General features: G+C 40.6%; 1 protein-coding gene across 6 annotated transcripts; it reads right to left on the bottom strand.

Moving 5' to 3' along the window:
• Window positions 1-46507: 46507 nt before the first annotated feature.
• Window positions 46508-285367, bottom strand: FRMD6 (FERM domain containing 6). Of its 6 annotated transcripts, none has more exons than XM_053224458.1 (17): window positions 285324-285367; window positions 284967-285046; window positions 208503-208568; window positions 148952-149024; window positions 85614-85858; window positions 79131-79221; window positions 76158-76237; window positions 75042-75118; window positions 72609-72795; window positions 69233-69388; window positions 65782-65847; window positions 64846-64914; window positions 61795-61969; window positions 57033-57368; window positions 55776-55907; window positions 51845-51936; window positions 46909-49927 (listed from the first exon to the last, which is right to left on the bottom strand). In XM_053224458.1, exons 5-17 carry the CDS (start codon window positions 85710-85712, stop codon window positions 49643-49645), a joined length of 1845 nt encoding a protein of 614 aa, XP_053080433.1. In that variant the 5' UTR covers window positions 85713-85858; window positions 148952-149024; window positions 208503-208568; window positions 284967-285046; window positions 285324-285367; the 3' UTR covers window positions 46909-49642. The 6 variants fall into 6 exon arrangements, with proteins under 6 accessions (XP_053080434.1, XP_053080433.1, XP_026921506.1 ...); XM_027065705.2 differs by lacking the exon at window positions 285324-285367 and adding an exon at window positions 245112-245179 and having other exon boundaries at window positions 76134-76237; window positions 284967-285211; XM_053224459.1 differs by lacking the exons at window positions 46909-49927; window positions 148952-149024; window positions 208503-208568; window positions 284967-285046; window positions 285324-285367 and adding exons at window positions 46508-46813; window positions 126230-126367 and having other exon boundaries at window positions 76134-76237.
• Window positions 285368-288358: the final 2991 nt, after the last annotated feature.

Genomic DNA, 288358 nt, shown 5'->3' with positions numbered 1-288358 from the left:
AACCTGAGTCAAAATCAAGAGTCAGATGCGTAGCTGACTGAGCCACCCAGGCACCCCAACTACAGGAGGAATATTTTAGGAGAAGGTGTATAGGCTTCTTTCTCAGTTTCTAAAAGTGCTCCCCCTAAGGTAGAACCCCTATTTCTATAAAGTTGGAAATCCACATCCTATGCCCTAAAAGGTAACCTCAAAATCATCTGAAGTTTAGTTTTCCTGATTGAATAGTGCTTTAGAATTCATCCTATTAAGACTTAGACGCCCCCCTCCCCCGGTATTTCAATGCCTTTTTTTTAAGGGTACTTTTTAGATCCAAAGGAGAAGCCTGCAGCAGAAGCTTGTCTGCGGTATTCTAAATATTGGCAGTTCCAATGTCGGCACACAGCACACTCAGCCCCGAGCAGCCATGATTTACAGCAGCAGAGTCTGGGCAGGGAATCCAGCGGCTCTCGCCACACATGACAGAACGCAGAGCCCAAAGCACACAGACCATGTGGCATGAGGACCGGGGCAGAGGCACAAGAATAAATGGGGAGCCAAGGACAGAGCTCTGTGGATATTGCTGGTCCCTTTCTCTGACCATTAGTCATGCTCTGTGGTCATGAGTCTTATTTTTCCAGTTCCAATCTATCACAAACAGGTTAATCATTGCTTTTCCTAAGAGAGAGAGGAAGAAGAAAAATGATTTAAATTCACCCAGAGGCTGAGAGTAATCATACTAATGCATTAGTTCAGATGTTATTTTGGGGCAAGATGGCTATTAGTCTGCCATAATTCATCTGAAAGGTCTGTGATAAGCTTTCCTGACATTATTTATTATTTGTTTTACAGCACAAAATATGCAAAGTGTAGTCTGAGAAATGAAAGTGGTATATAGAGCTTGTGCCTAAAATTCTGGAGTAAATTTATTTAGTGTCTTTATTGTCTTCAATTCAAGTAATATTTTTGGATTACCAAGTATGGGCAGGGCATTGTGGTAGGCACTGGCAAGGGGATGGGATACAGGAAAAAAGAATCAGATGTTTATTGAGCCCATATTCTGGTCAAGGCAGATAATAGGGAATTTCTTTTTAAGTTTATTTATTTATTTTGAGAGAGAGAGAGAGAGAGAGAGACAGCACAAGTGGGGGAGGGGCAGAGAGAGAGGGAGAGAGAGAATCCCAAGCAGGCTTCGTGCTGCTCACACAGAGCCCAACGTGGAGCTCAAACTCATGAAACCACGAGATCATGACCTGAGCTGAAGCCAAGATTTGGACACATAACCAACTGAGCCACCCAGGTGCCCCAATAATATGGGTTTTCTAGTGGCTCCTGGGAGTCACAGACTGTCTTTAATACTCTAAATGTGGACATGGCACCAACAGACATGAATGGGTAACATTTTTTCCCAGCTTTACTAAGATATAATTGCCAAATAAAAATCGTATATACTTCAAGTGCACAATGTGATTTGATTTATGTGTACACTTTGAATTGTTTAATCAAGCTGATTAACATACCCATCATCTCACTATCACTACTTTGTGTAAGAACAATTAAAATCTGTTCTCTTAGCAAATTTCAGGTATACCATACAGTATGGTTAACTACCATCACCATGCTGTATCTGAGCTATTCAGAATTTACTCCTCTGGCATATCTGAAACTCTATGCCCTTCAATGAACATTTGCTCATTTCCCTCACTACTCAGCCCCTGGCAACCACCACTCTGCTTCTAAGAGTTTGACTCCTGTAAATTCTACACAGAAGTGACATCATTCAGTACCTGTCTTTCTGTGTCTAGCTTATTTAAATTTTTTTTTAACATTTATTTATTTCTGGGACAGAGAGAGACAGAGCATGAACAGCGGAGGGGCAGAGAGAGAGGGAGACACAGAATCGGAAGCAGGCTCCAGGCTCTGAGCCATCAGCCCAGAGCCTGACGCGGGGCTCGAACTCACGAACGGTGAGATCGTGACCTGAGCTGAAGTTGGACGCTTAACCAACTGAGCCACCCAGGCGCCCCTGTGTCTAGCTTATTTAATTAACTTAGCATAATGTCCTCCAGTTTCATCCACATTATTGCAAATGATGAGAATTCCTTCTTTTTAAAAGCTGACTAATATTCCAACGTGTGTGTGTGTGTGTGTGTGTGTGTGTGTGTGTGTGTGTCTGCGTGTGTATTACATTTTCTTTATTCGTTCATCCATCAATGGACACTTATGGTGCTCCAGTATCTTGGCTATTGTGAACAATGCTGCAATAAATAGGTGAGTACAGATATCTCTTCAGCATTGTGATTTAATTTTCTTTTGGACATCTACCCAGTGGTGGAATTGCTAGACTTACAGCTCTATTTTTACATTCTGAGGAACCTCCATACTGCTTTCCATAGTGACTACCAAAAGTGCACAAAGGTTCCCTTTTCTCCACATTCTCAATACTTACGTTTTGTTTTTCTGATAGCAACAGACCAACAAATATGAGGTATGTAGTTTCATTTGTATTTCCCTGGTGATGAGTCACATTGAGCACCTTTCCTATACTTGTTGCCCATTTCTATGTCTTCCTTTGGGAAATGTCTATTCAGATCCTTTAACCATTTCTAAAATTCAGGCTGTTTGCTTGCTTTGAGTTGTCTGAGTTCCTTGTAATATTTTGGATATTAACTCCTTATGACATACATGGTTTGCAAATATTTTCTCCCATTCTGTAGGTTGCCTTCACTCTGTGGATTGTTTCCTTTGCTATGCAGAAGCTTTTTTACTTTGATGCAGCCTCAGCTGTCCATTTCTGTTTTCATTGCCTATTGCTTTTGGGGTCACATCCAAAAAAATCAGTGCCCAGACCAATGTCAACAAGTTTACCTTTATGTTTTCCCCTGGTACTTTTATAACTTTAGGTCTTGTGTTTAAGTTTTTAATCCATTTTGAGTTGATTTTTGTATATAGCATGAGATAATGGTTCCATTTCATTTCTTCTGCATATGGATATACAGTTTTCCCAATATCACTTGCTAAAAAGGTCATCCTTCCCCAATTGTTTGTTTGTGGCACCCTGTCAAAGATCAGTTGACTATACGTGCATGTATTTATTTCTGTGCCCTCTATTCTGTTCCATTGGTCTAAATGTCTGTTTTTCCATCAGTACCATACTGTTTTGATCACTATAGCTCTGTTGTATACTTTGAAACCAGGCAGTATGATGTCTCCAGCTTTGTTCTTCTTGCTCCAGATTGCCTTTGCTGAAGGCAACATATTCAGAAATACTTTGAGGCTAAATGACAGCGTGGGTTGTAAGCATCAGCTCCCATTGTCATGGAATGCCTTGCCCAAGGAGCAGTGCCCTAGAATTTGAATATAATCTAGAAGCATGGGCTCAGCATCCAGATTCAGGTTCTGGCTCTACCATGTACCAGCTGTGTGAACCTGGCCAGCTACTGAACTCCTCTGTGCCTTGGTTTCTTCATCTGTAAAACGGACACGAGTGACATCTACCTCACAGGGTGGTTGCGAAAAGTAAATGGAAAAGTACTCAGGCTAACCACACCACTAGTGTCATTCGAGTGTGAGATATTAGTATTCTTACTGTTTTATGGGCACAGAGGAAGGAGGAGCGACATCAAAGGCTCATGGTAGAAGATGACAGAAGCCATCTGTTACAGGACAGGAGTGATGAGCACGGGGTTGTCAGTCTCCCACGCTCCATCCTTTTGCTCACTTGGCTCTTGGAACCGCAGTGTGTGGGCAAAGAGAAATGAAGGGGGGTGTGGGACTTGTTCTAATTGATCTCTTGTGTTCCCTTTGATGCTCTTCAGAAGGTTCTGGTAGGGTTTGAATCGCTTTTCAATTATTCTTGCCCTCTTACAGCTCTTTATATAAAGCTGAAATGGGGTAGAGACTGTCAAGACGGACTCCTGGCTATTTCCTCCTAATCTGAAGTGATCCCAGCCACATCTGAACCCTGGGGCCACTTTGCTTGAACTACATTTTTAAACTCTTGCTTAGTCTGCAACATAGTATGTTCACTTCTGCACATATGATATGCCTCTGAAAAACCCCATAAGGGTTAAGGCTAGGCCTTATTTGCTTGGCATTCTGACCACATTCCTTTACAGAGTAGTGTTTCATAATCATTGTTGAAATAAGGAAAAGAGTATTTTCTAGGGTCAGTGATAAGACCAACTACTTGGAAAAGAAGATTCCAACCTTAAATAGGGGAGGTCCTAAGAATTGTATAATACTAATCTTGAACAGGATTTCTATTCATTCCAGAAACTGAACAGACACCTTTAACCTGAAAGCAAAAAATGTGACCACTTGCTTTCATTTCAGATGCCGGCATTGGACAGAATCGAGAAGCCTCAGCCAGCCCTGGTTTCCTCCCAAGGTATGGCACTTGATTAAGAATGTGCTAGAGCTGAGGCTGTAATGCCGTTAATGCAATTGGCTTCCTAGTCAGGTACCTGTGAGCAGAATTTGAAGGCAGGGCTAGATATTTTCAGATCAAGTGCACTTTCAGACTGTGGTGCTAAGAAACCTCTTTGTTGTACAGTGTTTACAAAGCAAGTCATAATCCATATCACGGTTCAGAAAATATCACAGGAGAGAAAAAGATCCAGATGAATTTTGGATGTCAATTATCCTTCCCAGTGCTATTATTGCGTAAGACATTCTTATAATTCAAAATAGAGGTTTAGAGAAATAGTTCCACATTTATAGCATTTCGTTCCACTCTTTCCCACTAACCCCCAGGCCAGTGGGGACTGGCGATGAGAAGGCAAGTTTCAGGGTGGGTCCACTGAAAGAAGGGGTTCAGAGAAATAAAGGTACAAGATAAATCTCATTAACAAAGCAGAGCGTGACCTATTTGTTAAATGCCGTTTTGAGGCTGCAGGCTACAAAACAGTGGCTTTCAATCCTGGCTGCCCATTAGAGTCATTATGTTTTTTTCCTGCTTGTTTTTATTTTTACTTTGTATTAAAACATGACACATGTTCAGCGAAGTACACTAATCTTAAGTGTGCTGCTTTGTGAATTTTCACAAGGCCAACTACCTGGGTACACCATCAGACCAAAATATAGAACACTTCTAGGACCCCAGAAGCCTCCCCAGAGGTAACCACTCTCTTGATTCCTATCACCTTGGACAAATTTTGTCTGCTCTTCAATTTCATTTAAATAAGATCATACAATACGCATTCTGTTGTTTTTTTTAATTAAACAAAAATTTTTTGGTTAATGTTTATTTGAGAGAGAGAGAGAGACAGAGTATTAGCAGGGGAGGAGCAGAGAGAGGGAGAGAGGGAGACACACAAAATCCGAAGCAGGCTCCAGGCTCTGAGCTGTCAGCACAGAACCCGATGTGTGGCTCGAACTCATGGACTGCGAGACCATGAGCTGGGCTGAAGTTGGACACTTAACCGACTGAGCCACCCAGGCACCCTAAAGTGTTTTTAATATTTATTTATTTTTGAGAGAGAGAGAGGGAGGGAGAGAGAGAGGGAGAAAGGGAGACACAATCTGAAGCTGGCTCCAGGCTGTGAGCTGTCAGCACAGAGCCAGATCCGGGGCTCAAACTCACGAGCTGTGACACCATGACCTGAGCCAAAGTTGGATGCTCAACCGACTGAGCCATCCAGGCACCCCTGCATTCTGGTTTTTTAACTGAATATAATGTCTATGTGATCCATCTATATTGTTGCATGTACAGTTTGCTCTTTTATATTATATGCAATATATACATTATATGCTATGTAGTATTCCAACATATGAATATATCACAGTTTATTTATTCTACTGTTTGTTTGTTTTTTCCGGGTGAAACAGATGGGTCTTTCTGTGCATGAAATATCTCTGGAAGACACTGTTAACAATTGCTCTGGGAAGGGAAACCAGGTGATTACAGGACAGGGATGAGGCGGAAACTTACTTTCCACATACAACTCTCTGTAGCTTTTTATTCTGTCCAGTGTATCTGCTATAGATAATACATAACTTTAAGTAATAAACATTTTCTTTAAAATTAAGTCCTTCTTGTGTCTCAACTCTAGAAATTCATTCTACTGTTGATGGCCATTTGGATTGTTCCCAGTTTGGGGTGATTACAGATAAAGTTTCTGTGAATAACCTTGTACATGTCTTTTGGTGCTGCAGACACCCAATTCTCTTGGACATATACCTAGGAGTGGAATTGCTTGGTTGTAAGGAAGACATTATGTCAAGCATTTTCCAAGATGGTTATATTAATTCATATTCCTACCAGCAATGGATGAGAATCACAATTGCTCTAGCTCTTCTCCAACAGCTAATGTTACTCGATTTTTAAAGGTTTAGCCTAGGGAGCTTTATATGATACCATCCCCAGAGAATCTTCCCTAATTCTTCTGGTTCTGGGGCAGCACTCGCACATGGGTACTTCTGGAAATTCTCCCAGGCTATCCCAATGTGCAGCCAGGGCTGAGAACCACAAATTTGAATTATGTCCTTACTTGACTGGCCGTCGGAATCAGTGGGAGAACTGGAAAACATACAGGTTCTTGGGTCTTGTCCCAGACCCACTGAATCAGATGCTCCAAGGGAAAACCTGTGGTCTGAACTAGCTCTTGGAGGGATTTGGATGCAACTGGCCCTACATTTGACAACCACAGATTTAAGACATGTTTATTAAAAACTTCAGCTACTTTTTTTTTTTCACTGAAGAAGACACACACAGTTAAAAGCAAAGAGAAAATAAACGCAGTTCATTTGCATACACAATGGAAAGGAAGCCTTCTCCTCACCTAGACTCCTAGGGTCCCTCTACAGAGGTGACTGCAGGCTTGGTTTTCATGTTTTGTGTGTTTTCTAAACATTTGGGGAATATACCATATTTGCTAAGATACTTTATGTTGCAAGTCATTGAAAACTCTTCACATACTGGCTTCCATTTTTAAAAGAACATGGAGAGAATTCATTTCCAGAACTGAATAGTTGGATTTAGCCCTGGCTCTGGGTACACTAAGAGCCTGAGACTCAAACTCTGAGTCTCAGGTTTTTACACCTTTTGGCTGTTCCTTTATCGTCAGGTCCGTTCCCTTAATGGCAGCAAAATGGCTTCATGGCTGTTTGTGGCCTGAGAACCTTGCCCCCTCACACTGTGCCACCATTTTCTGGTCCTTTTCTCTACAAATCCTGGCATTTTCTCTGTCTCACTGATCTGAATTGGATCACACATTCATCCCTGAACTAGTCACTATGGCCACAGGAAATGGAAGGTATCCCCTGGCACTGAAGACTAGGTCATTTTACCAAAATATGTGATTATAGGTGTAAATTTATTTCCCAAAGGAAAATCGAATGAATGTTCACAGGGTAGTCATGGCTAACCCTTAATATCATTTACTATGTAACAGCACACTATCAAAAACCCGTTTCAGAAAGCATGTTATAGCCCTTTGGTCATGACAGATTGTCCCAGGAAGTCTGGCCTAAACCCAAAAAGGTCCTTGCAATGTTTTTTTTTTGTTGTTGTTGTTGTCTTCTTCCTCCTTGTCTTAGAAGCAGGGAAATGGAGGGGATGCCCAGGGGCAGAAGCTGGGGGAATCGTGGAAGTGAGGGACGGTTGGTTTGTGGAGTGAGTGCTCACTCTTGTGTTCAGGCCTCCTTCCCCCCGCTCCCCATTGGAAATGAGTTAGCTGAAGTCCATTTATTTCTCAATTAATAGGCATTCACCTCTTTCTGAAGTTGAAGTTAAGCTAGCTTCATTAACAGCTGGCCTTCATACACATGCTCTTGAATAGCTTCACCATTGACAGTATCCCCTGGTGTGGCAGGGTTAGTACAACAACTCTGTGACATTAAGGGTTAGCCTTACGCTCCCATTTAGCTCCTCCAGACAATCTCCTGGTCACCTTTTGTTAGGACGGGTTCATCCTTAAGGTCATCCATTAGGAAATCCAGGGGTCTCCTACTCCAACACTGATGCTGGACAGAACTATAACCGGCCAAAGCAAACCAGCTTCTATTCTAATGTTTGTTTTGAGAGAGAGAGAGAGAGAGCTTAGGGGAGGGGTTGAGAGAGAAAAATCTCAAGCAGGTTCCACGTCATCAGTGCAGAACTCTCTGCAGGGCTTAGTCTCAGGAAGCATGAGATCATGACCTGAGCCAAAATCAAGAGTCAGGTGCTTAACTGAATGAGCCACCCAGGTGCCCCAAAACAGCTTCTATTCTAAATGATTAATATATGTCCTAGTAACGACTTACTTAAGACTTACAAGCAACTCTGAAATTGTAAGATTTGTATAAGCAATCCTAAAAATGGTTTCCTTCCTATTTCTATTTATCAGTTGTGATTACTATATTAGGTGTTATCTAAAATTAGAACGGGAATTGTATTACTTTAAATGGATTAATAAACAGCTTTGGGGAGGGCGCAGAAGGGTTTGTAACAATACTGTAAACTGTTGTGTTTACTACAAACTTCCTTATATATTCATTTTATGACCTATTTTTATATCATAATGCTTTTGATAGACATAACTTATCCCAATGGACTCTATTATTACTGTTAATTATCTTTATAAATTTGTTTAGTTTTTCTCTACCTTACCAGTGGGAATCCTCTTTTAACACTAATCTAGAAGAACTTTCTAAAAGTGTTCTTACTTTCTGACAGTATCAGAATGTTTTCAGCCTATCTTGCTTTTTCTCTAAGACTGGGTCCAATATCCACCAAGGAACTCTGGCTCCTTTTCATGGAAAATAGTGAGATGGGTCAGAACATGGAGTCTACGTTGCACTCCAGACATTACTGTGACTTTTGGAAGTAGGAATGGCAGAACCAAAGATACATAAAGCATGGGTCTCAACCTGGGAAAATTTGTCCCCCCCCCCAAGGCATTTGGCAAAGTTCGGGGCCATTTTTACTTGTCATGACTGGGGAGAGGAGACTTGGTACTGGCATCCAGTGTCTACACACTAGATAGCCAGGGATGCTGCTAAATTTCCTATAACACGCAGGACAGCCACCACCACCAAAGAATTATTTGATGCCAAGTGTCAATAGTGTTGAGGTTGAGAAACCTTTCCGTAAAGCATTAGCTCATGTTGATGCTTTCAGTTTACCTGCTCAAGTTCCTGCCCTTTGTTTTTGAAATATCTTATTATAAATATCGGTAAGTTTCCTACCATTTTGTGCATACTCATGCATATATATACACATGATATATACATACATGATATATACACACATGATATATACACATTATATATATATATATGTGTGTGTGTGTGTGTGTGTGTGTGTGTATCCCTATCAAATTTGACATTTTGTGTTCTTTATTATCACCCCCCAATCCTGTATTTGCATTACAGTGCTGCAAAGAACAGCGCATATCCCCACTCCCCATGTAAGAGCATTTATGGTGCTCTAGTGGCTATATTTTAGGTTTTAGGGTGATTAATGTGATTTACAAACAGAATACACACGTGGAAACGTCGTGGGAAAGCATCATGGCCATGGTTTGTTTTTCTTCTTCTTCTTTCTCCCTTCCTTCTCAACCCTTAGTTAAAAATCTGTGAGCTGATTCCAAATAATGCAAAGTCTGTGATGTGCTGGTTGATACTATCAGAGAGTAGCACCAGCTGTCAGAAAAGAAAGTCAAGGGGCGCCTGGGTGGCTCAGTTGGTTAAGTGTCCGACTTTGGCTTAGATCATGATCTTGTGGTTCGTGGGTTCAAGCCTCGAGTTGGGCTCTGTGCTGACAGCTCAAAGTCTGGAGCCTGTTTCGGATTCTGTGTCTCCCTCTCTCTGTCCCTTCCCTGCTTGTGCTCTGTCTCTCTCTCAAAAATAAATAAATATTAGGGGCACCTGGGTGGCTCAGTCGGTTAAGTGTCCAATTTCAGCTCAGGTTATGATCTCGCGGTCCGTGAGTTCCAGCCCCACATCAGGCTCTGGGCTGATGGCTCAGAGCCTGGACCCTGCTTCCAATTCTGTGTCTCCCTCTCTCTCTGCCCCTCCCCCGTTCATGCTCTGTCTCTCTCTGTCTCAAAAATAAATAAGCGTTAAAAAAAAATTAAAAAAAAAATAAACATTTAAAAAATAAAAAAAAAAGAAAAGAAAAGTAAAACCCAACCTCTCTCAAGAGGACCATTCCTCAAGGGAATCTTAAGGGCGTGCCGCTCCTAGCATGACAAGTAGAGGCCCTGTCGTGGAACCCATTTTTATACTTCCCTGTTAATAGTGTCATTTTCATTCCCTCCTTATTTTACTTATGTACTTACTTATTTCCTTTTTTAATGTTTATTTTTAATTTTTAAAAGTTTTTATTTATTTCTGAGAGGCAGAGAGAGAGCATGAGCAGGGGAGGGGCAGAGAGAGAGGGAGACACAGACTATGAAGAAGGCTCCAGTCTTTGAGCTGTCAGTACACAGCCTGACATGGGGCTTGAACCCACCAACTGTGAGATCATGGACCTGAGCTGAAGTCAAGACACCCAACTGACTGAGCCAACCCAGGTGTCCCAATTTCCTCTATTTTATTTTTTTAAGATTTTTATATTTTAAATAATCTCTACACCCAGTGTGGGGCTCAAACTTACAACCTGGAGATCAAGAATCTCATGCTCAAGGGCTCCTGGGGGGCTCAGTCCCTTTAGCATCTGACTTTGACTTTGGCCCAGGTCATGGGTTCATGGTGAGCTTGAGCATGTCAGTGAGGAGCCTGCTTAGAATCCTCTGTCTCCCTCTCTCTCTGTCCCTCCCCCACTCTTAGGCATGCTCTCTCTTTAAAAAATAAATAAACGTTAAAAAAAAAACTCACATGCTCTCCCAACTAAGCCAGCCAGGTGTCCCTCATTCCTTCCTTATTTTAAAAAAACTTTTTTGAAATACAACATACATACCGGAAAGTGCACACATCTTAAGCATGCTACTTGATGGATTCTAAAAACCTGATCACACCTGTATAACTAGCACCTAAACTGAGATGCTAACCAAGACTAGCACCCAGAAATCCCCTTGCATTCCCTTTCAATTACTGCCCCACCTCCCAACCAAGTCACCTTTGTAACTTCTAATAGCATAGGCTAGTTTTACCAGTTTTGATAATATAAATAAGTGAAAGCACACAGTATGTATTCATTTGTATCTGGTTTCTTTCACCCAACAGTGTATTCGTGAGATCCATGCACACTGTTGTGTGTTAGTTAGTAGAAGCCTCATTGTTACTGCGATTCGGCATGTGAATAGTGTGCGAACATACCACACTCTCTCCGCCTTACTGTTGAACATTTGTGCATTGAGTTTTCATTTGGGGGCTATTTGAAATAGTGCCGTTATAAACATTCTTGTAAATGTCTTCTGGTGAACATATGTCACACACGTAAGCATTGCTGTTGGTTCCTAAGAGTGGAATTTTGGGGTCATAAATACGCACATGTTTAACTTCAGTATATAATGCCAAACAGGTCTCCAAAGTGGTTGTGCCAATTTATACACCTGTCATTAGTGTAAAAGGGTTCCATTGACTCTACAATGTCACCAACATTTGATATTTTCCATCTCTTTTCTTTCCAGCCACACTGGCGTGTGTGCAGTGGTATTGCAATTGGTTTCAATTTGCATTTTCCATATGATGAATGCGACCGAACACCTTTTCATACGTTGGTCAGTCATTTGGATATCAGCTTTCGTGAGATGTTAATTCCCTATGCTTTATTTAAAAAATCTTATGGGGGGGGGTGCCTGGGTGGCTTGGTCGGTTAAGCATCCGACTTTGGCTCAGGTCATGATCTCACGGTCCGTGAGTTCGAGCCCCGCGTCAGGCTCTGTGCTGACCGCTCGGAGCCTGGAGCCTGTTTCAGATTCTGTGTCTCCCTCTCTCTCTGCTCCTCCCCTGTTCATGCTCTGTCTCTCTCTGTCTCAAAAGTAAATAAACGTTAAAAAAATTTTTTTTAAATCTTATGGTATTCTCCTCCCCCTTCTATTTTATTCCCCTTGCTGTGTAAAGACCTTCTCCCTCCCCTCACCCTGGGGGTGGTCATTATAACATTTGAATTTTTAAGGTAATGTTCTTTCATTTCATTTTTAAGCCTGTGCTAATTCACTCTTTGTTCCTTTTTCCTTAGGAGCATTTTAATGTATTTTACTGATCAGTTGTTAGCATACTAACGATATAAAGGACTTCATTTGTTCAGAAACTGGAGATGTAGAAGTAGAGCCTAGTAGACAAGAGAAGTCCCACTCACAAGGTTGGGTTTCTGGAAGGTGTTTCAACTTTAGGCCAAACCAGCGCCAAAGAAATCTGTAGTATTGAGGGCTTTCTGATAAATCTTTAGTTTGATTAATAAAATGTGATTAAAATGCATATCAAGATTTTTTTTCGGTGAAATGCATAAAAGATTACAGAATACAAGATTACTTTCTTAGAAAGCTTGCATAGAATGATTTCTACTTAAGCTTTCACAAGGTAATCTGAGTTCATAATAATTGGTTACAAAAAAAATACACGTGGAGATAAATTAAAGCACATTTCAGTTAAAATTCCACCTTCATATCATATTAGTTCAATTTTACCAATATTTGGCACATCATTTTGAGCCATATTTTTTTAGTCTCTGATATTTTGTATAAGGTTCAACAGAGAACGACTATATTGTGTTTTTTTTTTTAATTTTTTTTTTCAACGTTTATTTATTTTTGGGACAGAGAGAGACAGAGCATGAACGGGGGAGGGGCAGAGAGAGAGGGAGACACAGAATCGGAAACAGGCTCCAGGCTCCGAGCCATCAGCCCAGAGTTCGAGCGGGGCTCGAACCCACGGACCGCGATATCGTGACCTGGCTGAAGTCGGACGCTTAACCGACTGCGCCACCCAGGCGCCCCGACTATATTGTTTTGATATAAGTAATCGTTTTCTGCATCATGATAATACACTTTGCCTGGAATCCCCCCAATTTTACATTCTGTGGGAATTGTACATTATACAGTTATCATCAATAAACTTTGCCAGTAGAAATGTATTCCCGAGAAAACCGCCAGAGGATTAGCAGAACGGAGTCGCCGGAGCCAAGCGCAGATGAGAGGCCCAGGGAAGAGGGTAGGAAGGGCGGCGAGGCGGTGCGCGCTCCACGGACTGGCGGGAGGGAGCCGGGGCAGAGGGGAGGCTCGCCGGCCAAGCAGAGCCCCCGAGTCTGGCTTGCAAAAGCGGAGGGGCCTGACGGACTGTGTTCCGACAGCAAGCGCGACTTAGCGTCTGGGAGGTCATAAGTTAACAGCTCTGCTGGGAAAGTGGGAAGGCTGGAGGACAAAGGGAGGGAGAGCTGCTGAGCCCCCCGGACGACAGAGCTCAGTTTGGTGGGGAACAAAGGCGCTCGCCAGCGCCATCTCCCCCGCCCATACCCCAGCCAAAATCCCAAAGGGAACCAGTTCCTGCCAGGGAAATTGCTCGCTCTGCGCTCTGCGCAAACACCCAACTCTGTGCTTCTGCGGAGCCAAACCTCCGGCAGCGGATCTGACTCCCTCCTGCTGCCACAGGGCCCCTCCTGAAGTGGATCACCTAAGGAGAAGCGAGCTAAGCCTGCCCCTCCTGCCCCCGTGCACCTTGCCTACCCACCCCAGCTAATACGCCAGATCCCCAGCATCACAAGCCTGGCAGTGTGCAAGTAGCCCAGAAGGGCCACGACACCCCACAGTGAATCCCGCCCCTAGGAGAGGGGAAGAGAAGGCACACACCAGTCTGACTGTAGCCCCAGCGGTGGGCTGGGGGCAGACATCAGGTCGGACTGCGGCCCCGCCCACCAACTCCAGTTACACACCACAGCACAGGGGAAGTGCCCTGCAGGTCCTCACCATGCCAGGGACTATCCAAAATGACCAAACGGAAGAATTCCCCTCAGAAGAATCTCCAGGAAATAACAACAGCTAATGAGCTGATCAAAAAGGATTTAAATAATATAACAGAAAGTGAATTTAGAATAATAGTCATAAAATTAATCGCTGGGCTTGAAAACAGTATACAGGACAGCAGAGAATCTCTTGCTACAGAGATCAAGGGACTAAGGAACAGTCACGAGGAGCTGAAAAACGCTTTAAACGAAATGCAAAACAAAATGGAAACCACCACGGCTCGGATTGAAGAGGCAGAGGAGAGAAGAGGTGAACTAGAAGATAAAGTTATGGAAAAAGAGGAAGCTGAGAAAAAGAGAGATAAAAAAATCCAGGAGTATGAGGGGAAAATTAGAGACCTAAGTGATACACTAAAAAGAAATAATATACGCATAATTGGTATCCCAGAGGAGGAAGAGAGAGGGAAAGGTGCTGAAGGGGTACTTGAAGAAATCATAGCTGAGAACTTCCCTGAACTGGGGAAGGAAAAAGGCATTGAAATCCAAGAGGCACAGAGAACTCCCTTCAGACGTAACTTGAATCGATCTTCTGCACGACATATCATAGTGAAACTGGCAAAATACAAGGATAAAGAGAAAATTCTGAAAGCAGCAAGGGGTAAACGTGCCCTCACATATAAAGGGAGACGTATAAGACTCGTGACTGATCTCTCTTTTGAAACTTGGCAGGCCCGAAAGAATTGGCACGAGATTTTCAGTGTGCTAGACAGAAAAAATATGCAGCCGAGAATCCTTTATTCAGCAAGTCTGTCATTTAGAATTGAAGGAGAGATAAAGGTCTTCCCAAACAAACAAAAACTGAAGGAATTTTTCACCACTAAACCAGCCCTACAAGAGATCCTAAGGGGGACCCTGTGAGACAAAGTACCAGAGACATCACTACAAGCATAAAACATACAGACATCACAATGAATCTAAACCCATATCTTTCTATAATAACACTGAATGTAAATGGATTAAATGTGCCAACCAAAAGACATAGGGTATCAGAATGGATAAAAAAAACAAGACCCATCTATTTGCTGTCTACACGAGACTCATTTTAGACCTAAGGTCACCTTTAGATTGAGAGTGAGGGGATGGAGAACTATTTATCATGCTACTGGAAGCCAAAAGAAAGCTGGAGTAGCCATACTTATATCAGACAAACTAGACTTTAAATTAAAGGCTGTAACAAGAGATGAAGAAGGACATTATAAAATAGTTACAGGGTCTATCCATCAGGAAGAGCTAACAATTATAAATGTCTATGCGCCGAATACCGGAACCCCCAAATATATAAAACAATTACTCATAAACATAAGCAACCTTATTGAGAAGAATGTGGTAATTGCAGGGGACTTTAACACCCCACTTACAGAAATGGATAGATCATCTAGACACACGGTCAATAAAGAAACAAGGGCCCTGAATGAAACATTGGATCAGATGGACTTGACAGATATATTTAGAACTCTGCATCCCAAAGCAAGAGAATATACTTTCTTCTCAAGTGCACATGGGACATTCTCCAAGATAGATCACATACTGGGTCACAAAACAGCCCTTCATAAATTTACAAGAATTGAAATTATACCATGCATACTTTCAGACCACAATGCTATGAAGCTTGAAATCAACCACAGAAAAAAGTCTGGAAAACCTCCAAAAGCATGGAGGTTAAAGAACACCCTACTAAAGAATTAATGAGTCAACCAGGCAATTAGAGAAGAAATTAAAAAATATATGGAAACAAACGAAAATGAAAATACAACAATCCAAACACTTTGGGATGCAGCGAAGGCAGTCCTGAGAGGAAAATACATTGCAATCCAGGCCTATCTCAAGAAACAAGAAAAATCCCAAATACAAAATCTAACAGCACACCTAAAGGAAATAGAATCAGAACAGCAAAGGCAGCCTAAACCCAGCAGAAGAAGAGAAATAATAAAGATCAGAGCAGAAATAAACAATACAGAATCTAAAAAAACTGTAGAGCAGATCAACGAAACCAAGAGTTGGTTTTTTGAAAAAATAAACAAAATTGACAAACCTCTAGCCAGGCTTCTCAAAAAGAAAAGGGAGATGACCCAAATAGATAAAATCATGAATGAAAATGGAATTATTACAACCAATCCCTCAGAGATACAAACAATTATCAGGGAATACTATGAAAAATTATATGCCAACAAATTGGACAACCTGGAAGAAATGGACAAATTCCTGAACACCCACACTCTTCCAAAACTCAATCAGGAGGAAATAGAAAGCTTGAACAGACCCATAACCAGCGAAGAAATTGAATCGGTTATCAAAAATCTCCCAACATATAAGAGTCCAGGACCAGATGGCTTCCCAGGGGAGTTCTACCAGACGTTTAAAGCAGAGATAATACCTATCCTTCTCAAGCTATTCCAAGAAATAGAAAGGGAAGGAAAACTTCCAGAGTCATTCTATGAAGCCTGTATTACTTTGATTCCTAAACCAGAGACCCAGTAAAAAAAGAGAACTACAGGCCAATATCCCTGATGAATATGGATGCAAAAATTCTCAATAAGATACTAGCAAATCGAATTCAACGGCATATAAAAAGAATTATTCACCATGATCAAGTGGGATTCATTCCTGGGATGCAGGGCTGGTTCAACATTCGCAAATCAATCAACGTGATACATCACATTAACAAAAAAAAAGAGAAGAACCATATGATCCTGTCAATCGATGCAGAAAAGGCCTTTGACAAAATCCAGCACCCTTTCTTAATAAAAACCCTTGAGAAAGTCGGGATAGAAGGAACATACTTAAAGATCATAAAAGCCATTTATGAAAAGCCCACAGCTAACATCATCCTCAACGGGGAAAAACTGAGAGCTTTTCCCTGAGATCAGGAACACGACAGGGATGCCCACTCTCACCACTGTTGTTTAACATAGTGCTGGAAGTTCTAGCATCAGCAATCAGACAACAAAAGGAAATCAAAGGCATCAAAATTGGCAAAGATGAAGTCAAGCTTTCGCTTTTTGCAGATGACATGATACTATACATGGAAAACCTGATAGACTCTACCAGAAGTCTGCTAGAACTGATACATGAATTCAGCAAAGTCGCAGGATACAAAATCAATGTACAGAAATCAGTTGCATTCTTATACACTAACAATGAAGCAACAGAAAGACAAATAAAGAAACTGATCCCATTCACAATTGCACCAAGAAGCATAAAATACCTAGGAATAAATCTAACCAAAGATGTAAAGGATCTGTATGCTGAAAACTATAGAAAGCTTATGAAGGTAATTGAAGAAGATTTAAAGAAATGGAAAGACATTCCCTGCTCATGGATTGGAAGAATAAATATTGTCAAAATGTCAATACTACCCAAAGCTATCTACACATTCAATGCAATCCCAATCAAAATTGCACCAGCATTCTTCTTGAAACTAGAACAAGCAATCCTAAAATTCATATGGAACCACAAAAGGCCCCGAATAGCCAAAGCAATTTTGAAGAAGAAGACCAAAGCAGGAGGCATCACAATCCCAGACTTTAGCCTCTACTACAAAGCTGTAATCATCAAGACAGCATGGTATTGGCACAAAAACAGACACATAGACCAATGGAATAGAATAGAAACCCCAGAACTAGACCCACAAACGTATGGCCAACTCATCTTTGACAAAGCAGGAAAGAACATCCAATGGAAAAAAGACAGTCTCTTTAACAAATGGTGCTGGGAGAACTGGACAGCAACATGCAGAAGGTTGAAACTAGACCACTTCCTCACACCATTCACAAAAATAAACTCATAATGGATAAAGGACCTGAATGTGAGACAGGAAACCATCAAAACCTTAGAGGAGAAAGCAGGAAAAGACCTCTCTGACCTCAGCCGTAGCAATCTCTTACTCGACACATCCCCAAAGGCAAGGGAATTAAAAGCAAAAGTGAATTACTGGGACCTTATGAAGATAAAAAGCTTCTGCACAGCAAAGGAAACAACCAACAAAACTAAAAGGCAACCAACGGAATGGGAAAAGATATTTGCAAATGACATATCGGACAAAGGGCTAGTATCCAAAATTTATAAAGAGCTCACCAAACTCCACACCCGAAAAACAAATAACCCAGTGAAGAAATGGGCAGAAAACATGAATAGACACTTCTCTAAAGAAGACATCCGGATGGCCAACAGGCACATGAAAAGATGTTCAGCGTCGCTCCTTATCAGGGAAATACAAATCAAAACCACACTCAGGTATCACCTCACGCCAGTCAGAGTGGCCAAAATGAACAAATCAGGAGACTATAGATGCTGGAGAGGATGTTGAGAAACGGAACCCTCTTGCACTGTTGGTGGGAATGCAAACTGGTGCAGCCGCTCTGGAAAGCAGTGTGGAAGTTCCTCAGAAAATTAAAAATAGACCTACCCTATGACCCAGCAGTAGCACTGCTAGGAATTTATCCAAGGGATACAGGAGTACTGATGCATAGGGGCACTTGTACCCCAATGTTCATAGCAGCACTCTCAACAATAGCCAAATTATGGAAAGAGCCTAAATGTCCATCAACTGATGAATGGATAAAGAAATTGTGGTTTATATACACAATGGAATACTACGTGGCAATGAGAAAAAATGAAATATGGCCTTTTGTAGCAATGTGGATGGAACTGGAGAGTGTGATGCTAAGTGAAATAAGCCATACAGAGAAAGACAGATACCAAATGGTTTCACTCTTATGTGGATCCTGAGAAACTTAACAGGAACCCATGGGGGAGGGGAAGGAAAAAAAAAAAAGAGGTTAGAGTGGGAGAGAGCCAAAGCATAAGAGACTGTTAAAAACTGAGAACAAACTGAGGGTTGATGGGGGGTGGGAGGGAGGAGAGGGTGGGTGATGGGTATTGAGGAGGGCACCTTTTGGGATGAGCACTGGGTGTTGTATGGAAACCAATTTGACAATAAATTTCATATATTAAAAAAAAAAAAAAAGAAATGTATTCCCAATTTCACATGGACTTATCTTTTTAAAAAGTTTTTTAAAAAAATTTATTTTATTTTGAGAGACAGAGTGTGTGTGTGAGTGAAGGAGGGTGAGAGAGGGTGAGAGAGAGAATTCCCAGCAGGCTCCATGCTGTCAGTGCAGAGCCCAACACGGGGCTCAATCTCACAAACCATGAGATCATGCCTGAGCCAAGATCCAGAGTTGGATGCTTAACTGACTGAGCCAATCAGGCGTCCCTGGACTTATCTTTAAAAATCCCTCATAGACGTGCTCCTGGGTGGCTCAGTTGGTTAAGCACCTGACTTCAGTTCAGGTCATGATCTCATGGTTCATGAGTTCAAGCCCCACATCAGGCTCTGCGCTGACAGCTCAGAGAGTCTGCTTTGGATTCTGTGTCTCCTTCTCTCTCTGCCCCTTCCCCCACTCACACTCTCTCTCTCAAAAATAAATAAACATTAAAAAAATCTTTAAAAAGTCCCTATAGCGACCCAGAAATAAAAATCACACATAAATGGTCAATTAATTTATGACAAAGGATGAGAAAGGATGGTCTCTTCAATAAATAGTGCTGGGAAAACTGGATACCTACATGCAACACAGAGAAACTGGACCACTGTCTTACATCATACACAAAATTCAACTCAAAATGGATTAAAGACTTGAACTTAAGACCTGAAACCATAAAACTCCATAAAGAAAACATAGGGGATAAGCTCCTTGATCTCAGTATTTGCACAATTTTTTGGATGTGAAAACTAAAACAAACAAGTGGGATTACATCAAACTAAACAGCTTCTTTAGAGCAATGAAAACCATCAACAAAATGAAAGGGCAACCTATAGAAGGGAGAACATATTGGCAAACTATATATCTGATAAGGGGTTAACATCCAAAATATATAAAGAACTCATATGACTCCACAGAAAATGGACAATTTAATTAGAAAATAGGCAAAGGACCTGAATAAACATGTTTCCAAAGAAGACATCCAGATGGCCAACAGATACATGGAAAAGTGCTTACCATCACTTATCATCAGGGAAATACAAACCACAATTAGATACCACCTCACACCTGTTAGAATAACTATTATTTATTTTTTTTAACGTTTATTTATTTTTGAGACAGAGAGAGACAGAGCATGAACAGGGGAGGGTCAGAGAGAGGGAGACACAGAATCTGAAACAGGCTCCAGGCTCTGAGCAGTCAGCACAGAGCCCGACACGGGGCTCGAACTCACGGACTGTGAAATCATGACCTGAGCCCAAGTCGGACACTTAACCGACTGAGCCACCCAGGCGCCCCTAGAATAACTATTATAAAACAAGACAAAAAGTAACAAGTGTTGGTGAGAATGTAGAGAAAAGGGAACCCTTCTGCACAGTTGGTGGGAATGCAAACTGGTGCAGCCACTGTGGAAAACAGTATAGAGGTTCCTCAGAAAAGTCAAAAATAGAAGTTACCATAAGATTCAGAAATTCCACTTTTGGGCATATATCCAAAGGAAATGAAATCAGTATCTTAAAGAGGTATCTTCCCCCTCACATTCACTGCAGCATTATCAACAATAGCCAAGACATGGAAACAACCTAAGTGTCCACCAATGGATGAATGGATAAAGAAGATGTGGTGTATAGATACACAATATAATAGTTAGTCATGAAAAAGGAGGAAATCCTGTCATTTGCAACAACACAGATGAACATAAGTGAAATAAGACAGAAAGACAAATACTGTATGATCTCACTACTAACACGGGAGCTAAAAAGAAAAGCCAAACTCAATAGATAGAACAGGCTGGTGGTTGCCAGAGGCAGAGGGTGAGGGAAAACACCGGTGAGGAGGTCAAAAGTTACAAACTTCCAATTATAAAAGAAGTAAGTTCTGATGATGTGATGTACAGCCTGGTGACTATAGTTGACAATACTGTATTATGTATTCAGAGTTGTGAAGGGAGTAGGTCTCAAAAGCTGTAATCAAAAGAAAAAAAATATCTGTAACTGTGTGGTGATGGATGTTAATTAAACTTATCGTGGTGATCACCTCACTATATCTACGTATATTGGTTGCTATGTTGACCAATTGATACACCTTAAACCAATACAATATTATATATATCTCAATTAAAAAAATCTTTTAAAGCAAATCCCTGAACTGAAATATACGAGATTTTTTAAATTGTTAGAGTATTTGTTTTTTACCATCTTTTAATTTCTAATTTAATTACTCATCAGTAGTTTCATAAAACAACAACAAAAAAAAGAGAAACAAAGTTGTCACTCTTCCCTGCCCACACTATAGCTTAGCAGGGAAAGCACTGACCTCAGGACAAAATCATAAAAACTTTCAGTTAACTAACGATCGCTGGTAAATTTCCATCTAAATATCTTTGCCTCCTTATCTCTGGTTGCTTTTCAAACTGTTAGGTCACTAAAGTCTGCTTTTGAGACAAAGACTATTCCTGCCCCAAAAGTCAGGGGAAATATAAAAAAAATGAAATTAGTGATTAAGTATATAAGTTAATTAATGCAATCACTTTGGCTTAATCATTTGAAGTCCAGTTTTTTTTCCTCCAGCACACCTGAAAATACACTATCCCCCAGCTATCAGAATTACACCGAGATCTGTAATTTTTCAATGATGAATTTATAGCGCTCACATACACGAAGAGAAGAAATAGAATCTGGAGGGCGAGTCATACAAAATTATTATATGCTGACATATATATGCCAAGTTTTGCATACACATGCTCCTACATATTTTTAAAAGATCGGTTCTCTAATAGTAACAATAAAATTTTTGTTCCAACTAAGCAATTTTGATAATTCTTTTGAGACACATTTACCTAATGAATAATCACCTTTTAACCTTATACTCTTTGAACACTAATTTTCTTTTTACCATCTTACCTGTTTTTAAGTGTTCAAGTCAATGACATTAAGTATATTCACATCATGCCTCTCCAGACCTTTTTCATCTTAGCAAACTGAACCTCTGTTCCCATCAAAGAACTCCCCATTACCTCCTTCCCCCAGCACCTGGCAGCCAGCTTCCTACTTCCTGTCTCTATGAATTCGACTACTCTAGGTACCTCGAGTAAGTAGAATCATACGTTTGTCTTTTTGTGACTGGCTTAATTCAATTAGCATAATGCCTTCACATTTCGTCCATGTTGTAGCTTGCGCCAACATTTCCCTCTTTTTTTCCGCTGAATGATATTCCGCCGAATGGCCGTTGCTAGACCTTGAGATTGCTCTGCCTTCCGGCTATTGTAAATAATGTCACTGTGAACATGAATGTGCAATATTTGTCGGATTCTCTGCCTTCACGTCTTTGAAAGAAGTAAAGGAATCCCAGAGGTGGAATAATCGATCACGTGGTAATTCTATGCTTTCTTTTTATGGGGAACTGCCGTGAGTTTTCCACAGTGGCCGCATCATTTTACATTCCCCCACAGCAGTTCATGAGGTGAACACTACATTTTAAAGCCATACCTCTGAAAACCTTGTGTAAAAATCATGTGACCTCAAGATGAGCATTTGTATTTTTTTTTAATGTTTGTAATGTTTATTTATTTTTGACAGAGAGAGAGAGAGATGAGGGAAGTGGGGGTGGCAGGTATCTCTCCCTAGCTCTGTAGCCAGAGGGGCATTGCTCAGCAAGTCCTGGTTACCCACTGTCCTAGGTGATGGAGACCTGGCCCCTTCTAGAAGCCTTTTCTGTAGGCTCGTAAGTGTATTCTAGAAGTGGTCTCCAAACAGCACTGCCCAGAATGACTCCATTTGCAATTTCCTTCATCTTTGATAATCTCATTGGATTCTCCTCTTTTTTCCCTTGTCTAGACTTCCCATTAATTTCATCTTTAGCCTTTTAGTATTTTTGCCAGTACATGTCTGAGAATTCCTCCGGGTTTCCTTCTACCCAGATTTTTCACACCCTCAGCAGGAAGTTGCTCTCTGAAGGGCTTGTAGAAAATGATTACGTTTTGACTGGGATTTGTGAGGTATAATTGTTGTGACCATCAGAAAGGCAAGAGGGGCTTTTATACCTGAAATACGTGGTCTGTAGAAGTGACTTTTGTCACTTAGGGTTAGGAAGAGGTCATGGAAGAGATGGAGGTGACACAGAGGTTCGTTCTCATGGGAGAGAGGGAGCTTCTGGAGTTTCACCCTCATATGGTGCCTGAGGATTCTCCTGTGCATCCTTCTCTAGCTTCTCCTGTATCTTCTCAAAGATCTGTCCTCCAAACAGGACTGTGGCAAGGACTGGGACTTAACAGTGATCATGTGTATGTTTCAATGCTGTCGTCACTGACAGCCACTCCTGAGTCTTCTGTGCTAGATCCCATTCCTCACAGTCTCTAAGAGGTAAGGTGCCCTGACCACTGTTCTTTTCTTTTTTTTAATTTTTTTAACGTTTATTTATTTTTGAGACAGAGAGAGACAGAGCATGAACGGGAGAGAGAGGGAGACACAGAATCTGAAACGGGCTCCAGGCTCTGAGCTGTCAGCACAGAGCCCGATGTGGGGCTCAAACTCACGGACCGAGAGATCATGACCTGAGCCGACGTCGGCTGCTTAACTCACTGAGCCACCCAGGCACCGCTGGACCACTGTTCTTAGATCTCTTCTCCGCCCTATTCACTTTCCCTAGGTGATATCTACCAGTCCCATGCATTAAATAAATCTTTATGCTAATAACTTCCAAGTGTATATATCCCATTTTGTCCTATTCTTAAAACTCTAGATTTGTTTATTCAACTTCTATACAGTTATCTCAAAATGGATATATAAGAAGAATGTTAAATTGAATATATCTAAAATCAAACTCTTTACTTTTGCCACCCACGTTAATTTTCACCTTCTTCTGTCTTTCCTAGTTCAGTAAATGGCTCCAGCACTTACCGGTAGCTCAGGCCAAAAATCTTGTCATCTTTAACTTTTCATTCTCAACTGTTACATCGAATTCAATCCGTAAACTCCTGCCGCTTTTGCGTCATAAAGTCTACCCATTCTCACCTCCTTCAGTGCTAACAACCTTGCCTGTCACCATCACCTCCTTCCTGGATCCTGCCGTGGTCACCCAACTGCCCCTCCACCCGCTTCCAAGCTGGCCCCTCTACAGTCTCACCTCCCTAGTGTTCCTAAGGCTGATCTTTCATCACATCACCTCTGTTCTCAAACCTCTAAGTGCTTCTCATTTGACTCCCAGAATAAAACTCAAAGTCTTTGTCATGTCCTGTGGGTCACATGAGGCCCTATGTCATCTATATCTGGCTGCCACGTTCATCTTATCTCATACTGTTTTTGCCCCTGTTCCTCTATTGTATCCACACTGGACATCCAGACCTTCTTCACACACGCACCCAGAATTCCCACCTCAAAATCCTGAACTTTGCTTTCCCCTAAGTCTGGAACACTCTTCCCACCATTTTTACATGGCTCCCTCCCTCCTTGCATACAGGTCTCTGCTCATATGCCACCTTCTCTGAGAAGTCTTTTCTCATGACCTTATGCAGAACCTCCACTCTCCCCACCCCAACAATACAGATGGTCATACCACAGAAAATGGCTATCCTTGTACGTCAAAATGGTAGAATATTGTCAATTTCAATTGGTCTAACACACACATACATGTTATTGTGCTTACCTGTCATCCTTTATGTTTTTATGGTTTTACTATTTATTTATTGGCTTATTTTTTCTCCTCCCCGGGAGTGCAAGTATCTTGAAGGCAACAACTTGGATGGCTCACTTCTAGATAGTACCTGAAACAAAGAGGCATCTATACATCACCATCTGCTGTACACTTCTCTCATCTTTGGCCGAGCCCTTTGATAAATTAAGTGCATTAAACAGCTCTCTGTACAGGCACACTGCCGTTTTTGGAGGCTGATCCCTTTCACTCCTTATCAAGAGCCGTCCTCTTCTGTTCTCAGATTCTCAGTTTTGAGATCCTGTCATCCCTCTTATACTGTTTTCTCTTTCAGATTGTCTGCTTATAGGATCAGATTGTACTTTCCTCTGAATTTCTGAAAGCTGTGTGCTGACTTTAGGATTCATGTCACAGTCCCCCGAATGGTTTTTTCCAGGCATTTTAACCTCCCCCCCATGTGAAAGATTCCAGCCCCCAGCTTCCTACACTTCTGCTTCAATTACCAGCTCTTTCTCAGAGGTCAGAATTAAATCTAGGAGAGAAGTTCCTTGTGTTTCTTTCTCTTCCTCTGCAAAATGAAATTATCAGCAAGACAAGGTCAAAAATATACTGTATGTTCTGCTTTTAGAGAAATGAGATTTCCAGTTGAAACTCAGTGGCTGGTAAGTTCCCACTACTGCTATGACTTGCAAATGTGTCAATTCTGTGATCTTTTTAGGAACATATTAATCAGAGCTCCATCTTATTTAGCTGAGGCTATTATATTCACTTATGTTATGCCAGGTACTTTCCAAACCATTTAACAGTGGATGGAACTTCAGTCATCAATATGACAATGTTTAGGACCCACTCCAAGGGATGCACCCAAAGACTATAACTTGAATCTCTAATTATACTTGAGTCAGAGTGTTTTTTGAATGCCACTGTTGATGAAAAAAAAAATTAATGATATTTGTTGAAGATGATGAGAGACTTTATTTAGGAACATCATGAATATATGGAGACCACTGCGATGGAATTTCACAAGGAGAGAGATTGGGCTCAACTCTGAACACAGGATGGGCAAGTGGGAATTTATAGCCAAGGAGCACAGTGGGGATCAGTGGATGAAAAATTACTGAGACGAAACATCCAGGGTAAGGGTGGGAGGGTCCAGCTAAAATGACCTAACCGGGTTCTTGCTGAAGACAGGCCAGGGTGATCAGACATCCGCTGGGGGGATAGTGGAGCATGAGGAACCTGATCAGTTATGAACGGTGGAGGGTTCTGGTTAAACTGACTTAGCACGGTTCTTGCTAAAACTAGGTTTTACAAGGTGGTGCACCAGAGAAAGAGACTGAGTAAAGTTTGATCAAAGTAATGTATTTTTGCCACAAGTAGCGAAAGGGGGTGGGTGGGAATAGCACAGAGTAGGGATCAAGGGCCTGGATTTGGAGTCAGACATACTTGATTTTGAGTCCCAGTGTTCTATGTATTAGGAAAACAGAAACCAAACAAGTACCTTTAACAGAAAAGAATTTAACGGAGAGAATTGGTTAAATGGGTATCGGAGATGCAAAAAGGTAAAGAAGGAAAAAAAAAAAAAAAAGAGGACACTGAGGCACCAGAGGGATAATAACTTTAGGAAGCAGCTTCTTCCCTAGGGCTAGGGGACCAAGAGAAGAAGATGAGGGTATCAGAACCTCGAAGCTCAGAGCAAGGCCCTTTATAATTGGGACCCAGACCTCTGGGAAAGGGGTGCCCATTGACTACTGCTGGTATTTGTGAGGTGCTGGTCTGGGAATGTGGAAAGTTACTGCTGCTGAGGTCAAAACCACAGCTGGGGTGAGGCTGACCATACCAGGAAGCAAACAGGAAGAAGCAGTCCCTACTCCCTTGCCCAGCCTTACAGTCTCCTGCCAGCATGCCAACAGAGCACCTATGACGAAGCAGAAATGCGGTTTGCAGAGTCCCAGACTCAGCACCTCGGAGAAGATTGGTTTTGAAACAGAAAGAGGTCACCTAGTAACCGGGATAATGGCCTTCAGGACTTAGAGAAGCTCTCTTAGCCTCAATTCCTCTACCTGTGTAACGGGAGGAAATGCCTCCCTTCCAGGTTTTGGTAAGGATAAATGAATGGTGAATATAGATTGCCCAGCAAGTGCATCAACAGCAGCTCTACATGTATGTTCCTGACACCCATCTTCAGCCTCAATCCGGCAGCCAGAGGGTAACCAGGAAAGGTAGAAAGAAAGATGGTAAAGAGGGAAGAAGAGAGGAGATGAGAGAAAGAAGGGGCAGGGGGAGGGGGAGAACGGAAGGCAAGTGAGATGCACCCCAGGCTTGTGCAGCCAAGTCTAGGGGGAGATTTTACACCACCGGAGGGAAGGGCTGAGGCTCTGTGGACCATCCCTGGTCTTCTTGGGCAGGCTTTTCCCATTTGGAACAGATTACGTGCTCCAGGTGCTTTTAATGACTCCTGGGTGTTGTTATGATTTCTGCAAAATCAAGGGAACTAATAAGGGTAGTTGGAGGTATGTGACCATTTTCTAAAATGTGAAGGCCCAGTGGCTTGGCAAAGGATGACAGCAGGAGGTCTTAATGAGTTAGACAACACATTAATCCCGGCTTGTTTCTCCTTTTAACTGTTTTTTTTTTTTCCTTGTGTATCTTTGGCTGGCTCTAACAGCTGTTCCAACTGTGTAATTAAGTCATTTCTAAAAGAGCTGAGCAGCTGGGTCAGTACTATATGTTCCAGTGATCATTGGCTGTCAGGCTCAAGCTTAAATTAATATTCTAAACAGTTATTGAATTTCTGCTGCCCCATCTTCATGGAAACCAGCAAGTGGGATGAGACTGCTATTCAGGCTTCTACTTCTATCAACAAATTCAAGGAGGGATAAAATCCAGAGCCAGCCTGCTATGTCCAACAATATTTCTTAGACTAGCTGTTGATGTGAAAAGTAGATAAGACTAAATTTAGTCTGAGGAATTGGAAATGTGGCTGTTCACTGTAGGCTGACAGGACAATCATCACTCCACCACGCTGAGCTGTCTCTCTTTGCCTCTTGGCCTCATTTCCTTCCTGGATAATAAACATAAATTCCTTACAATGCAAAAGGGTTACTTTCTGGAGGTGCAAATTGAAATTTGCTAGCTGTATAAACTTATGAAATTAGTTTTGCTGGTGGAAGAAATCTTAATTAAAGGACTACTTTGAAATAATGGACAGTAATAAAATATTTTTTGTTATGTTCACCTTGGCACCAGCCACATTCATTTAATGATCTACTTTTCTTATTTAATGGATGGCATTAGATTAGCTTTCCCAACAGTTTCATTTCCAAAAAGTTAATGAAGTCAAAAGCTAAGTATATATAGTAGATCATTAGGTTTTCTGCTTAGACCAACCAATATTTGGGGTGCCTGGGTGGCTCAGTCGGTTAAGCGTCCAACTTCAGCTCAGGTCATGATCTTGCGGTTCATGGGTTTGAGCCCCGTGTCAAGCTCTGTGTTGACAGTTCAGAGCCTGGAGCCTGTGTCAGATTCTGTGTCTCCCTCTCTCTGCTCGTGCTCTCTGTGTCTCTCAACAATAAACAAATGTAAAAAAATAAATAAATAAAAAGAACCGCCAATATTCCATAGTTCTTGATTCTGCTTTGTGTTTTGGAACAAGATGAGATTTATTAGAAAAACTAGTCCCTCTTTTTATACTAAATGCTCTATACTAGGAAATCATTTTAATGATCAGAGTTGCAGAGGAAACAGCATCTCCTCCAAATAAGTAAATTGCCCAAATATCAGGTGTTTTTTGTGACTTTTCATAAAAAGAATTGAATGAAAATAATAGATTTAATGTATGAGAATCAAAATTTGGGAATGTAAAAATTGGTGTGTCACAACCCAGTCTTACCAGGGAGCCGGGGACAGGGTTTTAAGCATTTACTCAAGGCAGTAACAGGAGTGAAATTTAACTTTTTATAAAATCATTTTGTTTGCTTGTTTTCTTTTAATTTTTTTAATGTTTGTTTTTTTGAGAGAGAGAGAGACAGAGAGACAGAACACGAGAGGGGGAGGAACAGAGAGAGAGGGAGACACAGAATCTGAAGCAGGCTCCAGGCTCCGAGCTGTCAGCACAGAGCCTGACATGGGACTCGAACCCACAAACCGCAAGATCATGACCTGAGCTGAAGTTGGATGCTTAACCGACTAAGCCACCCAGGCGCCCCTTGTTTGCTTGTTTTAAGGTGGGACTATACCCACTTCTCTTCCATCAGGCTTCTTAAGGAAAGAGCACAGGATTTGGGTTCAAAGGCCTTGGTTTGCTAGTCAACAGGGACTAGATTTACAATTCCTGCCTGAAACAACCAAAAAGCAAAACAAAATAAAACAAAACTCCAAAAAAAGAAACAATGATCTTCAAAAATTTGAACACTGGGGAACAAAGGATTGTTACTCTTGAGACGTGATAAAAAGTGAAGTGAGTCTTACAATCTATGTAAAGTCAGTGCTATGCTACATAAAATCTCAGATGTTTTTCTCGTAGAAATCAAAAAGCTGATTCTAAAATATGTATGGAAATGCAAAACAACAAGAATAGTCAAAATAACTTTGAAAAAGAAGAGCAAATTTGGAGGACTTACACTACCTGATTTCAAGACTAATCATAAAGCTGTAGTAATCAGACAGTATGGTATTGGCCTAAAGATAAACAAATAGATCAGTGGGATGGAATGGAGATTGGAGAAACGGGGTTACATATATCTGACATGCAATTGACAATCAAAAAAGGTGCAAAGAAAACTCAACAGAGAAAGGACAGTCTTTTCTATAAATGATGCTGAAAAAATTGGCTATGCATTTGCAAACAAACAAACAAATAAGAAATTCAGCACACTCTCACATCATGTAAAAATTAACCAAAATGGATCAGAGGCTCAAATCATAGAACTTCTAGAACACATAGAAAAAAAAAAAGAATCTTTGTGATCTGGGGTTAGGCAGGCTTCTTAAATATGATCCATAAAAGACAAAATATGATCCATAAAAGACAAATTTTATAAATTTGACCTCATCAAAATTTAAAAGGTCCACTCTTCAAGAGACATGAAGAAGAGAACGAAAAGACAATCTACAGAGTGAGAAAACTATCTGAAAAATCACATCTGATACCCAAAATATTTAAAGAACTCTCAAACCTCAATAATTAGCAAATAACCTAATTTTTAAAATGGGCAAAAGATTTGAATAGACACCTCACTAAAGAAGATGTATGAATGGCTAATAAGCACATGAAAAGATACTTACAGTCATTAGTCATGGAGGAAATGCAAATTAAGACCACAACGAGATCTCACTACATGTGAAAATATATAAAATGGAAAAGACTGACCATAGCAAGTGTTGGCAAAGATGTGGATAAATGAACTCTCATACACTACTGGTATGTAAAACATATAACCACTTTGGAAAACAGTTTAGCTGTTTCTTAAAAGTTAAAGTTTTTTTTTTAAAGTTAAATAAAGTTAAACTTTATTTCTTAAAGTTATATGATGTACCTATCATATAACCCAGATATTCCATTTCTAGCTATTAACCTAAAAGAAATGAAAGCCTATGTCCACGGCAAGGACTTGTACATTAATGTTTATAACAGCTTTATTCATAATAAACCCGAAACAGAAATAATCTAAATTTCCATCAAAGAATGGATAAATTGTGGTATATCCATCCAAAGGGATATATGTCAAATATAAAAAATGAACCACGGATGCACACAACATTAATGAATCTCAGGATAAGTGAGATGAAGCCAGACAAAAAAAAAATGTGCACACTGTATGTTTCTATTTATATAAAATGGTATAAAATGAAAACCATAGTAACGGAAGGCAGATCAAAGTTTGCCTGGAGATGGTAGCATAGGGGTGGACAGGAAGGTGGGGTGGGGCAGGGGAAGGACGTCTAAAATGGCTGAGGGAATTTATGGGGCTGATATGGTCATTATCCTGATTATTGTGATGGTTTCACCATTTTATACATATCAAAACTTACCACATTTTACTTTAAATATGTGCAGTTTGCAGTTACACTTCAATAAAGTTATGTTTAAAAAGGCCTATGTTGGGGCATCTGGGTGGCTCAGTTGGTTAAGCGTGACACTTGGGCTCAGGTCATCGTCTCGCAGTTTGTAAGTTTGAGCCCCACATTGGGCTCTGTGCTGACAGCTCGGAGCCTGGAGCCTGCTTCAGATTCTGTGTCTCCCTCTCTCTCTGCCCCTCCCCTGCTCCCTCTCTCTCTCATTCTCTCTCAAAAATGAATAAATATTAAAAAATTTTTGAATAAATAAAATAAAAATTAAAAAATGAAAAGGCCTATGTTCGAGTCATAGTTACGTGATCTCGAACGAGTTTCTTGAACAAGTGTACCTGAATTCCCTTTGGCGTCAAAGGAAGGCAGTAATAACAAGCATGTCACAGAGGTGAGAACCTGTAATGACAGCCCTTGCTTGGAAAAGTACTGCATCGATGGCGGGTACAGCATCTTGTCCTCCCTGTAAAGAACCTGATTTTACAATTAATCCCTCAGACAGTGTTCTCTCTCCAGGCTGTATCTTTTATCTTCAGAAATCAAAGGACATGATTTTTGAAGCAGAGGTAGTTCAATCTCTTAAAATGCCTTTATAAACCAAGTCCGACGAGGAGAAATGAGAACACACAGGAGATTAAAAAGCAACAGCATAGCATGTGTAGCACTCAAGTGGAAATCACACTTGCCCGATCATCAATGCGCACAAGAAATTCAAACCATCTGGCCTAGGTGTGAGCCACCCCCCCTCCAACTCTCCCACATTCACATGACAAAAAAGTATAACAATTAAATAAATAAACAAGCAAACAAATAAATAAATAACAAAGATCATATGCTTTGGAGTCAGACTTCAGATTAGATCCTGACTCGTCACTCACTGAGTCTGTGATTTGGACAGCTCACTCACTCTTGCTGAGTCTCAGTTTCCTCACTTCTAGACCCATTACCTGTGTGGCTGGCTATGAGGAAGAAACATGAAAAATACCTTGGACAGCACCTGGCACAGGGGAGGTGCTCAGTAAAAGTTTAACAGACTAGACAGTGGTAGATCTTGAGTAGCAATCTCCTGGCCCCAGTTCAATACTCCTTCCACTATCCTCTGCTGCTAGTTTCCTTTGCTACTCTGTGGCAGAGGGGCAATCAGATATCAGGAGTCTTAGCTCTCAGTCTGGCTTGTTACTGTGCAAGGTCATTTTTTTACACCACCATGAATCGGAATTCATTTATTAATTAGGGAAAAGGGCACCTAGAGATAAAATCATATTAGTTGCAGGAAAAAAATCCCTTTGGCCCCTCGTCCAATGCCATTAATTACCAGCTCAGTTCCCAGTGTCTCTCTACTGAAGCATTCTCTGACTGCTACCGCCCCTCTGAGCCACAACCCTTTCAAGAGCTTTACACCAGGTAGCCCTGGTGCTGGACTGCAAAGGATGTTCTTCAGGTGCATAATTGCTGCTGTGGCAGCTCTCAACCACTAGATGGCACACAACTCTCTCCTTTCAGACGAGAAAAGCTAGCGAAGCCGTGGAAGGAAGTCTGAAACCAGGCATATTTCAAATCGGGTGAAAATGCATTTATTTTAAAGAGTTGCCCCCTTCGCTTTCAAATATGGCCAGGACAAACCAAAGAGCATGGAAGGAGATCATGCTAAGGCCTGAGAGACGACGGGAGAAGGGAGGCTGCGTTGGGGGGGGACTCAGAAGGGTTGGCAGAAGAGAGGGTGTGTCTTGTTGGTGTTTGCACCTGGTCTTGTTGCCTCCCTCCCTGCTCATATGCTGGCCAGAGCTCCTAACTCCAGTATGGGTTATAGGGTTCCCTGTCCCTGACTGAGGGTCTACTTGAGCCTTGACGAGACGTCAAGGTTCCTGAATTCCTCTTCTACTCCCATAAAGATATGTGTTCCTTACCTCTTTTCCCATAATGGCAAGGACATGGTTTTTACATTTTCCCACATGTTCTCTGCTGCTGAGCAGCCACTCCAGACAGAACTTGTTGTTGTTACGCCAGTACAGGGATACACGAGTCTATTTTATCCTGTATTTCACCTGAATACACCCAGGCCCGGGCAGCAGTGGTCCGTCCTGCCCCTCCTACCAGCCACAGCTCCCTGAAGCCCCCTGCTGAGAGGGTCACCATCTTCCTTCCTTGTCCTTCCTCCTCCCTCAGACTCCACCAGCTGGCAAAAGGCGTATTATGGAACCCAAAGCATTTGTAATACCTCCCCCAGGAGCTCATAAATCTCACTTGCAAAGAAGAGAACATTGCCATTGCCTAAAGTAATTCAAAGCCCTGCACTTAAATCTGGTGTCATCATCTTTCCTATCAAATCTTGAGGGAACGTGGTACGGACATACAGACAAATAATTGCAACATAAACCTGAGGGAGTGAGGAGGGCAGGTTAGAGATGATCGCCAAAGCCGAGTGAGTGGGAATTACCTAGTCCCTAGGCTGAGGAGAGGGGCTGGAATGAGGAAACACGTTCTCCTTGGACACAACGGCATGCAGGCTGGAGGTAAGGAATGGCAAATGCAAGCAACGGGCACAGGCAGTATTGTTGTGCTAGAGAGTGAAATGCAGACAGTCACTGAGGAAGCAGCCCCTGCGATAGGCACTTGCTAGATAGAGGGCCTCTTGTGCCAGAGGGAAAGGCTAGGCCTCTGGCTCTAAGTGGTGAACTGAACCACCGAAGAGTTTGATAAGGACAGTTTATATTCTATTTTTTAATTAAAACTTTTTCGTGTTTATTTATTTTGAGAGAAAAAGAAAGAGAGAGAGAGAGAGCAGGGAAGAGGCAGAGAGAGAGGGAGAGAGAGAGAATCCTAAGCAGGCCCTGTGCTGTCAGCACAGGGCCCGATGTGGGGCTCGATCTCACGAACGATGAGATCATGATTTGAGCCGAAATCAAGAGTCAAATGCTTAAGCGACTGAGCCACCCAGGCACCCCACAACAGTTTATATTTCAAATAAGCTGCTCTTCCCCTAAGATGAAGGACAGATTTAGGAAAGATATTCCTGTGTCCTGGGAAACCAGTCGGGATGCTATTGCAGTAATTCAAGCAGGAGATGATGTGACCTGAACTAGGACAGTGGTGAAGGCAGAGAGGAGCATTGAGAAGGTCCGTATAAGAGGACCCCATCAACCAACTGAATGTGAGGGACCAGGGCAGACCCCTAAGTGTCCAGCTTACAAGAGTAAGGAGATGTGGGATCAAGAGGGAGAGCTGATTTGGAAGGAAGGTGATAAAATAGGACGTGTGCATGTTGAATCTGAAGTGCTCAGAGGACATCCAGCTGGAGATGACCAGCAGGCAGGTACAGCCGAAACCTGATCAAGGGCCTGGGCCAGCAATATTTATTTGGGAGACAGCAACAGATGAGTGTGGTTAAAACCAGGACAGTGGATGACCTTGTTCTGGCATGGAGTGAAGAGGAAGAAAAGCAGAGGGTCAAGGAGTGGGTCAGTGTTGATTCCTTTACCGTTGACATTGAGGGGATAAGTAGCAAAAGAGAAGCTATTGGAAAGAGAAATCCATAAGGGAGACAGAGAAGAAATGGCCGGGAGGTGTAAGTGGGAGCAGGAAAGTGCTTTGCCATAGACTCCAAATGATTAGAAGGAAGGAGTCAATGCATTCAGTGCAGCGGAGAGGCCCAGCAAGGTGAGGAGTGTGGACTCTCCACACTGCCTGGAGACGGGGAGGCTGCAGAAGGCTGATGGCAGCGGACTGGAGAGCCAAGGGAGCTTGAGAAAGCGGAGACAGCGAGGGCAGATTACCTTCTGGGCGCACTGGCTGAGAAGGGGAGGAGAGAGGTGGGCGATGGGGTGGTGGCCCTGGGGTGGGGGCCTAGCAGGGCTGAACTGAATATAAGGCAATGAAGCTTCTGTTACTTGCTTGATTTTAAAGTACAGGCATTTATTTTTTACCTTGTCTTTTGAAATCATTATAGATTCACAGGAAGTTGCAAAAACAGTACAGAGAGATTCTACGTGTCCATCACCCAGCTTCACCCAATAGTAACAGCTTACTTTGCTGTCATATATATTATCAAAACCAGGAAATTGACATTGCTAAAACCTATAGACCTTCAACAGTTTTTACATGCACTTATGTGTGCATGAACAGTTCTGTGCAACTTTACCATCAGTATAGATTTGTGCCACCACCACGCAATCAAATACAGAACTGTTCCAGCACCACAAAGGACTCCCTCAAATTATCTAACCTCTGGTGACCATGAATCACTGTAATTGTCATTTTGAAAATATTAAAGGAATGCCATTACATAGTATTAACACTTAGAGACTGTCTTCTGTCACTCAGTCTAATGTCCTTAAGACCATCAATGTTGTTGCAGTTATCAAGAGTTTGTTTCTTTTTATTACGGGGTAGCATGTGTCATACGGGAATATCACCCTTAGTTCAGCCATTTACTTCTTTGAAAGGCATTTGGGGTGTTTTCGGTTTGGGGTTATTAAGGATAAAAGCTGCTGTGAACATTGTATAGAAGTACAGGAGACATTTTTGTGATATTAGCTTACATTTCTCTGAAATATTTGCCATATTTGTATCGTATGTTAAGTGTATGTCTGGTTTTATAAGAAACATCAAACTATCTTCCAAAAGACTATACCATTTTGCGCTTTCAATAGCAATTTATGAGTGATCCAATTTTTCCATATTCTCACCAGCACTTGGTATTGTCAGTATTTTTCGTGTTAGCATTTCTTTTTTTTTTTTTTAATTTTTTTTAACGTTTATTTATTTTTGAGACAGAGAGAGACAGAGCATGAACAGGGGAGGGGCAGAGAGAGGGAGACACAGAATCTGAAACAGGCTCCAGGCTCTGAGCTGTCAGCACAGAGCCCGATGCGGGGCTCGAACTCACTGACCGCGAGATCATGACCTGAGCCGAAGTGGGCCGCTTAACCGACTGAGCCACCCAGGCGCCCCTCGTGTTAGCATTTCTAATAGGTGTAGGATATAGGAAGCTTTTGTCTGTGTTGTGTTTTGTTTGTCTGAAGGTTTTTTAGCAAAGGTGAGCCTTCGGCACGTCTGTGGGTGGAGGGGAAGCAATGAGCAGCGATAATGGATCGGAGGTCCAGGACAAAGGAGATGAGCGGATGTAGTCCAGAGAAGAAGGAAGAGGCGGGGCGGGATGAGCTTGGACAGCAGGATGTGAGCCTTACTTCTGACACCACAGGAAAGAATGTCAGGATGGCTAAGTGGGTAGAGATAAGCTGTAAGTGAGAGGGTGAAGAGTTGACTCTAAGCAACACGGCAGATGAGACAAGATTCCAGGTGGAAGGCCCTGGAGAACATTGTCACCTGGTGGGTAGCAGCGTAGGCTCTGGAGTCGCGCTGATCTGGACTCCAATACCAGCTCCCCCAGCGCTCACCAGCTATGTGACCTCGGGCACACTACCCGATGTCCCCAAGTACTTGGTGTCCTCATTCATAAAACGGGGCAGTAACAGGCCCTCTCTTATAGGACTACTGAGAGAACTGAGTAGGGTTCTCTGCACCCTACCAGTGTAGAGTGGCAACGATGATGGTCACGCAGCAAATCAAAGAACTAAATACTCCAGAGAAATTCATAGTCCAAACAGTTTGATAATTCGGGGTTTCTCTGCCTTTCTACTGCTTCTCACAAACTAAAAATAACTTGAGGGTAGGCAGCATATGTCTTCCTTTTCTTTGTTTCCTAAGTATCCAGTTCAATTCATTCCTCCTAGAGGGCTCTCAGTAAAATGCTTTAGGTGATGGAATAAATGGGTGGCAGTCATCCGGGCAACAGCTCAGACTCCTGACTCTCAGGCTGCGTTCTCCTTCCACCACACCACCCCTCCTGGTGGGGCTCTCACTTCTGTGGTTGCTACCCCCAACACACTAATCTCTCTCTGTGATCACCAGACGAATAATGAGTCCTTGAACTGGGCTCTAGATCAGTTCTGAAAATGCAAAACTCTATTATTATACACGATTAAAGTCAAGTGACCATTTGTGTTGGTTACAAATTGCCCAGTATGAAAAACGAAAAAGGAAAGACAGATTGTTGGCCAGACTTCTTTGAAAATTCCCTTTTTTTTGTTTTAAGTTTATTTATTTTGAGAGAAAGAAAGTATGAGCAGGGAGGAGCGAAGAGAGAGGAAGAGAGAGAAAACCCAAGCAGGCTCTGCGCTGTGCGGAGCATGGAGGCGGGGGGGGGGGGGGGGGGGAGGGGGGGGCACTCCAACTCACAAACTCATGAGGTCATGATGTGAGCCGAAATCAAGAGTCCCACGTTTCACTGACTGAGCCACCCAGGCGCCCCTTGAATTACCTGTTTTTAGGATCACTTGCATCCTGGGAGGGCTTTAACTTCAGAAAGTTCAACAGGTTCAATGTCCGAGGGTTGAGTAGACCCAGCTCGCTGGGTTGCATCCTCACTGGGTTCAGGTGTGCAGACAGGTGATGGCCGAGTGCGGTCTAGGCCAAGGAGAGAAAGGCCGCGGCCCGAATATAGCCGCACCCATGCACACCTGTGTCGAGTTACTTTTTTTCAACCTTCGTCCCCACCCCAACCTTCAAAAAAAATAATGTCTTGTAAAAACACCCAACTTCCTGTCCATCTCTCTCTCTTCTCCCCCCCCCCCCCCCCCCCCCCCCCCGCCTCCTCCCTTGGATGAGATACATAGAAATGCAGCTAAAATGCCGCCTGCAGGCGTTCAGGGGAGAGGGGCTCCGACAAAACGCGTAAGCAATGGAGGCAAACCAAAGAAGTTGGAAAATCCACAAACTACAGATCACCCCCTCCTCACAACGTTCCAGTCTTGGCAACAGAGGCTCCGCCGGCGGAAGTGGAATTTAACTTTTCCCGGGACTCTCTACAGCCCAAAAGCACTGGGTCCTGCCCAGCAAACCACTCGCTCTGGCCACCAGGGGTCAGGCTGCGGCCGGGACACCCCCGGGCTGAGCTCCGCCCCCCGCTGTCCCCCAGGCCCCACCCGCGTCCCGGAGAGCTCACCCACACTGGGCCCAGCGCGCCCAGCCCTGGCCTGTAGGATTCCTTTCCCGTTTGTCACAGAGGCTGCCTGGGGTTGAGTTAGGTCCGCGAGGGAATCGTGCCTCATCTCCATTTAAGTTTGAGAACCACTCACCTAAGGATCACGTGGGGCGGGGGAGGGGGGTGGAGGCGGCGCTTATTCTGGGTCCTGCTTGTGGAGGCAGACTCGGTAGGAGGGTTTGGGCCCCAGAATCTGCGTTTTACGCAAACTCTTTTAGGTAGTTCTGACGCGGGTGGTGCAGGGCCACACTTTGACAAGACGCTGCTTTAAGCAATTATTCAAACGAGGGCAATCCCTAAGTGGAGGGATTTGGCTCTGTGCCTTGCCCTGGACTTAAGTAGGCAGGTGGGATGAGGCATCAGATGTGTGGTCTCTGGCCACTTGAATAAACACCCAAGGTGAGGGGCGCCTGGGTGGCTCAGCCTGTTGGGCGTCTGACTTTGGCCAGGGTCATGATCTCGCGGTTGGTGAGTTTGAGCCCTGCGTGGGGCTCTGTCCTGACAGCTGGAAGCCTGAAGCCTGTTTGGGATTCTGTGTCTCCCACCCGCCACCCCCCCCCCCCCCCCCGCCCTTCCTCTGCCTGTGCGCTCTCTCTTAAAAATAAATAAATAAACATTAAACACACACACACACACACACACACACACACACACACACACCACCCAAGGGGGGATGAAGGAGGGTGAGGATGAAGGAAAATTCTTACTCCCTGGTGCCAGATGAAGACCACCACTGCCGCTGGCTCTTGCCCTCTCCTGATGTCCTTCATGGTCTGTGTTCCTTCTAATTTCCGGGCACCGGTTTCCTTGTTTCATCCCCTTTGATGTGCCTCCCTCCTCCTCATTGCTCAGCAAAAGCATCCTGGATTAGAGGCAGCCAAGGTCTTTGCTCAGGAAACTGTGTGTTGTCCTCACCTGGTGCTAAGATACAATTTGCTCCTGGAGCACCCTGATGTCCTAACTGCTTTGCAGGGCGGAGTGGGGGATGAAATACAGCATCAAATATGCTCATCCATGGTAAGATGCAGCCCAGTTCCAGAAATCAATAAAAAAAAAATATATGTTTTAGAATTGAGAGAAGTTTCTCTCTTCTCATCATCTGATGTTACTGTATTCATTCAACTCAGATTCACAGAGTACCTTCTGTGCCAAGAAGTTGCTCCAAGCGCTGTGGGAGAGTTAAGCCAGATTCATAGTGTGGTTGCCCTCACACGGCTGAAAATGAAAGAATAATAAATGAATTAGTGAATCAGAGTTGGAGGTTGTGACCGGTGCCATTAAAGAAATAAATAGTATTATGTGGCAGAAATGCCATGGAGGGACCCATTTCAGCTGGGTGTTCAGGGAACTTTCTGCGGAGGGGCCATGGAATTGAGGTTGAAATGAGGAGAAGGGCTTGAGGTAGAATATTCCAGGTAGAGAGTACTTTCTTGTGGTTCCAGCTAAGCTCACCCGGCAGCTTGGCCCATGGTGGCAGAATTTCAACTCATTGCTTAACATGTTTTGACCACATGTTTTGAGTCACATGATGCTAGTTCGTCAGGATGCAGCTGTGAGCAAGAATGCCGTGGTTTCTGCCCTCCTAACGCTGATAAGTTGGTGCAATTTTTATTTATTTAAGTGTTTATTTATTTTGAGAAAGAGCTTGAGAGAGCAGGGGAGGGGCAGAGCGAGAGAATTCCAAGCAGGCTCCGTGCTCAACGCAGAGTGTGGGCTCGATCTCAAACTGTGAGATTATGACCTGAGCCGAAATCAAGAGTTGAATGCTTGATTGACTATGCTACCCAGGCGCCCCTAACCTGGTGTAATTTTTTAAATTTTTTTTTTTTTTGAGAGAGATTATGTGAGCGGGGGCGGGGCAGAGAAAGAGGGGCAGAGAGAGAGGGGGACAGAGGATTTGAAGCAGGCTTTGGGTTGACAGCAGAGACCCCAATGTGGGGCTCGAACTCATGAACTGCAAGATCAGATACTCAACTAACTGAGCCACTCAGGTGCCCCACCTGGTGTAATTTTTAAAGATAAGGTTCTGCTGATGTTCAGTTTCTACATTTACCACTTATCTTCTTCATCATAGAAAATCTATTTTAGTTTGGGACAGTGTGGCCCTTCTGGGGAGGCCTTTGTGACTACAAATACCAAAACCCGATGGGAAAACCATCTGTCGGAGGTCTCCAAGAAACTGAATACAATGTCCGTTGACTCATATTAAAGAAAGAAAAGCCACGGATCAGAACCTGCCCATTTTGGGGGGGAAGAAAGCTTTTCTTTGCTCTCTAGCATTCCCTTCATACCATCCCATCTCACCAGTTCTGGGTGAGAAGAAGAAATGGGTTCCCAAAGTAGAGCTCATATCTTCCATAACTGAATTCAGCCCATTCAGGCATTGTCATTTTGGGAGCCATGTATTGGAGCTGAGCAAAAGCACAATGGCCACGCCTGCCCAGACTTCTCAGACCTCAGAGGGGAAAGAACTCTTTGCCTTTGAATCCCTCAGTTGCCTTTCTGAGTTTCTGACTGAAGATAAGTGATGGGATAAAAGTAGCAACAATCAATAGCAGGGCTTTGTTCCCACCCTTCCCAGGAAGCCCCGGCTTCTCCCACAGCAAGAATTGGTAACTGACAGGTGCTGTCAACCCCCTGGCAAAAAGCAGATTTTTACCTCTGGGTTTCAGAAAGTTCCTGCTGCTTCTGAATTGCTAATAAGGAAGAAGAGAAAGCTGAAGTAGGGAGAGGACTGCCCCGAGGCCACAGGCAGGCCAGGCTTGGTCTGGAACTGGCACAGCGGGGTTTGTGGGGGTGGCCGTGGTGGAGGAATGAGTGGGAGAAACAGAATCCTGGGCGTTAAAACGCCTGCAGGTTCTGATCAGCTGGTGTGCTGCGAGGCCTGGAAATAAATCTATCTTAAAAAAAAAAAGTCTTTGGAGCTTCTGAAAATCATTCAGGTTTGTAAACACTTGAACTAGGGGATAGACTGATCAACAATCTCCTGCTTATCATTGTCTCCCATCCAGACAGGCTCTGTGTCTCCACCCACTCCCTCCGAATACAAGACCTCCGGTTCCATCTTCTGCCCCACTTTTTGTCTTAGCCCCCTGAGACTGAAGGCTGAAACCTGAGTCAGCCCCAAGCCCATGCCAGGTGGAGGAATTGCCTTGGTCTGTTTCAGTAAAGGCTTTGAGTTACCAGACACCCATCTGCTGGCTGTTCTCACCAAGGAAACGGCAGCCAGATCACTTTCACTGGGCATCAACCCCACATGTCCCAGTGTGCAGGGAGGAAGGGAGATTCGTCCCACCTTCTGGCGCTTTCACTACAAACAACTCCCATGTGGCTGCCCAAAGCCTTTTTCATTAATAGGGCAACACCTCCCAGAATAGCCTGCAAGGCGTTATCAGGAAGAGTCCACGCCCAAAGGAAAAGCCTCCCTCTTCCATTCTACCTCCTGGGCTCACATCCATACCGTGTTCATTGGAGATCAACTTAACAGCCCGTTCCTCAAAATGAAGACTGACGGCCACCACACTTGCTTCCATTTGCTGATTCTTTTCTCTCTATGGTCTCTGGGAACCCAGGGTTCTGTGCTAGTGACTGAAATAACTTTTTAAATTCTTAAAAAGAATTTAAAAAAATTTTAAGTTAATAAGTCTACATTATTTGAAAGTGCTATCATGCCGCCAACAAAAAATAGCAGTTTCCTCTTCCCTCCCCAGATGCTAACACTTTCAGTTCTTAAGGTGGTTCTAGAAGTAAAGTATTTACCTCCATATTTGAAAGTAACATTCTCACAAATATTGGTACACTGCTTTTTTCAATTTGGAATGCTCTCTGTCAACTTCTTGTTATGAAAGATGAGAAGATACCACTTGTATACACATTCACTCTCTCTTCTAATACTGAAGGTTCTCTGGTCCTATCCAACAGAGCTTAAAAAGCAAGCCTTTAAATATTGAAAGAAAAGGGCGGTTCAGTACTATACCCAGCAAAAATCTCTTTCAAAAACAAAAACGAAATAAAAAAATAAAAAATGGAAATCTTTCAGGCAAAAAGAAAATACCAGATGAAACACTTTATCTGCACAAAGAATGAAGAGTCCTAGAAATGGTATATATGTGGGTAAAGATAAAACACAATTTTTTTTGTATTTTAAATCTCTTTAAAAAATAACTGACCATTTTAAGCAAAAATAAGAACAATGTATTATGAAGTTTATAACATACGTAAAAAGTCAAATGTACTGCAATAACAAAAAGACCCGTATAAATTTCTTATACTATATTTGAAGTGGTGTAATATTATTTTTTTAAGTTTATTTTTGAGAGAGAGAGAGACAGAGCATGAGTGGGGAAGAGGCAGAGAGAGAGAGGGAGATACAGAATCCAAAGCAGGCTCCAACGGTCCGAGCCATGAGCACAGATCCCGATGTGAGGCTCGAACCCATGAACCATGAGATCATGACCAGAGCTGAAGTCGACGCTTAATTAACTCAGCCACCCAGGCACCCCTGACATAGTGTAATATTATTTGAAGGTGGATTATGATAGCTTAATGGTGTATACCATAAACTTTAAAGAGACTACTAAAAATAAACAAAGAGGCATAGGAGAGAAAATGAAATAAAAATCACGAAGCCCAAAGAAGGCAAAGGGGAAAAAAAAAGAAGGAATAGGACAAGTGAAAGCAAAGAGAACATTGGAACATTTAAACCCAATCATATCAATAATCAATTAAGTGCAAAATTGACCAGAGACATTTACAAGGAAGAGCCTAGAATTTTTTTTTGAAATACAGACCCAATGAGAACACGTTCACTTTTCCAGATGCAGAAAACACCACAGAATTCCTGTTATTAATGGTAGTGATGACGAATTGGCAAATGTTTTCTACAAAGGCCAAACAGTAATATTGAGGCTTTGCAGGCTCTATGGCTCCGCTGATAGCTACTTCTCTCTGCCCTTGTAGCCTGAAAGTGGGCCTAGATGATGGGTCAGCAAAGTGCTAGCCGAGTGCCGCTGAGGAGGGAGAGAAACCAGTGCTTGCTGCCTCCATTTGCTCTCCCTCTCCTGCTTCTTCCCGCTCTGTGCAGCTCTTTTCTGGGACTCAGCCCTGTGAACTCTAGCTACCTTGGCCTCCTCAAATTCCCACCCTGTTTTCTCAATTCTGGGAGACCACTGGGGTCTGCTTGGTTCCTCCTCCCTCATTGAGGCCTGGAAACCCTCTCCAGGCCCTGAGCTGCGGCAGCGATAACTTTTTGTTTGTCCTTCTGGGGCTTCCTCTACCGCGCTATGGTAGAAGGTTTAAACATTTTTTCATACATATTTTTTCTCTTTTTAAAGTTGTTTAAGGTGAGAGGGTAGCACTGCTCCTATTACTCCATCATGGTTACGATGTTTCATCGTTGGGATTTTGATTGAAATTGATGGGAAAAAATGATATAATTGAGTCTTTCCTTTTAGGAACATGGGGTATTAATTTAGGCCTCTTTTAAATTTCCCCAGTAGCTTTCGTGGTCTTCCACACTCACTTTGCTGTTGCCTTTAAAGGCCCCGATAGAGTCTCCTTTGCTTCTCTCTTAGCATCTTATTTATACCCTGTAGCAATGCAGGGACAGTTTCAATAAGACCCTGGGGCTTCTGCTTCTTCCCACCTGTAGATCAGAAGAAGGTCTGTGACTTGATCTTAGGGGTTGGCTTCATTCCAGCTGACTCTCATGATGGCAGAGCAGGATTGAACAGCTCTGGACCGGGGCCTGGGTTGTGGATGGGAAAACCCTAGAAACATCCCTCGTGGAACCGCAAGGCAGAAACTGGCTTAGAGCTGCTTCGTTTTGGCATAGCTTACCTGAAGCCTTTTTCTACTTTTAGCTACAGTTGGGCATGGATGTACCCTGAGACGTAAAACCTGAAGATTGGATTATTGGTCTACTGGGAGTGCTATCTTCTGTATCTGGTTGTCGGGTCACTCCATCTATCTTATTTATACTCTGGGCCTCTTTGTTGGTGGTTACTAATGCACAGGAAAAAATCATCTCTAATAATATCTCTGGGATAAACAGGCATTTGTGGGCTAGTTAGGGAACTTGGCGACGTTGTGTTCTAAATACCAAACAACCAATTTAGAAGCAAACTTGGAACATAATTCCTTTCTAAGTTGGGAACTATCTGTTTTTATAAAATCCATCTCTCGCCATAATAACAGTAATAAAGTGAGGAGACCTTCACAGACTAGGGTTCACACCAGATGGGTAAACACCCATCGTAAGTAATGAGTTGGTTAATTATAGCCGTGCCCTGTTTATAGACCTTCGATTAATCTCTTGAGTGTACATAACTCCATCACCCACAATGTCTCATAGCATTTGAGCAGGACTTTCCAGAGGTCAGGCTCCTCCATTAATTCAAAATGAATGTGTTAAGAATCAAAGAGCTAGGTGGAATTTAGCTTACTTCTTTCCATTATTCTCAGTAGCGATCAACTCATACAAAGCATCAGAGGAATGACAAGGCAAATGAAAGTGGCAGGGAGGAGATTTGGAAGTATTTTACTGTACTCACATAACCTCCACTCTCATACTTAGCAAAATAGTTATGTGTAAGTAACGCCCAGCTCTCTAGAATGTGGGTGTATTCAGACTTCCTGGGATGATGAGTTCAGTGCCTCGCCTGAACGTTGGTCCACTCTCTGACCTCTTTATCAGTAAAAACATTATCATTCTCACAAAATGCAATATGCTGGGACACTCTGGAGACCCAATGCACCCCAAGTGTGGATCATGCTAGTTCAGAGCAAGTAGCCTGCTTGGTCTGTATTGCTCGGGCTCACTGTAGACCAGTGGGTGCACATTAGCCTCCCTTGCTGAACTTTTCCTAGTACCGTATGCCCACCCAGACCAAACAAATGACAAGCTCTGGTCTGGGCCCTAGGCATCGCTGTTTTAAATTCTCCAGGTCAGTCTTCTGTGCAGCCCAGCTTGAAAACCTATAGACTAGAGTAGTTGTGGCCATTGTGCCAATTTTTAACATTGGAAGCATCCGTGCAGAGTAGATTGTAATTCATTCTATAAAGCAGTAGTGAGCTTTCTGGTCTTCCCAGGGACGTTGCCAAGTATGGAAACTTGCCTATTTCTCCAGTATTTAGCTTAGAACGTAATGTGTGTGTGTGGGTGAGAGGGAGACGTGAGATGGGGGGGGGGGGAGAGGGGGAGAGAGAGAGAGAGAGAGAGAGAGGTGTGAGGGAGGCATAGCTACATAAGTTTCGAATCTTTCTTCTCCCTGCTGCCACATCCTTGTTCAGATCATCATCTCTCCAGTCCTGCTCCCCTGTCCCTATCTTCTACCGGCACTGAGCCCATTATTTCTCTCAAATAATGTCTCTCAAACATGTCTCTTTCCATTTATAACCCCCTTCAATGGCTCCCTGTCCAGAAAAAAAACAAAACAAAACAAACAACTCAGTGTCCTCCTCTGGGCACCCAGAGCCTTTCACGACTAGTCTGGAGAGAGTCGTTACTCAAGCCTAAAGGCCCCTGAATGAGCACTGTCATCCATGGCTTCTAATCTTTGCGTGGACAGTTTGTACCTCACCCCCATCTGCCAGAAGGTCCCCTTCAAGGCTCTTCTATGTTCTTCCCACCTCCCACTCCCTACTACCACCCCCCAGGTCTCCACTGCTTCTGTACCAGAGTACTACCCAAATAATGCTTCTATAGGTCTGGCATAGGGGTGCTTTAAAAAGGTGGGCAGGGGTGCTTGGGTGGTCAGTCGGTTAAGCATCTGACCTCGGCTCTGGTGCATGGTTGAGTTGAAGCCTCACATCAGAGCTCTGTGCTGACTGCATGGAGCCTGCTTGGAATTCTTTCTCTCTCTCTCTCTGCCTCTCCCCTGCTCATGCACTGTCTCAAAATAATTTTTTTTTTCTTTTTAGAAGTGTGCAGGGACGCCTGGGTGGCTTAGTCGGTGAAGCATCGGACTTCAGCTCAGGTCTTGTGGTTCATGAGTTCAAGCACCACGTCCGTCTCTGCGTGGACAGCTCAGAGGCTGGAGCCTGCTTCGGATTCCATGTCTCTCTCTCTCTCTCTGCCCTCCCCTGCTTGTACTCTCTCAAAAATAAATGAAGCATTAAAAACAATTTTAAAAACAGTGTGCAAATAAATGTCATTTATCACATTATCCAAATTGTAAGTCTGTCTTCCCTATCAGATTCTGAGCTTTCTCTGAGTGTAATGGATAACGTGGTATGTGTAGTAGAAAAAGCAAAGCTTTTGGACATGGATTTGGGCTTAAAACTCTGCTCTCTGTTTACGAACTGTAGGATCTTGGGGAAGTTTAACCATTTCCTCAGCTGTAACATGAGTTGACTACTTGAAGGGCTGTGAAGGTTAGACTTGACGTGTGTAATGGCAGATACAGAGCAGGTGACCAGAAATGTTCTTTTCCTTGACTCCAACTTACTCACAATTTACCAGATACGCTGCAAAATTCATGAGTTTACCCCTCAGCAGAAAGCTTTTGTTTTGGACTGTAGGCTTCCGAATGGCCACATGGCTCAATTCTACACAAGTTAAAGGCTTGTTAGAAGATCGGAAAACACCCACCCTCCTTTCTCCCACCTTAGTGATCATGGGGCATGTTATAACTATTACGTTATTCATCCCCCAAATAGTCCTTGGAATTATTAATCCCACGAGAGCCAAGAAAACTGGAGTGACGAGAAGATAATGGACGTTCTTTCACAAGGACAGCCAGGCTTTTCGGTGCTTTCGACGCCTGTCTACTGACCGCCAGCTCCGGCCTCTCCCCCTGATGCTGCTTTGCTCTCACACCCAGCCTTGCGATAGGCATGCTTTTAAATGTAACCACTTACTTTTTTAAAATTAAAACACGCCAATGATGATTGAGGGAAAAGTTAAAGTAGTCATTTTAATTTAAAAAAATAAAATATTGTATCTTATCGAGTGCCTTTAGCCCCACAGCTCAGGCCTGCACAGCGGCTGGCTGCCACTGCCTCTCTGAGCTTCGGTTCCTTCGTCTCTAGGTCGAGAATGAGAACAGATCCCGCCGTATGCAAACACGAGGTGAAGGAGTTAATATGTGAACTCCTCACACACGCAGAGCAGGAGCAGGGGCAGCTCAGTCCCCACCAGCTTCGCCACGGGGGGCTCCGGGCTCAGAATCCTACCACCGCAGACCCTTACATGTTCCTCAACATGGCCTATTATAAGAAAGAAGAACATAAAGAAAACATTCACTCTTTAATGCTTCTTGCTTAATTGAGAACTCTTAAAAAAAAAAAAAAAAACCCGGCACTTTAAAGACAAATAAAAAGTAACTTTATTGACTGCTAATCTTACCATGAAATGCCTATAAGAAATCATTACAAAATAATGCAGTTTTCTTTTACACACTTTTGGTATCTTCCTGATATGATGATCCTTTCACAGAAAGGATTATTTACAGTTTATGTAGATATAAAGCTCATTGTTGCAAATACAAATGTCGCTGTATCGAGGCAGTATATACCAACTGGTATACCGACTAGCGATGATATTAACAAATGCAGAATAAATAACAGCTTCATACGTTTCTTTTCCTTTTTTATTTTTTAAAACAATTTCCAAATACAAAACGTAGATAAGCAAAATGGATTTTCATATACATATATATAATTCTGCCACAAATAGAGGATCAAAAAGCAAAAATGTTCCTTAGCATGTTTCATTTTTGAAAACCCACAAGACTATGCATAAACCCAATTAGAAAGAGGGTGTGCAAAACCACCAATAATGCTGGCAGAACCCTGAAGACCTGATTCTGGCTGAAGCACAGAGAAAATAAAGCGCTACATACTGAATTAAATATGCTTTTGCCTCGATGTTGCAAGAAACGCTAAGAGCTAGGGAAATGCACCACATTATGATCTGGGCTCTTGAGAGTTAAACTTCCTAGGATTTGTCCCTTAAGCATCTATAAGAAATGGTGGACTATTTAACGACTTACTTATAAGTGAAGCTGTCATTAGATGATCCTTCTACCCTTTCATACAGAAGACTGAGACACTTGTACATTCTGGTATCTGAAAACTTTGGTTCTTTTAAAACTTTTGATAAAAACAAAATAATCGCATGACTACAAAACTCTATAGAACTTCTGTTCCTTTTTCCAAGTGTCGGGTTGAACTGATTCGATTGGGATTGCAGTGTCCACACTGGCCTGCCCCATCCGCACGCAGGCGTCCGAGCACAGCACAGGTGAGGCTTGTCCACACTCCCCTTATGTTCATAATACTGACTCCCGCCCCTGGGGAACACTGCATGTTCTGCTGTACCCTAAATCGATTTCTTTGTTACCTGAAAACTTAATTTTGTATAAAAATATGACTTTCTCTAGAAAATAATATATAGTTTTTTTTTTAAGAAAACCTGGCAGATAGAAAAAATGGTGTATCAAAATATGGTAAACAAATGTCGTTAAATACGAAATCATTACAAACATCTCATAGAAAGACATTGTGCTAAAGTTCTCTCCTGAAGTGTGAACAACATTGTTTCTGTACACCTAAAGGTTGATCAATTCACTCTCCTGACGAGGTTTCATTATATATCCTAATAGCAGTGGCAGTAACTGTTAAAACTGGTCCTTTCTCAAACACTGACATTTTCTGTGTACCTTAACTTCAAAATTAAGAAAAAGACACCCTCTGGAGCAGTGGTTTTAAACCCTGTAGCATATTAGCTCCATCTGGAGAGCTTTAAAGGAAAAGGCAATTCCACCTGGACCTCACTGCAACAGACTGATTTTATTGGTCTGAAGTGGGATCCAGACAGTGTTATTGTTTTTAAAGCTCCCCAAATAATTCTAGTGTGCAACCAGGGTTGAGAATCATGGCAAAAGACACATGGGAAAACAGTTATTCTTAACTCTGCATATATTAACTGATTGTCTGTAGGTATCATTCATTCAGTGACACCTCCTCCATATTAAACAAGAATGACTATGTACACAAAACAGTCATGGAAGCCAAAATGAAGCGTTAGTAAGCTGTAAACACATATAAACACATACAATCTCAGGTATTTATATATGTATAACATATATGTATAGTTAGGGTGTTTTGCTTAAGCAGAAACAAGCATTACTACAATTTGTTGTTGATTTAAAAAAAAACAAAACAAAACACCAAGCACAAACATTTTCTAAGACGTTTCCATAGTTTTAACAGAAACTGGTTTTACAAACTCTACAAAACGCATGAAGATGTGAACACAACTGATGAGTTACTCGGACGAGAAACTAGCTGGGTCCCAGAGCTTTCGCGAAGAGCAGGAGGAGGACAGGGCACTGACCAGGCATGAAGGAGTCACAAGGCATCACAGCACACATAGCCTTCTGGTTATTGCTTCATTCATGTCTTCTTGGCCCCGGGCTGCATTTCTGTTATGTACATATCTTTGGCTTGCTAGAACTACAAGATTTTGACCACTTCATTAGTGTTCACTTTGGGACAGCCCCAGCGAGGCGGCAATGGCTATGTACCAGGCAATGGTTTCTCCCTTAAAAGGAGAGACTCTCCTTTCTCTCCTCCCTCAAACCACGTGCATGAGGGAGTCACACACACACACACACACACACACACACACACACACACACATATTTACAAGCAAACAAATCAATCTAATAACATCTTTCACATGATAAAAAATGTGATGTCGTATGATCAAACTGAAAAACAAAACGAGGGACAAACACACCACAATTCAATATTCTGAAGGCTTGGTAACCAGTAAAGCACGTTTCCTTCCAAAGGGTCACGAACTTCCGGGCACTTGTCTTGCTGTACCTTCTCTGCAGTTCTTTTCTCTCTGTGTAATACTTAAAGTGCAATTGTCCCAAGGCTTTTATTTCCATTGCAAATATCATAAAGAAAGAGCTATGTGGTGGGGTGAAGAAAATATGGCACGATACTTAAAGAGAGAACCCGTGGCTTCTCCGGCCTCCAGCAGACAGCAGGCTGCCTGTGTGGCTAGCTACACGCAGACGTACTTTATACAACGAACTCTGGAACTTCGTCATGAGTGAGATCCAGAGAAAAGTACTTGCTGGTTCTTTTGACTGGAAAAGCATCTTGGATGTTGACACACTGCTGAGCCAAGCAGCTGTTGCAGTAGAGGCCTTCCTCATCCAGTTCGTGGCCACACCCGAAAGTGTAGCTCTGAGCAGTGTCTTGACATAGACCTGCAATGCGCAGGAAGTCTTTCTGGTAAAGCCTGATGTCATCAAGGCTCAAGCTGTGTCGATCGGTGGAGGTCTTTGGTTTTCGACATATGGTCTGCAAAATAAAGTAAGGTTAAAACCACGTCAAGAGGATGACTAAAGTGACAGGTTAGCGCTATTTTGCCCTTGTAAAGAGCGACACTGCAAAATCATAAAAGGTTATGGAATCCTTATATGTTAGAAAGTGATTTCCGGTCTGAGGTCCTGCGGGGAAAACAGCACCACTACCAACAGTCAGAGTGGCTAACATTTACTGAGCTCTAATTATGTGCAAGGCTCTCACCTAAACACGATATTATGTATTTACTTGTTTACTCTTCCCATCTGCCCTATGAGCCCAGTGCTTTTATTCTCCCCATTTTACAGATGAATAATCCAAGGCAAAGGAAGTAAATGCAACAGAAGCCTGTCTCTAGCATCTCAGAAGTCAAGAAAATGTCTTAAAAGGAGGCTAGATACGTACAGATATAGTTTCTTTTCTTTTTTCTTTCTACTAGAATATGACAATCAACATATTCTATACAGTAATACTTTCATGCTGAGCTTTATTATTATTTTCATAAGAAATGCGGAAATGAGTCAATTACTCAAGGAATACAATTGAAGAACGGTTTTTTTGGGTTTTTTTTTTTTGGTTTTTTTAAAGGTAGAGTTCTTGGATAGAAAAATAATACAAAGTACGGAAAGGTTGGGAGACAAGAGGCAGCTCCCAAACACTGTAGGAGGTGCTGTGCCAAATACTCCACACAGCGGGCAACAGACTTACAGAACTCATTATCCCCAGAAGTGGTACTGGCTGAAAACATAAATAGGTTAAAAAATGGCTCAGATAATTACATGAACGAAAGATGCTTAATGGGTTATTTAAGGAAACAGGGCACTGTACCTCTCAGCTTTCGCTGCTGAACACCACAAAAGCCAACCTCGTTAGAATAAGAGATCACTTTTTGCTAGAGGCAAAAGCACCAGGAAGAGAGAACAGGGTCTGAACCCAAAACCATTTTATTTGGAGGTATCACATCCGAGCACTCCCTGAAGAAGGTCCCCTGGACCCACACGGCTTCCCAGGTGCCAACGGGCTTTCCCACACAGAATTCATTAGGTCATCCTCACGAATCCACACAGCAGGCACGCAAACGCGCTTCCCGTTTTGCAGGCGTGGAATCTGATCCTCAGCTGTGCACCACAAGCACTTACGTACAGGAAGATCTAACACCGGGTGACAGAACCGGGTGCAAACCCGGGCAGTGGACCCTGGGATTTGTAATCATCATGCTACACATACTGCTTTAGAAATTATTCACTGGAATATTCAAAAAAATATGTCATAAAACATCATGTGCACATAGAAATGAAAAAGAAAACAGGGAAGAGAGAAGCACACACAGAAAGCAAAAAAGACACAAAACCCAAAAAAGACAGAGATGGACCAAGAAAGAGAGTCATAAAGGAGAGAGAAAGAGAATACACAGGAAATAGAGGTGAGTATATCAGCTGTGGAATAGATCCAGACGCTACAACCACGAATTTCAGAGTATTGTATCTTTTGATATTTTAATAGTCTAGCAAGTGATCACAGGTTATCAAACAGTCTCACTCAGCATACTTTGAAAATCTGAATGGAATAATCAGCGTGGAAACATTTCTGCCATAACACGCCTGACAAGAAAATTATTCTCTCAGTTGTTGAGGTTCACACACACAACCTGAAGTCTGAAGTTACACACTTCCCACCTCTATAAAGTGGGAAACAAAGTATATAATTTATCCAAATGAAAATCAACTCAGAGATGAATGGAACTAGCAAACACAATGGTTATCAACTGAGGATAAAGCTAGAATGTACCTAAGAAGAATCACTGCCTTATGGTTCTTAATTTTTGCTCATTTATATAAATATAAACGTTAAGTTCCAATTTAACATTTTCTGTAACTTCAGTGCACAACTTAAACATTTCAATTCCTTCTGTACCTGTGGAAGAGAGTCCGTACTCTGGCCACGAAGCTTCACAACTGTTTCTGAGGAGCTAGAGGTGGAAGAACCAATTTCTTTCACAATCAACCCTGAAGTAAAACACAGAAAAACAACAACAATGAAGACTTCCTTATTCATACTTTTTGCCACCTATCTGACACATGCTACCACCAAGACTGAAAGGTCAAGTATTAACCGTTCCTGAAAAATCTCACTGTGACTCATCTGTGGTAGACAACCAGCCTAGGACACATCCCATCTCCTGTCTCACAGTAAATAGGGGGGAGAGTGATAAATGTGGGGTCAGCGTACAGGAAGGAGTTTAGAGTCTGCCTTTTCTAAGGTGAACTACAACTTCTAATTAAGCTATTTATGATGAAATTAGTAACAAAAACAAAGACCGTAGATGTAAAGCAGTCTCCCTCCTAAAGCTAAACTGTGACACGGCCGTCTAGGTTTGGGTCCCTTTAGATGGACGGTTAAAGTGTAGTGTGGGGCTTGACCTCCATAGTCACACGGATCTGAGCCGGAAGCAGGCCCAGAAAAGTAATTAACTGTGTATGCTGGCCAGTGACTTAGCCCCCCTATGTTTCGGTCTCATCTTATAAAGTGGGCCTGACAGCAGTGTCTATCCAACAGAGTTTAATGACGACTGACGAGTAAATGCATGGAAAGGGCGAGGTACAGGGCCTGCACATGGGACACACCCAGCTCAGAGCTCCTCGGGCTGACAGGGGCCCTGTGGCACTTGCCTCCTACAACAAATCCTGCTGGGGAGAGGCCACGAGTGGGAGGCCACCCTAAGCATTCAGTTCTGGATCTCTGAGAGTGACAGGGCCCTAAATCACCCTAGTGCCCAGGAGTCACCTCCTAATATTTTGGAAACAGAAATCCAGGGCTGAAACTTCCCTCTGTGGCTCTAGCATGTTGAGTGAAGCACCAGGAAAAAAATGTTTCGTAAGATAAAACTGCTAACAAGAATTGGATATGGAAGTGGAGATCACTGACATTTTTCTTGCAAATAGATGAAGCAGGTCAGTCAAACCCCAGATTCTTAAGGCCAAATGGCTTCTCAGATAAAGCACATTCTCACCTTATAAAAAAGGAACCTGGAGTGCAATGTGATTTTTATTTAGCTACTTGCTGATAACCTCAGAAATGGCCTTTTGTGTTTTATCCCTTAACTCTTTAGAAATGACGTCTAATGATTCAGTGACGAATATATACCTTGTATATATTAAGTGTTTGATATTTTGTTCAATTGAAACATGGAAGGAGGACATTCTTGGTTTACATGTAGACAGTTTAAAAGCCTTCAGGTGGGTACTTATGTTTTGGGGGTTGGTACAGACTGCTTTAGTAGGGGGTCTTTCTTGAGAATATCTTTATCTTTTAAAAAGCTTTAAACTTTTAACAAATCCTCAGAGGATGATGTGGACTGGTGTCCTTGGTTGGCACTTGGCATGGGTCCTTCTGGACTTCCTGGTATATGTGTCCTTGGCCACCATGTCTGTAAATTACGTGCTCCCAAACCCAAACTCCGCATTAGACAAGTCAGCAGCAAGTCTGGTGCTGAGAACACTAACTTGACTTGTACCAAACTTCCATCCCTATTCAATCTCAGCTCTATGCTTGAGAAATAATGTTTAAATGCTCAAATTGTAGGGGCACCTGGGTGGCTCAGTCAGTTAAGCATCCAATTTCAGCTCAGTTCATGATCTCATGGTTTGAGTTCGAGCCCCGCATTGGGCTCTGTGCTGACAGCCCAAAGCCTGGAGCCTGCTTCGGATTGTGTCTCCCTCTCTCTCTGCCCCTCCCCTGCTCACGTTGTCTGTCTCTCTCTCTCTCTCTCTCTCTCAAAAATAAATAAATGTTAAAAAAAAAGTAAATGCTCAAATTGTAGAGAATTTGGAAGAGAAGGATGATGCGAGGAAGAAAATAAGATCATCACAACCCCATCATCCAGAGAAAGGCTACTAATATTTTTATGTATTTTTTCATATACATATATACATCTTTGTAATTTGAGATCATCCTGATTATACAATTTGTGCTGTTTTTCTTACCTATCTTTCTTATATTATTAAATATTCTTTAAAAGTGTCATTAGTTAATGGCTGTATGATATTTCACTATATGGACAGCATATAACTGCTCATTGTTAACCATTCAGGTTCTTTTTCAATAAATAACATTTCAAAAAGCATTTTTTTTTTGTATAAAAACCTCTTTAAACAGCCACCCTATTTATTTAAATTTTATTTCTATTTAAAATTACAAAATCTTATCATAAAAATTAAACTTAGAAATATATAAATAAAAAGCCAAAGTCTGTTTCTCTCATCTCCCCTCCTCCCATGGACACTTTGGTGTATATGGTTTGGACAGTTTTCTTTCCACAAAAATACACATGCACATATCGAGTGAGAGCATGATATCCATGTACATATAATGTGCATAAAATTGTAAATTTATATTTAATACATGTGTTAAAATGTATTTGTGAAGGAAGACATCTATGTAAGAAAGTAAATGGGCAAAGAAACGGGGGTAAAGTTTGGTTTGAGAACTCTAAGCCTGAAGCATGACCAGAGCAAGCAGCCTGACGAATCTGTGTTTGCTTAGGCAGAGCTGTTCTCTGTAACCACTGGCAGGTCTATTCCCCGCAGAGCATCTGGAGGCCATGCTTCTGCTAGGTGAGCAGAGGAAATTCTCCAATAAAAGGAGCCTTGTGCTCTTACAGATTCAATGCCAGGATGAGGGGACCATGTGTACTGTGGTCTTGTTTCTCTCTCATTCCCAGCACCTGTTGCATGGGTGAGGCTCACTTATCACAGACCGTGGGTCTTGACACAGCAATGGCAGGTCACCCCAGTTGTAAACAGGGTCTTTCACTCAAAGCTCAAAGCAGCTGACCAGTAAGTACCTGGGCCATTTCGACTTCATTCCTAAGGTATGTTTTTTAGACAGAACGGAGACCAATTCATAAAATGTGGTGAGAGCAGTTAGGAGTGACTGAGGTTTAAAAACAAAACCTGGGGCGCCTGGGTGGCTCAGTCGGTTAAGCGTCTGACTTTGGCTCAGGTCATGATCTCGTGGTTCGGGAGTTCGAGGCCTGTGTCGGGCTCTGTGCTGACAGCTCGGAGCCTGGAGCCTGCTTTGGATTCTGTGTCTCCTTCTCTCTTTGGCCCTTCCCCTCTCGAGCTCTGTTTCTCTCTCTCTCTCAAAAATAAATAAACATTAAAAAAAATTGAAAACAAAACCCATACTGTGGTTTTTTGCAGTAATATTGAAGGGTAATATCTTTTATCTGATAGAAATAGATTATTACATATCGTATTATATAATCCCATAATAGGTTTACAGTGAATGCAAGTGTCCTAGTAGAGTTAATGAAATACAGAATATAATAGGAATGCATTTTTACGCCAACATTTTTTGACACTTTTTCCTCCATACTCCCATACCCACTCTGATCTAGTTGGGGAAAAGCAATACAAACCAAACTCGGAGACCTGCCTTCTGTTTCTAGCCACCTAAGCGTCCGTCCCCATCATCTATGCGTTTTCTCATCTGTAAAAAGGAGGTCTCCGAGGTCCCTTCTAGATATATTCTAGGATTCTCTGATTATCATTTGTAATAGCAAAACAAAACAACAGCAACAAAGAGAAAACTGTGTTTTACCACTTTGTGCTGAGCACCAGGGGAGAGGATGCTAATTCCCCATCCTAGATGCTTCTCCCCTTCTGTTCTCTTTCTTCCTCACGAGGTACCTGACCCTGCAGTCTATGGCACTGACTTGGAAAGGTTCTGATTCCAGCCCTGTTTCTGATCGAGAGTCCCACCCTGACCCTTCTGTTTTCTGAGGCACCTGCTCCTCAGTCCAAGACCATCCGCTAGCTCAGGAGAACTTCCCACAAGAGCTCACCAGAGTGTCCATTCAGCTTCCGTGACATGAGCATGTCCTCGGTGATGTAGATGCACATGTCTGGGCTGACTTCCAGAGACTCTTCATTCATCTGTTCCAGGTCCCTGGGGTCATCAACCAACATCTCTATTTCTGACACAGAAGAAGAAAAAGACGTTTAGTGACACGAAGGGAAATGGATGCCAGCATTCGTAGCCACACTTTGCGGGAGGCTCTGTAATTATTCAGATTTTAAAATACATTTGCTAATGAGAATCTACAATAGGAAACTCTGGGACAGTTCTCAACTAGATGTATTTGCCCTCTTTTTCACAGGGTTGCTGTGTTACCTACATGTCTTCTAATGCCACGACTGAACTGTGTTATTCTTTCCTCTGTGAGAAAGAAGGAAAGAGCTATACCACCTTGCTGAGATGACAAAGGGCAACTGAGACTGATGGGCCACATGCCTAAGCCAGAGCAGACTGCTGTCACCTGCACAAGGAGTAGTTCATGAAGCTCCCCATTTCCAGACCTGCCTGCCCGCAGGGCATTCAGCTGACTTCACTAGAGATCCACATGAATTCTACGGTAAGCAAGCAAATGGGCTGCCGTTTTCCTTAATGAAGTCACTACCCTTTCCCCAAACCCGAATGCTATAGCACTTGAGGCATAAAAATAATAAAAAAGATGCCCACATACGTTAAGTTTGGCTGAGACAGTCTGGTTTTTCTCTCCTTAACAGAGTTAAGCATCCAGGTGCTTTCTTTTACATTCCCAGAGTTCTGGCTGCATAGGAGGGATTGAAGAAATACTAAATAACCAATGGCCTGGGCTCAAGTCTTGTTTTGTTTTGTTTTTTTTCCTCTGCAAAGTTTAAGACATTTCTGTCGCTATCACTGCGTCTCTGCTGTTGTCCTCACCGATGCCTATTTAATCTGGGAACCAGAAATGCAGACGCGAGTGCTGCGGCACCGGCCTCTCCTCTACTTCGGCTAAACCGCCAGGACTCAGCCTCCACTGGCGTCCAACCCTGTGGCGGCAAAGGATGGTGACCAGAGGGATGCTTTGTTCACCGACACGAGCAACTCCCCCAAATCACGGGGGAAGGTGCAGGACACCTGTCCATTACTACCCCCTGGCTGTGCCCTACACAGCAGTTCTCCAGAAGGGATGCTTGGGGAAAAAAACCAGAAACAAGACGAGGCAAGAGGAAGAAGGGGGCGAGCGACAGCGGCTCTGCGCTGCCAGCTTGGAAAGCCGCGGCGAGCGGCTTACCGTCGTCCTGCGAGTCCTCTTCCGGCCGGTCCTTGCCGCTGCTCTCCACCCCGGAGGTGTGGGAGCTGCCGTGGCTGGTCGTGGAGCTGCAGGTCTTCAGCTTGCGGTGGATGGCGCTGCCAGAGTAGCTGTCCTCCGGCCCTGCGTCTCGGGGCTTGGTGTCCGCCTCGATGCCCGACGTGTGCGAGCTGCCGTGGCTGGCGGTGGAGTGGCGGGACAGGCGCTTGTGCTTGGCGCTGCCCGCGCTGCTGCCGCTGGCCCGGGACCGCTTCTCCAGCTGGTCCACGTCCAGGTCCAGGCTGTCGCTGATGTAGGACTCCCGGTACTGCTTCTTCTCTGCGCGGTGAGGAGCACATTCCCGAAGGACGGCGGGCGGGGGAGGGCAGGGGAGGGGGAGACACGCCTGGTTAGCCTACAGGGCACATCAGGCTAAGAAGGCGTGCAAGTTCACACCCAGGATCTAGGCGCCGTGAGGGTTCTGACCCGGGTGGGTGGGAGGGGGTCAACTTAGGAAGATGAGCAAAAAACCAGTACAACGGATTTGAGCGAGTACTGAGACTACTCAAAGGGTTTTGACGCTTCAAAACTCGGAAAAGTGCCATTTGAAGTAGAGTCGCCAGACCACCTCTTGTCTGCAAGTTGTTATTGGTCCACAGCGATGTAAGCTCAGTAAGTGAGAATAAATACTTAGAGATTTTCAGAGCAACCTGACAGTGCCGTGACAGCCACTAAGGTGATTTTGTATTTTGTAAAAGTATCAGTCCACGGTGGATGAGGAATGTTAAAAATCTGGTCCTTCCCCACAAATAGTTTCAGAAGCACTGCTATGGAAGACTGTTTGATAAATATAATTACACTAATTGCCAATGATTTCATTTATTCAATTTGGCCCATTCAGTAGCTCAGTTCTGACTGCTGAATATAATTTAAAATAAAACTATTCTTCTCTAAATTTCCTTCAAAGAGTTCTAACATTTAGTTTTTCATTAGTGAAAACTGCTTTTCTCCATTTGGGGTGTGAACTAGTGAGGTTTTACCATCTACTTAGAAAACACAGTCATCACTGCTGGTTTGATGATTTATACCTATGTGGCCTCTGACTGACAAAACTCTTCTTCGATTTAACATGTCAGTGCCATTCTTTAACACCAAGACGCAATGTTAGAAAGTCCCTTTTATCAAATGCTAAAGCAACGATCACACTAAGGCACAAAGTTACAACTGAGTTGCAGGTATACAATACTTTTGTGTCTCAGGTCAGAACTGTAAAACAGAGAAATAGTTTAGATTCTTTGTATTCTTAATACTGATGACAAATAACACATTAGGACAATGTTAAAGATGGAGAATGCATTTGAGGAATGTTAAATTGATATTATTTCAGAAATTGCTAACTTGTAGACTAATTGGGTTCTCAGAGGCCTGCTGATGAATTTAATTGTCTTGTTTCTTGGGTAAGTGAAATCACTTGCACTCCTGGTGTCTGAAGTATAATCTACACAGCTTCCTCAGGGAGGGAAGAAGCATTAGCAGAAAGAGAAGATGCGCTCTCCAGGATGCAAAATGCAAAAATGCTTGCAGAAGGCGATGTGTACGTTTTTGGGCTCCAGCCATTCATGTCAATTCTAGGGAATCAGGCTGCATCACAACAGCGAGAATGCACAGCCACACAGAAAGCAGACTGGGGCAGGACACCAGAGCCCAAAACATACATCTGAGACAGATGTGCATCATCTAAAATCCATGTTTTAGGGCTAGACTGGGTTATAAACATTCCTGTTTTCTGAAGACAACAGGGGTTGAGATGAAGACGGAGAGGTAAAAGGGTTTGCAAAATTCTCATACAATTTCTATTTACTGTGGTTTCAAAATACTAGCCACGTGGCACTTGGAAAGGTGAAAAGTGAAAAAACAGTTTTCTAAAAAGTTCTTTAGGGTGCCAGAGTTCTAAGACAAGTGGGAATTGTGGCTCTAATAACTTAAAAGCTTTCTGCCTCTTTACAAATAGCCCTTTTACTCCCAACCCTTCCCAGCAGGTTGGGAGTCTATTACGGTTACTCTAGTAACAGAAGGCAAGCGCTCGCCTAACTGTGGTCTACCTCACAGGAGCCTAGCGTAAATCTGCTTCGTGTCAGCGTGTCAGCACGGCCTTACTGTTCTACGTGGCTGGCCAGTGTTCCCTTCCCAGAGCTGTATCACTTAGACCTGGTACAAATAAAAAGTGTGATGAAGGAAATGCTGATGTGATTATGAAGTTTATTCTGAGACCTGGGAAATGCAACCTCTTAACTCCCTAGTAATCACCGGAGTCAACAGCACAGATTACCAATGTGTTGGTATTCTTTGGATTCCCTCTGTTGTAAAAGCCCAGAGACCACAGAGCTTTTCATATATTATTTTGGAACAGAATGCAGTGTGACCTCTTGGAATATGGCCTAAGAATAAGCTCCCACTGTTGAATAAAGTTGGGTTAAAAAAAAAACTTTTGTTTTTAAACTTTTTTAATGACAAAGGCATTCTCCCCCTTCTAAATGCTATGGAATAATTCTTGTGATCATCTTCTACCATAAGATGCGAAAAGAGTATCTCAGACAAGATGGATCTAAATTAAATTTAAGAAAAATACACTCTCTTTCTGTGCTGTTTTTTTGCTAAGAAAAGGGCTTTATTGTAAAAGTGATGAAGACTTTAAGTGTGAGTGAAATAACTGGCATCAGGCCAAAACTGGCCCAGAGAAACTTAATTTTGGGTGCTCTTTAGACTGTGAGGGATCTCTAAGTAGAAGAAAAGAAGTATGTTTTCTTTAGAAGAAAAAAAAGATATCCGCCCAAATCTATCTACATTTACCCAAATAACAAATACAATCCACACCTTTATCATTCCTTCATTGCCCTAATCGCGAAAGCCCCCAAATGCACTTGATACTACTAGGCGTGGTAACAGACAAAACCCTGCCCTCTAAGAACTGAAAATTCTTTGTCATTTTACCTGAGAACCTATAGGGCTTCTGGAATTCATTCAGGCTCTAAAGGGCTCCCCTTACGGTCATCTAAGCAAGAATCTGCTAAAATGCTGGCAAAGCTGATGAGATAAAGAAACTTCTCAAGGCGCTATAAGCTGGCCATTTAGGAATGTGACCCATTTGGCACATGATGGGCTCTGCACATAAGTCACCTATTCTTACAAGTTCCCTTGGCACTTCTGTCCCATCTCGAGTCCTCCTAATAATCATGTCAGCATTGGAGAGAGGTGCTTGTTATCTCAATGTGTCATCGTGGGGAAGAAGGGGCAGCCTGGCAGCAGAGGAAGCCCATACACCTGGTGGTTATACACCAGTTCTCTCCAAAGACAAGAAAGCAGTTTGGTGGCAGACTGTGCAAAATGATTCATGTTCTAATGGCTACTTAAGATGCAGTGGCATCCCCAAACTGGGTCTCATTTAGTTAGAGAGATAGGTTTTGAGAGAAATTGATTAGATGTGCAAGCTTCTTTCAGGTTTTTTCTTAAGAGGACAAGTATTTGTGTTTCTGTGAGAAAGCTGGGGTCTGAGAGGTCGAAATCTGTTTCAGATAGGGACCTAAGGATATGAATCTGCATCCAAATGTTCATGCAGATATCCTAAATCTAATCCAATTGAATTATAAAAACTACCACAATGGGAATCTACAAAACAAATGGAAGACATTGAAATAGGCAGGGGCGCCTGGGTGGCTCAGAGCCTGGAGCCTGCTTCTCATTCTGTCTCTCTCTCTCTCTCTGCCATCTCCCCACTCATACTCTATCTCTCTGTCAAAAGTAAATAAACACTAAGGAAAAAAAATTTTTTTTAAAGAAATAGGCAAATGAGCACAGTAGCATTTTGGGGGATCAGAAGTTCGTGTGTGTTAAATGGAAAAACCCTGGGTGCCATGACTTAAGATGAAGGGCTAACCAGTAGAGTTGAAGCCTGCTCTTAGAGGCCCCAATCCCTGCCTTCCTCTTCCTTACCGTGACTCATTCTCCTTTTCAGGGGCCCCAAATGTATCTCAGCAAAGCCCCCACAGGACTGGCTGATATAATCCTCAAATGGAAACTTCTTTCAGGGCACTTAGGTGGCTCAGTTGGTTAAGTGTCGGACTCATGTTTCAGGTCAGGTCATGATCTCACAGTTTGTGGGGTCAAGAACCGCGTTGGGCTCTGTGCTGTCAGCGTGGAAACTGCTTGGGATTCTCTCTCTCTCCTTCACTTTCTGCCTCTCCCCCGTTCTCCCTCTCTCTCTCAAAATAAATAAACATTAAAAAAAAAGAAGAAGAAAACTTCTTTCTCCTTTGTCATTCCTGCTGACCCAGACCTGGGGTCCTCTCAGCAGTCAATAAGAGAGACTGGAGACATTTCTGTCTCCCACCTTTATTGTTACTTTAATCTAAGGAGTAATTGCACTGGAAAAAATTCCAGATTCCAAGGTGCTCGGAGTCGCAGATAAATCTTGCCCTGCATCTTCATGTGGTGGCTTTTTGCAAGGATTTTCAAAGCAAGTGTGGGGAAACGTTAAAGAGACTGTACTCGGGGATAGCTAAATGATAGGGATGACCTCAGGTATTTGGGACAGGTGCTGGGACAGTGGTGAGATGTGAGGCGAACACGGCCCTGAATCTGGAGAGGCTCAGCCCTCGAATCCCATTTTGCAGGGGTCTAAAGCCCCAACTGATGGCAGCTACAGACTAAGGGGCCAGAGGTGGCCAAGGCACCGTGTGTGCTTCTCCCGCCCAACACTCTGCCATACCTTCGTTCTCCTCCAGCTTCCGGATGTGGCGCAAGACAGGCTGCAGATTCATGTAGAGGCGGTGGCTGTTACTCAGGAGCTGGAGGAGGTGTCGGGAGCGCATGGGGCACCCTGTGTAGTAGATGAGCTTCCTGGCAGAGGGCAAGCCATCTGGCAAAATCTCAAATTTCTTACCCTGTGGAGCAAAAGCACGAGTCAGCTTTTGGAAGGTAAGTCTCTAATTTGCCAAGGTCCCCTTCATTTTCTCTTTAGTAAGGAGAAGTGCAGATTCAAAAAGAGACGTATAAAGTGGCATTCAAAATTCAGCGAGAGATAAATTGCTGTCTTCCTTTTCAAAAATGTCCCAGGACAAGGATTACCAAAAACTCAGGGAAGTGTCTAGCCAGGGTCATCCTGTCGACACCGACCGGGTATGATGGTGGAGGAGTATCTTTGGTTTCTCTGGCTAGTCAGGCCATTTATACAATGGAGAAGAGAAGGGCTCATCATGAAAGCATCTTCAAATGCAATTCCAACACCCTAATTCAGCAAACAAGATGACATTCTGGAAGCGTGATGCATTCAAATATTTGTTAAATACTAGGTACCAAACACTGTGCTAGTCACCAAGAAAACAACAGTGAATAGGACAGACGAGGTCGCTACCTTCACAGAAATACATTCTGGTGGGAGAGATGGCAAATAAATATATAAAATAACTATAGTTTGTGATAAACTCTGAGGAGGAAACAAACGAGGAGTTATAAGAGCAAACACTATAAATACCTTTTTAGGGTTAAGAAAATACGGAAAACTTCTTCAGCTGGATAAAAGAGGGAGGCTGGGTGGGGGGCACCTGGCTGGCTCAGCTGGTAGAACATGAAATTCGTGATCTCAGGATTGTTAAGTTCAAGCCCCACACTGGGTGTACGGTTCATTTAAAAAAGGGGGGGGGGTGGGAGGGGATAGGTGGAAGCTAGAGGGACAGCTCAAGGGATGAGACAGGAAAGAGAAAGGAAGAGATATAAGTACCATTAAGTATTTCTATCAGAGATACCAGGAATCTCATTGTTTAAGTTTGGGATCATTAACATAAAGTTCATTAACATAAGCTGAGGGTGAGAGTTTGGCAGTTTTTTATAGTTATGGAAAACTGTAAGTTTATTTATTTTGAGAGAGAGGGAGCACACCCGCATCTGAGCTAGGGAGGGGCAGAGAATGAGAGAAAGAATCCCAAGCAAGCAGGCTCTGCACTGTCAGCACAAAGCCTGGCCTGGGGCTGGACCTTACAAAACTGTGAGATCATGTGACCTGAGCTGAAATCAAGAGCTTAACCAACGGAGCCATCCAGATGCCCCAGAAATGGAATTATCAATTCCTTCACCTTTCCTATGAATGAACAGGGCAGCAGGATTGCATAAGGAATACTGCGGACACAATGATTCTCAGCCAGAAGGGAGAAGTAAAGCAGAGAGAGGCATCTTCTAACCACACACTTAAAGTCAATAAAAAACAATATGGCTCTGTGTATCTCGGTTGGGAATGGATTTTTCACCTCTCGATTTTTCATTTTAAAGGAACCACCAGTGGATCCCAATGCTAGAATGGTAATAACTGACATTGAATGAGCACTAGGCAGGTATTGACTCATTTAATCCTCAGAATCAGTCTATGGGGGAGGACCAATTATTTCCATTTGGGAACAAAGAAACCAATGCACAGAGAGAGGTTAAGTAACTTGCTCAAGGTCACACGACTGGGCCAGGACTGGGCTGGCTGTGAGAAGAATCATCTGGGAAGTTCATTAAAATAGATGCCTGGTCCTCAACCCACACCCTCTGAATCAAAACTCTCTTAGGGGAGGAGGATGAGGCCCAGAAATCTTTATCTTAAACCAACTCCTCAGATGAGACCGATGCAAAACTAGATTCAGGAACCACTGTGTCCGGGACCCTTAAGACACTCAATTTCATAAATGCATTTTATGTCTACTCAATTTGGGACATGACTGGGGTAATGGGCTAATAATTTGCTCATTTTCATACAGCTCAGATCCTTTCACAAAGGGCCTAAATGAGAGAGACCAAGTGAGGAGGAAGCAGGTAGGGCCCCATTTGATGTATGAGTGAAGTGAAATCAGATTGAACTGGGCCCAAGTAATTAAAATAATGTAAAGTCAGGCACAGGTCTTTGACTTCACAGGGCAGTATGGAGTCAGAACGCAAATGCTCTTTGGCAATACAGCCCTTTATTTATATAGGCCATCTTCTTTATTTGTGTATGTGTACAAATCCTTATCTTCCTCCTTTGTGTATTTTTTTCCAACAATTTCTGAACAAAGAAAAAAATATGGATTTTAATGACCACCAGATATACATATTATTAACTGTAATTCTTTGAACCCTGCCCCAAACCGGATAGAGCCGGCAAAGTAGAGAAACAGCTGGGAAAAATCATGAATTTGCTCTTATAACAAAAAAGAGGATACTATTCTCAATATTCTAAAAATAACACCATTTTTTTCCTGTTAAGAATTGTAGACCTTTCTTTATAATGATGAGTTTCAAAGAGTTAGATATTAATAGAAACATCTTTTTATATCACTCTTTATTCTTTGCTCAAAAGAAGTAACTTCCAAAAGAACTGGCCTACCCCCACGCCAAGAGTAATTTATCCTGTGATTATGGCTTTCCGTTTTCTGATCCCTCTGATGTAGGCTTTTGAAAATCATTCTCTTTGCTGAAGTCATCTTGCACATTCCCCCACTACATTTCTTCTGCAACTAGAATAACTTAGGATAGCACGGTGGGGACCAGACTCACAAATTAAATAAATAATTTCTTTTGCTGTCAAATTCCTTAATTTTAGATTCATGACCTATGAGTGGCAACGAATAGAGCACATACATAAGAATATAAGAAAGTGAGTTGTCTTCATTTTCAACTTTTTAAAAAAAATATCAGCTTTTGTGCCTGTCACAGCATTATTTTTAAAAACAAAACAGGGAACAACGAAAATCCACAAAAACAAACAACTGAGCAATTTTTCTTTAGTCAGTTACTTTAAACTTACCACAAATACCAACTTTCCAACATTTGTCCAGGGGAAATCATAAAGTAATTGTTTCTCTTCATCTAAATTCTGTGGAAAAAAATTTTAATGCATACAGAGTTACTGAGGAAACTGCCAGACACTTTAAAATGGCTCTAACTTCTCTCCCAGAAAACTAAAATACAGTAATTAAAATCTGAAAGAGGTCCTCAACTCTCTTTGGAGATGTTCAGACAGTAATTAAAAGATTAGTGAGACAATTCTGTAGCTTTGGGTTCCTGAGTGACTGCATTAACTGGCCTTTCAAGGCAACCTTTTCCCTTTGAGCCTATCCATAAATTTAAATAAAAAATCCAAAAAGACTCAGGCATTGGAGAGATGAGATAAGGCACTCAGACTTTCATAATTGGATATTGTGCCTACATCAAGGTAAGAGATTCTTATATTCTCCCTGGTCTCACAGAAAGAGGGATTCTCTCTTTCCTCTTGATGGCTGTGGTATAATACCATCCCACCTGCAAAAGCGTGACAGGGACAGGGGACAGGCTGTATCGGAAAAGTGTAATGAAAATTAAAATACAGTGGTCTGTCACTGTATTAAGATGTCATTTTTTTTTTCTTTACACAGTTGTAACGCTCCAGAGGAGCATTATAATCAGGATATTTAAAATCAGTAACACACAAAGAAAAATGTTTGGATGTTAATGATCTGTTAGTGATGAACCTGAGCCAATCTTGGGCTTATTACTTTCTATTCTAGAGGACTTCTTACTGTCAAGGTTTGGACTGTATCACTTCATTTATCCTACATCATCCCCATTTGTACTAGACAAATAGGAACTAATGGCCAGTCGATGGCCAGAAATGAACCAGTGAACCTGTCCAAGGACCACACAGGTACACTGTCAACATGAGACATGGCGGATGCCACTTGACACTCATTTCTCATTTACTGACCTGAAAAATCTGTATTCCCCGCATGGTCAGTCCAAGCATCAGAGAAGCTTCAATTTCTCTTTTATCCTATAGAAATAAAATCATATGAAACAGTAGTGGGTTTTTTTTTTTTTTTTTTTTTTTTTGTACAATGGACAATTAAACACCAAAGGGAAAAAACAGAAGGAGAAATCTGATTAGAAAATTTTTGATTTAAAATAACTTCATTCAGGGGCATCTGGGTGGCTCAGTCCATTAAGGATCCGACTTGAGCTCAGGTCATGATCTCACATCTCCTGAGTTCGAGCCCCACATCAGGCTCTGTGCTAACAGCTCAGTGCCTGGAGCCTGCTTCGGAATCTGTGTCCCTCTCTCACTCTGCCCCTCCCCCTCTCGTGCTCTGTCTCTCTCTCAAAAATAAACATTAAAAACAAAATTTAAATAACTTTGTTCATCTTTTTGCATCCCTAGCTTACCATAAGCTTTAAGAAAATCATGAGCACATACACATGAGCAAGGATATATTCTACTTTTTAAACCACTGAGATTTCAAAGGATTAGTGTTTTTACTATATTATATACACTTTCATATCTGACAATATTCTAAATACCGCCATCGCTGAAAACTCTAGTAAACAATACTATTTTTGCTGCTTATTTATTTATTTATTTATTAGTTCTCTTTCTTTTCCCAGATGTCAGAATCTTGAATCTAATATCATAGATATATTCTGAGATGCATTAGATTTTATAGGTTTCAAACTATGTAACTCTCCTGCCTCTGAAGCCAAAATCAGAGGCAGGCCTAAATATTTAAGACTGTCATCCCATGAGGATAAAAAACTGTAAAAGCTTTATATTCAGTTTGTTTGGAAAGAAAATACTTATTTCCAAAAAGTTCAATTGTCACTTGCCAATATGATATACATTCTACCAGCTAAACTATAAAAAATCAACTAAAATGAGTGTAGGGGACAAAAACCCCTGAAATGTTCTCTGAATTTTAAATGTACTCTGAAATTTGACCACATCTTTGGAGTGCTCATATGTAATAATGGGATATAAGGTATGAAGTTCAAAATAGAAGATAAATAAAATCACAAAGTAACTAAAATATTTTCATTATGAAATTCCTCAATAAAAATAAATGAGTATGTTTAGTGCCAGCGTTCCCAAGAATATGGGAAGAAATATTTTTAGAAAATGCATCCTCATCTGGTATAGTAAAGACAAGATATGGCCTATTTTCACTATTTGGGCTGTTTTCTCCAACTAATATGTTTTTACATCAAGAAAGGCACATACAGTATAGGTTCAGCAGGAGAAATCAATCTATCACTGTGAGTTTAGGTCAATTTCCTCTTCAAGGCTACTCTGATTGCTTCCTGAAATAAGATTGTGCTCATAAAAATGCTGGCTGTGCAGGCACAAGGCATGTACTACTGGGAGAGGGACACAGAAGTTTTTCCCCCCAGAATGTTTCCTATCCTCTGTCTACCTGATTTCCACTTTACGAGCAGTTTTAATGGCTGCCACTTGATTTCTCTAAAGAATGAAAACTCCGCCCATGAGGTAACAATATCTATTTCCCCACTTCATTCAGTTTCATTATTATTAATTATCTTGCTTTAAGAAGATAAGAGAGTCATTTCCTTTTTTTTAAATTTTTTAACATTTATTGATCTTTTGAGAGAGAGAGAGACAGAGCACAAGTGGGGGAGGGGAGAGACAGAGGGAGACAGAATGCGAAACAGGCTCCAGGCTCTGAGCTGTCAGCACAGAGCCTGATGCGGGGCTCGAACTCATGGACTGCGAGATCATGACCTGAGCCGAAATCCAACACTTAACGGACTGAGCCACCCAGGTGCCCCAAGAGAGTCATTTTCTATGCCATGTAGAAGTACCACATCGTAAGCAAATAAAAGGTAAATCTTTTAAGCAAAAGATAAATTCCTAACAGGGTTCTTTAAAATACTATGTTTCCCTATCAAGTGAGAAGCACTTGGTATTTATTGAGCACTGATTAATGTACCAGACATTCCACCTGGTTATTTCAGATTCATTACATCATAGAATTTTCCCAACCTCGTGAGATGTATTGAACCATTCCCACTTAATAGATGGTCCAGAATTATAGTTCTATTTGCCTAGGATCCCATAACAGTGGTGATGCAGGGTTTCTGATATCTGACTCTAAAGCTACACTCACTCCTTCTTATACACCATTCATATTTCCTGTACATTTTAAAATATAAACTGATTGTCAAATGCCATTTATTTGCATTTTCTCATATAAACTGAGGTGTCACAAATGAAACCACTCAAGGAAACAAACAACTCCGTCCTTCAGGAATTTGGCCAAAGAGATCTTATAGAACTCAATTATGCCTCTCAAGAATGACAGGACATTAACAATTTCACCTCTTGGGCACAGAAGTGAGAAAAAAAAAAATACCATTCTTTGGTACCTAATTAAGTTTTCTGAACCAGACAAGAAGATCATCCAGTAACATATCCAAACTACAGCCTAGTCTCCAATGGTCTAGTTATGCTAAACTTACCACAAAGGGTATAGTAGTAATAAGAAGCACATTAATAACAATGATAATGGTAACAACTGAACATCATTCTTAACATGTGCTGGGCACTATTTTTATCCACGAATTCCTTTAGTCAAGTAGACCTGGGTTGAATCCTGGCTCTGCCCGTTGCTAGTTTTGTGGTCTTTGGTCTGTTTCCTTCCAAATAGAAGCTGAATATTACAGCTTCTATTTTATAGAACTGTGAGGATTTAAAAAAGAAAATAAAGCGTGCCCCATAAAAACAATACTCAGTAAACACTAGCTTTTGTGGTTGTTCTTCTAATTAATGGATACAGTGCAGGTACAGCTTCACTTAGAGGAACATTAAAAATTACATCAAAAAAGTTGCAAATGTTAGTCCCCAAGGCAGAGATGCAGATTTGGAAAGGAGAAAAATAACTATTTCATAGTCACTGAAAAGCCAGACTCACAATTTGAAGCCACTTGGCATCTCAGCATTAGAACCATTATAAAGGGACTCTATCATGCTCCCAGGCCTGAGGAAAAGCATCATTAACTCGAAGACTGAACTACCATGAGAAACAGTTCACATGAATCCTTTTTAAAAAAAAAAAAAAAGCCCACTAAAAAATGATATGACAACTTTTAATAAAAGCTTCTTCAAATCATGAAGGTATTTTGTCTTCAGAAGCTGCAGACTTGGGTGCCTGGGTGGCTCAGTGGGTTAAGTCTCTGACTTGGGCTTAGGTCATGATCTCACAGCTCTTTAACGAGTTCAAGCCCCACGTTAGGCTCTCTGCTGTCAGCGCAGAGCCTGCTTTGGATCCTCTGTCCTCCCTCTCTGCCCTTCCCCCGCTCACTCTCTCTCAAAAATAAACAAACATTTCACAACAACAACCAAAAGCTGCAGGCTGACTGCAGTTTTGTACCTTATACAATCTGTAGTAATGAACGGCAACATCATCCAGTCGGACGGCCTCTTTGATGTATTTAAGATGAGCCTCAGAAGCTGTCAGCGCAAACTGATCTTTGTGCATGTTTGGAATGTGCTTCAGGATGTAGTCCTTCCCTCTCTTGGAAACAACCTGTTGGAATACAATGGGTATGCACTGCCACATCTGTTGGAGTGATGGGAGTCCTACCCTTGTCTCCCAAATGATGAAAGGACAAGGACCTAACATAGGTCATGGAAACTGGCTAATTTCCACCAGGAAATTTCCCACTTGTATTCTGTTTTCACCATCTGTTATGTTACTAGGCTGAATCAGCTAGTACTAGAAGCTCCAAAGTCAATTTAGCTGTATATCTGAGAAGAAAAATCACAAGAAATGAGAAAAATATGTTCTCTTGGCTTTAAACTCACCAAGAAAAAAAAAACATGCAAACTTGCAAAATTTTGTACACATCACTGTTTATACTTGCAAAATTATTGGTACTATGAAATACATCTACTGTCAACACATCTTCAGGTTCTGGATCCTACTTAACTCTTCTAAAATTACAGCCACAGAGTGGGAGGTTCTAAATGTTAATCCAAAGAAGGCAGGGGACTGGGAGGAATTCTCTGAAACATTTTTGGTTTTTGCATAAAGGGCTGATGTGAACACTCTATTTGAGTATTTGTGAGGAAACAATTTCATTCAAACATTCATTGCAATTCACTATGGCTTAGTTTTTCAACGGACAGTAGCCTGGGCCTTTCAATGCCCAAAACATATAGTATCCAGCAGCTGCAGGCTAAGATTAGCTAAAAATCTTAGCCAAGGGGCGCCTGGGTGGCTCAGTTGGTTAAGCGTCCGACTTCAGCTCAGGTGATGATCTCACAGTCCGTGAGTTTGAGCCCCAGGTCAGGCTTTGTGCTGATGGCTCAGAGCCTGAAGCCTGCTTTGGATTCTGTATCTCCTTCTCTCTCTGCCCCTCCCCCGCTGATGCTCTGTCTCTCTCTGTCTCAAAAATAAATAAAAATATTTAAAAAATTGAAAAAAAAATCTTAGCCAATTTCATAAGGATTATAAAACATGGAAAGGATTATGCAAAGAGAGCAAAAAGAGTAGTGCTTAAAATCATCAGAATAAAAAATAAAGAATTTTTAGTTTTAAATGTTTTTATAGATATTGACATTTTGTTTCTTCCTATTGTTTAAACATGATAGATTGCTGGCTAATATTGCTGAGAACTCAAGTTACAGATTTTTCTTTCAGACTCCTTTTACATGGAGATCACCTAAATTAGTATTTGTTAACTTTTCTCGGCTCAAAGAACACACAGAAAATAATATTTGCAAGGGCACTGAAGTAAGTGGCTTTGGTGATCCCAAAGGTTGAAGAAACTTGTATCTCAGTGCTCTGGAAGCTATGGCGCACTGACTGGGAAGATCTGATTTAAAAGACCGAGATTCAGCAAGTACGTGATGACAACTTACCGGATGTAAACATAGGCTAATTTGGGTTCTACAGACACTGATATGTAAAAGCTTGATACCTTTTGTGGTTTCTCTTTAACAACTGACATGCTGGCAATCAGTTCACAAAAATTTATATTGAGCACCTCAATGTGAAGTGCTGAAGAAACAGAAAAGGTATACTTTAAGCCTGCCCTTTTGAATATACTAACAAACAGTTCACTGGAGGCAAAAGATAAACAGAAAATAAGATGTAAAACACTACGCATAGCGGGGGCTTCTAGAGCCCAGAGGAGGGGCACTGGGTACCTAGCCAGTCTGCCCAGAAGGAAATACATCTGAGCAGAGTCTTGGAGAATGAACAGGAGTTGGCCAGGTCAAACAGGGAGAGGGGTTCTGTTGGCTAAGGGAACTTCAGGAAGAAAGGCCAGAAGTGCAAAATACTACAGGGCGTTTGGAGACATAGGGATTGCTGGATGTTGTTAGAGCATAAAATTCAAGGTGCAGGACAACCTGAAAGGAAGCTGGAAAGGCTGGCAGAGATCAGATCCTGGAAAGTTCCTCGGTTATGTGTGGGAGCCTGGCTTTCACTCTGTAGGTGAGAGGGAAGCCCCTGAAGATTTAAATCAGGAGCAAAATCCACTCATCCGCAAGCTCTAAAGACAGGGGCAAAGACAACAAGCCCCCTCAGCAGTGCTGCTGAGTGCTGATGAGAGCTGGAACCTGGGGGACGGGAGCAAGGACGCTGGGGAGGGCACACGACAAACATTCAGGAAGCCTACCACAAGGAAACTTCAAGAGAATTTGATTTCTTAAGCTGGTGACGGGTAATCAAGTATTTTATGTTCTAGGTTGTTTCGGTTGGTTTGGGCAGGCCAGGGAGAAAGAAGGGTGATGGGGAGAGCTCTACAGGAGACTCAAGTTTCTGGGTGACTGGGTGGATGGCAGTGCTACTAGCTGACATTAGGGACACAGAGGCAGGAATACATGAAATCAGGTGGGAGAAAGATGAAGTTGACTTGGGACATTTTGAGTTTGAGGTGCCTATGGGTAAACAGCTGTCTCATGGACACAGAGGAGAGAAACAGATTTGGGAGCTACTGACACATAGGTGGTTGTTAAAAAAAAGAAAAGCATTCGTTTGGAGGAGATCCCCAAATGAGAGTGGTTCTATGTCAAATGCAGCCGAGAAATGAAGTGGAAAGTGTCCACAGAATTCGGCAACTTAAAGGTCACTGGTGACCGTAGGGACAGCATGAGGAGTGGAGAGGAACATCGGGGACAGAAAGCAGATGGAATTGTGTTGAGGAGTGTATCTGGGAAATAAGGTAAAAAAATCAGATTTTCAACAGAGGCCTGGAGGAAGGGTGGGCACAGACATGGGCAGGGTTGGGCGGAGAAAGGACAGTTGAGACAGTTGGAATAACCTAAATTTGCCTGCTGCCGTAAAGGCGTGGTTCCTCTCTCGAGAGTGGAGGAGATGGCGGTCAGGGCAAAGTGACTATTTAATTTGTTTTCTCAACATAGGAAAAGCTGTGAATGATCTTACTTTTCAAAGTGTAATGTTTTTCTCCCTTCAAAGGGAGGAAAATGATGCTTGAATTAAGAGTAAATAAGAAAGTAAAGACCAAGCAACTGCCAAAAGAAGGCTGGTAAGTTCCAAGTTCCACCACATTTAGGATGGACAGAAATCCTCTTCCCCTTTAACTGGAAGGAGCAGATCAAATATATCAAGAGATCATGTGTACAATGCTCTTAAGTGTTAAACTTCTATCTGGGCATCACGAAGGGTTTTACTGGCCACAAACATCTGTGTTCCCATTTCTCGAAGCAACCTGAGTAGCAGCATAATGAACTAGAAATGTGCTAGAGAAAACACTTTAAAACTTGAAAACAGTGCCTACCCAAGATGGGAAGTAAGCCTCCGGCTCAAAGTATTTTCCATAGTGCTTATTCCTTTTGAAGTTCCCAAGATCAGCCTGCAGGGCAAAGGCTGCCAGCAGGAAATAGGCCTCTTCTCGTAGCACACACTGAGAATGAAGAACTTGTTTTCTCAGGTGCCAGTAATAATAGTATCTTGCTGCTCTGTCACTAGGAAAATAAAAGAAAACAGAACTCACATTTGATGGAACAATCCAATGGCGTGTAAACAGAACCCAAATCCTGCTATCCATCTGGTGACAAGAGCTCTTCTGTTTCTGTTCCTTCTTCCTCCCTCCACACTCCTTGAAAAAAAGTGGGTGGGGGGTTGAGGCTAATACCTGATTGCTGCCTCACCCAGGTTGCAGGGAGGTAGGACTCCAAGTCTGACTACCCCAACAGGCAAAAATAACATTTCCGGAGGCCTATAACATTTAATTCATTCAGAGAATGGAAGCAAGATCTGAATCATCCATTCCAACATGGTAAATATTTCACTGAAACAAGTATTACTCTAGAAGCCTAGGCATTTGTTGTCTGCGTTAAAGTAACTTTGCTGCAATAATGCGGCACATATGACAGAAACAAGGACAAATCTGAGGGGACAATCCTGGCTTTAATGTTTTGCTCCTCTGTTTTGTTTTGTTTTTCAGCTGAGCACATTACAAATACCCTAAGGTCCTTATAAAAAAAATTTCTGTTTAAATGCCCATTAAAAAAAACTATAGTGTTTTGTTTTCTTTCTCAGAATGAACTGGAAAAAAAAAAGCTTGCTTTAAATCTCTCTCTCCCTCTCTCTTTTTTTAATTAAGTGGATGTTACTTTATGGGTGTGGTTTTATAGGAACATGTTATGACAGTCATGATACTCCTCACAGATGGAAATCCTACTAGTGCACTCATTACAATCCGTTGAAGTCAGAAATAAATATAGTTCCTATTAAATACATTGAATAAGAAGTGCTGACTGGGGAAAAACATGGTCAAGCTCCAAAAAATGTCACAGGCAAATGGGATGCCTTTGTGATCAAAGTAAAAATGCAAGAAAAAAAAAGAAGTGTGTGTGTGTGTGTGTGTGTGTGTGTGTGTGTATTTAATGAGCTTACTTGCCTCCCCTATTAGTTTAAGTCAAAGGTTTACCTGAGATTTACAATGCATTAGCTGATGACAATAAAAACATGAGTTTATTTTAACTAAGATAATGTTTAAGTATGATGAGTTTAAAAATAAAGCATTTATGTAATTTTTTCCCCATGGGACAGAGTACTTTTCAAGGCATTTCTTTTTATAATGCTGACCACACAGTGTTTGGACTAGTTCATCCCTGGGGAAAAGAGCAGAAGTACAGGGATGAATTAAACATTCATTAGCCCCAGGGGGTTAATTTGTGGCTAAATAATGTATTTTCCTTCTTTTCAGCACATTCCATACTTAGTAGGTAAATTGAGCATAAATTTTACATAAACTCCAAGTAACTAAGAAAGTTTCTTGGCCTTTAGAAAAAATTATTTATGGGCTAATATTTTTTACTTTTTAATTTACATATGGCAATAACACAAATATTAAGAGCAGATCTCACATATAACTTATTAGCCAAATGTATCTTTGTATCTTTTAATGGAGTTTCTCAGAGTTTGAAAGTAAATAAGGAAAACACAGTTCACATTTCTAGTATTTTCCATCAGCATTTTCTATCCATTAACAAAACCAACTCTGAAAGCTTTCCAGCACTGAATCCTCCTATAGATATGATAAACTGAGCTTTTGAAATGGTAAATTCTGAGTCTGTATCAGTAGCATAGAATTGCTCATGCACCCACCTCCAGAAGAAGAATCAACTACCTGCCCTTGCCAAACTGCATCTAAGATTCTCACAGGATAGCTCCACTGGGTGTAATCTTAGCTTTATGGCCCCTGCCAAGAACAGAAGCAAGACCCCAAAGGTGGAAAGAAAACCAGGCTATATCGACACCATTTTTACAGGAGAGTTCTTGCTGCTGCCCTACTCCCCATCTCACCACCAGAAAAGAATACAGTCCTTTAATTAATTTCTCCATTCTTCACAAAAGTGCTAGTTCCTTCTTGAATGAAATATCTTCTTTTTGGTGAATGACTGGTTATCGAAAATGGGGAGTACAATGTGAGGCAGTGACATTGTTAACATTTTCATCAATAGTCTAACATTATCATTCATCCATTCATTCATTCATTCCACAAATATTTAGAGCGCTTACTGTGCCTCTTTTCTAGGAACTGAGGATACATGAGTGTACACAAAGATTTCTTTTAAAATCCTTGCTCTTTTGAAATGTGTATTCTAGCAGATGGAGACAAACACACACAAGAACTTTATTTGGTTATGTTAGAAGGTGAGTGCTTGTGGAAGTGAAGGTTTAGAGTCTCTCCCTGTCCTCATACCTGATCAATCTGCCATTTTCCACATAGTACTGCACACGGAAGTGAATGATCATAGGAGGTCCAAATTGGTCAATACCCTAAAACAAAGACACATATAAAAAGAAAGCTATTTTTAGTAACTGCAAAATGGGTTTTAAACTCAACAAAATACCATTATTTACAAGATACTTTTAAACCTTGAAAGGTTTTATCTACTTCTAATGGGGCTGGGTGGTGGTGGTGGCTGGGCAGAGGGTAGACAGTTGTCCATTATGGATATTAAGTTCATACAAAACTGGGAAGTTATAAAGCATCATCATGTATTTGATACTCATTCACTGTAATGCCAATGACAACATAAGGGAAGATAAAAATAAATGCCAGTGGAAATTTCTAGTTGAGATCCAGTTCCTCTCTCAGCTCTATCCCCTGTGGTGACCATTTGCTCCTCATTACAAATGTTCTCTTGTTCCTCTGACATTCCACATACCAAATTCTAATATGCTGTTTGTTTATTTAGACTTTAATGTTCCTTACTTTGTAGTTAGCTTCCAAGTAGCCTTCCCGTTTATTCCAAGAATTCTTAAATACGAATCGGAGGATCTAGGATTAGACATTGGGGACTTATTCCTGATTAATATGGTGGAAACACTAGGCAAATTCCCTGTGAATGATGCCCCATGTGAATGGAATTGATGTTTATTAAATAAAGGCACCAGTATAATAAAGTAATAAAGTATCAAAGTACAGTAAAAGTAGATTTAAAAATTAGGAATAACTTCTAGAACATCAGTTTTGATGGCTAACATAGCCACAGAAGAGAAGCAAGTTCTTTTTCCATGGTTCTCATTTCAAAGTATTATCCCCAAATTACTAAAAAGTTATTATCCAACATGACTTAAACAGATACCCGAAATCTATCATACACTATAAGCTATTAATACTTTATTAATGTGACATTTTAGAACTTACACATTTCCCTTTTCCATTCTCTACTTCATAGTGTTTTTATGAATTAAAATTTAAAACAATTAAATATTTTTCTAATGTCTAATAGCTAAAATAAACCTTTAAAAAAAATCAAAATAGTTTTGCTCATAAATGTAATCTCACCCAAGTGACTTCGTATTGTCGTACCTTGCTGGCCTCTTTCTTCCATTCTTTTGGACAGTATTTATACAGCTTTTGTGACAACTCCATATAGACATGTTCATTATCTGCACATTAAAAAAGGAGGCAATATGATAAAGAAAAGATGATTTTTTTAAAGAAAATACACACAAAAATGCGTTCTTTAAAAAAGCCTCACAATTTGTGAATGTGCTCTGAATTCACATATAAAACGTGAACAATCAACAAGATACTAAAAGACAAAAAGTTGGCTAGACATTAATGAGATTCTTTATAAACTATTTTGTGTTCGCAATACAGAACACATCTTATTAAAAATATGTAGTATTTAGAAGAAATACTGGCTTCCACATCCTGCTTTTACTAAGTTTCTATGGTCAATCCTAATGCATAGTCAAACTTCCAACTCTGTGCTTACTTGCTCTTAGAGAAACATGCTTTTGCTTAGCTCACAGAGGACTCCTGTCATAGCTGCAGAATAATGAAACAGGGCAGAAACACCATCCTAACTGCTATGTAAGAAATGAGACAACATTGAGGATAATTGCCTATTTCCAAGTGACGGGTCTGACCCACGCTTTGTGAAGAACATCCTTTAAGACAATTTCTTCTCTGTGTTTTCCACATAAAACACACCCTGGTAAAACACAGTCTTTGGACTGATCCCATAGAAAGATGAGAAGAATCTCATGCAAAAAAAATAATGCCAAAGTATTTCTTCAAGGAGATGATGTTCTTAAGATGAACAGAAACCATGATTGCTAAAAACCCATGTAACAATAATCTAAACATATGAAGACAAGCTGTTAAAAAATATTAAAATTTTCAGATTTCCCCAAGAGAATATTTTAAAAGAGAGATATTTCACAACAGAAACCTTCAGCATTCCTATCTTGTACAAAGTTGTAAATCTTTTTAAAATAGTTTAGTCCTTTTTCTCTAACCATCACTAAGGCAGCATCCTCGTGGAAAGCTCTGCATAAAAATGTACTCACACTGGAAGGGAAGGGTGTCTCTTTGACTTCTCCAAGGATAACAGACCTGACTACACTGTCACTCCTGACTGAATGCTGGAGAGGTTTGCTTGAAAAAGAGCCATAAGAGAACAGGAAGGGTAGAGTTTCTCTGTCTATAAATGGCATATTAAGCCAGCCAATTTGAATGAAAGGGATAAGAGGTCCCAGAGACCAAAACAAAACAAAAACAAAACAAAAAAACCCAAAAGGATGCTACTTAAATCCACTTATCAGATCAGCCAAATTATCTCCCATATCTCACATGCTACCAGGTAAACATGAAGTGAACAAGACCAGACAACCTTCCTGTTGAATATGGTTTGTGTTTGGCTTGAATTCCCATCTGAAGAAACAATATAATGAACAGAATGGAAACTGTTCAGCGTAATAGCACATACTTTTAAACTACCACTGTATCTCTGCCATCTGACAGTCTGATCATGGCTTTATATTTTAAGAATTCTAAAGCATATATCAGAAGTCTGCAAAGTGGGTGAAGTAATCTCCAGCTGATACCTGAGAAAACTGAAGTCGAGAGAAGTCAAGTGACATTTCTAAAGCTACATAGCTAGCTAGTGGTAAAACTAGAATTGGAACAAGGTCATCTGCGTCCTTTTCCAATGTTCTTTCGCCACACTACAATCTCTCTTTTAAAAAAGAGATCTTAAAAACTCATAGTTTGAAATCTAAGGAAGCCATAAACTGGTTTTATTAGACTGACTTGTTAAACAACACAGATCAACAATCTGGCTGTCGTGGTAATAAGAAAGAATTAATTTTGAGTTTAGAATAAAAGAAACAATTTTTAGAATCTATAGAGCATCTTATTTCTCCCAAACCCTTCCTTGAAAGAATGACTGAGGGATGTACTAATAGAAACACAGAGCTAAGCATCTGTGCTTTTATTGCTTTAACTACTACAGGAAAAAAACTGAAGAGCAAATGGTTGATTCATTGGTTCCTGAGGTGTTCCCTGCTCCAAGCTCTCTGGCTTCTCCTAAAAAAAGACAGCTGAAGATGGTTCATATTTTGGAGGAGAAGGGCTGATCATGATACACTTTCCAACTTGGCAGATCTAAGCTTTTTATGGTACTAACCAGATTCTCAAGATGTCATAAGCCTTTAAATTTAAGCCGATTCCAGTAGTAGAATATGATTCATCTACAAGTATAAAATGTAATTAAATACATTTCACACAAAAAAAGTATTCTTGAAAAACTGAGCAAAGATAGAAAAGGTTTTTTGCATAAGGGTAAATTAGAGAAATTTAAACATATGACTTGAAAGAAAAAGCTTATAAGGAAAGGCTGCAGGTAAACCCTGGGAACTTAACTCTAAGGTATTATGGGGGTGGGCAGGTGGAGGAGGCTTCATGTGAAGAAAGCCTTCACATAAAGTAAAAGTAGAAACTGATCCCCCATCTTTAAGTCTTATAGTCTGATTGGAAGAAAAGGAGAAGGTGTTAAGAGGGAAAAACAGGAAACAAGAGCAAATTAATAGATCACTTTGTTATACTATATGGTCAACAGCAAGAAAACTTGAATAGACGAAAGCCATTTTTCTTATGCCTAAGTTTTTTAATGTCAAAAATTATGCAACACATTACAAAAACATGCAAGATAATTTCCTACTAGCTCCAGCTGTTCCCTGAGTGCAAGGAAACAAAAATCAAGCATGGTTCATAAAAACAGAAAAGAACAAATACAAAATTTAGACTCCTGAAAAGGAACCGATTTTTAAGTTCAAACTATGATACATGGCCTAAAATTCTAAGTCTTGTAAGAAATACACAACAGTTAAGATCAAAACATGAATAGTAGACTAAAAATGATGATGAATTTATGGGTATTTTGCCAATCACAATCTTATCACAATACGCCCAAATCAAGTCACAGTCAGCTATAAAATATCACTTCCTCGGTGACAGTCGGCTAAATATATCAGAGATGGGACTAAGACCTACTTTGTATAACACTGAGTCCAAACAGGTGACAGTCCTTTAGCCTGAGTAGGTCACACACCTGGACCAGCAACTGGTGACACAGAATTTTAACCTGTAGAGAAAAACAAATAAGCACACAAAAAACACAACTTGAGACAACAAGTCACTCAAACCCAAATACTGAGCCACAATCAGGCAATTTAATACACCCTGAATATATGCCTTGAAAGGACAAGCCAACACTATAGCAAAACCGCTGTTGGTTCGTGGAAATTGCTTTAATCTGCGTTGTGTTTCAATACTGATTATCACAATACGAATTTTTATAAAGTACCAATGCAATCTTGTACAAGACTCATAAATCTTATGACACACTGACGAGCCCTTAATTCTAAACTCATGGCGCATGGTAAATATTTCAGAAGGTACCCAAAACAGCCTACTCAGATTATCAGAAGCATGAATTAGGCAGGTATCTGTACAAGGAAGGTTTTCTTCTTGATGGTCTAAGCAAAATACTTAGATATTATTACAATGAGTGAATGAGTGAATAACTAGCTTTTATTTATCTTACTTTTATTGTTTTATACCTTTTAAGTACCTAAACAAGGGTCCTTTCTAAGTCCTAGTATAATTCAACCATAAAAAATCATATTAATTTGGAACTCTGAATAGGCTATTCTGAAAAGTCACATGTTGAATAATAACATAGTCTTTAACAGACACAGTTTTAATGATTTCTCCAATATTTAATAAAGTATTTTGGGGGACAGTAATTCTGTTGGGTCTGTCTCATTGAATTCAGAATCACTAAAGCTTAGAGCTGACTTTAAGAGACCATACAGGTCAATTTCTTCATGTTATGGATGATTTCTTCATGTTATGGTCAATTTCTTCATGTTATGGTCAATTTCTTCATGTTATGTCATGTTCTTCAGTAGGTTAAACGTCCAACTGGTGATTTCAGCTCAGGTCATGATCTCATGGTTCATGAGTTCAAGCCCCGCAACAGGCTCTGTGCTGACAGTGCACAGCCTGCTTAGTATTCTCTCTCTCTGCCCCTACCCTGCTCTCTCTGAAAGAAAGAGAAGGAAGGAAGGAAGGAAGGAAGGAAGGAAGGAAGGAAGGAAGGAAAGAAAGAAAGAAAGAAAGAAAGAAAGAAAGAAAGAAAGAAAGACAGACCCACAAAGCTTAAAGTCATATAAGCTAGTAATGGCAAAGCAGCAACTCACAACTTTGCTCATTTAAGTATTAAAATATTTCCAAATGTGTATTTTAAAATATATACAACATGACAGTTTATCATTTCAGCTATATATATTATGTGGGGCATTTGTCCCTCACTTGTACTATACTTGCAATGATACTGATGCCACTTACAGTTTTAATGATAAATTCTAAATTAACTCTGAATTCATGACTTTTTATCATACCTTAATATGTGACTCAGATTCAGAAAATAAGAGACCCCTGAAACCCCTTGATAACTGAAAGCCAAACAATGCAGAATGGTGATAATTCCAAGTGAAGGTTTGCTGCTCTTTCCACATTATTAAATGGCAACTAATCTGAAGCACCTTATCTAATGGAAAGAGCAAAAGGTATTTATTTAAGACCAAGAGCACCAATTCCGCTGCTTAGAAGCACCAGGAACTCAATGAAGCTGGGATCGTGTCTTATCTTATTTTTAGGATATATAGTTGGCACTCAGTAAATGTCTGATGGATAAAAGCAGGTGTCTGATGCCCATCTGGGCCTCTTGCTTTTGTTCTGTTCCAGAACTATGGGCTAGTCTCTGGCCCACTGAGCACATCACTTTATGAATGTGCCACTGAAGAATCTGGGGAAAATGAAGAATTGCAAACTCACAAACACCACTGGGAGACTATATTTGCCAATAGGAAATCATCTTCTTTGTTCATTAAAAAAAACTGTGTATTTTTGAGTTCTATATTGTCCTAATTCTACTTTACAAATAAGCTTAACCAACATGATAAAGTAAGGGGAAAACTATCAAACGTTATATAAAGTTGAAATACACACTGCAAATTTGAGACTTAAGATGCCATACCATCTAGGATACCTTTAATCCTTAGTTTTTACTGTATTTTAAAATGTTATAAACAAAGCAACTGGGACAAAATGTGATAAAAAAGTTAGCAGAAAACTTCCAAACCACAAACTATACATAAAACAAACCATGTTGTAACTGTAACTGTTGTTCAAATAATGCTGTACATTTCTCCCATATATCCCATATACTTATTATTTTTCTGCTAATTTAAATCAAGTATTTGGGGCCTACTGATAAAGCTCTGTAACAACTATGGAGTAAGTAGTGTTCTTGTTTAAAATTGTGGCTCTGAAGTCTTACCTTCTGTGAAAACAGACTTGAGTTTTTTGTATTTGCATATTATGAGTCTTGAAGGCTACATTTTAGCTGATTGTGAAATTTTTCAAGTTCTTTAACCTTCAGGAGCAATGGAGCTTTAAAAAGTGCTATAGGGTATATGAAGTATTAAGAAAAAGAATTAAAATATTATCTAAAAATATCCTCTATATGGACCTTTTTAATAAAAAAAAAGCATTTGGTCCTAAATGTCAATGGTTATTGAGCAAGCACATTTAAAATATATTCCAGGGGCGTCCGGGTGGCTCAATTGGTTAAGCATCCAACTTCAGCTCAGGTCATGATCCCGTGGTTTGTGGGTTTGAGTCCCGCATCGGGCTCTGTGTGGACAGCTCAGAGCCTGGAGCCTGTTTCAGATTCTGTGTCTCCTCCTCTCTCTCTGCCCCTTATGCTTATGCTCTGTCTCTCTTTCTCTCAACAATAAATAAATGTTAAAAAATTTTTTTAAATATATTCCAGAAAAAAAAGAATTGTTTACCTTAGTTTTAGTGAACAAGTATAAAACTCTTGGCCACTATTTATATCACTCAAAAATTTTGTGGCTCTTACATTTACCATAATTTTATTTCCAAAATTTTCCAAGTTGCCATATTTAGTTAATTTATCTGATGATTAAAATCATTTAAAACAGCCCCTACTAGTTCAACCTCATGGAGAAACTAGAATGATCAGATACTAAATATACCTCACATGTAGAAAGACAACATTCTATCAACTACACGTCAAGGAATAAACCATCTTTGTGTAAAAAATATTTAGAAATGATGAAAAATATGAAACCATTGATAAAACTGGTTTTGTTACAGTTAATTTGCTATGTTACAGCCATACAAATAACATTTACTATTTTATGAATGCAGAGATAACAATTGGAAGGAAAAGGCAGAGCTCTGGCAGTCCTGCACTGGTTTTCCAGCAATGAGGGGCCTCCATACTACTTAACTGAGTCCCTCCTCCCTCCTTTGTTCAATCACTTGCTAGAGAAGGGTCTGGACATGGCAGCGGGGTCTTCATGCCCTGGAATAAGAAGATCTCAACAGGCCCACAGGGGGTTCGGATTCTCTATCTGAGTTCCATTAACAGAGCTCCCAAATGAAATGCACAAACATAGCTCAAAGAAATTAAAACAAGCACTACTCTGTTAAGTGCTCACGTACTGAGCAATGCTTAGCTGCCACACACTACAATTAACAGTTTATTCATGTTACATCTTTAAATCCTTACAACGACCCTGATGAGGACAGTAAGATCATCTCTGCTTTACAGATGAGGAAACTGGAGCAAAAAACCAACTTGCCCAAGGCTGCAGAGTATGTCAAGGAGTAGAGATTTCAACTTCAGTCCCTGTGACTCTAAAACCCTCCTTTTTTTTTTTTTTTTTTTTTAATGTTTGTTTATTTTTGACAGAGAGAGAGAGAGGGACAGAGCATGAGCCGGGGAGGGGCAGAGAGCGAGGGAGACATAGAATCTGAAGCAAACTCCGGACTCTGAGCTGCCAGCACAGAGCCTGATGCGGGGCTCGAACTCACCAACCGCAAGATCATGACCTGAGCCGAAGTCGGATGCTCAACCGACTGAGCCACCAAGGCACCCCGACTCTAAAACCCTCCTTAATGATGATGATGTGTGGCTGTACAATTCATGATCACAGTCCTGCCCATCCTGTAGGGATATTACACTAATGTTACAAAATAAGGAAAGTGAAGAGATGTAACATGAATCTCTGATGAGGAATTAAAGTAATAATAGCAGCTACTATGTAAGTGTTGGGAATGATGCTATGCACTAACAATATATACAATTACATAGTATGATTGTAGCATGGTTGTTATTCATAATTATCTTCCTTAGCTGAGATTTTAGGACAAGTTAACCTCTTTGAAAATTCTAGCCGGCTCTCGATATTCTTCATGAAGCCAGATTAGTCTTCCTTCCACTCACCTGAGGCCAGTAAGGTTTTGTTCCGTATCCTGTATGTGCGCATAGATGCACACATGAGCACAAGGATATACAACCCTCTGGGTGGGAACATACAAATGGAACTGAGAGAAGTTTCTTAACTTTTTATAGCTTAGGCTATATGCCCTGGATTTTGAATTTTAAAAAAAATTTAGTATCTCTTTATATAACTGTATATAAAAACTGAAATAGCATATTCACCTGTATAAGCAAAATTATATTTTATATATTTTGACCATGACACACTGAAAAAGATAAGCTGCCAAGTTTTATTAGATTAAAAAAAAAAAACCCAAATGTTGTAAAAATGATAGCCTATCACTTCACATATTCAAAAACAACTTTGGGTACCCTGAATAGCAATGTTGCTGATGAACAGAAATTCTGCCCCACAGATGATAAAATTCATCCAAGAGGTAGGTTTGATGCTCAGACAATTCCTATAAGCAAAAACAAGGTTATATTAGTAAATCAAGAAACTAAAACCCAGAAACTGTGGTGGTTGTCAGAATAAAACCAAAATAATTACGGTGATAAGCAGAGCCATTTCCTGTGTAAATTTTGTAATGAAGCTATTTAAATGCCATATATATTCAGTATAACACTTAGAAATTTTCTTTTATATAGCAATTGGGTTAACAAAGAAAACTAAGGGGTGCCTTGGTGGCTCAGTAGGTTAACCATCTGACTTTGGCTCAGGTCATGATCTCACAGTTCGTGAGTTTGAGCCCCACACTGGACTCTGCTGATAGCTTGGAGCCTGGAGCCTGCTTCAGAGTCTGTGTCTCCCTCTCTCTCTGCCTCTCCCCTGCTCATACTCTGTCTCTGTCTCTATCAAAAATAAAGATCAAAGAAGAAAAAGAAAAAGGAAAAAAAGAAAACTAATTTAAGGCATTGCACTGAGGCAATATTTTTCCTAATTCCATCTGAATACAATCAGTAAAAGGAAGAATATGAAAGTCGATAACAGGGAGAGGAGCTGAAAAGTGCTAGGCATGATTCTGATTACCATAAAACTGTTTGGCAGTGTCTACCAAAGCTAAACACAGGTATCCTTTATGATTCACAGTTCTGCTCTTAGGTGAGGCTCAGAAATGTATACACATGTGCATATGCATAAAATGCTCTTAACACTTTTACTCATAGTAATAAATAGCCCAATACTTACAACAACCCAATATCCATCAACAATAAATGGATAAACAAATTGGGCATATTCATACAATGGAATATTACACAAGAATGAAAAAGAATTAGTGTTATGTGCAATAACATAAGTGAATTTCATAGGCCAAGTTGACTGAAAGAAGCTACATATAAAAGAAAACATACCATGTAATTCCAGCTGCATGAAGTTCAGAAATAAGCAAATTACTCTATAGGGGAGGGAATACTTATTACCCTTTGGGTAGAGATGACTGACAAGGAGAAGTCATAAAAGATCTTTCTGGGGTGTTGGAAATGTACTGTATCTCAAGCTGGATGATGGTTATAGGGGTGTATACACTTGTAAAAATTCTCTGAGCTGCATGCTTATGATTCCTATACTTTTTAGAAGTTAAGAAACATTTTTAAAGAAACAATTTTAGAAGTTAAGAAAAACAGTACCATATTCCTCAATATCCAGGTCAACTAAGAGAGTTACCCTTGACTCATGAACCATAGCAGCAGCTTAGTGCTCAAGTGCACAGCCTGTCCTTAAAATTGGCTAGACATAGGCTACGATTAATGATCAAGATGCATTAATGATCAAGATTAATGATCAAGATAAGAAGCTAGCAATTATTACCATATCATGTGTGTGACAACTCAAAAACATTTAAAAAGCAAAATCATATTATAGATTAATAAAAATTTATATTTCAAGACACAGTTTTAAAATAGCAAGGTGTTTGTTTTTCTATAATATAGTAACCAAAATTCTGTAATTCCCCCCCCCCCCCGGTGAAAGAATATTGAGGGCAGTTGCTCTAAAGCCATAATTCAAAGTTTGTAGACAACTTTAACACCCCAATTCTGTCACATTATTAATGGTCTCATTCTGTAGCGCTCTCACCCTTCACCAGGTAATAACTTGAATGTGGCCACTGGTGGGAACAGGACGTTCACACATTTCTAAAGTCGAATCTACTTACATTTATGATGATGTTCAGAGATTCATCGTTGGGAAGGAAGATACACACACTCCGGCGGTCTTGCATGACTCTGTTGTTGTGGAAATTCAATTTGTTCATCGTGTTGTGGGCTCTCCAGTGGTCAGGGCTGGGCTCCGAGTCCTCGGCAATTCCTCTGGTTCCGAGCACTCCAAAGCCAAACTCCGTTCCTCATCACACGCCCTACGGGAGAAGCAGCGTGATGTTCCACTACGTAGGTTTCATAGCTGCAAAAAAGCCCAAAAGCCAGCCATAAATGAAGGCAGTGAGATTGGTGAGGAGAGAGACAGGGACATGAGCAGCAGTACAACTGTTTCTGTTGGCACAAAGACAGCACGTCTCAACGCAAGGGCTGCCTGCTTTAATAAATGAGAACTCACTGAAATTCATTCTGTATTTTGCCCACTATCAACTCTTTCAAAACTTTCATTCATCGTCATGAATTAAACATAGAGCCAATGAGCGCCTCATACATTTGAGGCTGTGCTGTGCACTCCAGGGCTCACAGAAGCAGAGAGAGCCTGCCTTTGAGAAGTTTCCAGTCTCGCATGGGAGATAACAAAGGGTTCCATAAACAAACAGAATGACAAACCAGCAACAACAACAAAATTCTCAATCTTTTTTCCCATCGCAAATTCAAATAAATGCCTTGGCTCTTACATCACATTCCTTCTTTAACTGCTGTGGTCTGGCTTTCACTTCCTTCACTTCACCACCATGGCTCTGCCAAAGGAAGCCAGTGACCTCCAGACCATCAGCAGAATCTGGGATTCACTTCAACCGATCTCTCTCTTACCAAGGTTAAGCCCTCCTGACAACTTTTTTTCTCCCTGAGGTTTTATGGTGCTGCTCTCCCTCCCGATTCTTTAACCTGACAATGCAAACAATTTTTCTGTTTCTTTTCACCAACCAATTAATACCTAGAAATAACAAAACTGTATCTATCAAACCATGTTTGTATACAAAAGGAACTGTGGATTTTGTAGATACCCTCTCATATCTATTCAGTTTATTAAACACATTTTTAAATTTCTCTCAGGTTTTCAATATATGCAATTTTTTTTGCAAGTAATGAAGATTTTATCTCTAATCTTCAACACTCACACCCTTTGTTTCATGTCTTATTGCATTGGCAAGACTTTGCAGAATAATTTTAAAACGGCAGGGGATATATTCTACTTTTAATGGGTGTGTCTACTTTTTCATATATTATTGCTAATATGACACTATTCAGCCAAGATTAAGACTAGTTGCTTCTCAAACAGTAAATATTTTTCCCCAATAGTAATTATTTATATTGTCTCTTTCCAGCTATATTTGTATGATGCAGAAAAGAATTTCTAAGAATACAAAATTGTTTTGCCAGAGAGTATAACCACACATTTTTCTTTCTTTTTTTATCATCACTTATATTCAACACCCAGTGCTCATCACAAGTGCCCTCCTTAATACCCATCATCCATCTAGCCCATCTCTCACCCACCTCCCACCATCAACCCTCTATCATTAAGAATCTCTTGGGGTTTGTTTCCCTCTCTCTTCTTCCCTACCCCCCTTCCCATATGTTCATCTGTTTTGTCTTTTAAGTTCCACATGAGTGAAATCATATGGTATTTGTCTTCCTCTGATTGACTTATTTTGCTTAACATAATACATTCTAGCTCCATCGACGTCATTGCCAATGTGTGTAATACCCCCCCCCCCCCCACACACACACCATCTTCTTTATCCATTCATCAGCTGATGGACATTTGGGCTTTGTCTGTAGTTTCGCTATTGTTGATAATGCTGCTGAAAACCTTGGGGTACATGTACCCCTTTGAATCTGTATTTTTGTATCCTTTGGGTAAATACCTAATAGTGTAAATGCTGGATTGTAGGGTAATCCTATTTTTAGTTTTTTGAGGAACCTCCATACTGTTCTTCCGAATGGCTGCACCAGTTTGCATTTACACCAAAAATGAAAGAGGGCTCTCCTTTCTCTGCATCCTTACCAACATCTGCTGTTTCTTGTGTTGTTAATTTTAGTCATTCTGACAGGTGTGAGGTGGTATCTCATTGTGGTTTTGATTTGTATTTCCCTGATGATGAGTGATGTTGAACATGTTTGCATGTGTCTGTTAGACATCTGGATGTCTTCTTTGGAAAAGTGTCTATTCATATCTTCTGCACATTTCTTAACTGGGTTATTTGTTTTTTGGGTGTTGAGTTTGGTAAGCTCTTTATAGATTTTAGATACTAACCTTTTATCAGATATGTCATTTGCAAATATCTTCTCCCATTCCATAAGCTGCCTTTTAATTTTGTTGATTGTCTCTTTCACTATGCAGAAGGTTTTTATTTTGATGAAGTCCCAATAGTTCATGTTTACTTTTTTTTCCCTTGCCTCCAGCAATGTGTCTAGTAATAAACTGCTCTGGCCAAGGTCAAAGAGGTTGCTGCCTGTGTTCTCCTCTGGGATTTTGATGGTTTCCTGTCTCAAATTTAGATCGTTCATCCATTTTGAATTTATTTTTGTGTATGGTGTAAGAAAGTGGTCCAGTTTCATTCTTCTGCATGTCGCCGTCTAGTTTTCCCAACACTATTCATTAAAGAGACCGTCTTTTTTCCATTGGATATTCTTTCCTGCTTTGTCGAAGATTAGTTGATCATATAGTTGTGGGTCCATTTCTGGCTTTTCTATTCTGCTCCACTGTATCTATGTGTCTGTTTTTGTACCAGTACCATACTGTCTTGATGACTACAGCTTTGTAATATAGCTTGAAATCCGGGTTTGTGATGCTTCCAGTTTTGTTTTGTTTTTATCAGGATTGCATAAACTGTGTAGATTGCTTTGGGTAGTATAGACATTTTAACAATGTTTGTTCTTCTAATCCATGAGCATGGAATGCTCTTCCATTTCTTTGTGTCCTCTTCAATTTCCTTAGGCGTAAGTATTCTATAGTTTTCCGAGTACATAACCACACAGTTCTAACAGAAAAGCTACTGTCAGTGCTCACATAAATCAACGCATAAATGAGATATAATCTGGTCTATTTGCTTAAGGTTAAATGTCCATCTGTTATGAGCAGGAAGATGGGAGAGAATATAATCGTATATGGCACTATGAGTAAATACAAACTAGCATTTCTTTTTAAAGTATGAATAAAATGCCACCAACAATGAAGCTACTTAAATAAAAACAAATGGTAATCTTACATACAGTATTTCCTTATTAGGAAGGTGACCGAAAGCCCCCTTACAAGTATTCTGTTTTTCTTAAAGGATAATAGCAATTGTTTCACATTAAGATTGTAGCCAGCACATCACCCTATAGGGTCACTGGAGGTCAACACTGAAGTTTATGTCCAGTATGGGATGGTTAGCCCATGTGTTATATGACCACAAACTAAGTACACGCCAAATCCAATCACTGGTCTGAGAGATGCACACTTTCAGTTCAACAGTTCCAAAGCACCAATTGGAAGACCCATTTTGGTTGCATCAGAATCACTTCAGTGTCTGTAAGAAATACAGAATCCTGAGTGCAGTGACATTTCTACTCACTCAGAATCTCCCAGGTCAGGACTCAGGAACCTTAATCTTTTAAAAAAAGCCCCCAGGTATTTCTGACACATAGTCATGTATAAAGACCGCACTTGAGTTAACAGAAGGAAGGTACTAAGCAAACAGTTGAATATAATACTTTCATAGCATACACTGGGAAAACATCATGAGGTACAGAATGAGGAATAAGCAACATATAAGGACTTCTGAAAAGTACTCAATATTTTCAAAGGTATAAATTCCTAAAACAGGTCAAATTTTTGTATTAGAACACTCCCCTGAAAAGTGTTACTAGGTGACCTAGGGATAAATAAGTTGGAGAAACAGGGGACCCTATATATACCTTCTCCAAAACAAAGTGTTAAAGGCTCTGAGGAATACTGCAGGCAACTTCCTAAATCTGTTTAACTTAATATTTCTCATATTTACTTGGTCACCGAATACTTTCCCCACCTCTAAGACTTATCTATTAAGGTCCTATAGAATAATATTCTTAAACATACTATTTGAGAAATATGGTTGTAAAACAATTTCCTTGTCAATTTCATGGCAAATTTTTTTCCTACATATTGATCTATTCTAATACTTAGGTCTCCTCTCTGCTATTAAAATCTTTTCAAGAAGAAATACTAAGCTATGACTAAATGCATCTTATTTAAATTCAAACCCTTAAGTGATATTAATCCAGTGTAATTCTTCTTATTTAAATCTACACTTCAAATTGAGTTATTCCTATAATTTTCCATTCCTAATTAAAACAATTAAAAGAGGGATATTTCTACTGACCTACTTTCTAGAATTTAAAAAATAAACTAAGGAAAAAAACATCTTCTGGTGTTTGAGATGTTTCTAGAGCTTCATTAAAATAATTTTCAAATTTCATTTGAGTACAATTCTTACTTATTTTATGATTCAAATAATGTAATAAAAAAAGGACTGGAAGAGGATTACTGAAGAAAAATTAATGAAAAGCAGAGTCTTTAAGAAGCAGCACTGCCTCATTGCTGCCTTTTCTGCTTTGAGGATGGCAAACTAAAATGTCCTAAAAGAGAGATAGGATTACGTTTTTATTTTACCCAGGACTGCATTAAAACTGATTAAAAGATTCCAGTGAAACAGCAAAATGCCTATGTCTCTAATACACTCCAGTATAAAATTTAATCTGAAATTGGACATTCCTAGGGAAAAGAATTAGGCTAAATTTATACCTATTTGAGTTGTTGAAATCAGCCTGTGAGCCATTGGCTACCTCTGCTGTGTCCTCAGCTAAGTCCCAACTCCGCCCCAGGAGGGCACATTTCCTACTCCAGGCAGTCCTTTTCTGCCCAGTGATCTTAGGATAGATTACTGATTTTAAGACAGGTATCCATGAACATACCATGTTGTAGGATCAGATTTCCAGGCAACAAAAACACACCTTTAATAATGATCAAACCCCACATCCTGTCGCCTTTATTAATACCCAACTTACAAATAAAATTTGTTAAGCTATTAGATTCCCCCACTTGAATTTTAAACCCACGTTATTATAAGTCCCTTACTTCCTGATAAACTGCACTGGGTAGTTACTTTGTTTCTTTTAAGAAACAGGAAGCTACCATCTGGTATGTGTGTACAATGAATAGAGATTTTCATTTTTTTTTTTTTTTTTTTTTAGAAATTATTAGAATTAACCTTTAAAACTGGGTCACCCCAGAATGAAAGTATGACCTTTAGTTTATTATCATGCATCAATAATGGTTATTAGTTGTGATAAATATAGCACACTCATGTAAGATGCTACCAACAGGGGGAAGTGGGTACATGTGGGTATGTAGGGACTCCTATACTCTTTGCAACTCCTATTTATTTGAAAGTATTCTAAATTAAAAAGGTTAATAAAAATAAAAGAACTAGGTTACCAGAAATTTCCAACACACATAATATAGTCTCACTCTGAATGGAAGCAAAGGAGGATTCTCAATTCTGAGACTGTCACCCTAAAAAAAGTGAAAGGTGGTAATGTGCAATGTGATTACTGTAAGGCAAGCATGGTTAGTAGTCATATTTCAACGGTCAATAAGGTATCTTTACTACCTAACAAAAACAAGATGAAAAATTATCTTGGAAAGCTGGATCACAAAGAGCCCTTTTAATTTAATGACTATACATTTAGGAAGCTCAAGTTACACACACAGTATTGTATTTATTTGCTGAAGAGCAGAATACAACAGCAATAGAAGACGTGCCCCTGCATCCTTGAGCTTGAAATCTAGTCAGGAACATACCACTGCCAAGAAACTTAAGATGATGATATTGCCTCTGCTTCCCAAGAACACATGTATCCTGACGGATAACTCTCATGGGATGACATAATAGCGGACAGCATTAAGTATATGAATACTGTGGCTAGTATCATTTTGGCATAAATAGTATATGGTCTTTCAATGTATGGTATCCTAAAAGTGATATCAAAGTGCCTTTGGTAAATGAGTTGGGTTTTTTCCTCATTCATTTATTCATTCATTCATTCCATGTATATACATTGAACACCTACAATGTACTGTTGTCGTAAGCACTGAGTATATAACACTGAACAAAACAAATATCCTGTGATGATGGAGAAAGACAAATATATAATGTAGATGGTGATATGTACTGTGAGGAAAAATAAACTCAGAGTAGATGACAGAGTTGATGGAGATAAGGTGGTAGTGTAGATGCTACTTCATACAGAGTAATCAGGGGAAGCATCTCTGGTAAGTAGATATATGAACTGATAACAGAATTAAGAGAGGGATGCCATTTTCTTCCTTCCTTCCTTCCATTTATCCATCCATCCATGCCTCCATCCATCCACCTCGGGAAGACTTTTCCAAATAGAGGAAACAGCAAATGCCAAGGTTCACCTACTGTTCAGAAAAGGCACTGATTATAGCTAACATTTAGTACACACTTACTATGTGCCAGGTGCTCCTGTTAAGGACTTATGCTACATTAAAGAAAACTGTAAACTCTTTGCCATGCTTCCCATTAAGAGATGGGATCTATTTCCCCTTCCCTTGAATTTGGGCTGGCCCTGTGACTGACTCATATTCAGTTAGAAATTCTGCTTCATGGATGACTCATTTGTGCGAATACACTGTTATTCCAAAGCACTATCTTTACACTAACAGTTCGGTAGTGTATGTTTCTTGTCTGTCTCCCCTACTCAGACTTCATTTAACCTCTGATTGGCAGGTGTAGTATATGCTCATTAAGTGAGGGATGTTTCACTTACTACATACATGTCCTTGGACAAGGAAGATTCTATAGCAGGGTTTCTTAACCTTGGCATTATTGACACCATGGGTAAAATATGCTTTGCACTGTGGGACATCCTGTGCATTGTAGGACGTTCAGCAGCATCCCTGGCCTCTACTCACTAGATGTCAGGAGAATCCCCCCACCTCCCAGTTGTGACAATCCAAAATTTCTTTGGACATTGTCGAATGCCCCCTTGGGGAAAAATCCCCCACTGTTGAGAACAAGTTTCCTTAGAGTCATTACTTTTTAGCATCCAGTTGTTTTTTAAAATACATACACATCTTGTTTTATTGCACTTTGCTTTACTGGACTTCACAGATGATGTTTGTGTGTGTATGGTTTTATTTGCTTGTTGACAAATTTAAGGTTTGTGGCAAATCTGGTTGGCACCACTTTTTCAACAGCATTTGCTACCTTTGTGTCTCTGCATCACATTTTGGTAATTCTCACAATATTTCAAACTTTTTCATCATTATTACATTTATAACGGTGATCTATGATTAAAGATCAGTGATCTTTAATGTAACTATTGTAACTTTGGGGGAGGGGCGCCATAAACTGTGCCCAGATAACACAATGAATTTAATCAATAAATGTGGGTGCTATGACTGCTCCACCAACCAGCCATTCCCCATCTCCCTGGCCTCTCCATTCCCCATGAAACAATATTGGAATAAGGACAATTAACAATCCTACAATGGTCTCCAAGCGTTCATATGAAAGGAGGAGTTGCACGTCTCTCACTTTAAATCAAAAACTAGAAATGATCAAACTTAGTAAGCAAGGCATGTCAACAACCAAGATAGGATGAAAGCTAGGCCTCCTATACCAGTTAGCCAAGTTATAAACGCAAAGGAGGAGTTATCGAAGGAAAAGTGCTATTCCAGCGAACACACAGATGATAAAAAAGCAAAAAAGCTTTACTTAGAGGTCTGGATAGATCAAACTAGCCACAACATTCTTTTAAGTCAAAGAGTAATCCAGAGCAAGGCCTTAACTCTCTTTAAGTCTGTGAAGGCTAAAGGAGCTGAGGAAGCTGCAGATGAAATGTATGAAGCTAGCAGAGGTTGGTTCATGAAGTTTAAAGAAAGAAGCCATCTCCATAACATAAAAGTACAAAGTAAAGTAGCAGGTGATGATGTAGAAGCTGTAGCAAGTTATCTAGAAGATCTAGCTCAGGTGGCTACATGAAACAGATTTTCAGTGTAGACAAAACAGCCTTCTATTGGAATAAGATGTCATCTAGGATTCTCATAACGAGAGAGGAGAAGTCAATGCATGGCTTCAAAGCTTCAAAGGACAGGCTGACTCCTCTCCAGGGGCTAATGCAGCTAGCAGGTGACTTTAAGTTTAAGCCAATCCTCATTTAGCATTCTGAGAATCCTAGGGCCCTTAAGAATAATGCTAACTCTACTCTGCCTGTCCTCTATAAGTGGAACAACAAAGCCTGGATGACAGCCCATCTGTTTACAACATGGTTTATGGAATATTTTAAGCCCACTATTGAGACCTACCGCTCAGGAAAAGATTCTTTTTAAAATATTACTGCTCATTGACAGTATATCTGGTCACTCAAGAGTTCTGATGGAGACGTACACTGAGATTAATGTGCTTTCATGCCTGCTAACACAACATCCTTTCTAAAGCTCATGGATCAAGGAGTCGTTTCGACTTCCAGGTTTTATTATGTAAGAAATACTTCCCATAAAACTAATGTTACCATGGATAGTGAGTCCTCTGATGGACCTGGGCAAAGTCAACTGAAAACCTAGAAAGGAGTCACCATTCTAGATGCCATTAAGAACATTCGTGCTTCATTGGCATAGGTCAAAATATCAATAAGAACAGGACTTTCGAGGCAGCTGATTTTAACCCTCATGGATGACTTTGACGGGTTCAGTGGAGGAAGTAACTGCAGAGGCAGCAGAAATAGCAAGAGGACTAGAATTAGAAGTGGAGTCTGAAGATGGGACTGAATTGCTGCAATCTCAGGATAAAACTTGAGCGGATGAGGAGTTGTTTCTTATAAATGAGCAAAGAAAGCGATTTCTTGAGATGGAACCTATGCCTGGCGAAGATGCTGTGGCAATGACAACAAAGTATTTAGAATAGGATACAAGTTTAGTTGATAAAGCAGCAGGAGTGTTTGAGAGGACTGACTCCAATTTTGAAAGAAGTTCTACTGTGGATAAAATGCTATCAAACAGCATCGCATGAGAGAGAGAAACTGTTCGTGAAAGGAAGAGTAAACTGATTTGGCAAACTTCATTGTCTTATTGTAAGAAATTGCCACAGTCACCCCAACCTTCAGCAATCACCATGCTCATCAGTCAGCAGCCATCAATGCAGAGGCAAGACCCTCCAGCAGCAAAAGAATTACGACCTGATAAAAGCTGAGATGATAATTAGCATTTTTTAGCAATAAAGTATTTTTAATTTAGGTGTGTATATTTTTAATACATAACAATATTGTGTACTAAATAGACAACAGCATAGTGTAAACATAACTTTTATATGACCTGGGAAACCAAAAAGTTCATCTGACTCACTTTATTGCAATATTCGCTTTTCTGCAGTGGTCTGAAACCTAACCTGTGATAGCTTGAGGTAATGTACGAGTAATATACAAGTTAGAATAACTGCATTTGAAATGTAGTTATTGAATTGATAAAAATGATAAGCTTGTAAAGTGGGGATATAGTAAGAGGTAATATGATGTGCTACTTAAGAGCATGGAGAGATTGCCTGGATTTGGATCCACCTGAAACACCGGAAACCCAGGTGCCCGTGGGCAAGTCTCTTTACCTCTTCGTGTCCATTTTTCTCACCTCTGAAATCAAACTGTCGTGAAGATTATTAAATTGGCTACTCATTTACTACCAGGTAACATTATTGATATCATATTACGGAAAGTAAGTGGAAGAATGGCTTTTTGTGTAATACGTGGTGTTGAGTTCTAAAAGAAATCGTGTTTTTCTCTTGTTCATAGCTAATAGATTATTTCATTTCTATATTTAATGATGACATTTGCTAGACACACCGTGGGGCTGGGAATGGCAAAGCACCTTCCAATTAAAGTGGACTCGAATTGGTGCCAACTAATACTTACCATACTCTAAGGAATAAAACTATGCAGCCAGTCCTACAAATGTTTGTACCTTTGACCCAATAATCTGACTTCTGGGGACAAAATGTGTAAGAAGGAAACAACCAAAACACATCACACTTTTGATCAAAATTACTCACTGAACTATTATCCATCAGAGTAAAAACTGGGAAAAAAACTAAATAGTCTAACAACAGGAATGGATTAGTAAATTATAGTACATCAATAAAAAGTACCATTTATTGAATACATTCTTCCCGAATCACAAATACCCACTGTAGCCCCAAATTACTCTTTAACTACATTTTCAGAATAGAACTAGCAGGAATAAAGAAAGCCCCTAAGTCAAATAGGTACAAAGAAAGACAGACAGTAAAAAGACAGTAAGACAAGGAAGGAAGGAAGGAAGGAAGGAAGGAAGGAAGGAAGGAAGGAAGGAAGGAAGGAAGGAGAAAGAAAGATAGAAAGAAAGAAAGACAGAAAAGGAAACAAAACAAAATGAAACAGGGAGGGAAGGGGGGGAGGGAAGGAGGGAAGGAGGGAGATCCAGAGTATTCTGTTAGTCGGACAGCATGTAAACTAACCGGAATTTGAGTCCTCCAGCACTTTGTTTAAGTATGCTCCTTCTCGTCTCTCACATCATTTCTAAATTCTGGCCTTAGAGACCTTATAATCTCTATTAACACAGTAGGAACAATAGGAAGTAATACAATTGTATTTTAAAGTGTGTGGTAAAAAGAAGGTTGTATCTGGATTTGTGGAAAGGCTGTGAACAGAGGGAAGTGCAGCACAGAGGAAAAATGTCACAGAGGGAGGTAAAATGGCTTGTATGCAGTGGGGAGAAAAAGAAAGGATTACAAGGGTGTAAAGTCATACAGATAAGGGCCCCGGCTAGGGAGGCAGGACAGAGGACCGAGCCCCTCAAAAATTCAGTGTTGCTGTCCCATGATGCAAACTCAGACTGGACAGATGAGAAATCAGGCTGTGGAATGTTCCCCTGAATGATAAGGCATTTCCTTCAGTACCCTGACCAGGTTTCTGAGGAGACTCAGAATGAGGAAAAGACAGTCTCTTCAGTAAACAGGGCTGGGAAAACTGGATGGCTATAGGCAAAAGAATGAAACTGGGACACTTTCTTACACGATACAGAAAAATAAACTCAAAATGCATTAAAGACCTAAATGTAAGACCTGAAACCATAAAACTCCTGGAAGGAAACTTAGCCAGTAATTTCTTCAACACTGGATTTAGCAACATTTTTCTAGATGCCTCCTAAAGCAAGGGAAACAAAACAAAATTAAACCATTGGGACTACACCAAAATAAAAAGCTTTTGCCCGGTGAAGGAAACCATCAACAAAACAAAAAGGCAACCTAATGAACGGGAAAAGGTATTTGCAAATGATATATCCAGTAAGGGATTAATATCATATATAATGAACTTGTGCAACTCAACACCAAAACCCTCAAATAATCCAATTAAAAAATAGGCAGAGGACCTCAATAGACATTTTCTGAAAGAAGTCATATAGTGATGCTCAACATCACTAATCATTAGGAAAATACAAATCAAAACCATGAGATATGACCTTATACCTGTTAAAATGGCTAAAATAAAAAGGACAAGAAATAATGAGTGTTGGCAAGGATGTGGAGAAAAAGGAACCCTCATGCACTGTGGGCAGGAATGCAAACGGGTACAGCCACTGTGGAAAAGAGTATGGAGGTTCTCAAAAAATTGAACATAGAATTACCCTATGACTCTGTAATTCCACTACTGGGTATTTACCCAAAGAAAACAAAAACACTAACTCAAAGGGTGCAGACATGCACCCTTCTGTCTGCTGCAGCACTATTTACAACAGCCAAAATATGGAAGTAGCCCAAGTGTTCATCCACAGATAAGTAGATAAAGAAGATGTGGTACATATGCATACAATGGAGTAAAAGCCACAAACAGGGATGAGATCTTGCCATTTGCAAAAATATGGATGGACCTCGAGCGTATTAAACTAAGTGAAGTCAGTCAGACAGAAAAAGCCAAATACCGTATGATTTCACTTATGTGTAGAATCTAAAAAACAAAACAAACAACCAAAAAGCAGAAATAGATCCAAAAATACAAGAACTGGTGGTTGCTAGAGGAAAAGGAGGTGGAGGAATGGGCAAAATGGGTGAAGGAACATGGAATGAACAAGTCACAGGTATAAAAGGGACAGCATACCGTAAAAGCATTGTATAGTGACAGAGGATAGCTATACTTGTGGCGAACATAGCATAACGCAGAAACTTGCCGAATCACTATGTAGTACGCCTGAAATAATGTAACAATGCATGTCAACCATACTTCAATTAAACAGAAAAAGTAATGGGATCTTTACAATTACTTTAGATATTTCAAAACCCCTGATAAAAGCTGGTATATTTATCCATGGTAATATTTCAAAGAAAACTAAAAGATCATTCACTTAAGTCATTTTCATACCAGTTTTCAAGTGCTTATTTTGATGGCACATTTGGTTTTACCTGCCAAATTTAAAAAATGAAAATTCACTTTGACAGACAATCTTTTCATAAGGCCCAAGGAAGGTGGGGGAGAGGAAGGGCGACAAAAATGATCCCAGGGGTCGAAAGGCTGTGATATAGTTGCTACATATACACTTAAAAATAATCTTAGTTACAAAAAATGAATATATATTCTTCCTGTGTCTGGTCTACCATTCTAGTGCCTTTCTCCTCTACCATACATCGTCATTGTACTCTCTCCCTTGGATTTCTAGCTGTTCGGTCTTGTTTCACTCTTCAAGTCCACCACCCCCTCAATGCTGCCAAGGTGACCTCATGAAACTGCACATTCAATTTTGCATATCACATCCCAGCTCACACATTCTGTCATGCCACAGCACTTCCACAGGACAACTCCTAAACTCGAAGGCACAACCTTTCACCTTCGCGTTGTATCCAGCCTCCACGTGGCCGTTCTGTCAACTCGTGTTGTACATTACTACAGTTGTTTTCCTCAGAGTTCTCTGAACAAGTCTTACTGTCATATGCCTATGCTTTTGACCATCCTGTTCCCCCTGCCTAGATATCCTCCCTCATAGTATTCACCCACGTCCAAAAGAACAAGAACAAAATACCGTATCTTCGTTCTCCCCAGAAAACTCAAGATACTTGTCCGGGAAGCATGCCTCCACATGGCTAGGCAGCTGAGGGGCATTTCACTTGCACTCTTATCACCCTTGTACTTGTTGGCAAGTTGTCCCCCCCACAGAGAACTGGAATGTCCTCCAGGATAGGATGAATGTCTGTGGTAGGCAGAGACATTGGGTCTCTAATAGGTACACAGCAGGACGCAATGAGTAAATTATTTATCAATTCACCAGAAATGTGAATTCTCTAGCAATTAAGATTAAATTTATGTTTTTAAAGAAGCGCTCTCCAATCCCCACCCTAGAAATGGGAGTCAGTATTGGTCACAGCTTCTTGAATATTTTCTGCATGTTAGTTACAGAAGAAAAGGTGCGTATTTTTCCTCATCTTTAAATGTGATAGCCAAACATAAAAGAAAATAATCTCCAAAACTATCAACAAAATACAGTTTCTAGGAAAGTCTCCCTGTATATCAAGTTAAGCCAACTTATGTGAAAGCAAATATATAAAAAGATACATTGGGTGGGATGCATTATATTGTAAGTACCAAAAACATCAAACTGAAACTTGAACTCTGTAGCCAAATTGCCTGGGTCTGACTATTAGCCATCTACTTCCTAGCTATGTGACCTTGGACAAATGCCTTTGTCTCTTTCTACATCTCAGCTTCCATATCTGTAAAATGGGAATAACAACAGTAACTACTTTAAAGGATGATATAAGGTATATGGTATACACTACAGACATGTTAACTATTAGTAGTTAGGCTAGTTAAACGCTATAAGGGAAATTTATAAAAACCAAAGTAACTTGAAGGCAACAAGCAGGATGAAAGGGCCCGTGGGTGGTTTGATGTGGTAGTTTGAGATGTCATCCAGAACCTAGTTTCCTCTTGGTACCTTGGAATCACTCCACTTTAAGGCTTGCTTCTCTCAGAGTGGCCAAATAAACCAGAATGCGGAGGCAAACAGGAGTAATGATACTAATCCTAACTGAATGTCTCTAGTCACCAGCACGCACCGCCCCCCCCTCCTCCCGACATACACTCAATATAGGGCAGGGGCCTGCATAGATTAGCTGAGGCCACCTAGGGCTCACCTCTAGAGCTAGAGGTAGGATCAACTTCCCCTCAAGTACATAGACACCAAAACAAAAAGCTGAGTACATTTGGAAAGCCTGGGAGATGAGGGGAGATGCTAGATAGGCAACCAACAAGAAGAACAAAGTCAAGGGTAAAATTCATGAATTTTAAGCCAGAGAAACTTGACTTTGCATAGTATTCAAAAGTCGTATCGGGTTTAGCAACCAGGCACAAAAATTCCTTTCAACCAAGATGGATTTCTAGCATGACATCGCCAACAAAAAGTGCTGTTCTCAGGGAAAATCCTCCAACTTAGAAGCATCTGCTTCTAATTTCCACAATGAAATCTTTGATTCCTTCATTCATGGGACTTGCGCTCAATTCTCTCTGACAGTGGAACTGCAATTTTCTTGATAATGATTTTGCTGTGAAATTCTCATTATCTGGTAGAAATACAGAAATCCTTATATTACATAGGAACCTTAACATTAACTTTACTTATTTTTCCTCTGAAATATTTTTTTTTCCAAAGAGACTTTAGCACCCCTAAGAAAGATTGAATTAAGGATTTGGAAAGTTTCTAGCTTTAACACTGCAGAAGGACTTTTCATGTTATTAAACCGTTCTTAACAACAACGAAGTAAACACACACACACCAGAGAGGCAAAAGTCCATTGACAGAATAAATAAAATATGGTACATTAAGGCAATTCAGCAGTGAACATTAATGAACCACAGCCACACGTGAACAACTGTGAATCTCAAAGACAATGGTTCAGTGAAAAAACAAGTTACAAAAGAATATATACAATTCATCAAAATCAGGTGATGAAACAACTCATTCAGGGATACAGAATATATATTGGTAAAACTGTTAAGAAAGGTAATAAGTTCAAAATGGTGCTGGATGGGGTAGTCTGGGAGCAGGAGATGTCTTCAGAAAGGGACAGGAGCTACAAAGGAGCTAGAGAATTATTTTTCTTATACTTGATAGTGGATATAATGGTGTTGATTACTATTACTGTTTAAAATGTACACAGACATTATAGGCATTTTTCTATGTGTGTATTTCATAATTAAAAAAAATTATCAGAGGTACTGTTGTTGAAAATGCTGTGAACAACTACATATTGGTGACTAAACTTGAAAAAGATATATAAAGTATGACAAGTATGCAATCCTGTTAAAATAAATAGCTTGTTACTTTTAACATAAATTGAATCCTTTGAGGATCCTATGCAAAGACTTTACAGCAAACTAAAATAATCTTTATAAAATATTATTGTACCCACTACATAAGTGTTTTCATGGCCCAGAAGTGGGAAAAAGCCTGATATTCTGGTGTTGTTGATGAATTTTTACAGTATTTACAAGTTAGTAGTAGGCATATGTATTAATTTCTAAGATTCTATCTACTACTAAATGGAATAATAACGCAATAGAAGAACAACCAAATGAAAATTTGACCACTGTATCAGATCTCACAGATGATCTACTCCAATCTCCAATCCCTTAATTCAATTTTACTTTGTAAGTTTATTCATTCATTTTCGAGAGCCAGCAAGCGAGAGCGCGCACAAGCGAGGGAGGGGCAGAGAGAGAGGGAGACACAGAATCCGAAGCAGGCTCCAGGTTCTGAGCTGTCAGCACAGAGCCTGATGCAGCGCTCAAACTGACAAATTGTGAGATCACAACCTGAGCTGAAGTTGGACACTTAACCAACTGAGCCACCCAGGCGCCCCCCCAACCCCATAATTTTATAGGTGAAGAAACCAATGTGGTGAGAGAACGATCTGCCAAGATAATACCAGTTAGTTTTAGGTACCCAGTATCCTTTTTTCCCCCCCAGGATTTTTCTTCTCTAAATTCTGTTCAAAAACTCCCATGAGTAGGAAACAATTTAATTTAATCTAGTCTGTCTTCAAAAAGTTCATTTTTGATATGAAGTTAAGAAATATGTTAAAACGATTTACTAAAGTGAATGTACTCAAATGCTAATAAGACCTGCCTTCCAACCTGACAGTTGTAGCATTATATGTAAAGAAGTTTACGAAGCCAGAAAAAGAGTTTGAGGTGCTAGGAATCCAATTTTTACCTTGATACACATAAATGATGGGCTGCAATTACTTTGTTAACCAGACACACCCGAAAGAGTAGCATTCGCATCAGGGCACACCCTCACACATGTGCCCATACTGTTCACGTGCCAAACGTGCAGAAGGGCGTGAAGTAAACCTCATGGGTCCAGGTACTCTTTACAGTAAAAGATCAAAAGCACAATCTACAGACTTCAAAGTAAGCAATTCCTCTGGACATTCTAACAAGGCTTGATACTGCTACAAAAGTTCTTATTCAACACCTCTTTGGGGGTTTTGCTGTGAGTAAGGTAGAGACAAAGTTGTCACGTAAACTTATAAAGATATCTGAAAATACCAATTTAAAAAGTCAGAGAAAACAACTATTACTATTATTATTATTATTATTATTATTATTATTATTATTTTATTTATTTATTTTTTTAGTGAGAGAGAAAGAGAGAGCACACATGTGCACGCACAAGCAAGGGAGGGCAGGGGCAGGGGCAGAGAGAGAGAGAGAGAGAGAGAGAGAGAGAGAGAGAGAGAGAATCCCAAGCAGGCTCCATGCCCAGTGTGGAGCCCAATGTAGGGCTTGATCTCACAACCACAAGAGCACGACCTGAGCTGAAATCGAGAGTTGTATGCTCAACTGACTGAGCCATCTGGGAACCCCAACAATGATTATTTTCATCATTACAAAAAAAAAGTCTAAAACTCTGACTTACAGTTTTAAAAGTCCTTGCTTCAGAAAACTGATGAAAATGTTCATTTTATATAGGGCTTCCCAGTTATATATAGCTACCCCATCCCCCTGGGGCATCATCCAGTCATTAGCTAATCTTCTCCAAGGAGACTGAGGTGATTTGTGCTATTCTGGAGAAACACAAATCCAAGACTGTTAAGACGGATGTGAGGAACATCACTGGGAGCCACGGCTGCATCCCTTAGGTTTTCCCCAAGGTAACCTTCAATCAGAAGTTGGCTCTCTTGTATCCGTCATCCAGTGTTTAATTCCCTTAGCTTACTTGTAGAAGATAACCACCATAAATTTGCCAGGTCCATCAAGTGTGAAATCTCATTTTCTTTTCTTTTTTTTTTTTTTCAACGTTTATTTATTTTTTTGGGGACAGAGAGAGACAGAGCATGAACGGGGTAGGGGCAGAGAGAGAGAGGGAAATCTCATTTTCAAGTAGTATTTACCTATATAGTAATATTCTATTTCCCATACACCAACTCACAGACCTTGTTTCTAGAACTCTTCTCAACCAGGTTTTGAAATAAGAGACCAAAGCCAACTTGAGTGTTACCTTATATCCCAAAGAGAATAGAAATAAAAGTCATTTAACAGTGAATCTCTGCACTCTCTGGTGAAGTCCACACTGTCCAACAGTGAGTCACTGAATAGCCCAGTCAAGTTGTCTCCATTTGACCTACCTGTTCATCGGATTTTCTGGTTCTGTGATGTGCATCCCTCTGCATACCGCCAAAAGACAACATTCCTCCTGATACTAATCATCCTCTAATGCTGTGAGAGAGACTTAAAAGCCTGATTTTTAAAGGGTGTGGAGGAAGGAAATCAGAATTACAAGTTACCTACAGTGACAGGATTAATCCTCCATGAAAAATGGAACCACAACTCAACGTTGAAGTTAAAAACAAACCAATCAAACAAAAAACAGAAACCAGCCTATCTCTGTTTAGTATTGCTTTTTTTTTTTTTTTTTTAATGGCTCTAATCATCCTGGAAAGGCAGCTAGTCTTGAGGCTGACCTACAGACTATTATCCTGAATAAACCAAAAGAGCAGCCTACTCCAAGGTCAGCCATTCTTCATGGCAGGACTATTGCCCAATACCAGTGGTCCATCACTGTCCTCCTACTGCCTTAATTCTACCAAGAAAATGTTATATACTGCCAACAAATGCCATAGAATCATTATCACCTCAGATCCAGAGGCAAAACTATTCAAGTATTCAAAAAGTCCTCATTAAGAGATGAGTGCCTATTTTCCTTCATGACCTTCACATTTGGAAAAGTGAATTAAGAAAATACGTTGTTGGTACTAATCATGGGCTCTCTAGGGAAAGCTGGATGAAAATTCTTTTTCAGATAAGATTTGAAAAGTTGTAGGTTGTCTGCTGGTAACCCTCGATACAGTTGGCGATAAGGAAGAGACAAAATCCTGAAAATCCTTCTAAGGAATCTTTCAAAAACATCTTCCAATTGCGTTACTCTGTCTGGAATTTGGAAATTGCTTGCTCCTAGAAGTCATGACAGTTTAAGAAAAATCTACAGTTAATATTACACTTAATGGTGAAAAAGTAAATGGTTTTTCCCTAATATTGGAACAAAGCAGGTATGTCTGCCCTTTCGACTCAAATTCAAAGCTGGAAGACTTAATATCTGATTTTTCAGACTTACTGTAAAGAGTACATACATTACTTAAAGCAGTGCATATTTTTACTTTTTTTTAAGTTTATTTTGAGAGAAAGAGAGCATGTGTGCATGTGTGAGCAGAGGAGGGGCAGAGAGAGAGAGAGACAGAGAGAGAGAGAATCCCAAGCAGGCTCTGTGCTGTCAGCATGGAGGCCCATGTGGGGCCCAATCTCACGAACTGTCAGATCATGACCCGAGCTGAAATCAAGAGTCAGACACTTAATGATAGCCACCCAGGTGCCCCTAAAGCAATACAATATTGGCCTAAAGATATGTCAGTTGATGGAATAAAGAGTCCAGATACAAACCATATATTAAAAGTCATTTGATTTTTGATAAAGGTGCCAAGGTACTTTACTGAGGGAATAAACTTAGAATTGATTTCGGCCCTAATACAAAGATTAATTTGAATCACAGATCCAAATATAAAGGCTAAAACTGTGAAACCTACAGAAAACTTCTAGGAGATCTTTGCGATCAAAAATTTTTTTAAAGGAAAAATTGGACTTCTTTACAATTAAAATTTCTGCTCTTTGCAAGTCAGTTTAAAAATGGCAATGCAATCCTCAGACTGAAAAAAATATTTTTAAACATTTATCTAATTAAAGACTTACATCCAGAATACATAAATAGCTCTTACTAACAGAAGAAAACTCACTTAAAAATATGGCCAAAAGATTTAAACAGTCACTTCCCTGGAAAAGATACACAAATGGCAAGTAAGCATTTGAAATGATGCTCAATATTATTAGTCATTAGGAAAATGCAATTAAAAACTACAGTGAGGGGTGCCTGGGTGGCTCAGTTGGCTGAGTATCTGACTCTTGATTTAGGCTCATGTTATGATCCCAGGGTTGTGGGATCAAGTCCCACATTGGGCTCCATGCTGAGCATGGGGCCTGCTTGGGATTGTCGCTCTCTCTCCCTCTGTCCCTCTCCCATACTCACACATGTGCGCTCTCTCTCTCTCTCTCAAATAAAAAAATAAAAAACAAACTACAGTGAGATACCACAATGCACACCCCTAGAATGTTTAAAATTGAAAAGACAGAGAATACCAAACCTTGGTGAGAATCTGGAGCAACTAGAACTCTCAGACACTGCTGGTGAGAATGTTAAATGATATAACTACTTTGGAAAACAATTGATAGCTTCTTATAAAGTCAAACATTCATTTATCATAGAACTCATTCTTAGGTACTTGAGTAAGATAAATGAAAAGATACATCCACCAAAGACTTACACTTGCAACCCTTATCAAAATACCAATAACACTTTTCACAGAACTAGAACAAATAATACCAAATGGAACCACAGACTCCAAATAGCCAAAGTAATCTTGAAAAAGAACAAGGCTGGAAGCATCACCATCCCAGATTTCAAGATATACTACAAAGCTGTAGTAATCTAAACAGTATGGTACCAACATGAAAACAGACACGTAGATCAATGGAACAGAATAGAGTCCAGAAATAAACACATGCTTATATAGTCAATCTATCACAAAGGAGGCAAGAATATACAATGAGAAAAAGACCATCTCATCTCTTCAATAAATGGTGCTGAGAAAACTAGAATGTTACATGCAAAAGAATGAAACTGGGCCACTTTTTAACACTATATACAATAGGACTAAGGACCTAAATGTGAAGCCTGGAACCTTAAAGCTCCTGAAAGAAAACATAGACAGTAGTTTCTTGGACATCAGCCTTAGCAACATTTTTCTAGATATGTCTCCTGGGCAAGAGAAACAAAAGCAAAATGAAACTACTGGGACTACACCATATCAAAAGCTTTTGCACAGTGAAGGAAACCATCAACAAAACAAAAAAGGTGACTTAATGAATGGGAGAACATATTTGCAAATGATATACCAGAGAAAGAGTTCTATCCAAAATATACAAAGAACTCATACAACCCAACATCAACCCCCCAATAATCCAATCAATCAATAATGGGCAGAAGACACGAATAGATATTTTCCCAAAGAAAACATGCAGGTGGCCAACTGACACATGAAAAGATGCTCAATGTCACTAATCATCAAGGAAATGCACATCAAAGAAATATCAGCTTACACCTGTTAGAATGGCTAGATTCAAAAGACGAGAAGTAAGTGTTGGTAAGGATGTAGAGAAAAAGGAATCCTTATGCACTACTGGTGGGAATGCAAATTGGTAGAGCCACTGTGGAAAACAGTATGGAGGTTCCTCAAAAAGTTAAAAACAGTTAAAAAAAAAGTTATTATGACCCAGTAATTCCACTACCGGGTATTTACCCAAAGAAAACAAAGACACTAATTCAAAAAAATATATGCACCCCTATGGTTGTTGTAGCATTATTTCCAATAGCCAAGTATGGAAGCAACCCAAGTTCCATCCATAGATGAATGGATAAAGAAGGTGTGGTATATGTGCACAATGGATTATTACTCAGCTATAAAAAAAAAAAAAAAAAAAAAAGAATGAAATCTTGCCATTTGCAAAAAATATAGATAGACCTAGAGGGTAGAATGCTAAATAAGGTAAGTAGGACAGAGAAAGACAAATACTGTGTGATTTCACTCACAGAGAATTTCATTCATGGAATTTAAGAAACAAAACAAACAAAGAAAAAACAAAAAGAGAGAAACAAAAAACCAGACTTTTAAATACAGAGAACAGGGGAGCCTGAGTGGCTCAGTCAGTTAAGCTTCTGACTTTGGCTCAGGTCATGATCTCACGGTTTGTGAGTTTGGACCCTGCATTGGGCTCTGTGCTGGCAGCATGGAGCCTGCTTCGGATTCTCTTTCTCCCGGTCTCTCTGCCCCTTCCCTTCTCTCTCTCTCTCTCTCTCTCTCTCTCAAAAATAAACAAACACTTAAAAATAAATAAATACAGAGAACTGGTGGCTGCCAGAGGGGAGGTGGGTGGAGGGATGGGTGAAATAAATACAGGGAATTAAAAGTACACATCTCTTGATGAGCATTGAGAAATGTATAGAATTGTTCTATTATATTGTACACCTGAAACTAACATAAAATCATATATTATCCTTGAATAAAAATTTTAAAAATATAAATGAACTGGTGTGCCTCAAATTAAAAAAAAATTTATACATGAACGTTCATAGTAACTTCATTTATAATAAACTTCCATTCCCAACTGGAAACAATCCAAATATCCATTAACAGCAGATGAATGAACAAGTTGTGACAACTTAATATTACCCAATTAAAAAAAACAAAAACAAAAACTTGATATATGCAACAAAATGCATGAATCCAGAAAGCATTATGCTAAGGGACAGAAGCCAGATACAAAAGCAAAGCACAAAAAAACTACAGGTCACATGATTCGATTTACATGAAATTCTATAAAAGGCAAAACTAAAGATCAGTAGTTGTCATGGATAACTGGGGTGGGAGGAAGGAGAAAAAGGAGAAAGTGGTGGAAGAGAAGAGGACTAACTAAAAAGGGGCTGAAGAAAACTTTTTGGCATGACAAAAATGTTCTATATCTTGACTTTGACACTGGTTACATAATTATACACATTTCTCAAAAGTTACCAAATTATCTACTTAAAATTTGTGAACTTTATTTTTACTGCATGCAATTTATATAACGAAAGATTTGATTTAAACAAATTTAATGAATCTACATGTTCATTGAAGCGCCTTATGTGTTTAAGTAACACCACATTACTTCAAACCCTTTGCTGCATGATGCAGGTATTCACAAAAGTGATACAATTATTACCTAAACTGGCTAAACCCATGGCTTCAGAAAGTTTAAACTTGACCTTAAAAATTGAAAGGTAGGAATTCATGGTGATTTGGAAAAACACTACAATTTTAAATGATACTAAGTAAAACCAAAAGTTAGGGCCTTTTGATGTTTACCAATGGTATCACCTGGTAAGAATTCCGGAGAGATAAAAGAAAATTTCTTGTTAAACAAAAATAGCACAGCAGAGTTTTAAACAGGTAGCATTTCACATATCACATGGTTTAAGTGTTCACTGGTTTGTCTGTCTCCCTCATCAACCAGGCTCTAATTTCCAGAGGACAGGTCCATGCCTTGGTCATCATTGAATTTCCAGCAAAATGCTTGGCATATAAATAAGAGTTGAATGAAAGAAAGATTTGCAGATGTTCTCATGCTAAATTCGGGTTCATTTACACAGTCCACATGTCTAAAACTTCCTACAGAAAGGCCTGTAGTATGTTTCCATAAAACACTAGCACTTAAAGATTATAATGCTCTAAAGGGAAATCAAGCAAATGTATTTAATGTCTCACCTTTAAATGTACAATGTGCCATCATTCCAAAAACACCTTTATTCTGATTTTCCTTTATTAACCAATCCTACAAATTACTAGAGGTTTTTTCAAGGTAACAGCTGCTCTGAACAAAGGATTAATAGTGTGAAATTTTATGCATGTCTTGCTGTCTTCTAATAAAATCCAATGATCAGGAATTTTGTGTCAAGTTAAATGCATTATCACAGGTAGTACAATATGTTTGAAAAGACTACCCTATCTAGTTCGGACTGACACAAAAAATTCTCTACGGCAACATCAGTGTAAGCTAATTAAGGAACAAAAGTTGATTTAGTATCGGGCAGAAACCAAAATTGACTTAAAAAAATACTAAAAAAAAAAAAAAAAAAAAAAGAAATCAAAATGTCACACCGTATTTTGCAAATACTCTAGAAATATTTTATCACCAGGATGACTGGTAGCAAGAAAAAAAGAGCACAGGCCTCAGAGTCAGAAGAGTATCATGTTCTGGTTTTTCACCAACTGTTTCAGGTAAAGTTGTCAAGTCATACAAATTATTTAACCTTCTCATCTGTAAAACAGGAACTACTACTCTGAGGATCAAATAAAGTAACCTACAAAATGTCACATAGAGATAAATTATGATGATGCCGGAATATCTAGTTAAAGGAAAGACATGCTCACCTTCCTTTAATTTTTGAGAAAGGTAATATATACAAATCATGGTTCTTAATCTGATAAATACCATGTATCCTTGCCCCACAAGTACGCATCAATGTTTCATTTTCCGCTCACCACCTGCAGTCCAGGGTAAACGCTGTAACAATCGCTTCTTTCTCCTGCCCACACCTATGGGTAGTAAATGACCACCCAGATAACATCTATGATAAGACCCTGAGGTGTCTCCATGGGATACCACATTTACAGAGCACTTTCAAATGCATTATTTCATCTCAGTAGTATATCCCATTATCTAACAATACTTCAAGATGTGTGACCTTGGCATCTGCGTGGCTCAGTGGGTTGGGTGTCCCTCTTGATTTGGGCTCAGGTCATAATCCCAAGGTTGTGAGATTGAGCCCGGTGTCCGGCTCTGCACTGAGCATGCAGCCTGCTTAAGATTTTCTTCTCTCTCTCCCTCTGCCCCTCTTCCCTGCTCATGAGCTCTCTCTCTCTAAAAAATAAAAAAAATAAAAAAAATCTGTGACCTCACTCAAATATCAGATGTAATTCAACTTCTCAACGATGATTTATTATAATACCAAACTCTAATGACAGAATTCTTAATAGTGCCGTATAGCTACATTTCTATCTGCATTTAGGTAGAAAAACCTTATCAATTAATATGCATATACCATTCTGAAGATCTATTATTTTACTTTACACTTTAGCATCTCAAAGAGAATTGAGAGAACACTATTTATAGTTATTCTTATGATTACATAATTATTCCCATAATCAAATACATACATATATATATATATAAATTATCATAGGAAGCTAATCAATGACATCTTGATTTGTTTCTTTGAGGAAAATGTCCTATTTTATAACTACACTCTATTGGTAATTTTCAAAATTCAATCTTTGTTTAGTTTTTGAAAACTTTAAATTTATATTTTTCACAGAGATACAATTTATATTTTTCAGTGTGACATTAAATCTAACTACATATTACTGTTATGAAAGTTGTATTTTGTTCATATGTCAGATTTGGGAGATACACAACATGGATTTTCATAAACACAGTTTTTAGTTTGTTTTATGGATCAACTGCTCCTGGCCTGTGAAAGGTTTAAATTCATAAAGATACTTATAAAATAACTTTATTAATATCCTCAGGGGAAGCACACACACACACACACACACACGCGCGCACAATTTGAGTAGAAAAGAAACTAGGAAGGAGTAGAATCTCTCTGTACATGATTTTAGTTAAATTCTTGTCTGTGAGCCTTTTCATCCCATCATAGAACATACGACATGCAGGGTTGTTTTTTTCTTTGTAATAGAGGATACATAGGCGATCAGATGAAGCAGGAACAGAACACAGAAGGGTTGAAGAAACAGAAGGCAGGGGAAGCTAAAACTCACATTCATAAGGAGGTCAAGACAACAGCAAAGATGGGTGGCGCAGCAAATATAAAAATTTCATTTAGAAATAATCCCAACTTTTCGACCCCACCCCCAATATGAAAGTAAGATAAGACTATATCAACTATTTTATAAGAAATTATGAGGTCCGTTATCATCTCGCTCCTAGGCACAGGGCCAAGCTCATCAACTCAAATGGTGGGAGGGTGTCATTTCAGGACTACCTCCTCACAGGCAATTCGATCATCACAACGAGGGTGGACACCACCACATGTCAAACCAAGGAGGAAAAACTGCAAGAATGGTTGAATGGGTGTTTCCAGTGGATTAGGCTTGTGTCTTGGGCCCCAGTGCGTGGTGTACCATCACTAAGAAAACATCTGGCATGAGGAAACAAGAAACGTTGTTCTGATGCAGGCTGGGAGGAAATCCCTAATTGAGGTATTTCAAGAGACCTTGTTTTCTTGCACTGAGAAATCACAGATAATTTCTATTGCTGCATTCTATTATTAATGCTTAAAATCCAATCTTTATTTATGGTCTTTTGAAAGTTTATGGAACAAAATTTGTATTCTTCATGGCCTTTTGAATGTTTAAGCAACAAAATGTGTATTTCCAATGCCAATATTAAATATGAATACATGTCACTATTGTGCTATTGATATACATCATTTATACATCAGACTCGGGAGATACACACAAACACAATTCTGTTAACTTTTTTTAATGGGTCAGATGCTTCCTGGACTTGCTGAAGGCTTATATCTAGATGGCAGCTCTCTCACATCATACAGATCAGAAAGAATAAAGCCACAACGCTGTTGGGCTGAAGTCAAGAGTCAACAGTTTTATAGGAGCTATGAAAGAATTCAAGAGAGTAGAAATCACCTCTTATGTGTCCTCAAACATTACTGCCTACCTGGGAAGATATGACTAACGTCCATAACACAGACAATAATATCATACCAGAAAAAGATACACAAACTCAGTCACCACTGCAACATGTCTGGTCAGGATTCAAGCACTAGAAAATGGAATTCAGTTGACCACAACCAGGCTACACAAGCCCCCAAACATTTCAGAGCCTTTCCCAACCCCTTGGCAATTGAGAATTTGTTTCAGGCCCCTCAACTGAAAATAGTTCATACATTAAAATGCATTAATTTAGATCCTTTATCTATAATATGGTGACTACAAATTTCCTGAAAACGTATTGGTAAATTATGAGTCTAGTTCAAGAATACATAAGCCAACCAATCATTAAAGGCAACTTTGTTTTATGAGTTAACTAACTTTCATTGGCTTTCCCTGCTAGTTTTTACTCTACAACTAAAATTCATGAAAACTTCTCTTTATATTTCTGTAGGCACCAGTAAAAGCAAATAATTTAGTAAATAACATATCATCTGTTAAACACCCTCTTCACAACTTAAAACTGACATGGGCTCAGTTAATGAATATTTAAGGTTAAAAAGATTTATCTGGTACTTATTTTAAATTCTACATGACATTTGACATTTCTTAAAAACTATTTCCTGATCTGATTTCCTTAAATTTCCTTAAGTTCACATCTGAAAATCTTGGGTGAATTTGAACTAAAACTTCCTTCAGCATGTTAATTTTTCTGAATCTCTTTCTATAATTACCAGTAACATGAGTTTCTCAACAGAAATTTCAGACATGGCACCACTACAGCTGACCTTTGTTTCAGTGTGATGCTAAGCTATGCAAAAAATTAACTTTACCACTATATTTAGATGGATTTAGTTAAGTATAGAATTCTATTTTCTTTGGGGGGAAAAATGCCTAAAGCATTTCTGATTGCTGTGATAAAATATATACACCACACAAAATTCCACTCTATTTTTTGGCTCACATATGCTACTAACTTTACCTCTGAGGTTTTTCATAATACCCTATTACATCACTCCAAGATCATACTAATAAACTATTAGTATTTTTTAGTCACGGGCTTGGAAAGATAAAATAAAGGTACTATCCACTACTCACTCTTGAGGGAATAAGTCAGTTTATTTTTTATATCCTACTTTCGGAAGCCATAAGAAATGTCCTCACTGTAAACATCTTTAAAATAATTACAGTTTCATAAAATAAAAGTTAGTTTGTGAGTTAGCTATATCTGAAATTTCTAGCCCAAATTCCTTTTTGTCTTTCATTTACTTATTTAAATAGAGTTCAATTCAGGTACCAAACAAAGTAGACTCTAGAGTTATAAAATATAATTCATTCTTCATGGGGCACCTGGGTGGCTCAGTCAGTTAAGCATCCGACTCCAGCTCAGGTCATGAGCTCGCAGTTCATGGGTTTGAGCCCCACGTGGGGCTCTGTGCTGACAGCTCAGAGCCTGGTGCCCGCTTTGGATTCTGTGTCTCCTTCTCTCTCTGTTCCTCCCTCACTTACACTCTGTCTCTGTCTCTCTCTCTCTCACAAATAAAGATTAAAGAAAATAAATAATTCATTCTTCCTCATTAATGACTGTAGCCAAAGGTAAGTTCCTTAGAGATTTTTTTAACTCTTATTTTGTCACAGAAATTACCACTTAATTTATTTGTTTCTAAGGTTAATTTTTTTTTAATTTTAATGTTTATTTTTGAGAGAGAGCGAGACAGAGCATGAGCAGGGGAGGGGAGAGAGAAAGAGAGACACAGAATCTGAAGCAGGCTCCAGGCTCTGAGCTGTCAGCACAGAGCCAGACACGGGGCTTGAACTCACGAACCGTGAGATCATGACCTGAGCCAAAGTTGGACACTTAACCAACTGAGCCACCCAGTGCCCCTCTAAGGTTAAATTTTTACATTTAGAATACTTTATAAACTACTATGGCATTATGAGAAAGTCAAGGAGTTTAGAATTCAGTTATGTTCTACTCCCTATTACAGCCCCACCCTCAGACCAGACTGCTCTGTTAGGAGGTCTCAGAGAACCCCCCAGTTCTTGGTAATACTTACCAAAATTAAACAATTATACATTCTGTTTTCTGATATCTGCCTTTCTGGCTAATGGGTTAAAGCTTCAGGAGAGCAGGTACCATCATGCCTGTTGAATTCACACTATCTCCAGGGCCTTCTACATAGGGTACTCACTATTTGTCAAATGAATGAAAAAATAAGACATTTAAAACAGTATTAGCCTTAGAAAGAAGCATATCTAAAATTATAAAATGGTATGTAATAAAGTTCCCCTTATTTGGAAACATCATCCACCTACATAACAGAATCTAAACAGGCAATACATGAGGTGGTGACTTAATACTCAAATAAATGATATAATTTTGCTACAAAGAAATCGATATAGTACATTGAGATTGCCCTGTCTGAGGAAATAGATTTTATACGAGTTTTGGGTATTTTCTAATTCTTCTCAAGCATCACTGTAATTATATATTACCATTACTGGAAGGTAACTCTAAACAATAATTAATCTAGTAAATCTAGAGTAAATTTGCTAGGCACTAGTAAATAAGATATGGTTGTTGTCCTCGAGAAACTTCGAGCTGGTAAGTTAGAATATATAAAAAGATGACAACATAAAGCAGGATGTACTAAGTTCCAGTGAAGTGACACAAGCATTCTGCAGCTCACTTGAGTGCAAGGAGAATAGCAAGCATGACCCAGGCTAAGTATGTATGTCGTAGTTAGCCTGGTAATGGAGACAACTGGGGACTACGAGGAGAACTGGGATAGACTGACGGATCTGTGAGCTGACATTATGTAAGAATCCAAGTGACTACAACACACGGATAGTCAATTCCCATGCCGACAGGGGCAGGCAAGAAAGGAGTGAAGCCTGCAGGATGAAAATGCCGACAGCAATTTGGTCTCAACGTTGGGGCCAAGAGGATCTCTTCTGGGGAGTATGGTGGGCTACAGAGTACAAACCCCATATAAAAGGGGAAGTTGTTACGTTGCTCCCCAAAACTCACTGCCAGGCCTTCCGGCTTTTCAAAAGAAGATATAAAATTCAATTTTTTTTAAGTGAAAAGTTTCGACTCTTAAAAGTTGGCAAATAATTATTTTCATGCTATGTTAAAAACCAAAATACATCTGTATCCAGTCTTCCCGGTGGGCCACAGATTTGGAGCTCTGGTTTGGGATATTGAATTCCATGCTCAAGAGATCTGGACTTCATCCTGTAGTCACTGACTTAAGAGACTTAACGTTTATTCCAAAATTTGCTTAGTTTTATACCTCTGCACACTCCAGTATTTACCACGTACAACTCTCAACACTGCCAAATTATTTCACATTGGTCTTGTGTATTTCTCCGTTACAAGCCAATTATGTTCATTTAACAAACTGTAGAGTGACTTATAAGTTTCAGCTGAAAAAACATTCAAAATGATACTAATAAAGCAGTGTTGACAGAGCAGTGCCTAAGAGAATGCTGACATTATGTTACACCACAACCCACTAGAAACACACACACACAGTCCCTGGAGCTCCACTTCTCAAAAAACATGCACCATAATCCAGAGCAAAAGAAGAGTCTTTGCTCTTTCCAGCATATTCCCATACTTAGCAACTTTCTAAAGACTATTACTACACTTTCTTTTATCACCAAACAACACTCGAACACATGTAGCAAAGTTTTAATTCTACCATTCACTGTAAGCTTTTAACTATCCAAAAACAATATTTAAGTACTAAAGGCCGAAGTGTTAACATTTTAATAAGCTTAGGGAAAGAAAAGATAATTAGTATCAGAGACTTGTTGATTCGTTTTGATGACAGTATTACAGAAAGTTAGCATTATAATTCAAAGGTGATTCCCAGAAGAGAAAATTCTCGGTGCATAATTATGATATACAATACAGAACTATGAAAATTGCTTAATCACATGCTTTGAAATAATATTCAGAGTGGAAGCTATCAACAAAGTATAAAAGAACTATTAAACAAGCAATGTTTCTATTACTTAAATTCTTCTGGCTCTTGGGAACCCCTACCCTGAGCCATCCATTCTGTGAACGAAGGCCTCCAGGTTCATGGGGCACTACAATGTGTGCCTGGTCAGCTCAAATCTATCACCATTGCCGAAAAAGAGGCTAACTCAAAGCACGTGTCTCACAAGGGCTCTCTTATACCCTTTTCATGTAAAGGATCAATGGGTTGAAGTAAAGAACACGTCTTTACTAGAAACAGAAAAGTCTCAACACAAAGTGACAGTGCTTCCAGGATATAGTTCTTATCTAAAGGGATGCAACATAGAATAAAGACACTGCATTACAATTGATTTTCTATTTCAAAAGAAACAGACTACAATCTATATGCTGGGAGCTTTCCCAATAACAGCCAGAGGGAAGCTCAAAGGCTCCCCATTACCCCCATCCCTGTCAGAGCCTGCTGAAGACCCCTCATGGCCTCTAGTATTCTGAAGTCCTACCCCACATTCTATCAGACATATTAAAAAGTACTCACATTCAATACTGTTTAAAAGAAACTGAACAGAAAATAAGAATTATCAGGGTACCTGGGTGGTTCAGTGGGTTGAGTGTACAACTCTTGATTTCAGCACAGATCATGATCCCAGGATTATGCCATCAAGCCCCGTGTCAGGCTCCCAGCTCAGTGTGGAGCCTGCTTAAGATTCTCTTTCTCTCTCTCTCTCTCTCTCTCTCTCGCCTCTCTCCCCTGCTCTCATGCTCTCTCTCTCTCTCGCTCTCTCTCTCTAATAAATAAATAAAAGGAAAATTATAATTCTCTTTCATAAGCTTTTTATTCTCTCTTGAGCCCACTCCAGTCACGTTTTGCCCCCACCCCTCCACTAACACAGCACTTGTCAAGGTAACAAATGACTTCCCTTGCTAAATCCAATGAGCCACTCGGTCCTCACCCTACCTGACCTCTCAGTAACCTATGACGCCACTGATTCACTCTCTCCTCCCTGAGACACCTCCTTTACTTGACTTCAAGGATATTCTTTCCATTTCCCTCCTATCCATCTGGCTGCTCCTTCTCATTCTCCTTTACTGGTCCCTTCTTACCAACTCAATCTTTAAAGGCTGAAACACCTCAGGTTCAGCCCAAGTGCCTTATCATAGAAAAATAACTCTCAGTTCATTCTTCCCATTTTGTGGGTCAACAGAAATAAGAGTATCTTCTAATAATAACACTTATTTAGGAAATGGAGACAATTAGATCCACTATGTTAGAAATGTGTGCATAATTCCTATGTCGTAAGATAATTTCTTAGGAGATTTCTTCTCTTCTTCAACAAACTGTAAATACTAGCATGACCCAAGGTTTGGTCCATGGACTGTTTTCTCCGTCTATTCACATTTCCCAAGGGATCTCATCCAAATTCTCTCAGCACCTTCCAAATTTGAATCTCTAGCCTGGGCATCTGAAACTCCAGAATGCTATCGAACAACACACTCAACCTCTCTACCTGGAAGTCGAAGATAACGTGTTTACAACAGCTCCTTGTTATCTTTCCCAAACCAACTCCTCAATCAGATCCCCACCTCAATTCATGGCAACTCCATAATTATGCAAAAAGCCTTGATGTTATCCTTACTCTGATCTCTCTCATATTCCTCAAACAGCTGGCCAAGAAATCTAGGTGGTGTGAACTACAAAATAAACCCTGGTTATTTCTCACCACCTCCTCCACTGCTATTGGCATTTCTCAACTGGATTGTTATCAACAACTGCTAACCTGTATCCCTGATTCTGCCCTTGACCGACCACCCTGCTCCATTTTTCTACCTCAACACAGCAGCCAGTGATTCTATTAAAATGTAAATCAAACCCTTACTCCTCTGCTCAAAGCTTTCCAATGATTTCCCATTTCACTCAGAGTAAAAGCCTAAGTTCTTAAAATGGTCCACCAAGCGGGTCCTACGTGACACGCCCCCTAAACTTCTCTGACCTCATCTATTACTGTTTTGTGACCTTCTCATTGTTCCGGGAACACACCAGGCACACTTCCACCTGAGACCTTTGCCGGTCTATCTGCTGAACAATGTTCTCCAGGTATCTCTGTGTGGCCAACTTCCTCTCTCGAGTCATCTTCTCAGTAAGTCCTACTGTGGCCATCGTATTTCAAATCGCCAACACGGTCCCGGGATACTTCGTAGAGACATAAAACTTATTTCTGATGGGCTTAGGAAACTTAATGTTTTAAAAACGTTCACTAAGTTCAAGATATTATTCAACACATAACAAGCATGGGTTCTGCAGGGTAGGTCCTGCTTTTAAAGAACACAGTGGGATGATACATCACAATTATTCTGGAGGATCCTGTGCCTATTTTGACTGGCTTCTAATTATGCTGTTTAGATGTAAATGTGTCTTTTTCTAATATGCTTAACTCTTTCTTAAATGTTCCTTTTGAAACTTCCAGACTATTAATTTCCATTGAATGAGTGGTTTAAAATCTTAAGCTTTGGGCCTACTGAGAGAAAATAATAAAGGGGTCCGACCCACATTATAGAAACTATGCCAATGGTGGGGATGGGGAGGGGAGAAATAAACAATTGCTTTCTACCAATAATAGTGGTTTTCTTTATTTTTTTTAATGTTTAGTTATTTATTTTTAAGGTGGGGAGGGGCAGAAAGAGAAAGAGAGAGAATCCCAAGCAGGGTCCACACTGTCAGCACAGAGCCTGATGCGGGGCTTGAATTCACAGACTGTGAGATCATGACCTGAGCTGAAATCAAGAGTTGGATGCTTAACTGACTGAGCCCCCCAGGCAGGTGCCCCAGTAGTAGTTTTCTTTAAAAGCACATGTAGTTTATAGGGTACAAGAGCAAAAGACATGGGCCACTGGTAGTCTTTAAGTTTAAAAATACTTTGTTCAGCCTTCATTATCATAAAGAGAGATTATTTTTTAATCTGTAGATTTACTTTTTGGCATCTGGAAAGGCATATATATCTAGCAAGCAGAAGCTGAGAGCCTGAGTAAGACTACTGGAAATCAAAAGAGAAATAGGAAAAATAACTCAATCAATTAGTGGTCAACGGGATAGGCCAGCAGATATTCTCAGTGCAGTGATATAGACTGCCCAGTATCTGTAACTGAGAAACACTAGGTTTTGTTGCCTGTTGAAGGTCATCGAAAACAAAATATAATATCATCTCATGAGCTGCTTGTAAATTAAAGGCTCAGGGACTTCCAAAAAAACTGTAAATCCTATACATCATTTTTTTTTTTTTTTTTGTCTTAAGTAGTAAGAGTTAACATCACTTGACAGTTTGCTATGTGTCAGACCGTGCCATTGTTTTCTACGTACTCTTTCATACAGTAATCAAAACAACCCTGTGGGATAGTTACTATCATTACCCTCATTTTACAGGTAAGAAAAAAGAGGTTCGGAGAACGAAGTAACTTCTTCAAGGTTACACACAGGAAAACAGTGGAGCCTGGATCTGTGCCCCAGAGGATTGATTTCAAAGATCTTGTTGTTACCGTTAGACTTTTCTGCTTCTCTTCCATGTTGCCTCTGAAAGGTACTATTCTTTTCTGCAGTAATTTCAGTGAGGAACTTGTCAGAGATATGACCCTATGGTGAGCACATTTTTTTAATTTTCTAAGATTGCACATGCTAGGTTTTTGCTGTTCTAAGCAGTATTTCATTGAGCAGAATATATTTACTACCCATTTGTAACACTTCTGTTATTTTACTTGTTTTTCACTTTCCTCATGAGCCTAAGTCAAAATTCTGAGCCTTTTCTTAAACCATGAAAAATGCCCTTTTCCCCTTTAGGGAAACATAAAAGAAAAAAAACATCTACATCATTTGTTTTCCTTTGTAAGCACTTTATCTGTTAGATTTCTCATAATCCTCTGTTTTACAGTAAATGCTTCCTGGAGACTGCCACAGACATCAGCATCAGAATTTCACTGTTGTTTTAGGTAGAGACAGGATGTTTCCACAGATATTTATGAAAAGATAACTTGAAGGAGGGGGAAGCGTGTCCAAGGGAGGAGAAAAGTGTATAACCGGTGAGGACATAATGGCAGGAAGAGGCAAACAAACAAAAAAAGACTTTTTCATAGTATCTTCTTAAGAGTGAACTACTCTGAAAATATTTAGAAAGCAGTCCTTTGAAACTGAGTTCCAGCCTAGATCACTTGTGGATCAATGAAACACTGAGTCAAGAGGGACCTCAAGATGTCACCTACCTGGCACTTGACACCCAACCTCTCACTAGAAAGTCCTAGAACACAGGAAGAAGGAGAAAAGGGCTCTGCATGGGAGCAGAGGCAGACCAGCCTAGAGGAGGTAAAATTCTTCCTCACTGGACCACTGGCCTGTTTTCTCTGGGCAGGTCTGAGTCTATCTGAACAAAGCCACACAATCCCTTTGTGTTGACAGAAAAAAGCACCCCATCCTGAGGCCAGTGGACTCACTGCAGAGTAGAGGGCCGGCTGTCAGCCCTCAGATGGCGCGAACCTAGACCAGACTGAGCGTGAGAAGGAGCTTGTTCACTTGGTGCTGTCATTACCTGTGAGACTCTGAGTCACTCAACCTCACAGGGCTTCAGTCCCTCCACTTCTAAAACCTGATGAGGCTGTCTGCCACCTATGGCCTCCTCCCTCTTTCCAGTTCTCAGTTAAAATCTGGCAAGATCCAGTTGGTATGTTCCTGTGTCCCTGAAACAATAGGATTCCGTGGACTGAGCTGAGACTTCAGTATTTTTGTAATGTTCCTTTCTCTTTTTTTCTCTCACGTTTTTGAAGTAATTTTCTCTTTTAATCTTAAAACTATACTCTCCTTTCAACTCCAAGGTGCTCGACTTTTCTTGAGCCTTCAAAAGGTCCTACCCCACATATTAGTCCCATCCCCAAGTGTCCATCAACAGAATGGATAAATACACTGGATATATTCATGCACAGAAAAAAAGAAAAAAGAATGGCTACCTGCATGTGGACATGACGCTATGCTGAGCTGAAGAAGACACAAGAGAGAACTTCTATTTGATTGCACTTACATGCACTCTGAACGGGGCACCTGGGTGGCTCAGTCAGGTAAGTGTCTGACTCCTGATTTTGGCTCAGGTCATCATCTCAGGGTTTGCAGGTTTGAGGCCTGAGGGGCTGCCACAGTGGAGCCTGCTTGGGAATCTCTCTCTCTCTCTCTCTCTCTCTCTCTCTCTCTCTCTCTCTCTCTCTCTCAAAATAAACATTTTTTAAAAAAACATCTAACCTATGGCAATGAAAGAACAGTGGTTATCCCTGGGGCAGGCAGGGACTGTGAATGTAAAGATAGGCTTCTGGGGAGCAGATAATGATGTTTTTTTGGCTTGGATGCTGGCTGCCTGCATATGACCACTTCGTGCTATACTTCTGATCCGTGCATTTTCCTGGTTGTATCTACTGAGACTGGATAGTACAAGTGCCACTACTAAATAATTACTCATTTGATGTAAACTACACAAAGAACTACCCAAAAAGCTAAGTGAGCTTTTCAGTAATTTCCTAAAATCTTCATCCGGAATTTGCTTAATTTTTATAATCATTTCCTCTTTCATATGAAACTGTGGCTAGAAGACAGTATAAAATAATTGTTTTTCTCTCTGTCTTCATGTACCTATAAAACGTTACTACTCAAAGTTGTATCGTATCTATGTACAAAGGCAGGGTTATTCGAAAACAGCTGAAAATATCCCTGCATAATCAATTAGGAATACTGAGGTTCTAAATAGATCTTTTTGGTCCAAATTATCCCAGTTACCACATTAATGAAATACACGGGGTCATGGCAAAATCTCTTAGTTTCTTGCTGTGCAGATTAAACTCTGCTAGGAAAAGGCCACACGGGTGGGAAAAAGCATTGGAGAAAATGCTGTGCTACACACAGCTCCAAGAAAGCTCTAGTCAACACTGCTGTCTCCTTTGGCCTGTAACTGGTTCATCTGAATTTGATGCAGTGCTACATTTTTCTCCTCCTGAGACTATTCTTCACGTCAGATCAGAGATTTTTTTCCTTTCCCCCTCCCACTGTTGTATGATATCGTTTTGATCAGTATGGCATACTGCATGATTGATTCCACTTGATACGTATCAAAGAGTGATATCATACTCTGATGCATTACTTGCATCCGAAGTAATTACACCACCAAATCATGTCAGATAATCTGGAAGTACTGATAGCTTGTTTTCACTCAAAATCTTATCATAACTATGGCTATTATTACTGTAGAGCCCCTCTGGTCCTACAGCATGGCAGGCAGGCTGTCTCTCTCACAAATGCTGGGGGAGTAATTAAATATTTGTAGAACCATGGTCACCTGGGTGGCTCAGGACATGATCTATGGTCCGTGAGTTCGAGCCCCGTGTCGGGCTCTGTGCTGACAGCTCAGAGCCTAGAGCCTGCTTTGGTTCTGTGTCTCCCTCTCTCTCTGCCCCTCCCCTGCTCCCACTTTGTCTCTCAAAAATAAACATTAAAAAAAAATTAAATATTTGTAGAATCATTAGAGTTTAGACAAAAAAATGTTTTTAATCTTCAAAATGAGAAGTGGCATGGGTGGCGGTGGGGCACAATAATAAGCATCCAGTCCCTAAACACTATTTAAGACCAAAGCAGCAATTTAACACAAATGCACACAAGCTTTCCAGGATGAGTAGCACATAACAGCACCATTTCATATTGTATGCAGATTTTGTAGGGCACTTTAACATGAATCCTTTTTTTCTCTGCTAAAAAAGATCTTGTTTTTTAATTTCCACTTTTAAATACAAAGTTTTCTCTACTTCAGCCTTGTTTTAAATATTCATCCTCCTAAGTTCAGATTTTCCTTGCAACTCATTGTCCAGTATTCTACTTCCTCCTTCCTCTCAAATTATTCCCTTAACCTGTTTCTACTTATTTTTATAGGCCCCCAAAGCCTCTTCCTCAGGATAATGTGCAATTCAAAAAACCCTCTCAACTACCCCCTGTATCAAAGTTTAACTGCAGAAGCCAACAATACTATTTTTCTTGTTTGGGTTTTAGGAAAGATATGTTTTAACTAAAATTTCACCACTCATAAAATCCCATCACTATTTCTTTTCCATTCCCCCCTCCTGCATTCAACTGTTTAATATACAATCACAATGTAATCAAACTCTTAAATGTATAATTACATAAACAAAGACTTCTTAAAAATATATAATTTTAAGTGTGTAACACACACCCTTAGTAACTTTAGTGTTAGAAGTACAGATTTTTTTTTTAAGTACTGGAGTTTTCTTCTAAGTTGTTTGTTCTTTCTTGGTGTGAGAGCAGGGTACAGGATCATCATATGAGGACCAACTGCTTTATCAGAAACCACAAACTGTGTTACAACAGGATCCTATTAAAGACTGAGAACGCACTTAAAACTTTATAAAAATAAAATTGGAATTGGGGCGCCTGGGTGGCTCAGTCGATTGAGCATCTGACTTTGGCTCAGGTCATGATCTCACCATTCATGAGTTGAAGCTCCACATTGGGCTGGCCGCTGTCAGCCTTTCAGCGCAGAGCCTGTTTCCGATCTTCTGTCCCCCTCTCTCTGACCCTCCCCTGCTCATGCTCTCCCAGCAAAATAAATAAATAAATATATATTTTTTTAAAGTTGGAATTGCATAAATGAAAACCAACGTTTCTATGCTTTGTTCATAAGGATACACAATACTGAATACCTCTGGTTTTCCTACTTATGAAACACACAGGCTCATTTACCAAACCAGGGCATTTATAAGGTTTGCATTCATGTGGAATAGGAAAAACCTATCTCTGCATAAATAGAGAAAACTTTCTATCCTTGAGAATGCTTAAAACAATTTTCAAGTGACTTTAGAGAAGGCCCCTGAAATTTAGTTCTGAACTCAGAAAACCACCTAAGGGACAGTTTGTGAATGCCATCTGGGATCCAGGCAGTTTCATCAACAAAAGGGAAAACTTGTTGAGATCATCCAAATCTAAAATTCACATACATTTTTACATCTGGACTGAATTAATCTTTTCTTGGTACTGGCTTTCATGTAATAAAATAATTGTTTGCAGGTTTTATTTTTTTTTTTTTAAACCCACAGTCTCAGAAATCAAAATGTGCAGCATCCACGCTGAAAACTACAAAGAACTCCTTTATCAAAAAAGTTAGCTGTGAGACAGGACTCATTTACACTAAACTCTGAACTTGACAGTTCAGTCAAAAGCAATTCTGTTTGAAACTTTCATTTCAAGCATCTGCCACAAAAGGCTACACAGTCTATTATGTCATAAGTTCTGAAAGCCAAAGGCTTTATAAGTGTAGTTAAAAGTGAAAACAAAGTCCAGAAACCAGAAAAGCTCTACAACCCCCCTTCCCTGGATTCAGCTAGCCCAACTGGATGAGTTTTTACAGAACTTGTTGCCAGAAGTGATCACCTAGCACATGGGCACTTTGCTTTCAAACAAGCAGGGTCTTCCTCCTAGCTCCTATTGTTTCACTGCAGAGCTAGGAGCATCTTCAAGCAGCAAGTTCAAATTATGTACTTGAAGCTGGTAGCTTACCCAGGGTGCCCCCCAAAAAGGAGGGAGTGGAAACACGGAAAGATTTCCTTTCCCTTAAGATGTTTTGAGTCCTGCAAGAACTGCTGATTACTGTGGTCCATCAGTGTCAGATCTCCGGCATTTTTACAAGCAATTCAAAAGGGGGAAAATTAGTTCCTATTACAGTCAGTCTGCTTTCTGGAGAAGATATCCTGCAGATAACTTGATAGAAGATATCCCCTGGGGGACCCTTCTCATCTAATGATCCCAAAGGTCCATTTTAATATGAAATATAAATCCAATATGTTTACAAACATACGGAAAGAGCATTTAAATGTCAGCTGCCTCATACTGTGTAGTATTTTCCTTTTTAACGTAATACTTTTATTTCTCAAAACCACACCCAAGGAAAATGATTAACTGCTACAAGTTTTGTACTACAAAGGACAACAGCAAAAGCATCTGTTTTCCTGCCTCTCTCCTCTGGTCTTCTCCCCTCCCCCATCTCGATGGTGCAGGCTGTAAGTCTTGGTTGTTAAAATTACTTTCTACAAGACTCTCATAATGCTGCAGTTTCTGAAAAACTTCTTATCCTTTAACATTGCTGAGCCTAAATTTATGTGCTGCTCTAAGAAGACAAAATCCAAAAGTCAAAAGCCTTTTTAATGACAGATGTATTACGGAAAATTTTCCCCACAAAGTTTTGATGCTGTGAAATATCAACTCCCTGAAATCACAGAAAGGAAATGACTTACATTCTTGGAAAATGAAGCCACTAGCAGCTTTCTCCAACAGTATTTTCTAATCCCTAAACTACACCCTGTGGCAACGGGGAGTATTTAGTGCAAAAACTGAATTTAAATAGATGCTTATAAACCCAATAAACAAACATCGTCGGATCCCAGAGAAAAACAGAATCAGACACTTTTTCTGCACACTCAAAAAACCTGGAGAGCACAGGCTTGAAGTCAAAAGCAACCTGAGAACGCTTGCTCAAGTTTTCCTGCCCCACTGTGGGCCATGCAAAGCTCCTGAGGGAAATTCTGGCAAAACAGATTTTTGCCAAAAAATAAAAACGAAAAGGGTGTAAAAGAGCTAATATTTCTTTGGACACTTAACTTCACAACTGCACGACCTGAAAATCTGCCAGTTTTCGTTTCAACTTTAAAATATGCTTATTTTGACACCTTTCCATTTATTCATGCCCTAAAGAAAACGCCCTCACTATTAGGTTACGCTGTCCCAGGACTCGAGGTACTGTTATTAAGCCCTGTGGATCTCACACGGGTGGCCCCCAGTGGTCCATACGTGACAGTTCCTGGTCCTCCTCGAGGACAGGCTGGTGGTCTCTGCTGCCCCGGGCCGGGCCTGCGCGCCGCAAGCACCTCCAGGAACCCAAATTCTGCAGGCCGCGCCCCCCACTAGCATCCCACCGAGGCCCCCTTCTGGCGCCGCCGAGCCCCAGCTCAATCTCGGGCTCCCCGACTAGACACTTTCAGGGACCGTGGGGCAGAGGCTGCTCTCGGGTCCCTTCCCGCAGCCGGGCTGCCCTCCCCCGGAGCACGCACAGGCGGCAGGGCACCCAGGAATTCAGGGTTCACGCGCTGGCCCCGGCGCCCCGTCAAAGTGGCGACCGATGGGGCGCAACCGACAGGCGCCCCCGGAACAGCGCGCCAGAGACCACTGGGGAGCCGAGCGCGGCACCGTGAGCCCGGGGAGCAGCAGCCCGCAGCCCCGGCCGGCCTCCCGCCCTCGCCGCAGACGCGGCCCCGGTGCTCCGCGCCTCCCCCGCTGCCTGGCTCGGCTGCCCCGGGACCCCGGCCTCCCACCCCGGCGTGGGCGAGCTCTGACCCGCGGAGAGGCGACCTTCCAGCCCGGTGCCCGAAGCCCAGAGTCGAGGAAGCAAAAAGAAGGCGAAGAAAGACGCAGGGAAGACACTGCTTTGGCTAGGGCTCTCGACTCCCAGAAACCCTCCCAAAGTCCCGTCCAGCCGCCGCCGCCGCCGCCCGGCCGGCAGGGGGCACAGTGGGTAGCCGGGGCGCGGTGGCCGGGCCAGGGGACAGACTGGGAGGCCCCCAAGCGCCGAGCTCCCGCTCATACCTCCCAGAAAGCCCGGAGCACCAGGCGTCGGACTCTTCCCAGGTCCTCGTCCCTTCCTGCCTGCGCCGCGCCAGCCCGGCTCCTCTCAGCCCCTCTGCCCCGGCAGCTTGTCGAGCGCTCCGCGTCCGCCCCGCCCCCCCCGCCCACGCCTCCCGCCCCGCCCCCAGAGGCTCCGCCCCCACGCCCGCCCCGAGGTGGCGGGGGTGGCCGCCGGGCCGCGGGAGCAGAGCGCCTTGCTCGCGGCCGCACGTGGAGCGCCTGTCGGCCCCGCCCCGGACCCAACCAAGCGTCCCGCGGAGGGGTGCCGCGACACGAAGGTGGGAGCAAACGGAGGGAGCCACCCCTCACGGGTCCTGAGGAAGGAGGAGAACCCAGAAGGTCACCGTACGTGGACCACTGCCATCTAGCCCTTACCCTCACGCGACGGATGCGGGAGGGGACACTGTCAGCTCCCCCCTTCTGGCCGAATGGCCCTCTCCGACGCTCGGCCCCGCTCCCCGGGAACGCTCCCTCCCGAGCCCAAGTCTGGGTGGGCGGGGGCGGCTGTTTGGCCTGAGCACCGTTTTACTAATTCTGATCGACGGAGTGGAGGGAGGCCACTCTAAGAGGAGGCGATCCCAGCGGAGGGGGCTTCGTGACTCCTAGCTTCCCTCCCGTCTTTCTGTCCCGCACCCACCGGCCCACCCACCACTCGGGACGCCGCGCCCTCGCGGGTTTTATGCTAGATGGTGGGGGCGCCGCCCGGAAGCCAAGCCTCCCCTGCTGAGTCTCTCCAGTTGTAAAGGTAGACACAGCCTCTATTTGCCGTGCTTTTAGTGTCCGTGACCCCTCAGAAATTTTATTTGCCCGCTCCTGGAGGTGGCTGGAGAGAGCGCCGGGTGATGCAAAGGGCCCCGGAAGGTGTTTTTACGGAATTTTCTTGGGTCTGGGAAACAGCTACGCCTCTTTGGTCAACCTGTGCCCACTAGGACCTGCTGCTGGGAACTGGAGCCAAGGGAGAGTCACGTCGTCCCCATACCTCTGGTGCACAGTACTCCCGCCTCTCGGGCTTCTGCCCTCCTAGGTCTTATGTTGATTGCTGACCCAGTGACCCCTGGCCAGTGTAGCAGTAATACCCCACAGGGCCCTTCACTAAAGGAGTAAGGCTGTGTATGTTTCTGGGTGAAGAGACCAGAAGAGGAGGACCTGAGAAAGGACAATACCCAAAATCAGATTTATGCTTACAGAAGCCAACTTAAAAATTGCTCTGCTCTTTTAGTCCAAACATAAATATGTAAAGCTGGCTGTTACTGGTCGAAAGTATGCCTGTCTGTGTGCCTCGTTTGCTTGGCAAAAGAAATTCACTTTTGTGTTCATTAGGGCTGAAGCTAACTTGGAATAGTTGCCTCATTGACAGCTTTTACAATGGAGGAACTATGACACTGGAACTGAATCTTAGAAGCAGCTGTGATCTTTTTCACAATTGATAATACATTCAGAGCTTATTTCTGATAAAGCAAAGCAGCAGTGTCTAAGGATATTGCATTTAAAGTCATAATTCCGTTATGGAAAAAAGGACCAGAACTACATTTCAATGACTGTCTTCTAAAGTAGTTGTATTTAATTAACAGAGTAAAATTAAAAATTGGCTTACACTGGTTGATGACAATGTAGGCATTTAAACGTGGAGGCTCACACTTCTCTCTCACTTTTTTAGATGCATTCAGAATGAGTGCACAGTAAACACCGGTTGATAAGATCTTAAATTAATTTGATGTCTAATGAGATAATCCAGCATTTCATAAGTAAAGATAAACGAGATAAAGGAGTAATACATTACTATCTTGGAAAACAGTTCCTAAATCTGATTTCTTTTCAGGCTTTCTGCATCTAGTGGTTAAAGAACAACATATTGTAGGATACCTGGGTGGTTCAGTTGGTTAAGCGTCTGCTCTTGATTTTGGTTCAATACATCTCACAGTTCAGGAGTTGGAGCCCTGAGCCCCACATGGGGCTCTGCACCGACAGTGCGGAGCCTGCTTGGGATTCTCTCTCTCTCTCCCTCTCTCTGCCCCTCCCCAACTTGCACATGTGCTCTTTCTCCCAAAAATAAATAAACTTAAAAGAAAAAAGAACAACATATTGTTAGATTGTGAAACATTGCTGCAATATAATTAGGTAATCCAAGGAGCAAAATATTTTAAACAGCTTTTTAAAAAACATGTTTAAGATTGGGTTTATTGTCTAGAATTAGATTGTCACAAAATTTACTGTGTGGGTATTTTTTTACTCATAATGATCATATTAATAATGAATACCAATAAACATACATTCTTACATAATGCATTTTGTAAACTAAGTAACACTCTTAAAAACCACTTTATAGCCCCTTGAAACATAACAAATTTCTGAAAGGATTGCTTTGGAAAACAACACATAACAACATTCACTCAAAATGGAGGTGGAGCTGAGAAAGGATGGGTTGTTTTAGATATTTCTTACCACAGGACATGTTTTTTTGCACTTATTACAGTAAAGAATGCAAATTCATAGGTAAAGTTATATTTTATGGTTCTTTTTGATGTTTAGGTATAGATCTATTTTCACCAATATGATGTTTTCCTAAATATGAGACATTGCCCATCAGTGAAACATCACCTTGAGCACATCTTAAATGACTACTTTCTCCATGGCATGTAAATATTAACATAACTCCATATTTTTGCTTTTTTTTGGCGGGGAAATTATTCATTCCATAAATGTATTGAGTACTTCCATACACCAGGCACAGGGTTAGACTCTGGGATCTGAAGGTAAAAATACTCCTGAATTTTACAGTGGTTTGAGGAAGCAGGCATGTGAGTCAGCAGTTAGAATAGACTTTAATGCTTGCCAGGCTAGGGATATGCAGGAGGCATAGTGGGAAGGCCTGGCCCCTTCAGGGCAGGCATCAGACCTCTGTCTGGGTGAGAAGGATGAACTGAGATGGGAAGGATGAGCAGAAGTTTGCCAAGGAACAAGTTGGTCAAGGTGGTGGTTCTCAAACTTGGAAGTACCCTGAATCACCTGGGGACCTTCAAAAACTGTGTCCCAGGCATGTGAGTTAATTGGTCTGAGATGTAGCCTGGGGTTGGGAATGTTTTTAAATCCCCAGATTATTTTAAGTGGACACACGTGTGGATATGGTATCCCAGGTAGAGGGCACAAGAGTGAGCACGTGTACTGGGGTGTGAGTTTAAAGCATGATGGCCATAGCCTCATTTTATAATTCAAGAGGCTTAAGCTTTGGTGGCTGATATTTACACATTTTTGGTATAAAGAACACAATTACATAGAAGGGAAAGAGCCATAAACTGCTATAATTCACACCCCTTTACAAGTATCTTCCAAACACTGGAATAGTATTTTGAGAATTAAGATCATTCAGAATATTAAAAGACAAAAAAATTAGTTCTTTTTCATCCTTTATATATAATTCAGGGTTATTTGGGACTCAGAGTATGTTTTAATGCTGAAATATAAGTTCTAGTCAGAGAAAGAAGTCGGTCACTTGACATACTGGCTTTTAAAGAAGACCTTCCCCAAGTTAAATACTGTTCATCATTCTGGATGAAGGTCATAATACGGAAATTAGGTTCATTTTTCTTTTTGGTAATTGCTGAAGTGCAATTTAAAAAGCAAAACAAAATGCATTTGAAAGCATTCAAAATACATTTAAAGTCCTACTCTGAGGTCTTAAATCTCCACTTAGCTAATGTATATTACTTTGAGAGACAAACTAATCACATATGGAAACTTAACAGTGCAGTGATATAGTTCTGGTTTTCACTGCCTAACATTTAAAATGCTCTTTTTATTATTCTCATTGGTATATCACTATATTCTGCAAAACAAAAACACCAAAAGATTTTAAGGGGTGCCTGGGTGGCTCAGCTGGTTAAGCCTCTGACATTGTCTCAGGTCATGATCTCACAGTCCGTGGGTTCAAGTCCCACATTGGGCTCTGCGCTGACAGCTCAGAGCCTGGAGCCTGCTTCCGATTCTGTGTCTCCCTCGCTCTCTGCCCCTCCCCTCTCATGCTCTGTCTCTCTCTGTCTCTCAAAAATAAACATTGAAAAAAAATTTTAATAAAAAAAAAAGATTTTAATACTCAATAAAAGTCAGGAAAATTGATTATCAGTTATTTAATCCAGCTGTCTCATTAGTATGCACCAGGAGCCCCTAACCAAGAATGCAAATAATTATTTTGCAGAGGTAGCACAGCATAGCAATATATTAGCATGCATAACATATTATGTAGCAATCTAACACAGATGTACCTTTCCCCAATTTAGAGACACAAAGTTATAAAAATTAAATTAATTGATTCTGCTCTTTTGGCCATCAAATTTTGAGAAAACATTAGAAACAGCATAATTTAGGGGCGCCTGGGTGGCTCAGTCGGTTGAGTGTCCGACTTCAGCTCAGGTCATGATCTTACTGCTCGTGAATTTAAGCTTCACTTGGGGCTCTGTGCTGACAGCTCAGAACCTGGAGCCTGCTGCAGATTGTTTCCCTCTCTCTCTGCCCCTCCCCTGCTCACACACACTCTCTCTCTCTCAACAATAAATAAACATTAAAAAAAATTTTTTTAATAGGATAAATTAATTATCCTAGTATAAAGTTTGGTTTTAATGCAACATGTAAAACTCTACAGGAGACATATTCGAAGAGCTACTTTTCTTTCCATTCTTTTAAGGCTCTAGTTTTGCCAAAACATCACATTACTATTCCTTGAGGGCTTACATACTTGAACACTCCAGACAAAAGATTTGATAAGACTGGGAGGGTCAAGCCAGGCCCTTCACTCTTGAGAAGTGGGGCAGTGAAGGTGTTAGCTGCACAAGGTAGGATAACTGAGTACTGAGGTCTTGGAGGTGAAAGGCATAATGGCAGAGAGGCCATGCTCTTTTGAGGGATACTGTTGTGAATTAAAATAGAGTGAGGAATTAAGTGTGCGCATAGCATTTCTGCTTTTGCATGGGGCTTCACATTCCAGAGAAGATTGAGGACAAGTACAGAAAAATGTCTAGTAGAAGGGACGAGACAAGGGGTAGACTCCCTATAGGATAAAGCTTCCTGATGTATACCATTTGTGTTTATACAACAGGCCTCAATGTCCCAGAGCAGTTTTTTGGCTCTGATTCCTTGATTACTCTCTGAAAAGCTGAAAGAAAACATTCCTACCCCCAGAGATGAAGGCGACTCCCTCCATTCCCCACTGGGGGAGACAGATGGGAAAGGAAAGGAAGTAGGACCAGTTACTCCAAGTTAGGCCTCAGGCACACTCTGATTATCTTTATCTGAGATAATATTCCTGGAAGAGTCACTTTCAAACACAAATGACACCATTACAGATGTCACTGAAATTCTCTTCAGTATTTTATGACATCTTATCAATTTGTGCCAGAGACACACGGAACTAGAACAGGAGATGTGAATACCCATCTTCCAGAACACAGGCTTACAGCCTAGCTGACACTGGTTTTCTTGAGAATACCCACAAAAGCTTCATTTATGAAGAGGATTTGTGAAATGTATCCATTTGGTTTCAATTGGGTTACCTTGAGTTATATTTTAAGCACAACAAACGTGCCCTTAAGCTTCTTTTTAGTTGTTTGAAAAGGAATGATGAACAAAAATACAAGTAAGAAATGCTGGTTCTGGAATCCCACGGGAAGCTCACTGACACTAACGGCCTCTGTTGGCGGGGCCTCCAAGGAACACCCTATCCATCTGTGGTGGCTGGGATTTTGGTTATAACACAAAGTCCTGGTCTGCTGGCTATATTACCCAGTTGTACGCAAGGGAAAAAACATTTATGAACACCCGCATTAGATCCCTGTTTTCCTCTCACCTGATCCTAGATGAGAAACAAAATCTACCTTCGCTCTTGTTTGGATTGGCTATGGAACCAAATGCCAAAAAAAAATCTTAAGGAATTCTTCCATAGGCAAGGCAGTGGTTATATTTTTCTTTTACAAGAGTAGGCTAATGTATCATTCAATTAGCCTAAACAGAATTCTTATGCTTTAGTTCTTTGAAGAAAGAACACTGGTAATTAGGCATGGAGTTTGAATTAGAAACCGAGGATTGTAAGATTGTTCTCAAATGGCCTCAGATTCCAATGTTTAGTTTTGACAGGCCTGGAGAAGAAAGTGCTGGGTGATAGCATTCTTAACTAGATCTAGCTTGGAAGGTAAGACTCTTGGGGTGGAGGGGTAGGGCCAGTCCTTAAACATGCTTTTCTTTAAAAACTTGATTATGTATTTATAATTCATCTGTGTGATTTCTTGAGCAGAAAAATAGAATCAGCAGATCAGTGATTTTCCATTCTGCCCATAGTTCTGTATTAGATAATTTTTGTCCTTTACACCCCAATTTCTTAAGAGATAATGGGATATATTCTTAATATATTATTTTATGTATATATAGACCTCATATTATATATGCATCAATATAAAATATTTTCTCACGTCACTTACTTTTTTCATAGCACTTTGCTCATTATCTGAAATTATTTATAAATATGTTCACTTGTTTGTCCATGTCTCTCCCTTTAGAATTTAAGCTTCATCTGAACATAGACCTAATCTCACTAACCGCTGTGGCCCCGGCATCTAGAACAGTGTCTGGAGTATATCTCTTGATATTCCTTAATGGATATTTTATTTCTGTTTGCACCTTTCCCTCTATCTTTACTCAGACTACAGACTTTTGAAAGAGTAAGAAGAACATGAGAGGGATTTTACTAGAGCAGTGAATTATCGAATTCCTTGCCAACAAAGCATTTTGATGAGATAACTCTTGGGAACAGAGTGGTTTGAGTTGAGCAAGGGAAAAAGAAGTGGCCTTGCTTCCATTTGGTCAATGCCCTCACCTCCACGTGAAGGTATCCTACTGTCGTCTGGAGCTGCTCTATCTCTAACACATGAAGCTGCCCTGTCCACCACGTCCTGCCCTTCTACCTCTCCCACCAGAGCTGTTGTTTGGCTTGAGACTTCCAGTCACCAAAAACCCTCCCAGTTCTTCCAGTTTATTGGCCGTTTTTGGCCTCTCTTCTTTTATTTTGAATTCAGTGCCTAGGCTCACCATTTTGACTTTATTTTCCCCCGTAGCCTATGCCCCATATCTCCTTGACCTTCTACTACAGCTTTCTTAACAGCCCTAACAGGTCAACTCAGTCGCCCATTTTCTTGCATTTTGCTTTAAAGTCACCAAGGAAGACTACAGAAAATAATGAATGTGTTGATCAGTCACATCACCAAGACAACGGTTGTAGCAGTGGAGCACTTAACACAGATGCTTGGTCAACTTTTTATTCATTCCTGATTGGCTCCCTTTCCCTTTTACCATAATGTCCAGATTCTTATGTCTCTCTTCAGGTCCCTCATCCCAGTCCAAAACCCTGCTGCTGTCAAGGCTCAGCCTAGCACGTCTCTCATGGTCACTGGTCTGAAAGGTTTACCTTGTTGAATCCTTACAACAGCCCTTGGAGGGAGGCACTGTCATTATCCCTGGTTTACAGATGCCTAAGATCTTAAAGAAAGTAGGTGCTGGATCTGAAACTCAGGAAATCTGTCTCTAAGCTCACACTCTCTCCCTAAACTGTCTTGTCAGTGACTTTTTGTCAGCGATTTAGGAAGGTTTGGAAAACTAACCCTTGGCCATTACTGACTGATTGACTATTTGCACTTTAACTGAAATTATTCCCACCAAAGTTACCTCAAACTGGTACCTGTGGTTTAAGCCTTATAATCTATGATTGTGAAAAGAAAGACACAATCTGATTAAAGGAATTTCAGCATTTGTAAGGGGCGGGGGAGATATTTGTAAAACAAGGCACTTTTTAAACCCATATTTTGCAACTTTTAATCTAGTAGTTCTCTGGGCACCTGGGTGGCTCAGTTGGTTGAGCATCCAACTCTTGATTTCAGTTCAGGTCATGATCCCAGGGTCATGGGATCAAGCCCTGTGTTGGGCTCCACGCTGAGCATGGAGCCTGCTTAAGACCCTCTCTCTCTCTCTCTCTCTCTCTCTCTCTTTCCCTGCCCCCTTCCCCACTCTCTCTCTCTCTCTCTCAAATAAATTTTTAAAAAATCTAGTAGTTCTCAACTAGAGGGTGATTTTTCCCCAGAAGAACATTTGGCAGTGTCTGGAGATGTTTCTGGTTGTCACAAGTCAGGGTTGGGGGTAAGTGGGTCATTGCTACCAGTGTCTAGTAGATAGAGGCTAGGGATGCCACTAAGCATCCTACAACACAGGGCACCTCAAAACAAAGAATTATTGCTCCTAGTTGATAACCATGGGTCTAAACTTGACCAGAACATTTAGCTGCCCTGTAAGTTGGGTTGAGGGAGGGGTCCCTTTGGGGATTCTGGCTAAGCCTGCTGAAGGTCTGTCGAAGAGTGACTAGAGATGAAGAATCATTTGGAACCTACAGAGTAAGTTGTTTGGGCTGAGTTTCTCCGTCTGCTCTTCCCCAAACTTTACCTGAGTCTTTCTCTTAGCTCCAAGACACTTCATGCACATTTTATGACGTCTTGCATCACCTATTTTAGTGTATGGGGACCTGGAGAGGGAAAAGTAAGTAGGATAATCCCTGTATCTGACAAAAGCATTTTTTTACATTAGCGAAATTTCTACCTCTGGCTATAAAATTACCAATGTGGTAGAACACCATGCTCTTTGTCAACAGAGGTATAGCAAGATTTATCTCAATCCAAATTAAACAATAGGCCAAAGAAGAAAAAAGCTGGAAACACTAAAGCTTTTCACTGACATCAGTGAAGAATCAACTTTTGAGCAATTTTAGTCTTATGGATATTATTAATAAAGTATAAAGTTTATAATTTAACTAGACCTGACTAGTTATTAGCTCTTATAGTGAATAATAACTGTAATTGCTTAAATAATTCACGAAATTTTATTTTTAAGTAGTATAAATGCATATGATAGAATAAACAAATCTTTTGAACAAATAGCCACTGCCAAATATATAGAAATAAACTTTGAAAGGATCATTAGGGCTATCAATTACTTGCATGAATCATATTCATCACATTTATATTGACTAAAGCCATTTCCTAACCCTATACTTCCATTATTCTTCATATTACCAGCATTTATAATAAAGGATATATGTATGTATTCAAATATATTCAAATTTCATGAAAGCAAACCCAAGAATAACTATAAGAAGTATATCATTAACCACCATTTTCAAATATTACCTGATTTCCACTTAGACTTATTAGCTGATTTCTTTTATATAGTCATTTGCACACCTATAAATGTATCAAAACCATTTAAGAGCCAATGGCAAGGTTGGGAATCTCAATATAGTGGCAACAAACTTCAAATCATTCCTACACCCATTTGTGACCATATGTGTAGGTGCACTGTTAATGCTTATGCTAAAGTAAGATTTAAATGAAGAGGCCAGATTAAAGATACTTTAGAAATATTTAATTTGACGCCCCAAAATGCTTTAGGTACTGTAACTCCACCATCCCCTTCCAATGAATAAAACTACGTGGGAGGGGAGGTGGAGGGAAAATGTGTTAAGATGTGATTAGTAATATTTTATCACAATAAGGACGGTGACATCAGTGCAACCCATTCAACTTAGGGAAGGGTTGCCTATTTTTGATTCTTTGTGATGTAAATGGAGTTACTAAAACTATGATTTTTAATTCGGTCAATAAGAAGCCATTCAGCTAAAGATAAAACAATGGAGACTACCAGTCTTACTGAGTAACATAATTGCATCTAGTCCCCAGAAACTTCCACATCAATCTAATAGTGTATAAATGAATCAGGGTCTTAATTAACGTTTCCATAAATACGCTGAAGGGCAGCTCTGAGAAAATGGAATAGAGACTGAAGAGAATATGTAAGTAACCCAATTTCTACTTCTTCCCATTTCACAGCTTTGCTCTTCTGATGCTGTCTAGTAAACACATATATATTTCATCCCCACGGCACTGACTCACTCAGGACTTTGGAAGGTGACACCTCATTGATAAATTCAAAGTTGCGTGGATAGATACTATTTTGTTCTATGAATGACAAGTAACTTCAGAAGAATAGTTTCCAGGAATACAATGCATTTAAAATAATGACAGGTGATTGTTTATTGGTCATTTACTGTGGCTTAGGTACTATGCCAAATGTTTTAAGTTTACTATCATAACAGCCACCCTATGAGATAGATACCATCACAATTCCTATTTTACAAATAAGGAAACTAGGGCACAAATTTAAATAGCCCACTAGTATTGGAGTTTTTAAATAATTTTTGTAAAAAACAAAATAGAAAAAGTCACATGAAAATAATGGAAATGCCCAGATTTGATATATTTTTTAAGTTTATTTATTTTGAGAGACAGAGAGGGAGAGAGAGAATCCCAAGCAGGCTCCACACTGTCAGTGCAGAGTCCGATGCAGGGCTCAAATTCAAACTGTGAGATCATGACCTGAGCCGAAACCAAGAGGCAGACGCTTAACTGACTTGAGCCATCCAAGTGCCCCTGATAAAATTTTTAAAATCTAACACTAAGGTGTCCACTTTTTTAGCAGAGTGACTTTCAGACAGCAAGCTATGGTATTAGAAAATGTGCAGAAGTACCCACGATATGGACCCACTCAAACTGTATGTGGGACAGGAAGGGCTGGGAACAAAATTCTCAGCCCTGTTTTCAGTGGGTAGAATTACATGAGGTCATTTGGCAAGAAGGCACCCAGAGGGCAGTGCTTGATGATACCTTTCCACTCCACCAGCTGTAAATTGGCCCGTGTTTTAAATTGATCAGACTAAAGGAATGATGACCAGGGCTCTCAGGTAAGTAACTACACCCCTCTGCATTCATCTGCAACTCCACTTTTTCCTTTCAAGTTTCCAGTGACTTCATTTGAGCCACACCACTACATAAAGGAGAGAGGTGGACAGTTCAGGGGAACATTTGAGGAGCCAATTGGCAGTCCCTAGAATCACCTCTGCCTTTAGTCTCCATGATTTTAGCATTGCTAGAGCCAGGTTGTAAAATCTAGCATGTGACATGAGCCTCCTAGGTCAGCTGTGGCTCCCAGAACAGTGGCTGTCAACCCTGAGCCTCCAGGAGGAATTCAAACAATGCAGAACCACCCACAGCTGGAGGCTCCCAGTCTGAATGAGGTGGTAGAGACCAAATAAATTACTGTTCCCACTGGCACTGAGGCTTGGGCACCATGGTATCCTGTCTCATTCGACTCATTATCCATGGAAAGAACTTGGCAAATTTTTTATTTCTTAAATCAAAGATTTCCCTAATACTCTTTGCAACTTGGAGAACTCTTGAAGAAAATGTCCTTGAGTTTCAAGAAAAGCCACCCATCAAAATCTTTTGGGGATTTAGGGAGAGATGACTTAAATTGGGATGATTTTTAAAAACTGTTTTAGGGTGGGGCACCTGGGTGGCTTACTCAGTTAAGCATCTGACTTTGGTTCGGGTCATAATCTCATGGTTTGGGAGTTTGAGCCTCACATGGGGCTCTGTGCTGACAGCTCGGAGCCTGGAGTCTGCTTCAGATTCTGGGTCTCCCTCTCTTTCTGCCCCTCCCCTGCTCATGCTGTCTCTGTTTCTCAAAAACAAAGAAGCATTTAAAAAAAAATTAAAAACCGTTTTAGGTGGAGGGTGCCTGGGTGGTTCAGTTGACTGAGCTTCCGACTTTTGACTTGCGCTCAGGTCCCAATCTCACGGGCTGTGAATTCTATCTCCACATCAGTTTCTGCACTGACAGCGTGGAACCTGCTTGTGATTCTCCCTGACCTTTTCTCTCTGCCCCTCCCCTGCTCATTTGTGCATGTGCTCAAGCTCTCTCCAATACATAAACATTAAAAAAAAAAAAAAACTTTTAGGTGGGTAAAGGGATGGGTAAAACAGGTGATGGGGATTAAAGCGTGCACTTGCTGTGATGAGCCCTGGGTGATGTATGGAAGTCCTGGATCACTATGTTGTACATGTGAAACTGATATTACACTGTATGTGAACTAACTGCAATTTAAATAACAACTTAAAAAACAAAAACCGTTTTAGATGGATTTATGGATGACATTAATGAAGATATAAACATATCAGTTTGTATTATGAATTTCACCTTTATCCTCACCTTTCAAAATTGCTCTGTTTGCAAGTCCTCCTTCAAAACAAAATCTCTTTAGCTTTGTGACCTGTTATGCTAATTACCAGAGAAAAAATATTTTTCTTGTTCTCCATCCCCTTTACATTTGTTTTTATTTCTTTGAGTACAGTTAACGCACAATGTTATGTTAGTCTCAGGGGTACAACTCAGGGATTTGACAAGTTTATATATTATACTAATGTTCACCACAAGTGTATGTACCATCTTTCCATTATATCACTATGACAGTATCATTGACTGTATTCCTTAGGCTTTGCCTTTTATTTTCGTGACTTATTCACGAACTGGAAGCCTGCATCTCCCTCTCCCCTTCACCCATTTTGCCCAACTCTCCAGCCCCTTCTCTCCCTCTGGCATCCATCAGTTCTCTGTATTTATAGGTCTGGTTCTGCTTTTTGTTTATTCATTTGTTTGGTTTTTTTGTTTGTTTTGTTTTGTTTTCGATTCCAAATATGAGTGGAATCATATGATATTTGCCTTTCTCAGTCTGACTTATTTCACTTAGCATAATACCCTCTAAGTTTGTTTTTAGATACATCAAGCGTTGCAATTGTGTGCGGGCAGGATAAAATGTTGTTGCTAATTGTACTGGTCTGCGGTGCTGATAACATGCCATTTGCTTTATGTCAGTTTTTCCCCCCAGCAACTATTTCTAGCCAATGGTATCACTTTTATGTGTAATGCTTCCAAAAATTAAAAATAAAAATTTGCAAAAGTACGTTCCTAAAGTTAGGGAATTACACATATATTTAACATCATTCATTTGCATACTAAATGGGGACATATCAATTATAGAGTAAAATTAGTTTTTAAAGATTTTTCACTTAATGGTTGCTATATAAAATGCTTATTCTTCTCCTTACATAGGAAGCACATCCATACAAATAAAGTCCCCTGCCAGTTATCTTAAAGAAAAACAAAACTTTATTTTTTAAATGTAAAAGACACCTGCTATTCCACGTAAAATGTGTAATGCGGGTGAGAAGATGGTTCAGAATGAAGCTGGCCTTTTCTTCCCTATGGTTGCTTCTGTCTTGCCTTGGTCAGCCCCCTGGGTGGGGGAAGTCTCTCCTACCCCTCTGGGCCTCCCTCTCTGGGTGCAGAATCAGGACAGAAGAACAGCTACTCCATGGCCTTTGGGAAATGATCACTGTACCTTGTAATAATGACAGTCCTTTTGGAGGTCACCTCCCACATCATGGCCTTTTTCCTCTAGATTTGATCTTCAAATTGGACTTCACATATAAAAAAGTGGCATTTGAACAGCATTTCGCAGTTTTTAAACCACAAAGCATCTCATTTGCCTCTTGGCAACAGTACAGGGACTTGAGGACCATCTTCAACACAGGTCAGCATTTCACAAGGCTGCTTCTCCATAGCTGCCCGGAATGGGCCAACAGCACATAGCCAGACAGGGAAATGGTCAACTATAGGCAAATATGACAAATTGACTAAAGCAATTCAATTAACTGTGGAGAGGCCTAGGACTGCAGGGTAGGGGTGGGCAGGAGCAGGCAAGCAACGACCCCCCCCCCCCCCCCCACCGCTGCCTTCCTCGTTTATTCTGCAGATGTGAGCATAAACAGGTCAGAGTGAAGAGACAGGTACACAGCAAATGTTTTACTGTGTTCTTTAGTAGGGAAAACAATGTTTTCCCAGATAAAGGATATTTGGAAAAGACCAGTTGTAGCTGCTTTATTGGGTGATTACTACATGTCAGGCGCTCTCCTAAGTGCTTTTGTTTTGTTTTGTTTTCATTTAATTCTTATGCCTCTCACAAGCCTGTGAAGTAGGTAGCATTATTTTTTTTTTCTTTTTGTAATCACTTTAAAAAGATGAGGTAACTGGGTCATGGAGAAGTCCCTTGTCCTAAGAGCTATTTTCCCCCCAGCTTTATTGAGATATAATTGACATATAACATTGATGATTTGATATACACATAAGTAGCAAAATGATTACCACAATAAGATTAGTTAACACATCTATCCTTATCTAAGTTCTAAATCCAGGATTCAAACCCAAACAATCTGACTGCAGAGAATATGTTCTTAACAGCTGGATATGCTGCCTTCTGATAAAATTTACTTCAAATATTAAAAGAAATGAGAGCACATTAAACGGTTTCCTAAATATACTCGTTTAAAACATGAACAACAAAGAGCCTTTACTTATATGTGAAAGTTTTTTCTGGCCAGTACCTGGGCTCATATAATTCAGAACAGTGCTGAGTCTGTGCACAAGGCTATGCCAGCCTCTGTCTACTTAATATTGAAAAAGATAGGAAGCTTAACACAAGGCAGTGGTCAACACAAGGCACTGGTCAGCAGCCTCTGGGAGAAGAATAATTAAAAAAAAAAGGAATTTTAGAGCTGGAAGGAAACCTAGATAATTTAATCTCACCTTTTCATTTTATAACTGAGCAAGCTAAAGCTCAGATTAAGTGGCTTTACCCAGGGTACAAACAGCTAAATAGTAGCAGAGCCAGGATTCCAACCCAGGCTTTCTGTCTGCATTCTCTGTTACTCTAAGGTGCCTCCAAATTTGTGAGAGAGTATTTTCCATTTCCTTTTCAAATGTTTTAAGGAACGTCAAAAGCTAATATCCATGTATTTAAGTAAATTTATCTGAATTTATTTTTGCCTCTATTATATACAATGGTAAATGGAAATATATTTGGATTTCCCAAGGGTACTTGAATTTCATGAGTTTTACATTTCCTACAAAGGGGCCAGGCTCAGCAATTTAATTTTCATGGGCTAAGAGCTCTGATTAAAGCCTTTACCTTGACAAATAATTGGTTTTGAGAATAGGGGATAGAGCTAATTCAGAGATATGATAAGCATTCATTCATTTACTCAGACATGTATTACATGCCTATTATGTTTTAGGCACTGTGCTAGGTATAGCTCATACAAATATAATTACGACATAGTTCTTTCCCTTTAGGTATATGTTTTCACTTTGTTTCCTATTAGCAAAGGATCTGATATATTCTTGATGTTCTCAAATGAGGCTGATGTCTCCCAAGGTGTATGAAGAGTATTAATTGTGGTATACACCACGATTATTACAATGATTTTTGATGGTGAGAGACAAGCATTTTCAAAAACTAGTTATATGTTCATTTCAATGTATTTTAGAAAAACCAAAACAGCTCAAAATCCATATTTAATAGATGTTATGGCTTAGGACATGGCTAATTATGCTCATGATCCATTTTATTTTTTTTATTTAAAAAAAATTTTTTTAACTTTTATTTATTTTTGAGACAGAGAGAGACGGAGCATGAACGGGGGAGGGTCAGAGAGAGAGGGAGACACAGAATCGGAAGCAGGCTCCAGGCTCTGAGCCATCAGCCCAGAGCCCGACGCGGGGCTTGAACTCACAGACCGCGAGATCGTGACCTGAGTTGGAGTTGGACGCTTAACCGACTGAGCCACCCAGGCGCCCCACTCATGATCCATTTTATGCAGACCATATGAACTACGGGTATGAAGCTCAGGCATGTTCCGTAAACCCTCTTCCATAACATTTCCGAAGTATGACAATACGGATTTTTTAAAGTTTATTTATTTATTTTGAGAGAGAGAGAGTGCACATGAGTGCCTGAGCACGCACGCAAGTAGGTGAAGGGCAGAGAGAGGGAGAGAGAGAAACCCAAACAGGCTCCGTGCTGACATGGGGCTCAATCTCACCAACTGTGAGATCATGACCTGAGACTAAATTAAGAATCAGACACTTAACTGACTAAGGCACCCAGGCACCCTGACAATATGGATTTTTGAAAGTACAGATGATATGGAGGCACCTGGGTGGCTTAGTCAGTTAAGTGTCTGATTTTGGCTCAGGTCATGAACTCAAGACTCGTGAGTTCGAGCCCCACCTCAGGCTCTGTGCTGACATCTTAGAGCCTGGAGCCTGCTTCTGATTCTGTGTGTGTCTCTCTCTCTGTCCCTCCCCTGCTCATGCTCTGTCTCTCCTTCAAAAATAAATAAAAAATATTTTTTTAAAAGTGCAGATGATATGGATTAATAGCATAGATTCTGCATGTACTGAATTTCTGTGTTCATCACTGCATTTTTTAAGAAAATGTATCAAATTGTGACTTCTGAAGTTGACTCATTTAATATGTGAAGTATAATATGTAACTTTATTAGGTTAATTATGCATAATGCCATTCTCTAAGCAACTTAGTTTTAGCTACACATATTAGAATTGATTAGTTATTATTATTTATATTGTTTGCTTTTATATGTTTGACTTATGAAATGTAACATTACTTTTGATTATAATTTTATGGTTACCTTATAATTATGACAAGTTATTCACTTTTTCATTCTTAATTCAACTATGTGTTTGCATTACAAACAGTAAACATCAAAACTAATTAGTAAAAACAAGCCACATTACACTTACTTGTTTAATGAGATGGTTGAGCTTTTAGTTAGCATCTGTAGCTTTAACCTGCATATCTGCGCAACAGGCTTTTTGCTATATTAAAACTCTCTCACACGCCTACATCACTGCTTTGTAAGCTCTTAAAAAACAACATACCAGGCCATGAATGACTAGGCGAGGTGTAAAGGCTATAGCATTCCAGAGGAAGCTAGCATCTCAGCCTTCGTCACTAAAAACCGCTGATAGTAGGATTGTTAAAAAGAGCGAGTGACAGAGAAGAGGAGGGAAACAACAGAGGACTCTTAGGACCAGTCTCCAGAGAGTCTGATTTCATAGATTGGGGCTGACTGATTATTCTGCATTAAAAAAAAACTCATCAACACCAAAATATTCAAACCTACAGAAAAATATTGTATAAAATCCTCACCTGTCCCATTACTCAGATTGAAGTTATTAATATTTTGCCAAATTTGCTTCATCTATTTTTTAAAGGATTTTACAGCAAATCCTTAGCATCCTAACATTTCATACAAAACACTTGAGTATGCATCCTTAAAAACTGGCATTTTGCTCATAACCAGATACCATTATCATACCTAACAAAATTAATAATTCCTTAGCCTTCAAGCTTTCTATGTATCGCCAAAATGTCTTCTTATAGTTGGTCTGTTGAAATCCAGATCTAAATAAGTGCCATGCATTGCATTTCATTATTATATGAGTTAGGGTTTTTTTTTTAAGTTTATTTATTTATTTTGAGAGAGAGAGAGAGAGAAAGAGAAAGTGCTTGTGTAAGTGGGGGAGGGGCAGAGAGAGAGAGAGAGAGAGAGAGAGAGAGAGAGAGAGAATTCCAAGTGGGCTCCACATTGTTAGTGCGGGGCTTGACGTCATGAACTGCGAGATCATGACCTAAGCCAAAGTCAGATACCTAACCAACTTTGTGACCCAGGCACCCCTAGTTTGTTTTTTCAATGAAAAATTCCCGTTTCATGTGAAACTACCATTAAGCAGCGCTCAGTCAGGTTGGCCCTTTAGGCTTTTACAAGAAAATTCAGATTTAGAAAGGTCATAGATTTCATTTCTCCTTTAACATATTTCTACGCTCTGTGGGTTTACCAGTCAGGGTCCTTTTATGGGCGATATGAGATGGAATGTGGGTGAAATGGAAAGAGGTTCCCGCGTGTGTGAACTTTGAATAGACAAGAAACCGTACTCCTAAAGCAATTGCAAATTTCCTGTCTTTCCCCAAAATGTTTTACAAAATGTTCCCGTGATTAAGTTTTTCTTCTCAACGTATAAACTTGAGGAATCACCATGTTGTACACTTGAAAGTAATATAACATTGTGTGTCAACTACACTTAAAAAAAAGGTTTTCTTTTCAATTCAAGCAGTTCAGGAAATACTCTGTGCAACATGCCCCTCTTGGAGGCTCATGATGTACATTTAACATATTAAAGGCTCTTTGGTATTACACAAATTTTACTCTGTGTTTCCCAAACTTATCTGATTATGGAGTCGGGTCTCTTTTCCCCACAGATCCCCTATTAACATCTTTTGGAACATAGTTTGAGAAGTGCACTGATCTTTGCTACAATTATTATTGCTTTGATTAGGTACACCAATAACCATCTGTTCTGGCAGAGCACTTTAATAATCACATTTGTTAGTTTTCCTCTCACTCTTAGTTTTAATCCCACTGAAAGATATGTGCTATTAAGTACATGATATGAGCCCAGTAACAAAATGCTGCCAGTTAGGATTTAACTTAAAACCCTAAAATTTGAAGAACTTAATTGGTAAAAATTAAAATAATCCCCAATTACCTGTGTTGGCTGTTGCTAAGAGAAAAAGTAATTTCAGAATGTATCACTCATATCCTCATCTCCCATCCCCTGTCCCTTTTACCACATTTCTAACCCTTGCCTGAACAACCTCTAAGTTGGTGCTCTAAGGAATAGAAGAACTTCAGGAAATAGCGACATTTCCGTTGAAACTAGGCATCATAAGGGGCGCCTGGGTGGCTTGGTCGGTTGAGCGTCCGACTTCGGCTCATGATCTCACGGTCCATGAGTTCAAGCCCCGCGTCAGGCTCTGTGCTGACAGTTCAGAGCCTGGAGACTGTTTCAGATTCTGTGTCTCCCTCTCTCTCTGCCCCTTCCCTGTTCATGCTCTGTCTCTCTCTGTCTCAAAAATAAATAAACGTTAAAAAAAAATTTAAAAAAAAAGAAACTAGGCATCATAAAGATGAGTTCTCACTTTTTCTTTCATGGTGATCACATAAACATATATGAAAAACAAATGAAGTAAGAAACACATAAATCAAATATTCCTAAAGACAAAGATTAAGGAGGCCTCCACTCTGAAATCTGTAAAGGTATGTTTTTGTTGTCTTGAGAGAGAGAGAGTTCCTCCAAGCGCCCTGTAGCATCTTCTAACTGCTCCTCTCCATCTGTACACTGCTGTGACCGCCACCATGCAGGGATGCCAGGTGGTGGTGGGTGGCAATGACATCAGTAAAGATTCCACTCACCCGAGGGAAGCAGAACTATTACTCAAAAAATGTACCAGTTTAATTCTGGAACTTCTTAGTTCCTCACTCTGGGTGGTAAAAATGTCTCTGTGGATTTTTGCTGCACTATCTGGGCAAGTACTTGGGATGAACAATCTTTTCTCAGCTGGGGGAAAAATCAAAATGCCTATTCAATAAACAAGAACACCATTTCTCCCCATTCCTCCTTAAGCTGTGAGATTGATTCCTCCTCTCCAAGGTTTGAACTTTGTGTGTGTGTGTATGTATGTATGTGTGTGTGTGTGTGTGCATAATATATATATATATAAATATATATAATGTATATATATATTATATATATATATATATATATATATATATATATATATATATAATATATATATATATATGGCACCCAACTACAGAAATAAGGCCTGGACCACAAGATAATTATTGGCTGTACAATGTAGTTATAATAATTGACCACTGTAAATCTCATTGTTGTATTTTCTCATTAGTTAGCATTTACATTAACTTTTCCCCCTGCTCGTCAGAATTTTTATCCTTTGTTTTTTTCTCTCGGTTGGCACAGTGAAATAAGATTGGATTCCAACTAGGTGACCTGGGTTTAAAACCCAGCTCCACTTACTAAGTGTGTGTCCTTATGCTATTTACCTAACCTCTCTTCACCTGTGGAATGGTGATTGTAAAATTACCTCAAGGATTATGAGAATTTCACCATGTGAAAAATATGAAAATACTCATCTCATATCCAGTATGTGGGCAATTGGCAGATGTTGAGCTCTTTGCTTTCTTTTCTTTTCCTCTGCTTGCATTATTTATCACTCGATCCCATCATTTCAGGAAGAAAATCAAGAATACATGACTTCCCTGAATGTGTGGGATTTTCTTTGACATGATACCAGGATATAGCACCGTGAAAGGCTTATCCTAAAGGGATCTGCTTCAATTTGTCGGAGCAGATGAGAATCTGTTGGAGAAGCAGCTGTCCAGGTAGCTGGAGGAAGGATACAGGTGAGCACGGAACTTCTACTCCTGCCCACATCAAGTATTAGGTTTTTGCTTTTGTTTTTAACTTATTCTAATTGGCCAAAACAAGTAATGGAAACTAAGCATTCCTTTTCTGCTTGTATAGACATCAAAGGGTCTGTTTCAAGTTGTAAGGAGACTCTGGTCCATGAGGAATGTTTGTGATCCTACTGTATGAGCATAATTGAAGTGACTGACAATAGCAAGTGTTGACAAGGATGTGGAGAAACCAGAATCCTCTTCTGTTGCTCACAGGTGGGTAAAATATATTTTTCAGTTTGAAAAATAATTTGGTGGTTTCTTAAGAAGTTAAACCTACCACCTCTCCCAGCAATTTTGTTCTTAGGAATCTACCCCAGAGAAATGAAAACAAATATCCACACAAAGGCATGTATGTGACTGTTCATAGCAGCATTATTTATAATAGCAAAAGACTAGAAACAATCCAAATGTCTATCATTTGGTACATGGACGGTGGAATAGTATTCAGCAGTAAAAAGGAACAAACGACCGCAACAAGTATAAAACTCAAAAACATTATGTTAAGTGAAAGAAGTCAGATGCAAAAGACCTACTGGATGATTCCATTTAAATGTCTAGAAAAGGCAAATCTATAGAGACAGAGAAGATATTGGTAGTCACCTGGGGTCAGGTGTAGAAATAGGGATTAACTGAAAACAGAGATAAACGATTTTTGGAGAGATGTTGGAAATGTCCTCAAAGTGGATTGTGGTGATGATTAAATAACTCTAAGTTTATTAAAAAGTCATGAAATTATAGATGCACCTAAAATAGATTTTATAATATGTCAATTATACCTCAATAAAGTTGTTTAAAAAAATATTTATCATTATTCAGTTAATGAGATGATCTCCACATCAAAAGTAACAGTCAGAGATTGTAGAGGATATCATCATCAGGCTGTATTCTTGGAAACAGTCCCACATCTGTCTTTAAGCTCAAATATTGGGGCGCCTGGGTGGCTCCGTTGGTTATGCAGCCGACTTCACCTCAGGTCATGATCTCATGGTTCATGGGCCCCGCATGGGGCTCTATGCTGACAGCTTGGAGCCTACTTCAGATTCTGGTCTCCTCTCTCTGCCCCTCCCCTGCTCACACACATACACACACACACACTCTCTCTCTCTCTCAAAAACAAATAAAATATTTAAAAAAAATTTTTAAGCTCAAATATTATTATTTAATGACTTTGATTATAAACAACTCCAAAGCTCCAACTTTCCAACTGGGTAAGGAATGGGGTGGTGAGCAAGGGGAGAAGCAGGATTGGGTGATGGTAGCCACAGGAGAGAGATGAGCATTCCAGAGCTACTTCTGTTTATCAATAGCAGGAATGGAGACAGTAGGATGCCTGTATGGTCTGGTCTTTTGAGGACCTGGACCCAAGATAGCCATCCCACCATTTTTCATCTTGCCCAGAAGTTTCTCTTTGCCTCACCTCTCCTTCACTCTCCCTTTTTCTTGATTTCCAACCTCCTTGGGCTGTGCTTTGCTATCTGTTAGTCCTTCAGTCATCTGTGCACCAGGGTGTCCTATCTGACTAGACCTTCTGAAGTATCTTAACCCTTACATGTAATAGTTTAAACCAAGGAAAACCCTATGCTTCAATCATTATTTTCCTTATACTAATGAAACTCATAAAACCTCTTTCTAGGTCTCATTCACAAACTTATACCTGAGAAGCTAAGGTTATTAATTTGCAACTTACATTGTGGAAGAAAGTGAATGTGGATGAGAATCTCAAAGAATAGTGAAGCTTGACTATTTTGGAACTTGATAATTTAATAATTCTCCTGTTCACTTCATTCAGCCCCAGTAGTTCAGAGTAAAATTATCAAGAGAGAGGAAGCACTGTTTTTATGCAGATAAATGTGATATACTCCTAATACTGATGGTTGCCATTCTACAGTCATATCAAGAATAATCAGAAATGTATGAGTCAACTAAACCATAATTTGGCATATGGTGCTTATTTAAAGTAAAAGCCTATTTAAAATCTACTTTTAAAAAATTGAAAATACCCTCCCAAACCTGTACCTGCCAGGTGAATAATTCAGATATTGAATCATATGGGCTTCTTTTCTATAAGAAGCTTATAGTATTTTACAAATAATAGCTAATAGTAACTGATCTATTCCGATGTCCCAGGCAACCTATTTAATCTTACGAATAGGAGCAATAGTTACTCACATTTTTTACAAATGAGAAAAGTAACACAGAGGTTTTCTGTTCAAAGTGACAGTTGATAAGTAACATAACCAGGATTCAAGTCCAGGTCTTTCTGACTCCAAAGCCAGTGTCTTCAGTCACTACACCGTACATCTAAACAGACCTCCTGATAATATCTTGCAAAAACTGTCACCCTCATTTTTTAAAAAATGGAGAAGCCACAGGGGACATGGCATATGACTCACTCAAGAATAGCCAATAAGTTGGTTCTCTGTACATTTCTGTCCTGGGCTCCTCTTCAGCGCTTTATAAATTGTTCACCAGGTTATAAGACTCTCTTGAACAGGACTCTCTTCTTTTATAGGGTACTTACCTGAGCTCTAGCTATAGGCTCCAGACAGCCAGAACAATTCAGACTCTTCATTTTCTGGAAATCACTGGAGTGGCTGAAAATAAAAGAACCGTTTGTATTTAGCTTACCAGGTCATCAGAGCCAATTAAGGAGCAGTTTTGTTCACTTTACATTTAATGCAAAGATTTTGGCATCACTTCCACTGAGGAAGAGACATGAGATGATGGATCAGTGACATTATCATGTGGTGGATATATGCATGTATTTTAAGTAACTAAAACTCATCCTTTTACTTAAGGCACGCCATTATATATCAAATCCCTTTAAAATCTCTCTTCAGTATGTTTCAGAATTGTTTATCTTCTTAATCTGACATCAGGCAAGAGTAGCAGAGGAGAAATCCTGAGAATGGAATGAATGATTTACAGAGGAATATGATTTAAAATCTTTCATTGTGGAGATGTGACTGCTGCTATATTAACTGTGCAAAACAACCCAGTCCCCAGATTAATAATGATAAGAGGTTGCACGGGCAAGCCTGGCAACTTCAATCTTTCCTATTTTCCCTCTAGAGTTCTCTGATCATGAGTGCAAGTGGTGGCACTCAATGATTTTTATTTTCCCTAAGTAAAAGAAATCTCAAAACTCTTTAATCTGTTTGGTAAATTAACAGAAAATAGGATCATTATTTCCAGGTCTCTGTTTCATAACCAATAATAACTCCAATTTATTGAGAACCTACTATATAGGTTCTATATAGTATATATAGAACTATAGTGCCTATATAGAAGTTCTATATAGTTCCAATTTATTGAGCGCCTATATAGAAGGCGTTGTACATGGAATTTCACATTTCTTATTTCTAATCCTGATAACTAGGCAAGTTAAGTCTTCTTATTCCTATTGACAGGGGAAAAAACCCAAATACCTGAGGACAAGGGAGATTAAAAAATTCTGTCTGACTCCGAACTCATGTGCTGTCCATCATGCTATCTTGCTCTTCACCAAATCTGGGAGTATCATCAAGGATTAGATTTTTTTTTTTTTTTGGCCACTTAAACAAACACTGTCAGTTGCCTACTTCATGCCTAAATAAACCTAGGATATGACAACCCCTCCCCCCAAATAAGACATGAACCTTGTTCATCAGGAGCTCCTAATTCAGTAAAGAGAAAAGAACAGAATTAAGTTATAAAAAGAATGACTTAGACAGTATATGCTAGGGGAATATAGAGAGGGGCAGTTATGAGCTGATGAGAATGGGTATAGCTTCCTCAAATGAAGCCAGGCCTAGGTGGGCCTCACAGAAGGCACGGTTTGGATAGCAGAGAAGAGAGACAAGAGCATTCTACAAAGACCTGGAAGTAAGAATGGGCATGTTGCATTGAAGAACAGTGAGGACACCCACCTGTGATGGGTCAGTGTGATGGGGTTTCTGCTGGGGAGCAAAAAGATTTGAATGTTACAGTGACATATCCTATGGCAGCCTGTGACACTAAGGAGATTCCATTCCAGTCAGGGTCCAGGGAATAGTTACTCAGGTACTGCTTCCTGTCTTGGGTAAAAATCTGTCTATTTTTTTTTTGCCAGCATATAAGAAGAAGAAAAGAAAGGGAAAAAAAGAAAGGAAAGGGAAGGGAAGGGAACGGAACGGAACGAAACGGAACGGAAGAAGTCAGGGGAATCCCAGAAGGGTCATAGGACAAATGTAGGGTTAGAAATCAGAATTTCTGGGTTTTGTTTTCAGTTTCAGTCATTTATTCTCTGAAAACGCAACAGCAGAAATTATTGAAGCTCTTCTGAATTAGTTTCAGCTAAATGGGAAAAATATATAATCATCTCTCCCTCCACACACAAATTCATCCCATTCTAAATATGCGGATTGTTGGAAGTAAGACACCAAGTGTTCAAATTACTGATCTGGGTAATGAAAGTACTCCCAAACTACTCTGTTTCGTCCCCTTCAGCACACACAATGCTGGCGACAGGGTGAGTGGCAAATGATGTTTTAAAACTATAACAATGTTGGGAATTTTTAGTATAACAGGAGAGATGGTATTAACACTCTTTATAGTTTTCAAGTACAGTTGCTAGATATAGTGTAATTTTTTTTTTTTTTTACTGTCATTATAGTTTTCCTGCTACCTGGACAACTTGAATAATCTCCAATGTGTTTAATTATAGTTTTGATCGAGCAAGATGGGGGTGAGCAATTATTTTAGTGAGTTTTATGAAGGCAAGTTAGCATTCCAGACAAATGTTCCCAAGCTCCCTCAGCTCTAATTTGGATTTAAAAAATTCATTTTACTAACTTGCTGAGCTTAAAAGATTGGTGCTGATGTTTAGCTGTCTCAGCGCTGCAGTTTAGAAGGGCAAGTAAAGAACACCACTCTGGGCCCCTAAGGCTGGACTGAAGCAGATCTAGACAGTGCCCATGTGCCTGGCTAAGCAGAGCCTAGCAGAGCCATTTTATGAAAGACAGAGCAGTAGGGGATGCCTGGGTGGCTCAGTCGGTTAAGCGTCTGACTTCAGCTCAGGTCATGATCTCACGGATCTCACAGTTCATGAGTTTGAGCTGCACATTGGGCTCTGTGCTGATAGCTCAGAGTCTGGAGCTTGCTTCAGATTCTGTGTCTCTCTCTCTTCTGTCTCTCCCCTACTTGTACTCTGTCTCTCTGTGTCTCCCAAAAATAAATAAATGTTAAAAAAAATTTTTTTAAAGATGGAGCAATGGAATAGACATATATATTCCACAATGGGATAACACAATCATATACACTCATCCTACAAATTCATCTTGCTTTTAGGAAGGCAGCAATATATATTTTATAAGTTTATTTATTTTTGAGGGGGAGAGGCAGAGAGGGAGAGAGAGCAGGCTCCTCACTGTCAGTGCAGAGCCTGATGCAGGGCCCGAATTCATGAACCATGAGATCATGACCTGAGCTAAAATCAGGAGTTAGACACTTAACTGATTGAGCCATCCAGGCACCTGTAGGAAGGCAGCACTAATACGGGCAGGAATGAAGGCGGTAAGGGAAAGTTTCAGAAATTGGAGATTCTAACTTACCCTTGATAGATCAAAGGTCTGGGAGACCCTTGAAATTTTTTATCCCAACTGGTGAATAGTATTGTCCATATGGTGTTCCCAATAGGGGCTACTGTTTCTAAGTTGGGAAACACCGGAGTAAGGTTCATAGGAAATTCTTTTAATCTATTTCCGGAACCACTAAACCATAGTTCTTGCCTTATAAGTGCTCTCTAATGCCATCTTGCTTTCATTCACTTGTTCATTTATTCAACATTTATTGGATGTCTACTGCAACTACAGTAAATGCAGTGTTTACTGAGATTGCTCATGGTCCAGTCAATAAAATTTGATGATACGGTATAGAGAAATAAGATATGATCGTGAACTAGGTGTTAATGGTGACGGGAGGAAGACAGCAACGGTGAAGTCTTCCAGGAAACTGTGATAGCCGGGAAAACTCTGAAGGACAACGAGGAATACAGTCCAGGTGGAGAAGAGGTAAAGCAGCTTTCTAATAGGAGAAAAGCATGTCCAGAGGGATGAGAAAATGTGCATGACCTTCACAAAAATAGGAAAGGTGACAGAGCTGGGTGACAGAGAGGGCTGAGTGATTGTCAGGATTTAGCTCTGAGTCATCAGCTGTACTCTGGTTTATACAATATAATGAATTTTGACTGTTTGGACCTGTGGAATTCAGGAGCCCATTTTAAGGATAGGAAACATGATGGCAGACTGGTTCAGAATGCATAGCTCTTTGAGGCATAGATTCTCCAGTGTACCCAGGTGGTAATGAAACGAGAGCACCTCATTTCATTTCTTTTTTTTTAATTTATGTTTTTAATGTTTATTTTTTAGAGAAACAGAGCATGAGCTGGGGAGGGGCAGAGAAAGAAGGGAGACACAGAATCCGAAGCAGGCTCCAGGCTCTGAGCTGTCAGCACAGAAACCGATGAGGGGCTTGAACTGACAAACCGCAAGGTCATGACCTGAGCCAAAGTTGGACGCTCAACCGACTGAGCCACCCAGGTGCCCCTGATTTCTTGAAGTATGAAAAGGAATTCCGCCAAGATCATTTTTGTGTTGTTCTGTTTGAACAATCACCTATACCTTTCTCACGGTCCATAGAGCAAAGGTATTTTAACACATGTGTAGAGGGCAGCTGATTTTCAGATCTGACCTATTTTTTTTGAGGAGCAAAATTTGATCTCCTATTTCTTGAGGTATTAAATCATTTTCATCGCACATCCAAGAGAACTGAAGAGCTTATGAAAAATGGCAAAGCCAGAAAATGAGTCAGTGCAGACACAGAATTAGATTGAAGGTCTCCTAAGGCTTGGTCCGGATGAATCTTCAGGGTATTGTGAATAGGAGCAAATACACTAGAACCTGAGCAGAGTATGTATGTGTTGGGGGTTGGGCAGCAGTAGAAGCGGGGTCAAGGACTGACTCAGAGTAAAGTTCTCAGGCAGGAAATAGCCCTATCAGTGAGTAATATAAAAGGACCTGAAGCTCACAAACATGCAATGCACCATTTTCTCCTACATTTCTTCCTATAACTAACCAAGGACTCAAAAGCAAGGCCACTGCTACCTCTTTCTTTTGTCTATGACCCTCAGCTCCAACTGGGAGATTGATTTTCTTCTCTTAGAGCTGCCTTTAGTGACCATTTCATCCTAATTACATTGGTATAAATATGATGAGAGTAAGAAATAACGTGATTTACACCCTACTGGGATGATACTGGTCCCTACTTCTCTCCCCAGACTGTGCCACCTGAGCAGGTGCCCTTACCACAAACTGTGGAACTTGAGGCTCATACAATTTGTGTAGGAGTCAGAGGGTGCGGAGAAGGATGCTCTCTAAAAAAAGAAGAAAAAAAGAGGGGCACCTGGGTGGCTTAGTCAATTGTGTCTGACTTCGGCTCAGGTCATGAACTCACAGCTCATGAGTTTGAGCCCCACCTTGGGCTCTCCACTCTCAGCACAGAGCCCACTTTGAATCCTCTGTCTCCCTCTTTCTCTGCCGCTCCTCTCTCTCTCCCTCAAAAATAAATAGATGTTAAAACAATAAGAATAAATAAATAAAAGCATAACAAATCATGTGTGCAAAATTAAGGCCACGGATGAACAATTACTTAGGAAAGAAATCACAACAGGTAACTGAAGCCTTGGGGATTTGGAACTTTTCCAAAAACATCTTCAGGGGAATTATCAGGGATGCTTTACACAGAAATGCTTCCTGATCATGGTCTGGTTTTCACTACACACCTACAACGCTCTACAAGTCCAGGCCACTCCCAGCATGCACAGGGACCCGTGTGAGTTAGGGACCAGAAGCTTCATTGGCTTCAGGGCTCACCCAGATATGGCATCACCGATGAAGGCTGCAGGATGACTGGGATACACATCCGGGTTTGCCAGAAAGCCCCAGGTTATGCCTGTTATTCCTGTTTAAATTTTAATAATTCCCTTTTCATTCTGAAAACAAAACAAAACAAAACAGTCCCACTCTGCACCGTCAATTAAATGCTCACCCTATTTATGTCGGTCACCTCTGGAACTGTACACGCTGGGACCAGGTAGAGTCTTTCCACTCCAACTTTTGCAACTTCCTTGCCTTTCTGCCCCCGCTGGACCTGGGAGAATCTCTGTTTCCTGATCTTAAAGTGGGGGTAATCACATCGACCTACTCAGAGTGGGTTGCAAGGAAAGGTACTGTTGTGCGGGTTTTTATTTTATCTCCCTAGAAGTCATTTTTAAATATAAATTAAATCTTATAAAAATTAGTCATTGGTGTGTAAGGCATCTTCTGTTTAAATTTTTTTTTTTTTTAGTGTTTTTATTTATTTTTGAAGGAGAGAGAGAGAGAGCATGAGCAGGGGAGGAGCAGAGAGAGAGAGAGGGAGACACAGAATTCGAAGCAGGCTCCAGGCTCCGAGCTGTCAGCACAGAGCCTGACACGGGGCTCGAACTCACAAACTGTGAGATCATGACCTGAGCCGAAGCCGGACGCTCAACCGACGGAGCCACCCAGGCGCCCCAGGCATCTTCTGTTTAGAGACCCAAGAATCTGTAAGTAATACCACGTAATCCACTAGAGTTAGTCCTCTCTGGTCTGCTTTCACAAAGATCCTTCTTAACCAACCTAGGAAGGAGCAGCAGGAAAGCCTGCTTAAAAAGACCACCCGGGTGCCTGTCCTTTGGGTAAAACACTGCATCTGGAGGTGCCGGTGGACTAAGGAAGTGTTATCCACGCAATAGCTTCGTCTTGGTGGGTCACACTGTGTCAGTTCATCAACGTGACAGAAAGACAAGCAGGAAAGCAAGGCAGAAGACCACCCCCACGTGAAGCTGCTTGGTATGGCTGCCCCATCGAGGACAAGAAGACAGCTTCATTGTGGGCAGGCTACTGGATCCAGCACAGCACTTCAGAGCCTTTGAGTCATACGTCAAGCGCAAATAACCGGGCTTATTTTCCCTGCCAAAGTCACATGCACTGTCGAGGCAACATCAAAAAGTTGATTTAAAAGGCAGTTTCCTCTGAGTGCTGATTTAGGCACATAAACAGTGGCTTGGTTAAATGCCACTCTGTGTTTAAAGTAATTATACTTCAGCCCTGGAATGTGGTGATGTGAGAGCCCCACTGCAGCAAACAAAGTTGATTCTATCAGCAAACTCTGGAAAGTCAGCTAGCCTGGATGCCGCTTCTCCCTGAATTTACTACTTCCTGCTTGGGGACTGTCTCTGGAAAAGTCAGAACTTGAGGACAAGTGTGGGTGCACTGCCCAGCTCTCTAAGGCTGGTGCCGGCTTGCAACCAACCGTGTGTCGGGAACACGGCTTGGGAATCTTGGCCCATAGGAGCTGTGGTCACTCATGTTCAGAGGGAGCCCTTGGAAATAGCTGAGTCCCATTGGAGCAGTGGTGGCTTTGGTCTGTGCGTTACCCTGTTTTGCCAGATTCTGCTGGGCTGGACAGCCACTGCTCAGCAAGCCAGAGAAAGGCCGGTAGGTGGGCAAGGCTTCCTGGGAAGGGTAACATCCTTAGGAGCAAGAGATGATGACTCTCAGCTCCTGGTTCCAGAAGCCCTGCCTTGATGGCCCATACATAGGTCTGACTGGCGTAGTCTAACTTCATCCTAAATAGAAGGACACAGGGGCCCTTTTGTCCATTTCCACTTTGGAATCATACCTTTCTCAGAGAAAAAGACCTAGTAATCACCTTTCCGCCCTACGTCTTGGCAACTAATTCTCAACTGTGTGCCAAATCAGTGGAACTTTTCTTGTGTCTGGGAAGAATCATTTCCCTTCATCCTTACAGAATTTCCCTCATAAGTTACTGCTGGCAACTATATTCGTGCTAATTAGCTGCCCTTGATGGATTTATTTCATCCAGTTGTAAATTTTAGAGGAGAAGTTCCCAGGCCGACTTAAAAGTAGAAATCACAGAACAAGCTGAGTGGAAATCGGGTTTGGATGACCTCCACAGAGCAAGTCAAGCCAATTCCCATGGGGTTTGAACACAGCGTTCCCAGGGAGGCAAGTCAAAGTCAAATGACAGACCTGGAAGAAGTCTTATGGACACCATTTAGTTCAGTCACTTCATCTTATAATGAAGGACCTGGGGCTCCTGGAGGTGAATGAATTTGCCCTGTCACACAGCTATTTACCAGTCACCTCAGAAAGTGAAAAGGGTATGTGCGACATGGTGACCACAGGGATAATTCCTGTTTGTCTTCTGAGATAACTTGAATACAGTTGTCATAAGCAAAGACCTGGTCTGTTTTTCTCAAGTCCGCCTTTCTTTTCACCTTCTAACCTTTTTTTTTTTTTTCATGGAGTACTGATGTATCCCCAAAGAAAACACATGGAATCCAGCTGATGAGATGTTTTAGATATTCCAAAAAGTATACAAAGCAGCTGACGTAATTTGGGTAGGTACAGTGGACCAGCTGTTGGAAAGTACAGAGCTCTCCAAACATCTGGACTGATCTGTGTCCTAGGTTCCAGTCATAAACTGTCCATTAGCTATAAACCTTTATGCTCTGAGTCTGGTATATTCTCTGATTCCCCATCTGTCTCTGGCCCCTGAAGAGTAGTTAGGGAAGGTGGTGATGGTAGGAAGATTTGTTTTATGGGGTAATTGAGAAGAAATCTTTCTGATCATATTTATGACAGCTCTTCCAAATGGCATTTTTTCTTTGTGTATTGGCCTCAGATTTATTAGAAGTGAATGCCAGGATTTTCTCTTCTGTTTTTTTTTTTTCTTCCTCCTTTTCTTCCTTCATTTCCCTCCTTCTCCCTCCCCCTTTTTTTCCTCTTCCCTCCATCCTTCCACCTCCCCCTCTTGTTTGCCATTCTTGTCCTCTTTATTCTTCTTCCTTTTTTCTCCCCCTCCTTTTTCTTCACACCTCAAAGCCCAACTGTGCTATTTAATAAACCAGTCACCCACACCACATGCTTGTGGAAGGGATACTGTAACAGTTGGTCACTTGTTGAGCCCTGGCCTCCTGTGCATTTGTTAAAAATGAGTGTTCTTTCATCTTGCTCAGCTTTTGTATAGATATGAGGAATATTCATGTTTTAATATAAAATACCAGAAGCCTCTTCATTTTCCAGAACCAAGACCAAGAGTTTTCAGTATAGAACTTCTGTCATGAGAAATTTTTGCTCTGTGTTCAGAGCTGTACTCTCCATGGTTAAGTTTAAATGATGTCAAAATAATAGTCAAGCGGGTACTAAACTGACAGTACTGATTATATTTTTTTGCCTCACAATCGTTTGAAACACTTTAAACATAGGGATTCTAAGGATCATCTGGACTTCCTTAATATTACAACTTTATATATATCTGCACCAGATGAAACCTCGTCAGTTCTACAAAATATATACATTCATAATTGTATTACAATAATTATCTGTTGATTGCAATGGGTTAAAACAATTTGCATTGCAATTAAATGATTCTGACAGCAAATCACAAGTAATCATCTTCCCTACCAGACCTGTTCCTCCTACAGACTTCCTCATTTCTGTCAGTGGCTGCACCATCTACATTCACATTCAATCTATTACCAAGTCCTGTCAATTTCACTCCCACAGTCTATTTTGACTCTGCCTATTTTGCTTCCCATCTCCATCTACTCCAGTCCACCCAAGCCACCATCAGTTCTTTGCTGGGCTACTCATCAGTAGCCTCCCACCTGGTCTCTCTTCTTCCACACTTGCCTCCCTCCAATCCAGCAACCAGAGCAACCCTTGAAACAAGTGAACATGGGCAAGTTGTGCTCTTGTTCCAAATTCCTTAACACAGGTCTAGATCTATTGCTCCTTCTCTCTTGGCTCCCTAAACTCTAGCTGCCTTTGGCCTTCTTTTGGTATGTGAAATGATGTGGAACATTTCCTCCACCCCTTTACCCCCACACCCCTGCCCCAGACACTCACTAGTTTCTTTTCATCCTCAGATAGGTCTTAACTAAATGTCAATCCTTGGAAAGTTTTGAACCCAAACTAATGTAGTTCCCATTAAATATAGTATAATGTAGTTCCACTCTTAAATATAATAACTGGCTTTCTTCTCTCAATACACTTACCACAATCGATTGGGGATTTGTGTATTTATATTGTATGATAATAATATTGTTTATTGTATTATATATAATGTTTAACTTCTTCTGAAGACTATAAATTCTATGAGGTCAGATACCATGCATGTCCTAGTTCAGAGAGGCATATAAAACATTAATATGCTTTCAATCAATCCTTGTGAACAAAGGATCATCACTGTAATGCATTTGTACATTGCATGTTTTTTTTCTTTAAAGTGCATGAGTATTCTAGGGGCTCCTGGGTGGCTCAGTCGGCTGAGCGTCCGACTCAAGTCATAACCTCAAGTCATGACCTCACAGTTCATGAGTTCAAGCCCCGTGTCAAGCTCTGTGCTGACAGCTCAGAGCCTGGAGCCTGTTTCCGATTCTGTGTCTCCTTCTCTCACTACCCCTCCCCCACTCTCTCACTCTCTTTCAAAAATAAAGAAATATTTAAAAAATAAAAATAAAATAAAATAAAAAGTGCATGAGTATTCCAATACCCTTAAATTTATGTACCTATTGACCAGATGATTGCATCCCCCTTTCACAGACAGTAAAGCAGTTTAAAGAAAAAAAAAAAAAAGTTAGGAGAAGTAGTTTAAGGTTCTCAAGTTCAGAGTTGCCAAATATAGAAAAACAATAACAACAATTAACATTTACTGCTCTTTTATAATGTCCCAGGAGTGTTCCAGTTGCTTCATTTAATCCCCATAACAACCCTGTGAAGCAAGTAACGTTATTATCCTATTTTAAGGATATGGAAGTTAGGTAACTTATCTAAGGTCTCAAACATGTACACACATAGTATTCATTTTTTTTTAAATAAAAAGTATATTTTCATGTTGGTCATCTTACTGAAATACCGCTCTAACATATTGAGCTTTACCCAGTCAGGTTTCCCATACTGAGGAATACTGCAGGTGGAATGATTTCTGTTCCTCTTGTGTCACCATTCTCTTTCTTCTCTCTATATCCCCTGCCACTGCCCTCCCCACCCTCCTTCTTCCCTTCCCTTCTGTTCCCTGCTTCCCCGGGGCTGTTCAGTAGTAAAACCTCTGACAGAGCCACTTTTCTGCCAGGCTATCATATACAAGGTCAGTGTTCCCACATTCCAAAGGTAGGTAAAAATGTGTGTGGAAAGCAGGGAATTCTGCCAGAACAATGACTCACTGTGTCCATGCAAAACAGTTCAATAATAGGCCACTGCCTTAGCAAGAAAAATGCTGCCTGTCCCTGTGGAAAGTAAGGGAGCTAGCATATAGCACTCCTGTGATTTAGGAGACGCTTTCTACGACCAATGGGAAAGACATACCCCTCATAAACCGTGCCCTGCCTTTTTATTTCATAGGCATGAACGGTGATTTTCAAAAAGGGATGGGCATGAAATGTGTTTCTGACATGTAATGTCACACAGATTTATAGAAAGCATGTTCAGCCACCTCTAGGTTATTCGGCAATTAGTGATATAAGTGGGGAAGCGTCTGGTCCTGTTGCTTCTCCCAGTGCTTTGTTTACTTGATTGTTTTTTGTTTTGTTTTGTTTTTGTCCAGATTCCTGTTGATATAAACTTCCACTAGTGGAAATAGAGGATTGAGGCAGAACTGGGATGGGCTGCTCCCTGTCTCGCTTTCTTCCAAGCCTAGCCCTAGACTGCAGGGAGCTGACCTGACCCCTTTCTTGTGCCTCGAGCCTGCATGAACCCCACCTCGGACCAGTCCCACCGCCAGCCTACTTTGCTGGCCTCACACTGTGGCGGGGAGAAAGAACAAAATCACACTTTGCAGATCAGGGCTCTCATAAATCTGTGCTCTGAAGACTCACCTGGTCTTGAACATCACTTCACAGTGATTCCACTCGTCCTTAATTCCCTTTTCCATTCCCCTCAGTGGCAATTTCTAGACTATTTGATACTTTCCTCAACCCCTTCAGTCTAGTCTGAGCCAGAAGTTCTCAACCTTGACAACCTATTAAAGTCTCCCCAAGACCTTCTGAAAACACAGGCCAATTATATCAAATTCTCTGGCAATGGATCCAAGCATCGGCGTTTTTAAAAGCTCCGCAGATGATTCCAGTAGACAGCCAAGGATTAGAACCATTGTTTTTAAGTAGATAATGTCACCTCCTACTTCAGCAGAAAACGCGATGTGGTATAGCACAAATGTGTCGCAAGTTTTTGTACATGCACCCTGTGGTCCTTTGCTCAGTTGAAGCAAACTAAGTCCTTCATAACCATGTCTTCTACAGTCTTGACCAAGACCTGCTCATGTCTCTAATCTCTTCCTCTTTGCTGGATCTTTCCCTGCAGCGTATAAGCAAATTTAAGTTTCCCCCATCTTTGATAAGATCCCTACATCTTTTCATCTCTCAGTCTCCAGCCTCACACCCATCCACTCTCCACTTAGTTCTTCATGTTCTGGTAATATATGCCCTGAAAACCAGCTTTTTCAGCTGGACTAACTCTTACTGACGTTTCATAATCAGGCTTGGTTGTTTTCATCTCTCCATGAAAGGTTGCCGGATTCAATGGCTGAATCAAGACTTTTCTACAGCATTTAGTGCATTCAACTGACATTCTCTATTTGTTTTTCTCTCTTCCCTTAACTTTAAGCTCCTCGAGGATAGGAACCATGTCCTTTTCATCTTCCTTAACATCAGCACCTGGGGTTTTGTAGGCATTCACCCATGCTTGTTGAACTGAACTGCAAAACCATTTTCCCCCTAATTTCTTGGGTGGAATGATGTGTTCCAACTGGCTGTAGGTACATTTCATTTAACCTAGCCCCCATACTTTTATCCTCGTGAATAACTGTCACAGAAATCACCTGGGGCAATTATCCGGACATTCTTTTGAATTTTATATTAAGCCAGTAATGTCATACTTACTTGTTTAGGATAAACTTCTACATAAATCTAATATAGGATTCTTCTGATGAGCATTCCACGCTTTTCAAGGCCATTGTGCCAACAATAATGATCATTAGTAGCCAGCAGAAAAACGAATGAACGGTGTGGCTGGTACTATAGGCATAGTCTTAGAAATGAAAATTCATAACCCAACACGGTCTGCTGTGTTTTAGAATCTAGCACCATTTCTTTGCAGAGGCAGGGCCAACCCATCTTTGCAAAGCTCCCAGAATAGGCTGGGCCACTACACTAAGCTTCTGGTGGCAGCAGCTTACTAAAGTTTTTCTCTGTTTCCTTTTGTTTTGCACTTAAACTCTGCTTCAGAAGTATAGGTTGCTCCTCAGTCATATTCCAAATGCATTAGCTCCCTCAACAGAGGAGCCAAATCCCTACCCAGCCTGATTAATTAGCTGAGTAAATCTAAGAAACTCCTCAACGTTACGGCCCTTCTTCCTGCCAAGTTTTGTAAAATTCATAGGCTGCACGTATTCACAAGCACGAGAAAACACCTGTGAGCAATTAACCAAATATCCTCGATTCAGAGGCCTTACATGTATGCTGATGGTCCCCAGACTGTTGGCACAGGTCTGTAATTATGTGAGGCCACAGCCAGATCATCCCAACAGGCCAGTTACAGGAAGGGTCATTCCTTCAAATATAACATGCTGCCGCCTCTAAAAATAATTCTGCCTGAGATTCAGAAAGAAATCCCCCTTATGAGGGTGCTGCTTTAAAGAGAGGACACATCGGTGGTTGGGAAGGAAGTAGTGCCTCCGGCCATTTCTTTGAAATTTGTATATGACCACGGTGAGGGGAAAAGAAACCGCCAAAACCAATTTTAAAAAATTTGCAGAATTAAGAATCGGGTTTAAAATTATCAACCTAGAAAATGATGCCTATAAGTCTGCTTTTGTCTGGCCTGGAAACAATATCCACAGGGTTAACAAACCAAATCTGCAACCCAAAGTGTCCCATGAAAATGTAAAAATCCATCTTTCAGTGTAGATAGTCCACCGGAGAATTACAAACCAAAAAGATGTATTTGGGCAATACATCCTTTTATAAAATCCTTTTATTTGCAAGAATAAATTCTTGTCATTCTGAATTGTACATTACTTTATATTCTGTGTAACCAGAATATTTAAAATTAACCCTCATAATATTGAAGAAAGCCATGGATTTCCAGAACCAGTCTCAAGAAACCTAAAGTCTCTAAAAACAAGAGTTCTTTTTTTTTAAAGGACTATTGCTTTACCATTTATTTTTTTTAATGTTTATTTATTTTTGAGAGAATTTATGAGAAAGACAGAGCTCAAGAAGGGGAGGGGCAGAGAGAGGGAGACTCAGAATCCAAAGCAGTTTCCAGGCTCTGTCAGCACAGAGCCCTACATGGGGCTCGAACTCATGAACCACAAGATCATGACCTGAGCCAAAGTCAGATGCTTAACCAACTGAGCCACCCAGGTGCCTCTAAAAGGAAGAGTTCTTAACCAAGCATAGGTATACTTCAGGGGCTATAAGAATCCCCAGAATTCTAGGAAAGTTTTGTGTGCATATATATTTTTCAGGGCAGAGTCGTGGGACCTATCTATAGCCACAGGGTCTAATGCAGTAGCCATAGGTGGCTAGTAAGCACTTGATATAGTATAGCCTCAGTTGAAGAATGTTGTAAGTGTAAAATTCCAACTGGCTTTTGAAGACCTAGAATGATCAAAAGAATGTGAAGTATCTCAACAATTATTACAGTGATGAATGTTGAAGTTATAATATTTTGTGTGCATTGGATTAAATAAAATAATTCAAATAATTAATTATTTAATTTATTTCTTAGTAAATAATTAATTATTTACATAATAATTAAAATTAATTGCACTTGCTTCTTTTTACCTTTTTAAAATATGGTTACGAGAAAAACTAAAACTACGTTTGTAGCTGACATTACATTTCCCTTGGACGGTACTGAGTCTTAGAAACTTCTGGCATTTTCAGAGGCAAACATTGAACCACCCATCACTTCGCCCTAGCGTACAGATTCTGTCATCTCTCTGCGTCTCATCTTGGAGGCACATGTACCCACACATCTGTGCTGTCTTCCTGGATGCTCCACCTAAAAACCGAACGTATGAGCATTTCTCACACCAGTCCTGCTCCTCCTGCACTTTTTATCTGGGTCACCGGCACCTTTAATTTTCTTGTCTCCTCATTCCCTGCCCGTGCCAGCCCGTGCAAACAATCATTAAGGCCTATCAAGTGTTTCTAATACACCCTTTTGTGTTTGTCACCACTGCGGGGATTATTGTCATGGCCTCCATCCACCTGGCCTCTCTTCCTCCAGATCACCTTCCTCATCACTGTTCTGAGGGTTTCTTTTCAAGTGACAGATCCGGTTATTCTACTCCCTGGTTCAAAGATCATACCATAAAGTCCTCATTGTAGCCAAAAAGGCCCTCCACAAACTGTCTGAACCCCAGATGCACCTACGATTTAACCCCCAACCCACATCTGCTCCAGCCACACCACACGTGGTCTTTCATGCTCCCAAGCCTTGGCCCATGAACTTCCTCTGCCTGCGTGCCTCTTCCCCCTCTTCCCTTTCAAGACCCACGTTATCACCATCTCTACTACATCTACTCTGGGAGTCTGGAGCACTTTATCTGTATCTCCATTATGGCACATATCATGTTGTATTGAATTATTTGACCGGGCGCTCCCCCGGGTTACTCATTTTGTCCTCGCTGCACGGTACAGTGCAAAGAACTGTAGGCACTTACTTGCCATCTAGACAAAGGCCACATGATCTTGTTTCTCCAGATTTTCCAAAAGTACAGTTCTCTAGTGTCACAAGATAGAGTCTGAAGGATCCTTAGAGATCTTCTAATCTCCCTTGTCAATCCTGGATGAGCAAATCCAGACCTTCAGAGGTTACATGAGTCACCGAGGGCCCGCTACCTCATTTCACCTCCGTGATGACCTATGACGTAGGCATTTCTATTATCACTCATTTAACAAAAGAGAAAAGCGAGACCTCAGTGAATTTAAGCAATGTACCAAAAGTCATGTAGCTAGTAACCTGGCAAGATTAGACCAGAATTCAGCTCTCCTTGTACTTGGCCTAGCTATCCTTCCCTTGTCTCAGGTGACTACTTACAATTTGGGGCACTACCTGAGTTATTCAACAAGCACAAAGATGACATTCTTATTTATTTATTGAAGTATAGTTGACATTCAATATCATATTAGTTTCAGGTGTACAACATAGTGATCTGATGCTTCTATATACTACTCAGTACTCACAAGTGTAAGTGTAGTCACCATCTGTCACACGGTACGATGTTATTACAATATTATTGACTGTATCCCCAATGCTATGATTTTCAGTCCTCTGACTTATGTATTTTTTAACTGGAAGTCTGTACCTCTTAATCTCCTTCAGCTACTTTGCCTACCCTCTCCATTCCCCTCTCCTCTCAAAACCACCAGTTTGTTTTCTGTAGTTACAGGTCTGATTCTTTTTGTTGATTTATTCATGTTTTGTTTTTTATATTCCACATGTAAGTGAAATAACATGGTATTTGTCTTTTTCTTCCTGACTTATTTCACTAAGCATAATTCCTTCTAGGTCTACATGTATTGTTGCAAATGGAAAGATTTCATTCTTTTTAATGGCTGAGTAATATTCCATCACACACACACACACACACACACACACACACACACACACACTACATTGTCTTTATCCATTCATCTACTGATAGACACTTAGGTTGCTTCAGTATCTTGGTTATTGTAAATAATGCTGCAATAAACACAAGGATGCATACATCTTTTTGGATTCGTGTTTTGTTTTCTCTGAGTAAATACCCAGAAGCAGAATCATTGCATCATATAACATTTCTAATTTTTTGAGGAACCTCTGTGCTGTTTTCCATAGTGGCTGCACCAATTTATGTTCCCATCAAGAGTGCATGAGGGTTCCCTTTTCTTCACATCTTCACTAACACTTCTTATTTCTTTTTTTTTTTTTGATACTAGCCATTCTGACTGGTGTGAAGTGACACTTCATTGTGTTTTTTTTATGCATTTCCCTAATGATTAGTTATGCTGACCTTCTTTTTCATGTGTCTCTTGGCCAACAAAGATGATATTTTGTACAGATAGAACGTTTTGGTGAAAAGAACCTAATTATGACCATGAGACTAGTTTTAGACTCAGCTCTGTCTCTTCTAGTTTTCTAGCTGTACTTTTTATTAATATAAGATATTGTAGAAACAACCTAAGTTTTCATTGACAAATGAGTGGATAAAAAATGTGATATATACAATGGAATATCATTCAGCCACAAAAAGAAGAAAATCCTGCCATCTGCAACAATATGGATGGACCCTGAGGGCATTAGAGTATATGAAATAAGTCAGACAGAAAAGGACAAACACTATATGATCTCATTTATATGTGGAATCTAAAAAAAGCGGAACGTAGAAACAGAGAGAAGAATGGTGGTTGCCAGTAGCCGGGGGATGGGGGAAATGGAGAATGTTGGTCAAATTATAAACGAATTCATAGTTACATAGTGGAAAAGTTCCGGGGATTTAATGTATAGCATGGGGATTATGTTAACAATACTGTACTATACACTTGAAAGTTTTTAAGAGAGTCGATCTTAAATGGTCTCACCACAAAAATAAAGAAATAAATAGGTCATTATATGAGATGATGGAGATGTTAACTACCTTTATTGTGGTAATCATTTTGCAATACCCATGTGTGTATCAAATCATCATGTTGTTTACCTTAAGTTTACACAGTGTTATGTGTCAATTACATTTTAATAAATTTGGAAAAAATATAAAAGAAAGGCAGAGATAAACACAAAATTGGATATATGAAAATGTTCCACGCACTCTGGTATTTCAACCTGGAGATATTTAGACATTTCTTTTGCAACTATTTTGTTCATTGTGAAAGTTACTGGTGTTTCATTATGGACTATTCAAAAACTAGAAAAAATAAATGGAAGAAAAATGTCACCATCAGGATCACTGTTAACATTTGTAATTCTTCCCAGTTTTTCCATGCATTTTTTATTTGTTTGACATATTTTTGATCACATAAAATTTTATGTCACTGTTACTTTCATCTCCCATCATGATATTAAAATTCCTTCATTATTACTATACAATCTTCAGAAACATAACTTCTCATGACTGCATAAGAGCCCATCAGTTACTCACACCACAATGTTCGGAGTTGTTTGAGTCCTAATGAAGTGATACTTAAAGGCATGAAATCCAGCAACTTGGTAGAATGACAACATCAACAGCACAAAAGGATCTCGGAGATCTCTAGCCCCTTGTTTCTCAGAGTGTGGTCCTCAGACCAGCAGCATCTGTATCTCACCTGGGAGCTTGTTATCAATGCAGACTTGAGCCCTACCCCAGACCTACTGAATTCAAATCTGCATTTTAACCAGATCCCCCAGTGACTTGTGTGCACATTAGTATGTGAGAGGTAGTGGCTAAAAACAGTGGTTGTCAATCTTGGCTGCACTTTAGAATCTCTTGGGAAGATCTTCAAAATCCTGATGTCAAGGTCACACGAGATTAAATCAGAAACTGAAGTGGGGGTTGGGGGTGTGGGCAAACATCAGTCTTTTTAAATGTTGCCCTGATGATTCCAATGTGCTGGAAAGCCATTGAAGGAGGAACTGAAACCCTGCCACAAACTGATTAAATAGTTAAGTAGCCCTTTCTCTCTAGTCTTCGAGATCTTTTTATAAGGCATTCTACAAATTTCTGTGGGAAATTCTGGTAAAACAAGATCAAGCAAAACAAAACAGAGCAACAACAATGAAAACAAAACAAGACCCCATAATGCTTTTAGGAAGATTTAAATTTAAAAATTTCTTAGGCCGCCTGGGTGGCTCAGTCGGTTGTGTCCGACTTCAGCTCAGGTCATGATCTCGCGGGTCGTGGGTTCAAGCCCTGCGTCAGGCTCTGTGCTGACAGCTCAGAGGCTGAAGCCTGTTTCAGATACTGTGTCCCCCTCCCTCTCTCTCTGTCCCTCCCCCACTTGTGCGCGCGCACACACACACACTCTCTCTCTCTCCCCCGCCCCCGACTCAAAAATAAGTAAACATTAAAAAAATTTTCTTTATTTCCCGTTTGTGTTTCCCTTTCCACTTCCCCCTAGTCTCCTCCCTTTCCACTTCTCCCAAGAGATTCCTGGCCATGATATTCTCTGGAGACCCTGCTCAGAGACCACAAAACATGGATTTCCTATAACGTAGCACCAAAAAGCAATGGAAAGACTACTTGATTTCTTCTCAATAATTGTACTTGTCTTGGCACAGTGTCCTGACTTCAAGCCCCAAATCCAACTTGTCCTATATGCCCATATTTAAGCAAGCTAGTAGATTTTGACACTCTGACTCTATCTACACAAAGCCATAAGCACAGAGAGGTGGGAAAGTCAAGGTCAGAGCCGTGAACCGTTTTCCCTAATTTTCTTTTCAATGAACTGACCACTTAAAAAGACGAACACTTTAGTTCACTTGGTAGACTTGGATCTCCTAGTCCTGCAGAGTGTTTAACCATTTTTAACCCTGGTACCAAGATGGGTGCACACTTTTTCAAAACGAGGACTCAGCATTATTTCCCCTTTTTACATAAACTGGGATCATAGCACATACTCTGAATATTTTGACTTTTGTAGAGAATGTTGCAATGGAACATGTGCACATGTCAAAACACTTGGTCAATTAAAAGTGATTTTTAAGGGGCACCTGGGTGGCTCAGTCGGTTGAGCTTCCGACTTTGGCTCAGGTCATGATCTCGTGGCCTGTGAATTCGAGCCCCGCATCGAGCTCTGTGCTGACAGCTCAGAGCCTGGAGCCTGTTTCAGATTCTGTGTCTCCCTCTCTCTGACCCTCCCCCATTCATGCTCTGTCTCTCTCTGTCTCAAAAATAAATAAACATTTTTAAAAAATTTAAAAGTGATTTTTAAGCGATTTAATCTTTAATCCCAGTTTTAGGGACGTTAGCCATTCTGGTTCAAATTTCTTTCAATGCTCAACAACCCCAATTTAATATTTGTTTAAAACTTTAAACTTTAAGTTTATAGTTAAAACTTTTTACTCTAATGAATACAAAATATCAGACAGATGTCCGGCTGGTGATCGCCAACTGAATACAACATTGTTTTGTCTTCCCTCTTGGTAGTATTTGCAAGTATTTTGTTCATTATGAAAGTAACTGGTGTTTCATTATGGAATATTCAAAAACTATAAAAAAATAAATGGAAGAAAAATATCACCATCAAGAAAGGTGGTCTTTTTTAAGGTGTAAAAGGAGAATGCGATAGGGCTATCAGCTTATGAGGGAGTTTTAAATTTCTTGGAAAACAGAAAGTGGTTGGAGGAACAGTAACCCAGAAAAAGGGAGGCTGGGACATTTATGCGCTGACACTCCTCACCCTCAGGTCTTCAGGTTTGGGGGTTGCCCCAGGACTAAGCCTATGTGTGAGTCACAGAAGACACAACTGCCAACGTGAGGACACGTCAGAGCTTGCACGGAACTGTCCACCTCAATGGCACTGAAATCCAAGGTGGGCTGCAGGGACGTGAAGATGGCACAGAGATGTCACTAGAGCCACATACACCTGGAAGCGGAAGAGCCAGAACCCAGTCCTCCAACTGAATGTGACATTCCTGCTTAAAACTTTCTGGGGCTTCCCCACTGCCTAGCTCGAGGAACAGGGAGGGGCTTCAGATCCTTCAAGCCCTGAAAGTGTGTGTATCCAGGCATTTGGGGGGATGAGAAGGTTCATAATTTTTATCCTATTTTCAAAAGGGTCCATGTAGAAGTATTTAAGAACCTCAAACGTAAAGCCCTAATCCTTAACATGGCAGATGAGGTCTTGCACAATCCAGACTAACCGACCTCTCTGGAGCCCCATCTCCTGCCGGCCTCTCCCCATCCTCTCTGGCTGGGTGAACTAAGTTCCAGTCACAGACCTTCTCACCAGTCTCCAACAGGCCATAAACCCTTTAATACCTCTTGGATTTAACACACGCCTTTCTCTCTGCCAGGAATGCCATTCCCCCTTTGCTACTTCCTCGGCTCCTTCCCTGCCTGGGAATTACCTCTTATCCTTTAAGACTCAGCAATCAAATTACCTCTTCTGCTGTGCCCCCTTCTCCTGTCTCCTTCCCAGTTTCTTCTCAGTGGTTTCCTGATCAATCCACACAGCAAGATGCATGTGGAGCTTACCCCTCAGTATTGCTATTGTTCAGGTGCTGGTTTCTTCCACACGTTAGTGAAATCTTGAAAGAACAGATCATGCCTCTCCCTGCCCCAAACCATAATGTGCAACAGCACATAACACTAATTTTGATGCAACGAATAAAGGAATGAATGACTGCTTTTATCAGCGTGGCCAACTGTCTCTTTGGTTCTTACAGAGAACCTGACACCAAGAGGCTGGGACATTCATAACCAGGCTCCTGCTCAGCTTGTTGGAATCCATCCTGGTCCAAATGTACATTTCTGGCTGATTCCTATACACTTTTTAAGAACCGCTATGAAAGAAAGAATAATGAGAACAAAAAAGAAGACTTGGTAATTGAAAGCGTAACTGATGACATAAAAAATGCAAGGGGAGGTTTGGAAGAGAGTTGGAGAAGTCTCCCAGAAAGTAGAGGTCCGCAGCAAGGCTGGTGTGCGTCCTTGAGGCATCCCGGACAAGATTTCTCATCAGAGCATGTGTTTGTCTCCACACACCGTAAAGCCAATTGACCCAGACTCTAGCCCCCAAAGACTGGCCTTCCCTTAGAGCTAGGACTGTGTCTCTTTCTACCCCTACTACCTATATCAGTGCTTGGCACATAGTAGGCGCTAACATAACGCTGAAAGAATGAATAATGAATGCATGAATGAGTGGAGGTAAGCCTCACTGGGCTTGCAGCTGAGAGGAAGCTGAAAGGTTTGTGGAAAAGGTGAGTGAGGGCAATTCCAGGGAGCACCCCCCCTCCCACCCCCAGGGAAGGGCCAGGCTGGGAACAGCTGGCAGGTTCCCAGCTGCTGTAAGCTTGCCTGAACAGGGAAAGAGTGACTATCTGGGAAGACGCAAGGGGGTGGAACCACCGAGAAGGATTCTAAGAGATGGAAGGGGTGGGGGAAGCTCACTCAGCACTTGACATTTCATGAGGAATTACTACACGCCAAGCGCTGTGCTAAGGACTTTTCGTGAATTCTCCCACCTAAGCTTCACAAAACCCTCACAAAACAGCTACACTTTTTATGACATCCGTTTTCTAGATGAAAAAGATAAGGTGTGCAGACAGTAAGTATCTGACCCAAGCTTCTAGAGCTAGCGATGGAACCAGGATTTGAGGGGGCAACGTCTGATCACATCTGTGTCATTTAATCACCGGGCTAGTGTTCCTGGTAAAAGTTCCCGTTTGCCTGGGATGGCCCTGCTGGGGGCCCAGAGGGCGCACTGCATGTCATGGCTCTGGGACCTAATTGAACATCGTGGCCGATCCCTTTCCCAGAGTACTACAGTCTCTCTTTCCCAGAAAATGCTGTGTGGGAGAGAGTAAATAGCTGGGTTTCAGGCATAATGGTTTTCTTCTGTTTTGTGTTACTGGATTTGATGCACAGAAAAGTGCCCAGAACCTCAAATAATTACAGTAAGACGACTCTGCTTCCTTCACGCGGCCACAGCAGACAGGCGGGAGCCCAGAGACGCTGCAAAGCGACTACTGTAACTGTAAGATGGGGAAAGGCAGGAGCCCAGAATCGGGAATCTCAGACAGAACCGCAAGCCCAGCGTGGCACTTGGCAGAAATGGGGAAAGGGCACCCCCTTGAAGTACACTGACTTGTTTCATATGAAAAAAAAATCCCTTAATAAAAAGACCTTTAAGACATACAATTAAGTGGGGAAAATGGCAAGTTGTAAGACAGTTCATGGAGTGGGGTGCCATTTATGACAGGAAAAGATACAGTCCAGACAGTCTGCAGTCTGGAAGGCCACACGCTACCTGCTAATAGTGGTCGTCTCTGAGGAGGGGGCCGTATGTGGGAGACATGTTGGCTTAACTTGTATTTTTTTTTTGAAATTTGCACAATACCATGATAATCCTATATTAATGGGTAACAAAAAATAGTGAAATAAATAAAAACAGGTTTATAAGGAAAAAAAGAGAGTGAAAGACGAACCCTGGTGTCAGTCAAGATTAAAGTTAGCGCATCAGGCATGGCGCCAATTCTTTGTTTGATTGCCATGGTCAATGAATGCCCCAGTTGCCCCCTCCGTATTAAACTGGATGCAGAATACACTTTCCACCCCAAGGTGCCTCCCAAACATTGACAGTTTCATAGTTTGTTCTGAGTCAGAAGAGACAGAAGAGCTCCTCTGCTCTGACGGTTTCACAGATGGAGAAAGGGAGTCATTCCCTTCTGTCCTCCCCAATATCAGCCTTCTCGCTTTCCAGTGCTGGTTTTAGAGATGCAACCTTAAAGCTGTTGGGTTAGGAGTAAGTCACGAGCTGAGCCCCGGAGAGCCAGGGTCACCTAGATATTAGCTGAAGGCCAGTGTATCATTAGGGCAGAGGTGGTGGGAGGGGGCGAGGGGCTAGAAATAGCTCCTTGGAAAGGGCCTGCACGGTGCCAGCTGGCCTGTGCATATGTGCGTATGTGTGTGTTTGAACACGTGTGCATGTTTGTGTTTGTGTGTGTGACTGCCTGTATGCATGTCTGAGCATTTATAAGGGTACGCATGTGTGTGCATGAGCATTTGTGAATGCTTATATTTATTACTGCATGTGTGGAGTCTGTGTGTATGTGAGTATGAGTATGTGTATGGAATGGAAAGATCCTTCTTCCCGCAAAGCAGAAGCCCAAGGAGCTGTTTCCAGGTGCTTAAAGACTGAATGCCACATTCTTAACTCTTTGCAGAGGACCTCCAGGCGGCACCTCACTGATGCAAGGGTGTGGTAGAGGATGGTCCTTACCTCACTCCAGGGGGAACATGCTTTCCCTAGCCTCTGGAAACTGACCCATCTCATTTCTGGCTATATCACCAATTTTCAGTTAAGATGCCAGTTTCTCTGACCCTCTGGAGACAGCAGTGTGGAAACTGCGTAATGAATAGTCACTCTAGAGTGGCTCAGGAGAGCCAGCTTCAGCAGTGGGAAGGACACAAGTTCTGGGATTTCGAGGTTCCAGCTCCTTCCAGCACACCCACTTTAATTCCCTTTATAGATGAATAAACTATTTTGTGATTCTAAGTATCGTCCTTTTCAGTATGTCTCAAAATGTATAACATAACCCACATCGTATTACCAGTCCTTGCAAGGTCCACACATCACCTCCAACTCTAGAGGGGGCCTAGCTATAGAAAGAGCCTTCTTCCAGATCCTACAGAGAGTAAATCTTGTATAGTCTTTGCCTATTGAGTACCTTTCCTGCAGATCGGGGTATGGTGTTTCACTGGAGTGCCTTTTATGATAGGATATATTTTCTCTCTCTGCATCCTCCCAAGATGCAGAGAGAGAATATATATTTGAACAGAACATATGTATCTTTGGGGTAAGACATAAACGGTGTAATTACATTGACTCTAAATTCTTCAGGCAAAAACACATTAAGAGAGAATGATTTATTTCTCTTGTTTGATGTAGCAAAGGCCTGCTTATACAAACCCATCCTAAAATTGGAAAAAATAACATAATACAAATACATGTAAAGAAACCTACAGAGAAGTGAACAGCATAGAAAAAGTAATGACTGTGTAATGCATTAGAGGGCAGGGATGGAGACACAGTGAACTTCACCAAGAGATGGTTGTGGTTGGTTTGGTCTGGTTTTACCCCTCGTGTATCTTGAGATGGCAGTTCGTATAGGCCATTGACACTTCAAGGATATCATTTCAAGGAATGAACCATATTCACATGCCAGTGTCAATAGTGAGCAATGGTCTAGAAGGCTGGGACTTTGCATGGATATGGAGAGAGCCTGGGAGAGAGTAAAGGTGGAAATGAAGTTTCAGAGCAGTATTCCCCGGAAAACAAGGAGAACAAGGAGGACAACGAGAAGAATAAGGCACCCTGTAGAGTTCCCACTTGACATTATCCTACCCAAGAGCTGCTCCTTGGTGTTTACTGAAAGAAATGCAATGGGCCACGAATCTTCTCTTCACCTCTTCCCATTCTCTTAAGCATTTAGCATCTAGTCCCCTATGTTACCGGTAGATTGTTTTTAGTGACTGGTTTTATTTCTGGCCCAATCGCTTCTTCAAAACACGGCTCTTTTAACAATATTTTAGTAATCATTTTCCTTCTTGCTAAACCCTGAGTGTGCAAGCATTCCTTGGAGTGCTACTGGAAAATGGGCTGGACACACAAGCAATCCATTGCCCAGTCCCTCTCCCCAAAGTCATCTCTCTAAACCTATAAGCGAGGCTCCCTCTGGAGCCACGCTTTATGCACCTTGGGAGGCCTGGCACTTTTCACATAATAGACACTTGAAAACTGCTGAACTAAACAGTGAACTGTCGCAACAATTTTCCTCCAAGACCTGCACTGTCACACACATACACATCTGCTCACCACCTGCCCCCTCCCCAGCAATCTAGCTGTCCCCGACTACTCTAGGCAGTAATGGAAGCTTCCTGACTGAATGACAAAACCTATGCCTCTTCTGAACCACTCCACTCTGACTGTCCTCAGGACAGGTGGCACTCTCATCCCCCGCTGCCCTCCTGTTCACTCATCTGCCTTCCCCTGCTCCTCACTCCACACATTTCACTTAGGGACCGCTTTTCACAAGACAAATTGATGCAGAAGGCAGGACATCCTTATAGCAAATACTTTTCATAAAATAGACTGGAAACTGACAGTTTTGTATTGTTTATGTGCCTATCACTACATGGGTTGCCAATTGTTTTGCATGCATTATTTTTTTTTTCTTTGCAAGAGAGAGAGAGAAGGAAGAGGGGCAGAGAAGAGGGAGAGACTCGTAAGCAGGCTCCACACACAGTGCAGAGCTGATGCGGTCTCACAGCCCTGAGATCATGACCTGAGCTGAAATTAAGAGTTAAACCCTTAACCAGCTAAGTCACCCAGCTGCCCCTCGAATGCATTATTTTATTTAATGTTTGAAAAAGCCCTAAGAAGATGTTTTCTTTCCTTACTGGAGAACTTGGAAAACAGGCTAAGAGTGAGATTACAGAACCAATGACTGGAAGGCTTGGTTTCTTTTTCTTTTTAAAAAAATTTTTTTAATGTTTGTTTGTTTTTGAGACAGAGGGAGACAGACCATGAGTGGGGGAGGGGCAGAGTGAGGGGGGACACAGAATCTGAAACAGGCTCCAAGCTCCGAGCTGTCAGCACAGAGCCCAATGCGGGGCTCGAACCCACGAACCGTGAGATCATGACCTGAGCCGAAGTGAGACGCTTAACCGACTGAGCCCCTCAGGCACCCCAGGCTTAGTTTCTGAACCCCAGTGAGCAGTTTGATGCTAAGGCCCCTATTCCAGTATCTCCAGGAAAATTCCTCTTTTTCCCTTAGGGAAGAACACAAAATACGTAATGTATTGTAATAATTTTGTTTTATTTTTCTACCAAGGAAAAAAGAGGTTTTTTTTAATAGTTTTTTTTCCTTTTTATAAAGATAATATTTGTTCACTGAAAACCATTTTAGAAATGCAGAGAAGCAAAACTAAGAAAAGAAACCATTTGTAACCCCACCATTCAGATATAATATGTCTAAATTATGGAATGGATCTTTGAAGATATTTTTAAGTTCTTTTAAATTGTATTCATTTTTGAGAGACAGTGCAAGCAGGGGAGGGCAGAGCAAGAGGGAGACACAGAATCCGAAGCAGGCTTCAGGCTCTGAGCTGTCAGCACAGAGCCCTACATGGGGCCTGACCTCACAAACAGTGAGATCACGACCTGAGCCAAAGTCAGAGCTTAACCAACTGAGCCCCCCAGGTGCCCCTAAGATATTTTTGATTGGAACTTGTTTTGCGTGTGAAGATTCAATACTGGACACAGAGTGCCATGCCAATAAAGCATTCTATAGCATTCAATTGTGTAGATATACCATACGTTAACCAATACTAAATGGTTAGGCATGAAAGGAAAGAAATGGTGTTTACTCATTTTATGAATGGTGAACGATTTTTCACCCAAAAGCATTAAAGCTAAAAAGAAACAAAGAAGAAAACTTAATCTAAGTCAGGGATTGACAGACTTTGCTTACCAGAGCAGGTGGTAAATATTTGAGCTTTGCAGGCCATATTGTCTCTGTTGCAAGCAGTCAACTCTGCCATTACAGCACAACGACATCCATAAATGATACATAAATGAAACAGCATGGCTGTGTGTTGACCAAACTATTTATAGAAACTGAAATTTGAATTTTGCATAATTTTAATGAGTCATAAAATAGTATTCTTCCTCCTTCTTTTTTTTTAAAACCACTTAAACATGTAAAAACTACCCTTAGCCTGTGAACCACACAAAATCAGGGGGCAGGGCTATACTCTGCTCACTCTTGCTCCAAATCATCCATTCATACTTATGTGACCAGATTCACAGACCAAGTTACAGAATCAGTGAGAATTTGCTTTCCAGCCCTTCCTTCTCCTGGATAATCTCTCTCTCTCTCTCTCTCTCTCTCTCACACACACACACACACACACACACACACACACACACACACATACACCTGGTTGCCCCAGAGTCTTTCCTCTGTGGACTGGCTGCTCAAAAATTACTTCCATCTTCCTCAATCAGTTCTCTTTCTGGGAGCATCTATCTGACCAAAGTAATTCACATTAAGGAGTGATTGTCAGGGATCAATCCCGCTTCTAGGAATTTCCATTTAAAGGAATATGCACAGCGGTAGCTAACTGGATGTTGAGGATGACATTTTTAAGTAGCAGGATATCTGGTTCTCCACTCCAAAAGTTGATTTTGAAGAAAAAAAAAAGGGAGTTGATTTTGGTGTTATGAGGCTTGCCAAAGAGGTTCCGATGACTAGTCTACTCAGTGCTTAAAATCCAACTGGGAAGGCAGGACAAAGAAAATTAAAAGCTCAAATCAGAGGCTATCAACTGTTGAACAAACTGGTAGATAAACCAAATGGCTAAGCTGTGATGGAGACTATAATTGCCCAGTGATATCAAGCCCAGGCATTTGGGGACATTGTATATTGCTGGACACGGGGTCTTACTCTTTGCCTTTTGTGGATAATAGCTTCACAACATCTTCTGTGGCTCAAGGCTTTTACCCAGAGTCCCTAATCTATGGTTTTACTGGTGCTGTTGTATGCATAAGCAATTAAAGAAAAATGTGTTTTTATTAAGCAGCAACCCAAGCTTAGAGGCAGCTCTTGAGCATTTCACTAAATCTGTAGATATTTGTTCAAATATCAAATATGTTCAAATTCATGAACAAAATATGTTCATGAGCCCTTTAGTGACCGAACCTGGTAGTTTCACCACCAACTGTGAGCAACCACTGGGAGATAGGACAACAAATATTGGCGCAAAATCATTTTCTGCAAAGGTCTCCTCTTATTAAGGAGGTGGAGGAAGGTAGGTTACTGAAGTCACAAGAATCTTCTTTCCTGAAAGACATCTCCGAAACTCCAGGACAGTGAAAGCTTCCTCAAAGATATCATAGAAAAGTGGAACAAAAAGGTAGCCTCCCACCACAAAAACAATTTTAGACCCAGGGGCTTCAAACCAGCAGGTTCTCCCTTGCAGTAACGTTTGTTTGCCATCCACGTAACCCAGGCCAGAGGCTCCAAAAGCTGCATTTCAGCTCTACCCAGAGCACAAGGGAGACTGGGAGAGGGGTCTGCCCAGGAAATGCCAGGAGAAGCCCCAGGGCTAGGAAAGGCAGCTTGAAGGTCAGTAGCAGGCCATCAAACTGCTTCTGAAAGTCAATGGTGAAAAATATACCTTCCCTCTAAGTCCCCAAAATTGCTGCCCAAATATCCTTTTTTTTTTAATCGCACAATTTTCATTTCAGTGACAATTGCTAATAAGTCATTAAAATAATACGCACATTACTAACCCAGGCTATGGGCAACTGCAGCTCGCTGCAAGCTCTTGACATTGCCTTCCGTATCTGACCATGGCTCCACTTCATCTGGCTCCCTGCCTTTGGCAATGGCCACATTTTGGTGGTTCAGAGAAAGGCAAATTGCCTAGCTAATTAAAATCTGTATTCTTAAAAACATTTTTCTCTTACATTGTCAGGCGAAGTTAAATGGGTGCAACTTTCTTAGAGAAGGCCAAAAATAAATTTAGGGCTTAGACGGCATAGATAAAATTGCGGTCTTAAATTCTAAATTGCAGAAAAATAAAGGCTTATCAAGGAAATTGTTATTTAGCTGTAACTGTGTGGGTGTAGGTATGGTGCTATTATTAACCTCCTTCACAAGTGGATGTGTCAGGGGCTGTGAAGAAAGACCCAGTTTGGTGGCCAATTGCCAGCGTGGTTAAATACCCACGGCCAACTCTTCTCCCTCTGGTAATTGTAATTCTACGTCTGTTTTTAGCCTCTCTCACCTTGGATATAGCACACTGCAAAAGTCAAATGGATTTCAGAAATCAACAGCAAGGGAGTAGTCTGGATCCCTATTGATAAATAAATTATGTCCCAATTACTGGTGCTTTTCTGAAATATGTTACTGAACGAAGCAAAAAATTAAGCCCCTGAGCTTCAGCATATCTTATTTTGCAAAATCCACTATCATAATTCTGAGTCTGTGTTCGAGTCATTCACTCCCTTGGGCAATTCAAAGGAGAGCTTGAGCTAAGAAAAGGGATAAAATACAAACCAAACTGTCGTCTCCTTTATACCTTTTCTGGAGAAAAAAAATTGAAAGGGCTGTAATTTTTAAAAATTAAAACAGTTATTGGGGCGTCTGTGTGGCTCGGTCGGTTAAGCGTCCGACTTCGGCTCAGGTCATGATCTCACGGTCTGTGAGTTCGAGCCCCGCGTCAGGCTCTGTGCTGACAGCTCAGAGCCTGGAGCCTGTTTCGGATTCTGTGTCTCCCTCTCTCTCTGCCCCTCCCCTGTTCACGCTCTGTCTCTCTCTGTCTCAAAAATAAATAAACGTTAAAAAAAAATTAAAACAGTTATCAATGTCACCTTGAATTTATAAAGCACAGGGGCTTTCAGATTTGTGATTTCAAATCTTCTGACAACTTTTTTTTTTTTTTTTTTTCAGGTAAGAACAATTGGGAACCTGTGTGATGGCTGGAGATCAGGCTGGCCAGAGGCAGGTGACATAGACGCCAAGACTCCTGACTGCCTCTCCAGAGCCGGAGGACCTGGAGGTTACTCAGAGAGAGGACTAGCCTCCAAAGGGAACCAGGTGCAGAGAAGTAGGAGGGTCTTAAGGGCACGCGTTTCAGCATTTAACAGAATTTTACCTGGGAAGTCACTTATCATTCAGAACCTGACTTCCAACTTTGAAGAAAAGAGACCAAGAGTGACTGAGGAAAGCTTGCCTGCCTTAGAAAGGCCACGCGATGTGGCGACAAGCCAGTGAGACTGCCCTACACCCCTGTCCTGACAACCTGTCTCATTAGCTGTCAGACTTCATGTGCTTCTGAGGGCAGCATGAAGGGGACAGATAAAGGTTCGGCTCCTGGGGCCACTTTCTGTGACTACAGATTAGAACCTTAATTTCTCTTTTTGTTTCAGTTTGGTTGTTTTGTTTTGTTTCCTCCTCTCTACAGCAAAGCTGTTTTTTCTCTCCCCTCTTTTTTTTTTTTTTTTTTAATCCTTTGTTGGCCAAAGAAGGACACAAAAGAGTAGCTGAAGGAAATTCACAATAGGGAATTCTCCACTGGGAGAGAAAGGGATGACATAACAGGGCTTTTTTCCCCCCTTTTCTTCAGATTCTATATTAACAGCAAAAGGAAGGGTCAGCAGCCCTCTGTTTTCAGAGCTTTCTTTGTTTCTAGGCCTCTGTCTCCTCCCTACTGTTTTCCAAAATTGTCCCCAGGTCTAGTGGGAAGTCGGCCTCCTCCCCCTCAGAGACCACTCAAAATTCACAGTGGGTCGGCATGCTAGGTCCCTAGAACTGGAGGGATCTTAGAGCTCATCTGGTCTTGCTATCTCTTCACCCCTTTCATTAATAATAACTCAGATCTAATACTTAGAGAACTTATTATGTACCACGGAATATTCTAAGTATTTTGCATATATTCACTCATTTGTTTCTCATGCAGCCTTGGGAAGGAGGCACTATTATTATCCCATTTTACAGATGAGGAAAGTAGGGCACAGAGAGGTTCGGTAACTTACCCAAGGTGGCCCTTCAGAAGGTGTCAGAGGTTCCCTTCCTCCTTACACACCCCACATTCTAGCCAAATTTGCTGTATACACCCTAGATCTTCTGTCTGGTGCCCCTGCTCACCCCGTTCCCTATGCCTGGAAAGCCACCTGCCCTGGCCCCTCGCCTAAGCTCAGTGTTGTCCAAATCCTATCTATCCCTCACAGTCCAGGGCACATGCTACCTCCTCCAGAGAGCCTCTCTGAATTGTCTTCAGCTGGAGCCAATCTCCTTATTCTGAAATAGCAAAGAACTTTAATTGTACTCTGTTCTACCCTGTATCCTAAAGACTTATATGCACCTTTTATCTTTACAAACATAAGGCAGGCACTCTATGGTATGATAAATATCTGATTGATCTCTGGGTTCCCATATCAGCTAGTTCATCCCTTGGTACAGAGTAGATTATACCCACTGCGGTATTTATCACGTGTTAGAAAAAATGCCTGAGTGAATATGTACACTCTACATTATGTTAGTTCACGAATGAATGCCCCCTTTTACCTATTGCAATTAGGCTCACTGGATATATTAAATGCATATTTATACAAGGAATATTTAGGGGCACCTGGGTGGCTCAGTCGGTTGAGCATCTGACTTCGGCTCAGGTTGTGATCTCACGGTCCATCACGAGCCCTGCGTCGGGCTCTGTGCTGACAGCTCAGAGCCTGGAGCCTGCTTCAGATTCTGTGTCTCCCTCTCTCTCTGCCCCTCTCCCACTCATGCTCTGTCTCTCTCTCTCTCGCAAAAATAAATAAACATTAAAAAAATGTAAAAAAAGGAATATTTACATGTCGGTCAAATGCTATGCAATTTTTTGTGGGGTGTCTAAAGCTGCAAAACAGAGCAAGAAATCTGAGGACCCCCATGTACACAGGCAGCACGCTGTCTTGCCCAGCGGAACGGGCAGCCACGTTGCTTCTTGCTTCTCGGCATTCTCCCGGGTGAAAGAAAGCGTTTCTGTCTGGCCTCAAGTCCACCACCGCGCTCTCTGCGCCCATGAACTTTTGAACCAGGGCAGCGGGGTTCTGCTCAGGATGAGTCTCTCATCCACCAACGTGCCCACACAGCAAGCTGTGTTCACAGGCCACAGCAGCGTCACTGCGTAACCGTGAGCCTTGGGGCTCAGCCACAGCTCAGGCCACCACCCGCAGGAGGCAAAACAATCCCGCTCTTTATGAAGTAGTGTATTTAAAAAGTCATTAGTGAGGAGTGTTTGTACCTCCAGCCATGTGAATAACTTATGAAGGAGTCTATGTCTTGTAATTTTCATGCAAGCAACAGGAGAAACAATCAGGCAGACAGAGGATTACACACAAAGTATTTTGATCGATCAGATGGCAGGGATCTTACGTGGTAAGTACGAGTTGAGAAGAGAGGTTTAAATCACCTTCCAATCCCAGACTTAAACTGTTTGCAGATATTCACTGAAATCAATAAAGTGAGAAGTCTTGATTCTGGCTATGCATCAGATTCCCTGCATTATTTAAATGTGTACACACACACACACACACACACACACACACACACACCAGGCTGTCCCTCTGGAAATTCCATAATTTAAAAAGCTGCATAGTTTCCTCTGATGTGAAGCCTGAGTGGAGAATTACTGTGACAAAAGGAGACATAAAAATAATGGCAGGTCTCAGTCCCAGGCCCTGTCTCTTGCTGTTGCTACTTTTTAATCAAAGGGGCAGGAGAGGTACATCAGTAAGAACATAAGTTCTGCAAGCCGCAAGACTCATGATATTTCACAGCTACAGAAAACAGCGGGTAGCCATGATTTCAACACCAGCAGGAGTAAAACATTTTTCACAAGTACAAACCAAAATTCATATAAAACACTGCAAACTCTAAAAGAGAGGAATTATAAATTCAAGACTGTGGAACTTATAGTCCATTAACATTCAGATACCATTAATTAATCACTGGCAATAACTTACTATTAAAAAAAATCAGAATGTTGAAGATCCTTTTTTGCCTGAGACTTTAAGGAAAGCAAGCTATTAACCGAAGAATGTTAGTGAACCATAGTCTAAACCAAATGGAAACATTAGTGTTGTCTATTCCACAGCATGTAATTGACCTGCAATATTATCTTTAACTCACCCTGATTAACAGCATTTTCCATGCAGATGGCTTTCCTCTTGCCTTCTTCTTCTTTTCTTTCTTTCTTTTTTTTTTTAATGTTTAATTATTTCTGAGTCGGGGGAAGAGCCGAGAGAGAGGGAGGGAGAGAGAATCCCAACCAGGCTCCACACCATCAGCGCAGAGCCCGACACGGGACTAGAACTCACGAACTGTGAGATCACGACCTGAGGCGAAATCAAGACTTGGACGCTTAATCAGCTGAAACCCGCCCGCACCCCCCAGGCACCTCTCCTCTTGCCTTTGAATTTGATGCTATCAGGGTTTACCCTGTGTTCTCCTCCCTAAATATTCTTTTTTTTTTCTGCCATGTTAGTCCAGGGGTAGATCTTCACACTGTTAAAAATACTTTCATACTTTTGTTCACCCTGGAAGCAGGTTTTGTTCTCATCCTTCCTAATATAATCAAACTCTACCAGTCTCATGTGCCATTATTCCAGAGTATCTTATTTCCCAGTCTCTGTTGTGGGAAAGTGAAAGTGTTTTACAAACTAATCTGGAGAAATTGGAGCTAATAATACATATTTCCAGAAAACAAATTTGAGCTCAAGAGGATCTTCCAGCAATAACGCCTGAGCTTAAAACTAGAACTCGAAAAGGCAGAATTTCAGAGTAAGAGGATTGAAATAGCTTTGCAAAATAAGTCTTTCATAAGCTCTCAAAACCTATTTTCTAAGCATCTACTTAGTCTGTCTACTCCAAGAACCCCTGGTCCACTGGTCCCTGTGAAGTCTGGGTATCCAGAGGAGGATGGAGGTACAGAGGTTTCAAGAATACCCCCAAACTCCCCCTTTCAATTTTCAGCACAGTGCAGGACTCCATCCTCTTCTGTTGAGGCTGGATTACCCAGAGTTCACTCAACAGTCTATCATTCGGCTCTTTGTCTTCTACACAACTTCGGGCAGTTTCCCTGACAGCACCTTCTCCCAAGGAAGAAATGAAATTTCAAGGCAGTCAATCCTGCTTTTGCTTAACAGTTCTGACAAAAGTCCTGCTACCTGTAAATAACAGGGACACTTCCTGTCCTATTTCCCATTTCCAAGTGCAGTGAGGAATTGGATTCCTGCTGGGGACGAGGATTCAATCATGTACTGACTTCTGTTCTTAGGAAGTCTCTGGATACAGTACAAGAAAGGCCATGAGTTCACCTAGGTTCCATCAATAATTCTGTCTGGTATTTCCATTTCACACTCCCTGCCTCGCTGTCCCCAAAAGTACACCTATGAAACACCCACCCGTTTGGCCCTATCTTTGGTTCAGAACATACGAGGATTCTATTCTTGGGAAGGAGGAGTGGAAATTTTATAGCCGTGGAGAGGTGGGCTTTATATACGTATACTAACTAAACATATTTCAAATCGCCATCTTCAATTTTGCACTTACAATATCAAAAAGGCGTTCTGGTTTCCAGAAGTGGGAGTCAAGGTGTAGCTGGATGAAGCCACACAAGCTCCCAGCACGGCAAACAGAATAAACTGGATTTGCCATTGGAGCGTAGGAGTTCACTCTGTGGGCACATTTGCATACTGACTACAGCCTCCCTGAGGGCAGGGACCTCAAGGAAACCACTGAAAGGCACAGGGATTTATGTACGTTGCCAACTCTCAGCTGGTACTGACATAACTGCCAGCCGTCATTCGTGCCTCAGTTGTGACAGGTTCCATATAATAAGCCTGCAAGCAGGGGAGTATGTATGTAAAAGGCTGGGTGGGGAGAGCTCAAGATTCTAGTTATATTTTGAAATTACAATTTGTGTGTCTTTGCTTTCATTTGTTCACATTCTTCAGGAAAAGGTGCAATTATCAAATTTCGGAAGGAAGACAGAGTCTTTGGCTGGGTTAGAGGCTGTGCTACAAAAACCTTTTTGTCAGATGCTGAAATCTCGTGCTGTTAGCTGGCAACAGGACAGAGCCCCTCTGCCTGCTCTGTTCTCCAGTTCCCCTCCTTCTGAGACGGGGGTGTGGTGACACAGGCCTCGGTGATGTCTGTCCCGCTAGGCTGAGGGCATTGCCATGAAATGCAATTTTTCGGGAGACCATGAAAAACAAGAAGGCGGTTTAGGTTAAAACTGCGAAACACACTGTGTACTAAGGTGAGTGACAAAAATGGCACCATCCACCTGCCACCTCTGTCTACCTCCCTGAGCTCCTACATCTGGGCCTGAACCGACTTGAGAGTGGATCCGTAAAGACGTCAGGTGCTGCAACCGGGCATGCACGGATTTTGTCTTTGATCGCATTTCGTGTCTTTTTAACAAAGGGCATACATTTTAAAAACTGTGAGATATATTGTTAATTTTTAATGAATACTATTTAAGAAATAGAAATTGTGGTTTCCAGAACAATCATAACTTTGCTTTTGTATGTATACAGAGATTTAAAAAAAATTCAACCCCACATGCTATAATCCAAAGAAATCTGTCAAGACTCTGAGGCTGAATTATAGTTACTGTGGAAACGAAAAATGTAACCACCATGACGTAGAAGGCCTCTAGACTCTCAACGATAGTGTTGTGTGAAGAAGAACAACTTAATTTTTAATTAAATGAGTAAAACACTTAAATAATTGTACATGAAATTTCTTCAAATGGTGTTCAAATATCACCTAATTATGTTCCTTGCTGCTTTTGGGGTAATTTCTCCCAGATACTGCTGTCACGTTTTTGAGAGAAGGTTAGAAATATTTTTTGGGCATCAATTATATATACAGAACACCATTCAGGGCTCCATGGGATAGGAAGGAAAACACTTTATATATATAATGTCTCTATACAACAAAATTTTAATTTTGTTGATATCATTAAGAAATCCAGACAATAATCCAAATGGCTTTATAGAACTATATATCAGCAACAAGATATCTTGATTATATTTTGGTTAAGGGGTCCTGAGCCAAGGATAGAGAGGGCCAACAATATTCCCTATGGAGCTGAATGTGAAACCAATTTTATTGTAAATAACAGTTTCTTCTCTGATAATAAAAGTAACAAGTGTTAATTGTAGAACAATTTGAAAAGTATTAAAAACTGCAGAGAAGAGAGTTAAAATAAGTTACAATTCAGAGAAGGTACAGGCAGTTGTCACCTTGCATGATAGTGTTTGACTGTAAAAGTTACCATGTAAAGTGAAACCATGCAAAGTCATTTTAATAATCAATGGGGGGAAATTCCGTTGTTCTGTGACCTTTAAGGTTTTTTGTCAAAACATTGAAAACTCTCTTACTGTTGGTAATAAATGTACAGGGAAATAGAAAATAGCAAAATGTGACTTTAGTACTCATTAAATTTAGCACCCTTAAAATATTAGAAACACTGAACAATAAAGTGCTTCATTTCTTTATGAAAAAATGTAAGAAAAGTAGTTTGAGTAGTGCTTGTCTATTTTGCATTACAGAGCAATCCTTTCTATGCCTTGGCAAACTGTCATATTCCTCTCTCAGTTTAGATCAGCTTCCGGTATTTTATTCTTTGCATTTTCTTTCTTTCTTTTTTTTTTTTTTAATTTTTTTAACATTTATTTATTTTTGAGACAGAGAGAGACAGAGCATGAATGAAGGAGGGTCAGAGAGAGGGAGACACAGAATCTGAAACAGGCTCCAGGCTCTGAGCTGTCAGCACAGAGCCCGACGCGGGGCTCGAACTCACGGTCTGCGAGATCATGACCTGAGCTGAAGTTGGCCACTTAACCAACTGAGCCACCCAGGCGCCCCATATTCTTTGCACTTTCAATGTGAGATATCTTCATTAGTTCCTTTAATGTCAAGTGTGTTTTGCCAGCATCACTTCCTCTAGGACATTTCCATCCCTCTCTTCCCAACCACTTTCGTCATTTATGTCAATTTTGCCTTCCCCAAGTTCCTCTGGCTCCATATCAAGGGTCTCTCAAACTGTGGCAGTGTCAACATCCACAGTCAGTTGTTTCTTTCCTTTTTTTTTTTTATCTATAACATTTAAAAAAATTTATTTGTTTAAACTCAAGTTAACTAACATACAGTGTGGTATTGGTTTCAGGAGCAGAACCCAGTGACCCATCACTTACATATAATAGTCAGCTATTTCTTCTATAACTCCACTTATATGGATTAAAATTTCACTTCTACTTTTCATTTCTTTGCTGCACTTTCATCATTGTTGACCAATGATGACCAACCAGTTAGCATCTACTGACCATTGTCGACCAATCAATTAACTATTTTTTAAAAATGACATGTGGGGGGCGCCTGGGTGGCTCAGTCGGTTAAGCGTCCGACTTCAACTCAGGTCACGATCTCACGACCATAAGTTTGAGTCCCACCTCGGGCTCTGGGCTGATGGCTCAGAGTCTGGAGCCTGCTTCCGGTTCTGTGTCTCCCTCTCTCTCTGCCCCTCCCCCATTCATGCTCTGTCTCTCTCTGTCTCAAAAATAAACGTTAAAAAAAATGACATGTGGGTTTATCACTGGAAGATGAGGAGGCAACATAATCACATACTCTGTGGTCTGTACATGAACTAAATGGCAGGTGTACCATGACCGATAACAGACAGACTTGGAAAGAAGTGATATGATTGGTTACTGATCACGATATGTATCTGTCATTTACAAGGTGATCTGTGCACTGAATTGCTAAGCAGTCAAGCGTTACTTAGGCAATTACTCACAGTTAATATACTAGGGTAACTGAAATTTGAAAGGTGTCAAGAGATTGCTGTTACTTAACTAACCCATGGTAACTGAAATTCATGTATATCAAGCTTCTGCAAAGAGTGGACTACTGGTGTGCCTATTTTTTAAACTTATTTTTGGTCATTAATATACAATTTTGAAACTTGCTTTTTTTTCCTTAGCATTACATCATAAGGTATTAACTAGTTCCAATAACTAGTCTCCAAAAACATTGCAGAATGATGTAGGTGATCGGGAAAGTACCAAGGGAATGGTAAAATGAGAGCTTTGGATTGACCTGCTTCCTAGTGCAAAGCAGCATAGGAAAAGGCATAGAGATTGACCAGTAGTTTGTTGTTATATAAAGAAGATTAATTTGGCTAGAATAAAGGATCTGTGTCACAATAAAAATGACAATAATGTCCGCAAATCCATTTGTCCATGCTTTACAAATGTTAGAGCTAACATTTATCAAGTACTTACTACGTTCTGGGTACTTTTCAGGTATTATCTCACCTAATCTTCAAATCTTAGCTGCTGTCATCCTCATCTACCATATGAGGACATGGGGGCTCGAAGAGGTCACTGAGTTTGCCCAGGACACACAGCTGTTATGGCAGAGCCAGCAAAGACACCCAGATCCTACATGGGTCTTGGTCCTGAGTGCTTCTCCACAGCCCTGCCTGATGACAGCGCCTCTTAGTTTACATAGTTCTTCTGCATCTGTTGATACTAGGTGTGCCCCTGGGTGGGTGGTAGCAGGATCTGGGGGTGCCTGGGGCTGCAGTCTAGCCCATGCCAAGTAGCCAAGCTTGAACCAGACGCCCGCATACTTGCAGAAGGGGTGCCTTTTTCTAATTAAGATGCAAGTGTGGGCTAGTCTTGGTCCTGGTCAAAACAACTGATTCTCACCACAACCCTCAGAATTGACAGAACAGTTAGGATTACTCCAATTTCACTAAACACAAAGCCCCAAAGACTCACATTGGGTAAATGATTTAAGTTTTTTTTTTAAGTTTATGTTTTTACTTATTTTGAGACAGAGAGAGAAACAGAGAGAGGAGTGAGGGAAGAGGAGAAGGAGGAGAGACAGGAGAGAACGAATCCCAAGCAGGCTCTGCGCTGTCAGGGCAGAGCCCGACTCAGGGCTCAATCCCATGAACTGCAAGATCATGATGGAGCCAAAGCCAAGAGTTGAACACTTAACCAACTGAGCCACCCAGGCTCCCGGGGTAACTGATTTATCTTAAGCGAGAAATGAATTGGTGAGAAAAGATGCAATTGAAGGAGGGAGTAGATTCCAGGCTGAGCAGGTTTCATTTGAGGCAAAAGGCAACAGGGGACTGTAAGACATATATAAACCAGGCTACACATTTGATTTTGACAGAGTAAAATGATGTCATGGCTGTTATCTGGGATAAATTGCCCTGGGCAGCTAGATGCTTTCCCCCCAGCTAAATCATTTCTCCTCCAGAATTTAGGTTCTTCTCTTCATTTGGATCAGACCTTTGGAGACACCTTTGTTTCCCCTGAGAGGTAAATATATAATCACCAGTGTTTAAAAAGAGTGAATCTGAGAGCAATTTTCCCTACACCTTACTGCCTTTCACAATTGAACTTTATAGACCTCTTTTAATTAGAGAATTGTAATTACTGTTGTTACTATCTTGAGAGTATCAAGGCCCAGGATTTTTCAGAGTTCTTCTGAGCTGCAGTATCTATAACCTTACCTTCCCGAGAAATACATAAAGCAGATCTTTCATATGTAAGGGATCCATAGAGGTTTACCCTTCCTGGGTGAGTTTAGCAATTCTTCTGGGATTTACAAGCTTTACAAGAATCCTTATTTTAAAAACAACAACAACAAAAAAGCGTTGGTTAAGAACCAACTCATCCTGGTTCCATGACAGCCAAATGGTTAGGCATTTAAAGATGAAACCAAAACCTCCAAGAGACTGGCCCTGAGAAATGCAATTTGAAAATAAGGATTCTGGTCAAATCTTTGGAAAATTCTAGATACTATACCTCTTCTTTGGAGAATCACAATACTTCCCTGTATTAATGTAGGTAAGAAATGTTTTTAATTTTCACAAATTTATTGTTTCCCATATTTAGCTGAGATAAGAAATACACCATTAACAAAACCTTTATTTTTCTCATTTCTCATTTATTAATATCCTGGTGAACAAGAGTTCTATGGAACAGAAATGTTGGACCGTGGCCATGGATAAATTTGGGTATGAATAGCTAATTCTCTATTTGAACTCAGAGCTATTTCTAGTCCCTGAGCCCGGGGCTGGAGGGACAGTGACAGGAAATGGACCACGAATGGCCAACCTCTCTTCCTGAGAGGAGCAACAGCAGTGTTTAAACCTCAGTGGTGTTTTGTGTGTTTGAAATGAGGAGTGTGAGGCTGAGCAGACAGGGTTCTGTTCTCCCTTCCTCTTCAACCCAAGCAGCTCTGCTTTGATCTGCCTGAGATATTGAGGTTTCTTGTAAGGTCTCATTAGAAAAATTTAAAACACTCCAGGGGCAAAATGAAAACAAAAAAACTTAAAAAGCCAACAATAAAAAATAAAGCAAAATGGGTAGTAGCATTAAGGAAACCCATTCATGAAGCAAAAGAATATAGACGTCACAAATACTTTCTATGGCCTTCCGTAGTCACTTAACCTCTCTGAGACTTGGTGCTATGAACTGAATGTTTGTGTCTCCCTAAAAACCAAAAACCAACCCCCCCCCCAAAAAAACCGAAAAGACACTATTTGAAGCACTAACCCCCAATGTCATGGTATTGGAGGTGTGGCTTTTGGGAGGTGATTAGTTCAGATGAGGTCATCGGGTAGAGCCCCCATGATGGGATTAATGCCCTTATAAGAAGAAAAAGAGACCAGAACTTACTCTGACCCATGAGGATACAGCAAGAACATGGTCATCTACAAAGCAGGAAGTGGGCCCTCACTAGATACCAAATCTTCTGGCACTTTGATCTTGGACTTCCCAGCCTCCAGAAACTGTGAGAAATAAATGCTTGTTGTTTAAGCCACTCAGTCTATGGCATTTTGTTATAGCATCCTGAATGAAGACACTTGGTCTTTCTATCTGTGAAATGGGAATAATAATACTATAAGGATCAAAAAATATTTTTGGAAAAAACCCAGAAGCTCTATACTAGATTTAAGGTAGAAAGGGAGAAAATAGAGGAGGATGGAAGAGAAAGCAAATATTTAAAGTATTTTGGCTGCCTATCACCCGAATCCCCAACATGTATTCTGGGGACATCACCACTTTGTGTTTGGTAGGAGGCTAATTGGGTGTTTCCTCTGGAATTTAATATTGGAGTGAATGACATAGAGAAGTCAGGACAGGTTAGGTCTCATTTTAGAGGTGATGTCAACCACTGTCCAGGGACAACAGGACCAGCCACGGCACAGGGTCCCCAGAGATGGCAGTGGCTGAGCCACGCTGTTTATGTGACATGAGAGCTGGGCTGTGAGCTTCCTCTCTTCCCTACCTGGGTTCTGAGTCTGATTTTCTGACCTTTTCACAGGATCTGTGAGCTTTTTTATATCTTTTCATTTAATTCCTCAAAGCTGAGATGAGTCAGAACTCTTTAAGCCAGAGCTGTGACAGGCACAGACAGTTGGCATATCAGAGTGGGATGCGGGGCAGGCGAGGCTAGTAACAGCATTAAGAGATGTTAAGGCGCTCTACTCGAATTTGACTTACGGGGAATAGGAAAATTAGAACCTCTGTTTGGGTCCTACTGTTGCCAAGTCTAGAAGATATCTCATCAGAGGGCAGCTTTTCTGTCCCCTGTTATTTATAATTTTTGTTAAATAATCAAGCAGAAACTTATAGAATACCTTTTTATTTTAAACTTCTCCCTGTGTTTAGTATCTAACAAAAATCCATCTTTTAAGATGTCTAAAACCAAATTAGAAGGAAACAAATGACAGCAGAGTAATATAGACAATGGCAGTGCCAGAGAACATGATACAAAAGAAAGATAATATGCGTGACAAATTGTCTGCCAGAATTCTAACCCAAATAGCCCTTGACTACTGGGGATCCACTGAGCTCATTTCCATCTTGCTGCAAGGCTAAGCCTTGCCTTTTTCTGTTGAATGCCCAGAGGAAGAATAAGAATACCACTGCAGTTAAGATTTGTCTGAAGGACCCTCAAGGTTACCTTCATGGACAGGCACAGTCATGAATCTGGTGCCATTTGCACAGAACCCCTTAGAGATTTGGGGGTGTCTCTGCCCCCTCATCTGTATTTCTAGAGAAGTCACCTCACTCTACATTTAAAATTCAGTGTTAGATGAAGCCAGCTGTGAATTTTCATGTCTAGCTTATCTGTGTACCTCAGAGAACTATTAAAAAAAGCCTAAAACTGCTCCATGGCCTGTGATATTTTTGTAAAGAATATGGAAAAGGGCAGACAGTAGCATCACCATATTGACTTGGAAACTTCTAGTAGTGAAGAGTCTCTTGAAACGGCTCATTCTGTAATAGCTCAGCGCCTCATGGCATTGAGTTCCTCTGGCCAACAGAGATAACTGAAATTCTTGGCTAGTGGCCCATTGGCACCTCCACCCTAAGGAGCCAACATTCTAGATGAAATCAAAACAATGAGCTTACGGTTTGGCTGCTGCTTTGCTCTGATGGCTTCTAATGTTGTGCATCACCTGTCATCGCCAGCAACAACTTGGTTGAGTTATTAAAGCCAAAAAAAAGCTAAAATAAAATCTTTAGGGTATTTTTAAACATTGAGTGTACTCATAACTGGGGGTGGTTTTATAGTCATTTCCTTAATGATACAGAAATACATACACCGGGTGCCTGGGTGGCTCCGTTGGTTAAAGATCTGACTCCGCCTGAAGTCATGATCTTGCGATTCGTGAGTTCGAGTCCCTCATCAGGTGAGCTCGAGCCCATTTTGGGTGAACACGAGCCCCACTTAGGATGAGCCCCACTTCTCTCTCTCTCTCTCTCTCTCTCTCTGCCCCTCAGTCACTTGCACTCCCCCCTCAAAAAAAAAATTAAAAAAAGAAATACATAACATCTGTTACAGCTTGGAGGATGATGCAGTCATGGCAGTAACAATAATAATAAGAATCAGAGTTTATCGAGCACTTACTATGTGCCAGGTGATATGCTTTGTAAAGGTTATAAACCTGTAATCCTTATAACAAGCAAGATAGGTGTTAATATTCCTATAAGTGAAGAGATCAAGACTCAGAGGTGTTATGTGATCCAAAGTCATATAGCTAGGAAATGTGAAACCTAGATTTGCCTCGAGGTCCTGCTGCCTCTCAGGTCTTTGCTTTTATTTATTTATTTATTTATTTATTTATTTATTTATTGGGGGGGGGGTAAAATCTGTTTTTATTTTTTATTTATTTTATTTATTATTATTTTTTAATATAACTTATTGTTAAATTGGCTAACATACAGTGTGTAAAGTGTGCTCTTGGTTATAGGGGTAGATTCCCGTGGTTCATCGCTTACGTACAACACCCAGTGCTCATCCCAACAAGTGCCCTCCTCAATGCCCGTCACCCATTTTCCCCTGCCCCTGCCCCCATCAACCCTCAGTTTGTTAAGAGTCTCTTATGGTTTGCCTCCCTCCCTCTTTGCTTTTAATCCCTCTCAGACCGGCGTCAGAAGCAGACAGTTTACTTTTGAAACTTTAACTAGGTGAACTCCAGGATAGGGTGGTCTACTGAATTTGAGAGCTCCTGGGTGAAAGCTGGATGGCCTGATCACAATTTCATGTCATAAGTTTGCATGAAAATAGAGAAAGGGATCATTTTCCCCTGAAAACAAACTTGGGTTGTGTGTGTATATGTGTGACGGTGAAAGGTGGCTTACTGGGCAGGGACTCAGATGTGATGGGGAGCAGGGGCACAGGATGCCCTTTGCTGGAGAAGCCAAGGGGGCTTCCTGTGGTGAACAAAACCCTCTAAGGTTACAACAGCAGCCCCAGGGAGTGGAGTGCCTGGTGGGAAGGAAGAGCTTCATCTCTCCAGGCCGTCACAGAGACAGAACACTCTGGAATCATAATGGAGCAGAGTGGAATCACAGAAGAGCAACAATCACAGCTACCGCTTATTCTAAGTACTATTCTAAGTGCTTTACATGGATCAATTAATTTGCACTCACATTAGTGCTAGGAGGTTAAGTACTGATCACAGTGTCATTTTACGGACAAGGAAACTGAGTCACAAAGAACTTAAACAATCTGTCCAAGTCACACAAGTATAGAGCTGCAGAGTAGGATCCAAACTTGGGCCATTTGCTGTCAGAACCTACACCCTTTACCACCATTCTGCTCAACCTTTGAGGGGAGTGAACACGCATGAGGCAGACTGGCGGCAGAAGAAACCACCAAACAGAAGGCCAGGATGGAGCAGACAATGCGTGTCAAAGCATTTCATCTCAGTCTTGGCAAGAACTTTCTACCACACTGATGATGGTGGTAACCGCTCAGCAGCAAAATTGCAGAGAGCCTTGGGATCTAATCACCATGTTATAGAAGGTGCCGTATGGACGAGGTATAAGTCACCTCTCTCTCACAGGTACTAAACCCAGACTGATGATCTCTCTGCCCAAGTGGCATCTTTGTCCACTTTCCCTATTTCTGTCAAAGCTATGTCAACTTGGAGGCATCCTGACCCGTTCCCTTCCTTCATCAGTGACACCCATCTCCACCAAGCACAGGCCTCGTATGTTTACCTGGGTTTTGCACTAATGCTTCATGGGTCACCCTGCCTCTGTCTCTCCCTTCTAAGCTGAACCAAATGCTTCTCCTAGGGGAACCTTCCAGAGTTCCAGGCCTGAAACATTAGAAACAGCATTAAATGATGAATCGGGACAGCTCTGCCCTGTCCTAGCTCTGCCACTAGGTAAGTGACACTGACAATCATTTCAACCCTTTGGATCTTTGATTCCATAATCACCAAGGAAGGAGTTGGAAGTGATGCTCTCCAAGGTACATTCCAGAGCTGTAATTACATCAGTCATGCATGAGCCAGGTCTTGGCTTTTACACTTGCCTATGGATTTCTGTTTGAACTTTTAGGCCTCGTGCTCAAAGCCCTATATAAAAATTTTCTCATTCCATTTTGTAGGCTGGTCATTCCTCCTATCATACTGTATTCATTTCCAAGTCCCAGTTTTTCTTCTCACCGTCCTTGCTTCCCAAGAAAGTCCAAGTCTTCCCTCTACACTGTACATCATCATGGACACTGTCCATGGAAGATCTGGTCTTGAGAAGCTGAGGGGGCTTCCTATGGTGAATGAAACCTGCCAAGGTTACAATATAAACCACAGGGAGTGGAGTGCCTGGTGGGAAGGAAGAGCTCCACCTCTCCGGGCTGTCATAGAGAAGAAACACTCTGGAACCATAATAGGCAGCTTCTCTGAGTGTTTTTTCTCGATCTGGTCTTGAGAAGCTGAGGGGGCTTCCTACGGTGAACGAAAGCTGCTGCAACATTTAATTCTACACTGAATATATGTACAATGGTAGACTGTGGCCAAAGAGCCTGGACTCGGGAGCCAGACTGCCTGGATTCATATCCTGGCTCTGCTATTTACCAACTACTAGTTAATCACTTTGTGCTTCAGTTTTACCACCTATAAAATGGGATCATTAAAGGGGCTGCTTGGCAAGATTGTTGTGAGGATTGATACATGTAAAACGCATAAAGAGTTTCTGGCACCTAGAAAATACTATGTAAATATCATCTATTATTCTTATCACAACTAAATTTCACATACTTTAAATAACTCTTAAATTGTTTCATGCATGTCGATATTGCCTCCCCGAGGAAATAGCAAGGATCTTCACCATTTTCTATTTTTTTATGTCTTAGCAAACGATTGGTTCTTAATAAATGCTTTGAGGGATGCCTGGGTGGCTTAGTTGGTTAAACATCTGACTCATGATTTTGGCTCAGGTTATGACCTCATGGTTCGTGAGTTCCAGCCTGTGTCAGTCTCTATGCTAACGGTGCGGGGCCTGCTTGGGATTCTCTCTCTCCCTCTCTCTCTCTGCCCCTGCTTTGCTCATGTGTGCTCGTGCTCTCTCTTTTTCTCTCAAAATAAATAAATAAACTTAAAAAAATGCTTTGAATGAGGGTATGAATTAAGTAAATGAGTAAACAAATGACTGAGATACCGTCCAGCCTCAACAGGAGGGAGAAGCAGGTATGAAATCTATTTTATGTAATTCTGGAGGAAAGAGCCCAAATATATACAGGACTTCTTTCATGCCCCACATCATAGTTTACTTGTTTGCAAAGGATGAATATCATACTGTAGCTGTTTTGCAGGAGGATACCAGAGCAGGGAAAATACAATGAGAAAAAATATCAACCTAATATCGGTTCCCTATCAGTGGGCATTTTTAACTTTAGGAAGAGTTGGTTCCTAGGAAGAAGAACCACATTTATTCATTATGAGAACCAAAACATAGGGAAAAAAAATGCACATGTAGGAATTAAAAAACTATAGCTGTTATTTTTATTTTTATATTTATTTTTATTTACTTATTTATTTTTTTATTAAAAAAATTTTTTTAACGTTATTTATTTTTGAGACAGAGGGAGACAGAGCATGAACGAGGGAGGGTCAGAGAGAGGGAGACACAGAATCCGAAACAGGCTCCAGGCTCTGAGCCGTCAGCACAGAGCCCGACAGGGGGCTCGAACTCACGGACCGCGAGATCATGACCTGAGCCGAAGTCGGCCGCTTAACCGACAGAGCCACCCAGGCGCCCCTATAGCTGTTATTTTTAACAACATATTTCTTGAAGATAAAAAAAAGTTTTCCTTTTACTACTAACTACCCAAATTTCAAATTGAGGAGTCTATTTCAGATCAATAAGGGCCCGTCTGTCACTAGATCATTAGAAGAACATTAGCAGAGAGTTGACACAACAGTGTCCACACCGGCAGTGGATGGATGACAGGGTAAAACAGGGAGGATTTGGTGCCCTGGGTGGGCACATGTCTTCTTCCAAACAAACACCTGAAGGCAGGCAGTGGGGACCTACATGATACATCACAACTTAAACCATTTTGGTTTGGCCAACCAAGATGTGTATGATGTAAACAAACAATAAAGACCCTAAATCTGCAACCAGTAGCTTCTCCTTAAGGTCTTGGTTTCTTTCTGAATCTTTATGGCCAAACTGTGAGAGTTGGAAATGAGAATTTGTAACGGATTTACTGACACTATATAATTCCATACATAAGAATATGAAAATCCTCTGAAAATGTATATATGTGCCACTACGTTGAGAAGTTATTACAGGACAGGAGAGAAAGTAAAAAATACGTGTGGAATAAAATGGTAAAAATGCCCTTATTTCATCAACTCATCTTTTTACTTATTTTATTGTGAATTCTAAATGTGTCCAGATGAAATGTGTTTATTTGGCCTTGAAACTTCTCAATAATGTACTGAAGGGGCATTTCATGAATGCTAGGCAATACAAATTTCCTATAAAGCAACCAAGCTTCCTTAAGAAGTGCTCTGGAAGGATCCTGGGTGGCTCAGTTGGTTAAGTGTCCGACTTCAGCTCAGGTCATGATTTCACATTCCATGAGTTCCAGCCCCACATCGGGCTCTGTGCTGACAGCTCAGAGTGTGGAGCCTGTTTCAGATTCTGTGTCTCCTTCTCTCTCTCTCTGTCCCTCTCCCACTCGCATTCTGTCTCTGTCTCTCTCAAAAATAAATAAACATGAAAAAAAATTTAAAAAAAGAAGTGCTCTGGAAGGAAAATTTCTCAGAGTTTTGTTACATTTCTCATCACCAAGTCAAACCAAATGCCATTGCCAGGTTGAACAGGAAGACGGTTGTAACAGCAAATTCCACATTCCATTGAAGGTGAGATGACATATATATATATATATATATATATATATATATATATATATATATATATATATTGTGTTTTTCAGACCAAGCATGATTCTTAAGGTACTTCCTGTTTATAAATTGATCTCACAGGTGATCTAGACCAAGGTGTACTTAGCAGTGGTATGGGGCAGTGGGAAGGCTTGGAGCATCTTAATGCCTTTGGAAGACCTGTGAGGTCTAGAGCCATAGAATGGGCTGGTTACAATTCCTGAGGTGAAAATATAGCAAAACTTCAAAGTAATAAGTGTACTCATCACAGAGAAGATAAGGTCATCTAATGGCTGTAACTCATCAAGTGGGATGGTCAGTGGGCCAATATCTAAGCTGTCTTGGTGGACAAGGTTCTTGATTTCATCCTGGTCTCTCATGATTGATGACCCATCTCAAAAACAAAGAAAAACAATTCTCCTTTCTGCCCTGTCCCCCAAAACCCCAAACATTAACTCTGATACCTCTTTCTTGAGAACATTAGAGAATATGACAAACCGTCAGAGAACAACAAAGACTTCCACTTTGATCAGCAGAATAACATATTCACAAATACTTACTGAGCCCTATGTTGGGTGCTTGAACTAGACAAGTAAATAAGACACAGTTCCTGCTCGAAAGGAGCTCACAGTCTACTAAGATAAGGCTTTGTGTCTCAAATGGAACATGCATGGCCAGGTGAGGCTTCATATCCATAGTAGAGGATATTTTTTAAAGTCTTTCACCTGTGATGGTTCTCATAAGATAATCTGTTACTTTATGTCTTTGGGGATGAAATTATTTTCATACTACATATAGTTGTTTGGCTTAAACCTCACACATTTAATGAAAAAAAAATCATTTCCAGGCTAGAATGATATATACGTTTCTTTTGCTCAGCACAAGCACTGGGTAGACTCTTTGAATCTTAACAACACAGTAAAATGTGATGTCAAGAATTTGGCAAGTATCTAGAGAAAATCAACTGAACTTTAACTTTCCATTTTTATTGCCCCCTCACAAAATGGACCAGAAGAGATACAGACATATAAACTTACTGATTTACATCTTTCAAAATATTGTGTTTTTCTACAGTGTATTAGTTTTAAGTGTTTTACATCGTTCCTTAACCCATACGGAAATGCACTGTACATGTTTCCAGAACTTGAGAATTCCTCTAGATGGGGGGAAGAAAAGAGAATGTTTATAAAACTTCCTAGAGAAGACTCACTTTGTTTAATCCCCTCTAGACTGTGAGCAACCTGGGGCTGAGGAACACCTTCCTCATCTCTGTCACTTTGCATCTTCTTCAAGGCCTGGGTTATGGTAGGTGCCCCCAAAACATCTGTTGAATGAATGGATCGAAGAATATCTACATCTTGAAGAAGGAGGTAATAAGTAAAGAAAGATGGGGAGAGGCTGAGGAAGAGGGAAGAAGCATTTACACAATTTAGGAAGTATGGGAAGATGTGTGTACAAGGAACAGTGGCAAGTGACACTGATAAAGTCGATTGGGAAGGGGTGGTGACAGAGGAGATTGCAGAGTCTCTCTGCAGCCACACTGGGAAAGACATCTTCTTTCTATTCTATTATGATCGGTAGGTTATCATTGTTTCTTTTAAAAAAAATTTTTTTTTCAACGTTTATTTATTTTTGGGACAGAGAGAGACAGAGCATGAACGGGGGAGGGGCAGAGAGAGAGGGAGACACAGAATCGGAAACAGGCTCCAGGCTCTGAGCCATCAGCCCAGAGCCTGACGCGGGGCTCGAACTCACGGACCGCGAGATCGTGACCTGGCTGAAGTCAGACGCTTAACCGACTGCGCCACCCAGGCGCCCCCAGGTTATCATTGTTTCATGTTTTCCTTTAATTAGTTTTTGAAGGCCACACTAGCTCAAGCCCCATTAATACATTGTCATTTGGTCCCTATATTAATTTATGGGAAAAAGAAGCATGCCTTCTGGAGCCACCGTGTAAGGCTGAGCAGTCTGTGCACTGCACAATTCCTGGGAACTTGCAGTTCAATGTGTGGCAGCCCAGTGCTCCCTTAATCTCCCTGTATGTATAATGGAATACATTTACAAATTTATAAACATCCTGAGAAATACAACATGTTTGGAAGATACTTTTTTTTTTTTAACATTTTATTTATTTTTGAGACAGAGAGAGACAGAGCATGAACGGGGGAGGGGCAGAGAGAGAGGGAGACACAGAATCGGAAGCAGGCACCAGGCTCTGAGCCATCAGCCCAGAGCCCGACGCGGGACTCGAACCCACGGACCGCGAGATTGTGACCTGAGCTGAAGTCGGCCGCTTAACCGACTGAGCCACCCAGGCGCCCCTGGAAGATACTTTTAACGAACCTCTTTACCTGTTCCTTAAAGCAAACGATTCTTCTATTTTCCCCAGTTGTGAGAGCTATACTGTAAAAACAGATGTTTGTTTTTGTATGTGTGTTCCTTCCACATTCTAACTCTCAGTGATTAAGGGCCACCTGCTTGGAACTCTTCCATACTGGATGGAGTTCTGTTGTTGGAATGCATGGGTTCTAATCCTGGCTCCATCACTTAGTGTGTAATCTTGTGCAAGCTACTTAGTTTCTCTGTGCCTCAGTTTCCTTAGTTACAAAACAGGAGTAATAAGAGCTCCCACCATATAGGGCTGATGTAAGAAAGAATTGAAATAATCTATGTTAAGTGCTTAGCACAGTGATTGGAACATAGGGAGTTCTCCTAGGTGTTAGCAATTATTATTATTGCCAGTACTGGACTACCAGGTTTGGCCTGCTAGGCAGAGCTCCTCCTGAGCCCCTAGAGCTGGGACTGCCCAGCTAGGGCCTTCCCCTTTTCAATGAGCAGGCAGGTATCAAATGTTCTTCCCAGGCTACTCATTCCATGAGAGTTAGCCAGACCATCCCCAGCTGCAGGTTGATAGACCACACACACACACACACACACACACACACACACACACACACACTATAAGCACACATACTTCCTCTCTATTCTAAGAACTGCCAACAACAATGCTATAGAATCGAGATGTTGCTGCCATCCCCATATCTTTTTTTCCAGATGAGACCATTCAAACATAATTGTTAGATCTGAGAGGAAACCCAAGAGACACAAAATGTTTCATGGCTAACAGCAACAGAATGATAGGTTTTGGCAAAGGATGACCACCAGAAAGGAGAGAGAAAACAGATTTTGTTGTTTTTGGTGGTGGTGAGCGTGTGCATGTGTCAGATGGTAAATAGAGTGGGGGATATGTAAGACCTGGAAAGTGACATGGAAATCGATGATCAAGTTGGTGTTGGGGGGAATCTAGGGTCAGACAGACAATTAGAGAGGGGAAAGTTCACTGGCAAGGTGAAGGTGAAGGTGAACCATAAGGACCAGGGGATCAGAACACTTACTTTCTCATTTAATCATTTACTTGTTCATTTGGAAAATTGTTACAGAGTAGTGACTACATGCTGAGATGTGTCAGATGCAGGCAATCAGTAGAGAATAAGTGTTCCTACCTTCATGGAGTTTATAGTCTAATCTAGACAAAAAGCACATTCTCAGTGAGAGGTTGTATCCTAGAAGTAAGAGCAAAGCATTATGGAAGTTAGGGGTAGTATGTGGCCTGTTGCAGTGCTTTGGAGAAAAGCACTGTTGTTCCTGGTGCTTTCCGGGAACAATAGTATGGCCGAGGTGCATCATGGGAGTGGAGCAAGATGAGGGCGAAAAAGTAAACAGGAGAAATACCAGAAAGAACTTCTTAGAATCAAAGGTTAAAGAGTTTGCTCTTGATTTTAGGGCGCTCTACTGTGTAAGCCTTAAATATTACTCAAATCTCAAGGACTGGAATCTAGGGAGGGAAACCGAGTGGCCATTTTCTTAAAAATGACATAATATATGAATAAAAGCTCAGCTGAGAATATTTGTTGGACAGGCCTTCCTCCCTTATGTTGTCATGAGAGCTGAAGGACCATCCCTGCCTAGAGCGGAGCATTCTCCAAAGACGAGTGAACATCTTCCACCCTTCCCAGCACCTCTCCCACTTTATAGCGAACCTTGTGGCAGCCCTTATGTTTGCTGTGGGTGAGTTTCATAAAGCCATAAAGAAGAAAAGGAAGCTTATCACTTACTACCTTCATGTAGCCATGTTCTAATTCCTTAGCCTGGCCTTCAAGAACATCCAACCTCTTCTTTTAATTTTTTTAATGTTTTAATTTTTTTTTTTGGAGGAGAGAGAGACAGAGCATGAGTGGGGGAAGAGCAGAGAGAGGGGGAGACACAGAATTCGAAGCAGGCTCCAGGCTCTGAGCTGTCAGCACAGAGCCTGCTGCAAGGCTCGAACTCACGAACCATGAGATCATGACCTGAGCCGAAGTCAGACGCTTAACCGACTGAGCCACCCAGGCATCCCTCATCCAACCCTTTCTACCTGTGCTCTTACAACTCCCCTGCACGAATCCTCTTTTCCAGTCAAATGAGTCTCAAACACTCCATGTACTTCCCTGCTTTGGTGCCTCTGACCCTGTCCTTTTAAGGGCTTAGCCCTTCTCACACTCAGTTTCCTCATCTGTAAATTGGTGATAATAATACCTTTATTCAGCATGTTACATGGATCATGTGTCTCAATGTACCTATCACAGTGCCTGGCATGAAAACACTGTTTGGCACACGTGAGAAGCTGCCAATTTCAGGTTCTAGATCCTTGTCGGTATGTCACAAACTTCAATACTGAAATGTTTTCAGGCTTGGGTAGGAGATGGGCACTGGGAACTGGAGTAGACTGGAAAGGGCAGGCCCGTCAATGAGCATGCAAGGAAACAAACACAAAAACTAAAAACACAAAAAATGAAAATAAAAACAAACAAAAAACCATGTCTGGAACCTCATTTGGCTCAAGCCTACCATTTATTTTGCAACCCCTTTGACTTTTGCCTCCTTACTTTAGGTTATAAATATCCTTCCTTTTGTACTTCTTTTTCATCCACCCTACGTGCCACTTATTTTTCACTTCATATTCTTTGTAGCATTACTGATATTTCAGTGTACATTTTGTGACTTTCAGAACCACAATGAGAATGAAGTCAAGCTACATATGTAAGGTGTCGAGTGCCTGGCACATACGTTTTAGCTTTATTGTTTTGAATAATAATAATCATGACCATAGAAATCTCTTAAATTCAGAGACCAGGTCTCTAAGACTTCCAAGAATCTCTTTCCTGCTTGTTGACTTGGTGAAGAATAATAATAACAATAATAATGACTACTAATTAAATGGTTGTCCACATGACAGGACCTGTTCTGAGTACTATGCATGCCTGAACTGATTTCTGCTCATGATAACCCTTGAGGTAGGCTCTGTTAGTATCATATAATATCATATGGTAGAAATAAGAAAACGGACACATCAAAAGATAAGTAACTAGCCAACTTTTGCAGGTGGGAAGTGACAGAGTCGGGATTTGAACCGGTTGGGCTGGCCCCACAGCCCATGTACTAAACTACTGGACTGTATTCACTCTCTGACCAAGTTCTATTCATCCTTAAAGGCCCAGCTCACACGCTACCTCCTCTCCAGCTTCCCATACAGAGTTGGCTGAGTTACTCCAACTTCTGTACTCCCCCTGCACTTTGAATATACCTCCCCTATAGCAACGTTCACAGTGAATATTATTTATGTGTGTGTTTATCCGTATGTGAGTTTCTTAAGGAAGAATCTGTAAATTACTCATTGTTATACACTTTGCAGAGGGCTTGGCACATAATTGATAAGTAAAAATATGTGTTGAAATTTAATGGAGCTAGTAGGACATCAGTAAAATTTGATGTCTATGATGGTGGTAGCTATGAGATCAAACATGGGTGAATGGAAATTTCAAGTGAAAAGAAACAGTGCTAAGTTATTGGCTGTTTTGCTATGGTTTTTACAATATTGCTGCCGTTGTTTTTGTCCTTTTCTGGGTTGGAGTAGCTAAAATGACTCCTATCTAAGATGTCTCATTAACCGGAGGCCTCCTAGTCCTTTTTAGTTACATGTCTTTCCACCCCAACCCTTCTGAGGAATTATCAGTTCATGGCAGGTGTGACTGCCCTGTGAAAGCCACAGAAGAAATAAGCAATACTGAAATGTATGCCACTTAGCAACTATTAATATTTCACCAGAGGTTACATAAACAAGCTAAAAGAATGACTGAAGGTACCCCACCTCAATGTGAGCCAAGGACTCATATTTTATAACAATGCCTTCCGTAGTACTTTAAAATTTATAATCCTTTCCCTTCCATTACTTCATCTGATTCTTACCATAGCTCATTGGAATAGGCAGGAGAAGCTCAAGGAAAGAAAGACACTTGCCTCATGTTCATGGCCAGTGCAAGATGGAACCAGGACAAGGACCTGTTTTCCATACAACATGTACACAACAGGCCAAACAAGATGGTCAAAGTAACTAATTCGATATTGGGACACTCCTGTCCCCAGCGTGCATAGATCTGTACTGTTACGGGCTCTGAAGACAGGGAAGATTTTGCAGATGGTGGAAAATGGAAACACTGAGAACTGGGCCAAGAGATAATATGCTGGGGTTCAAAGAAAAGATGGAGTTTGTTAGTTTAGGGGTGGAAGGACGTATTGGGTGATGTTTACTTATGGAGCACAGAAACAAGGTCTGTCACAGGAGATAATATGTTGAATTTTATAGGATAAAGATTTTAAAAAGCAGTCTGCTTCAAAAGAAGAGATGAGATAGGCATGTGTAGAGCTAGAAGACAGAGGAATTTTCAGTCGGTGTGAATGGACTTGGCAAACTACATTATGTTTAATGTTCCTATGTGTGCTTTTAAAGAATTCTTCCTCCTCTATGTCACTGCCCCTCCTACTAAAAGATACATCAGATTCTTTGTGCCTGTTCTCATCTCATTCCCCTGTTCCCACCTATACTGGGCTTACTGTCAGTCCCACAGGAATGTGGAGACATTCAGAAGCAGGAAATGATCAGAAGGGCTCCTTTGATGCTGGCACATACACTTGCCTTGTGCTTCCTCATGCTTTGTCCCTGTGGTTCCTGCAGACTCCATGCACCCTGGTGTCAGAGACTCTTCCTACAAATCGTCTTCCTGTGTCTTGGGTGTCAAGCCTGCCCTGATCTTTGAATTATTTTGACTCCCCTTTATCTCTCATATGCTGGCTGCTCCTCTCCCCACCGCTGACCACAGGGCTCAAGCTGGATTTGTTCTGGCTCATGGTCACACTTGATGGCCGGTGACTGCCTGGTGCTGACAGGCACCTGGTGCTCCAGTGCATATCTATTTTCTTAAAAAATGTGTGACCATAGCTGAAACTGGCTGAAATAGGGTGACATTTGCCTCATTTGGGAATATCTACTGATAGGTTCACGTTCGCAAGGATACAGCTCATGTCCATGAGCTCTTGCTGGTTGAGACAGAGAGAGAAAGAGAGAGAGAGAAGGGAAGGGAAGGGAAGGGAAGGGAAGGGAAGGGAAGGGAAGGGAAGGGAAGGGAAGGGAAGGGAAGGGAAGGGAAGGGAAGGGAAGTGAAGAGAGGAGAAGAGAAGAGGAGAGAAGAGGTTGAGTTCCAGACATCTGCAAATGAAAAATAAGGCAGAGACATAGCAAATTCCAAAGTGCAGCTGAAGGCACTGCAGTTTGGGCAGCTGAATCCCATTAAAAAATCATGTGAAAGCTCTATTCCTGCCATTGTGATGAAGAGGGAAAGCAAATGTCTGAGGGTTTCACAAAGAAAACAATTTGTGACTAGAAGACTTAAAGTTCTGTAAAATCTCATGAAAATGGAAACAGTTTGATGGGTACCCAGGAAGTCCATGAAGTATAGCCAGTACAGGGAGGTCACAGAAAGGTAATTCCACTCCCCTCAGCCAGGGAGCACCTATGGGAGAAGTCAAAGCCAGGTGGGCCCCTTCAGCTGACGTAAGACCAAAGACCTGACACACAAGGAGCGCAGACAAAGCTGTCTTTATAATCATAGCCTGTCTTTTACACAATCATTTCATGTCAGTAGAAAATCGACCTGAATTCTTTTCCTCCAAATTTTTATTTTAGATCATCTCTGGATCTTAAAATTAAAATTTAAGCCATATTTTAAAATTACATTAAGTAATAAATCTTAAGATGAAAATTTAAACCATTCTCAGCTATAAACTAGAATTAATGGAAGTGTTCCTGGCAGCCATTTTGAGTAACTGGTGGGCATCAACTCTCTAGACACAGAAGAGTTATTTTTATAGGCTTCACAGTGTGTTGGAAAAAATCCACATTGGTCTTATAAAAAAGCAATGGGTTTATATTTTATTTTAGGATTACAAAATCCATATAGATATTAAAAAATACACACTTTTTTCCTAGGGTAGTTTTAAAGGTTTGGTGAATATTTATATTCTGCTTTTGCACATATACTGCCCTATATGCTTGGAATTCTTTGGGCCAATAAACTCCAGGGCACGTCCAGAAAAGGGAACTAGAAAGGCCGAGTGTAAGGGAGAATTATCACACCTCTCAGTCCAAAAAGATGAAGGCTGGAGGCAGAGAGGACTGATGCTTACTAAACCATAAAGAATAGGGTAGGGAGAGAACACCAAGGACTGTCCTCAAAATGAATCAAAGGTAGGTTTGGCATATATAAAAGAAAGCATGAAGCCACACAGTGGCTATTCATTCTATGGAAACCATTATCTAAAGAGATGTTTCAAGTAGAAAATAAAAAATAGGCTGGAGGATGATGAATTTAACAAGAGCTAAGCTAATGATTACGGGATTCTGGGAATGCCTCCTAGAAAGCAAACTTAGCTCCACACCACTCCCCCCACCTCCCACCCTCCATTCCCGCAAAGTATTCCTAGTTGTTAATTTACAGTAAAGCTACTTCATGAGAAAGACAACCAGGCCTGTGGTCTGAACTATAAGTGGAGATTCTTCTGTTCTTTTTGAGAATGACAGCTTTGGCATGTGGTCATCTGCCCTCAACCCTTGCCTCTTGTAAGGTAAAGTGGTCCACACTCCTGAATTTAATAACTTGGGTATAAAAAAGAGAAGACACGGGGACTTTCTTCATTACCATGATCTGAATACAAAAGACCAGCATGAGACTGGTTCAGCAGTAGCATCATGGGAAGTCAGTATGCCCCCAGAATTTCATTAATACACATTATGTCTAATGTACAATTCCATTCCATGGCTCACCTGAGATCTGGCTCTTCACAATATTTACTTTCTTGTAAAGTACTTAAGAAGAATAGCAGATTGATGTAGGAGGAGAGAATACCTATTTCACTTCCAGAAATCTCCTTTTCATCATCCCTCCCAACTCCCTTCTCCCTTGTCTCATACAGGCAGAAAGGATGATAAAAGGCACAGCAGGGTATTGGCATGAAATAATCCCCAGGGTGGGAGAGGGTGGGGAGGTGGTCCCTTCGGAATCCCAACACCCTGGGTCACCTCATTGGCCTGCTTTCCTTCTAGTGAGTGACTAGTTATGAGCCCCAGCAAGGGCATGTGAAAGCCCCAATTGAGAACACAGTAGGATTTAAGTAACCCATAAACCTGTTGTATACTCACTCCCTAGCCCATCTTGGGCAGAAGCCTATCCATAGAACTAATCTTTCTCAGAAATAAAAGAGGGAAACCTCACTTATAATTCCCAACTGCATCATTAATAAAAATAAGAGCCAATGTCTAGGTAGATCTCCTTCTATTAGATTATTTTATTATGGAGGAGTGCTGGTTATGGAAAAATCATATAAAATAACTTAAGAATCATGAGAAAAACGAGTCCTCTATCTTCCCCCAAAAATGTACTATTAAATTTCAAATAGATCTGTAAGCCTTTGACTCTTCAACTGTGTATTAAAATGGAACAAAAGGACTCCTTTGAGGAGACAGAATTAAGTTTAGTTGATGGAAAGTAAAAACTCTTTGAAATTAAAGAGTTCCCTTTAAGGCCCTGGGGTTCTGAATTAAACTACATTCTCTTCTCAACCACCTTAGACATTTGTTTTTAATAAGTCTTTACAAAGTAAACAATTTAAAAAAGGACCTCAACTGTGTTTCTGACCAGCAAAATAAGTACAGATTCCAGATGTTTCTCATTTTTCTATGTCACTAATTCAAAGTCAGAAATCTCTTGTTTATTGGACATTTATTTAATCCTAATGTTTTATATACCTCTGTTCCAAGAATCTCCTTTCCTATCTCTGCATCCCTTCTCTCGCCAAAGTCATCAATTTGTTAGATTTATTAGTCATAAATCTATTTATATCAGTATCTATATAAGATATTAGGGAAATTTCCTTCTCCCGAAATCTTTAAAAATTGGATACATGTTGTGTTTTGTAAGTTGAATAGAGGTTAGGGAGGTAAATCACCTTTCAGAGTTCTCTTTATGCCTTCTGACTTCTGATGCCTGCACTTGGGTCATCCCGTTGGCCTTTTGGATTTTGCTCTAAAGGGCTGATAGGTATTAGAGGAACTAATTGCAGACACTACTCTGTGCTCTCTTAGCCCTACAGGTCGGCCATGGATGATGGATTTCTACACTCTATCATGTATTTAATTCTACCTGGCCCCATGCTGGAGTTCCAGCAATGGCCAAGGAATTAAGAGAGCAGAGAGCTGAAAACAGTAAATCTCCATGGAAAAGATAATGTAGTAGTGGTTGAATCATGCAAGGGAGATACACTTGATCTCTCCCCTTTGTGCTTGTTTTTAATGGTATGAAGTCTAAGGTGACATTTTTGAATGTATAATTCTATTAATAATTTTTTAATCATAGCTAATATTTATTTAGCCAGGCACTGTGCTAAGTGCATCTAGATTATTTTCATTATTTCTTACAACAATACTAACAAGTAGATTCTTTCATTGTCTCCAGTTTACAAACGAGGAAACAGTCTTAGAGACTCCAATACCTACTTGCCCATGAAATATGCATGCTACAGAGAAGAAATCATGTAGATCTCTGCAAGGGAGGGATATCTTGAACAAAGGCATTTTGGGGGCAGCATTTAGCAATCACTTCAGAATGACAGCATAATTCATAGATTAGCAGACATTCATAGGTATGCACAGGATTACACCAAATTACATTAAGGCTGGTGGTGAAATGGCTGCTGGGAAGCTATCAAGACTGGCTTCCAGAATTAGAGATAACAAATACTGTTCAGACCTCAAACATATCCTAAACACTACAAGAGAACATGAGCTCCTTTTGGACCACACAATCCTTGCAGATGACTTCAGAGGTGAAACTTCAACACTTGCAGCCCAGATAAAAATATTAACTTGTAAAGAGAATGTCCTACAGATATTAGGCATAAAAGGCAACCGTCTTAGAAAGTGGGCACCCTTTTCTAGATGTGTCTTATGTGACTACAGAGGTTTTCCTTCTAAAGCCTAAAAAAGGGATTTAAAAAAAGTTAATTAGTCGACAACTTCTACTGCATAGCTAATTTTGATGGAGTCCCATATTAGATAGCAATTAAGTTGTCATAAAGACAGTAATTACAGGTTTTAATGTAGTATGATTTTGTGAAGCAAACTTGAGCTTGCTAAATGAGTAATGGATGAACTTGCAGGAAGGAGGAAAATACAATGGAGAAAAGAAAGGAAGAAGAGACATCAAATCCATCAAATCCCATCAATCCAGAGGAGATATTTTCTGTTCCTTTGGTCCATAAAGCCCATCTAAAGCAGAGATTCTCAGACTTGTGTGTGCATCAGAAACACCTGGCAAGTTTGCTAAAGCACAAGGAAGGGCCCAAGAGTTTGCATTGCTAACAAGTTTCCAGGTGGCACTGATGCTGTTGGTGTGGGGACCAAACTGCCAGATCCACTAAAATAACTAGAGATCCTGCTGGACTTTTCCTAGTTCATATTCTAGACGTTTGTCCAGAGCTGACACATCTTTGGATTTTCTAAACTTGGGTTCCTTCACAACAAGCTTTTCAGGTTCACATTTAGTACTCCTTACCTGATGAAATTTGGTAGTTTCCAACCAGAAGAAGCCTCATGAGAAATAAAAAAATGGATGTAAAGGCTGTTGAGAGAAATATAAGAGGCAATTAAGAAAGGAAATCCAAATTACTCTGTCATTGTAATTAATAGTAACTTTTGGATAAACACCATTATCCCGAAGATATATTCATTGTATTTTCCGCATTTGCTTTTTATTAGCAACTTAAACAAATTTACAGATGAAGATGTAATTTGATCAACACAGTGACAACTAAAAAAAGACGTTTCATTATTTAGAAAATTCTATTGAATAGAAGGTGATAATTATATCAGAGATACAACTAAATTTTCTAAACAATGTTAACGTTTATTTTGACCCAAGTATTGTTTGCCTAAGTCGAGGCATTATTTTTAGTAACCAAAGCATTCTTTTTTTTTTTTTTTTTGCATTCCAAAATCTACTTCCTAATGTAATGAGTCCTGTTTACTTGGTAATGTTTTTCTTTTTTTTTTTAACTACTGAATAATATGCAGAAAATGATGAGAACTGCGAAGTATCTGAAAGGCACATAGGTCGTTTTGTGAAAATAAGGAGTATGGAGAGAGAAAACATTTTCAGTAAAAGTGCTCTGTGAGTATCTTTTCAGTATTTCCCAGTAAGGAAGAAAATACTATGCTTTTCTTTGGTCAGACAGTCAATTCACATCAGAACTGGTCTGTTCACTTTAGCCTTTGGATTCCCCACCACATCAAGCTCAGCGGACTTAGGGATCCACAGGGGTATTGTTTCCACACTTCTCAACGTGCAAGTGGTACTGGCCAATTCAAACCAAACACTAGGCCCCCTCCCAGACACGTTTGTGGTTGCCCTGACACACATGCCTAGCTGTTCTGACTCTGAAGCCTGCTTCTGTTAGTGTAGAGATAACTTTAATGTCCAGCATACTGCAAAACTTGCTTGTGATGAGAGCCATCGCTTGGCCACCCATCGGGACAAAGATAGCAGTTGGTCATTTCTGGAGTTTCAGTGCTTGCTCCATTTCTCCTCCCAATGCATTCATTTCTGGATTAAGGTTGACTGCAGCTCATGATTCTGCTGCTTCAAATCGTTCTAAAATAGCCCAAGAAGTTCTGACTTGTGAATGTGAAACATGAGTTCGACCTTCTCTAAGTGAGCCTACCATTCTCTTACTGCCTAAACCAATGGCAGGTTTCCTGCAGACAAGAGTTGGCTCAGAAAACTTTTTGAAGTCAGGACTTACACAGGACCACATCACCTCCATTGGATAATATACATTCTACAATATTTTTATTCTAGAAAAGGCATGATGAACTCATAACTATTCTACTAACTGCTTTCTTCTTAAAAATTTATAGCAAGCCAGTGCTTCTCAGCTCAGCAGGGCACAGTGCCCACAGACTTGGATTTGTTCGCTTGCCTAGGCTAGAAATTCAGGAACGTCAAGATACTCAACTCATTTCTAGTATAACTATGTATTTGTGTGTCAGCAAAGGCTATCCTCTTTTTCCTTTACTGAAAAAAAAAAAAACAACTGCAAATGTTTATTGAACTTTGAGGCTGGCATAAAAGAACTATTAGATTATGGTTTTTGTCCTGGAATTATTTATAATGAAGTCTTAATATAAGATCTGCACATGTGAAATAATTACAAACAAGGAGAAAGAGGACAGAGTTTATTTAGCATGGACTGTTTAGTACAGACCATACAGATATATGATGTCAGAGAGTTGGGGACAACTTTAGGAAGTTGATTTAAGTGATTTAAGTGATTTAAGTTGATTTATAAGTGGTTAAAGTAGATTAAAGGATACATAAGATTTGTATAAAAAGATAAGTGGTCTTTCTCTGTGTTTTATTCAGAAAACGAATGCGTGCATTTATACTATTTAATCTCACTCACTAAATATCTTTATAGGGTGTCCAGAGACCTCAAAATGGTCACCAGTGGGCCAAAGAGCTTTTTACTTGACCATCACTTGCCATGTTTTCAAAGAAATTTGAACTAGTTACCAACGTTAACAAGTTGAACGATTTTACATTAAAATGTATAGATTTAGATTTTCTCTTGACAATTGGACAGTCTATCAAAACCTGGGATATATTTCTGCCTGGTAACAATGAATTACAGCTGAGTAAAACCCACCCCCATTGGACAGGGCACTGACTTTCTGCTCTCCACTGCTCAAACAAATCCCCCTAACTTCTCTCACCTAACATTCTGTGCTCATGTAGATCCCCTATCTGGCCTCTGTGGGCATTTGAGCTTATGACCCTGCTATACGTTAATAGGGCCTCCCACACAGAGAGCTGTGATATATGCTCCACTTCAATCAATTCGGTCACAATCAGTGATCCTGCCCTCTCAGCCTCACTTTAGAATGTTCAAGCAACTTACACACAGAAGGACACTGTATAAAATTGTTCTCAATCCACAGAGGAAAATATCATGGACAACGTACACAAAGAGTTGAACTTTGGATTCTGTAAGTACGCTGGTGATCATGATTCAAAATGTATGTTCTCTAGTGGAGGTTACCAGGCTGTGTTCACATATGAAGGATGGATGCTCCGTTAGCTCCTTCAGGTCACTTACTATAGGAAGATCCATTCAAAGCGCATGTTATGCATGAAAATTTGGAGTGAGATAGTAGATAAGTTGAGGTTGATTATTCTCTTCCAGAAAATTTACCTATTTCACAAAGAATTTTATTTAAGCAGAGTTGTTCCTATGTATTTGAGATATAGTCAGATCTACCTATAATATAGCCCTGTGTGTCCCAAAGTAAGGCACATCTGTATGAATATTTACTGTGGGCAACCAATTCCTTCTGGTATGCTCTGAGGAAATGTACAGAGCACCCAATGGTCAGGCAATGCAAGCAGCATGTGTTAGATCTAGAATGAGTTCCATACTTGTATTGGAACAGTCATTCATTTATTCACCTGGTCATCCCAAATGTGTTTACTTCTTTAGCCCAGCCCCGTGGGCTTTCTCTTGGCTCTTCTATTAACTAGCTCTGTGAACTTGTCGAAATCCATTAACCTGTCTCGGTTTTGGTTCCTCAGATGAGAAAGGCATATTAAATGATCTCTGAGGTCCCTAAAGATAAAACATGCCAAGTTTTCAGAAGAAGGTGCCTAGGGTAAAGGGAGGCAATCTGTTCTGACTTAGGAATCAGGCTGCAATCCTTTGCACGTAGACATCGCTGCCTAGCCTGCCAGTGTGCAGGCCAGGTGTGGTCTCATACCCAGCTTGTGCCCACCAGTAAGCCCACACTGGTGTTTCATATCCAGCTTCCTTTCTGTTTGGCCCTATAGTCTAATGGTAGATTCCCTGGGATTTCTGGTTCTGATATATACTTTATCACTGATGCTCATGTTCCCCTAGGAAGTCTTTTCCCTTTTTAGCTCAGTCTCATCTTGTTGACTTAGAGGATGAGATTTCATCCTCCTTCTTTGAGGCTACCTGGGAAGAGAAGAGGGGCCAACTTGTAATACCTCTTAAGATGGAAAAGTTATAGAAAACATTACATTAAATATTTGAATTGCCTACAGTTTTAAGAAAAAAGGAAAGGAAATTCTGTGCTTTTTCTTATTTTTTATTCTTTTTGAATCTCACCTTTTCTTAGCAAAGATAGAGATTCTCCTATAAAATAGGTGTTGGGGCAAGAGAGCACGAAAGGAAAGGGTCTCTTTAGGGACCAGGCATCTGGGGGGGCAGGAGTGGCTGATTCTAACTGTATCAGCCGATTATTTAGAGCAGAAGTCTGCCCCTGAAAGACACTGGGGAGTTGTTGTCACTGCTACCCTCTTGCCCAGTGGATATTTTCTTTTATACTTTTATTTTTTTAAAGCAATAGATACTTATTGCAGAATAATTATATCTTCAAAATATAAACAAATCCTCTAAGCCACCCCAAGAGTTATACAGTTAACATTTTGATGTCTATACTTCCAACAAATATAAACATGTATATTATGTAGAGTTTTTAAAAAATGGGATAATATACAGGCTCCTGGATGACTCAGTCAGTTAAGTGTCTGGTTCTTGATTTCAACTCAGGTCATGATAATGGTGCATGAGATCGAGCCCCATGTCAGGCTCTGTGCTGACAGCGTAGAGCCTGCTTGGGATTCTTTCACTCCTTCGCTCTCTGCCCCTACCCTGCTCACACTCTCTCCGTCTCAAAATAAATTTTTAAAAATGGGATAATATATTCATATACATATATATGTATGAGCATACGTATACACATTACATACGTATATACCATACGCATACTGTATACATATTTATATCATATACATTGACTATACACACATTATTTTGTAAACTTCTTACTTCACTTGATATGTTATAAAATTTTTTCTATTCCTGTAAATATGGAATTTCAAATAATTTGTAGTGAATGTATCATTCTCCATTGTGTTGGCGTATTACAATTTATGTAATCAGTCCTCTATAACTGAGCATTTAGACCTTTCTTCCCCCATTACTAGTGTAATGCAGTTGGTGGAAAAAGTCTTTTTTTTCTTTTTTTTTTTTTTTAGAGAGAGGGCAAGAGCATGAGCAGGGGAGGGGACAGAGGGAGAGGGAAAATGAGACAGAAAGAGAGAGAGACAGAGAGAGAGAGAGAGAGAGAGAGAGAGAGAGAGAGAATCTCAAGCAGGCTCCACAGTCAGTGCGAAGCCTGATGGGGCTTGATCCCATGACCCTGGGATCATAACCTGAGCTGAAATCAAGACTCTGACACAAGCAACTGAACCACCCAGGTGCCCCATGGAGAAGATTCTTTTAAAGCCTCTGGAAGAATTCCCAAGGCAGAAGAGGCAAAAATGGATTGCCCTCCTTGATAAAAAAGCAGCCATTCTGATGTTCTAGGGACAGGAGAAAAGAAGGGGTGCTGGGGAGAATCTGAGTTTCTGAGGCTCTGAGACCAGGCACGAATATATATGTTAGAGAAAATAGGTTTCTAAGAAATTCCCAAAGACTTTTAAATCCAGGGCAATCTGTTATCTAATATTGACCGTCTATTGTGCCAGGCTGTGATGAAACTTTCTCCTGTGACCAACTGCTTTTTCTGAGAGACTTTGGGAGGGAAATTAAAATAAGTAACAGGCTGTGTTACTCATTTGAGTTGGCAAAGGGCAGAAAGACACAAAGCTGTAGGATAAACTCTATAAGTGTAATTAAGAACCTCATGCCATTCAGGAAATAGGATAAGAGGTGCACAGAGGAAATGTTACTACTCTGAGAAGCCTTGGAGGTGGCGAACACTGAGCTCCTCCAGCAGGAAGAGGACTTGAGTCATTTTCTTGCAATACTAAAGTTAGAATGACTCCATGAACCCAGAGTGTTTGGATATGCCTAGGCAGCTAACACAACACTGAAATGAAAATCCTTACATGTTTATTGACTAAATTCCAATTTGTGAGTTTTGAATTTCCATATTAGAAATGAAACTCATGGGCGCCTGGGTGGCTCAGTCAGGTGAGTGTCCAACTTTGACTCAGGTCATGATCTCGCAGTTTGTGACTTTGAGTCCTGCACCAGGGGTGCTGTGTCAGCGTGGAGCCTGGTTCAGTTTCTCTGTTCCCCTCTCTCTCTTCCCCTCCCCTGCTTGTGCTTTCCTTCTCAAAAATAAATAAATATTAGCAAAAAGAAGTAAAACTCATCTACTTTTCTATATCTTTCTCCCTCCTATTCTTTCCCTCAGCCATTTTCTCTTTGTTTTTTTCCTTTCTTTTCTCTTAATTAAAATAAAATACCTTTTCATTAGGTGATCCATTCATACTGTACAAGATTCAAAAGCGAGAAAAGGATAAAGGAGGATAGGCTAAATCATGACTATGTAAGCCTACCTTGCTCTTCATTGGAGTCAATGAATGTTATCTGGTTGTATATTCTTCCAGATGTTCTAAGCATACACAGCATGTATGAATAACAGCCACTACCTTTCTGTTTCCACAAATAGCTGTGTACTCCACAAAGAGTTTGTGGCTTGCTCTTCTCATTTAAAGGCCACTTTCTTTTTTTTAAGTTTATTTATTTTTGAGAGCGCGAGAGACAGAGCATGAATGGGGGAGGGGCAGAGAGAGAGGGAGACACAGAATCGGAAGCAGGCTCCAGGCTCTGAGCCATCAGCCCAGAGCCCGATGCGGGGCGGGAACTCATGGACTGCGAGATCATGACCTGAGCTGAAGTTGGACGCTTAACCGACTGAGCCATCCAGGCACCCCTTGCTCTTCTCATTTAACATACTTCACCAACGGTTCCACATTCGTACACATAGAGCTGCTCAATGACTGTATTTGTAATCCAGTCCAAATGAACATAAATAATTTATTTTGCCTTTCCTTTTTCAGATGAGAATTAAGGTTGCTTGCTTTTTTTCCCCAACAAAAAATTCTTCTGTAGTCTTGGACATACGGTTTTTTCATTATGTATGAGAATATCTATCTGATAAAATCCTAGGAATGGAATTGATGAGTCACGGTGTCTGTATATTTAAACTATTGATAAGTATGGTTAATTATCCTCCAAAGAGGTTGTATCAATTTGCACACCTACTACAAATGTATGAGAATATCTCTTTCCTTACACCTTAATCTAAATAATGTTACTGATTTTTAAATCTTTGCTCATCTGATAACTGAAAATTAGTGTGCCATTTTAATTTGCATTTTCCTATTATAAGTGAAAGATAACATTTTTAAAAGACCTTTAGTTCCTATTTATTTGTTCATTTTTACATTGTATTATTTGGTTCTTTCTTTTTGGCTCATAGGAGTTCTCTACATATTATAGAAATTAGTTCTTTTACTATATAAATTATAGCAGATATTTCACCTGCTTTGACTTTTAACATTGTATATGTGTATTTCAATGGAATAGAAAATCTTATTTTTTGAGTAGTTGAATTTACTGACTCTTTCTTTTATGCCTTCTTTTTGTTGTTTGGGTTTTTTTGGGGGGGTCATTATTTTTACCCTTCAAGAATTAAAAAAAAACTCCATTCATATTTTCCTCCAGGACATTTATGGTTGCCTGGTTATACTTCAATCTTTGGCTCCATCTGGAATGTATTTTGGTATATTCCTCTTCTTCTCCTTACAGTTCCCTTCTCCTCTTTTAGGTTTAGGCAAGTTGCCAAGGAGATTTAATGGCCTGGGTGCAGTCCTTCCCTCTCTGGCCCACTTCCTCACTGAGAGACCCAAGGAAAGAATTAGCTGCTCCAAGTTTTGGTTGAAAGGCGATGTGGGGCATGGAGACTGGAGGAAATGGAGACTAGGGATGGGACGGTCACAGGAGTCTCTATACACTTCTTCTGAGAAGAGTTCAACAGCTTCCAGTTTAAAGTTTGAGAATAAAATTTCTCGATTCCCAGATGTATTCTTTAAGCTTTACTGCTTAAACCATTTTCTCTATGAATTTCTCCACAGAGGACAGAAAGTGTGGAAATGAGATGGGATTAAAGAGAAAACAGCTTGAGGGGCACATGGGTGGCTCAGTTGGTTAAGTGTCCAACTCCTGATTTCGTGTCAGGTCATGATCTCGCGGTCTGTGGGTTCAAGCTCTGCATTGCACTCTGTGCTGAAAGCATGGAGCCTGCTTAGGATTCTCTCTCTCCCTCACTCTCTGCCCCTCCCCACTCACTCCTCTATCTCTTTCTCTCTCACAAATAAATATTTTTTAAAAGAAAATAGTTTGGATATAAATAAGAACTTACTGATAGAGAAACCTACAACAGGTTGGAAAGCTATGTGTCTTGAAAGATAGAGTTGAAAACTTGTCCTGGAATAGGAGCCCTTAAAACCCTTTATTTTATGGTTTTATCAGCTTTCTCATCAGGAAACAGACAATTTTAACACACAGGTATCATGTACATTAATATCTATAAGCCTAACACCATTAAGAAAAGAAGTTGCAGAAATTTAAAGTAGCATTATCACAGATATGTTTTTGATAGGTTTTGTAGCATGTTTTAGAGTAAGAGTATTTTCTGTCCAGCTTGAAAGCTGAAGAAATTCAGGAAGGGTGGATAGATGAGCCATCGGTCTTAGTACCACCTTATATTGATCTTGGCCAAGTTACTCAAATCTCAGAGAAGAGACTTGATGATGAAGTCAATTAGGCAAATATTAGAGAGTATCCAGACCAAGAACCAGTGGCTAGCCTAAAGGATTTTAACCTTTTGTATTGTGACCCTCAGAAAGACATAAGTTTTCCATTTTGGTCCAGAATAACACTACACATGAGACTGAAATTAAAGTTACATGAAATGGTATTAACTTTTACTTCATGCATTCTGGTATTTTCTATTCCATTCCATTCCATTCCATTCCATTCCATCCTGTTTCTTTTAAAAATTGTAGGTCAAAACACACTAAATGGATTTATCAACCATTTGACCTTCAGTTTGAAGAAAGCCAGGCTAACGGAAAATGAACATTCACCTACCCTGACATAGATTTAGAACTAATTGTCATATATTAAAAGCTTCCCTTGGAAGTCATATAAATAAAGCTTGTAAGTAACTGTACCATATATAGATGTCATATATTTTCAGCTCCATTTGAAAAGAACACAATGTGTTTTGGAGCACATCATCTGTAGAATCCAGATAATTATTTAGAATAAATTAAAACTCATAATCTAGGTAAAATATAAAATCCACACATGATTGCCTCACAGCAATAGCTGTCATAACTTAGGAATAAGTGATTTTCTGACCAACTGGAACTTTAAATAAATTCAACCAATTAGAACTCATGCTTCCATCATTTGATGATCACGTATAGTTGCCTATTCATATCAGTGACCACAACTCAGGCACTAGTCCTTAGCAAGAAGGGTTGTTTCTTTCGGAGTATTTAAAACCAACCCCCCCCCCCCCAATCCCTTTCATCAGGTAGCCTACCATCCATTCTTAAATAGCTCAACTATAGCTGCCCCTCAATGGTTTACAGTGGTAATTGGCAGGTTTACACTAAGCAACTTCCAATGGAAAGATCATATCAGTCTCTGGTCATATCAGTCTCTGGTCATCAGTCTCCAGTCATATCAGTCTGGGAGAAATACAGAACTTGACCATTTAATTTCCATTGTTCAGAAAGTTGCCAGACTTGTCCTGCCTGGCAGTGGTGTCAAGAACTTTCAACTTCCTTGGCTCCACCTCCTCTCTGCATGTGCAGAGCAGAGCAAAGGGAGGAGGCCCCATAGCAGTGTCATCCGAGGAGCCAAACAGAGGTTTGGGTGTGGAGTGAACAATTGCTTTTGAATTCTAAAACCTTTTCCACAGAAGTTTTCACTCATGACTTACTGACTTGACAAATCAGAAGTTAAGCGACAGGAACAGGTCTGCAACTATTCCTTTGCAAGATAATTTCCCTGGGTTTTTTATTCTCTACAAATACGTTCATAGGGGACATGCACACATATTTTTCCTATATTTTTAGAGACTATCATACACGCTAATAAACTTGTTCCTATAAGTGACATGGTACCTGATTTGAGCAAGTACAAACTCCTACACATAAGTGAAGTCACTCTGTAACTAGTAGGTGAGCTCCTTATTTAAACATTTGCTTTCCCTTATGCTTGGAAGAAGGATGTTGCCCTGAGGCCTTTCAAAAAGGGCTCTTGACCCCTCTTTCTAAGGCTGTTGTTCTACTCTTCAGAGGAAGGTTGTTAATTATATCCTTTAAACCATCTATTATTCTGACCTACTTCAGTCCATAATCTCTTCTGTCAAAGTTGTCCTTGGTTGGCTCTCTCTGGAACCACAGAGCTCTATGCTCAAAATGGAGGCCTTTTAATCTCCTTGGGTCCCCACTGGTTGCTCCATCTTACCTCCTCTCTTCTCAAGGGGGCAACTTTTTTTTCATCTCATCATTTAAAAGTCATAAGAAAGAGGGGAGCCTGGATGGCTCAGTCAGTTGAGCATCCAGCTTCGGCTCAGGTCATGATCTCACGGTTCGTGGGTTCAAGCCCTGCATTGGGCTCTGTGCTGACAGCTCAGAGCCTGGAACCTGATTCATATTCTGTGTATCCTTCTCTTTCTGCCCCTCCCCCACTCACTCTCTGCCTCTCTCTCTCACAAATAAACATTAAAAAAAATTTTTTTAAGCCATAAGAGATTTTTGTCTAAAACAAGGTTATGTAATTTTCTTTCCAGATTCATTATTATAGAGAGGAAACTGAGGATCTGAGACAAACTGAAATCATGTAGTGCCTCAAAGATCAAAGACACCAACATGAATGCATTTTCTCTCACTCTAATGAGTAGACTACCCTTTAGGAATTAAAATGCTTATAAGTCATGACAAATATGAGTACAGTGCAGGGAGAGACTCAATAAAATGGAATGTGGCCAAAGGAGGATTGAAGAGAAATTAGGGCTTTTCTGTGGGGTGTTAAGTGACATTGAGTAAGTCTAGTATAAATAATCAATATAGCTATAATAAATGCAATAAATATATAGCTGCACTTCCAAGAAATTTTCCATAACAAAAAGTTTAAGCACTGGTTATAAAACAATTATTTTCAAGAGGCAAAGGCAGTGAGAACCTAGAAGTTTTACAACTTGCAATTCTAAGTTATTTACCTTGTAGGAATTCTGAAAATCTGTTTTCAAAAATCTGTTTTGAAAATCTTTTTTCAAAAATCTTTAAATGTACAGTTATAAAACCTTAATATTTGTGAAGAAACCTGGACTTTCCAAGCTCAGTTATATCAAGCATTTCCAATAGCCATTAGTATTGTCATATACTGATCTCATATACTTTCCTCATATGCTGTCATATGCTGTCTTCATATACTTTATCTTCATCTTTCTTACTACTTATCATTACTGAGATACACATGTAATCAAAATTGCAACCACTATAGTCTTTTTTCTTTCTATTGTGGCTCTAGCTCTTGATAGGTATGATTTATATGGATGACGCTACTTTGAAACATATTTAAAGCATGTATAAAATTTTTTTGACACATTGAGAGGTGGGATTTTCTACTCCTTCCCTTGAGTTTGGGATGTAAGCAATATTCTATTCTATGGAAATGAGACTGTATAAGGCTAGGTCAGCAAAGGCCATGCAGCCTCCTCCTTGTTCTCTTGGGATATTCACTCTTTACACTCAAGTATGAAGTCTGGCTATCCTGAGACTGTCATGCTGAGAGGGTCTACTTTTTGGCACTTTAGCTAATTGCCCTATGAGCGCCCAGCCTGAAATCACCAGCAACCACTAGACATGTCAGAAAGAAGCCTCAGAATCAATCATTTCAGCCCCTAATCATCAAGTCACCCCCAGCCCTTGGGTCTCCCTTGCTGAGGGCCTTGACCTTATGTAAAGAGATAAGCTATCCTTACTGTGTCCTGTCTGAATTCTTGACCCAGAGAATCTAAGGGCATCACAAATTATGGTTTCATGCCACTAAGTTTTGGGGTAGTCTGTTATGCAGCAATAATACCTAGAACATTCCCTAATCACTATGATACAAATTGTATTTAATTAATCTACCATGTTTAATTCAATTCAGGTTATAAAATTTTATGCTGGAGGAAAGCCTTTACTGATTCAAATCTTCTTGGTAATATGTTTTCCCAGCCCATTATGATTTGTCATTGCACAAAAATTGTACTTGGGTAAGAGGATGGGTAGAGGGAGGGAGAAAGAGAGGGAAGAGAGAAGATGACTTGGATGTTCTTTTATAAGAAGTAAAATGAGCAGCTTTATCTAGGCTAACACTTTAGGGGTCTCATACAATCACCATGCACAATCGACTTGCACTCTTAGTTATTCAGAACAGTTTTGGCACCAGGATTTTAATAAATTATGACTCCAGAGTGCTTATACCTGGGCCAACTTGAAGATCCCAGGGTGCCATGTGGCCTGAACAATGCTCCTGCCCTCCTTCACTAGCTGATGAATGGCATCACGTATGACTCCTGATGAGATCTAGCTCTAATCTCCTAATCTACTTCCATTAGTCCCCAGATCTAGGCAATTTCTGGTTAATATTTACATTCTGATTAAGAAAGTAAGATATTCATTTTTAGATCATGGAACCCATGGACCTGGGGATGGGGCAGGATAGAGATATGGAGGTGAGTGATGGATATTTACTTTGCAGTGCTCTACGCCTCTCAAATTGTCATTTTTCAACTCATCTTGAAATTGAAGAAGCAATTTGTGCTAGACTTGGGCCCTGGAAGACTTATAAAATAAGCCAAAGTGAGAATCTTTGATTTGGGCCAAATTATACAGACTAAGAAAATAAAGTGAATTGGCAATGCTGGAAATAACAGTTTTATAAAATGATTTAACACCAGGATCTTTCTACGAAATCAAATTTCCTAGGAAAGATGAACTAATATATTATTAATTTTTTCCCAATTGGGATAAGGTTACAAATGAATCTATAGTGATTTCTTCCTTTTTCTTTTGACTGAATTATGATACTAAAAAGCCCAATTAAAATAGCCTGAAAGGATCATCATTCAGAAGATTTTGATGTTCATTTTCACTGAATAAAGTTGGCATATCCATTAACATGGAAACCTCCTCTCCAAGGAAGAGAGTGCTCTTGAATTCAAGATTATTTTTCTGAAACTCATCAGATCAATGCTAGGTTGGGGTCGTTAAAAAACCACCTAAGCCTATCATCAAATGCAACCTAATCTTTCCCTACAAATCTATGGATGTTTACCTACAGCTCTGTTACTTAAATGCATGATTCACAGCTTCAGACTCAGTTTCTACAAAGGATACTTGTTTCCCTCTACTCTAAGCACTCGTAGTTTATAACACATTCCTAATTTTGGGCCACAACAGGCTCTAGTACAAACAAGGTCCCTTCCACTGTTGAAGGGATTTTCAAATTGAATTGTTTGCTTTTACTTAATTTCATATTCTAGCACTTAATGATTAAACATACCTTTTCTGTAATAGACTTAGGGTTAGAGGCCACAAGAGGAAGACTAGACTGATGGTCTAGGAAATTAATGTTGTCATTCATATAAAGGAATCACAGTTGCAGTAATTTCTTTCCCCTATAGTCACACATGGTTAGCTATATGAATTTTCCTGAGTCACCCCTGGAAGGCAGCTGGTACAAATGGCTCTTCCAGAAGGACCTCATTTGAAAAGAGTTACCTAGATTCAGAGGGCAAATATTCTGTGCTCAGAATTTAGCTCAGTTTTACCCCAAAATTGTGACCCTTCCAATTGAAATGGCAAACTGCTAAATCATAGTCTTCTGATGGTGGGGAGAGGGGCTTAAGAATATGGTCTTCATAGATGTGAACAATTCAAGATTAATTTCATTCAGCAAACTCTGTTTTTAAAGTACAAACATCAGGTTACTTTCTCCCTAATACAAAGATGATGGACTGGAAGGTTTTATCAAGGAAGGATCAAGAGTAATTTTGGAGTTTGGAGAAATCCATAGAAGGACAAGTCAGAGAAGGATATGGAAAGGACCCCATTGGGTTGACTCTGGATGCCTAAAGAAAAGAGGGATCAGTGCAAAGGAGTGGGATTTATCAGAGATCACCTGCCCACTTGGCCATTACATAAAACTCATCAGGGTTGAAAACTCTCCCCATGCGTCTTCTGACACCCTGTTGCTGACATGCGTGAATATCACTACATTTATGACTATTACTGCTCCATTCATGTGGTTTGTTATATAAATACATAGGACACTGACATGAAAGCTTTCAAGAGTTTATCAGAGAATATTTAAATAAGTATAGAATTAAACTTAGTTTTGGGTTGGTTTATGCCCATTTCATTGTGATAGGTGAATTTCTGCTTTCTCACACCTAGATTGTGATATAGAAAAAAAAGATGCAAAATATAGATCAACACATATTTATTCCACATCAATAATGCATTATAGATTCCTAGTGTGTACTCTAAGTGAACATTAAAAAAAATCTAAAACATAATCCTCAGAGAAGAGCTTCAAAATACAGAGTCAAAAAACTAACAAATATCATAAAGTGGAGACAACAAAAAATAATAAATTACTATTTACCTAGTCAAGACTCTAAATAAGCCTAAAAATGACTGTATATATCATCTAGTTCTTTCTACTTATAAAGATAAACTCACGTCTTTAAAACTTCCTGAAAACATGTTTCATCAGTTTATGTAGCCCACTTATACATGCAGGTTCAGGGAAGCAGCTGAGCAGATGGCAGGAGTTAAATGCACACAAAGAAAATGGATATCTTATTTCTTTTTAATTAGAGAAAGATTAATGAAGGAGATAGAAAATATTCAAAGGAAGGTACTTGTGGGTACTGAAATTGGAATCTCCAGAGAGTGGAAAATTCAAGATAAAGTGGATAAAGAAAATGTCTGAAATGGCCAAAGAAAGCACAGAGGTCTGAGGAAAGCTGGTGGGGGAGAACTGTGAAGGATGCCAGAGGGGACACCAGCATGGTGATGGAGACTCTCAGTCTGCCTGAGAGTCAATCCCAGGGGAGCTGGCTTTCTTTAAAAACCAGAAAAAAAAAGTACGTAGAACCCACCACCAGATGATTCTGAATGGATTGGTTGGAACTAGGGCCCAAGAGTCTGCATGATAACATGCAGTCTGAGTGTTTCTGATGCAGTTGGTCTAAGGACCGCAGTCCAAGAAACGCTTGGAAAAGATGACTGCTGGAGCCTCGCAGAAGAGGGCAAAAATTAATGACCTTTAAAGAGAAGCAGAGGGGGGAAAAGATGATATTTTCTTAGTGGACTTACAGATCTTATTTCTCCCCTGAGTGAGAGCTGGCACATTCTCTAGGATCAGAGAGTAGATACCAAAGCAAGTGAAATACTGGTCATGCCATGTGTGCATGCAACTTTCTCTTACCTAGCAACTTCATTTATCTCTAACACTGTCAAGCTGGGAAATAGGGCAAAAAAAATGTTTCAGCGTGGAAAAAACTGACTTAAGCAAATCCACACACAGTTCTCATAAAATAACTCCTCAGGGCCTTGCTTCAAGCTTATTTATTTTTGTTTTAGAGATGTCTAAAAACTTGGCTATTGGATTTCTTAGCTTAAAGCAGTTAAAATCATACAATTTGGCAAGGAGAGGTGCAGGGCGTGGTGGGGCAGGGGTGGTGCTAGAGGCACAGACATAGGTGGCAGAAAGAAATGATAGCTGACACTGAAGACATCCTGATAGTAAAGAATATGAAAAGCAGACAAAAGAACTCGTTTGGAAGAGGGGCAAAATTTCTTCAAATGATTAATAACACCTAAGATCTAGTGTGTTACTGTATGTTATAGCAACTAATATTCATAATGGTGATCTCTAAGTAAAAAAGTAAAATTGCTAAACTATGTTTAAAATATTTTGCTGAAAATGGCATGGAGGTATGACATTTTTGAAGAGTTCCTATTTAAAAAGGCTACTATTTCAGATATCAGCTTCGGTAATCAGCTTTGAGATAATCAGCTTTGGTTTTGCATATTATATATTCAGTTATTTATTTGCTCATTTATTACCTTCCTTATGGCATGCAAGGTATCATGCAAAGTGCCAGGAGAAAATAACATGGTCCCTCAAAAAGCAAAATTCTAGAGTCTGGAAATGCAAGCATCTTGGTTTAGAAGAAAGGTCAGAGATCTCTATGTGGATCTGGAAGCCATTTATGCAGAAATTTCAGTTGAAGTCACAGGAGTACAGTGCAGAGAGCAGAGAGGAAAACAAGGCAGCTCAGGGTGGAGCCAGGTGATGGCCTCACTCTCCAGTGATAAACAAGGCATTACCATACTATGTTACATGTAAGTTACATTTCAATCCTCATACAACTGGGATGGACTATGAATTGGGAAATTTGGACACAATTATGGACTAAATCTTCTTTGAAAGAGTTTTGTCCAACGTTCCTCCTCATTCCCTTGCCCACCAAGGACCTGGTCTAGATGCATAATAGGATCAAAAATAAGAGTTGCTGAGAAAGACAAGCCTGACTGAGCCTCTGTCTGATGAAGCAATTAAGCAAATGTCACCACAGAGCACATTTCAGCGCTGAAGGCTTCACTCTGATCATTAAGGCTCTCACCTACTCAAATGTACAATTTTGCAAAGTAAACTGGTGCTATGAAATGTTTTGACACTTTGAAGAAAAAGAAATGCCATCTAATTGTTCAGAGACTGATAGGAAGAATAAAGTATATGAAAAGATAAAACGTATAGTGCATTAATTAATATACCAATCTGCTAAGCTGAGCAAACAAAAGCTTTCTAAAAATTACTGCTGATGTTTGTGGGTGGGAGGAAGTAGTAATCACAATGGTGTATTCTGAGCTTGCTGTGATGTCCTGTCAAGCCTCCTGCTAAGTCACAGGAGAAAAGAGTTAAACGTTAATTCGTACACCAGATGTATGGAACACCAACTATAAGGAAGGCCCTTTGGTAGTTATGTGGGAGACACAACAGTAAATAATATTTAGCCCTGGCTTTGAAAGAGCTTATGAGTAGCTGAGGTACAAACAAATGACTACATCGGAAGGCAGGGAGTGATTACAGAGTGACTTTGCACATCTCCTGTTCCAACCTTCAAACAAATCATCCAGAGAGTTTTGATCTTACATACGATGTAAACCCAACCCAATGTGTAATTAAGTTAGTGGCAATTTCAATAGTTTTATCTTTTCTTTAATATATCGCTACTATTTATCAGTTGTCTTTTTAACCAGGAGCAGACCACATCAGTATCTAGATAAAGCTACAAATTTATGAGTGCTTAGAACTAATCAGTTCCAAAGGCAATTTCTACATGGCCCAGTTGTAAAAATCAAAGGCCTGTGACTTATATATATAGGATACATATTTACACAAAATGCATCTTTATATTTATGTTAATATACTTATAATTATATATTTATTTTATGTAATGAGTAATATAATAAATATAAACATAAAACAAATATCTATATTTCCTTATAACTAAATATCTAAATATAAATAGTTATATATGTTCGTATGTATAAATATTGCCTGGCACATAGTAGACAGTCATTATTTATCTGTTGAATGAATAACAGAACATAAAATCTGGATTAAATTTGCTGTGAACTACCTGAGTTGTATATTTATGATGTGCATTCATTGCTATTATTTGAAATTGTTAAAAATATCACATTATTTAGATAGACATCATTAGTAGAATTCTTCCTTGGAAATTAAATGCTCTCCCACATGTATCTGAAGATTACATGCTCAGCGAGAAAGTCTAGGGAATAATGTTTTGCCAGATGACAGACATCTGGTGGCCCTCAGGTAAAACGATGCCTAGTGATGCCATTAATGCCCTTTTAACCAAGAAAGTTTCTTGAGGAAAAAAAAACCGCACTGGAGAGATAGTTCACATTATGTGGACTATTAGTGTTAGTGTTTCCTAGTTCAGACTTGGATGCTAGTTTTAATAAAGTTTTTAGACTAGTCTTAGATTTACAGATAAATTGTGAAAATAGTATAGACAGTTTCCACATACCTCAGGCCCAGTTTCCCCTATTATTAACATCTTACATTAGTATGGTATATTTATCACAACTAATGAACTAATATTGACATATTATTATTAACAAAAGTCCATACTTTACTCAGTTTTCTTTAGTTTTTACCTAGTGTTCTTTTTCTGTTCCAAGAGCCCATCATGGATACCACATTACATTTATCTCCTTAGGCTCTTCTTGGTTGGGGCAGTTTCTCAGACTTTCCTTATTTCTTAATTTTTTTTTATTAATTTATTTTCAAGTTAGTTAGCATACAGTGTAGTCTTGGCTTCAGGAGTAGAACCCAGTGATTCATCTTTTACATATGACCCCCAGTGCTCATCCCAAAAAGTGCCCTCCTTAATGTCCATCACCCATTTAATCCGCTCCCAGCACCCCTCAGTTTGTTTTCTATGTTTAAGAGTTTCTTATGGCTTGCCTCCCTCTCTGTTTTTATCTTATTTATTTTTAATGACCTTGACAGTCATTTTATAGAATGCCTCTTTTTGGGGTTTGTCTAACATTTTTTTCAGGATCAGACTGTGGTTATGGGTTTCTGTGAAGAACACCACAGATGTGGTACCATTTTCATCACATCATATCAAGGATATATAGTATCAACATGGTATCACTATTGATGTTGATCTTGATCACTTGGTTGAGGTAGTGTTTGTAAGGTTTCTCCACTGTAAAGTTACTCTTTCTCCTCCTTTTCATACTGTAGCCTTTGGAGAGAAGTTACTCTGCATAGCCCCCCCTTAAGGGATGGGGAGTTATGTTCCATCATCTTGAGACCAGAGCATCTACATAAACTACATGGAATTTTTTGGCATGGGGAATTTCTTTCTTCTCCTTATTTACTTATTCAATCATTCATTTATATCAGTATGGACTTATGGATATTAATTTTAATTTTGGATATTAATTTTAATTAATATTTAATCCAAATACCATTTCATTTTGTTGCTCAAAGTGTTCCAGCTTTGGTCATTCGGAGCTCTTTTCAACTGGCTCCTTTATTCCTTTGGCATTCCCTAATCATTGTTAAGTTTTTGGTTTTGTTTTGTTTTTAGCTAGCACTTCCTTACTGGCTTTATAAGATGTGCCAGGTTCATCTTGTAAATTTTTGCCCTGTCTTAGAATCATCCATTTCTCCAAGGATTCCTGGTTCCTTCTATTGGAGAATGGTCTTAGAAACCAAAATCTGAGCACTAGGTATGCTTCCTGTTAATGGGGTTTTAGGGTATTATTTTGATATTTGGGTGGAAGTTTGCCCTCATCTTCCTAGAGGTTCTCATAGTCCCATTTCTCCTTTATTGCTGTCTAGATTCACAGCCTGCCCCTCTTCTTCATGGTAAATATCACTCTATTTCTTCTCTTAGCTCTTCACTATCAGCAACTCCTTCAGGGTCAAAGTAGCATTAGAAATAGCCACCAAAAGAATAATATCTTTCAGATATTTTTGTATTTCTTAAAACTGGTTAGTAGGTATCCCCAAAGAAAATCTGATCCATTCTTCTACCATTAGTCAGGTGTTTCAGTTCTGATGTTTTTGGTTATAGCATTAGGTATCCACCCCTTTAGGAAAAGTGATCTTTCCTTGCTAACAAAAAACTCAGCTCAAAATAGCTAAAACAATACCAAAATGTAAGCTAGTTCAGTGATCCAACAATGCCATCAAAGATCTAAGATCTTCTGAACTTTCTGCCATGCTATCTTAGTCCTTGTCCTTAGGGTAGATACCCTTATGGCCACAAGATGCTCGACACAGGTCTAGGTGTCATATCTAGATACATAGAGAATCTACTTCTTGCCTTTGAAGTATGAAAAAAAAGCTTTCTAGAAGCTTCCAGCAAACATTTTCTTATGTCTCACAGGCCCAAATTGGGTCATATCTTCACCTCCAGATCAATCATTGATAAATTACATGGGATTATCAAAATTGGTTTAGACCAAATAGAGTATATCCTTGAGCTTTCCTGAGGGCTAGATACCTAAATAAAATCAGGATTCTGTCAGCAGAGAAGGGGAACATGACTATTGGGTAGCTCACCAAAAATGTGTGGTAGAGTAGCTACGGCATTATTTTATTCCCTTACAATACAGATTAAGTTGGGTTTGTGTGTGTGTGTGTGTGTGTGTGTGTGTGTGTGTGTGTGTGTATGTGTGTGTATTATATATATATGTACATATATATATGGGAAATATATTATATATATTATAATATGTACATATATATGTTATATATACATATATTATATACATATATACATATATTATACATATATTATAATATATAATATATATGGGAAAATAGTGGAAAACTACATGTCATTTATAAAAGAGCAAGTCTATAACATACATATAGCAAGTCTATATACATACATATATATAATACATACATATTATATATATACATATATAATACACACACACACATATATGCATACACATACTTTCAGAACCATTATACGTCTCCATAGTATGTCTTAACCTAGAATCCTTGGAAGCAGAGCCTGAGAAAGGACTACATGAAGGTAATTTATTTGGTGATTGATTTCAGGAAATCGAAGTGAGGAACTAGGGAAATGAAACAGGGAAGGGGAAAAGCCAGTAAAAGGATATACTATTGATTTGGCCACTGCTGTGGGCAACTGATGCTTGAACCTGCTGGAATATTTTGAAGAGCCTTATGAAAAATATCTCAAAACTGCCTATCCATGGGATAAAAAGAGAAGGCATTCATTTATTATCCTTAGTTTCCCATTTAGTAAAGGTGGCCTTGTAGGTATTAACGCCCTCGAGGCTAGCTAAATGTGAGTTCTGAGCAGGTTCCCACACTTGAGTATCAGATAAGCCCCAGGGCAAGAAGGAAGAAGCAGCCAAGGTCTAAGGACAGGCACTGTCAAATTATACATCTGTGAGGCTAGTCAAAGGCTGCCTGGAACATGTTGCCACAATAGGGGTTGAATAAGAGGCAGGGCTGAGAGGGTGTGAAAAAGAAGAGCAAAAGGAGTGTCCGGTGCATAGCATTTATCCTGATCATAATTATTCACCATTTGTAGGAGTATGTAATGGAAGTCTCCTCCACCACCCACACCAGGCTGCAATCTCTGTAAGGAGAAGAACTGTGTGTGTCTGGATTATTTCTTCTATCTCTGTCACCTAGCACAGTGTCTAGCGCATTGTAGGCATTCACTGAAAGTACAGTAAGTGAATGGACAGATGGATGGATGTCACGAAACGAAGAAAAAGGTAACCCAATTGCCAGACCCATCATTTCAAAAGGAAAGTGTTCAATAATAAGCTAAAAATCAGCTCAATTCCCCCAAGATACAGGACCAAATCATCTCCCTAGGTTCCCAAGCCCTTTGAGGAGCTGGTTTAGGAATGGGCTAGGTCAGGAGAAATACAATACAGATGCTAACTAGTGCTTGGTTTGGAGAAGACCTAAGAGGAGGTGTCCCCTCCTGCCTCATTCTAGCATGTATTTGATGTGGTTCTGGAGATCCCACAGGACATCTCATTCAGGTGTGTTTTCTATGGAGTACCTCTTAGCATCTCCTGGATATCTGGAGGTCAGCTCCTGAGCTTTCCTTATTCCTCCTCGATCAGTCTAGTGCTGACCTGGCCCCACCAATGAGCCATGGACTATGGGGCATGATCTGACTTGAACCCCAGTTGCATCAGAGAGTACGTGCCATTTGGGGACAGAGAGCAGAATCAGGTGTACTTCATACCTCAAAAGTGGGCATACTCCATTGAGTACCGCTTTACTTGAGGTGCATCTTTCTTGTGCCTCTCTTCTTATAGTTGTGTATTTATTACCGTTTGTCCTTTGAAATTACATAAAAATTTCCAGGGTAGTGACTGTGTCAACCTCCATTTTTCAATCAACTCTAACACTTGTAGATGCTGAATAATAAAGATGCCTAACTATTCATTTCCCTTAAAAAACACTTTAGCCATAAAAGAAAATGTTCTGGGTTTCTTTCCCATGTTGATCAGGCAAGTACAATCCCCTGCTTACATCCTGATGTAACCTGATATGAGAACCTGTCTGATTAAAGCCATGTCTCCAACTTGCAGAGTTAAGGGCATTTATAGGAAAAGAATATATTTTAATGTCCATTGTGCAGATGCTATTAAGGCTATTATCCTGAAATGACATTCCCCGTTACTTGGCTGGGATTTGTCTGTTTTTGACATCTACCTCCTTTTTAAAATGCTATTTAGACTTTTAACTCTAGTAGACCTCCAAGAGCAGGTAAATCTGAGGGTTTTTATAATTTAGTCCCAGGAATATTTTTTAGTAGTGAGAAGAGCTTATTCACAATGTATTTAGGACCTCTCCCTCTGATCAGCTTGCCAATTCACTGAGCCAGGTAAAAAATGTTGGCCGTCTCCTCTATTTGTATTGACATTACTTATGGTAATTGCCCAGCAAAACCTTCCATCCACTTAGGATTTCCTGCAGGAGCCACTGAGAAGTCTGGTTTATGAAAATGACAGATTGCACCCCTTGATGATGACAGGTACAGTCAGTCCTTTAAAGCAGTCACACCTGGCATTCAAATTATCTGCAGTCTTTCAGGTGAACAAAACAGCTCCCCAGCCTAATCCAGAGGCTTAAAGTTCTCAGGTGGGTACTGTAGGACTTGTAATGTTAAGTATTTTTATCACACACAAATAATAAAAATAAAAATGAAAAACAATAATAATAAACAAATAGTCCACTTAAAAATGGGCAGAAGACATAAACAGATGTTTCTCCGAAGAAGACCTCCAGATGGCCATCAGACACACAAAAAGATGCTCAACAACACTCATCCTCAAGGAAATGCAAATCAAAACCGCAATGAGATACCACCTCATACTTGTCAGAATGGCTAAAATCAAAACCACAAGAAATTATAAATGTTGACAAGGATGTGGAGAAAAAGGAACCTTCATGCACTGTTGGTGGGAATGCAAACTAGTGCAGCTACTGTGGAAAACAGTATGGAGCTTCCTCAAAAAATTAAAAATAGAAACACCTTACAATCCAGTAATTTCATGACTGGGTATTTACCCAAAAACATAAAAACACGGATTCGAAGGGGTACATGCACCCCTATGTTTATTGCGGCATTATTTTACAAGCAGCCTAAGTGTCCACTCATAGATAAATGGATAAATAGGGTGTGGTACGTATATACAATGGAATATTATTTGACCATAAAAAAGAATGAAAATTTTCCATTTGCAACAACATGGATAGAGCTACAGAGTATAATGCTAAGTGAAACAAGTTAAAGACAAATACCATATGATCTCACTCGTATGTGGAATTTAAGAAACACAACAAATGAACAAAGGAAAAAAGAGACAGTGAGACAGACAAACCAAGAAGCAGACTCTTAACAATAGAGAACAAACTGTTGGTTATCAGAGGAGAGGTGGGGGTGGGATGAGTGAAACAGGTAAAGGGGATTAAAGAGTACACTTACCGTGATAAAAATAAAATAAAATATAACAATAAAAAAGAATAAACAACAACAACAACAATAAAGAGGGAAGAAGAAAACCTTTGGAGGTGACAGCTATGTTTATGGTATAGATTGTGGTGATGGCTTCACAGGTGTCTCCTTATCCCCAAACTGATTGTTTCATACATTATTAAGTATGTACAGCTTTTTTCTATGTTGACCATACCTCTATAAGGTGGTTTAAAAAATAACTGTAAATTAAATGAGTTGCCATTATTTCAGAATTAGGAATATCCCATAAATATTCAATTTTTGGTGTCTTTTGAAAAATCAGAAGAGCTGGCACCACTGGGCCTCACACTGGCACACGAATGGGCCTCAGTAGCGGCTACCTGTTGGAAAGGACTGGGCACTCCAGTTTTCAGACTGTCTATACTAGGTTTAGATCAGCATTCTGTTCAATCTACTTCTCCTGTAAAATCTCTGCCTGGCCCCTAGAGGCATCAGAGTTTGCGCCTGTTGGCAGGGGATCCAAGGAACACTTGTCACCTGTAACCGTTTGCCCAATCCCTAAAAATATTACACTTAAAGCCCCCAAAGTTCAAAGGCAAAATGGTGTCTAAGCTTATAGTGCTGAATCTACCCAAACAGGACACTGATTCTAAATCTGTGTGTGGTTCTGGGATGTCAAGTTATGGCAGATAGGGGTCCACCTATCTGGTGGTCACCTTAGTAAAGAATCAGGCTTTTTATTTCACGTATACTTTTCATGACAGTTCATCAACCAGTTTGCTCCCATTAAAGGAAACCTATCACAGAAAATTCAAAATTTACACAGAAAATACATTAGCATATGTACACTCGTTTACTTTATATACACACACACACACAGACGCACACACACACACACATATACACACACTGTGAACTGCTATGGGCTAAGCAATATTCTAGGCACTAATCTTTTTAACCTATGACTTATATTCAATAACATGAGGGATAATCAAATGAGAAAAAACAGGTCATAAATTCATTATATATTGTATATATAACATATTAAGATTGTGTATGTACATGTGTGGTTTCTGATGGTTTCTATTAAGTTAGTGATGGAGCAAATACACATATACATATAGTCAAAATATCTTAGCATATATTTACATGATATATGTTAATATACTTTACATTATATGAATTTATTTGTGAATTTATTTATATAAAATGAATTTATTTGTATATTATATGTTCATTTATATAGAGATTTCAAAGCGCATTGATCATCTGTATTTAAACAATTTTTTTCTTCTACAATGAACTTATATGCCTTCAGGTCACTTTTAAAGATTACTTATAAAGATTATACTTTCTTCAAGAATGCCAAAATTATTGAAGTTCAAAGAAGTATCCTAAGAATACTACTTTCTGGTTCTGATATTTGTCTACATGTCAGTTACCTGTGACAAATGGGGCAAGGTTTTTACTTGGATTAGACAGGGCAGAGATCTAGATATAAGGGCCGGGGTAAACCAGGAATGTACTAGTGATCAGGGATGGGCAGAGAATACCACAGGTGTTGAAAGGAAGTGTACTTTGCAGATAAACCATCGTTTCAGACCATTTCAGTGAGGGAAAAATGGAAGTTGTTCCAATAGAACACTTGAATCCAAGGAGATCTTGCACAGGAAACAGGGTGTGCCACATAATGAGTGGCACCAGGGACCAGCAAACTGGGAGGGAATTCAAAGCATTCATTATGCACGTCAATGTGCCACATACTAAAGGATGCAATATTTTTCTGCATCACAATGAGGAAACTGAGGCTCAGAGAGGCAAAAGAAACTAGTATTTGGTGAACACTACCAGGTATTGTACAATCACAGACATGATGAAAACTGCCCAAGGTCACACAAGTAGTTACTGGGAGAGCTGGAATTCGAATCCAAGTTCTCTGATTTCATGGCCAGTGCTCCTAATACTCCCTTTACTACCCCACTTCTACCTCCATATCCTGAAGCTTCATCTCAGGAATCCACTCATGCTGGGAGTCATGGAGTGTCTCCTCCTAAGCTGCTCTTTGATGAGGCCAGTATTGGCAAAGCCACTCAGAGCTCTTTCCTGAGGGTAGCACTGACACACAGGCACAAATGTTTTCATCACGTGTCAGAGAAGCAGAAGCCACCCCCTGTTACACGATATTGGCTGGCTTTAATTTCCAACAACTTATTGAATGAAAAAATGAACCAATAATAGAAGGATATCATGCCTCTTTCCAAAAGAAATGGTATCAGTGAACAGGTGTATTTAAGATGAGAAAAGGAGGCACAGGTTGTTTCTCTCTGAATGAACACCTCTGTGTTAACATAGGACTCTGATTATTAGCAGACATGGCATGAGCACCATTGTGGTGGTCAGGTCAGTGGACATGTTCTGGTGGCAGGGGAGTGGATGTTTAAGGCATGGTCCCTGTCTCTAAAAGGTTTATACTCTAGTTGTGGAAATAGGGAACAGCCAGGAAAAAGGAACATAGCAACAAAGGGCCCAGATGCAGAGTGTTAGATGAGTTTAGCGGAGGGAATATTGTCTTCATTGCTGGAAAACACCCTTCCACACCCCAAACCTGGCTCCATGGGCTGATCTGCCCAATCAATTCCTAAAATAAGCCTTTTTTGGCCTGTCAATGTTATACTATATTGTGATCATGACACTAAGCAAGCCTTTCCTGATGAAGTAATAACAAAAATTAAATTCTGCTTGGACTTGATTTTTTTATATATACTTATATTTTTCTTTCGAATTTTTTGGAGAAAAAATGGTAAAGGTACCATGCTCTTCATCCATCCATACATCCACCCAGCCAGCCAGCCACTCACCCACCCACCCATCCATCCATCCATCTGTCCACCTCCAATATGTCATGCACCAAGCTAAGTGATGCGAATCCAGAGGCCTGGAAGGCAGTATCCCTGCCTTCAGAGCATGCTCTGCCAAGGAACAACACTGCACCCACTTCTTTCTGGATCTGCTTGGCAGTCATATATGGAATATTAATGCCACCTAGACAGAATGATAAGCTCCTTAAATGGATTAAGTATCACAGACATGCATTATGTCTGGTTCTCAAATGTCAGTATGAATACAAGTCACGTGGGGGCCCTGTTAAAATGCAGATTCTGATGTAGGTCTGGCGTGGCCAGATTCCACATGTCTGATTAACTCCCAGGTAATGCTGCCAGTCCTCGGACTACAGTTTGATAGGAAAGATGTTATAGCACTGAAGATGACCTTGAAGTCTGGACTTTGGAACACCAGGGTCCCTCTTCATAAGTTGGAGGATAAATATACCACTACCAAATCCACATCTTTCCTTCTTCAGGGAAACATCTTTACAGAAGTGCTTTAGGCTTTAACTGAGATCTCCCCACACTTCCCCTTCCAAAAATCAGGAGATTATTTAGTCCAGTTAGCTTTCTATTTCCACAGAGCTTCTTCAGTTCTCTCAACGGCAAACTGTGGCTTCAGGAATCCACTGAGAATTAGAAGCACTTCAGAACAAGAAGAGGGGATCCAGAGTTAATTACCCTAAGCCTACTAGGCTATGTTGCAGATTCACAGAGGCACCTGCAATTAATTCTGATGGCTACAAGCCACGGGGTACCTAACAGCTTGTGGGTGATTAAGAATGAATTAGTAACCTTTCATTTAAAAGGTCCCAAGAAAAAAATGGGGACAGATGCCAGATATGTTTACATTACTTACAGAGCTCAGCCATCATGAGCATTCTCACTTATTTTCTGGCAATGCCTCTTTTTAATTTTTCTGTTTTTAAGTGGCACTTGTCCTTTGGTGCCACACTTACACAGTCTTAATGATACTTTTGCAAATAATGGGAATTCCTTTCTTTCTAAGATCCAGAAATCTCCGGGTGTCATTTTTTCATAGAAGAAAAGAAATTGGTAATTATCTCCGCAGTCTGATGTTGGGCACATTTCGTTTTTTAGTAAAAGATGATTTCATGGCAGCACCTCATTAACATTTCTGTGTATTTCTTTGTTTTAAATTTCTTAAGGCTGTTTTGTTTTGTTTTGTTTTAGAGATTGAGAGAGAAAGCACAAGTAGTGGATAGGCAGAGAGAGAGGGAGACAAAGAATCCCAAGCAGGCTCTGCACTGTCAGCACAGAGCCCAATGTGAGGCTTGAACTCAAGAAACCTTGAGATCGTGACCTGAGCCTAGACCAAGAGTCAGTCGCTTAACTGACTGAGCCATCCAGGTGTCCCCTTTCTGTGTATTTTAAAATGAATGCTGTGTGATGCTATTTACAGATTCTTGGTTGGTCTGCAGTTTCTAGTTCAATTACAAAAGACCTAAGATATTTTTTCCAGGGCCACACAGAGTGCCAACATCTACCCAATCTCAAAATCTTTGGGAAATATGCCTACCCTCCAAAATGCTTACAGATGTGACTATAGTAAAATACTCTTCTAATAATACTTGGCATTTCCTTGGCATCATCACAGGATTATTTGGTGTGTTATATACAATGATGAAGATAAAGGTGAGTGTCACAATAATTAAAAACAAATCACATTTGGGTAGGATACCATAAGACAGAAAGTTCCCAAGGGATAGAAAAATTAAATTGCTCCATACTAATATGCACTATAGGGCTCTCAATATATATCTCCAGAAGATGTATTTGGTTAGGGCACACCAGGCTAGGATGTGAATCACGGAATGCCACTCCAAGACTGTTACAGAATGTGCATATGATATAAACCAGAAAAGGCTGTATTTTAACCACTGTGACTCATGTATGACAGCCTGTGGCTTCAAAGAGAAGGCTCAGAATCAGGATGGCATCAGGCACAGGCAGAACAAACTTGCAGCCAAGAGAAACAGAAGCTTCAGCTTTCCAGCAGAGACCATGATGCACAGAGTATAGAATTATGTAACCTGTCAGTGGTGGGTACTCTGGGGATAGAGGGGTTTGTGCCTTTTTATTTTTTCTGGCGTAAATATTTAAACTTCTCCATAACATTAGAGTCACAACTTACTTTCCTGGAATGAGATTCTAAAACAAATTGATAGCCAAAGACTCTGGAATTTCTACATGCCACCAGGTTTGTTTCCATTACAGAACACTCAAAAGTTTTTACGTCTCTCAATTTTCACAGCGATGCTTCTTCCCAAACCTCTGTCGTTGTACCACGGGCTCGGGTTCTTGGTCAACAAGGCACCAATGGCATGTTGGGAACACTCACCTGGTATCTGAACTGTCAATTTGAAATCTGTCTGTAAGGTGGTATTATAAAACTTGTTTGCCAGCACTGGCTTTTGAACAATCTTTTACTGGGTTTCTCAAAATCAGTTCCTTGTAAAGATACTCTCTCTATTCATGCCTCTCTATGACTAAGGTCTCTAACGGCATCAGAAGTGCTCAGAGCTGAAACCCAGCCTGAGAAGGTTACTGGCAAGCAGTGTGCTTATATTCTACATGTGTACATGAGTTGTTGTCATTTTTATTCAATTACAGTGAAGACGATTTATGGTAGACGATATTTGGGGCGCCTGGCTTGCTCAGTTGGTAGAACATATGACTCTTGGTCTCAGGGTTGTTAAGTTTGAGCCCCACATTGGAGGTAGGGATTACTTTTAAAAATTATTTAAAAAATATAGTAGAAAATTGGGTTTTTTTTTTCTGGTTGCCCAACACTCACCTCATCTCCTTAGTGTAATAGCACCTCGGTTTTTTTCAAGAGTACATTTTCTCATCTCTATTAGACACAGTCTGTTAAGGCTCTCACACTAGAGTTAGCCATGTGACAATTCAATCAGAGTGAACTTCAGGCATTGTGCAAGAACTCTAAGAAAAGTGTTTTTCTCTTTTCTGGTGCATATGATTCTGGGAAGAACTTTCCACATTATTTTTTCTTTTCATTTATTTTATCTATCTATCTATCTATCTATCTATCTATCTATCTATCTATCTATTTTTGAGAGTCAGAGACAGAACATGAGCAGGGGAGAGGAGCAGAGAGAGAGAGAGAGAGAGAGAGAGAGAGAGAGAGAATCTTAACCAGGCTCCACACTCACCAAGGAGCCTGACACAGGGCTTGATCCCATGATCCTGAGATTGTGACCTGAGCCCAAATCAAGAGTTGGGCCTGAAGTGACTGAGCCACCCTATTGCCCCAAGAACATTCCACTTTAAAGATAGAATTTGAAACTGCTGGGGCTGCCAGATGGAGTCTGGGGATGGAGCTAACAAAGTCGAAGGCAGAAAACAAAATGAACTTTCAAGAGCTAGCAAGAGCCCTACTGCAAACTGTGTTCAAAAACAGACCTATCTCTGAATTCTTACTTTTGGAACAAATAATTCACTTTTTGGGGGCTTAACATAATCTGGGTCGGGAATTCTGCCATTTGTTGCCGAAATCCAGAATTGTCAGATTTTTCTACCAAGCATTTGACGTTGTTCATCATTTTGTCATTTGCCATTTATAATGAAATTCCAACGAGCTGTCTCAAGGAAGACAAAAGTCGAGTGATCATTTTGAATTTAAATATAATCCTCTGTTTTCATTTTGTCACAACTTTCTTCCTTTTCTTTCTCCCATCAAACGTTTTGCCAGGATGAAGATGATGTAAGAAGGCCCACAATGATTTGATTAGGTTTTGGTTGCTTTATTTTCTGTGTCTGAGCATGTTTCCAGGTGATAAATCGTAGATCATGCATCAGTTTGATAAGGAAACAATTGAGAGTTGGTTGCATTAGTTTTTAATGGTAAAATACTGCTGCTGCTACTACTAGCTGGCACTTACTGAATGCTTTCTGGTAGGGGGGAAAACATGCAAATGCTTGACAGAAACCAACTCGTTTTGTCCTTAAACCTATCTGGTAGGCAGTAGTGTGCTGGTAAACCAGCTCTGAGGAATGGGGAGGTAACCCTAATTTATAGGGTTCCCTGGTTCCTGGGATGTAAATATTCCCACCATGCCTGATTTTAAGCAGCCAATGGTTTACACACTGGCTGGAAAAATTCTTGCACATGTAACAATCAGTCCTTGGGAGCCAGTCTAACAGACTCCAGCACATCCTGGGAGGAACCTGAATCACGGAGAGGCTATGCACCTTACTCAGATTCAGCGGTTTTCAGACCCAGATCTGTCCTCCTCCACAGCCCATGCTCTCAGTCTCTGCCCTCCTCTCTACCCATGGGGAAGGTTTTCACCCTTTCTTTGAGAAAAGCATACGATAATGCAAAGGTATTTCTAATATCCTTTGCATTCAGATAAATTATATTTAGTGAGACTATTTAAAGAGTACTCGCGTTTTCTATATTTTATGGGTAAAGAGCAAGAATTTATATTAAAAATGACATTTGTATCAACCTCTTTGATGAATAGTTAACCACGTTCTTCTACCACAGACTGTTTTGAAGATAATCTATGTCTAGTATGTCTGGGAATGCTTATGAAAAATGAAGAAGTGATTTAAAAAGAATGGAGAGCCAATTAAGGGTGACCTATCAACATTTTTCAGCTCTAAACCCTGTCCTAATTCAAGTGTTACTGTTTCTTAATCAAGAAACAAGCCTTTCCAGAAGTTTCCAGGAAATTTATGTGTGAGTTTTGAGTCCATGAAAGACACTGGCTTATAACCATGAATTTAAAATCATTGTGTGTGAGCATAAATACCAAATATTTCCAAACTATGAAAAATTAAGTAAATTATAATTGATAAGATATTATTCACAGTAATTTCCTTTCATACCCATGCAGGCCTGACTACAAAGTCTTTCTTGGCTCACAAGTAAAGGATTTTGCATATACTGTTTATTATTTTAATCTAAGTGTGAAAGCTACAACAAAGTAAAATTGATAACAATTGTAAACATTAGATAATAGACATCTTTGCACAGCAGAGATATCAGAGTTCACTAGATAACAGGCATGAAGGCACTTTGGAAAATTCAAGGCTCTATACAAATGTGAAGAGTTATTACTGAATAACAATTCCAAAGGTAAAATTTCTCAACAGCCCAATTTATACACATTATTTTTAAACTATAAATTTGTAACAAAGTAGAGACTTCCCTACCTAAATACATGTAATAGAAAAGCTAATCACTAACATAGTCCTAGGAACTACATATTTTCTGTGTATTTCAAGCAGTATTATTTTAGTTTTTAAGAAACTTTATCACCTCTCCAGCCCCTACCAAAAAAATTAAGGAAAAAAATTTCTATAGGGAATAAGATGGAATTCTTTGTGTAAATATTTTTGTAAATTCTTGAGTTTAAAAAACCTCCTACTATTAAGAAATTATTATTAAGTTTATTTAGGTAGGATAATCCTATTGAGATTATATTTTAAAAATGGCTCTCATCTGTTGAAGTTACATAATAAAATATTTATGGATGAAATAATATGGTCTCTGAGATTTGCTTCAAAATATCTGGAAGGGAGAAGGGGCAGAGGACACACATAAAATATTTGGTCCATGTACTGATAACAGTTGGATCTGTCCTGATGGGTATGTGGAGTTTGTTTACTAGTCAAAGAGTTTTTATATGTTTATAGCTTTCCGTAATAAAAAATTTAAGAAAACTCATCTCATATCAATATTTGAAGCACTGTAGAACATTTCTAGGGCTGAATAAAATGATATGAGGAAAAATTAATTGCCAAAATATCCATTCTTATTGATTTTACTGACTGGCTCTTGTCTGTTCTGTTCCAGTCCTCTCTCCCATTGCTGCCAGAATTATATTTCTAAAAATTAAATTAGTTCATGGAGTTTCCCTGCTCAAAAGACCTCTTTGGAAGACCCCCATCACCTAAAGGATACAGTCAGTGATTCTTTCTTGTTTTACCCCAGAGCACTTTGGTCTTATTCTCTTATAGGAACCTCTTGTATGGTATGATCTTTTATCAGTTCCTATGTTTTTATCTCCAGCAAGACTGAGATCCACAAGGACAGGGAGCGTGTCTTTTTTTCTTCTATTTTTAATGCTTGGCACATTGGCATATGGCAGGTGCTCAATAAGATTTTGGCGAATGGAATGAATGTGAGATACATACTGTATAAAAGTAAATGTTTAGAACAATGGAACTAGAAAAGGAAGTTGTAAAGATGACTAGACAATTGGTACTTGTGTTTTGCCGTAACCCTTCTAAATAATGCATGAGAATTACTTATAATCAAAATTTAAGGTGAAAGAATACTTACACATGATACTTAAGTATCTTTTAATTGAAAAGACGCAAAGGTGAATGTATGTTATTTCTTTGCTATTTTTAGGGATGCACACCTAAAGAAAATCCAACCGTTAGGAATATACTATCCTCAACAAATAGTATCCTGGTAATATCATCAGTACAAGATTGTACTGCTTTAGTGTATAAGCACGATCACAAAAATCATAATCAACTCTGGTGCTTTCGCACAAGCAACAAAAGAAAGAAATAGATTGGACTTCATCAAAATTTAAAACTTTTATTCATTAAAGGACACTATCAAGCGAGTGAAAAGACAACTCACAGAATGGGAGAAACTATGTGTAAATCCTATTCCTGACAAGGGTCTAGTACACTATAGACTATAAAAGAACTTCTATAATTCAACAACTAAAAGGCAAACAGCTCAATTAAAAAATGAGCACCGGACCTGAATGCACTTTTCTCCAAAGAAAATATATGAATGGCCAGCAAGTACATGAAAAGATACTTAAGGTCATTAGTCATTAGGGCAGTGCAAGTCAAAATCACAATGAAATACCACTTCACACCCACTAAGGTTGCTATAATAAAAAACCCAGAACATAACAAGTATTGATGAGGATGTAGAAAAATTAGAATATGCATATGTTGCTAGTAGGAACGTAAAATGGTGCAACCACTGTGCACAACAGTTTGGCAGTTAACATAGAATCACCATGGACTCAGTAATTCCATTGAAGGCATATACCCAAAAGAATTATAAACAAGGGCTCAAACAGAAACCGGGACACAAATGTTTACAGAGACAGTAATTTACAATAGCCAAAGGAAGAAAAACATCCAAATATCTATCAACTAATGACTGGATAAACAAACTGGTATACCATACAGTGGAACATTATTGAACCATAAAAAGGAATGAAGTTCATGCTACAACATAGATGAACCTTCAAAACACGTTAAGTGAAAGAAGCCAGATACAGAAGGTCGTATATTATATGATTCCATTTATAGGATTTATCCAGAATAAGCAAATTCACAGAAACGTAAAGTAGATTAGTAGTTGTCAGGGGCTGGAAGGCAGGGAAGCATGTGGAGTGTCTGCTTAATGGGCTTATCTTTTGGGGTGATGAAAATGTTTTGAAACTAGACAGCAGTGATGCACAACATTGTGAATGTACTGAATGTTACTGGATTAACACTTTAAAATGATTAACATGGTGAATTTTATGTTATGTGTATTTTACCAAAATAAAAATTATGTTTTCCAAGTCCAACTTCCAGAGATTCTATTGTGGGGGACCTGGTATGTAGTTTTAACAAGCACTCCGGTGATTTGATGCAGGTGGTTTTGGGAAAATACTTTGAGAAACATTGATATTCTGCTCCTACAGGCATTTAAATTACTTTCACCATAAAAGCCTCATACCACATAATTTAGCAAGGAAAATGTCTCAGAGGCATTACACATTACCTTTCTAAAGTTCCTACTTCCTAAGATGAAAAATTGTTAACTACTTTCAAATGACACTTCTCCAGAGCCTGGTTACATAAGCATGTGTACAGTCTCCCACTCAAAACTTTTTCCCATGACACCTGGAGTCACAGTCCTGTTAACTGATCAAGGCTCATCTCTCCTATGCCCTTGAAGGATGCACATGTTTCTACATCCTACCAAAGGATCTCCTTTGACTTCTGCTCAAATCCATACGTAGTCAAGAGACTTGAAAATCTGCTGGTGTTTTTTTTTCTCAACTTCTCTCTGCCTTCCATCTCCCACCTGCATCCTGATTTAGTCCCCAGAACAACCTTGGGAGGTATGTAGTATTTTTATTCCATTCTACTATGAAGAAAGTGAGTCTTAGAGTGAGTGGTTAGGAGACTTGTTCAGAATCATGCAACAAATTATTAAAAACTCAAATTCCATCTCTAGATCCCAAGCTCTGCAAGGGCATAATTTCCATGAGAAAAGGAACTTTGTGCCTTGAATAAAAAAATAGTGGGTATGTTCTTTTTCCCTGAATCCAGAAGTGTACCTCAGTCAACGCACAGTGAAAATTTATAGAGCATATAAATGATAGACAAAGCTTTGAGAGCAGAGGAAATCTAACAAAGAAAATCCAAGTTCAATAATCTTGACCCATATAGAGATATAACAGTTTGCAAATTAATAAAGTCAAGTAAATTCATCCTGATTTGGAGGTCTGCCACAATTTTGTCCCCGGGAATTTTGTTAGGCAGGAACTGGAAACTTGGTTGTGATCACTTGGGAAAACCTCTGGCCTAAGACACCTCACATCTACATTACTGACAGAGATTCCAAGAGTTCAGAAGGAAGGACTCCAAATTGTGATTTTGTTCTTCTACTAGAGAGATATTCTAAAATAGGAGAGAAGATAAGAAATGGTAGTTCTGCATAGTATATAGCTTAACATATCAGTCTAAGAAATGAATATCTTTAAGTGTTGTGCTTTCATAAACTCCCTCTTTCATTCTTGTTTCAATGTAAATGTTTAGTATTTTAAAATTTCCTTTGGCAAGACATTTAAAAACCATAGGTAGTAAGATATAATGTTTACTTTTGAATCATTCTCCTTTGAATTTTATTTTATTGGCAGTAAAACAATGATTTGGTTCATTTACTTATAGAATTTATCATCAATTACCTACCCTAAACAACTACAAATTAAATACTCAAAATATGTGCACTCTGTTGTCTAGGAGACAAAATGGGACAATGGGAATCAGGATGAAATAAAAAAACAAAGAAAATGGGCTTAGGTCACTGGGCTCTAATATCTAATTTGCAAATTTAGTTTGGCCTGTATCCTCTTCTTTAAGCTGTTCTGTTGAATTCTCATTGAGCCTCTACTCTGAGCCAGGCATTGTGCTAGATGACAGAGACACAAAGACAAACCAGGGTCCCCTACCATGATGGTATCCTAGTTTCATAATGTAATGTTTCACTGTATCTAAAAGATCTCAAACCCCCTAGAACAAAACTTCATCTCAGATGTGTAAGAATCCTCTAAATTATAGCTCCAAATGAAAAAACAAATCTCTATTTCCCAAATTTCTTTCACCACACACACACATTTTCCTTCTATCTGGCCTCACAACTGGAACATGGATTCTGAGAATAGGACAGGAAATACATTACGGGCCAACAAAGCTGCAGGCCCATTTCATCTTTGCTTCATTTTCCAGACCCCATTGCTACCCTTCCCTCTGTTCTCTTATCACCCTTAATCTTAGTATTTCCAACTGAAGCACCAGGGTTGAAGCACCAGACTTCTAAGAGAATTCTAATTAAGAAAAAAACACCCTGTTCTAACTATTGTCACTGATATCAATGAAGCACTCAAAAAGGACAGTAATTGCAAGGCTCCAGAGCAGTCTTTCGGGAGGGCCAGCACATAAAGTGTGTTTTCTGTTGCAGTGTTCCAAGGAAATATTTTTCTTGCTAGTCACTGGAACAGCTGGTTGGGGATTTCCCTATTTTTTTTTTTTTAGAGTGAATTGATTTGGCAAGAAAAATAAATGAATCTTTTCAATTCCCCTTCTCCTCCCCTCCTCTCCCACAACAAGTCAGCTGTACCCCAGGAAAGGTAAGAAATGAATAAGAAGTCAGACTGTGGCTATTATCTACAAATGACTCACATAGCTGGGTCTTTTTTCTCTGTGTTTCTTACCACCAAGTAAGGAGATTTAATGGGGGAAAATCCAATGTTACTGGCTACACACTCAATGCCTCGGCCTTCCTAAGATAACCACATTCCATTCCAGAACTTAATTCTCCAGAAGGAGGCCAGATCGGTTATACAGATGGTATGTGCCCCACCTTCAATTTGCTCTTCGACCCCCCCACCCCACCCAAAGTTCTTAATTATAGCTATATTTCTCCAGTGCTAACCATTCATTCTTTATTTCACTCAACAAGTAGCTGTTGAGTATCCACTATGTGCCAGGCATAGTGATGAAAATTATAATAGTGAGAAAAATGGGAGAGGGGCTTAGAATCTGTTGGGGAAGAAGGACATCAGTCAAGGTGTAACACAAATGAGAGCATAGGCTGAGGTATGTGTTAAGGAAGAACACAGTATTTGTGATGGCTTCCAGAAAAGAATCAGACATGGAGTGGGGTGGGAGGGCAGTTCAAATAGATAGAGCTGAAGGATGAGTAAACCAGGTGAAAAATGCAGGAGAATGGTGAGATCTAGGCAGAGGGAACAGCATGTGCTAGGGCCCTATGACAAGAAGGAGCTTGGCATATTAGAGAAACTGAAAGAAGATCAGAAAGGGTAGAATTCAGATAAAAGGGAAGAGAGTAGTACAAAGTGGAGATAGAGCCACCAAACAAACAAACATAAAACAAACAAAAAAATAGAAGTTGTAAGTGAATTCACTCAGGTTTCAGGACACAAGATCAATGTATAAAAGTCAGTTGTATTTCTACACAATAGCAGTGAGCAATCTGAAAATGAAATTAAGAAAACATTTTCATTTATAATATCAAAAAGAATAAAATACTTAGGAATAAATTTAATTTCAAAAGTGTAGTACTTGTACATTGAAAACTATACAATATTGTTGAAACATTTAAGGAAGAAGAAATAAATGGAAAGGCATCCTATGTTCATAAACTAGAAGATTTAATATTGTTAAGATGGCAATACTCACCAAACTTATTAACCCCTATTAATGCCCCAGATGATTTCTTTGCAGAAATTGACAAGCTGATCCTAAAAATTCATATGGAAATTCAAGGAACACAGAATAGCCAAAACAAAAAAAGTTGAAACACATATTCTTCCTAATTTCAAAACTTATTACAAGGTATATTCATCAAGACAGCATGGTACAAATATGAAGGCAAACATATAGATCAATGGAGTAGAATGGAGTGTCCAGAAATCAATTCTCTTACAGTTAGTTGATTTTTGACAACGAAACCAAGAAACTACTGGAGAAAATAGTCTTTTCAAATTGTGCCAGGATAAGTGGTTATCCACATGCCAAAAAAAAAAAAAAAAAGAAAAAGAAAAAAGAAGCTGGACCCCTACCTCACACCATGTACAAAAATTAATTCAAAATATGTCATCAACTTGAATGAAAGAGCTAAACCTGTAAAATTATTAGAAGAAAACATGGAAGCAAGTCTTCTTAACCTTAGACTAGGCAATACAGTCTTAGATATGACATCAAATTCACAAGTGATAAAAGAAAAAATAGATTGGACTTCATGAAATTAAAACTTTTATGCTTCAAATTTCACCATCAAGGAAGTGAAAAGCCAACTCACAGAATGAGAGAAAATATTCTCAAATCATATATCAGACGAGGGACTTATATCTAGAATATATAAAGTACTCTTATGACTCTTATGACAGTAAAAAAGACCATTCAATTTTAAAACGGGCAGAGTCAAGGAAGGAAGGAGGAAGGGAAGAAGGAAAGAAGAGAAGAGGAGAGGCAGGAAGGAGGAAGGGAGGGAGAAAGGAATGAAGAAGGAAGGAAGGAAGGAAGGAAGGAAGGAAGGAGAATGAGGGAAGGGAGGAATCTAGACACAGACTTTAAACCCTTCACAAAAATTAACTCAAAATGCATCATAGACCTAAATTTAAAATGTAGAAGTATAAAACTCCTGAAAGATAATAATAGAGACAACCTCGGTGGTGGCAATGACTTTTTAGACACAACACTAAAGGCACGATCCATGAAAGAAATAATTAATAAGATGAACTTCATTAAAATTAAAAAGTTCTGCTCTATGAAGGGCACTGTCAAGTAAATGATAAAATAAGCCACAGATTGGGAGAAAATATTTGCATAAGATATACCTAATAAAGGACTGTCATCTAAAATATACAAAGAACCCTTAAAATTCACTAATTAAAAAAAATGAACAGCTCAATTAAAACCTGGGCAAAAGACCAAAAAGAGTTACAGATGAAAGTGTAGGAAAAGATGCTCAACATTGCATCTAGGGATTGCAAAGTAAAACAACAATGGGATACACCTATTAGAATGACCAAAATCCAAAACACTGACAACAGCAAATGCTGCAAGGATGTGCAGCAACAAAAATTCTCATTCACTGCTGGTGGGAATGCAAAATGATGCAGCCACTGTGGAAGACAGTTTGGCACTTCCTGACAAAGCTAAGCATACACTTACCATATGATCTAGTAATTATATTCCTTCGTATGTACCCAAATGAGTTGAAAACTTATGTCTATACAAAATCCTGCACATGAATGTTTATAGCAGCTTTATTTATAATTGTCCAAACTTAGAAGCAACCAAGATGTCCTTCAGTAAGTGGATAGATAAATAAACTTAGGCACATCCAGACAATGGAATATCATTCAGCATGAAATGAGCTATCAAGCCATTCAAGGACATGGAGGAAGCCTAAATATATATAGCTAAGTGAAATAAACCAATCTGAAAGATCTACATACTATATGATTTCAACTACATGACATTCTAGAAAAGGCAAAAACTATAAAGCCAGGAAAAAGATCAGTCATTACCAGGGGTTGGGGGAGGGGAGATTAAGAAGTGGAACATGGAGAATTTTTAGGGCAGTGAAACTATTCTGTACGATACTATGATGGATACATGTCCTTATACACTTATCCAAATCAATAGAATGTACAACACTAACAGTGAGCCTTTGGGTAATGATAATGTGTCAATGTAGGTTCATCAACTGTAATAATGTACCACTCTGGTGTGGAATGTTGTTAGTAAGGGGGGCTGTACATAGGTGGGGTGGGAAAAGTATAGAGGAACTCTCTTTGAACTTAAAACTACTCTAAAAAGTTGATATTTTTTAAAAACCCACCCAAATAAATAAGAGATTCCATTATTTATCTCAGTCCACCATACAAATCATTCTCCCTAATATTGCTAGACTGGTTTATGAATGATCAAAAATGGAAGTTAAAATATTTTCCAAAACCCTTTTTAAATATAGGCAAAGATTTGGAAGAGTATTTCTTCAAAGAAGATACACAAATGGGCAATAGACACATGGTAACATGTTCAAGATCATTACTCACAAAGGAAAGCAAGTCAAAACTGTAGGATACCACTTCATATCCACCAGGATGGCTAAAATTTAAAAGACAGATAATACTAAGTGTTGACAAGGATGTAGAGAAATTAGAACCCTCCTATGTTGCTGGTGCAATTTTTAAATGGTTTCATCCCTTTGGAAAACAGTTTGGTACTTCCTCAAAAAGTGAAAAATACTGTTACCATATAACCTAGCAATGGCACTCCAAAAAAAAAAAAAAAAGGAAAGGACAGAAACTTATGTCCACATAAATACATGTACACTAATGTTAACAGCAACATTATTCATAATAGACAAAAACCAAAAGTTCATCATCTGATGAATGGATAAACAAAATGTGGCACAGCCACACAATGGAATGTTCTTTGGCTCTGAAAAGGAATGAAGCACTGACACACACTATAACATTGATGATCCTGGAAGACATTAGGCTAAGTGACAGAAGCCAGCCACAAAAGACAGTCACAATCATATAATCACATTTTATGTGATTCCGTTTTTATGAAATGTCCAGAATAGGCCTATTCAGAGAGACCCAGGGTAGATCCGTGGTTGCTTAGACCTGGGGTGGCAGGGATGTGATAGCTAGACAAATGTCCATGTTTCCCACTGGGGAGTACCTGGCACGTGCTTCTTGTTGTATCTGGGTTCTTGTTCCTCTACCCCGCTCATCAGTTTTTTTGTAAAACTAGCAAGAAAGCATAACTTTTGGGTCACACAAATGACTTTGCTACTAAGCTCAAGTGGAGGCCTTTGTCCAAATGCTCCCTGCCTCACTTCCTGGGGTGGCACATATTGATTTTTTTCGTGATGGAGCATGTATTCACCGGTTCTGGAAGGCTGAGAATTTTAATCTCCAGTTTTAGGGGAAGGATTATGACACTGACCACACCTGTAAGTAAGATGTTCTAGAAGGAAAAGCTAAATAAAATGACTGCTGGCTGGGCAAAGGAGAGACATGGTGATATTTATATAGACCTGACAGGTATTCAAAACAGGAAAGGTAGAAAGGTTTTAAAAGGCAAGCAACTCAGATTGTCCCCCAGGGAAGAAGCCAGGCCCTTGGTACTTTTCCAGAAAATATCTAACCATCACAACCTTCCTCATTCTTCAACCCTCCAGCACTGTCGGGACTGAGTTCTGAGTGCTGATGACTGAATCATATATTGCCAGGGGGACAGTGACAAAATCCCTCCATTTTTAAAGCAGTGATATGGAATGGGTGATGGCTGTTTATGTAGGGGACGTTGGTTTAAGCATGTGGTTCAAGAAAAAATAACCAGGGGCAGCTGGGTGGCTCAGTCGGTTAAGCGTCCGACTTCGGCTCAGGTCATGATCTCATGGTTAGTGAGTTTGAGCCCCACGTTGGGCTCTGTGCTGACAGCTCAGAGCCTGGAGCCTGCTTCAGATTCTGTGTCCCCTTCTCTCTCCGCCCCAGACTTCCTTGTGCTCTGTCTCTGTCTTTCAAAAATGAATAAGCATAAAAAAATTTTTTTTAAAAACGAAAAAGTAACCAACTAGTAGCCTTTGGAATGAACTGATCTCCAGCCATCTGAATGGTGTGAACAAGTCCCTGCAGGCCGACAGGAATGGGGTGTGCCCTCTGTGTGCCTCCACCCTCCAATGACTCACCTCCTTGGTTGTGCAAGGAGCTGGCAGAGTTGCCTCACACAAATGCAACATCACCAGGCAGTGCACGTCTGCAAACTGGGTTCTCTCCCCGCCCACCAGGGAGGGGCATTGCTGTTGCTCTTCTCAACACTTTCCTCCTATTGGTCTCACTGCAACTGGCAGATAAAGGGATCCACACTGTGGAAAGGAGACTGCAGTGAAAACTGAAAACAGGGGAGTTAAGCCAGTGGGTGGTGAAGAGGACTCACAAGGTAGGATTTGAGGCAGGACCCAGAAGCTCTCTCTGAATGCAGAGCAGAGGAGATGGATGGAATCCTGGGAAAGAGCAGGAAGCCTGGCCCTAAGGACCTGGTAATGCCATGCTGGGAGCATGACATTTTATTGATAAGAGTTCAAGAGGATGTTCGTTTCCTATAAGTTGAAATTACTAGGTTTGACAAACTGGATAGAAATATCTGGAGACAATTATTTCACAGTTTCTCATTTTGAATGGGTCAAGGATCCCCAACATTTGGTGAGACTCAGCAGTAGGTCAGACATTATGCAAAACAGAGGCAGCCCTGATCGCCTCCATCCTGCTCCCATAAAATACCAGTGTCCTACTCAGATCCTGAGCTAATAGCCTTAAGAAAAATCATTTATGCCATTCAGGACAACTCATGCAAATGTAATGTGGAACCTGTTTTTATCCAGATTTTTTTTTTTTTAAGGCAACCTTTCTGTAAAGCAAACCACCCTAAGAAATAAATCCTATCAATGCTGCTAACTAATTGCCAAAGCCCTCGAGTAGTGCAGTTCCCTACCATCAACTTGCCCTTTCCCAGAAAGAACTTCAGGTTCTTTTTGAAGCACAACAAAAACCTAAGCAGGTCTTGGCTTTGTTCACGCAACATTGTGACTCCTCTGAATTGTACTCTCTTTGCCACTGTGTTGTACTGGGGTCAAACCAAGAGGGCGGCACAAGGTATGTAGCCCAAGCGTTGGGCAGACACGGAAGATGTAGACACAGTTACTCTTCATAAAAAACAATTTCCAAACTGTTCCAGGGGAACATTCTTCAGAGTGACCTAATAGCCGTGTTGCAGCCCTCAAAGGGATTAATAACATTTATAACATTTACTGAGAGCCCACGAAGAGCCAGGCAATGTGCTAGGCACTGGGTTGATGAAGATTTACAAAATGAGGTTGAGTGAACCTTGGGATAACCTAGGGCTGAGTGCTGTCCTCTTACTGCTGTCACTGTGAGAAGGTTAATTGTGTTTTTAGTACTAAAACCAGTGGATAATAGGGTCTATGAAAATATGGACTGAAATGTGAAAATATGGACTGAAATATGAAAATATTCTATGAAAATGTGGACATCACTTATAGTATCCATTTGTTTTTAAAAGCAGTCAACAAATATTTATTGAAAACACACTAAGGTTCTGGAATGATTTATAGAAGCATAGGAAGCAGTTAGTCTCTGTTGTTAGGGGCTTGAAGGCATATTGGAGGATAACGCATAAACATGCACACACAACCCAGCAGTCCAATATATCATGTAATCCCTGAATGGTACTGTAAGAAGTAGTAATATAGAAAATAATACAGGAATATAAGAATGAAGACTGCAGGTATCTTCATAGAGAGTTTCATGTAGGAGTGAGGAAAAAACCAGCAATGAGCATGGTAAAGGGGCAAGGTTCACTTGAACAGAGAGGTAGAGAGAAGTTACTCTAGGCAGTAGTAGAGGGATGACCAGGCATAAAAGGCAAGCAGAGAAAAAGTGGACTGAGGCAGCTGTCAGTCTAGCAGACTAACCGGGGCAAAGACGGTGAAAATGCAAATGGCGGCTCCCATGCCCAGAAAAGTAGCTTGAAGCCAGACTGAGAGCATCAGGGGTTATGTTTACATATCTTACTATTGGTGATATTAACGTCGGTCACTTTGTTAAGGTGGAATCTGCCAGGCTTCTACACTGTAAAATAAGAAAACTCAACACATATTTTGAGGTAGATGCAACACACTTTTAAGTTTAAACTGCATTATCAACACTTTCATGTAACTAAGTCTACATAATCAACAAAACAATAAGCGGAACCCTGGTTTGTAGCATTTGCTCATTTCTGTCCTGTAAACATTCCCACCACAGCAACATGAAGCTTCCAAGGTGACTCCACTAAAGACGGAGTTGGCAAGAGATACAGAGTAGCACCCCAGCCTGCCATCCACATACAGTAGATGCATGGAACCCCAGGAGTACACAGGACAGTAATTCATAGTAAAATAATTAGAACTTGATGAGTTGAGTATTCATTACCTTTGTGTAGAATATAGTTTGAATTTTTTTGTAATGTTTATTTCTTTATTTTTGAGAGAGAGAGAGAGACAGGGAAAGAGAGAGACAGAGTGCCAGCGTTGGGGGGGGGGGTGCAGAGAGAGAGGGAGACACAGAATCTGAAGTAGGCTCCAGGCTCTGAGCTGTCAGCACAGAGCCCGATGCGGGGCTCAAACCACGAACTGTGAGATCATGACCTGAGTTGAAGTCATATGCTTAACTGCCTGAGCCACCCAGGCGCCCCCAGAATACAATTTATGTAATTGCAAATTTACATAAGTTAAATTTTAAGAGTGACTGTGTTTTACAACTGCCTCACAAAATTCCTGAAAATCTAACAGTTGGCTCTCATGAGCTGGTAGGCGCTGACTCCAGCACATGGCTGTGGGCACGGCTGTCTACAGCCAGGTGGCCCACCCAAGGCATCTTGTCACAAAGCTGGGAATAAGCAGTTAAATCTCTCTTAGATCCTGTGGTCTGGCATTTGTTCCAGTCATAGGAAATGTGCACTTGAACTAGAGGAAAGAGTAACATTGACTGGGTTCTTTGTTACAAGATACAGGTGCCAGGTGCCTTTGCCAGGCAAGAGTTTTCGGATGTGCATCTTTCCACGTAGAGTGATCCGTGCCGAGACACTGGGACTAGGAGACCAGACTCTCAGTTTGACACCTACTGCTCGCTCGGAGAGAAAGCTCAGTACTTTTTCTTCATCCATAAGGGCGAAATGATTGCTAATGAGTATATAATAAATACACATATACATACACAATAACAATATTGATAAAATGCCTGGTCCAATACCTATGCTCTTTGTGCATGTGTGTGTGTATGTGTGTGTGTATATATATATAATATATATAATATGTATATTTTATAGAGAAAATTTGTATGTTAAAATATCAGAATTATATTGCTTTTTATACAAAATATATTTTTATGTATTTTTCTCTATATATTGTATATTTAATGACACACATGTACATGTATATACGTATATGTGCATGCATTATTTTTACTCTTCTGTAGCACTTCTTAAAATGCGAGGTACTTTAGGGGCACCTGGGTGGCTCGGTCGGTTAAGCGGCCGACTTTAGCTCAGGTCATGATCTCGCGGTGAGTTCAAGCCCCGCGTCGGGCTCTGTGCTGACAGCTCAGAGCCTGGAGCCTGTTTCAGATTCTGTGTCTCCCTCGCTCTCTGCCCCTCCCCTGTTCATGCTCTGACTCTCTCTGTCTCAAAAATAAATAAATGTTAAAAAAAATTTTAAAAAAATGCAAGGTACTTTACAACACTAACACGTATTAACTAATTGTCATAATCCTGAAAGGCAGATAGGTGTTATTATTATTGTCATTGTCATTGCTACTTTTTTCTTTACCGATGTGCATGTAAACTAACATAGGGAAGTTGAGCAACTTGTCCAAGGCCAGAAGACTAATAAGTATAGAATCTAGGATTTAAGCCCAAGGAATTTAAGCACCAGAATTAATGTGCTCTCAGGCACTACGAAGTGTTCATTTTCTTGCCCATTTAGATGAAAGGCAGGAAAAGAAATACAAGACACCATGTTTCTACATCTGTGGGCTGTTCCACCAGCATGCCCCACGAGACAGACTATTTATTACTTCTGTATGTTTCAGAAAAAATGACTTGTGATTGTTATAGGAAGTGTCTGAACATGAGAGGAGGTGTGGGGCTTGTGGAGTGGGAGAGCCCTTATGACGAAGTTGAAAGAGGAGAAAGCAGCAGCCTTTGCTGGGAAAGCTATGCCAAGCCCTTACTGCCGAGGGGGCACCAGCGGCGGTGAGAGCGTTGACGCTACAAAACTTCTTGGCTGCTCCTCCGCCGACTGGCATTGCTGGAAGGTCTCCCTGCATTGACAGGATTCAATCCCATTCTGTTCTGGTAGAAAAGAATCGTAGACTATCAGAACAATCTCAATGATTTCTTTTATGTTTTCACAGTTAGAAAAAAGCAGATATCTGGACCAGTGATTTTTCAAACACTTTTTTTTTCGCAAGAAGAGGCCTTCTTTTTTCCCTTTGTTTCCAAATGCAATCTTGCTTGGGCACTCAATATATAAAAGAGGGGGAAAAAAGTGAGGCAGTTGGTCGTAGCTAGGTCGGGGACCTTAGTGTTCTGTCTTCTGGGATCTCTTTAGTGGCTTCTGAGAAATCTCCTGAAATGCAGGCGTTCTGTGGTACAGGTGGAAAATTACAGATTTGAGGGCTTGAGTAACAGAAAGAGAACATGATTGTCCCAAAGCCACACAGCTGAGAATGTGCCAGTGGCTAGTGCTCCAATGCTTCGTGTGTCACATCATGGTATCACATTATTTTTTTTTTAATTTTTTACACATTGATTTATTACTGAGAGATAGAGAGAGACAGAGCATGAGTGAGGGAGGGGCAGAGAGAGGGGAGATACAGAATCTGAAGCAGGCTCCAGGCCCCAAGCTGTCAGCACAGAGCCCGATGTGGGGCTCGAACTCATGAACTGTGAGATCATGACCTGAGCCCAAGTCAGACGCTCAACCAACTGAGCCACCCAAGTGCCCCTTTGGTATCACGTTATTGACTTTGGTGCTTTCTGGGGGCCAGCTCAGGGGAGACAACACAGGGGTCGGTGAGCCACAAAGTCACTCATACCTCTTGGCTGGTGATCCACTGGTCAAAGTGGGAATTCACCTGCCAATACCAGGGCATAAGCAAGAGGAGCTGGCAACTGCTGACCAGCAGACTTGCCACTCAGTCTTGATGAAAGGTTCTTGCTACATTTGCAGAACAGATGCTCAAACAGAGGGATCATATTTTACTGAAATGGAAGCCGTTTTAATGTATGCCTCACCCATCTGTCTTCTCTAAAGACACAGAAGCCTTCCCCCTTTATCTGGCTAGAAGGTAGTTATCTTCACTGTCAGGAGCATAAAATACATAGGGACACTTGAATGGGCATCTTTGGAATGCACGCAGAGTATCTGCTCAGCACAAAGCAACTGCTAAATATTTTGTAGGGTTTTCATAATTCATGAAACCATTAATTCAGTGGAGGCTTTTCTAGATATCCCATCAGGAACCCCAGATTGCTTCTACGAGCTGCAGAGAAAGGAGAGCAAGCTACTTTCCTTAAGGGTCTGCTTATCTGATCTATTTGCCTCATTTACCCAAATATTTACATAGGGCTATCTCTTGATTACTAACTCTCCTAGTAGTGACCTGTTTCTTGCCCCGAATCTGGATGTTTTGGAACAAGCTGTTTCGCTATTTCAGGACCTGGTTTATCAATTCATGTAAAGGACCAGTCTGCATGTTATCATGAGGAATACACTGAGTTAATGTTTATAAATGATGGTGATGTTCTCAGATGAAAGATGTTTGGTGAATATAAAAATACTTCTCTGTGATGATTAATGCATGGTCTCTGCCAATGAGATTATTTAAATGATGGAACAGTGGCTACTATTTTAATCGTGTAGAGCCTCACTGAAGTTTCAAAGCACTTTTCCGACACTAAATCATGGCAAGTGTTACTTAATCCTCACTTTAGAGACAGGGAGGTTTGAAACATAGTAATGCATGTGCTTTACTTATGGGCAGAGGTTAAGTCTTACTGTGGAGAACTTTTCAGGGTTGTTTCTCTTCCAGAACATTCTCGAAATTCATTCACCTTGTCCATCTTGCCAGGCATTTTATAAAATATCCTCAGCTGAGGCATTTTTGCTGGCCAAGGACTGCAAAGCTCACAGGAAATCCACTTAGCAAGCATTTACTGGGGTCCTGGAGATACAGAGACATAATATTCTCAAAACACTTACAATTCAAAGGGAGAGGCAGAGCAGTGAGCGAGTGGTGAGCTGGGCACTGTGATAGAGACTTGCGTTCACAGGGAGAGTATCCGGATGAATAGTGAAGTAGGAAGTGTAGACACAATATAAGAAGTGAGGCTTTGTTTGTTTGTTTCTAAATGTGCTTTGTTCATGAATCTTAATTTGGGTTCCCTCAGACACAATTATGAGGGCAAGGATTTGAGGGTTTTTAAAAATTTTTTTTCAATGTTTTATTTATTTTTGAGAGACAGAGAGAGACAGAGCATGAGTAGGGAAGGGGCAGAGAGAGAGAGAGAGGGAGACACAGAATTCAAAGCAGGCTCCAGGCTCTGAGCTGTCAGCACAGAGCCCAATGTAGCCCTCGAACCCACGAACTGTGAGATCATGACCTGGGCCGAAGTCAGATGCCCAACCGACTGAGCCACCCAGGCACCCCTAGGATTTGAGGGTTATAAAGAGGCTTATTTGGAAGATGTCACCACAAGAAAATGAGGCAAGGAAAGAAAGCAGTTATCCTTGTGGGCAACTGGAGCTTATTTCTGGGGAAACACATCTCAGAGGCATCCCTACAAGGAGCAAGGGGACCGGGGTATTTATGTCCCAACTCCTATTGACTGTTGATGGGGGCCTGCTTCTGGGGCATTAATTCCCTGACACTACCTGCGGATGGAGTGTGGGACAGAGAAGGCTCCAGACTAGAGGAAGTCTTCAAATAAAGACGTGGCGGCAGTTGGAGGTTCTGTGCACTTAGGGATAAGGGTGAGGGGGGTAAGCAAGGCACAGTGACTACTCCACCTTTTGAAGAAAGTCACTGCTTGAATGCAAAGTACTTATTCTCTAGTGCATCTCTTTGACTTTCTGGTTTATAGACAGCTATTTAACTATAGATTTCAGTCTATAGAGGACAGTCCCTATTAAGAGCAGGGACAGTCCTGGGGGAAGATCAACTTATGGCTTACTACTCATACTTGCACAAAAGACACAGCTCACTCCTCCTGTCCTGTGGGTTTCAGAACAGATGTCCCCTCCTTAGCCTTAGCCTTCTCGACCCCCTCCTGTGTCCTCTGTAGGACTCTGAGCTCACCCCTCTCGTGGCACTTATAACATCCACTTTTGTATTTACTCATCCATCTTTGAAAGAGTCAACTTCCTGAAGGCAGAATTTGTACCTATCAGAGAACCTCTCAAGTGATGCATGTGATCTCTTAAAAGATAAAAATATTACATCTTTTCTATTTTATGACTTTCCCTTTAAAGCAAGTGTATGGGAAGGTGTGCGAATGTGTGCCATACTCTAGAAGTGTAAGATGAGCTGAAAGTAAGGAGGTCAGTGATTGTGATGCAATGAGCACAAAAGGAGGGGGCAGAAGGAAGGAAGATCCACCAGCATGATAGATTCTAGGGGTTAAAATCAAGCAGGAGGAAGTGTAACATCATATGAGGAAAGAAGATTCTTTAAAAACAAGGCCGAGAGGAACCTCCATGCTGTTTTCCACAGTGGCTGTTGCAGTTTGCATTCCCACCAACAGTGCAGGAGGGTTCCTTTTTCTCCACATCCTCATCAACATTTGTTGTTTCTTGTGCTTTTGAGTTCAGCCATTCTGACAGGTGTGAAGTGTTATCTCATTGTGGTTTTGATTTGCATTTCCTTGATGATGAGTGATGCTGAGCATCTTTTCATGTGTCTGTTGGCCATTTGTACGTCTTCTTTGGAAAAATGACTACTCAAGTCCTCTATCCATTTTTAATCCGATTATTTGTATTTTTTTTGATGTTGAGTTGTATAAACTCTTTATGTATTTCAGATATTAACCCCTTTTCTGATACATCATTTGCAAATAAATATCTTCTTCCATTCAGTAAGTTGCCTTTTTGTCTTGCTGATGATTTCCTTCCCTGTGCAAAAGCTTTTCATTTTGGTGTAAAAACTTATAAAACAGAATTACCATATGATCCATTAATTCTGCTCTAGGGTATTTCTCCAAAAGATATGAAAACACTGCTTCAAAAAGATATATGCACCCCTATGTTTATTGCACCATTATTTTACAATAGCCAAGATATGGAAGCAACTCAAGTGTTCATTCATAGATGAATGGATAAAGAAGACATGATATCTATATCTATATATACCTATATATAGAGAAAGAGATACAGATATAGGTATATAGAGATATATATATTATTCAGCCATAAAAATGAGTGAGATCTTGCCATTTGGAACAACATGCATGGACTAGAGGGTATTATGCTAGGTGATATAAGCCAGACAGAAAAAGAAAATTCCTTATGATTTCACTTAACTATAGAGAACAAATTGATGGTTGTCACAGGGAAGGTGGGTGGGGGGATGGGTGAAATAAGTGAAGGGGATTGAGTACACTTATCTTGATGAGCACTGAGTAATGTATAGAATTGTTGAATCACTATATTACACACCTGAGACTAATATAACACTGTATGTTAACTGTACTGGAGTGAAACTCAAAGAAGAATAGCTAGAAAGTCATTTCCCTAAGGTACTTAGAGTAAAAAAAAATTTAATTCGCTTTTTGTCAACTCTGCTTTCAAATGTAAGCAGTCAAGTTTGAGTGAACATATCATTTTGTGTTTAAATGCTTATTTTATTTTTTTCTAATTATGAATTTTCACACCCCTACTGTGGAAAAAAATTCTAAAATAGAGGTTTCAAAATCAGAGTCCTAATTCCCCAAGATAATTACTGTCTACATTGGGGTTGTATTTCTGTGTAATTTTTGTCCTACGCAGATCACATCTATAACTTACATTTTGGTAAAATGAGAATCACACAAGAATTTGCGTGACATCTTTGCACAGGTACCACTCTAACCTCCCGTACTGTTCCAACTGGAGTACACATGGAGTACAAAAAATTTTATATTATGTGTTGCATTTTCAGTTTCTGTTATTTTTTAACTTTGTCCACAGCAATGTGTCTCTTTGGTCTGAGTCCTTCAGGCCAAGTCTAATTTTCTCTAGTTGCTGGAGAAATTTCTGGCGTAGCAAGCATTTTCGACCCAGGGGGAAGGGCAGCATTGTCTTTCCAAATCCCCAAAGGGGCGAACCTGTGCAAATCTATGATTTTATGATGATGCTAAGGTGCAGATACATATGACTGGATGTTAAATTCACGCTCCATTTCCTAGAGCGCTTTCTAAAACCGTAGAAGGGAAAACAGGCACTCTTATTATTGTGCGACTACTCCCCAAACACGGTGCTGCAGGATTTTATATCAGCGATATGATGGACAGAAACCTAAATGACAGAGCTAATTGAAAAATGTAAAGCCCATCTGCAAAGGCTAAGTGTAAATTGGCCATCATTTTGTTATTTTACCCCATCCCTGCTCTCTGGATTTATATCTTCACATAAAAATAGCCACATGTAAAATTTGCAATGGAAAATGCTATTGTTTGCGTGTTATTCATAACCTAAAATTTTGAGGTTAAGACAAGATTATTTTCTGTCACTTAGAAGTAAGACATTTTATATAAGAATCCATTTTTGATTTGATGAGTGGTCCCGGATAAATCAGTCTGAGGTGTGTGTTTAAGCCACTTTAAAAATTCTGCTCAAGAACAAATCTAAGGAACAGCTAAATTAAGAATGCCATCTTTTCACTTTATGTTTCCACAGATGAGTCATTTAAATGACCTTTAATCCTAGTACATTTAAAATGACTACTACATTTAAAAGCACTCATTCCACACTCCACAATTTCCATTGCATGTTAAGCGAGTATCTCTGCACAGCTCAGAGAGAAGTCTAAATACATAAATGGGCCTAAACCGGATGGGACCAAAAATATGACGTGTCCAGAGATAAGCATTTATGGTAAATATGTATCACTTCTGTTCTTCACAAACTTGTCTTGGTGAGTTTAGGAAAGGTAGAGAAACAATTTTAGAACTGAATGTTTCATTTCACAATAGATATTTAGCTTCCCACATGCCAGTTGCAAAGCCAGAGGCTCATGAAGGAAGGTGGGTAAGTCATGATCTCTATCTTGGACTAGCCTGTGCCTGAGCAAAGGAGTCTCAGTGTTTGCTGTAAAATAGATATGAGACTTGGACCCAAGATATATTCTAGGGGAAAGAAAGGGAGTAGATGGGGCCAAGCCTGGGATTTGTGTCTACAAAGCACACAGAGCAATTCATTTAACTTGGCATCCCTGGGAGACTAATCTATCAGAGCACAGCATCTCTTTAGTGAAAATTTATAATTTCAAAACAGTTGGTCCCTGCAAGGGTCTTTTTCCCTCCTCCTCCTCTTTCTTCTCTTTTTGACTGATGTTAACACCTACCTCTTGGCTGGGGTGTTTGCATTTAAGTTTCTTAACCTGCCCAACTCAATCAACAAATCACTACTTCTATTCCACATTCTTTTCTAAGTTTAAATAAAAATGACAGCAGTCCTTGCTTTTAAGGCTATATAATTTATACTGGAAGATAAAATACATAAATATGTAAGTGTTTCCTGAAGATTCAGGTGCATTGTATTTCATCTCTGATACATATCAGTATGAGCGTTAAAAGAACATACAAGTAACACTTCCTTCAAGTTATGCACTCCAATCTTACTTTAGCTCTTCCGTTCTACTACAGTAAAGGTATTCACTTTACTATGAATTGTATATAATATAAATACTTTGCCTTAGTTCTACTTGAGCACATTTATGTACGTCCTTTCATGATGTCAGTTTTTAAAAATCAAGCTGACGGGGGTGCCTGGGTGGCTCGGTCAGTTAGTGTCTGACTTCAGCTTAGGTCATGATGTCACAGTTTGTGGGTTCCAGCCCCACGTCGGGCTCTGTGCTGACAGCTCAGAGCCTGGAGCCTGCTTCAGTTCTGTGTCTCCCTCTCTCTCTCTGCCCCTCCCCTGCTCGTGCTCTCTCTCTCTCTCTCTCTCTCAAAAATAAATAAACATTAAAAAAAATGTTTACATTTTACATAGAGTAAAATGCACCTGTGTTAATATACAGTTTCATCAAAAGTGTGCATCTGTGTAACTACCTTCACAGTCAAGATACAGAACATTTGCATTACCTCAAAAAGTTCCCTCAAATTTATTTGTAATAACATCCTCCTTACCCCCAGCCCAGACAACCATCGACTTGCTTTCTGTAACTATAGATTAACTTTTTTTAGCATCATAAAGTGGGCATTTTTTGTGTCTGTATTTTTATTTTGATCAGCGTATTTTTGAGATTTATCCATGTTGTTGCATGAACCCATAGTCCATTCCCTTCTAAATGCTAGATTTAATTCCACTGTATGGATATATGACACTTTGTATATTTATTTACTTTTTGATGGGCATTTGGGTTGTTTCTAGTTTTGGGCTAATAAGAATAAAGCTGCTGTGAACATTCATATACGAATATTTGTAGAGACATATATTTTCATTTGTACTGAGTAAGATACCTAAGAGTGGAATTATTGGGTCATGGGGTACATTTGATTAACCATATAAGAAACTGTCTCTTTTCCAAAGTAGATGCACCATTTTACATTCCCATCAGCAGGGTATGAGAACATTTGCTCCACATCTTATCCAAATTTAGCCATTCCAGTTGGGTATATGTTGGTATCTCACTGTGGTATATAATTTGTATTTCCCTGATGACCAGTGAAGTTAATGTGTTTTAAATGTGTTTATTGGCCACTCGTATATTTCTTTGATGAAGTCAATCTGGTCAAATCTCTTGCCCATTTTTAAATTAGGTTGTTTGTCTTTTTATTATTTAGTGATAAAATGTCTGCATATATCTGAAGACATTCTTTGACAGACATATGAATTGTGAATTTTTTTTCCCATTTTGTGATTTGCCTTTGCATTTTCTCAATGCTGTCTTTCGAAGCGAAGTTTTTGACAGCACCATTCCTTGGAACATGGTAGGCATATCTGTTTACAAATAAGCTTTGCCAGTGAGTGCAGTAAATATCTCTTAAAATGTAATGCCAAGGTAAATCACATTGTCTATTCCACAGTGATTGATAATGCGTCTGTGGCAAAGAGTCCCGGGGATTATCAAGCATAAGATTCACCAATGATATATCTCTCCAAATTTTGTGCTATCAGGAGTTTCTGCCTCAGGACCACCTTCATTCCTTTCCTTTCTTTCTAATACTTCTCCACAGAAAGTCTTCTTTATTTCACAAGATGAGTCAGCAATGAGTACAAACACTATTTCATTGCAGTGTAAGGGTCATCATGACCTCCTTGTTGCATTGTAAAAGTAATTTAAAAGTTGAGTCTGTTCTAGATTTTAGGAATAGAAATCTCTGATATATTGACCCAGAAAGCTCAAACCTCTCCTTGCCTCTCAAAATCAGAACTCAATGAGTTTGTCCTTTCTTTTAAGAAAACTAGTGGCCTGTGTTTTGTTCACGTATTTTAGAAAATATTTGTTAAAATGTACCGTATCCCAAGCATTGTGTCAGAAAGGCAAGAAATATCTAGAGTACCATGTATCAACTCTTTTAGTTTATACTTAGTGGAACAACGAGCCATCTTGAGGACAGGAATCTTATTCATTCTCCTGTGCTCAGTGCTTAGCACATAGGTATTTATTAATGTAGTTAATATATGAATGATTGTATACATGCATGAACAAATGAAGCATCAGAGAGAGTTGCCTTGCCTTAGTTTCCTATGTTTTCTATAATGGGAAAGCTATATAACTAAATAGCCACAGCCACTCAGGGGAAAACGATGCTATGATAGCAATAAAATAATCCAGATCTCCCAGTAACATCCTAGCTAGGAAGTCAATTATGATTCAGAGTAAGACTTCTATCATTTTGATTCCTAATGGTTAAAATTTCCCAAAGTGGGGGAAAATACATGGGATTTCAGAAATGAGCAGGGTCACAAGGAAATTAGTTTCTTCCCAGATTAGATCAGCGATAAGATTAATAATAAGAAGAAAATTGACTACAACTATAACACATAATATTTAGTACAGTTTATAAAACAGTTTCATATACATTTTCTTACTAGATTCTTACAATACTCCTGGGAGGTAGCCACAAGGGGTATGAGTATTAGTACATCCCCATCATACAGAGTTGGAAATGAGGTTCAGAGAATGAAAGTGTCTTGCCCAACATTTTTTTTTAATATATGAAATTTATTGTCAAATTGGTTTCCATACAACACCCAGTGCTCATCCCAACATTTTATAAAGCTACTTAACAGCAAAGTGGACTAGCTGGATTCTAAAATTCTTCTTTGCTACCCTTGGAGGACGACGCCCTTACTTGACTGGGTGCCATGGGTGGTAGTTTACATCTAAGTGTACATTTCTCTTCTCCTCTTGAATTTTAAATAATATCCCTTTTGTGTGTCATGAGATGAGATAAATTATCCTTACTATAGTGTATCTTTATGGTACACTCTGCACAGTATTAAAGAAAACTCCATTTTGAAAACAAAGCTGTATCAAAAGAAAACTCAATTTTGAAAATGAAGCTGCATCAAAGCTTTGTTTTCAAAATGGAGTTTTCTTGAAACAAAGCTGCATATAATTCCATAGGAATGAGCCCCTTGGAAGTCATGACTTGTGAACCCTCAAATTCCTTTTTCTATGCAAACCCTATTTTATAAGTAGTTAGCTAGAGCATGAAGACATGATTTTTTTCTTTTACACAGATGAAACCTCCATAATTGTTTTTATGTGCTACTTGTCCAAGAGAAACTCCATAGTTGAGGCACATCTATTCAGAAATCTCATTGCCTTGATATGCTTGGAGGAACAATGGGGCTTGATACTTTTAGACAGGAACTTGGGAGGAAGGACCACAGAGCTACTCATCACCTCTGTTCAATCCTCCAAGGAACAAAGTGAGGCAGTACTATCTGTGAGCTATCACATCAAGTCTTATTGGAAACCCAGCTTGCATTTGGAGAATGATCTTCAATGGCAAGTATGGCCATGGCTTGACATTAATATTGTAGCAGGATTACATTTTTAGACCACTGCTTTGCAGAAAGTCAAGTGTTTTTGTCTCTGCCTCCTTCAATGACAATGGTGTAATTGTAGGCTTTGTAATGGGCTGAAGGAAGGAAAACTCAACTTTGTTCGGGATCAGGGCTGGGTCATTGGACAAAATTTGAGATTCTATCATCCCCACAAGTAGTTGAGAGCTATGACCAAGAAAAACACAATTTAATCTCTCTTTCTTCAACAGCTATATTTCTACATTCTTATTGTCCTCTATAAAAGCTATGTGAAGGATAAGCAGTTCTCTTTATTAATGCTTCATTAAGAATTTTTATGTCTATGTGACAAGTGGTATATTCTTTGCTCAGAATAAAGTACTTTAGAGACTTGATTCCAGCTGGTCTGGATTAGAAAACTCATTAATGCTGTTAGCATGACTGACAGCAAGCTCCTCAGGGGAGAGATATGGCCTTATATGTATGGAAACAGTCAAACTGGATTGGTCAACTTTTATAAATAAACCATTGGAAAATGCAATTTAGAGAGAGGAGTACATCAGTTACAGATTGTTTCCTTAATTGTGCCTGTTATTTCCCAGTTTCAAATTTTAGGCATTTTTCATGACAAAAATAATAACTAAAGTATCCAACAAAGCTCATCATTCAGTCTTTCATACCACAACGTCCGTAATGACAATGGGAATTGTCATTAAATGGCATTATGATTCAGAGGCAAAATAACAAGATCCTTTATAGTTAAGGCAATTGATAGCCACCTTGACCAAGTTCTAAATTTAAGTCACCATCTCTTGATTCAAAGATTGGCATTAGGTTAAAACAGACAAGGGATTGTTTCCAGTGGAGAAGATTAAAATGCAATTATAAATACATCTATCTTCCTTTGCCCAGGGACTCTCCATCCCATAATACCATTTGCATAATGGGTTACTTTGTTTGTTCCCTTTTAAATGTTAAATTTGGAACATTTTATTCTAAGTGCCATGAAAAAATAAACACATGAAGTTCTAAACCCACAGCTTTTCATATTTATCTGAGACTAAGAATATGTCCATTTTGTCTGTATTTAGGGAAGCACAAGTACTTTCTCATTTTTTAACACACCCAAGATGACAAGGATCTAAAGAGTTATGAATATAGACAAATGAAAGTGTTTCACCTCATTCTCAAAGACACACACACACACACACACACACACACACACACACACACACTCCCTCATCCTTACTCTGCTTCTTTCTGAAGGCATCTGGAGGCTCCAGTTTGTTTCTGTTGGCTTCTGACTGCCCTGCTCCCTTCCCTTCTCTGATGTCTTCTATTCCTGAACTGTATTCCTGAGTGGACACTTGAATCAGTGCATGCCTGCACTCTTTCCTTCTGCTGGTCCCCAGTGTAAGTGGACCTACCCTATGTCTAATTGCCTGGATGGCAAAGGGCTAGCCTAAAACCCAGTCCTTGCAAATAGAGAATCTATTATTCAACTCAAGTGGAACACATTTTGCTTTTTAAGAGGGTATCTTGATGCATAATAGCCAAGGTTAGTCCTTAGAGGAGGGAATTCACAGCACAAGGTTGACCAGTGGTCAAATCTTTGGCAGGAGGAGAAACTCCCATCTTCTCCCAGATGTGAGCACCTTCCCCTCTCCCGGGTACAGCCTGGCTCAGGGCTAGATGAAGTTAAGATGCTGTTTAGAGCAGTGGTCAGAACTGTGACCTCCCAGAAGGTTAGAAAGAGCCCTTTGCATTACTACAGTAACTATTTGCAGCATCTCAGCCTGCTGACATTTGAAACTGCTGGTCTAAAGCTTCTCACATTCTATTTGTATTAGCAACTGGCTTTTCCTGGATTCAAACTTCACTGCCTAGGCTCCCAGTAAAGAGATTTTATGCTATTTAATGGTAAAATTCAGCTTCCCTGATGGGTTTCCTCAACACAGCTACTGGAGTAGCCAGGGGATGGGTCTCCTTGGAAACATCAGTAGCAACTCAGCTATTCTGTCTGCTGACAACAATCTCTCTGCATCATTGGCTGCCTATTTCACATGGCCGGTGTCCTGACTGCAGCTGGACACTGAAGACCATGCAGTAAGGAGGAGCAAATGTGTTATTAAGGTCAAGACAGGTGGTAGAAGGTAGGCCCAGGTGATAGTGGAGATTCTGCCAAACCAAGCCACTGTGTCCAGGGAACATGGATAGCTCCATCCAGGGTTCCAACAGATGGGGGCACCAAGTGTTCTAGAAGTGGGGGCCCAAAAGGTAGGCAGAGCCCAGCCATGGGGAATTTGGGCAGCACGTATATTGAAGTTCAAACAGTTAGGCAGTGGTGCATCAAAAGATGGAGAACAGAGGCCCTGCTACTGGGCAAAGGGCCTAGTTAGAGATAGGCAGGCCTGAGGGGTAGAAGGAGACTAAGGTATGTCCCAGAACCAGCAGTCAGAAACGGGACAAAGGCAGAGCTAAGATTTGGATTATGGGAACAGGGGTGGGGAGGAGTGCCCTGGAATATGGGACCAAGGTCAGAGCTCCATTATGAGAACTGGAGCACTGAAGGAAGGGACTAAATGAGGAAAAGTGTGAGGTATGGCTCCGTTTCTATCTTGTAGCATAATCTAAGAAAAGAGGCATAACTAAGTTCTAGGATGTGGGGTAGGGACACCACCATGGTTGAATCAAAGGGTCAGGAACTCCGGGGTATGCATGAAAACTCTATCAGTTAATGAGAGAAAAAAAAGCTTAGAAAAAAAAAGTATTGGGGCACCCAGGTGGCTCAGTCAGTTAAGCACCCAACTCTTGACTTCGGCTCAGGTCATGATCTCATGGATGTGTGATGCAGCCCCACTTGGGGCTCAGTGCTGACAGCACAGAGTCTGCTTGGAATTCTCTCTCTTCCCTCTCTCCCTGCCCCTCCCCCTCTTGTATGCTCATACACACAGTGTCTCTCTCTCAAAATAGATAAATATACTTCAAATAAAAATAGCACCCACAATGATCCTCCCCACATTTTTGCAGCTTATACTGTTTCCTTTCTCGTCATCATAGTCTTAATAACTGTTTGTATTAAATAAATATTTTATCTTAGAAACTGTTGAGAGGGATCACTTTTGAAGAATGTGCTAGGGTGAAGAAGTGCTTTGAGACTGATTCCTCTGTCTCTGTCCAGCTAAATCGTGCTTGGGGGTCGGTTGTCAGGACTGGCTGCATCCGGGGTTAGATGAGCCGGCAGAGACCTGTGTGGGAAGCAGTCTAAGAGCCCAGAGAAGATGAGCATCACATAATATCATGTAATCGAGCACGCTCTGTGTGACCAGTACAAGGCAGGACACTTAACATACATAATCTAATTTAATCCTGTCAAGGTAAGAATTATTCTTCTCACATACACAAATAAAGCCACTGAGGCTCAGGGAGGTTGTATAACTTCACTGATATCCCACAGTTGGTTAGTGCCCCATCAGCCTAAGCTCTTTCCATTAGGGGGACTGGGAAAGCTTAAATTGTTTGTTTCCAATCAGGATTACGGAGGAGAGAGGGGCATCAGCTGCAGAAATAAGAGGGTCCAGATGTGAATAAATGAGGAAGGCAGGGGATTAACAGAAGGGTAATAACAGAGGATATCAGATACTCCTGGCCCAAGTCAAAAACCAAACTATTTTAACTGACTGGTACCCAGACCTGACTCTGGATCATTAGAAAAACTCCTAATCATAGATATATGCTCCTTAGTTTAAAAATATAGATTCAGAAAAAATAGATAGTAGATTCAGGAAGTAGCCGAGAACATTGATTAAATGGATACCATGTTTCTAGGAACACGAGAACTTTTGCCCGAATCTTTGCCACCCAGATTACACTGTAAAGCCAGAGCAGCCATTGCAAAGGTCTCGCACAGGTATTTAACATGTGACAGAACTGTGGATTTGGGCTGAGAAGAACAGCCAAAGGAATCAGCTCCTTAGTATTCTCTAATGTGTAATTTACATGATATTTTCTCAAAAAAGGTAGCAGCCACCTAATATGCCAGCTGACAAGAATGGCTACTCTCTTCTCAGGCAGCCTGAAAAGAGCCTGTTTGGCTTTCTTCTCTGAGCTCTTTGGCTCTTTTCATCCAGCCTGTTTGGGTCATTGGGACCAAACTTTTAGGCAAGACTGGTCTCAACAAGGAGTGGGTCAGGGTATTGTTCTAGTTCAGAGAAACCTGGAGAGCTTGTTAAAATGCAGAGGCCCAGGCCCACAGATTCAGGACATTCTTCAGGTGGTTCTGATGCAGATGCTCCTGGAGGTCCACTTTGAAAAAGTGTAGCAGAGGTTCCCTTTACACCACCATGCACTGTGTTTGTCAGAACTGAACTGAACTGGACACTGCTCATTTTGAGAGCACAGGTAGAGAGCCTCCCCATCTGCCTGTGAATGGCTTCTTTTCCAATACACATCAGTGCTCAGTGTTGGGGAGGAAGAAGAAGCCCTCAAGGTGCTCAGAGGTCAGCAATGCTGTGGTCAATCCCAGGAGACACTGTGGCAGCAAAGACAGGAGCCCTCCCAATGCCACGGACACCTCATCACTGAGCCCCAATCTTTGCTTTGCTTTCATTCTGGTCACATGACTGGAAGTGGGTGAGTTCCAGAAATAAGGGACCAAAGAGGGGACATACAGGTTGTTCTTCCTCCCAATTTCTCTCCCCCATGGCTACTGGAATCCACTTATTTGTGTTGCAGCCTGAAGACTGCCGTTCTTTTTATCCTTCTTGACAAAAATGAAACATTACACCAACTATCAGGAGGAGGTTGTGACTTTCTTGCATGAGCCCGCTTTAAGGACAAGGAGTTGCTGAGACAGAAAATTCCCCAGTGGCCGGCTCAAAAGATGATATGACATTGTCTCCTGGGGACACAGTGATTTGCGGCAGCATTTCAGCAACCCAAAATAAACCATCACTCTGCACAAGGGGTGACAAGCTTAATGTCTACACTCTTCATCATAATTCTGGGAGCAGAATTCCCAGACTCTAGGTTAAACCCCTTTTGTTTTGGCCAAAAAACCTGGAGCAGGAACATGGGAGAGATCGTAAGATAATTGTCCTTTGGAGGAGCACCTTTCATCTGAGGATTTCCAAGTGCTTTATAAATAATAATTAAATTGCAACAACGCCTTAGTATGCACAATTATTATCCGTCTACCACCCCCAGCTCCATACCAGCCCCTTAAAGAGGAGGCCCTTGAAGAATAGCATGGCTAGTGTCTAAGCCATTTAGCATCTGAGCTTATCACAGAGGCAAAACCCAAAATTCAAGGTTCTTCAATTCTAGAACTACATTAAAGAGAACTAAAGTGATTCAAAGGACCATGATTCCTATGCATATATACTGTGAAGTACTATTACTAGAAGAGAAGAATAAAATATGTGTGCTGAATTTATCATTTAATTAGAAGAACTACTCTATTAGTCCTAGCTTTTAACCAATCTTTTCCCTCCTAAGGGAAAAGATTCTTTTTTTTCTTTCTGTTTCAATTTTTTCCACCTATGAAACAGTGATACAATGGGGTTTTCTTATCGCTCGTATTATCCTATCACTCTATCATAAGTATTGATGGCTTATCAAGAGATGTGTTCTACAACCTACAAAAAGTATTCACATTTCCAATTAATGGCACGCTCTGTGCCAATTAATGGCAATACAATTAATTCATAAGCCAAGCCAAGCCAACTGACAGCACACCTTCACAATTTGAAATGTGTTACCCTGATCCATCACCCAACCCCAAAGAATATTCATGATCAATTCAAAGCTGTTACTCACATTATCAGAATTACCTTCTTTTTCATATTAGTTCACGGCCACTGGCCTGTATGATACTATGATACTGTCTTATTTGAGTCAGTCACAATCTTTTTTTTTTTTTTTTTTTTTGGAAAGCTGGTACTAAAACCACCACCAAGATTAAAAGTAAAACAAAAACAAAACAAAACCCAGAAACCAAAACAAACAAACAAAAAAACTATAAAGACCAAATACTGTCAGTGATTCTAAAATCACAAGGAAATAATGCATGCTGCTTGCAGTATGTCAATGAGAAATCTTTCTACAGAGTTTTCTTTTATGAGGCAAGTCAGAAACATCTACAAAGGAAGCCAATTGGCTAGAGCAAAATATGTAATCATAAAGTATTCTTAGATCTTTTGGAAATCATTAATAATATCTTAGGAAAACATAGAGAAACCAGTTCCTGAAAAAAAAAAATATATATATATATATATATATATATAATGGGAATAATGAGCTAAGGACAAACAGCTGCACAAAAACAGGCACAAACAGTATTTGTTTCACACTCGACAGCCTACGATGTATTTCCATGCAATGTCTTATTTGATGCTCTGAACAACCAGATGTGTTAGGAGCACAAAGAAAACAAGTGACCTGCCTCAGGTTGGTAACTTGGGGAATGAGCCCTGGAGTCAGAAAAATGGGTCCAAATCCTCCTTCTGCTACTCCCTAGCTGTGTGACCTTGGTCAGTCACCCGCCTCTAAGGCCTCAGCCTTCCCTCAGGGTTGTTGGGAGAATTAAATGAGATACTGCACATAAAAAGCTCAGCACAGATCCCGGCACATCACAGAGAATGCACTCAATATATGTTAGTGCATATCACATGTCACAACAGTCTCCCTACCCAGCCACAAAGTTGATTAAAAACAAACAACATACAGGGACGCCTGGATGGCTTAGTCTGTTAAGCATCTGACTCTTGATTTCAGCTCAGGTCATGATCTTGTGATTCATAGTTTCAAGCCCCGTGTTGGGCTCCAGGCTCACAGTGCAGAGCGTTTGGGATTCTCTCTCTCTCCCCTTCTCTCTGCCCCTCCCTGGCTCATGTTTACATACTCCCTGTCTCTCTCTCTCTCTCTCTCTCTCTCTCTCTCTCTCTCTCTCAAAATAAATAAACTTTAATAAATAATAAAATCATAAAAAAAAATCCAACTTTTCTAAGCCAGTATATCCAAATGAAACACTATCTTCCCAAATGGCCACTTTGGGTGCTATGTCTGACTCCAACGTTACTCTGTTTTCACAAAATAATTTTGGCCCGACTCTGTTAGGAACATCCTTAGTGCTTGTTTAAAATATACACACATATGTGTATTGTTATTGGTGGCAAATCTTGGTCCTTCTGGAGTGATTTTTTTTTTCATTTAGAATTTGTCACTTAGAGCCAAATCTAATGAAGAAGGAACATAATCAAGAGGGAACAAAATTAAAGTGTACAGATTGATTGTATGCATGTGTGTGTGTATGCATGTGTGCACCTTGTAAATTACCCCTAAAGGCAATCCCAAATGAGGACTTGTATAAACATGGTGAAAAATGGTGCACAGTGATGTTAAGTGCATAACTTCCTGAACTCATTACTTGAAGGCTGTCCTTCACCTAATTTTGACTTTTTAAATATGATCTAACATACAGGTCTCATTCTTTTATTGTTATACATGAGCTGTTGGCCTCTACTCACTTTTCCAGGTAGGGAATGCTGGGAAGAAAGAAAGGAAAAGACCCAGGATAGAAGAAAGGGGGTGGGGAGGAGAGAGAAAGGCCAAGAGTTAAAGGACATGTTGAGGCAGGGAAAATCAAATAAGCTTAGAAACATCACAGAGGAATCAACCTTGTAGGCAAGAGATGTTAATTACACTTTGCTTTTTAAGACATAACTCATGCTACTCTTTGTTTTGTGAAGCAGGGAGAGTGCGTATAATGGGCTGCAATAAACTTTCCAATTAAAGCTAAATCATTTTTTTTAAAACTTGTTTACTTATCTTGAGAGAGAGAGAGAGAGAGGGAGAGGGAGGGAGGGGCAGAGAGAGAAGGAGAGAGAGAGAGAGAGAGAGAATCCCAAGCAGGTTCCACACTGTCAGTGCAGAACCCAACATGGGGTTTGAACCTACGAATCAAACTGAGTCAAAACCAAGAGTCAGATGCTTAACCAACTGAGCCACCCGCCCTAAGGCTAAATCATTTTTTTAATTCTGTTTTGAGAAAATGTGTTATTAAAATACTTTAGGCTTTTGAAAAATGGAACCATTTCTTAGACCATTTACTGTATTTTTTCGTTTATATTCTGGATGATCGCTTACCACCTGTTCACTTCTTTGCTCTTGTCTCCTCGAGGCTCCTGGACAAGCAGGGGCTTGTGGGAAAGGAAGGAAGCACGAAGAACTCTCTTATGTGAATAACGTGATTAACAGAAAGTATAAAAGAGGCTTCTTCCCCTATTCACAAAGCAGATTTTCTTCAGAAGCTGGCAGAGCTCCCAGACAATTTGCTCTGGGACAGACACTGGCTAAACTGCTGCCAGTGCCACCTCTGGGGCCCTCGGGATTGATGAGTTGGGGTGACCACAGGGAGGGAGCAGGGAAGAGGCAACACCAGGCAGGGCCAGCCTGGGTCACCCAGCGGGAGACAGAGCTGTGAGCACAGAGCAGGCGCTGTGCTGTCTCGTCCACTCACTGCCCAGGCCTTCTGGCACTGAAACAGCAACAGGAAGGGCTGGGGGGGCTGCAGAGGGGAGAAGCTGGCTCCAGGGTCCAAGATGGAGCCTGAGGGGTCAGTGCTCACAATGTAGGGGAAGGAGTAGCAAAGGAGGAGCTGGCTCCCACCTATGTGCCCCAAGGGCTCAGGCCTGATCAAGGTGCACAGACCAGCTTGGAAGGCAGAGTAACCCTGTTCCCCGGCACCTAGAAAATAGTGTCTCCTGACTTCCTGCCTGGCACAGGGGTCTGACCAAGCAGCCAGTGGGTCTGGGGAATGATCTTGTGTCAAATGTAGCTGCCACGCTCCCGGATCCTGTGTTCACCATTGTCACCACGGCAATGCCCAGCCCACCCCTTTCAGCTCCCCTGGGTGGTATTTTCAACAAACGCTTGCTCTGAAGTACTTCTAATTGAATTGGAAATTAGTAGGCGTTCTGTGATCTGAAATGTGTTGGTGGGGAAAGGAGAGGAAGGTCATTGGCTTCCAAAGCTATTGCCTGCTTCCCTGCTAGGTTTTAGCTCAGCCAGATCTGATTTCTGATGAGATTTTTAAAAATTATTTTCCTCTGTAGTAGGATTTTATTTTATTTATTTTTTAAATGTTTATTCTATTTATTTTGAGAGAGACAGAGAGAGAGACACAGAGAGAGAATCCCAAGCAGGCCCTGCTCTGTCATGGGGGGAGCCCAAAGTAGGGCTCAATCTCTTGAACCTTGAGCGGTGACCTGAGCCTAAATCAAGCATGGGATGCTTAACTGACTGAACCACCCAGGTGCCCCTCCCTTATAGTAGAAATTTAGAAAGGTTTACGGCCATGAATTATTCAGGGTCACTAACTGATTTGCCCCCTTCTTCGCCCCCCCCCCCACACCTTCCAAATATCCTCAAAAGGATTCTTGACTAGCTAGGATATTAACAGAAAAGGTAGGGACATATTTGCCTCTCCATTGCCTTAAATGTCCACCAGCCAGGCTGCCCTGAGGCTACCAAGGAGCTGGGAACTGGCAGTCAGCTGGCCTGCCAGCTTCTGCTTTCTCTGTTCTTTCTACTAATGGAATAACTTAAGGGCGGGGGGGGGGGGGGGGGGGGGCGGGGCAGGGGCAGTGTGCATGTGTATGTGTGTGCACACGTACTTCAACCAGTTTTCAAAATTCAGAAAATATAGAAACATGTGAATACCACCAACTCAAAATAACCACAGTTGACGTGACAGTACATATCCTCATGATTTTTTTCGAATGCAGTATTTTGAAGTGCGATTACAGTATGCGTATATTTTTATAAACAACTTTTTTCACTCCACGGCAGGTCACACATATGATCCTTCCATGTTAATAAGTACAGGTTCATGTTATCATTTTAATGGCTGCTTAATAATCCAGGATAAAAATGTGCTGTAATTTCTTTAATCAATTGCTTATAGTTAGACATTTCAGATGTCACTATGTTATTGCTGATAGAAATAAGGATCTTTACATAAACATTACCAAATCCTTGTCAGATCACTTGCTTAAGATGGATTCTTCAAAATGGAGCTGCTGGGTCAAATTCCATCATCTTGAAAAGCTTTGATGCATCCTGTCAAAATTCTCCTACAGGAATCCTTGACCAATATTCCATCCTTCCAACAGCAAAGGGAGCTGTCCATTTTCCTCGTCCACCCTGGAGGCAGGGCATAAGGAGTGTGGTTCATCTTTTCTAGTCTGAGGGTTGTAAATGATTGTCTCATTTGCAGTGTTAATCTGATGTTCAGTGTTTTCTCCCTCTGGCACCTCCGTCATGGCATGGAGCTCTTTTCCCACCAGCATCTCTTTCACTCAACAACAGACATTAATAGAGCACTTCCTGTGTGTAGGCACCTACTCGACATCCATGCTACAGAAGTGGCAAGGTCTAGGGTGCTCCTGGGGAAGGAGGGGGTGGCTGGGGGAGCAGGAGAGAGCTTCACAGAGGAGGTGCTATTGACGCCAGGTTTAAGGGAATGGTGGAAAATGTCATTTAATGCAGAAGACAGAGCATAAGCACAATCAAAGACCTGTGTTCCAGTGAGGCCGGGGGATAGGATGGGTGGGGTGCCTGACTGAGACAGCCTCCGCGTACTGCACTATGGAGTTCAGATTTTATTCTGTGGCAACAGCAGATAATTAAAGGACGGGTTTTGAGGGGCAAATAGTGATAAGATTTATATATAGAAAGCTAATTCTGGCAGTGGTGTGAAGGAGGAAACAAAAAAGAGGTAGAGGACGAAAGACCAATTAAATGGCTGTTGCAATCGTCTGTATGAAGAAGCTCAGAGCTAGAAAGAAGTCACGGGTGGAGCGGAGAAGCGGTTAAGATAAAATTTTCAGGACTGGTGACTGGGGTGGGGGGAGTTGAGGAGAAATTCAGGAAAACTTGGAGCAGAGAAGGTGTGAGTTGGTGCAAAAACGAAGAGACGGATTCAATTTTGAACACGTTGCATTTAAGGTCTACTGGACTTTAGATGGATATATCCAAGGGAAATTGTTATTGCCAATATGGATTTGGGACTCTGGAGAAGGGCTGTGGCTGTGGATGGACGTAGATTCGGGAACCATTAGCACTCCGAATCCACACATCAGTTGGCAGGAGCCCTTTCCCTACCTTGCAACCAGGCCTGCCACCATGTATTCTGGTCTTTATCCTTATGTCTGACCCGTGAGCCCCATTGCCTGCACTCAGAGGTGCCCAGTTTGCCACGAGAAAGAATGGATCTAAGGTAGCCAGTTCACATAAAATTTTGAAGATTAAGAAGTCTATCTTATGGTGCCATTGATATGCTTTTTTATTTTTTTTTTATTTTTTTATTTTTTTCAACGTTTATTTATTTTTGGGACAGAGAGAGACAGAGCATGAACGGGGGAGGGGCAGAGAGAGAGGGAGACACAGAATCGGAAACAGGCTCCAGGCTCCGAGCCATCAGCCCAGAGCCCGACGCGGGGCTCGAACTCCCGGACCGCGACATCGTGACCTGGCTGAAGTCGGACGCTCAACCGACTGCGCCACCCAGGCGCCCCGATATGCTTTTTTAAAGGGGGTATTTGTCTAACACAAAGAAATCACCCCCTATTAGTGTGGCAAATGGGTGGGAGATGTTTGAGGGACAAAAAGCCTTTCTGAGCTCTGTCGAGTCATACCCATGAAGTTCCACCCACGCCTGCCTCTGGGTCGGGGGCTCTGTTTCCTTGCTGGAGATCCCAAATGCAAAAAATAAAAATAAAAAAAAGCCAAACCAAATAAAACACTGTCAGCTGCTGGAAGAACCATTCATAACCACTGGAGTTTGCCTGAAGACAGAGCTCTGCAACCTGAGACCTGCTCGTAGGAGCCAGGTTTAAACACCAGGACCTAAAGAGGAACAAGGGGTGTGGCGCCATGCCGTTGGCTGCTTGGCTTCTCAGCTAGGATTTGAACAGCTCAATTAAACAGACTGGCAGCTGCCGTGTCAATTTCAATAAAAACATAACACAACAAATCTGGGTAATGTGAGCCTGCTCAGCTCCCTTCAGCATCTTAATAAATCTTTACGTAGAAAGACAAAAAGTGCTTTTGAGAGTCGTGCTGAGGTAGAAACGTTGAGCGTCAGCTCCAGCTCCCATTTTTCGGCAGCTCATCGCCAGACGAGGACAACCTTACTCTGACCTGACCAGAAATGCCTTTTTGTTTTGTTTTGTTTTAATCCTGTCTCCTTTTCTCACTGGCTCCCTTCAAACCCTCTCTTCTGGGTATGTCAAATCAAAAGTGGCTCCTGCTATCTGGTAACGCAGTTCTGGCTGGGCCCACAGAACCAGGAACTATCCACTCCGCACACTGCTTCAAAACAGTCACATTCCATCTTGTGCTGTATCAGGAAGGAGTCTGCAACAGAGGCACCTCACTTACCAAAACCAGCAAATGAACAAATAAAACCTCTATTACTTCAATAAAAAGGACTTAACTAGAAAGGAGATAACGTAATTTAAGCAATATTTGCTCCATAAGGAAGTATCACTGTTGCGGGTTGCCTGACTTTCCTCTTTCCAAACATGGATATAATTAGCTACGAATCAAAAAAAAAAAAAAATTCCAGGTTTCTTAAACACACCAGGAATCTGAGGTATAGAAAGACAGCACAGACAACATACCTGATTTCCATATGCTCGGTCAGGGAACCAATAATGCAGAACATGGGAATAAATGGCTCCTATCAAGTGCTGAAATTCCACGAGATAAATCATAGCTAATGCTCTAGATTATTTCCTGTTAGAAATGCCTAAAAGGCCATTCATTTAAAATGACGTAAACACCCCAAATGAGAAAGCAAGGCAGAAGGGAACAGGGCATGGAGAGATTCTGAATTTCCATTTCCGATCTCTTATTCAGCAATAGCATGGCTTTCAGCCCAAACTGTTAAGAGTTTTGGGGCAGAGGAAATGATTTATACTATGAAGGAGGAAAAGAAAAGCTCTCTGAAGCATCAGCTTCCTTAATGACAAGCCGCCCTGATAAGTTGGCACATTTCCTATAAGTATTCATGGCAAAAATCCCTGCGACATCAGAGATCAAAACAGCTTCCTAATTTAGGCCAACATTTCTGAAACTGCTGACACTTTCGATAGAAATTAACCCAGAAACAGCTCACTTCACTGCTCACTGCATGGGCTTCCAACTCAGGGTGCTCAGGGTGTGTGGCGTTTCAGGGGTGTGTGACTCACACCCCTCTATGTATACGCGGCATCGTCTACGGCCTCCGTTTTTTCAACCTCATAAATCTTCCTCTGCTACCTGAGGACATCTTAATTCCCCAGGCCTTTCTACATTCACACAAACAAAAACTAATCTAAAAACAGTCGAGTAGCATGGATCTTGCTTCATTCAAATCTGTTTCCTTTACACACACACTACATCATACTGTTCCTACCTTAGTTTATATCTTTAAGATTTCCCCTATCATTTCCCAAAATGTGTTATCTGGAAAAAGCCTTTAAAGTACAACTCCAGTAACATGTGGGCAGATTTTTAAAAACATGATTGTAAATGTGAGCTGCTTCTTTTTCTCACCCTACAAACTTGGCACCTTCATATATCGTAAATCTTGCAGTGGCAGCAGCAGACCCAGAGCGACTCCACTCTGTTGGGACCTGTGTGTTCGCCACCAGCATGAGAGGAGCCGTGCCAAGGTATTCTGAGAAGCATGCTCTCTGGACAGTGTTCCAGCCAATATTTCACAACACATCAGAATATTTTCAATCTAACAAGCTCAGCTCAGAGAGGAGAATCCAGTGAGATCAACTAGAAAAAAAAAAAAAATACCTCCCTACACATCTGCCCTGATTGGGAAAGCTGGTCGCCAGAGAAAAGAGTTCTAGAAGAACAGTTTATGCAGAAAACCCAAAGGACTAAACGCCTGAAAAGATCGTACACAGACTCTGACGTGTCGCCCTGCCCTCTTCTGCACTCCAGGCCTCATTTTCCACCCTTGCACTGTCTCTTCTGCCTTCTCTGAACGGAGACAGCTGTGGGACAGCAATTATGAGCATGGCCCCCAGAGCCAGGCTGCCTGGACTCAGGCCCCGGTTCCGCCTCTAATTTGCTGCATGACCTTGGCTGTTAACTAGTTTCTCTGTTACTCATTTCCTCATCTGTAAAATGGACTACTTGGAGGATGAAATGAGCTAACATAGTTGAAGCTTTTTGCACACCGTCTGACATATAACATAACCTGTCTGCTCAACCCTTTGCTCCTGATTAGACCACCAATGGAGCAAGCATGGATGGATCTTTCCAAACATAAGGTACAAGCAACTTTGGAACCCAGTTCCGGTATCTGCCCGTGAGACTTTAAGTGTTTATGTACAAATTACCTCATGTAATCCATAAGATACCTGGAAGAGATAGCATGGCAGGCCTTATACAAGTTATTCCTCAACCAATCGTGCCTTCCAAGACCGTGCGCTTATGTAGTTTCCTCCCATGTTGACTCTGGACTTGGTCGTGGGCTTACTCTGGCCAGTGCAATCAGCAAAACTGAGGTTCTTAGAGGTTACATAAGTGCTTGCACGTTAAAGCTTGGACCCTCAGAACACGGCCGCTACCGTGTGACAAAGCCTAGCCTCCTAAAGGATGAAAGAGCACATGGAGCCAGCGAGGCCCAGCTGGCCCAGCTGAGCCCAGCCCCCAATCTTCAAGCTCTTCAAACTGAAGGTAACTGCATGAATAAGCCCAGGTAATACCAGCGATTAAACTAGCCTGTCAACTCATGGAAGCATGGAGAAACAATAATCTGTTGTTTTCATTCGCTACATTTTAGGGTTGTTTGTTACTCTACTGTGACTAAAACAGAACCTGGTGAGGACGACGCTGCCGAACAAAGACTTATAACATGTGGTATTGCCTTTGGGACCAGATGGCGGGGAGAGGCTGGAAGGGCAGTGAGGAAATTGGTTTTGGAGGCTGGGAAACGGGCAGCCCTTCTTGCTGAAACAATCAGCAAAACTGTCATCTGTAGTAATTTGTAAGGTTAGAAAATAGATTTAATCAATTTATTGGTCTGGCTAAAGAGACTTCTGGGCAGAATGCTTAAAGCACCAGTGGATATTTTAGCCTTGCACAATAAGGTACAAGGAAAGAGAGTTAAAGCCGGAACCCATGTTTGCAAACAGAAAACTGAGAAGAAAGAAGGGAGGTTCAGGATTTGCTATGTTAGAAAGTTCCTCTTTCCACTCTCTCCAGCTGGCAAAGGATTCTCAAAGGAAGAGATGGTCTCAGAGTAAAGACTCATCAAAGATAGGGTGTAAGACCCTTAATTAAGACCTCGAAAACACTTTAGGAAGTGCTGAGAGGGCCCTCTCAACTAGACAAAGGGCTTCTAAGATTCATAGGAGCCTAATCCCAAAATAGCTCTGAGTAATCAAGCTGGGCTGCCCAATATAGCCACATGTAGCTATTGGGCACTTGAAATGTGGCTAGTCTGAATTAAGCTGTGCTATAAGCATAAAATATATACTGGATTTCAAAAACCTAGCATTAAAAAATATAAAATATCTTATTAATAACATAAAGTTGCAACAATATTTTGATTATAGTGAGTTAAAAAATTTATCACTAAAATTAATTTCACTTGTTTTGTTTTTACTGTTATTTAAATTGTGGGTCTTCTCTTAGAATTAGACAAAACCCCACATATGTAGTTCATTCACATTTGTGGTTTGTACTGTATTTTAATCAACATTACTGTAGAGGCCAGTCCCCAAAAGAATTGTGGATAATGGAATGAACAATAATGAGATACATAGACAACCCATAGTTCTTTTTTTAAGTTTATTTATTTATTTTGAGAGAGAGAAAGAGAGAGAGAGAGTAAGCATGCAAGGGGGGAGGGGCAGAGAGAGAGGGTGAGATAGAATCCCAGCCTCCCACAGAGGCTGATGCTGTGCTATAAACAGGGAGCCCCTATGTGGGGCTCAACCCCACAAACCGTGAAATCATGACCTGAGCTGAAATCAAGAATTGGATGCTCAACCGACTGAGCTACCCAGGTGCCCCAAGATCACAGACTTTGAGCTTGATGTGGTCATTGGATGAGACTACAGGGGTCCTGGGAGAGAGGAGTGTATTTTACATATTATGGGAGAAATTGAAATAATTATGGCCAGAAGCTGGGCTTGATGGATTAAATATAACCACACACTATTTACAAATTGTCTTGTTAAGAAGCAGTTTATTTCTCCCACCCTTTGAATTTGGGCTGGCCTTTTTATTTGCTTTGTCCAACAGAATGTGGAAGAAGTGATGTTGTGTAACTTTCGAGCCCAGGCCTCAAGAGGCTTTACAGCTTCTATTTTTGTCTGACTGGTACTGGGAGAATTCCATACTGTGATAAAGCCCACAATGAAAGGCCATATGGAGAGTTCTAGCAACCCCAGCTGTTCCATCAATTCCTATTTGTGGCCCCAAACACGAGGGTATCACTCTTATTTGGGGGGTGGTTTGTTCTGCAGCAATAGATAACTGATGTCTATTTACAGTCTAACAGGGAGCAAAGAGTTGAGCAGATGGTTCAGGTTTCCAGGCAGAGGTGTGACTTGGGACTCCACCACAAGTAGAATGCTGTCACCACCATGTTCTTCATTACATGGGCTTCTCCAGAGTGCTGCTCACAGCATGATAGCTGGTATCTCCCAGAGTGAGTGATCCAAGAAATGGAGAAAGTGACCAAAATGAAAGCCATGACATCTTTTATAACCTAATATCAGAGTCAACATCCCATTACTTATCCAGTGTTCTACTGGGCACACAGACCAACTCTGAAAGGTTGTGGGAGGGGACCACACCGGGCGCTAATATCAGGAGGCAGGGATCATTAGGAGCCATCTTGAAGGCTGGCTACCACATAAACCAATAAATGAATATGTATATTTCACACGCTTGAAGAATTCACACGAGGCTAATTTTCCCATATCCTCTATTATTCTCTGACGTATTTATTATTCACCATGGGTTCTTTAATATTTCTCTTTACTTCTCATTTCATTCCATACCTGTTATTCCCCTCTCCAACTTTGTTAGGCCATGGAACATGGCATTTCACGTCTTTATTACTCTGACTGGAGGCTTGTTTGGTTAGCGGGCTGTGTCAGTCTTCAGGTAGAAGGCTCAGTGATGAGAAGAAAGACACTCGAAGATTAGTATTCCCAAAACTTTTGGAGAGGAGAACTATAAATAAATTCAGCTCAATAAAGAGCAGGCCAGCCTGGAATTGGAGGAAAATGAGTCCTTGTGTTTGTTGCTGGTGACAAGGTGAGGTTTCTGCGAAAGCAGTCTGGCAATTTTTCATAAGAGCTATAAAATTTGTTATACTATTTGACTCAGCAATTTCCTTATTGGAGACCACACACTCCAAAAGGAAAAGCAAAAGGAAGAAATGAACTTGTATTCTTTGGACCATCTTAACTGCTCAATAACAAGGAATCAGCTTGAGTAACAGAACAGAAAACTGTCTCAGTGTAAGTGATAAGTATTTAATTTCATTAACATTGACCTGCATTTTTTGAAATAAAATTATGTGAGAAACACAGAGTAGGGCATATGTAAGTAAACACATTACTAAGATCAAGGTTTGGAAAATCAAAAGTGATACAAATAGATTACTCTTCATTAGGATCTTGGGGGTTAAAATTTTTCACCTGAACACCATTTCTCAGCTGTCTGAGATGAATAGGAGAGGATCAAAGGCTTAATAGCAGCTGATTTCCATTAACCCAAGCAGTACCCTCTGAATCTAGTTTCCTCATCTACCAAATAGGTATCACATACCTAAATCCCAGGATCATGAAGATCTGAGTGTACTCTGTCCACTGGGAAAGGCTGTAGAACCCAGGTGACATGGTGAAGGCAGTATGGAATAAGGGAATCTGTGAATTCTGCCCCACCTTTGTATTACACTTCCATCTACAGTAGCTTAACTTTTTTGAACCTTGAGCTTCTTCAACTGTAAATGGGCCTTCCTACCTTCCTAGGTTCCATCAGGATTAAATATCATATCATGTGTATAGAGACCAATGGAATATGTAGCACATAGTAGGTGTTCAACTAATATTAGTCCCCTTCCTTTTTGCCGCTCCAGACCTCCAATGCTTTCATTCTCTTCAAATAAATACAATAGGGGAAACAGTTGGAAACTGGAAATAAGCAAGTTAAGGCCAAATTTCAAAGAAGGTAATACTTCACTAGCTCATTGCCAAGTCACACAATAAAAATAGTCTGCAAGAAGTCTAAGGGGATGGGGTTTTGATGCACTGCTCGAGTTAACCAAAGGGCCGTCCAATAGGCTTGGTGCAGGGGCTGATCTGAACCCTTCTTTGGTCTCATTGGACATGATCCATATTGTAGAAGAGTTTGCCTAAATGCTGAAAACAGGAAGGGGTTCAAAATGTGAGAGGACCCCTCAGAAATGAGCCTGTGATGTGACTTATGAATTGTGGAGCCCGTGGGTAAACAGCCTGGAGACTTTCCAAACTCTTCCTCAGAGTAGTTTCAAAAAGGTACTAGGAGTGGTAATTGACCAAATAGAGACCATCTCTAAAGGAGAACTCTTTTTGGTTCTAGGTAGGCTCTAGGGAATATATTAGCTGAAATCAAGGAAGGGAAAGAACTTATTACAAACATTCCCTGACGCCTCTTAAGGGCTAACGTCTGTCCCAAAACACCAGCAGAGTGGAACTAGAACATATGCCCCTTTAAAATTAGAGTCAGCCCCAAATAGCAAGGAAAGAACAGGATGCATGGCCTTTGTTTGTAAACAAAGACCAAGATAAATGTTGGTTGCCAGACCTCAAAGGGAGGCATGACAAGCCACTTGTAGAGAAGCCACAGGCAGCCGAGCAATCCCTTTGGTCTCCCTGGTGGTCTCCAGTAGACCTTTCCAGAGGCATCACTGCAGAGCAGGAAAGCCAAGAGGGCCAGAGGGCATCTGCCTCAGCACCCTGCTCACTGGTGTGTACTATCTTCCCTTGGCCAGCATTCAAGCTAAATTTGATTGTCACTCTTATCACAGGCTGTCATTAAATGCTGTGGAGTCAGGCACTTAGGTCTGAATTGCAAGCAGTAAGTAAATGGTTAAGCCTTAGTTTCTTTGTCTGTAAAATCAGGATACCAAGGGTCCCCACCTCATAGGTAGTTATAAAGAACAAATGAGATCAGGTATACAAAGCCTTTAGCACAGCACCTGGCACACAGGCAGGTCTCACAAATGTTAGGTGCTATTATTATTTTTGTGTTGTACATTTTATCCTCTGCTTTGTTATTTCACTCATGGCAGCATTTCTCACCAGAACTGGGAGACGGGCAGAGCCGAGGGACCACCAGTGACAAACTCAGACCTTTTCCAGAGTGGGGGAATGGCGCTGTTTATAGCAACCAAGAGAAGATGCAGCCATAGGAAAGAAGTGAAAAGGGAGAGCATGTGCTGGTAATGGGGTAATATTTATATCTATCCACCGTGCCTCTGGGTCTGCCTCAAATCAGCTCAGAAGCCAGCTTCCCAAAGCAGAAGAGGGCCCAGGCCTGGCATGTAAGGAGGTTCGATCATATTCGCTGAGGGTCCAGGGCCTGTTGCCAGCTGATGAAGCAGGTCCCCTGAGATACACCCAAAGGGGAAGGGTCCCCACCCATACCCCACCCCTCACTTCCACAGAGTTTCTGGGTGAGAGACTAGCAGGCAAGGCATTGCGCCTGTCTTAGAGCCTGCATGGCTCCAGGCCAAGCTTCCAGTCAAGGATCAGCGCCTCACTTACCCAGAAAACAGGAGTCACAAACAGAGCACAAATCTCATAGTAGTGCTCTACTATTCCTTGGCCACAGAGAACTGGCTTTTAGGAAGCTCAGGAGGAAGTTTCTTTTTGACAGGGTGTCATTTCAACTGGAAGACAATATATATTTTTCTAGCAGACCGATACATAAGCGGTTCAGGTAACCAGGCCACCTGAACAGTCCAGTTATAAGTAATTGCACTAAACTCTGTGGTTGCCTGTTTGTTGGTGACACTAACAAGAGGTGGGCAAAAGTTACTGAAGAGGAAACTGAGCATGACACATATAGTCCTGAGTCCAGCACAGTGCCCAGAACACAAAAGGTGCTGTTTGCAGAATAAGTGGTTACTGAGGTGCATTTAAAATAAGCCAGTCTCCAACCCAGTACATGAGGAAAGTATCTCCTCCCTTTTTCCATCTCTCTCCCTCTCCCCTCCCCCCCCCCCCCCCCCCCCCATCAAACAAGAGACGCTTGGTCATTCACAAGCGTTTTCTCAGCGAATTGATTCTTTGGTTGCTGACTCACAAACTCAGTGTGTTTTTAAAAAGTAGACCTGGGGCGCCTGGGTGGCTCAGTCGGTTAAGCGGCCGACTTCGGCTCAGGTCATGATCTCGTGGTCCATGAGTTCGAGCCCCGCGTCGGGCTCTGTGCTGACAGCTCAGAGCCTGGAGCCTGTTTCAGATTCTGTGTCTCCCTCTCTCTGACCCTCCCCCATTCATGCTCTGTCTCTCTCTGTCTCAAAAATAAATAAACATTAAAAAAAAATTTTTAAAAATAAAAAGTAGACCTAAAAATTCTCATAAAACTCCATTTTGTTCCTTTCCATATTCCCTTTATTACTTCCTTCTATCACACACACATCATATTTTACTTTTACAACACTTGGGAACTGGTTATGACAAACTCTGTAACAGCTCATCATGTTCACTTTATGGTTTCTTGTCTACTTTTACTAAGTTATATTCCTTATAAAGAAGTGCATGACCCCCAAATACATGAAAGCCTTTTGCTGTGATCCAGAGGGTGAGCAAGTAACTGTACTAATGCAACTGACACCTATTCAATATTTCTCACACTCCTAATAACTTCCTCCTAAAAATGCATGGTGTTGTCTTCTAAGAAGTCAACCAATGGGCTCTTAGAAAACTTAGAATAGGAATGCATCAAAGGGGGCCTATCTTCCAGTCAGATCATCATCTGTGCCTTTGTGAGTGTTCTTACCAAAGGTGATTGTGTGTCTGGAGTACAGGATACATACACCTGTAAATATGCACACTGCAAGTGAAAATCTAGAGAACACAGATGCTGTCTAATTCATCAAGACATGAGTTTCTTCCTGGCACTGACCACGATGGCTATTAGAGGGAACAACCCAAGGCACCGCTTGCCTCCAAAAGAAATCCCGAGACAGGTTCTCCAGCCAGCAGAACCAATCCTCCCACTAGTCGAGGGTGGTTTACACATGGAAATCATATTATTTAAATCTTTTGGTGATTCTACTATGCCTAATACACGGACATGTGACATCAAATCTGCCTTAAAATTATATTTTATGTAAAACAAAAGGTAAGAACAACTGTTCGTTTCTTACCTGCTGCTGTAGTCACCAGAAACCAGGCTGCTGCTCTTCTAATGGGGCAGACTCCAGGATTTAATCTTCAGCTCCCTCCCCTGGAACCAGAAGCATCAAAAGAAAACTTTCAATTGCTATGAGCAAGCAGACAGTTTACTTCTAGCCAATTCTTTCTTATTCCCGTGGCTTGCCGACTGTGAAAGCGGGGTGCCTAAGAAAGGATGTCTGGGGAGAAAGGGATCGAATTGAGAGAAAGGAGAAGAAAGAATCCTCAAAGCAAGAGTTGGTTCAGCCAATATACGTCCTTCAAGGAGAGGAAAGCCCTCTTTTTTCAGCTTTAATTTCTCATAGAAGATCTGCCACTACATTACTCACAGGTAATTGCTACATTGCCCCTTCACAAACAGCAGACATACTTTTTGGGCGAGCCTCCAGATTTGTGATGCATGCCTGTACCTGTCCACAGGGATATCACTGTGCCTGGGAAAATTGGGAGGGCAACAGCCCGCCCAAAGGGAGGACCCAGTCTAGACTATTAATCAAGCTCTTTGGATAGTATATGCCACAAACTAAGATCAGAGGCTGGTGTGAGCCCCTCTGTCCATAGGGCACCCACCTCACTCATGGGATCACCTGGTTAGGGCTGGAACTTCTCCCAAGTAGATCAGCAGCTACACTCTGTCAAGCTTTGACTTGTTTCCCCAATGAGGGAAGGAGTAGTAAGGATTACTATCACTGAAGGAATGTGATTTTCTTACTCTGGGCAGTTAATGGAGGAGCCTCAAAGATGATAGACGTGCAATTACAATTCCTTTAAGTTTAATATCATGAAATGCAGTGTTTAAAAAGGCATTTCAATGGCAATCAAGTGTCATAGAAGCTTCATGTTTGATTCATTCCTGGTTTTCCAGAAGGTGGAGGTAACACCATGGAGGGGACAGAGCAGAAGGACAGAAATTGGAAAGTCTTGGCTCCAGTGTTTATTATCCTGTCTATGGATAAATCACTTAACCTGATTTCCAAAGAAGTCAAAAGAGAAGACGGGGCTGGAGATCTGCACAATAACAGAACACCACCTCTCCACTTCCACATCTATTTCACCTCGTCCTAGTATCAATGTTTTGGTTCTCCTTCAGGGAACCACCCCTTCCTCTCAGCTGGTTCGGATGAGGTTACACCACCCCCAGGCTTCTTCAGAAGTGGGCATGTGGCCACGTCAAGCCAATTGGAGTCACTGATAGATTCAGAGATGGGTCCGTACACAACGAGCATCATCCCTGGAACGTGAGCAGGGAAGGGGACTTCTCACCTGGCTGTGGCTGCTAACCTGGTAGAACAGAGCCTAGTGCTTCTGGTGGCCATTCTAGAGAAAGAGGGAGGGCCTGAAGATAAAGCCACTGCAGAGGAAAACAGAGCTTAGAGATGGCAAGGGACCGATTCCTGAAAATGTCATTTGAAGGCTTGGATTCAGCTATGAGTGACAGCAGCATTTTCCTTGGCTTTCTTAAAAATTTCCTTTAACTTCTTAAGCCCATTTTAGTTACGTTTCTGATGCCTGCCACTGAAACATTTTAGCTAATAGGAATGCCTTCCAACTGCCCCCTACACCTAACTCTACTGCTTTTAAACATTCACATCTATAAAGATCTAGGTGGCATGGGGATGCAGGGGGACAAGAAATCAGTTTCCTTTTGACGCACTCTTACAAATTTTTTTTAAGGTTAAATCTGCAGAACACAGAGATGTAGAAGTAAGGCAAATTCTGGTGAAAGATTTTTAAATTCTTTACTCTTCTCTCAGAATACAGTTCTTTGTCTAAAAAACAAATGCAAATAATGCACAAAGATGAAATGTAAAGTGAAGACCCTCACAGTTCTACCTTCCAGAGATAACCGGGGATAACGTCTTAGTGGCCTGCTATTCAAAACATGGCCCACAGAACAGCACCTTGGCCTAGAAGGGATTAGATAAGCAGAATCCCAGGCCTCAAACCAGTCTTGTACTTTATCAAGGCCATTAAGTAATCTGTATGCACATTAAAGTTTGAGAAGCACCAGCTGAAGGTATAGTCCTCCAGGGATTCTTTTTTTTTCTTTTTCATAGGGTTGCCAATATTTTTTTGCACATATAATTCGTTGGCTTTTTGTTTCACTGATTTTGTAAAGAAGAGGCACACCTGAGGGGTGCCTGGGTGGCTCGGTCAGTTGAGCGCCCGACTTTGGCTTAGGTCATGATCTCGCAGTTTGTGTGAGCCCTGCACCAGGCTCACTGCTGTCAGCCTGTCAGTGTACAGCCTGCTTCAGATCCCCTGTTCCCTTCTCTCTGTCCCACCCCCATTTGTGCTCTCCCCAAAATGAAAAATAAACACATAAAGAAGAGGCATACATGAATACAATGACTCAGGAACAATACAGTCAAAATCCCTTATAAAACATAAGTGATTCATTTCCTAGGACCCTGTGCGAATTACAAAGCCATTACAGACCCATCCTTAGTGTCCTGAGGGACTCTGTACACAGTAGCAAACTCTTCCAGAAACGGACACGCAGAGCAGTGGTTCCACAACTTGCACAAGCATCAGAACCACCTAGAGGTCATGCTGCCAGCTGCACACTCAGAGTTTCTGATCCAGTAGGTCAGGGGTGAGGCCTAAGAATGCACATTCCTGATAGGTTCCTGGATAATGCTGATCCTGCCGGTCCCCGGATGGTATTTCAACCAATACTGCAAAACTAAAAATGGTTTTATATTTCATACACACACAACATACACTGTTCTGAAACTTGCTTTCTTCACTTAATACTGTATCTGGGACATCCTTCCATGCCATCCACATAGCATTACATCATTCTTTTTAAAGGCTGCAAGTCCAGAGATTTGGGGCTTATATGACAATATATGTTAAATGACAAAAAAGGGGATCACTGGCATCTTCAACATAAGGACAAGCATCCCCACCCCCAGATCACCACTTTCAGACTGTGTTTATATCTACAGATAAGCAAAGCTCTGGACTGAGCAGGAAAGTGAAATTAGCATGGTGCCAAGGCCACTGAAGGTACAAGAAGACAATCCGGTTCCTTTGCACGCTATTCTAGTCATCATCATCTTCTTTTTTTTCCCATATAGCCATAGTGCCAGATGCAGGAACAGGTAAACAGTGAGAACTTCATAAATGTTATGGAGTCAGTGAATGAAATGTCCAGAGCATCACGTGTGCAGAACAATTCCACACGGGAATCCTTGCTACCGAGCTGTACCATAATGTATACACTAAAGTTTGTGGCCGGGTACCCTCCTGAGTCCATTCAGACTCCCAGAGAGAAAGCAGTCCAGCTTGAAGATACGCCTGGAACTTCAAGGAGGCAGTGCAGCAAAAATCAGACACGGAATTTTGAGGCAGTTCCTGA

Source organism: Acinonyx jubatus, chromosome B3 (assembly GCF_027475565.1).
Source record: "Acinonyx jubatus isolate Ajub_Pintada_27869175 chromosome B3, VMU_Ajub_asm_v1.0, whole genome shotgun sequence".
In the NCBI taxonomy this organism is placed as follows: domain Eukaryota; kingdom Metazoa; phylum Chordata; class Mammalia; order Carnivora; family Felidae; genus Acinonyx; species Acinonyx jubatus.
The sequence above is the reverse complement of the archived record's forward strand: the minus strand, read 5'-3'. Positions and strand labels throughout refer to the sequence as shown.

Bases quoted from the DNA above. Each gene is read 5' to 3' on its own strand.
- FRMD6 (XM_027065705.2), bottom strand. From the start codon at position 85,712: ATGAACAAATTGAATTTCCACAACAACAGAGTCATGCAAGACCGCCGG. The intron at 65,848-69,232 runs GTACAAAACTGC...TTATTTCTATAG, and splicing joins ATTACTACAGATTGTATAAG to GATAAAAGAGAAATTGAAGC. The intron at 57,369-61,794 runs GTATGGCAGAGT...CTCACCGCGCAG, and splicing joins GAAGCTGGAGGAGAACGAAG to AGAAGAAGCAGTACCGGGAG.